Source organism: Pseudopipra pipra, chromosome 19 (assembly GCF_036250125.1).
Source record: "Pseudopipra pipra isolate bDixPip1 chromosome 19, bDixPip1.hap1, whole genome shotgun sequence".
In the NCBI taxonomy this organism is placed as follows: domain Eukaryota; kingdom Metazoa; phylum Chordata; class Aves; order Passeriformes; family Pipridae; genus Pseudopipra; species Pseudopipra pipra.
In genome coordinates, this window is record NC_087567.1 from 2,243,297 (window position 1) to 2,523,902 (window position 280,606).

The window sequence follows — 280,606 nt, forward strand, 5'->3', positions numbered from 1 at the left end:
CAATCGTAGGAACTGTGCCCTGGAGCTGGAGAGCAGCATTTCCTTGTCTTTGTGTGCCTGGGAATTGCACAGGGTAGGTGGAGAGAGGAGCTTGGTGGAGAAGAAGGCCAGTAGATCCAGCTGTGCCTCGTGGCTTGGGCAGCAGCTTCAAACAGGGCTGTGCTGACACCCAGCCCATGCTCAGTGCTTGGCACCAAAGGTCAGAGCTGGAGGAGTGACCAGCTCCACAAGTGCTTTGCTGTAGATTATCCTTGAAGCCTTTAAAAGTCCAATCCAGGTTGTCCCTGCTTGCTTTTCCTTAGAGATGCTTTGTCTTACAGCCTTCAGAGGAGGGGAGGGGGAAAAAAAAGTAAGTTTAATGTTCTTGTGGTTTTCAAGAGGACGCGGCGGGGGTTTGATTAGTTTATTGCTTGATGTCAGATTAGAAACGGAGCTTTGAGCAGGGCTGCTCCAGCTGGAAACGAGTAACGGGCGGCTGTGGAGACATGTTCCAAATTTGTGCATTCCTGCAGCTCTGCAGAGGGACTGACACTGGAAATGCTCCTGGAGTTGTTCCTCAGCAGCAGGCTGTGCCCCAGCCCTGAGTGGGATTTCACTCACGGAACAGCCCAGTGGATCTTCAGCGCCAGCAGCAGAACAACACGTGGTTTGTGGGGTGAGACCACGGGCTGGGGCTTCTAATTAGAACTGTCATTTACAGAGGGAATGAAGGTTTTGTTTGAATTCCCAGGACATGCAGGATGGACGTGTAACTCATCCCGATCGACGTTACATTGTGACTTTGTTCTGGTGGAGCCTTTGAAAGGCGGTTTCTGACCCACTGGGTCCTCAGGCACATTTTTCCTGCTGGGTGGAAACACGAGGATTTGCTCTCCGAGATGTCGAACAAAGGGGTTCTCAGACTTGCCCTTTAGGTAACATTTAATGTGTTGTGTGGGTGAGGAATTTTATTAAAAAGCAGCAGATTTGGCAGCGTTCTGCTGTGAGGAGGAAAGCTGTGCTGTCTCCCTGCCCCGCTAAAGAAAAGGGAAGGTTAAAATACGAGAGAGCTGCTGTTTTTTGGCTCTGAGCAGCAGGGTTGGAGAAGCCAACCTGCAGTGGCTTCTCCAAGCAAAGGTCTTCCTGGAATGTGCCTGGAGAGACACATTCCCTTTGCCTTCCCTTCCACTCCTCCCTTTCTCTCTTGGACGACGTGCTCAGGACTTCAGTCGCTTCCAGTTGTTATTTTATCAAAAATACAAGTGCTGGGGGAAGGCCTGGTACGTGCTACACACACTTGGATGTCACAGTGCCCTGAGTAAAACGTCCCCGGCTCCTCTGTGAGGACAGAGGTGACCTTGGGAGGCTGCTGGGCATTTTCACATGCTCTCATTTCTGGTGTGAGCTCAGTGCTGAGCTCAGGGCATGGATGGCTGGTCTCCCACGCTGCCTGGTGGGACCAGGCTGGGAGAACTGCTCTGGGTCTGGCCCTCAGTGGGAATAGGCTCATCCCCCTCTTTCCAGAGCCACCGTGTCACCTTTGGATGACTGGGCCACCTGCCTGGAGCCAGAGCAATGTGGGAAACCCATTTGCTCCTCAGCGGAGCCACAGGCGATGGCCCCAGAGCAGAGGGGGTGTCACTTGTGGCCCATTTGTCTGTGCAATAAAGATCTGAGATTTCTGACCTCCGAGATGTTTTTAGATCCATAAATTACCAGTGATGCCGAGGGCAGGGTCAGGGGTCTGACCCCTCGGCAGTTTGCAGGACCTTTTGCCTGTATTTTTCTCCCTGGCAGTGTTTTGCTGCCTCAGTTCCCCCCTCCTCCAGGTTTCCATCCTGTGGGTGCCACCAGCCCTGGCCTGGGCTCGGGTGCAGCAGCAGCACTGGCCCCACTGATGCCCCGTGGGTGATGGGTGGTGGAGCTGATGCACAGGATGAGCAGGAGGGGACAGTGCTGGTGAGCAGCCTGGGCATGGGACAGAAATAGGTCTGGAGTGGGGTTGGCAGCTCCCCTGAGCCCAGACTGTGGATCTGCCCTGTCCCCTCACCTGTCCCCCAACTCTGTACGGGGTCCCACAGGTTTTGGCAGGCCCTGGCTCTGTCCCACTGCAGGGCTCAGTCTCCTCTGGCAGGTGCTGGGAGGGGCCCCCCATCCCACCCCCCATGTCTCCCATGGTGACCCACTGTCCCCAGGGGCAGGGAGCACTGCCAGGGGGATATTTGGGGGACGTGGCTGGGACTGGCAGTCAAAAATAGCTGTGCCACCTCAACCCTCAAGGGGACAATGTCCCTCAAGGGGACAATGGCAGACCCAGGGAGGCAGAGGGGACACCGTCACTTCCCCCTCCCTTGCCAGCCTGAGGGGTGGGAGGAAGCAGAGATCCATGCAGATTTTTACAGTTTACAAGAGTTTATTCAACTGGTTTCTGACTTTAGTTCTACCGAGTGGGTGCTGAACAGTTACAAGCTCCTTCAGGTAAATTACAGCCAATCTAACAAACAAACAAACAAAGAGGGGGACAAAAATAAAAACGAAAGAAAAAAATAAAAAGGAACAACTGGGAAAACAATAAGAAAATCCACAACTTTTTCACGTGTCATTAAATATATTCATATATAATAACCATAATATATTAGTATGCATTGTAAAGAAACATCGCCCAAAGCAGTCTGCCATGGTCATAACTAAACAACATTTACAGTTCAAGATATTAACAGAAATAATAAAAAAAAAAAAATCGACAAAAACAATTGAACCCCAAAACAACACAGGTTTTGTGAGGGGACGAGGGGGGTGCAGGGAGAGGGCACGGACACGACGAGACGAACAGAAACGAGACGAAGCGACTTTTGTCGGGTGCTACCGTCAGTGATGATTGTTTTGGCATTTCAGCTGCTCTCCAAAGCCCTGCTGGAGGCACCACAGCCCCTTCCCTGGTCACCCCCACTGCTCTCCCGGCCCCCTGTCCTGTCCCCAGGGCCATGGGGGGTTCTTTGCTGGTCGTGGTGCAGTTGGTTCCCCTCAGAGCTGCACCCCCGGCCGTGCAGGGCATGTTTAGGGGGGCATCTTGTCCCTCTTTGGGTGACTGGACAGAGGTGTCCCCCTAGGAGATGTCCTGGAGCAGGGGGTGGCTGCAGGGAAGTGCTGCATCCCTGGGCACCCCGAAAATGGGTGTGGGGGAGGCTGTGTGCCGGTTCCACCAGCAGCTCCTGCGGGTCAGGGTTACTGGGAGCGCATGAGGGGCACTGGGGGACTGTGCATGGAGTGAAGGGGTTTCCCTGGTCTGGTTGGAAATGCAAAACTCCAACAGGGATGATGGGACAGTGTCCTGGTGGGACAGGGATGGGGACTTCACCCCCGTGGGATCTGAGCTGTTCCACGTCCTGTGCGAACTCCTTTCCTTCAGATTTCCCAGGTTGTGTCGGTGCCTGGAGGGGTCTGGCCATGGCATGGAGTGGGTGCTGGTTCTTCTGCAGCCTCTGAGACCAGTGGGAGCGGGGAAGGGGCTGGGTGGTGTCCCTGGGTCAAGGCTGTGCTGGGGAGGGTGGCTGTGCTTGACAAGGCTGGAAAATGGGAGTCCAGGTGTGCTCAGTGGGCAGTTCCCAAGTCCTCATGTCCCCTGGCCTTGCCTTCCTGCACTCCAAGTGAACTGGCTTTGGGTTGGATCCCGTTGGTTTTAGGCCATTTGAAGGTCTCCTGTGGTTCAAGACATCCCAAATAACCAAGGACATGCTGTCTCCAGCTGGTGGGGTGTCCCTGGCATCAGCTGACGTTGGCTGCAGGAGAGCATCCAACCCCCATTTTGGGGCTTTAAGTCTTCATTTAGACACTTGAGGTCAGATTTTGTTCCTCAAAACTTGGTGGCTTGGGTTCCCTGGGCTGCAAAACTGTCACCTCTCCTTGAGCTCTGAGATGAGAAAAACCAAGTCCACTCTGGGAAAGGTGAGAAAACACAGACTGGAGGGGGATTTGCTTGATGTCCAGGGTGGGATTTTTCTCCTAATACCCGGACTAATTTTGGAGGGCCTTGTGGTGGCAGGGGGAGGCTCAGCAGAGCTTGCTCCCTCCGGCTGGTGTCTCCAGCAGCCCAGTGCTGGCTGGAGCTTCCCTGGGAGCCTCCACTTTGCACCTATTTACATGGCTGCCTCGCTTTATGGTGGTTTATGTCATTATATAAATATTGTCAATTGCTATAAAACAAGGCAAAACCACTGGAAAATGTCATAAAATAGATGTTTCCAAGTTTCCTAAAAGGAAAAATATCAGGGAGGTTTTGCTTTTCATAGCGACTAATGTTTGCTTCTCCTCCAGGTACCCATCCTCCCCTTCCTGCCTTTCCTGTCTCCCTGGATGAGGTGAACTCGGATATCCCCATTCCTCACGGGCTGGTGTGGCAGGGGAGCAGCCTGGCACGGGGGTGCAGTGCCTGGGTGACAGCTCACCAGCCAGTCCTGCCCTCAGGATGCAGGTTGGAGGTGAGGCAGCCCCTACCTGGCTTAGTTGTGTTTGTGATTTGAAACTGGGAAATTTAAATTCGGAGTTTTCACCCCCAGCAGGAGGAGGAGAACAGTTTGGGGAGCTCCAGGTGGGTCACACCTTGTTCATCCAGTCCCTTCCCTCAGGCAGGTCTCCGCCCTGCACGGGCTCCACCTCAGCCAAGCCTTAGAGCTCTACCCTGGCCCCACGGGGACAGTCCCTGGCACTCACTGTCCCACTCCTTTGTCTCCAAGGAAGTGGCCACCTTATGCAGGGATGCCAGGGAGCTACAGCTCCAGAGGGAGTGAGGGCAGAGCTGGGGTGGATTTGGGAGAGCTGCCTGAGTTTGGGAGTGAAACCAGTGGCCAGCCAGGACCTGGGTGTCATCTGCACAGATTTTCTGTCATCTGAGGGTTCATGGTCTGCTGACAGCACCAGAGAGGACCGAGCCCATGAAGGAGATCTCAGGGGTGGCCACAGTGGAGACTCAGGGATCTTCTGGAGCACTTCTGGGACTGGATGCCAGTTTTTGGCCAAGTCTGGGTGTTTCCTTGGGGAACCTGGTTATTAATGCCTTGACTGGGAATCGGTGGCTGGGAGGGCACCCCGTGGGCTCACACTCCTTCAGTGTGGTGGGGACAGCACTTCTCAGGGCGTGGGGGCTGGAGCGAGGAGTCGCTCCCCGAGTTATGCACATGGGGAAGTCACCCACCAACAAGGTCCCCTCTTGGCTGTGCCTAAACTGGGTTCAGAGCATCATCACGGCTGGAGACCTCCCCAGGGACCACCCAGCAGTGGTGGTTACGGCTCTGGGGTACCCAAGTCTTTGATAACCCGTCAGTCGATCTCGGATCTGTCCTCGGCGAAAAGTCTCTGTTTAGTTTCCTCTACAACAACTGTCTTGGTCAACCTAAGCTGCGAATATGTATTTTGGGGATGGGGAGTTAATTTCCAGCGTTGCTGTTGATTAGTTTCTTACAGGTCTGATGTTCCCATGCCGTGCTTTGGAAGCAGCAGATGTTGGCAGCTGGAAGGCAGTTTGGTGTCTCTGAGTTCTTCGGCAATGGGGGGCAGGAAGAAGCGTGGGGGGGGCACTGGGTGCCGCACCCACACTCCTCTTGGTTTGTGTCCATGTGCACGGTTGTTTTTGTTGGGTTTAGGTTTTGTCTTCCCCCGGAACACGAGGTGCAATCCCGACAGCCCCACAGCCGCCATCCCCCTCCCGTCCCCCCGCCCCGGCGGCGCGTCCCCGTCGCCGGTCCCTGCCCGCCCCAGCTCTACACAAAGCAGCATGCACAGTCAGTCTCTCCCTCCCGCGCCCTCCGTGGCCTTCTCCTCCTTTTAGGCTTTCTTACACTTCCCCTTCTTCTCCCGCTGCTGGAACTTCCTGAGCCGCCGGGCCCACGTATCCCGCCACTGGATCACCAGGCTGGTTTTGTCCGCAATGATGCCGCTCTGGTCAGGAGAGTCCTCGTTGTTGCCCAGCAGCAAATACTTCTTCATGGGCTTGATTTTGGGGCACTTGCACGCTATGTCCTTGGAGTGGATCCACAGGGTCTGGTCCCCGCGCCGTATCCGGTTGCTCCCTTGTTTGTAGACGGAGATGATGTTGACCGTGAACTTCCACCAGTCGGCATTTTTTTCCGCTTTCAGGATGTGGATCTGAACAGCTGGAAAAAAAACAACACACGAGGCAAGAGAGGAAAAGATGTTACCGTCTGAGCTGGTGAGAAGAAAATGAATTTCAAGTCTTACCTGAAAGGGCTGTGTGAGGAAGAAGGGGTTTATCTCCGGAGCCCAGGCTGGGGGTGGCAGCGGACAAGGGTGGTGGGTGCCCCAAAACTGACCCTGTCCCCAGGCCACCCACCACGAGCAAGAGCAGCCAGTTCTGGCATCTGAGGGTCTCAGCAAAGGCTCTAAGGCCACCACAGACTTGGGAGATGCTCCCCAGCTCTGCTGCCACACACAGCCCTTGGTTCCCGGGGAGAATGGATGTGGTAACCCAAGGCCCACGGGGGCTGCAGGAGTGGCTGTAACAGCAAGAACCAGGGCATTCCTTGTGCTGGCAGCCCTGGGAACAACACAGGGCTACCCAGAGCAGTGGCAGGGAGCAGGTTGCTTGTCCTCATCTGTGTCCTAGGGAGGACCAGCATCTCCCAGGGCATGGTTGTGAAACAAGCACAGATAGAGCAGCTCCCGGGGATGTTGGTGCAGCAACATCTGCCCCAGCACCTGTGAACTCTTAAAGTGATCAGAAAATCTTAAAAAACCCAGGTGGATTCGTGTACACCGGACCTGTCTTTTCCCTTGAAGCCACAAGCACAGAGAGAATTCAAACCCTGGGACAGCTGGTGCCTCCAGCCTCGGGGGTGGCCCGAGCACAGGGCAGAGCCCCATGCACGAGGTGGTGTAGGGGGCAGGACAGGGAACTGCCTGTTCCCAAACAGTGCTAAAGCCCCAGGCTGCAGTCCTAGGACATGGGATGAATATTCTTTCCAATCCACATGTCCAGAGAGCAGCTCATGCTTCAGCCAGAGGAACCCTCCAGCCCCTCTGCTCTCCTTTCCTCACTGGATGGGCAACTTGGTGCTTCTGCACCAGGACCCTCAGGCAGCCCCAGGTTTTAAGAGAAGATGAGCCCCAGTCCGGAGCAAAACACTGGGACTGCTCCTTATCTCCAAGCACTTGGAATCTGGAGGTAGGAAAGACCTGTGTGGGGCTCCAGGGCACCTGCTCAGGGGCAGTGCAAGGAGGGAGCTCCTCATGAGACCCCGGCCTTGGACCAGGACACTGAGCAGGTTCAGACCTTTGGAGGGATTTGGAAACGAGGAGGATCCCTGGTCAGGTGTTTCCAGGAGATGTTCCTCAATCAAGGTTGTCCATGTCTTGCTGTGGAAAAAGCCATTGCTGGAAAAAGCACAGACAAAGGACTGAGGGTGGGCTCAGTGATCACAAGGAGAGGTCAGTGGCAGTGTCCAACTTTACTTCTGGCTCTGGCAGTCACTGGAGCATCTCTGCAGGTGCTGAATAGCAGCCTTGGGATTCAAGGGGACACTTAGTGTGCAGCAGCCTGGCAGAGAACCGGCAGATCACAAACTCCCGAAGGAGGACTGACATGGGAGCACAACTGTGATCCATAAGCAAGGTGATGATGTTTTCCAAGCCTGTGGCTGATGCTGTGTAACCTCCCCTGTTGCCCTGTGGGCTGAGAAAGCCTGGGGAGGGCTCAGCCCTCCAGCACTGCACCTCTTGCTCTTTCCTGAAACACGGTTCCTCCGTGCCATTATCCCTGCAGCCACCAGCACTGGGCAGGAGTGGTGGCCCAGGGTCCCCCCAGGGACAGAGAGGAGAGCTGGCTCAGCCACCACTGGGGGGGGAGGGCTCTCTACAAGGTTGTCCACAAAGGTGCTGCAGAGCTGGGATGGTGCTGGACACCTGGATGCTCAAATGGAGGGCTCTGCTCACGAGTGAGTTCAGAAGCCCCTGCAGCCACCATGGTTTTGTCCTGCAGCCCAGGTGGCCCCAATGGTGACTTCTGCCAGCCTTCCTCCTCCTCTTCCTCCTCCTCCTTGGACACCTCGCCCATGCTGGACCATATCCATGTCTCCTGGCCATCCCTACAGGTGCTGCTGTGCCCTCCTCAGGTGACATCCTTGGCTTTAACCCTGACTTGGGTTTAAATCAAAGGGAAGGAAAGAGACCCACATGGGAAAGGGAGCATTTGGCCCCCACAGCACGGTGAGGAAGAGGAGATACAAGCTCCTGCTGCACCAGTGAGCTTCCTCCTGACAGCAGCTCCTCACAGTGCAGGGGTGGCAAATCAGGATGGAAACTGCACTCAGCTGGGATTGCATCCTCCAGGGAGTCTGAACACATCCCTCCTCACCAAAAGTCAGCTTCCAGGAAAATATCCTCACCAGGCAGTGACTACCCAGCCCTCCTAGGGTTGCTGACTGTTGCTGACTGTCCCCACCAGCAGAGACAGAGGCCAAATCCCGGGTGGTGACGCCAGCCCTGGCTGGGAGAGCAGGCAGGGGCTCCGTGCAGGCTGGTGCAGCCCAACTATAAAGTGCTTTTTGACTAAATCTTTGAGCTTTTCCCTTTTTCCCACTCTTTCCCCGTGCCCTGGGAGCTATAACCCCCTACCCATCCACCTGCCTGTCTCAGCTGTCTGGCCAGGCCCAAGCAGGGCCAATCCTGCTTCTATAAATTAACAGCAGGAGAAGAAACCCCCCAAAAAACCAGGCAAAACTCTCTCATTTGCCTTTTAACAACCCAATTTCCCCCCACCGGGTTAGAGGTGGAGGAGAATCACCCCCTCTGTAAAAACACACCATGCCAACTGATCCCAGGCTCTGGGAGGAAGCAGAGCTCTGCAGCCCAGCACAGCTTTTTAACACGTTGCAAAATATATGGGGTATTTTTTTTCAGAGCATGTCATGGAGGCCAGATGCTTTCATTAAAAAAAAAAAAAAGAAAAAGAAAAAAAAAAAAGAAAAAAAAAAAAAGGAAAAAAAACAACCCTAAGCTCTGACCATGTATTTCCCTGTCTGGTGTGAAGGTAACAAAATGTGAAGATTAGCCAATTTTTATTTTTTGGAAACAAATCTTTCCAAAAGAGCTTAAACCTTTGACCTGCCTTGGGTCCACACTGACAAAATGGAGAAAATGAATGAAAAGGAACCGGAGAGAAGTGGTTACAGGAAACTCTGCTCTAAAACACACAGTCTGTATTTTTTTTGATGTCAAGGCCCCCGTCTCTTATTTTTTTCCCCTTTTATTAATGAAGTGGAAGGAGTGAAAGCTTTGAGGAAGGCTTGGCTGGCGTGGCTGCAGCTGCCTCCCCTGACAGCCCGTTTTCTGCCCATAACTTCACATCCAGGACATGCAGTTCCCCCTGAGCCTGGTTTTGGAGTTCAGGTTTAGCAGTGCCTTGCCGGGGTGTTTCAGTGGTGGGGTGGGACCAGCTTGTCCAGCGTCTCCCAGAGGACACAAGACATGCAGAGATACAGAAAGGTACCAGGAGGTACCTAAGCTGGCTCCCCTGAGTGAATCCCCAGGGACTTAGACTCTCATTTCTCGTGAAAGAGAAGGTTTCAGCCCCTTCATGATTTGGAGGCGGCTCAGCTGTGCCCCCCCCCCCCCCCCCCAAGCTGGTTTTAGTGCTTGGTGTTGTCCTTACCTGCCATTTCCCAGGGCAAAGCTTGGCTTTATCTGTGCCCTGGTGAACTGCTCTCACTTTGCTCTCCCACTGAACCCCTGTTACCAAGACTGTCCCTGTCACCACATCCCTGGAAAAACATCCCTGAAAGCATCCATGGGGCAGCCAGATGAAAGGATGCAACAGGGGATGATGGTTATTCACCACTGGGGAGATGGTGCTCCCCTGGCCACAATGCCCTGGGAGTGGGTGGTGACCTGGAGCAGGAGCACAAAAATCAAACAAACTGCAGCTTTCACAGTGCTGCTGCTCCAGCTGGGGCTGGTGACACTGGTTTCCAGTAAGGATGGGCCCCAGTGCAGGCTGGTGACACTGGTTTCCAGTGAGGATGGGCCCCAGTGCAGGCTGGTGACACTGGTTTCCAGTGAGGATGGGCCCCAGTGCAGGCTGGTGACACTGGTTTCCAGTGAGGATGGGCCCCAGTGCAGGCTGGTGACACTGGTTTCCAGTGAGGATGGGCCCCAGTGCAGGCTGGTGACACAGGTTTCCAGTGAGGATGGGCCCCAGTGCAGGCTGGTGACACTGGTTTCCAGTGAGGATGGGCCCCAGTGCAGGCTGGTGACACTGGTTTCCAGTGAGGATGGGCCCCAGTGCAGGCTCCAAGCCTGGCAGAGCCTTGGGGCTGCCTGTGGCTTGTCCCTGAGCTTTGCAAACAGTGGGGAGCTGAGCCCTGCAGGCAATCTGGGGCTGCTGCACCCCAGACACCCCCACAGCTCCAGGGATTTTTCTCCAGGGATTTTTCTGTTCTGCTCCCTGTCAGCCCCAAAGGAGCCCCAGTCAGCAATGGGCACGGGGAGCTGGGGGACCTGGTGAGCACACAGAGCCACCCCATGAACCACATCCCACCCTACACTGGTGCTCCTGGACCACAAATCCTGCCTGGATGGTGCCTTACAAGTCTCACCACGTTATGCTGCTTTGGAAGAAAAAGGTGGTCGAGTGGCCCCTGGGCTGTGGGAGGGGATGGAGTGTCCCTGCTCCCCTCCTGCATTCCCTGGAGCTCAGCTCAGGGGCTCAGGATGCTGCCTGGCTCCTGGAGGCTTGGCAGGGAGCCTCCAGCCACAAGAAAGACCCAAGGGCTGGATGCTGGAGATGAAAGCAGAAGGGTGGATGGCTCGATGTTAATAAAAACAAAACCCAACCCAAACCCTCCAAACAACATGCCTGAGGGCAGCTGCACAAGGCTTAAAGCAAAGCAGCTCCTCACAGCATTCAGAGACCATGAGTCAGGGGCCCAAAAATCCTGGGATTGCCATGAAAAGAGTGAGGCTGGGAAAAAATTAATTTAAATTTTTGGGTTTGCTTTTGGGGTTGGTGATAAATCTCCTGCTTTCGAGGTTTCCCCTGCCAAGGCTGACCTAGGGCTGGGCTGCAGGGCCAACCCTGTGCATCCTATTGTGGATACACAGAATATTGTGTATATCCTATGCACTGACCTGTCCATGGGAGCTTCCAGAGACTGGGAGCATCACTGTGCTGGCCCCTGGGGAAGATTCCCTGGGCCCAGGGGGTGGCAGTGGGAGCAGAGCAGTTTGCTGGGAGAACAAGAGGGTCTTTAATATGGACTGATGGAAGGAGGTGTTTAATATGGACTGATGGAAGTGGGTGCTTGGGGTTCAGGTGTCCCAGCCTGAGATGGGGCTTTCCAAAGGCTTGGCTCCCATCTCACTGCACAAGCAGAGTGGAGCTCATGTGGATTTTATTCCAACCCAGCAGCTAAAGGTGACCCCGACACCATCTGGGTTTGGGAATGTACAGGGCTGGCTCCTCGCTGGAGCAAAGAGTTAAAATGGGATTTTTCTCCCCTTATTTTTTAATTTTTAATTTATTTGGCGGTGGCTTTGCCTCGCTCCAGTTGCCAATTTCCTACTGGTTTAATATTGGAGATTTATGACCCCTAATCCCGGCCGGCCTGGGTGTGCCCTGGCCAGGCACGGCCCCTCCCCGTGTGCTGGGGGTCCCCTCACTGCCCAGGTCACTCCCTCAGCACGTGGTTACAGGAGGGATTGCTCGGTGCTTCCCCACTCCAGGAATGGGATTTCTCCACCTCCCCGGGCAGTGGAAGGGTCTGTGAGCACCCGGGGTGGTGCTTCCCCCCGTGCCTTGTGTTTTCCTGTGGATTCAGGGTTTTTTCTCCCCCCTCCCTCTTTGCAAGCTGCCTTTTGAAAACACGTTTTTCCTTTTTTTCCAGCAGCCCCTGCCAAGCTCCTCTCGACAAAGGGGGTGACTAAGTGAAGGCTCTGCAAAAGGAAGGATTTTTTTTCTTCACTTTTTTTTTTTTCCAAGAAAGGGCAAAGTGAGCAGATGATCTCACCTTTCAGATGAGGATCCTGTTCCTCACCCCCATCCTCTCCCCGATGCTGGGCTGGGGACACAGGACCCAGCACAACTCTCTGGGATTACCTGGGCAGGATCAGGCCCTGGTACAGCACAGGGGGCTCAGAATCAGGGGGGGAATGAGGTTTAAAAGCTTCAGGTTTCCTTTACCACAGCCACAATGGATGAGCCACAATCACACAGAGAGTGGGAAAAGCCCCAAAGGACAGGATGAAATGGCAGCACCCAAGTGAGTAAAGGATGCTCCCACATCACCTGGATCAGCATCACCTGCTCTAATCAAATAATCCCTTCTCCTTTTGGGCCACGGGGGAATCTCCACCCTCAGTGGGTTCAGCAGGGATCCCCTCTGCTTCCCCAGGCTAATTTAAGTGACCCCAACCCAATGAAACCCCTCCTCTACCCCTGGATTTCTGGGAGCTGGGTGACCCTGCGCTCCCCCACGCAGCCAAAACAAACCCAGAAAAAGCTTTTCTGCTTCTCTTCTTGCCTTCCCCCCTCCCCGAATCTCCCAGCCCGCCCTCCCCGCGTCCTGTTTCACTCCAAATATTTGCACCAAAACCCATCTCGCAGGGAAAAAGCCCAATTTAAAATAAAAAGAAAAAAAACCCGCAAACCCAACAAAAACAAACAGATAAGAAAAATAAATAAGGGAAAATATCCCCTTTGAATGGCTGAATGAAGCGGGGAGCTAAAAAGCCCCATTGAGGAGCGCGGGCGGATGATAGCTCCCGATTGAGCCCGCGGGAGAAGTAACTCTGTTCAAGCTAATTAGGGCCTTTTAGGACATTCAGCACAGCGACGGCAGCAGAACGGTGAGGAAAAGAGCCTCCTAATTGGCTTCCTGCTGGGGTGTCAGTCCCAAAGTCTTTATTATCCCTCCCTGCACCTTTTCATCCCTTTCTTCCCTCCCTCACCCCGGTGAAAGCCAGGACTGCCCCGGCACGGCACCGCTCACCCTGCTGCCTCGACAGGCTGCTTTGCCCTTGGAAAAGCAAATTTGCCGTGGCTGTGGGGCTGGTTGGGGGTGTTGGGGACCCCTCCAGATTCAGGAGGGCTCGGCTGGGAGCACCCCAGTTCCTGCACTCGCTCACCCAAACCAGCAAATGGTTTTGGCCCACTGGTGAAGCTGCAGAAGTGCTGCTGTGGATAAAAGAGAAAAGCTCTTTCCAGCTCCCCTAATCACTGCTCTGGGAGTATCTCTCCCATTTTCATGGCTCCAGGGGTATCTCCTGCCCAAAAAAGCTCTTGAGCTGCTCTCATCTCCCCAGGGCCTGTTGGAACCCAAGAGACCATTTTACAGCCTCAAACAAAACAAAGTGTGAGCTTTCAGCTGAACCCCCAACACCCCCTGGTGACACTGGACAAGCCAAGGAGCAAAACCACACCAGGGCTGCCCCTCCAGCAAAACCCAAGTGCTGCCACCACCAAAACCTCCCAATCCTCTCCCCAGGAGTGCAGGGAAAGGTGACACTGCCTGGCTGGAAACGTGCTCTGAGGGGGATGCACTTGCCTTTTTGTCCTCCCTTCCATTCCCCCAACCCCTGGGGCTGACTTGGATCATGAAAGGTCCGAGTTTCCTGCAGTCAAGCAGTTTTCTCTCCTCTTCAGAGGGCAAATGCTCCAGTGTGAGCTCAGCTCTCAAGACATCCTGTTCTCCAGGTGAGAAAATGGGGGATGCATGTCCACATGTGGGAAATGTGTTTGCAGCTTCTTAGCCAGCAGAGAATTCACCCACAAGGAAACCCCACAGCTTTAGTGGCCTGGGGCTCAGCCCTGCTCCCCTCCTTAATAACCCCATATATAACCTTAATAACCTTTTAGCAGCGACTTTCCCAAGTGCCATTAAACCCTTTTATCCAAGGGAAAAGGCATTCCTTGGACCTTTCCAACACGTGCTGAACCTCCAGCAGCTCCTACGAGCACGACCAGACCTCGGCACAGCCTTGCTGGATGGGGACCACAACTGCACCCCAGCCCTGGCACCTCACCCTTGCCAAGGGATATCTCTGCTCCACAACCATTTTGCCATGTGGATAAAGGAAGAATAAATGGGAACGGAAATAAAAGATTTGCCTCCAAGGCCTTTTTCCCTCCCCTGAGCTCACGGGGAAGTAACAGAGCACAAAGCCAGTGTGGAGCATCCCTCAGCCAGCCCTGCTGGGAAGTGCCTTGTCCAGGGATGGGCTGTTAAATGGGAATTCGTTCTGCTCTTGCAAACACTTCCCAGACATGCTGAGCTGCTGCTGTGTGTTTGAAGGAGGGAGGAGGTATCTCCACTCCTGGGTGTTTTCATGTAGATGAAATGCGATGCTTTTGCTTGATAGTTTGATGGAAATATATATACACACAGATACAAACCTACACATGCATATATTTATACCTAGATACAGATATTAGATATCTTTTATGTATTCCTCCACTGTGGAGGGAAGGACTGGCAGGCACTGGACAGATGCATGTGTGAAGGCTCAGCTTTGAGCTAGGCTTGCCAGTGCTCAGCCCACTCCCCATCCCTGGGTCAAACCCAAAAGCTCATGGTTGGTCCTTCTCCTGACACTTTGCTCCCCCCTCTACAGTCCATGGAGGGGGGAGATAATTTCCAACCCCTCCATAAGTTTAGCTGCATTTCTAACCATCCCCTGGCACACAGCATCTGTATTTAAGGAGATTTCTCCAGGCTGGTCCTATTCCTGACACTCAGCTCATCCCAGCAGCGTTGGCATGGCTGGCAAAGGAGGGACAGAGCAGAGCCATCCCTCCCCACCTGCCAGTGGGTGATGTCTGAGCCAAGGAGGAGAGAAGCTCCTCCTGGGGTCACCCTGGACACGTCCTGCATGGGCACTGCATGGACCCACTGGTGACCATATTGGGAATGGACCCACATTAAAAATAATCCCTGGAGCAGAGAGCTTGGGATGTGCCTGCTCCAAGCCACTGCTGCAGGGCAGAGCTGTGGAAGGATTCTCAGGACCTTGGGTACCAGTAAGGATTCCACAGTGTCCCTGGATTGTCCCAGGGCTGCACCACCTTCTGAACTGTCCCGGGATTTAAGGGGGATGGATCTGGGTGACAGGGAGCTGCTTTCTGCTCATCCCCAGGGCAAAGCACATTTTTTGAAAGCTGCTGCACCTTATAAAGAGAGGGGAAATGGTGTCATTGTAACCAAGAAGACATTGAAAACACCTGGAAAATATAAGTCTCCCTGCAGATGCTAAAACAATCCCCTAATCAGGGTCCATAGTGTCCTCATCCCAATTTCCCAAGAAACACACTGCATCACTTTCTCCACCAAGCATTGCTGCCCAGGGCTGCCTCTCCAAACCTGCCAAAAATCATTCCCAAAACTGCACACGACCCAGCACAGGTAGAGCTGGGCTGCCCATGGCTGTGTCTAGGACACAGCCAGCAGCCTTTCCCCGGGCTGGGAGGGCTTGGGGACACCCCAGAGGGGGATGCTCCTCCTCTGCATCCCTTTGCCACCTCTCATCCCTGGGAAGCAGTGCTGAGAGGGAGGACTCACCATAGTCTTTCTTACAGTACTTCTTCATGTTGATCTTCAGTTTCCCCTTGGAGGCTTTGCAGTATGAGTCACAATCTGCACGGAGAGAGGGGGAGGGCAAGAAAACATTAACAAAACAAATTAGCCTTAAAATGAATAAAGGGCTGGGGGAAGGGGGGACGGCTCAAAGCTGCAGCCTGCCATGAATAAGCAGCGTGCCTGTGATATCCATCTGCCAGGCCCCGATTGGGTCGTCTAAGGGGGCATTCAGAAAACCCTTCCTTTCTAAAGAAAGCTGCTCACAAAGGAAACCATCCTCCCGCCCGCCTCCCCCAGCCCGGCTTCCCTGGGCCGCCTCTGTCTTCCTGGGAGACCCCGGGGGCCTCCCTTATTGTGCCACCCAGAGCTTTTGAGAGCCACACAAATTCTCCCTGTTCTCCCTCTCCCAACTGGAGCCTGCCCGGAGCCCACAGAGGCCCCATTGTCACCCCTAACCCGGACCAGTGTCAGCCTTTGGCATTCATTGCCGAGAGATTCGGGCTGGGGTCACCCTCCGACAATGTGGGTCAGAGAGGAAATTAGCAGCCCATGAAGCATTAGCAAAGCCTTTTGGTGTCCACTCTACTGAAGTGTGCAAATAAAATGCCCCAGTAGGAACATTTCATTTCTAATGGGCCCCCACTGCTGGGACACGCTGGCCGTGCCCGGGCGGCGCAGGGGCCGGAGCGGCGGCAGGCGGGAGGGCTGGCACGGCCTCCTGGCACTGCCACCAGGGCTGGAGCCGGGCCACGGGCCCGGGTGGCTGCAGGGATGCCGAGCCCTGCCCCGGGAGCTGCTGCTCCCCAGGGACCTGCTCCGTGAGGGATGTGGGACGTGGGATGTGGCTGGACGGCATCACGCGGTTGGTGCGCTCCAGCCACTGCTGGGAACATTCCAGTGGTGCCACAGCTGGAGATGTGCCACCCCATGCCAGCTCCCAGAACCAGGGTGGGCTCATGGACGTGCTGCCCGTGCACATCTTGTGTCTCCTCAGCACCCACAGGTGCTGGAGAGAGGTTCCCAACACACAGAATCCCCTTATTCGGGAAAAAATGGGACAATGTCTGGTACAGTGACAGCCCTCAGACACCTCCACTGTCCCAGCTGCCCATCATCCCTGCACAGCCACCCATGGAGCCCAGGTGTGAAAACTGAAGTGCCCCAGCAGGGCCCCAGGGCTCTCTGAGCAGGGTGGGGATGCAGGGAAGGATGGGAATGCTGCTGGTATCCCACGGCCAGTGCATGCCAGGTGCCCATATCCTGCCCCAGCCCACGTGGGCAGTGCCAGACCAGAACACACTTGCCCAGGCAACACCCCCTACTCTCCAGTACCACGACATGAAACCCTGGGGGAGAAGCTGTGCAGCATCTTCCCTGTCCCCTGTCAGCAAGGCTGTGTCACACTCCAGGGTGGCACATGCCACAGCCTCAGCAGGGCTTGAGGCCTCATTCCTTGTGTGCTGCAAAAGCCCTTGCAAGAAGCAGTTCCTTCCCAGGGACACTGGCACCAAGCAGGCTGGGAGGGGAAACAGGCACAGAGCTTGGAAGTGGCTGCACAGCCACAGCAATGGCAGCATTTCCTGGCCATAACTCTGTTTGCAGCTCTGCTGTGCACACAGGGGCCGTGGTATGAAGCCAGCTCTGGGACAGGGCCATGCTGGAGGAGGTGATCTCCAGTGGTGGATGCTCAAAGCCAGCCCAGGCAAGGAGGGCAGATGTGGTGCATTGAGTGCTCTGCACCCTCTCAGCTCACCAGCCCCAGTACAGGAGGTGTCCCTGGAGTGGGAGGTGAGTTCAGAACCATGGGGAGCTTTGTCAGGTGGAGAGGAGATGCTCCAGGAGGTCTCATGGACCCCAGATCCAATTCTGCCAGATCCCTCTGGCACCAGAGCCAAACCCAGCCTGAGCCAAGCAGCAGCTGAAAAGTTTGAGTGGAGGAACTAACAAGTGAAGGAAACTCAAGGAGCTGGACACTCACACTTGCCAAGATCATCAGGTACCACCTCAGTACCAACACCTCTGATCCATGTGTGCCCCAGCCCCTCTCAACATGGCCATGAAGAGTCCCCCAGCTCAGCACCATCCTCCTGCCCCACCTCTGCCTGCTGTTCCCACTCCTCAGGAGAGCATCCACAGGAATACATGGCTTCATCTTTCAGCATTACCCAGTCAGGGCCAAAACCAAAAGCTATGGTTTGAAGCAAGGCCCCTTCCTCCTCCAAGAGTCCCAGCTGAGGTCTCTGCACAGCTACAACCCAGCCAAAGCCCCTCAAAACCCAGGAGCTGAGCTGATGACTGAGGGTTTCCAGCCTCTGATTCCATTTGCTTTTCTCATCTAACATGACTCTGAACATCGAGTAAAACTTGAAATGCACTGAGAAAGGAGTGGATGTTCCATAAAAGCTGCAGTTCAGATGGTGGAGATTCACTAGCAGAGTCCCAGCCATGCCTACGTGGCAGGTGGGGCGTGACTGCCCGGTGTCCCTGAGCTGGGGGAACAGAAATATTCCTGATCCAACACACTGGTAAGATGTTCCTGGCCATAAACATTGCAGGAAAAGTCTATAAGGGAACTAAATGTGCATGCAGTGACCTGACAGCCCAGAGAGGCTTCCCCTCAGCTGCTCAGTGGAGCAGGGGATGACAAGGGACAGACAGGCCATTGCAGCTCCTGCAGGTTTCTGGCACCATTCTGCTCAACTGTGGATGTTCTCAGGACACCAGCGTGGTTATGATAAACATGGTGATGGTTCTCCCCTGGCACAGAAATCCTGGAGCTCTGTGGATATTCACTGCTGCTGTTACCCCTCAGCCCCTGGGCAGCAGCTGCTCTGCTACAGGGGCAGGTGGAGAGGGAGCAGCTGAGCAGGGACAAGCCTGGGAGCTCTGGCTGCACATCCCTCCTATCCTGGCCAAGTCAGTCAGATGCTGGCAAGCAGCTGGCTCTGAGCACTAGTGGGTGGACAGCAGCTCCCACCTCCACGGCTCAGCCCCTGCATCGGCAGGGGGGTCTCCACCATCCAGGCTGATAGAGCCCACCTGGAGCAGATCCTCCTCCAGCCCAACTGCACTGCTTTGGGATCCACCCCAATAAACAGCAATCAGACAGAAACCATTGCTCTGCACTTCAGTCCAGACCTCTGACAAGAACAACCCTAAGTCACCTCAGCAGCCCACAGTAACATCACTGACCACATCTGAGCTTCTCAGTCCTTGCACCACTGTTATGATAATTCCACACTGCCTGAGATTCCAGACCTGCTGGAAACCCATCCTAGTGCTGTTTCCCAGACAGGGAGCCTGTGGGGTGATTGGGCACCAACCAGCTACCCCACACACGCTGTAGGACAGCACCCTATCTCCACAGCACCCCATCCCCACACCTCTGCTTGCTCCCAGGGCGAAAATCTGGAGCTCAAGACACCCACCTACAGCCGGGTCTGACCCTGTCCTGCCTTCTCTTTTCTCTTTCTCCAGCCCCACGGGCTGTGCCAGAGCCTCAGCTGGTTTGAATTGAACTCTCTGTGGCCAGAGCCAGCTGGTGTAAATCACAGTGAATCACCAGATGCCAGGGCTGGTTTCCGTGGGTGGGGGATTTGCCCCGGTTCATTTCCTTTGTCTCCGATGTGGAGAGCTCTCCTGCCTCCTGGGTGACTTGGAGGTTCTGTGGGGCCTCTTTGGGAGGGCAAATGAGATTTCCCAGAGCCAAGCATTGAGCCAGTTTGGCTGGGAAGCACTGCTGTGTGCATGGGGTAATGCTGAGAGATGACTCTTGCTTAGGGAAAGTGTGTGGAAGAGATGCTGCAGGATGTTATTTCAGTGCTGCCTAGCGCCTGGGACAGACCCTGCTCTCATCCACCAAGGGACACTTCAGCATTTGGGCTCTGGGGAAGGTTTGCTGAGCTGCTTCTCCCTGATGGAAAGTGATAGTGGAGCTGGGGAAGGGATGGGAGGAAGGATCAGCCGGCTGAAAGGGGAGGAGAGGGTGGATGTGGAGCCCAGGGTGCTCTAACAGCCGTTCCAGTGACTCGTGGGTGTGCACAGGAGGTACAAACCATGTGAGACTCTTACAAAATTTGTTCCCAGATGGTTCTGTTGCAAACCTCTGGAGTCCCAACATGTGTTGCTTGGTTATTCCAGAGGCTTGCTGTCCTGCAGGTCCCTCTTGCCCCTCTCCAGGAGGCTGCAGAGGATCAGCCTGAGGTAACCTGCCCGTGGAAGGTGATGCCAGAGTCTGGCCAGAAGGTCAGGCTGAAGATTAAGGGAGCTGCCTGAAGAGGTGCAGCCTCTTTGGGGTGGGGAACAACCTGGTACCTGAAGCATGGGGGATTGGTGTCCAGGTCCTGTTCAGCCAGGTCCTATAGGTGGGACGTGGGGGCACCAGGAGGGGTGGATGGGGTCAGGCCCAGCTCTCTGCCCACCGTGCTGTACAAACGCCCCCTGCACACGGGGGTGCAGAACAAGGGTTGGTGCTCACCCTGCTGCTGCCCTGCCCTGCTCCTCCTCCAGGCAGACCTGTCCTCTCAGCCTGCCTGGCCCTGGGCAGGACCTGAGACCTCTCTGAGCTGCTCCTAGCCTTAACCTGACCCAGCCACCCCCCTTCTGAAGGACCTAAACCCCCCTGGCTCCAGCACCGCGGTGCAGGAGAAACCAAGTGCTGATATCCAAGCACCCTCCTCCCCTGCTCCCGGCACTTTCCGCCCCGAGTTTGCTCAGCTGCACAAATATTTCAGAGCAAATCCCCGTTTCAGAGGCTCAAACCCAAAGCACAACCAGACCTTAGTGCCTTTTTTTTTTTTTCCTTCATCACTGCCTCCCGGCGCGGTGACATCCTGCTCCTCCCTGCCGGCTCCCCGGGCCGGGAGCGCCCTTCCCTGCGGGAAAGCACCAACTTTCTGCGTTTCCCGGATAAACAGAGTGGGAGGGGATCTGGGAAGAGGCGTTTGGCGCTACTTGTTCGCAGAGGGAGCAGGTGGCGGGCGGCTGGGGCGGCTGTTTCGTGTCCGTCGCAGCTTAGTAAAAAGTGTCAGCACAGCCTTCAGCAGCTTTGCAGCTCAGCCCATCCCCTTGATATAACTAATTCTCTGGCTGAGCAAAGAGTTTTCACAGCTAAACACCTTCTTTGTTTTGCCTTTTTTATTTTTTTTTAATTTGAATTTTTTTTTAATTTTATTTTTAAACATCTTCCTTTGGGGGCTGGTTTGAGCAGGGCTGGGGTTGCTCCCAGCAGACTGGGAGCTGTGGGATGCTGGGCCCCCGGGGCACCCCGTGCTTTGCTAACGCACCACGTTCCTCCCAGAGCCCGTTTATTTAAGAGCTGGGACTCTGTGATCCCTGTGGGTCCCTCCCAACCCGGAATATCGTGTGACTCTGAGTGCTGATGCTCGCAGGGTTGGGCAGGATGGAGGTGCTGGCAGCAGAGCTGGGGGTGCTGAGTGTTGTTGCTGAGAAGACGCTGCACGAGGCGCCTCTTGCTGCGCTTGCAGTTCCAAAATGAGCTTTAAGCCCCTGCAAAAGCCACATGTCGGTAACGGAAATTAAAGGCCCCTTGATTCTGACATGATAGAACGATTAAAGCCACATTTCTTGGCCCAGGTACCTAACTCGAAATGCAGATATAAGGCTTAGATCCCCAAGGGGATTCAGATTTCTAATCCCAATTTATGCAGCTAAATTCCTATTGATTTCCCCCAGGTAGGGCCCTAAATGCCTTTGTGGGCTGCGATCCAAAGTGGAGGTGTTGTGGCTTAGAAGGGGAGCCCCAGCCTTGATGGTCTGACCTCAGCGTTTCAGGGTGAAGGGCATTTTCCTGCCTTCTCTCCCAGGGGGCTGTGCTTCCTCCTGGGGCTCTGGAGGGGGGGCCTGGGTGCCCCCATCTCCTGTAGTCCCTGGTGGGATGTGCAACCATACTGAGCCACTAAATGAAGGTAAAGGGCCATTATCAAATCCTACATCCATGATTCTATAACTGGAGAGAGCAGGACTGAGGAAATGCAGTAGGGCCTCCCTGGGGTCCCAAATACCCCCAGAGTGGGGCAGTGCATATCAGTGGGGCTGTTTTGACTTGCTGTAATGCAAGGAGACCGTGGTGGTGAGCAGCTCTCATCTCTCTGCCCTTTTCTCTTCCTTCCCCAGCATTACTGGTCAGAAATCCCCACACAGGGCTGGTGCATGAGCTGCCCCTTGTGACAGGGGAAACACAGCAGCATCCAGGTCCCCACCAGCTCTGGGCAAATCTGTGTTTGGAAATGCCAGTGCAGAACACCTAAACCTCTCTGCAGGTACATCCAAAACTGTGTTTGGAAATGCCAGTGCAGAACACCTAAACCTCTCTGCAGGCATCTACAAACCCGTGCTCCAGCTGTGCTGCTGCTTCTGGTTTTCTAACAGTTGGGGGGGGGGGGTCTGCCCCCACCTAGGGGATGTGATTTATGTTTCTGTGCTGCAGAATCTGCTCAAGAAGGAGAGGAAGGTGTATTTTTGTGAGCTCTGGTATCACAGTGATGCTGAAGATGGACCCAAGTGATCCCTCCCTTCATCAGGAGTTAGGGAATCCCAGCTCTTGGCTGTGTCCATGCCCAGATCCTGCAGCTGAGCAGTGCTCTCAACCAAAGCCCTGGTGTGGTTCCACGAGCCTATCCAACAACCACAAAACTATTCCAGGTGCTTCAAAGAACTGCTGCAGCCTTAGTCCTGTGGGACATACAGGACACCGTGTACTGCAGCCTACAGCTCCACTGGTCTGCAGAGCTTCCTGCTGCCCCTTCCCCACAGAACTGAGTGCTCCTCCAGGCTATTCAGACTCTGGGAATAAATTTCCAGCCCTTCTTACAGGCAGCAATCCCACATCTTCAGCTTGTGGCTGGGGACATGGAGGAACAGCACAAGGAGCAGAAGGGGGGGGGGTGTGGGAGCCAGTTTTTGTTTGGGAAGGGCAGGGGCAACAACATCGTGTCTCTGCCCTGTGGTTGAGCAGGGGCTCAGCTGGGTGCTCAGTGTGCTCAAACTGGGCATGAAAACATTTCTGAAAGCTGTCTCAAGGCATCCCAAAGGCAGTTCAAATCCCAGGCAACACAGGATAAAATGCAATCCACAACTACCCAGCACTGGGACAGGAGAGGATGACCCTGTGCCAGGGTTTGGCCTGTAGCAGTTATGGCAGGGATGCCTTTGGCTCTTAGACCTCTGGAGATTTCCCCAGATGACCATGAAATCCTGTTTTGCTTCCCACAGCACTGAGGCTGCCCCTTGCTTCCATCCCAAAGAATTCTTTTAACATCTCCTCCCTCAGTCTCAGTGAACGACTGTTAGAGTCATTTTGGAGAGTGCCAGCTCTGCTTGCTCCAAGCTTCCAGCTCTTGGCCTTTGCTGCCCACACATCCTGAGGGAGGGGATGCTCTGGAGTGGCCCTCTCCTTGTCCAGGGAATACAGATGGGATCCTCCCTGTGGGACAAGCAGCAGGGACTGCAATGTGTCTGGCTCTCAGAGCACACACGGCCCGCGAGGGATCGATGCTGTGACCTCATTTGGGCTGGACTCCAGTGGGAGTCTTTGTCTCAGAGTTGGCTGCTTTAATATCAAGAAGCTTTAATAAAAAAGCAAACTTAGGGCAGAGAATCCCTCCCAGGTTATTCACTTTAGCAGTGGGATCACTCCTCCTGCACCCTTGTCCAGCCATTGGATGGAGCAGGAGGTCTGTTATGACTACACTGGCTCCTCTCCCCCCACCTGGGGATGACCCAGCTGCTGAGCATGATGCCCTTTGCAAATACACTGTGCAGATCAGTGCCCTTCATCCTGGGCCTGCTGCAGGACAGCCAGTGCCTCTGGCTGGTGGCCTTGGCCATCTCTCCAGCACAGTCAGGAGCTGGAATGGGGAGACACATCTTTTCCAAGTCTTTGACCTGGGATGAGCTGGGACTGGGCTGCTCAAGTCACACATGTTGTGTTGTCTACATAATGGTCCCCAGGTTTGAAGCAGTCCCTACCTGAGCCTGTGGACAGGGATTCCAAGGGTCTGGATCTACTCACAGAGGTCTGTGCAGATTCCTGGTGCACAGCAAGACTTTGGTACAGCCTTGCATTTAACCACACAGCTGTGAGACTTCGTTGTCTGTCCTTGGTCACCCCCTGAGCTGGCTCAGGGCAGCCTTGGAGCAGCAGTCCCCAGGAGCTGGCAGGGGTTTGTCCCATCAGCTGAGACCCAGCCTTGGAGAGGGTCTGTGACCAGCATGCAAAGGCAGAGGCACCTGCTTGGGCACCAGAGCATCTTCTGACCTCCAAAGCAGGCTGAGGAGCACCTTTGCACCAGCACAGGAGTATGTGGGGCACTGAGGCCAACCCTGCCCTGTACTGATCACACTGAGCTGCACCAGCCCCAGTGGGGCAGGAGGAGTGGCAGGAATTATTTCCACTATTTTTTTGTTTGTTTGTTTTGGTGCTCTGCAAGCCTAACCTTTCCCTGGGACCCTCCTGAAACCCCCAGAAACAGATACACAAAACCTTTCCTGCAGGACAGCTCCGGGACTCCCTGGGACCACCTGGCAGGAGCATCCTGAACCCTGCCTGCAGCAGATCCTCACAAGACAGCCTGTTCCAAAGATCCCCAGGCAGCATCCAGGCTGCCCCGTGCCCAAACTGGGGACTTGCTGCCTGGTGCTGAGGGAGAAGCTGCCTGAACTCCCAGCTGGGCAGCCCCGAAGGGGAGAGCCAGGACCACAGCATCCCAGTGGATAACTGCCATTAACCTCTCCCTTGGAACAAGAAGGTGCAAATGAGCCCACAGTAGCCTCCTTTCTTCTGGCTGAGCAAGATTGATTGAAAAACAAATTGGCGCAAATAAAGCATGTAATTAGATTAAAGCCTCTCGCCTGGAGCGGGCGGGAGCGGCAGCGAGGGCTTCGCAGGAGCCCGCAGCCCCTTCTCACCTCCCCAGCACCCAGCGCGGCTTGGGGGCCACTGGACCCTCCAGCATGACCCCCAGCACCCGCAGGATGCGGCCGGGGCTGCCCATGACCTCAGGGGAGCTGCCCTTGCCAGGCCCCCCATGCTCAGCCGCTCCAGTTCCAGCTGTGCTCCAGCATGGTTTGGGTGCCTTTGGTGCGTCCCTGGGAACCCTGGTCACGGTGTTCAGAGGGAGAATCACCCCCAGGCACTCCCTGAGCCCCACTGTGCCTCGGGGTGAGTTTGCTCCCTGCCTCCTGAGCTGCCTGCTGCCAGTTTGGGAACAGGAGAGAATGGCCTGAGTGATATCTGGTGGTTTGGGACAGGGGTGCCCATAGCAGCCATGGCCTCATCAGCATCCCAATTTTCCCAGATATAAAGGGAGTGAGTAGGAGGGCTATGGCTGCTGGTGACACAGTGGGGACAGTCCCACTGTGACCCACTGGAAAACAGTTCAATGGAAAACACTACACCAACACTGAGTTTTATGGTTCATCCACCCCCTCCTCTCCACCCTCCTCACTCTCTCCCAGGAGCACACGGGGCTGGCAGCACATTTTCTACCCCCTTCCCACAGGATCAAACCCAGCACTGAGCCCCAGGACACATGGGGGTGCCAGCCCTGACAGGGCTTCATCCACACCCGGTGCTTCCCCACTCCAAACATATCCCGAGCCACTGACGAGCTCCAGGGGTGCTGCTCCCTGAACTCCAGGGGTGCCCTGGGATGCAGAACTGCCAAGAACCACTGACAACACCATTAAATACGTTCATAGGAAGCCATCTGTCCTCGGGAGCATCAGCCACCCCCTAAATTCCTGCCCAAAAGCAGCTCCCAGCTGAGCAGAACCAGAACAGGGAAAATCACACTTCCCACTTTGAAACAGAGAGCTGGTGCTGGGGACAAGGGTTTTGTTTCTCCAAGGGGAATCAGAATCTGGAAATGTCCCCCAATGGGGAGAGAATCAGTTCGTTTCACTTCAAAATCATCATCATTGTTTTGCAAATGGGTCTGAGGGTGATGCTGAGCTGGGCAGTCCTTGATCTGAAGCTCGTGGCTTGGCTACAGTGCCCAGGGCTTGTGGGCACCCAGGTACCCCCAGGGTCAGAAGGACAGTCCCTCAGGCAGTGTCCAGAGCTGGGCATGTGGGGAGATGGGGATGGAAAGACGTGGGATGGAGAGATGAGGGATGGAGAGATGAGGGATGGAGGGATGTGGGGATGAAGGGTTGCAGGGATGGAAGGATATGGGGATGGAAGAATGGAGGGTTTGGGGGCAGAGGGATGGAGGAATGAAGGGAGATGGAGATGAAGGGATGTGGGGATGGAGGAATGGAAGGATGTGGGGATAAAGGGTTGCAGGGATTAAGGGATATGGGGATGAAAGAACAAGGGGATGGAGGACTGGAGGGATTTGGAGGTGGAGGGAATCAAGTGCAGGGAATGGAGGAATGGAGGAATGGAAGGATTTGGGAGTGGAGGGATGCAGGGATGGAGGAATGAATGGATGTGGGGATGCAGGAAGCCCTGCACTGGGGTGATAAGAGCACGGTGCAGTTGTGCCTGAGGCTTATCTGCATTTTAGCAGTTTTGTGGAGTTTGTTTTGTTTTTTTTTTCCCCCAGACTTTCTGAGATATTTTGAAGTGACCAGAAGTTTCCTCTCTGGAAGTCCCTCACCCCTATTGTGCTCACAGCCATTCACTGCAGATCACCATGAGAAACCTCTTTTCAGGAGGGAGCTGGACACTGCGGCCGATCAATCAGTCAATCAATCATGCAGTCAATCCATCACCTCGCTTACAGCCCGAGACAGGCAAGAGAATACCCATGCAGGGCTGAATTCATTCCTCATTTGGATGGGTACAAAGCTGGAGACCCCCAGACTGAGCCCAGATTTACACCAGGGTGACTGAAATGACAGTTTGTGCCCCCGATTGTGCCGAAGGCAGCTGGGCAGACCTTTATTCCCAGGCTGTGGGACGTGCCCTGCTCTCCACAGGCAGAGCTGACACTCGCTGTTAGAGCTTCCTCGGAGCAAAGTGCTGTGGCTTTTCTCTCCACAGGGTCCCTCTGGCCATGCCCCATCTCATCCTCACCCAGATGAGCAGGCAGGCTGTGCCCTGGCAGCTCCCCCCCGGCCCTTTGGGAGCCCTTTGGGAAGGAAGGGAGCAGTGCCTGGCCCGTGCTCAGATCCGGTGCTGCTGATCCCCTGCAGACCCTGTGAGTGCTGACACGAGTGGCAACACACGTTCACACCCTCCTGTTCACTGCACAGCAGTGCTGGGTGATGGCTGAGGCGGGTCACTGCTCCCAGCCCACAGGAAAGCCCAGCCTGGCTGTGCTCCTGTCCCCGCACTGTCATTTTCCGAGCGAGCCTCGCGCCCCTCGCAGATGTTGTGGAGGCAGCTGGCAGCTCACACCGTGTTGACTCCTTGTTTCCAGCTGCTGCAGCTCGTTAAAGGGAGCTGTGGTACATTTAATCCTTTCCTACTGTCACTCTTGCCTTGAAGCTGCTGCTGCAGTGATGATCACTGTGTTTACAGGGCTGTGAGCAGGGGGACAGTGATCCACTCATCTGCCTGGAGTGGAGCTGTGGAGCCAAAAAGGCCCCTTCCCTTGGGGATGCAGGGGTACAGACTAGCTAGGAGGCTGGGGAGGAGATTTCTCCCATCCGCCCGAGCCATGAAATTCAAGCACAGCTCCTGTACATGTGGTGGGAGCAAGGGATTTATTTACCTCATCTTCTACCTGTGCCTGTTGAGGTTTTGCTGGGGTGCTGCAGATGCTGGTGGCAGCAAACCCCAGGGACCCCTTTTTCCTCCATGCCTATCTGTGGAGACAGGCTGTGAGCCTCTGACCACCCTCTGAAATCTGCATTTTGCCTTTCTGCTGAGGGATGCAGGAGCCCAGTCCTGCTGCTCACCCTGTGATTGTCCTGGGAGGGATGGTGTGTACCTGGGAGCAGGGGACTCTCAGAGGGTGGCCTTGCATCACCTCAATTCATCTAGGCGTGGGCAGGCAAAGATTAAAGCTTCTGACACTCACACAGAAGAAAACCAACCCTGTTTTAGGGCTTGAATACTCTGGCTACCTGCAAATGCAGCTGAAACAGGAGTTCCAGGTCATCAGGGAGGCCAATTTTCCCCATTCCTGGTTCTTGGGGGAGGATTCTGGCTAAATTTGGATATCAAGGCATGTGCCCACCTCTGCAGTCTGGGAAAGCTGCAACTTGCAGCCAAGCTGTGCACACTGGGGGACCCCCAGGGATCACCAAGACTGGGGGTTTCCCCCTTTTCTGCACTTGCTTCCAGCCTCTTCCTCACCAGCCAGGAACAAAAGGGCCCAAATGACATTTGGAAACTCCAGATCTGGTTTTGAAGCTGCAGAGGCTGATTTCCAGGGGAAAACCATGTGAAGTTGCATCAATCCAATCACCTGGTTTTATTTAAGCCCACTAGCCAAAATCATCCACCTCAGATAATCATTCCCAAGCCAATCTGGATTTGATTCAGATAAGACAATGACTGAGTGGCAGGTTTGTAAACCTTTACCCCCCACTGTTATTTTTGTTTGCCCTTTCACTGGGGCCCTTCTGCCTCTCTGAATGGGACCAGAGAAGGACGGGGTGGTAGCACTTTCTTGCCTCAGAAAGGCTGCAAAAGTGAGGAGCACCCCCTCCTCATCCTCCAATCTCCTGGAATGGGAAAGCATGAATGCATTTCATCTAAACAATTTAGTTTTGGACTGTTTTCCCAAATTGATTGGGACCTCTGAGAGCTAAGCAGAGCCAGGCAGGACCCCCCACACCAAAGCTGATGTTGTCCCACCCCTTGTACCAAGGCCAGGTTTGGCCCATGGTCTTCTGCAATGTGCCCCTCGTTGGCTCCCAGTGGAGTGATGCTCTCTCAGCTCTTGGCCAGGGTGGTGCTTTCTGTCCTCTAAAGCTTTGAGCAAAGGAAATAAAGCAGCATCTCTCCCAGAACTGGCTGCATCCAAAATCTCTCACTATTTACCTTCTCCATCTCTGTAACCCTTTTGCTCCCACAGCACAGGAGCTCTGGCTTGCAGACACACTGATTTAAGGATGTGCTAAGAACCCCCACAAAGTTCAGCAGAATTCTACAGGATGGGGGGGCTGAGGGTTGCCAAGGCACAGCACTGTCAGATGCTCCCCCTCAAGGGGAAGGGATGAAATGTGGACAGTTCAAGCTCCTTGGACAAAACAGTGCTTAAAAAGTCCAACAAAATCACTGTGAGTAGAATTATGATGGGGTGCTGGGCCCGTCAGATTGCTCAGCTTGGCTCAGCTTTCATGAGGAGGCAGGACAAGTGGCTCCTGGTGAGCTGGGTTGGTCCCTGGTCACCCTTCTGGGCAGGGAGTGGGGAGATCCAGCCCTCCAGTGACACAGGGATCCAAGAAATGTTGTCAGGTCATTGCTCATGGCTTGCAGGCTGTCAGGATGCCCCCATGGATAACCTGTTCCCAGCCTCCAGCAAGGGTTCCTCTGCTGAAAGGAGGTGTCTCTGACCCTGCTGAGATGTTCTCAGTTAGTGGCTTGATGGCAACTCAGTTGGGCTTGGGCAGATCCCTAAATAACCCCTTTCCTCACAAAGAGGATGCAGAGCTGTGGGACTCACTCCTTCCCCAGTGGAGCTGTTTGCTGCCAGGGGCTGTGGGGGGTCAGGACCAGGGGGTGCAGCCCTGCCAGCAGCACCAGGGAGAGAAGGTGGCTTTGGAGAAAGGCTGGAAATCACCTACCCAAAGCCTTGGTCTAAGGTGAGGGGCACCTCCTGACCGACCTGTCTCTGATCCCTGCAGCCATCCCTGCTGGCATTCAGGGAGATGCAGGGCTGGCAGGGAGCACCTGGCTCTCCCCACTAGTTGCACAGGGACCTGCTCCTCATCAAAGTGTCCCTATTTTGTGCCTAAAATGGGTTGTGCATCCCCTTATCCTGCTCAAGGGTCCAACTGCTGCAGGCTCTGTGCTTGTCCTGACCCCGCTGAGGGGCCAGGGGGGCACCAGCCCCAGCCCTGCCCCAGCCCACCCCACACAGGGCCTGGTGCTGAGCTGGTGGCCGTGACTCACAGCCTGGGGCTCCTACAGGTCACACTGCCACAGCAAATCAGGGCAGGCACTGACAAGGGCTGTGGCCAATCAAGGTGGCCCGTGGGGATTTGGGATGGCCAAATACAGCTGCCCCAGCTGGCGTTTGCCCAGGGCAGTGGGGGAGTTCACGGAAGGAGTTGTTTCCCCAGCTGTGTTGGTACCTGCATGGAGCCCACAGGTGGCCAAGGTGGGGACATCCCCACACCAAGTCCCCTTACAGCCAGGACAAGATAGAGGGGCTAACAGGAGCTGTGGGGAGGGGCTCTGTGTGGCTGAAAGAAGATGGTGAGCTGCACTATAGCATACGAGTAAGCTCCTGAGGACCTGAGGAAGAAGATTTCTCCTGATGGAGTTGGGTAACAGAGGCTGGTATGGCCAGGAAACAGTGTTGTAAGGAAGAGAAGACCTGCTCCTGCTTGGCTTCAGCTTAAGTGTGATGGTCCCTGTTCCTGATAACCCAACACCTTGTTTTGTAGGGACTCCCCAAACAACACACCTCATGCTGGCACCCAGTGTCTAAGGCAAAGCACCCAAAGGGCTGCTCAGCAGAGCTGGGCTGGAGGGAGCTGCCTGGGGCAGCCCTTGGTGTGTCTTCAGGCTCCTTCCAGCCCTGCAGCTCGGAGGGAACACTTCCAGAAGCACACAGGAAACAACAGGCACAACCCAAGGCTGGAAGATCATTCTTGCCTGAACCAGCCTGATACTGAAACACAGAGTTGCTGCTTCTGCATTTACACGTAGCAGGACTTGTCCTTTAAATCAGTCCCATGGAACACCCTGGGATTTACCTTGCCATGACACTGGCGACCTAAGACCTTGTCCCTTTGCTCCCTGGGTTCCCCACCCTGGGAGAGCTCCTGAGCACACAGCAACACACACAGCCCGTGTGACAGCCCTTGCCACGGGACGGGCCTCGGCTCAGAGTTCAATTCAAGGTGGCGTCCATCACTTTTAGTACAAACTCCTAAATTTATGAACCCTCCTACACTGCTGAGGCAAAAGTAAACAGCCTTTACACCTCGTGTCCTTCACAGCTGTGGCGCTGCTCAAATACCCCAGGAACCTGCAGGCAGTGGGACAAGTCACCCTTTCCTGGGACTCTCTGGCTCCTGCCATCATCCCCTGCTCAGACCCGGACATGAGACACATTGTTATAACACACACAGGTCACATCAGCACCCGAGATTGCCTGGCACAAGTAATGCACAGATCTAGGAATACAACAGGAATGCTCCTATACAGCAGTTAGCAATGATTAGGTATTTTTTCCCTTTTGGAGGATTTTTGGTTCTCCAGTCCTTCTCCACCAGAAAATCTCCTTGGAACTGTTCTCATCCTTCTGAGAAGGTAACCACGAAACTTTATAATCAACCAGTGGTGGTTTCGAATCCTTACCCCTTTTCCATCAAGTGTTGGTTCCACATTGAGTGGAACCACACATTAGGTTCCACTCTGTGTGCTTATGGATTTAGAACCTCTGGAAAAACCTCTCTCCACCTTCTGTACACTCCCACATGCTCTGAGGAACACCCGTCTCTCAGGATGCTGCACAGCTGTTTCCAACACTCAGACGCTTGGGCGTAAAAGGAAACCACTTGTCCCGGTACAAACACCAGAATTTATGTATTTAATGGAACTTCACTCAAGGGAGGGGGTTGCTCAGAAGACTTTCAGCATCACAGTGCTTCAAAAGAAGAGGGAACGTACCTGCGGGCTCCTCCGTGCTGCTGGCGGCCGTGGTGGGGGGCGCGGCGGGGATCTCTGCGCGGGACAGCGAGGAGGCAGGAGCAGAGGGGAGATAAAAGAAGGAGGAGTTATTCCAAATCCCAGAGAGCCTGGCCCCTGCACACACTGCATGTTCCCTCCCCAGCCATGTCTACCAGCACGGAGGGTTTCCCGACGATGTCCTCCAGCAAGGAGCATTGCAAGAGCCCCAGAAAGCAGCACACCAGGACCATGGCTACTGGGGAGTCAGGCCTCCCTGGGGGGTGTGGGAAAGGGGGCTTTTAACAAAACATTTTGGCTTGTGGCTGCGGGCTGCAGTGTGTCCAGCCCCTGCAGGCAGTGGGAATGCTGCTGCCTCTCCCTGTCCCAGGGCTGTCCCTTCCAGCTGATGTCTCCACCCACCTCCGAGGCAGTGTGAGCACTCCTCTCCTGTGAGAGAGGGTGCAGGTAAAGCATTGCATCTCTCTGCAGGGATACAGGTCTTACCTCACACATTTAAGGGAAAAACAAACATATCTGGTGCCAATGCACTGGTCCCTGGTTTTGATTTGGGACCAGCTTTGCAGAGCAAAAACCACATAATATTCGGGATATTCATGCCCATGCCTGGCTGTGTTTGTTGAAATTCAAGGGATGGGCTGTGGATGGAGGGATGGCCCCAGCTTTGCAGGATGCTCTCCTTTCCCAGAGCACATACACAGCTCTCATCACAGACATCTTTCACACATTCAGGGCATGATGATGCAATTTCTGTGCATTCCTGGTAATCCTGGTGGGGGAACTCCCCACCAGCCCAGTTTGAAAGTGGAATTTAGGCATGAGCTGGGGGTCAGCATTTGCCTCCTTCCACTTGTGCTCTTGGGAACACACCTGGCCACGAAGGCAGGGTTTGCTGGGGTCAGTTTGCATTGTGGTGACAGCAGCTCATAGAGGTGCAGCCCAATTAGCATTAGATGATTTTTCAAGTCATTCACTCTCATGAAATTAAACAAAGGCATAGCCCATGTGAAAGACAGGGTACATAGTCAGGAAGCACACGGACAGCCAGCACAGCCATCCCAAAAGGCTGGGTGGGTACTCCTGCCTGCAGTGCAGACAGACCCTACTGGGGTCTTGTTCATTCCCCATGAGGTGTTTTTTGCATGATTGTAAGTCTCTGGAACAGGGAACATATAAGCAGTGGTAAATCAGAGAGTAACTGTGCCCTTGCAGGCAAGGTGGCAGCCCCTTGCCAGTGGCAGTGAGCCTGTGGCAGTGGGAGAGCAGCGTGGGCAGGGATGGAGCCCCCCCCTACACACAGATCAAATATGTGTGAACTCCATCCCCTCCCACGTGTGGGATATGCTGACTGACATTTTTCAAGGATGAAAATGTCCTGGTTTGGGTTTTTCTGGGATGAGGGAATTGTGAGTTGCTCATATCTTCACTTGAATTGTTTTAGAGTCCTATGTGCAGATCCAGCTCCCAACAACTGCACGTGGAAAGCATTTTTAGCAAAACATCCCTAGGCAAGGATGTTTTGCAGTGACACAGAAGTAAGTGGCTCCCATGGGTGCTGGGTGGTGGTCAGGTGGCAGGGCCAGGCAGGGCAGCCCTGCCAGGCTCACACCAGCCTTGAGCACGCAGGGTCAGGAGCCGTGTGAGCACAGCCCGGCTCCAAACCCCTGGATGGGTCATGTTGAAATCCTGTGTCTGTCTTTATTTAGTGCAACAAATCCCAAGGGAACTGATGCAAGGAATAGTTTACTCTCTGATTTGCCATGGCCCTGGGGAATGGCTAATGATAAACCTTTGTGCATACTTGCTGCAGCACAGCCTGGAGCCACGACTGGAGGGCTTGGAGAAATAAGCATCTAGTTTGAGCTCTTGCTGTCCCATTGCAACATGGGGAAAAATGAATCTCAAGTGGCCAAAACCCATCCCAGATTGCATGTTTTCTTCAGCAGGAGAAGGTGGACAAAGGGTATCTTCCCCATAATTCAGCAATGGCCATGCTTAGAAGGAGATGCTGGGGAGGACAGAGCAGGAGCAGACTGTGGGTTCCCAGGAAAGACTTGAGTTTTTTCAACCTTCACTTTTCTTGTTGGGCCTTTTTCCCCTCTTAGGAGCAAGGAATCACCCTTGAGGGGAGCGGTTCCTCCTTCCCAGCCCATTCCAGGCACACTAATTTTGATGCTTCCTTTCCTTAGGGTGGGGGGAGATGTCTCACAAGGTGCATGAGCCACTGAATGATCCAACAGCAGCAAACCCAACAGGCAGCAGAGAGGAGCACCAGGCTAAAGCCCACCTTGCCTGGGCAGTGAGAGCTCAGCAGGGGCTGAGTGGGGATCTGGGTGTTTGCAGAGCAAATGCTGCAGTGGAGACACTTTGGGAGCTGTACCTGTACCAGGGTGCTCCCTGCTGTTGTTTGAAGAGCAGAGGAGGAGAGCAGCCTTGGGAAGGCAAATTGAAAAGCAAGCCCAAGGAAGCAAACAATAAAACAGCCTCTGTTTCTGGGAGGATTGTGTGAGTGCAAGATCCCCTTTAGCAACCCAGGTGCTATCACTGTGTTACTGTGACGGCAACTTCACCAAACCAGCAGCTCCTCTGATCTAAGCTCTGTGTCAGTGCAGCACAAGCTGTTTTTGGAGAGAAAATCCTGTTTGTAGGGATCTGCTGTAGCATCCAGACCTGATGTGGTACCCAAAAATAAATGTGCTCTTGAGGCACCTTTGCTCCATGAAGCAAAACCAAATTACCATCAAACTGGTCTGTAACTGCACCCACACAGCCCAGCCAATGAGGCAGATGAGCTGTTTGGAAGCCAGTGCTGGATCCTGGGCTATGTTCCCTCCTGTGGGGATGGGAGGGGAACCCAGGCAGCTCCATGCCCCGAGCACTGCCCACTGGCATGGTCGTGACAGGGTTAAGCAGCCTCCCAACACGGGCAGTGGCTCCTGCGGGTTTTTAAGGGTTAATATTTCTAATCTACAGACACTGAAAGAGTGATCCACCTACTTATGCAGGGGGCGATGGGAGAGCGGCTCTGCTGGTAGCCTTTGGCGCAGCGGTTGCAGGTGATGCCGGTGACACCGTCCTTGCAGGGACACTGGCCCGTGGTTTGGTTACAGGTTTGGCCGGCGGCACCCACGGGATGGCAATCGCACTCTGTGGGGGGAACACACAACAAGAGGGTCAGGGGAGAGCAGAGCGGGCACAGGCGACGTTGTGGCATCGTCGGGGAGCAATCCCGGCGTGGCTCCACCTTTCCTGCCGCCGGCAAACATCCCACCCAGCCAGCGACCGCACTGACCCGGAACGGAGGTGGCATTTGGCAGAGGGGGTGTAGAGGCCCTTACTTGGGCACAGAAGGGATGGCACCGGAGAGAGGGTGGCCCTGCCACAGCCCACCCCGCTGCGGGGATGGAAACGCAGCCAGGATGTCTCAGGTGCTGCACAGCCCTGGGGAGGCAGCGTGGGGACACCCCCCCCGGGCACAGAATCACAGAGTACACCGAGCTGGAAGGGATCATCGACGCCAACTCTTAGCCCTGCACAGGCCCATCCCCAAGAGTCACACCGTGTGCCTGAGAGGAAACACAACTGCCTTATCCATGAGTGCTGTGATCAAGAGTTTGCAGCACTCAAAGAGGAGGGGAGCAGGCAAAGCAGCACCCGCTGCCCCCACCCCAGCAGCTTCAAACGCCCTCAGGCTCCCAGGAGCAGTGGCAGGACTGTAAGGAAGAGGGACAAAACCCAGGAGTGTTTCATTGCCCCTTCAGCACATGAGATCTCAGGCAGGGAGCGAGTGCTTTCAGAGATGTTGGGAATTCGCTTCACGTGCACTACAAGAAAAACCAAACCAGCCACCCTCCTCCTTTCAGTGCTTTTGCTCGAGCCCTTCCCTGCTGAGCAGCATCCCTGGCAGCTGGCACTGAGGGAGCAGGAAGGAAATGCCCTTGTGGGATGCAGGCAGGCTGGAGGACCTGCTGTTCCCGGCCAGATGGATGGAGGCTTGACGGCAGAGCTGGGCAGATGTGAAGGGTTTGGCAGGGGATGTAAATACTGCACTTGAAAACATTCACCATCTCATTTCCCACAGTGGGACTTACCGGCGCAGCTGTTTGGTTAAAAAAAAAAAAAGAAAGAAAAAGGCCAAAAAGAAAAAAAAAAGCCAAAAAAAAAAAAAAAAAAAAGGCATCAGGGCTTGTTATCATCGCTGCTCCAAAAGGATTACTGCCTCGCACATTTGTTAACAGCCCTGATTTCTAAGAGCTGCAAGCACCGTGCCAGACTGTGGTCTGCCCCTGCTGAGCAGTGGCAGGGAGAGGCAGGAAAGCAGGAAAGCTTTCCTTTTCTTCTGCAGCATCCTCAAGAAGGAGCCAGCCAAATCCCTCCCAGGGGAGCACTGATCCCGCTCTCCTTCTGACCCTCAGGGGAGCTGCCTGCTAGAAAGGGGGTTTGGGGGAAAATGTGTCCCACTGCCCAAAATCTGGAGGGAGCTGGTCTGTGGGTCAGGACCAGTACAAGTGTCTCCATGGGCTCCAGTGGCTTAAAACACCCCCAGATCCCCCAAACTGGGCATACCACTCCCATGAGGGTTTGTTCTGGACCCTGCAATGATTCTTGGTTTGTCTTGCAACCCCTCAGCTCTGAGACACCCTGAATCTGCCTCATCTGGGGACAACAAATCACATCCCACATTCATCTGTGTTGGGTGTCCAAGCTTTGATGTTTGGCTGGAGCTTCCCTCCAACCCATCCCAGCACAATCCTGCTCCAGCTTCCCTGTACCAGCAGCTCCCAGTTTGACCCCCCCTCCCAGCAGGGTTTGGATAGTGCCTCTGGCCTCCTTGCACCAGGATTTCCCCTTCTCCCTGTGTGGGACATCCCATCCCTGTGCAGCCCTTCCCAGAGCACCAACAAACTGCTGCCATCCCTGACTCCACCAGTCTTGAGTGGGAAGAGATGGAGCCTTGCCAAAACCTAATGATTTTTTCACATGCAAGAGGAAAAAAAACCCTTCAAGAAACCAACAACGCTTTTGCTTCTTTTCTCCTCTTTTCCTAACACTTCTGATTTGTTTTTTTTTTTTGTTTAAGGGTCCTGCTCTCTCCCCTGCTGTGGGCTGTCCCTGCTTGCTGCTTGCTGCCCACAGCAGAAAATTTGCTTTTCTAAACTTAATTGTGATTGAAAAACTTTCAACATGAAATGAGTGTGGCTGGTGATGAGCTCGGAGAGCAGAGGGATGTTTAGGTGGGAAAACCTGCCCATTGCAGCCCCAGGGGATGGCTTTGACAAGGCTGGGGGAGAGGAAATAAAAACACATTAAGTGAAAGAGTGAAGAAGAGCCAGGGCAGAAAAGAGTTAAAGAAGAGCAGAGAGGCAGGAGTTAATACAAAAACAAGCAAATGAGGGAAGGGTTACACAAGAAGAGGCAAAGGGCAGGAGGATGGGGAGGAACATGCCTCATGTTTCAGGCGTCCCCTCTGGGGCTGCGCTGGTTTCAGGCATCGCCTGCAAACCCCCATCCTGTGAGTAATCCTCCCCCATGTGAGTGGATTGCACCGATTTCAGTGGGACTGCTTGGACGAGAGAGGGAAAGGGAGGAAAAAAAGCCTTGGTGATGAGTAAGATTTACAGAATCAGGCTCTTGGAGGCCGGGCTGCAGAGCACAGAGCGCTCCTCTGGACACCACATAAATAAATAGCGATGCTGCTGCTTCCTTCCCTCATGAGGTAATGCCTCGGCACAGCTTGTCCGGAGCTGCTGGGTTATTTTTACAGCCGTATCTGTCTGAGGTTGTCTCCTCTCTCCCCAGTCTGGGCTCCTGTGAGGGCTCTGCACACAGTGTCACCCGTGTCCCCACGGGCACGTGTGATGTGCCCAAGGTTGCAGAGTAGGCAAGTCATGGAGGAGCTCGGACTCACCAGCTCGTGGTCCAGGATGTCACCAGGACAAAGCCCTGGCTGATCTCTGACAGCTCATGCTGACACACGGTGGGGTAAATCCCCTCTGGGTGGAGGGCTGTGCTTTGTGTCACCAGTCCCCAACTGTAGGTTGGGGCACAGGACCCTGCGTGTCCGGGACCGCTGCCCCGGGCAGAGCACTCCGGCTCCTCCAGAGCCTGACCCCGCTCTGACTTGTCTATCTTCCAGAAAACTCTCTGAATCAGCAGCAACTCAGCCCTCGTGGGCAGGGAGGCAGGAGGTGGTCTAGGCGGTGTCTGCAGATGTGTATTTGCCGTCCCTGTCCTAGAGAAACTGAACCAGCGCCAGCAATTAGGAGCAATTAAAGGTAATTTGCAGTTCCCTGGCCAGTGCAAACACTTGCAGCCAGCAATTACAGGCTCTTCCTCTTCCCCAGCCGTGGAGTGGCTGGGCTGCTGGTGCTTGATGCTGATTTTTCTAGAATGGTTCAAATTCCTTTGGGCTGTAACGCCAAATTGAGGAAAGACTGCAGTAGAGTCACAGTGGGGGTGTGATTGGTGCCAACGCCCCCTTTGGCATCCCCATGGCCTTCCTGATGGGCACCTTTGGACTCACAAAACGGCTTTTCAGGCCTCAGCTTCCCTGAGTGCAAGGATCTGTCCATCACCCACCACGATGCAGAGGGTCAGCAGTGCCCTGCGCTGAGCAGAGCCCTTGGGGCCCCAGGGCTGAGGAAAGCTCACTGATCAGGAAAGGAGGGTATCTGGGACAGGACTGGGGATTATAAGGGGGATAAGAAGTTATTTTTCTACTGTATCCTCATGGCTTGCTTGAAAGGATCACCCCTCAGAGGAGGGTGCAAGGGTGCAATGAGATGAGAGAGCAGCAAAGAGGAATTATGTCAGTGCAAGAAAACAGGAGGTCTGCAGTCTGTTAGTCCACAGAGCACTGGGGGAAGGAAATAACCATCAGGATTTAGTTCTTTCAGAAAATCTTAAAGAAAAATCTTTGATGTGGCAGAAATGATCAGGAATTTCTAGGGAAAAATGAAATTATTTGCAGCTCGAAAACATGGCTGTGGAGGAGGAAACAAGGAGCAGGAATCTATGGTGAGGTTTTAATGGGCACTGATGGTAGCAGTGGGGGTGCCTCTGATCATAAAAGCTGATTTTTCTTATAAAATAATCATGGAGTGGAAAGCAGGGAGCTAAAAGCATTTCTAGGTGACCCCCTGCAACTTGGCTAGTCCAGATGTGTTGGTCTTCTGCGAGACAGACCCAAACTGGCCGAGTGGATGAGGGGATAGCAGCCAAAATCCGGTGCACAGAAGGCTGCATAATTGGAAGGAGGGAACAGGATGGCTCATACACACTGAAGGGTCCCAATTAACTGCAACCACTCCAGGAAAAGATCTAGGAGTCAATGAAACATCTGGCTGATTGCAACGGAGCTCAGAAGAGCCACAAGATGGGAGGTTGTGTTATGAAAGGGGTAGAGAGTAACAGTGAATGTGTAATATCATGGCACTATAGAAATCAATAGCACGTCCTCAGCTGGGGAACTGCAGTGAAAGGCAGGGAGAGGCACCCATCTGAGGACGGAAAAGATTAGGGATGCCTTGCCAAGAGACGATGGAGGGGTGCCAAGCAACGCTGAGCGCCGAGAAGGTCAGACAGGTGCTCCTCTTCACTGGTCCTTAAAACACAGGGACAAAGGGACATTCAAGGCGTTTAAAAGGCAACCTTTTTCAATGATAAAAGGAAATGCTTCTTTGCACTGCACGTAATTAACTCGTAGAACTCATGCTACGAGACACCATGGCAAGGGCCCAACAGGATTAGATAGGGCTATGAATGAGAACATCTGTAGTTACATTAGCTGGGATTAATATATATACGGATATAAGCACTCCAAGCCAGCTACTAACTGCCTGCAGTTAGGAGGAGATTTCCCCTGGGGCCAAGCTCTTGCAGAACTGGCTGTCTTGGAGTTTTATATCTCTGTCTGGAGCTTCCAAGACAAGCCACTATTATATGTACAAACCTGCTGAGGCAGAGCATCACCCGCCCGAGCACAGGCAGGGACACATTTCTGTGCCTCAGCTGAGGTTTGGGACGAAAAAATACCTGCAAGCAAATCTTAGGGCCTTTCATGGAAAGATGCAAAACACCCTGGGAAAGTGGTTGAACTTGCCGGGGTGTCTCTGCCCCGCTGAAGGCTGACAAATAGCATGACAAAAGTGCAAATATTTTTCCTCCTCTGAATTTTGGTCGGAGGTATTCCCAGCTGCTAATCTTCCCCCACACACGTGTGTTGAAAGGTAAACAGAGGGATAAATCTCCAGGCTTAGCTCTCCTCAAGTGTGACCTTTATAGAGAAGGTACCTGAAAAGACCTGCATTTTTGGAGAATTAACATCTTCCTGCTTTCAGGGAAGCTGTGTCTTTGGGATGCTTTCAGAATGACGAAAAATCCTTTTGACTGAGAAAAAAGGCTTTGATTCTACAAGGTGTGCAGATTTCCTCTTGTCACACTGGATCTGCCATGATCACACACCTCGCAGGGCTTCCAGATCCAACTGCCCAAAGCGTGACCTCTGTACTGAGCAGTGACCCAACAGTGCATCAGACTGGAAAGAAACACTTTAATTTACAATGGTCACTGATGAAGTTCCCTGTACTGAGAAATCACATTAATTTTAAGTATGAATTCAAGTCTCATATAGCCCAGATGCCTTAGGTGCACATTTATGTTTGCCCACGCTTTAAAATGCTTTTCCAGAATCATGGCCAAAAATTGCTTCCCTTTGGTTCCTTTTCTTCTCTCCTCTGAAGACTTCAATGAGAGTGAAAAATGTGGCTACAGAAAATTTCTGTTGGAAAAAAAAATGCCCCAAACCCAGATTTCTTTCAACCCCCTTCTCTTTGATTCCAGCAGTATTTTAAACACCGAAATGTCAAAACAGCTCAAATTTGCCTGTTGCCTCAATAACACAACCTGGTGCAGTAACCATATCTCAGCCTTATACTTTAGTATTTAAAGGTGTGGTTCCAATATTATTACTTATGTGAGCTTTTTGTTGTTGTTGTTGTAGAGTTATTTTTTTCCTGCTCCACTGTCTTTAGTAACTTGGATACTGAGATCCTGGTTCCTCTGAACATATCTGCCCAGGGAATGCAAGGTGTGAGAACTCCTTGGATGGGTCCAGCTCTCCCGTGGTATCCATAATCCATCCCAGAGATGACCCTTTGAAGCTGTCACAAAGTCCTGACCTGGGCAGGCTATTTTAGGAGATTTGCTTTGGCTCCTGTCTTTGGGGAATCAATTCAAAACAAGCAGCTCTCCTTCCTCTGGAGACCTATCCCAGTTATTTGTCCATGGATGAGGAAAGTCTGGTCTGATCTCTGTACACCTGAGTGCTGCTGGCTCTGAGGACAGCACCCTGTGGGGATGGGGGAGACCACAGCCACTGCCAGAGCATCTCCACCACGGGCAGCACGTCCTGCAAATCCCACAGATTTATGTCATGGGGAAGAGAAACTGTGGTATTTATTGTGCACCCACCCAGCCTGGCCCCAGCCAGTTTGCTTAACCAGAAGCAGAGGTTGAAATGTCTCTGTGTTAACCCTGAATACTAATAATGACTTTAAATATTAACTATTAACTGCTTTGCAATGAGATCGTCGGCTTGTCTGCGATATTGTGAACTGGATTTAGCTCTCCAAAGGATCATGTTCATGCACAATGTCCCTCAGCACATTCTCTTGGAGATTTAAAGGTTTCTTGCCAGCAGAACATGAATTCCTCCTTTTATCGGGCGAAGCCAAATAATCTCTTGGTGTTCCACAGTGTCCCTCCTCCTGCGCCGCTTCTCAGGGCTCTCCCGTTTCTTCCTCCTGAACTGGCACCCGGGGAAGCCAAGGGCTCTGGCGCCCTGCAGTTTGGGCCAAATTTCACAGATTAGACCTTGTCTTTGTCTTCTCCATAACAAGGAACAGACGGGCCCACAAAGCCTCCACTGAGCAGGAGTCGCCGCTAATCCGGAGGGGGCTTTGAACCACGGCAATAAATCCACTTTTTGGGCAGGCACACTATGGGCAGGCATTAGAGATACAGACAATAAGACAATTATGGCAGCACTCTCCAAAATGCTCGAAAATTCCCTCGTTAAAAAAGTTGCTAGAAATTCCCCCGTCGTCTGGGAGCTCCGGCTTTTGGGTGATTCTCAGCCAGGGATGCTGAGACACCCGGGGATGAAGCATCGGGGCTTACTTCTCCCTGCTTTGCTGGCAGGGCTTGGGTTTTGTCATGGAGGATGTTATCCCTTTTGTTTTTCCATCAAAAGATGTCAAGTCTGGTCTAAGACCTGCAGGGAAAGCTCTGGCCAGGCAAAGAGCAGCTTAGTGGGGCACATGACTCTAAAGCAAAATACAGCTCATCCTGCTTTCATGGGAGACATTGCAGGGGAAAGAGTGTTAGAAAATACTAATTTTGAGGGGGAAAAAAAAGGCAAACCTTTTCTCCTCCTGATGTGTTTTTAGCATGGCTTCTGAGGAAATGAAGTTCCTACAAGTGTATTCTCCCACTAACAGTGTTTCAGTCAAATCTGGCAGCAGAGCAAAAGTTTCAGAGATAATGAGGTTGCCACAAGCCTCAGGAAAAAAAGGCAGTGGAGAAGATGAGAGAGAAACTCTAGGAAAAGCTCTGCAGAGGGGAATCCCTTTAGTGTGCATGGCCCTTATGGGACACTGAAGTATCCACAGTGAGGAGAGCCCCCAACACCTCAAGTGCAAGGGAAAATTGCAATGAGAGCTCTCGGGGCACAAATCCCACTCAGTAATTTGTAATGCTCCAAGAAGCCTATGTTTAAGTGGAAAATAAATCCTTTTCCACCAGAAAAAAAAGCCTTTTTGTTTTACAATGCTGAAAACCAGAGTGTGTGGATGAGCAGGACACAGCTTTGGTTTAATTCTCAGGATCTGAGAGCCTGGAGGACTTTCCAGTCTGGAGAACTGGTCTGAAGCAGGAAATTATCTCAACAGTTTGAAAACACTTGTGGAGAAGGCAAATTATTCCTTGTCTTTCCTCTGTCTTGGAGATATGCAGAAGTCTGGCTATGCAAGTGAATTTAGCAACTTTTGTTCATAGTCTGAGTCTTATGGAGAACTGGGGCTTAGTCTGATTTTATTTCTTAATTAGGGTGCAAATTCCCCTCTCTTGTGTCGCATGCCATCACTTCTGAAAAACCACAGTCCAAACCTGCCCTCCAGGATTGCTTCTGGATGTATCTCTGCTGGAAAACCAAACCCAAGCCACAGTTTTGAAGATGCTTGGCCCCCAGTTTAGCCAATAAAACTCCTTTTGGGCACCAGCATTGCCAGGATGTGATTTTTCAGGAATGCAGAGCTAGCTCTTGTCAGGGAATCAACTATCTACATTTTCCAATTCAGCTGGATCATCCAAGTGCCTAACATGGATTTGGGACTCAGCTGTCAGCTATATCTCCCCTCTGAAGGTGCTGGGGGGTGATTTCTAGGCTGCAGTGGAGACTCAAGGTCCTTCTGAGAGTCTCTGGAGGAGCCTCCTCCATCCTCCATCCTCCTCATCACACCTTTTGGTTCCCTGGAGTCAGCAGTGTCTTTCCCTGAACCCTGCAAGCCCCACACAGTGCTGGCAGGTTCTGCCATGGCTTTTACCCTTTCCTCTTTCCCTTTTTCAGCTCATCCCTTCCCTGGGCTGTTCCTCCCCTCCCGTACCAAAAGTGATGCAGGTGGAGGTGGATCTCTAACCCAGCTCACCTGGGGGTGTCCCTCTCCTGGGGGGTGGGGTTTGGGGTGCTGTTTGACAGAGCATTCCCAGGGCTGTGACACACAGAACGTGCTGGGGCCCTGAGTGCATCTCCCCTGGGAGCAGGAGCTCCTGGCTGGGCTGGGAATGCCAAGTGGAGACAGCAGGGCCCCACTCTGGGGTCTGTGCAGCAGGTCAGGCCCCTGACCCAGGAACTGGTGTCCTGGTTATGTCCACATGTTTTCCCAGCCCATCTGAAGATGTCAAAAGTCCCTTCCTCACCTCCCCTTCCCTAAATCAGGTTTGTTTCAAATTTACCTTTAAATGCAAGGGAGTTGTACTAACTCAACAAAGTCCAAAAGATTCCTGGGAGAGAGGGGAACTCTGCTGAAAAGGGCTCTGGAAGTACCAGTGTGGTTCTTTGGAGGAGAACCAGAGTCCAGATAAGCAGCAGTCCCCTCCTCCAAGGTGCACAGGGCCTGCCCAGAGCAGTCCCAGGAGTCCTGGCTGGCAGGGGAGTCATATCCCACAGCAAAAGTGCCTGGTGGGAGCAATATGTGGAATTCTTGACTTCCCTGGAGCCAGAAGACAGCGGCAGCTTAGGGAAATTTTTGGCATGGAGGTGATTTTGCTCTGACCTTATCAACAGGTAAACAGACAAACCCCTCTCTCTTCTTTTTCCTTTTTTTTCTTTTTATTTTTTTTTATTTTCTTTCTTTTGTTGTTTTTTTGGTTAATGACCTTCAAAGCCAACTTCCAGAGATTGTAGCAGAGCAGAGACTCCCAGCACATGCATTTTTTTATCTGGGATGTGGGTGGCAGAGCCTCCTCACTCGTGGCAATGCCCCTTGGTGCTCTGCCAGCCCCTGGGGCTGGGAGGGAGGTCTGAGGTCCTCTCTGCTCTCTCCAAGCATCCAGGTTTCAATCCTGGACTGCCTAAAATATCCCCCACTGAAAGCAAATATCTGTTTAAACTTTGTTGTGTTATGGGAGGTGGCCCTGATCAGAAGATAGAGAGAGGAAAAAATCAGTGATGAATTTCTGGGAAGACCAGAAAGCAGTTTACCTTCATCCCAGCTAATTTGCACTAAAATGGAGAACCATACATGATTAAAATTATGGATTTAAAAAGCTGGAATGGCCAGGTAGATGCCTTGTGTTGAGCTTCATTATTCATTTGAAAAAGAAAAAAAAAAATCACTCCTCTTCCACGTTTTCACACTACAAATGCAAAACAGTTTAGGAGTTTCTGTAATACTCATGTCCCTTCTTTGCTCTGGGACCCTCCCAGCCCAAGTTGGTGAATGGTGCAGTTCTGCCCTGGGTCCTGGGGGTGCCATAGAGGAGGTGGCACTTGGTGGCAGTGGCTCTGGAGCTCCTGAGCTGCCCCAGGACACCCCCCCATAGCGACCTGTGAGCACGGACAGCTCAAAGCTGCACTTCCATAGACCTTCCCCAACTGATTTGTGTGTGCCTGGGGGTTGCTGATGACAAGTTTTAGATGCAGAAACCATAAATCAGCTCTCGGCACTTGGAGTAATATCGATATAAAGACTTGTGGGGCCTTGGGGAGGGGGGTGACTAAGGCACAGCCACTGACAAATGCAGAATGGAAGAGCAGCTAGAGATCTGTTCCCGTGGCAGTGGAAGGGCTTGTCCTGTGGAGAAATGGAAGTCTGCACTTGGCAGATCGATGCCTTGGAATTTGGACTTTCTCCAGTGATGTGATTTCTCAGAGATGACCAAGCCCTGACACATGAACTCGACCCAAGCCCTACCAGCACTATGAGTTGGCTCATCTCTCATCTGAACAGTAGCTCCAGCTGGTCTTCAGAGAGGAAGAAAAGGAGAAAAGGAAGGGAAGGAAGTTTGGTAATTAAGGACAACTCACTGGTGTGAATTCCTAGAAAGTATTGCCTTGGACTTTGCCTTGAAACAACAACTGAGCTGGACTGGAGATGGGCATCAAAATGAGGTTGCTCTGGAGAGGGGAACATCTCTCTTGGGTTGCACTTCACCCTTGTCTAAGGTGGACGCCAAGGGCACATCTTGGCGTGGGTGGGCTCCCTGCAGTGATGGGAGGGTGCCTGGGGAGCAGGTACTCACTGCAGACAAGGAAAGGCGGGGACAGGAGCCCTGTCAGGAGTCACCACTGGTGGCCCTGCTGTCCCTGGAGCCCTGGTGTAGGGGATCCAGCCAGGCCATCCCTACGTGTGGGATGTGTTAGCTGTGAGCTGGCCTAACCTCCACCTGGGTGTGGACTGGGGACCATGATGGCAGGGACATCCCTGAGGGTGTAGGGGTGCTGACCACAACTGAAACCACGGACAGACTGATCTCACTGTCCTGCACATGGCCCGTGGGACACCAGTGGGACACCAGCACACTGATGGCAGGGAGCCCATTGTCAGACTCTGCTGTCTAAGGTGGGGTTTATCCCCACTGCCCTCTGCACCCCAAATTCCCAGCGGGGCTCTGGGCAGCAAGGAGAGGTTCCATCTCCCCTGGCTTCAGCCTCGTGGGAATGAGCTCTCAGCTCTAAGCTGGTCACGCAGCTCCCTCTATAGTCAGTGGAGAGAGGCGGGGACTCGTCCCACTGTCCCTGTCACCAGAGGCTCTGCTCCCCTCTCCAGGCAGCACCGGGAGCCAAAGGGGTTCGACTGTGTTAGTCCCCCCCACTCAGGGCCTGCAGCTGGGTGGGAAGAAAACCTGTATCTGCACCCATGAAATCAAGGATCAGAGGCTGAGCCCATGGGGATGGCACTCACCTTCCCTCTGCTTTGACCCAAACTGCCTCCAAAATGAAAATGTCAAGGCTTGACCCTTTGTGGTTACAAGGCAGGATGGGCAGGTAGGCTGGGAGTGCCTTTTGGGGTTTGAACAAGCCATTAAGTACTTCAGTGCAGATGGAAAACCTGCCAGGCTCTGCACAGGCGTGGAGCTGTGGCAGCACCAGGGAATCAGACAATCCCATTTTTTACCAAAACATGGAGTCCTAATGAATGTGACCTCTCCAGGTGCCAAATCCTGCCCCTCCACAAGGGGTTTACACTGGCAGCCGCAGCACAAGTGCATTCATAACGTGTATCATTTGTCATCTTTTCATCAAAAAGTGTGTAAAGCCTCTCCCTCAAGTGCAGAGCTGTTTTACAGCCGGGCTATAAAATCCTGCAGACTCTCTGCTCCAATAGAATTACATTAGTGCCAATAATCTGGCAAATATCAGGAGAGAATTTAATCAAAAGAAATAACACCAGGGCCCTGATTTATGGCGGCCCACGACAGAGCGGGGCGGACGAAGGTTTGCAGGACCCAGATGTGGAATTTCACTTGCAACATCATTTGGAGCAGAGGGAAAGCAGAAGGAACTGGAAGCACGGCTTTGGTGTGTTGGGAACTCTTCGTGCTTTCTCAAAAACTAGTGAGAAAGGAACAATTCACCCTTGTCTGTCTTAAAAGACGAACGTGCAAAATTTCTTATATCTGGAGCTTTGTTGCTTCTCTGGACAGCCCCCACACCTAAAGGGTCAATGCAACACCAGGGGGTTGATGTGTCCAGGGCAAAGGGCATCCTGCTCCCTTGCCCTCTGGGATGAGCCCATCCATCCCCCCGTGGAGGAGCAGCAGGACCACGGGACTCCTCCAGCCCCAGAGTCCCCAGATGGGGCCACGCAGAGATCAGCTCTGGGGTCTGACCTCAAAACACCGGGGGAACCCGAGCCCTGGCTTGAGTAACTGCTGTCCCTGGGTTTGCCTGACCACCCACCCACAGCAGCCACACTCCTCCAGCCCCAGCCCCAGCCCCAGCCCCAGCCCCAGCCCCAGCCCCAGCCCCAGCCCCAGCTCCAGCCTGGCAGGCTCTGGCGCTCACCCAGCGTTGCCACTTCATGCAGTATCCCCGCTCCATCTGTCAGCAATTCCTTTGCATGTGGTTTGCAGACTCCGTGCCGTGCCCTGCCTTGTGTGGCTCTGTGACAGGGCATCTCTGGGCACTGACAAATTCTTTGCTTTTATCATTTTTGCAAGAAAACCACTGGAAGCAAACGCAGAGGCGAATTACATGGCACAGCTGCATTGCCCTTAACCATCAGGGAAAAGTCATCCTTAAAGCCCAGCTTCTTATGCCTTCATCTGTGCTGCTGAGACAACTTCAGATCATTAAAAAAAAATCTATAATTTAACAGTTATTATAGGTTTGGCTATTAGAAAGCCAAACAGCCCTGTGATGGGTAAGAGGATGTTGCCCAGCTCTGCTTTCTGCTCACCTTTTGCTGCCTAAGCCTCACGCTGTGCCCTATGAACACGTGCAAAATTTGTGGATTTCTCTTTTTCTCCAAGTTGAAATTAAGTAGACCTTGTGCAAACATTTCTGCAACATTGTATTTTTGCATAAATAGCCAAGCAAGCATTGAAAAGAATGCCTCTCTAATTTTCTAACCTTAGATGTGTTATGAGTTGAGGTGCATAACCTCTTGTATGGGATGGAGTGGGAGATGAGGAATGTGAGTGAGAGGAAAGGCATTTTAGCTGGATGTGTGTGTTAGGCTGAATAAAGGAGCTGAATTAGTACAAAAATCTCCTTGGCAGCTCTTTCATGGGGTGTTTGCTGTGAGCTCACACACTTGCCAGGGTAGGTGAGTGTGTCACATGCTCTTGGCAGCTCCCAGGGCACCAGGGCTCTATTATATGCATTTATTTAAATTTGTTACATGTGGAACACAATCAGAGCAATGTGATGGCTGAAAGACTCAAGTCTTACAGAGAAAACAGTCTGGTGGGTGAGAGCAGACAGCAGGTAGTGGTGAGGGAGATGGCAGATGCTTCAGAATGGTTAATTCCTCAATTTGAAACACATTTGGTCAAGATGAGGCTCTGGGAGAGGATTGCCCATTGTCAGCTGGTTTGGTGAGATGATAAATGAATATTGTTATCAATGGTGAGATGGCTGAAGCTGTTAGATGATAGGGTTGTTTTTTAAACGTGCCTGTTTTCAACAATTCCTTCAGAAAAAGCCCAGAATTGGGAAAGAAAAATAGAGGGAATATGAACCTCCACCGTGTCATAAACAGACCTCAGGAAAACGAGTTTTCAAAGGAATGCCTGTGCTGTAGGAAACTTCATTTTGCTGCTTTTGTACAGAACAGTGGATTACACCAACAATAACCCAACAAGTACTGTGAAATCCTGCTCATAGGCTGCAAGCTGGGAGCTGCTCAGCACAGTTATCACATACCTTTGCATCTGTTACAAACCATGGGGGGCTGGAGAAGTATTTAAATTTGGCCACCTCCAATTTGAAGTGCAGGAGCAGTTTGAGAAGGCAGAGGTTGAGAGAAGGACAATTGCAAAGAGCATTTAATAGAGTGAATGACCCAGCGACTGGGAAATTCAGCCTAAAATCCTTGTGGAGGGCCTCATGGAGGCCAGTGCCTGAATTCCCAGTGCTCTCCTGGGGAAACAGAGGCAGCTCTGAGGTTTCCCACCTGCAGGTACCACCCAGCTGTGTTTTTGGGTAGGACCACTGTGCTGTCAGCCAGGGAGAGGTCAGCAGAGTGAAGGGCCAGGGAACAGCAAGGAGGGATGGGCAGGACAAGGGGAACAGGCTGCCTGGCCAGGGAGGAGAGCTGGGAAAATCAGGAATGAGGACGGTCCTGGGAAGTGCCAGGATCAGTCAAGAGAGTGTTAAGCATGGACATCACTGCCAACACAGGGCAGAGACTGCATTTTCCCAGGGTGGAAAAGCAGGAGATGGAATCCATCCTACTCTCCAGCCAAGCATCCCCTCCCTGCTCCATGCTCCCTGTGCTGATCCCAGAGGACTGGAATTCCTATGGATGCACAGTGAGCCCATGGCTGACAAAGAGCCCTCCTCTCCTCCAAATCACACCACATCCCCAGAAGTCCCCATGCTGGGGAGGCAGAAACCACAGCCCTGGGAAGGAGTTTACTGTCCTTGGGGAGGGCAAGAATTCTTCCCAGCAGGGCAGCCCAAAACCCTTTCTGGGGAGAAGGAAGGTAGACAGGAATCAGGCTCTGGACAGCAGCAGTGCTGATGATGGAGGGTGATGGATGCCCACATGCATCCCACAAGGAGTGCCCACACCTTCACCATTTCCATTTGACTGGCCCAACTGAACATTCCTTCACTGCTCTTTCACTGTTATTTCACCAGTGACCTGGCTGTGAAGGCAGAAATACTGACTTTATTCCGACACAGATCCTCTCAGGATGGGGAGACAAAGCATTTCCACTCATAGCATGCAGCTCCCTGCCAGAGCTGGGGTCCCTCTGGGTGTTGGGGCTGGCATGGAAGTGGCTCAGCCCCTCAACACCCCTCTCTTCTGGCTCCTTGCATCCTGAAATGGCAGCTCCTCTGCCGCCCAGGCCCATGGATGGGGTTCCCAGCAGCCCACACATCAGCTGGAGCTGGTTAGGAGCCTTAGTGCAGGGTGGGTCGAAAATATCTCGTTGGAATAGTTTTTACAAGGTGAAAAGGGAGGAATAGGACTATCTAAAGAAGTGGTTTCTTTTTCTGTTTTGGCAAAAAGTGTCTGTTTTTAGTGGGGAAAAAAAAATAAAGAAGCAGCATTTTCATTAAAAATTAAAATGCTGAAGACTCAAAACTTTCCAGCCAAAAATACCCAGCTAAGGCCAAAAAGCTTTTCATTTCTTATTGAAATGAGTCTTTAGAGAGAAAAGAGCTGAAGATTTCTGTGGGAAACACCAGCATTCTCCAGTCTGGCTTTTGAATGTTTGCTTGATTCCTTTCACTGCACCTCAGGTTCAGGATTTACGTCTCCCCCAGCTGAGAGCGGAAAAGGTTCATTTGCAGGATTTGCTCTTATTGCTGCTCCCGCCCCAGCTGAAGCCCAGCTCGCCTCCACATCCACACGAGGAAATCTGAAAAAACTCTGAGCTCAAAATAAACTTGTTTCCCTTTTTACTGTTCCCTCCTGGTCCCGAGGAGTGACATGTTCTGTGCGTGGGTTAAGCGCTGCCTGTGCCCCAGCAGTGCCGGGGCGAGGGTGGAGTGGGGGAGCTGGAGAAGGGTATTCGGGGGAGGCTGATTTACAGATGCTACATCTGACCCCGTACCTGGGATTTTATGCACTTTACATGTGTGATGACCAGGTTAGCAGATGAAGCACGTGATAACTGATAAACACTGAAATAAAGTCATTCTCAGCAGTGAGGAATTGTTGTATTTTGATGGCCCTGTCCTCACCAGGAGGAGACCAGGGAGAGGTGGTATCAGGGAACGTGGGGGCAAGAAAACCAATTTCAAACGGCAAGAAAAGTCATTTCAAATTGGTTTGGGAGAGGGAGGAGCAGGAGGAGTTTGGCTCCTGCGGGAGCAGGAGCTGCAGGAAGGGGCTGGAAGGGAAGGAGCTGCGGGGTCCCGGCCGTCCCACGCCCGACCCCGGTACCTTTGCAGGCCTTGCGGTGGGAGATGGGCTTGCTGAGGTCTCGGTAGAAGCCCTCCTTGCAGTAGTGGCAGTGCCTCCCCGCCGTGTTGTGCCGGCAGTTGAGGCAGACGCCGCCGCTCTTGCGCCCCGACAGCTTGTACAGCTCCATGTTGAAGCGGCAGCGCCGGGCGTGCAGGTTGCAGTTGCAGGCTGAGAGAGGCAAAGAGTGGAGATTGTCACCATTTGTGCCCAGCCATGGAGGTGCCAAACCCAGGGGAGCCTGTGTGAGCAGGGCTGGGCACCCAGTGTGCCCTGTCAGAGCGGGGTGTCACAGGGTGGAATGCTTTGGTGCAGCTGCTAACCCATACCCCCTCCTGACCAAGGCTGTGTGATAAGTCCAGCTTTCTGGAGGGGAAGCTGAGATCACTAAGACCTCATTTCACTATCCTGACTTGCAGCAAATGTGCCTTTGCCTCTCCCTGCTCTTAATGTGGATTAGAATCTGGGTGCAGGCAGGGCTGTGAGGACCGGGAGCCCATCCATGGTCAGGGAACAGAGCACGGCCCCCTCCACTCCTCCTCCAGCTCTGTCGCAAGCACTTTGTCCCATGCAAGCACCACTCTCTCCCTTCTCATCCACTCTCACTTTGTATTGTGCTACTGCTCAGCACAAGGGCCCCCAAACTGCCATGAAATCCCTCACTTCCCAGTACCTCAGGAACCCCCTCTGCCCACCCCTGCAGGAAGGGCATTTCCATCATCACCTGCCCGACCTTCCCGGTATTCCCACTCTCACCAGTTCTGACACACGTGTGTGTTTGAGCTCCAAATACCATTTCAAGACCTTCCTAGCTGGTTTCTTCCTTGTCTTTCCATGCCACAGGCTCTGTTACTCATCTGCAGCCTCAGGTATGCTGATAAACCTCATCTCTGCCTCAGCATCCCCCATCCCGCCTGGGGCAGGGCCGGCCTGACACCCCGTTAGCCAAATACCAAGAAGTCCCCCAGTGCTTTGATTGCATGTGCTGTGACTGAGATGTCCAATTCCTCCACCATATGCAGCCTAATGTCAACACAGGCACTATTTTAACAGGGGGCCTTCGCAAAGGACAACTTCAGGACTTCAAAAGCCCGACCCCTCGCCTGCCTCTCCCCAGAGCTGTCACGGGCACATCAAGAGGCAGTTGCTGGGGCTCTGTGCTTTGCTGAGAATTTTATAGCTTGTTTTCTTTTCCCCTTGCTTTTATTTGCTCTTCACCCCTGAACAATGCAGCTGTGCCATGCCAGGCCACAGCTGGGCCTCTCGGCTCGGCACGAAGGTGTCACGGCTCTGGGCTTGTCACCTTCCTTTAGAGCAGAGACATCTTAATCCCTCATTCCTTCCTGTTTACCTTATGGTGCTTGCCCAACACAAAGACATGCTATATTTGCTTAATTATCAAATTTCAACCCAGAAAATTACAGTGCAGTTCCGCATTATTCATCAGGAACAACTCCCAGCTGACACCAGACGTGAAAGGAAAGGGAAGGGAAGAGCGAAATCCTCCATCCACATCCAAGCAGTGGGATGGAGCCTGCTCTCTCCATGCCTTGCAGTCGGAATTCCTGCAGCTGGCGTGGTGAGGCCAAGCCTCAGGTCCCCACCAAACGCTGGCAGAGCAGGAGCAGCAGCCACCGACGTGGCAATGGTGACAGGAGCGTCCCGGGAGCGGTTTGCCGGCCGGGAGGGAGGGAGATTCCTGACACTGAGCAGGGCCACGGCTTTGAACCGCGGTTTGCCTCTCCTTCAGATCAGCCCAGCAGCCTGTGGGTGCATTTGTCAACTCCTGAAACAGGAGATGGCCATCAAGGAGACCGGAGACACCGCTCCTGCATCCCGAGGGAATGGCTGCTGTTTAGATCTGGCCGGTCCCACAGACACATGTGCTGATGCTGCGCTTTAACAGCCCGTTTGCAGCTAAAGGGAGCACAGGAGCACGCACCAGGCGCCTTCTGTGCCCTCTTTGGAGGCTCTTCCCCTCCCATCTAAACCTCAGGAAGAGCAGCATGCTGTGCCTTGCTGGAGCAGCTGCTCAGCTCTGGTTCCTCCTCGTCTCACACGTGCTGAGCAGCCCCAGCTACCACGATGGCTCCACCACACGCAGTAAAAATAGGGGGTTGGAGGTGATTCTTGCCCTGCAGAACACACGAGCTGAGCTTCTGGGAAGGAGGTGAAGTTTTTAGAGTCCCAATCCTTGTTTTTCAGAAGGTAAACCCCTTGTTTTACAGAGGTGAATGAAGATGTTGAGATTAAACCCTTTTTCTGGGCATGCAGAAGGCACAGAGCCAAGGGCTGGTTCCTTCACTCAAGGCAGAACCTCTCCCCAGCCATTTACCAGGGCTGTGACATGAAGGATGATCTCTTGCCTGTACCTAAATCCCAAGGCAACACCTTTATCAATGGCACAGCCTCAGGACTCAGCTCAAGCAGAGGGAAAAAGAGATTTAGATGCCTCAGTCTGAGGGTTGGTCATCCCTGCTGTAGCCTGTGACCACATGGGCACATCTCCATCATTCAAAGCCTTAAGGCTCATGAGCAGCTCTGCCTTTGGTGCTACAAACCACAGGACTTAGTCCCTGTTGATTAACAAGAGGAGACATTTCTCCAGGGGGTGGCATGGCCTCACAAAAGACTTAGTTCTTCCTTGAATCTGTCAGAAATGCATGTTTTCCCCAGAGAGTGAAAGCTCACCTCCTCCTAAAACTTGTATTTTAGGAGAGCTGGACTTGGCACTCAAGTATTTTGCAAGATTGCATTGGCAAATCCCTTTTTAAAATTCAAAGCTGAGCCCACACGAAGAGTGACTGAAAATCTTCGCATTTCTTTGGGTTGCTTGATAAGCAGAAATGTTTTTGCAAAGCCAGGAAAACAGGACTCTTGGGATTTTCTCAAGTTCTTTGCTAATATTTCTGCTGGTCCCACCAGAGCAGAGCTGCACAGGAATGTGGAGGAATAAGTGGAGTGTGCAGAGCAGCTCAGAGCTCTGCTCCTGGGATCAATTTTACATTGATCTTCCAGGGATGGGAATATCCAGTGTCTGAAGAAGGCAAGAAGCTGAACCTCACAAGATGCTGCAAGGAGCTCCCCAAAACAGCCATCCCTGTCCTCACCCAGCGTCAACAACCTAAATATTGTGGATGCCTTGGGGTATAAACCCTCCAAGGAGGAAGTGAATGAGCTGAGAGAAGGTGTGGGCTGGTCCAGCCCATCTCCATGAGCAGCATGACCTCCCTGTGAGCTTCCCACAAGCACAACAAGCAGCCAGGGAGCAACAGCCACCCCTCCACTGTGACTTCTCAGGTTTTTTTGGCTCCATCAGCTCAGCCTTTGTTCTATCTCCTCCTTCCACCTGCACTCTCAAGGCAGAGGACACCCCTGGACACTGATTGCCTCCTAGCACACAGCTGCAGTGCCATCATCCACCCCCTCCTGATCCACCTGTCTCTGCCGACAGAAGTGGCCAAACTGACACAGGGAGAGTGGCTTTAGTTGAAATTACTGCCTCCTGTGTTCACCCTGAGTGCCTGGGTCCTGAGTGGCCAGTGCTGTGCACCCCTGGCCACCAGCCAGGGCTGGATGGAAGCTCATCTGCAGCCTGATGTGTTTGCAGATGCCCAGTGGGAGAGGTTTGGTCTGATTGAAGGAAGATAGCCATCCTGTTTTCTGCTGACAATAGCATATAGGGAGTGAGGAATTAGGGCAATGCAGTAAATGACCCATCCAGGCATCAGAAAGTCCTTGCTGGGACACGTCAGGATGGGATCCATCACCCGGAGGTGCTGAGTGCTGTGGACCCAGCAGTAGGTCGTGATGCTCTTGGATCCCATCTCCCAACCTGTGCAGAGTCCCTGGGTGCTCCCCATGCTCCCCATGGTGGGCAGGGCCTGTGGCTCACCCCCTCCCTCTCCCTCACCCGAGGTTAATCCCCCGCTGTGCTAAAGAGTTTTGCCTCGCTCCTAACACGACTTGGCCTGGCTTTAATTTTCAGCCACTGCTTCTTGGTTGGAATTTCCCTGCCACACTAAGTGGCTCTTTAGCAACCCAACTTTTCTTTCTATGAATGCCTTTGCCAGCTGTAGTAAAAATCACCTCCCGGTATTGGCATCACCTTCACACCCCACGCTTTGCTTTTCATCTGGGGGGGAAGACACCCCTACATGGGCTGCAGACCCAGCTATGAGCAAAACATGGGCCAGGTGCTGAGACCTCTCTGATGAAAGGGTTTGGCTGCAGTTGCTCAGCTAAGCTCAGTGCTGCTGTCTCCTGCTCTCCTCTTTCTCCCCTCTTGCCAAGGACCTCACAAGCCTTTTGTTCGCTTGCTTTATTGCACACAGATGTACAGAGCTTCATCAGACTGTCTCTACCTGAGCTGCCAGGCTCCGATATGAATAACCAGGTTTCATTTAAACACAGATGTTCAGAAACTTGGAGAAGGCTGGAGTGGAAAAGGGGAAAGCTGTGGTTTGGACCCGGCTGAAGAAAGTACCGCAGAGTCTTCTCCGCATTGAAAACAGCGACTCGGTCAAATTAATCACTCGAAGAAGGTCAAGGTGGGCAGGATTTTCCACTTGGGAGAACGAAAGGAGATACATGAATGGAAGCACAGGCTGGAGCTGTGTGGTGGGAGCTGTGGTTGTGGTCTTTGTGCTGCTGCTGTGTCCCCCAGGCCCCATGTCCCAGTGCCCTGTGTCTCCCAGGACGCATTCCTCTCCGTGGTTTTCATTCAGCAATGACAATGCTGCCCTTTCAAAAGACCCCACCCTCCCAAAGCTTATATTTTGGCAATTTTCAAAATGCAAATTGCTTTTTAAACAAACGAAAGCCCCAAAACATTTTGTTTTAATTTTTGCAAACAATAATTCGGGGGAAGGGGGGAAGGGAAAGGGGGGGATAGAAGAACCCAGAGGCTGAAAGTAATCTCTAAATTTGACTTGAATTTATGAACAGTCTCAGTCTCTTTAAAATCGTCCTTTTCCCAAATAAGTTTCTTTTTTCTAGAAAATTGCTAGTTCATCCTGAGCCATTATTTCTCTTCTGCAGAGCAATCCTTGCGTGCACTGTCCTGGCTGCTGAGAGGGCACCCTGTCCTTACCCATCTGGGAGGGGGCTTTGCTCCCAGGGCTCCCCTGGAGATATCTTCAGGAATCTTATTTTTGAGGACCACACTGGTCAAGGAAAGAGCCACCTTTAAATCAAAGAGAGGAGACAATAGAGGTAAGGCAGCCAGAGACCTGTCTGCTTGCTGGACTGGGAGGTAAAGAGAAATCCCCTCTGGAGACAGCAGGAGGGCATCCCTGGTCCCCTACAGTGTCTCTTCAAGCTTGCTGGCAACTAGTTTGAGGTTTTGGAGCAGCTGGGCATGAACTTGGAGCTGCTGGATGAGCTCCCACACGACTACATGGCACTGGAGCCCACCGGTCCAGCACAGGCTGCTGTGCATTGGGTTGCCAGGGCTGTGCCTGCTGAGTGATCCCAGGTGGTGTGGCATGCAGGGATCTCTCCTGAGGGCTGTGGATGTGGGGGAGAGGGTTTCTGTCCGTGCCTGCTGCAGCAGAATGGCCAAACGTGGGTGAACACCAGCCGTGGTGGTGACAAAGTCCTGCAGAGTGGAACCACCACGTGTAGCCCCAGGAGCTTGGAGCCGTCAGTAGAGTGCCCAGACCCAGCTCTGCTTGCCCTCCTGTGTGGCCCAGTGCCATCCACCACAGGCCCAGCCAGACACTGAACAGAAACGTTTGCTCAGGAAAATTCATTTGCGTGAGCTGCTGAGTCTGAGGAGCAGGCTCGGAAGTTGGCTTGGTTTGCTCAAGCAAGGGGAAATCCATCAGGGGGTTGTGGCTGTGAGGGGGAGACACAAGGTCTGTTCCAGGCCCCAGGTTTTCCTGACAGTCAGAGCAAAAGGATGGAGGGAAGTGTGTGGACACACCACAAAATATGCAGCTATGGCTGGCATCGCCCACGGGCCCCGAGCCACAGACCTGGCCTGCAGCAAAACCAAGTGTGCACTGTGGTGGGGGAAGGAAAGCCCCATCCCTGCTGGGATGGGACCCCCCCACTGCTGGGCCTGAAGGCTTTCTGAGCAGCCCCTCACAGTCTGAGCTACTCCCCATAAGGCCTCTCCCCTCTCTTCACCCGTGAGAAACACCCCAAGAGCAAGGAATGGCCAAACTGCACAGGTGGGTGAAGCAAGAAAGAAGGGCCCTGGGGAGAAACACACTGAGAGCGTCTTCCCCTTGGCACAAAAACGGGCTGAGGAACAGAAGACTTTTCCATGCCTGAAAAACCTGAGGAATAGCCATTCTGTGGAAAAGTTCTAGACGAGATGTCATCAGAGTGACTCAGAACCTCCCTGGGGATGATGCACACCCCAAATGCCCTTCACTTCCCACTTTGCCCAGTTCCCAAACCTCTGCATCCCTGAGGGACCAGGAGGCCCTGGAGATGACCCCCTGTCAACATTGGTTCTGCAAAGTAGAACAACTCTCTGCAACACTGAAGCCCAAGTTGGTAACAGCAACATTTACACCCACCTGGGATTTCCAATGATAAGACACTCATTCTCTTTTATGTAAAAAAAAAAAAAAATAGCCAGACTCTGTTTGGGCTGAAATGTTTGAGATCAGGCATCTGACTCAGGCTGAATATTTCTAGAGAAGTCCCTGCTAAAATGATTCAGCTGGTAATGAGAAACAAGACTAGTGAAAAATACTGTGCTGTGCCAATGCTAACAAATTTGGGGATTTATTTCCTTAGAGAAAATCTATTGCCCTTATATTAGAAGCCAAGGCTTAAACAGAAAAACATTGCTTTATGGTAGGGATGTGTCTTTTGCTGTCTCTAAGAACTCCTCAAGCTTGGCCGAGTTTCTAAAGGCACTGAGAAATGGGGAACATGTTTGGTTAAAGCTGATGAAGTTTTGTAGATGAATTCCCTGAAAATCCAATTTTCACTGCCCAAACCAAGCCTGTAGAGAAGGGGCAGCTGCTGGTGGACTCTGGTGCTGAATGTGGTGGTGCCAACCCACCCTGATCCCTCCTGCCTTCAGTGCAAAGTCGATCATGCCCTGCCACGTTCATCATCAACTCCATCAGCAGGAAGGGTGAACTTTCAGCAGAGTGAGTGGGAGAAGCAGATGCTAAACAGCAGAGCTTGACAGCTTCAGCCCATGAATGTGTTTTGGGAATTGCCCTCAACCCAGCTGACAGCAGGGGTAAACCAGGCATGTCCATGGCAAACCAGATGTCCATCAACACTCATAGCCAGCTTAAATACTGTCCATCAAAACTGGGCAGCCGACAGCTTGGCAAGGCCAGCTCCCAGGATGTGGTCTCTGGCATGTGGTTATGAGAGCGGATACAGGGAGAAAGTCCAGAGCTGTTCACAGATCAAACCCCGAGGAGGGAAGAACAAGTCCCATCAGATCAGCTGCTGAGGGTTACTTTGTCATCACGCACAATTATCAAGTTTTCTGTAGTGCAGGGTCACCAAAGCTCTTCCCAACAGCAGAAGATCCCTTTGGAGAGCACCCAGCAGCTGCTGCAAACCAGGCACTGTGGCTGCCTGTCCATCCTCCAGCCCCACATGTCATGGGAGCTGGTCCCAACAGGGACAGACACCACTCACAACTTAACCTCCAACGTGAACCTCTCTGCCTGGGGTCTGATATATGTTTTTATTAATTTCATGAAGGGACATATTTTCATAACTGCTTCCACATTTATTAGTTCCAGACTGGACTGGAACACCAGAATCTCAGTAGGTATTTCCTGCCTGTACACGTGGCATTTCTGGCCCCACAGGAAGCATCAGAGGAGCAAGAACAAGACTTATCTTCTGGGAGATTTACAGCTCTTTGTTATTCAGATTTTGAGCCAGATTTTAACAATCTCTGGGCAGTGAAGATCCCCCCACTGCCAGCCAGCACACGTGGCAAACAGCTGCTCGCAGCCAGCAAGGTCCTACTGAATGGTGGGTTCCTGCCTGGAACCCTTGGAGACACGTCCAGTGACCTGCAATGACTCCTTCCAAGCCACCAGGCAGCTGACTGTCTATCAACAGGCAATTGGGGTGGATGAGAAACCTGTGGGCCTGTTGTGTTTCACTGAAATGTTGGGATTTGTGGCAGCCTCTCACCCAAGGCATTTTATCCCAAGACAAAAGCAAGTCTTACTCAATACAGGATGGAAATCACAAAGCAAGCCTTGCCCTGGTGCAGCACACACGGTTGTACTCAAAGTGCCTGGAAATGGGTTGCAAATTGCCCTCACTTTGTCCAGTGTGCTGGTAGGAACATCAGTGCTCTTTAACAGAGACTGGAGAAGACTCTTTTTCCACCTAGAGAACCTCTGGGAGCTGTCTGAAGATGAGGCCTTCAGCCTTGTAGTCTACATCATGAGTCTGCCTCAACAAGGACTGGAGGAACCACCTCTGAGGAGTGGGATGAGAGCTTCAGATGGACCTCACCTGAGGGCTGATCTGTGACTCAGGAGGACATGGGCAGAGTGTGTGCCAGGCTCGTCTCCTACACTGACTGACAGCACTTTGTACCCACATCCAGGTCCCACAGCCAGTGAAGTGATGGCACTTGCAGGCACATTCTGAGTGATCCAACAAGAGCTCCCCTCTGCAAATCAGATGTTGTGCAGGAAGTTTGCAGATAACCTTCTGACTGGAAAGAGTTTAATTAATTTTATTTTTTTTTTGAGAAGGGAAAAGTCAGGAAGTGAACTCTTTATTTCAGTGTGGGAGATGATACCAGGCTGTCATCAGCTTTCTTTCTTTAGTTGCACCATCCAAACCCAGCCTCCTGAGATTGTAAATCCTTTGAAATGAATTGTTTGCCTCCCGTAATTCATCCAGATGCCATCCAAAGGCAGGAGCTGATGGAGAGCTCACCCCACAACCCACAGGTTATCAGAGACAGCAGGCAGCCACCAGCCCCCCCTTTGCCCACCCCAGCTCAGCTCCGAGGTGCTCCTTAAGTGTCAGTGTTTATTTAGAGTCCGAGGGGAATCCACTTGGGAACAATTTACCCACTTAGACTCTGGCCTTGTGGTTTCCTCTTATCTGGTACAGATCTTAGCAGCAGCTTCCCTCGACTGCTCCCTGCTCCGTGGGTTGTGGTGCTTTGCAAGACCTTTCTCCCCTCTCTACCCCACTCCTCGGTGTTTCCCTCCTCCCTGTCCAGCCTGGTGACCCCACGGGCAGTTCTGAACCGCTGCAGGTTGAGTGGATGCTTTTCAAACTGCCAAAATCATCATCCCAGCCCCAAGTGCTTGGTCTCATCAATACATCTGTGTTTCTGTAAAACCCTGCAGCTCAAGAGGAGGGCACCTGGTGGGTCTGAGCACTGCAAACCTTCAGGTGATGCTCCAGCCCAGACCAAGGGGCAGGAGCCAGCACACCCAGTGCACAGGCCATCACTGCCCCACTCCAAGACATTTTCCTATAAGCATTCCTACATTTCTGGTCGAGGAGGAATCAGCCATTTGAGGGGTAAAGCCCCAGCACAAAGAGGTATTGAAAGAATTTGCTCATTGAGAGCAAAGTTTACCCAAAATGCAAAAGGCTGATGTGTAATCCGCCCAGCAAAGAGTCAATGCATTTTCAAATCTGTATTAAAACTCTCCAGCCCAGAAGGACTAGAGATACAAACAGCTTTAGCTCTGCTTCCATCAGTGCCCCAGGGAGCCAGGAAACTTGGCCATGGTTCCCCATCAGCCAGGGGTTAGAGCAATGCAAAGCTGTTTTAAACTGGCTCAGGCTGTGCTTCCTCCAGGGCAGACCCAGCTTAAAGTGCTGCTGCTCCTGTGCCCAGTCACTGCCGCTCCCGTGGTGCTAATTCAGCCTCCTGTGAGGTCGGGCTGTGCCGGGATCTACTTTATAAACAAACAAAGAGTGTTCAGGAACGTGCTGTGTTTTTTTAACCCTAGATCATTTCCCAATCTTCTCTGGAGCAGGGCCAGGGGAATTGTTAAACCAGCCCCAGCCAGACCCGCTTCCGAAGGGACTCTAGCTGGGAACCAAGGGCTGCTGCCAGAGCCTGGCATGGAGCTCAGCACATCCCATGGCATCTCTCCTCAAACTGAGCAGCACCCCCACCAAGGTGACACAGAGTCAGTGCCCTGTGTCATTGTACCAGAAACACCTCTCTGAAGTCCAGCTCTTGCAGGATTTCCCTCTGGAGCCCGAGTCAGCACCACTTTCTCCTGTAACACCCTTTTGGATGCTGCCTTCCCTTCTCTCTGCCAGGATCCCATCACCTCATCTCCCTGGGCAGTGCCAGTGGCTGCATCTGTGTATTTACACCCCTCTAGACCCCATCTCCCTGTGGCAGCCAGGACAGGGGACCCCTGCCCATAAGATACCATCCTTCTTGGAGCTGGGAAAGGATGTTATCCTGCAGGCAGATCCCACAAGCAGCTCATGGAACTGCTGTGTTACAGTATGGACAAAAGCCAGGCAAGGGGATTCTCCAAGGGGATGGTCCCCTCTGTTTTGTCCCACATTGTGGGACCGTTTGGGAGATGGTCCTGCCTGTGCCTGCAGATGCTGCTCCAGCCCTTGCCTTACTCTGGGAGACGGAGCACAGGGTGGCTTTGGGAGCACTCACCACGGCCTCCTCCCCTTCCTCATGAATTACAGACCTCAGCTTGGCCACTTGACACAGCAGGCAGTAACACAAGCCCGACAGATGACGGCTCTCGGGAAGGGATTTGGTTTCTCTCCGAGGCCGAGCTGGCTCAGGGGAGCCCTTGGCAGCTCAGCGCGTTCGCTTCCACCCGGCAGAGCTGGACCAAGCACCTGGAGAGGTTGGCCATGGGGCTGCCCCTGTGCCACACAGCCTGGGCTCAGCCACTTCTGCTCAGCAGCTCTTTCCTCAGTGAGGAGATGCTCCCCAGTACAACACTCCTTCCCAGAACAACACCCCTTCCCAGCACAGCACCCCTTCCCAGCACAGCACCCCTTCCCAGAACAACACCCCTTCCCAGAACAACACCCCTTCCCAGCACAGCACCCCTTCCCAGGCTGGAGGCCATGCCAGGAGAGCCAGAAACACTCATCTCTGCCTATGCCATCCCCAACTGCAAAGCCCTGGCTGTGTCCAGAAGGACACACATGTCCTAATATGACACCAAAGCCTTGAGCCACCCTGAGCTGCCATTTCCCATTTTTGGAAAATATTTTCCAACCCTATTATATTAATTAATGCATTTAAAAGTAGATGAGTGCTTTGCAGGATTGGTTTCTTGCATCAGCTATTGTGCAGGGAAGAACTAGTGTCTTCCAAAGCACCACTGGTCCAAAATAAGTCTTGATCTTCCCTGCATGGTGGGATGTCTCTGTTTTTCTGGCAATGAAGTTCCCTGATCACTTTGGGCAGGTTCAGTTCACCATCAACCAACCCTGAAAAGGGCCTGAGCTCCTACAATCTGCAAAGTGCTCTGCTGAGGCAGGTGTGTGCGTGGGAAACATCATTCCAGGAGCCTGGGGCTGGGCACCAGTACACCTCCCTGTAATGCAAATAAAGTACAGTAGATTGCTACTAATTAATCCCTGTTCAATCTATCCTACAGTGATTATGAAAACAGGGGCCATCCATCCTTACCTGCACGTCTGGATGAAGGTGGGAAGCTGATCAGTGGCACATGTGTTTTTTCTCTCTGCTCTGCCCTTCTTTCTGCTCTGCAAACACCCCAAAATTCAGTAGCTGTTGATGCCAAGGCAACGAGCAGAGTCAGCACTTCCTTCTTCCCATCCCACTCCTGCCCACCACTGCCTCATCCAAGGCGTGGGCACACACTTCCCTGGACACCCCAGATGGTAACAAACTGCTGTCCCAAACAAACAGTTGCACTATCCCATTCCCTGCACTCTGGCACAAAAACAATTCCACCACAAGCAGAGAAGGTCATGCCATGGCTTGGCCAGTCCAAGCCACCTAACACTACTGTGCCTCAGTTTCCCTTCCTGGAAGTGGGCAGGTGCCTCAGGGGGACCCTGGGAGGGTTTTGTTGTGGCAAAGGCTGAGAGCTGTGGGTCACAGGAGCCCAAATTGTTTGTGGATCTCTCTGTTAGATGACTTATAAAAGTTCAGCGCTACCTGGGAAACCTCAGCAGAGATGGATTTGAATTCCACTTCCAAGTCTTCCAAAACCTGAGGTAATCTGCAACCACACAGTCCTGAGAACAAATCCCAGCAGCTGATGGGATGAGCATCCACTGCCCATCCCACAGTCACTTGGACTCTGTGTGGGTTGGCTTCCCAAATGCTGTGCAGGTGTGAGGAGTCCTGTTTGCTCAGGGATATTCACACTCCGGGGCTGTGGACACAGCTCTCCACACAGCTCTCCTCTGTGCCCCGGGCAAACAGAGCTATCTTATCACCGGGACACTATCGGGGCATCTGAGAGGGAAGGAAAGCTCAGGCTGCTGTGCCTGACCTCCCAATCAGCATTATCATCAACAGGGACGTGACAGTATTTCACAGAGGGCTGGGACAAGCTGTCTGCCCTCCTCCCCCTCCACTGCTCAGGATGGTGACTCTGCTCAGTGCTCCCAGCCAGGCTGGGCAGTCCCGGGACTCCCCAGCAAGGCACTGGTGTATTTTGTTTTCCTGGAGATTGGGGTTTTATCAAAAGCTGACAGGCTTATCCTGCCTTATCAGGGCAGCAGTGCTACCGTTAATGGTTTTCTGTAACACTCTGGGCAAAAATGTTGATTGTGCCTGGGCTTGAGTAGGTGTGGAGGATGGGAGGCCACCACAGCTGAGCTCAGCATCCTCAGCCCACTGCAGGGGTCTCCATGGAAAGGAGTGCCACGATCCCGTGGGTGAATGGGACTGTCCTGCACTGTCCTGCCATGTTTGACATCAAAACCCCAGAACCCGTGAACATTCAAAGGTCCCTCTGCAAGAGGGCAGCTGCCAGCCCAGGTGTCCCACACACACATCCATCTGGAACACAGTATTTCACCTTCTCACTTTCTCTTGGGTTGCCATGGGATATGTTACTTGTCTGTTCTCCTGCTTCCCAGGTGACCAGTGACAGCCTGAGCTGGCTGAAAGCTCACCCCAGAGAAGGGTCTGGATGCTGTTACCTGAGGGTTCAGCAGCCACAGTGCCCCTTAAATGCCAGCATCTCAAGGAGCTTCATGGTCTGTGTGTGCTCATCCTCCCAAGCAGCTGTTATCCCCTTTTATAAATGGCAAGACCAAGGTTGCAGTGAGGGATCACAGAGATGTGAGGATCCTTATAGAAAGAACTGATGAGCTGGAAATGCAAGTCTCTCTGGGGTCAGTGGGATCTATCAGACAATGTAGGGCAGGAACTTCAAGTCAAGTCTGTACCTTAAGCCAGTGTTTGAGCATGGTCATGAGGGCATGGATGGAAAAATGCTTGGTGGTGCAGGACAAGGGAAATGGGTGGGTATGGACACTTCCAGCACCAGAGGAAGTGATGTTCACTTCATGAAGGATGCTCAGCTCCTGGCTCTGCACAGCTCAGCCCAGCCCTGAGACAGTGTGGGCCTGATCCCACTGACTCAGCATCAGCAAGGATGAGGAAAGCAGACATTTACTCAATCCTGAAGCAAAGCCACCATATCTGACCCCACAGCCTCCCTCAGGCAAGGACAATGCACCTGAAAATGCAGCAGCACTTCTCTGCCCAGCCCAGAGCCCATGGCTGCCTGCACACTTTGTAGGGTCACTTAGGGCAAACTTTGACGGCATCAAGTCAAAACACACAGCCCCAGGAAGGCTGTTTTTCTCTTTCTCTCAGAGGGATTTAATCCAGATCAAAGCTAGTCAAACACAGGGATTTCCCAGCTTTTCTGCTGGGATCAACCTCCAATGCATGCCACAGCCCTGGGACACTGCCTTGGTCAGCCTGGCCCTCGCTGCTGTTATTACCCCAGGCCAGGGGCCAGGAAAGACCAGGACTGTTTGAAGAGGATGATTAATCCCTGGATGTGACAGCTTTCATAGCAACGGGGCAGTCTTTGGAGAAGAGCTTGACATGAACACCCAGACACACAAAGCTGCACGTTCTTCAGGGCACAAAGGCTGTTTCTGGCTGTGGAAACTCTTTGCTTTTCATTTTGGCCAAGACGTGAGGAAATGGAAGTGCCTAGTAGAGGGTTCCCTGGGGGAGAGAGAAAGATACTGAGGTCCCCCCTTTCCTAAAGCCATATCACCCACATTTTCCAAGCCCCCTGCTCTCCACTGGGCTGTGACCATGCAGGCACTGCCAGCATCCTGTGGTCACATCTGTAACATCAGGGTCACTGCCAAAACCCACCCTGGGGCACAGCAATCACCAGGAGACAGCCCAGACCCGAGCAAAGGTGCTGACAACCTCTCTGAGGGCAGAGGAGGAGGAGGGGGTGTAATGGAGCCCTGGGTGTCCCAGCAGCTGCCTTCTCCCTTGCCCTGGGGGGCTCCAGGGACACCACACACTCCTGTGCCTGCCGGGCAGATTTTATCAGAACCCTTTAATTACCTTATCACGGGCAATTAGCTCCCACTGCCCCTGGCACAGTCTGCAGGTCTGGATCCTTTCAAAGGAGGGCTGGCAGATGTGCAGACATTCCTGGGATGGAGGGAGTGGCAGTGCTGGTGATGGTGAAGAGGATGCTCAGAGATGGGCTGGAGTCACTCAAGCCAAGGGACGGGCCACTTTGGCCCTAAAATTGCCTGTCCCTAGATCTGAGTCCAGTCCATGAGCACCCCTGCAGTCACAGCAAGGAGCATGACTGTGTGCTTACATGGACATGGGGCAGCCTGGGCATGGGCAGGAATGGAGCCATGTTCCCACAAATCCTGGAGCCAGCCCTGAACAGGTTCCCATACAAAAAACCCCTGGAGTTGTACCTATAGCTTAATTCTGACCTGCCAGGGATGCTGTTCAGCTCATGTCCAGACTGCTCTCCCTCCACTCCATCCCATGGGAAGGGTCTCTGGATGTACAACCCTACATTATGTCTGGAAACAGGGAAAGTTGGTGCAGGCCAGCTCCATGCCAGGGAGCACATGGTGGTAACAGTGTGGAGAGGCTGGCTTGGCTTCCATGGGACAGGCTGGCCACAGCCTGACAGTGCCATGTGGTGTGGCTGCTTCTCAGGTCACACTGAGGTGACATCTTCCTGCTGTGGGACAGGGCTGGAAAAGCTGCTTGCCCTGGGCTGGGACACTAAGGCTGTGCAGGCAGGGTGACAGGTCTAATCCCTCCATCTAAGGGGGTTTTCTCCCTTTTTTGACATGATCCCCACTTGCCTGCAGCCCAGCTGCTGCACTAGACTTAGGCTGAGCCTGTCTCTGTGGGAGACCTGCTCCAGGCCTCAGCTGAAGGTCATGAATTTTGCCTGAGTGTTGCAGAGAGGAGATTGCATTTCTCTAAAGGAAACTGCATTTCCTCTGGTTACAGCAACCGGCTGGGAGCGAGGAGTCCTGGATCTTAATCTGGCCTCTGCTTTTGAGTCTTGGATGCTGCTCTGAGCCAAACCTCTGATCCTGCTGTGGTTCATTTTCAGGCGCGTGTGCCCCAGAAACCTTTTTTTTTTTTAATTCATTTTTCATACAGAATTCTTTCGCTTGATGGATGCAGTGAGAAACTATTTCCCAAACAGGAAAGAGGACCTCCCTCCCCCTCCTCTCTCCTGTGGATGTTTTTAATAACAACATCAATTGTCTACAAACAACTTATTCCTTTCTGACCTCAAAACAACTCCTGGTTAGTGCATTCCAGCTTGGCCACAAAATGAGTCTGAGTGACTTCACAGGGCCCAGCAAGAGGGTTTCCATCACAATGCCCAGTCAGTGAAGGGCCTGATCCCTGCAGATGGGAAATGTCTTGGCTTTGCTGAGGGATGAGGATGCTGAGCAGCTTGGAAATACACCCTGAGCACAGGGGCTGGGGTGTTGCTGTGCCAGTGATTTCCCTGGTGTTTATAACTTCAGCTGCTCCCTTTCCCCCCAAGTCTACATCTATGAGGACACCCCTGCTTGCCCTGTGTCCTGAAGCCCCTGTGAGTGGTGTGGGCCAAGAAGCATCTCTGCTGTGGGCATTGGGCTCCTCGTGGCCCAAGCCAGCTGTACATGGCATGAGCAGGAGGTGAGACCTCCCACAGGTCTTGCTGCTGCTCTGTGCAGATCAGGGAGGGGTTACAGTGGGGTGACAAAAGAAAGGGGAGTCTGAAGCTCCCCAGTGCCACCCCCGGGGGGGATGTGTCCCCCCACCACGCTGCAAGCTATGCCACCCACAGCTCAAGGCTAAACAATGACAGAGCTTTAATGTGTTAGTGCAGACACAGACCAGCATTTAAAACCAGGTTTGGCTTGGGAAGTGGGAATTTTGGGGTCATCTTCCATTTCCACCCCTGACTTCAACAGAAATCACCATGAAATTGTGGCTGGGGATGGGTGAGATGATGCTCTCACAGCCACCTCCCATGGTGGCACATCTGGTCCTGCCCTTGGATAGGTCAAAAATCTGCTGTGCTCCTGGAGCAGCCAGATTTGCTCAGCCCCAGCAGCCTCATGAGTGCTCCTGGTTAACAGGCTCCTCTTTGGGTATCTCACACTCACAGTTGTTACAGCCCAATTTCCAAATTTGCAGTCCTGCACAGCTGGACCACAGGGATCACCACAGGACCCAGACCCACTGGCCCCAAGACTGCAGGATCCCAACCTGGCTGGGGGCATTTTCCAGCCAAAATTATTGATTTAAAGCAGCTTGGGACCAGCTGGAGCTGCTCACAAAGTCATGGTGATCAAGCTGCAAAGAAACACTGATTTTCCTGTTAGGTCACTGGAAATACCCATCTGGGCAATTTTGAAATGCAATATTTTGGTTTTCCGGTGTGAAAGGGCACTGCAAAGCCAAGGTCACCTCAAGGCAACCAGAGGAGGGGTGTCAAGCCACAGAGAACCAAACCAAAGGGAGGTTTGGTGTGGGGGATCAGATGAAACATTTCTATGGCCTGCAATCCTGGAGGGAAGGGGGAAGGGAAGTGTGCAGGACAGCAGATGCTTTGGCAAGGAAAAGAAAACAGGCTTGAGCTCAAGCCCACCTCCGGACAGAAAAGCTTTTGCAGTTCCCAGCTTGGCCAGAGCCGCAGGCACTCGCCCACTCCCGACTCCCCTCTGCAGGCATGAGGGGCCACAGAGCTGTGCCCCGGGATGGGAGACCCCTCCAGACTGGTGGCAATCACCCAACACCCACCCTTTCCACCCCAGAGCCCGAGCTGCCTAAAGCAAACCCCTGCCTCTGCCTCTGCTCACCCCAGCACAAACCTGGAGGTCTTGGAGAGACCCAGACATATATTAACTCCAAAAAGCCCGACTGCAGCGAGGGCTGATGTGCAAAACCTCTCCCACAGAAGCTTTTCTGGCTGGGTCTCCAGCCCAGTTGCTATGCAGACCACCACCATCTCCATGGGGCAGCCCATTTGTGTCCCCAGGGGTTGTGGGTGCCTCTGTCCCCTCTGGGCCAGGTACCACCCACTGGCCACAGCTTTGGAGCCTGTGCACACCAGTTCCCTTGCCTCGCCTTCCTTTGGGCAACCAGTTTCTCAAAGCCAAACCTGTGAAGTGCCTGTGGTTTGCCCAGTGCTGAACACTGGGCTTTTAAGTGCTTGTTTGCCATGGTTTGTATCTCTGGCACAAAGCAGCCCTGGAAATAACGTGGAGCCGGAGCCCGATCCCCACGGCAGGAAACAAAGCTCATTGTATGAGCGTTAACAGACAGCAGAGCACCGGCAGGAACACGAGGCATTCCCTGGGAACCCAGATGTTTGTAAACCAACGGGCTGGGCCTCGCTCACGCTGATGTCAGGGAATGCTCAGGGCCTTCAGGGATGTTCCTACATTAGGAAACAATGTCTTCAAAAACCACAAAAACAGGGACTCCGGGGTTGAGATGAGGAAAATGAACCCGTGACACCCACCGAAGTGTCACCTTGTGGTCACACCCAGAGGAGCAGGAGACAGCAGGAGCAAAGGCCAGCCTAGCAAGGGTAGTACGCAAGGAGAGGCTGAGAGGCCAAGGGGACGTGGCTCTTAGCCCTCCCTTAGTGGCTGACACTCTTTTAAGTTCTTATGGGCTTGAATTTGGCCCTCAGTGTTTTCTGGCTGCCATGCAAAGTGTTGGATTAAGGTCCTGGAACTCAGCAGTGGGATGGTTGCTGACTCCCCTTGGAAAACAAATATGTTTTCACCTGAAAGACCCGGGAACTTCCAATCATAAGCAGAGAAACAAACTCATCTTCACCAAGACAAACATTGCTTCTTTTGAAACCAGGCTTGGACCATCAGCCTAAAGCTCTCTCTGATGTCCCTTCCCCCAGGAGCTCAAGTCTTCACCTGTGGCCAAGCACGTTCCCTCCAAGGGAGAAAAGCTTTCTTCTCCCTTTGAAGCCAGCCCAGCAGATTCATTCCAGCTGCACCATCTTGGGGAGCACAAGTGAGAGGGATTTATTTATTGCTCTTGTTGACAAGCTGAACTAAACAGGCACTTGTAATCTGAAATCAGAGTATCTGCTGCAGCCTGGCACTGAGGCAGCTGTGGGTGAGAGCTGAACGGGTGCCACCAGCTGGGATATCTGGGCACGACTCTACCACGTGGCACATCCAGCCCTTCCTGGGATACTTCCCTGCTCCATCTGACCGGCACGCTGGGGCTGGCAGTGAGGCCCTTTGGGCTGTGTTTGCCAGTGAATGGAAGACATAATTCAAAAGGTGTTTCAAATGCGACTTCTGAGCCCTCCCCAGGATGGGAAGTTTGTGCCCAGGGACCAGCAGTGGGAGAGCTACAGCACAGCTACTCATTGCTGGCTGCTGCTTGGGCAGGCATCAAAACTGCTGGTCCCTGAGCTCCGGTTTTGCCTGGATTTAAGTTGGTGGCACACAGCAGACCTCTCCAGCCACACAGCTCATCCCAGGAGCTGTTCCTGACCAGATTGCTGTGGGGGCAGTTTGGAGCTGGAACTGTAGTCAGAGGGGCTGGAGTACCCTGAGTGTCCTGGGGATGGGACACTGGAGACCAGGCAGAAATCCTGCCCATGCCTTTGATGCCTTCCTGGGTGATAGAGGGTATTTTTTTCAGCAGCAGCACAGACACAGGCAGGTTCTTTCCCCTCTGTTTGGACAGCTGCATGGAGAGCGTCCCAGCTGAGAAACAAGACTTTGGTCTCATTTTTTTAAACTTCTGCTGGGTTATTTATCACTGGTTCCAGTCCTGGATCCATTCACTGCGTGGCTGTGGCCAGCAGTGCGTGGGCAGGAGAAATGCCCCAGGGGCCACGAAACCACAGCCTGAGCAGCTCTGGCTGAGGAGGGCAGCAGGAGCAGGGGCTTCCCCCTGTGCGGAGCAGGCGGCTGCTCTCCGTCATCACCCACTCAGCAGGAGAGTCCAGCCAGAGATATTGCCCCAAACAGGCCATTTTCTTTGGGGAGCCCTTTAAGGGATTGAGAACTAGGGAGCATCAGCCCCAGGGGTGGGTGGTGTTGCCTGCCCGTTGTCCTGGCTCGGAAGACGCTGCAGAGCTGCGAGGACTTTGCACGGGTATCACCCTCAGGGGGTGGGATGTGTGATGTAGTGAGGCTTCATCAGGAATAAACTCTTGAAAACAAACTTTGTAGTTGCTGACACTCAGCTCACACTTCCAATAAACTGAAAAACTATTCTTTCAGGCAAAACAGCCCCAAATAAACATTATTCAAACAGAAGCTCAGGGACTCTGCCTGGATGCAAAAAACATTTCTTTCAGAATGCCTAGAGGTGAGAAGGATGAGTCTGGGATGCTCAGCTGGTCTATGAGAGAGGGGCCTTCAAGTTTCCACCCTGTGATGGCCCTTTGGGATGCTCTCCATTGGCTCCAGCAACACAAGGAGTGGAGAACTGCCTGCATTCATCACCCCAAGGTCCTTAAGGTGTCCCCACTGAACCTCACAGGACACAGAGACACTGCATCTGGGGGCACATCTGCATGGAGAAAGACAGAGTCCATAAGACCTGGCCCTACACCTTGATGCTCTCCAGCATTATCCCTTCATCCATAGCAGTGCCCACACCAGGAAACAGGGAAGGAGCAATTTTTGTCCCAACCATACAGATCTTCAACTCAGCCCCACCAATCTTCAGCCCTACTCTTTACACAATTCTCTTTCCCTTAAAAAATTGCAAGAGACAGTTTCATTTGGAGGGGTCTTAGGCTCGGTTTCATGTCTGCATCCCACTCTGGGCCTCACCACACTGAGCTCCCCTTGGCTGTCTGCAGCCACGACTCCAAACCCTTTGCTAACAAATGCGAGCAGCGCCGGCCCCGTGCGCCCAACACGTCCCTCTGCTCCAGGCAATTGTTTGTCCCAGATCCTGCCTGGATCATTTTTAACCTTCTACAACTCTGGCTCTGGCAGAACTAAGGCTGCTCGGTGGGTAGCCTATTCCAACCAGCGCTCCCTTGTATTTGCCTCTCCAGGTGGTAACGGGCTGAAAAGCGCCTGTAATCCCCCTGAATGAACCACACAGCACAGAAACAAAGTCGAACTCCATTGTGCTGTGTTCATCCCCTTTTAACACGGGCTGGTTCAGCCACCCAAGATAAAGTAGGCAGGGATCTCACAGCTCCCTGTGCCAGGCCCCCAAAGGAAAATGTAGGAAGGGTCCACCAGATTCCCCCATGGCCCTGAGGGGTTTCTCCGCCAAACTGGTTGTGCTCTTGCCACCCCTTTTCAACCAGATCAAGGAAAAAAGTCTCCTGTCCCATCTTCTCCCACAACTGGTGCCTTTCACCGCATTTTTGTCGAAGTTCAATTCGATTTTTTCTCCAGCCTTAGCTGGGTTCCACATTGAAGTAGAAAAGCTCCCTTTAGGACAGCAATGCATGTCCATAGCTGTAAATGGGAGACATTTATACATGAGACACTTCTGCCTCAGGCTTCCTCTGAAAGACATCAGCCCATGGCCATGGACTCAACTGACCCGCCGAGACAGCAACTCCAGTCTCAAGGTCAGTGATGAGCTGTTTGAAACAGTTCACTCAGCAGGGAGTGCAATACATTCTCCATGCCAAGCATCACATGTCTTATGTCTTATTTCTTCAGTTCAGGTTTTCTACAAAGATTCCAGCCAGGAAACTCTTGATAATCCTTGGCTGATTGATTTAGTTTGTGGATCTGGTGTTCTGCACCCTCCCAAGACCCCTGACACGACTCAAGGTCTCTTGGCAGACCCGACTGCTGCCCTGAGGTTGAGAGGCTGCACTGACACTGCTCCCAGCATGGGCTGAGGATGCAGAGGGAAAAAGGCAGAGTTGAGCCCCAGCCCCAGAGCTGTACATTTGGCTGCCTTGTAGAATCTTGTATTGGCCTCATTAGCCACCAGTGTGCTTGTAGCAAATGTGGATAGAGCCTTCCTGAATCTTCATTCGTGAAGGCCAGCCATGAGGTGAGGTGAGAAAGGTGATGCTGAGCATGGGGGTGGCCACACACCGAATCCAGCTCCTGCTGCATTCACCTGCCCTGCTTGTGTAGAAACTCCTCAGCCTGGCAGCCAAAAGAGAGCTCTGTGCCCTCTCCTAGTGTGTCTCTGTTAGGGGTGATCTCTCCTTGCTGCCCACAGCCCCTCATGCCTCTTCATCCAGCCATGCTCACAAGGACTCATGGTGCTGAGCAGCCAAGCCAGGGACGCTCCACACCTCCATGTTCAGTTCCTACTCATTTCCAACAGCTTTACGTGGTGAAAGCCCCAATGGAGTAAAATTGGCTCCAGAGCATCCTCTGTGCCGGAGCCCAAATTCTGCTCAAACTCCTACCAGGGCAGTGCTGGGAATGCTCCCACTTGGTTTGTCTGCAGGGGATCCAGTGAGCTACCAAACTCAGAGTGACTGGGATCAGGAGGGAGTAGATCAGGGCAGCTGCTGGACTCAGGGTCACCTGGGACTGCCCTTGAGTGCAGGTCGGTTGGTCCGTGCGTTGGCAGCTCAGGAGCCGGGATGGGCTGTGCCTGCTGACACCAGATGAGCTCCCGGCTCCAGCAACACGGACTGCTCGGTCCTGCCCTTTGCATGTCTCCCTTCCCCTGCCCCCCCGTGGATGAGCCATAGCTTTGCCTCCCTGACCCAGAGCTACTCAGGCCAAAATGAACAAGACCTCACCGAGGAAGCAGCCATGAGCTGTGTCCTGTGCACTGCTCTGTTTAACTGAAAACAACTGCCCTCTGCCAGTTCAAATACAGCTCCCCTTTCCTTACTTATATAACATGGTAACCTTCTTTCAACAAATTCCCTTTATTCCTGGCCCAACAAAGCATTATAAACCCTTATGTTTCTTGGCTACAATGGCCAAGACCCTCAGAGAAAAGCAAAGTGGTTCAGAGTCAGCGCTGGGTGCTCCTCACTGGTACAGGTCCAGGCTTAGGTGGAACACTCCATGCATGAAGGACTGGATGTTTGCTAAGGGCAGGGGAAGCTGGCAGGATGTGGGAACTTTCTTCTGACTGTTGTCTGCCTTGTGCCACTGCGGAACCGGATCCAAGAGGAGAAATGTCAGCACAGCTCAGGCTGCTCAGCACCTCCTGAGCAAGGTCTGCCCTCCATCCAGCACACCTTAGGTGGCCCCAGGCATGTCCTTGACCCAAACTGGGAACATCCCTGGTTCTTCCTTTCTCCAGCTGGGCAGGGGTTTCCAATAGGATAAGGCAGAATAAGATTTCTACTTTGGGTTCTCACAACCCTTAAACTGGACCTGCATCCAGGCTCTTCACCAGAAGTCAGGTTTGTCTTGTCAGGAAAGTAGTGGAGAAGGCTTTGGGGTAAAGACAGAGTTTCCATTGCCAAAGCCAGGCAGTGATGGGGAGAGGGAATGATGTGAGATCCAAGGAGATCCACCTTGGTCCCGTTTGCTGGGGATCAGTGCCTGCTGAGCCAATGGCTGGTTCGTTAAGTCAGCTGTTGTTTGAAAAGGCGTCTCATTAGCCTGGCGTTTTCCAAGAACATCAGAGCTTTGGCAGGGGCCAAGCAGCAGTCTGAGGTTAACAAAACAACCTGGTGTAGACAGGCGCTCTGGTGCCTCGGAGAAGTCCTCTGTCAGCAGCTCAGTTCATGCCACGGGGATCTGTGTGCACGCCAGGGACGTCCACTCCTCATCTTCCCGAGCCCTTCCGGAGGCCAGGAACAGCCCGTGTCCGCAGGAGGACAGTCCATGAGATGCACATGGAGAACAAAACCTCCTAGTCCTGCTGGAGAGACAGCAGCTCCCTGGCTCCCGCAGGCATTTCTCCACTACAAGTGAGCACTGGAGCCAAGAGCAACCTGTGCGACGTCCAACGCGCCGTCTCCTTCGGCCGCGCTCGGCCCGCAAGAGCAGCCGGAGTCTCAGGGGACAAGCCCGGCTGGAAATGTCATTAGCATGTGTCACCTCTGCCTGCTTGGAAGGATTAATCAGAACGAGGAGCTCACTTTTAACGAGCCTTTTCATGGTGTGTTACCGGGGGAGAAAAAAACACACCAGCACCACCTTCCCCCCTCGAGCGAAACAGATTTTCCAATAAAATTTATAGAGCATGAAAAGGGCTTCTGGCTCTGGGGTTCAGAGGTGGCTGGCCCTGTGCGTGTGGAGGCACCACCCTCTTCCTCCTCCTCCTCCTCAGATCAAAACAAAACCAACAGGCAGAAAAATTCCTGGAGCAGATAAGTGAAGTCACGTCCTTCACTGGAACGAGTGAGGTGATGGTGTTGGGAAGTGACCCTCTGATGGACAAACTGAGCCCTCTGAGGTTTCTGGGGTCATCAGGGCAGGTACTCATCCATGACCACAGGGCTCAGCTCCTCCAGGAGCCCCCCAGGACATCCCTGGATGCCAGGAGCAAACTCCCGGGCTTTGTTGCACTGAAGTGGAACTCAAACCCCAACCCAAGCCGTGCCACGCTGTGTGTGTGCAGAAGATGCTCATCATGGAGAGCTTGCACAGGGTGTGCTAAGTGGATAGACAAACTGTGGACAAGGTGGAAGCCCACGTGCCTTACAGTCTGTGGGTCAGTAGCCATGTTACATTTGAGTTAGCCACCCCAAGTTCTCTTTCAGAACCACAGCAGCCACTTCCAAGGGTGTTGCACCTCACCCTTGGGCAGGTGTCTAAGGGGTACAATGAGCCATTCTCAGTGCTCTGGGTGAGATGCTCAGATTCAACATCCCCCTTTCAGCCCTGGGCAAGGGGCAGGAGCATCCCCAGGTTGTCCTTCACCGGGGCTGGAAGTGTGAGGAGACAGGGATCACCGTGTGACTGGCATTTCCCAGCTGGCTCTGTCCAGCCTCAGGACCTTGGGAGCCAGCATCCCCTTGTGGGTAAGGGATGGGGGACAGGGGGATGGAGACTGGGGAAGGGGGAGTGGGATTTCCATGCCCAGCCAAGAGAACAAATTATTCTTGCAGAGTCCACCCTTCCCTCCAGTCGAGAGTAATCCTTGCAACCATGACAGCCACTTCTCTTTGCCCCAGAGAACTGTATAAATCAGAGCAGAACAAAAGTCCTTTGCTGGGAGCTGGGCATGTGCACTGCCTTTCAAAGGGGAGGCACATTTCTCTATAGATCTGCGTTCTCCAGGGACTGCAACTCTGACAGCAGAGAGATTAAGCAAAACAACCCACTCAACCTTCCCTTCTCCAGCGTCTCTCCATGGGTGGAACAAACCCATCACAGTCAAACCACAGGGCAGGGCCATAATTCACACTTGTTCCTTTGCCTCTTAGTTGTTAAATGGCCTATTTTTCCTACTTAATGTTTTCAAAGTTTTGAGTAATAATTACATAGAATACGGCCTCCTTTGGCGTTAGAGCTGGAAAACTTAGAAATAATGAGGAAAAGCAAACCAAATGTACCAATTATTAGAGTCCTCGGGGAACCTGCAGAGCTCTAGTGAGCTGTATCCAAACCTTCAGCAGAGCCATTCAAACTGCATTCCTCGCTGGAGTGGTAAACACGCACACACGAACCCTCGCCCACACACCCCGAGTGAGCAGCTTTAAATCAACCCCACGACACCAGACAAACTTCTTAAGCTAAAGCAACCACAGCTTCTTTTGTTGCTGGCAATACACCTCAGGTTGCAGGTCCCCAAGGGGACAGTGCTGCTGATGGTGTGCCCATCTCTCACAGCACCACCAGTCAGGTGGTGGCAGGGAGCGAGCACTGAATCCCTCCCCTGCTCTCACAGACCATGATGTGTTTTCTTGGAACTCTCCTAAGCAATCAGGGCAGCAAAATCATTTCTTTTCCGCTTCTGTTTGCACCAGTGGAGACCTGGCTCAGCCCCACACCGGCTGAAGGGAGGACTGAAAAATCAGTCATGGGGAGTTTAAGCCCTTGTGCTCCTCAGGGGTTTTGGGGAATGGGCTATTTTTCTGTGAGCTCCTAATTATACAGCTATTTGCATGGACAAATTTTGGCTTCTGGGTTGTGCCCTGTGTGCCTGCTTCAAGGTTTGGATATTGGTGGGGTGTGGGACTGTCAGCTCTGTCAGCTCTGTGTCTCTCCACCTGCACCAAGGCCAGCAGGAGAAGCTCTTGGTGCACTCTGTGCCTGTTACCCCCATCCTCAGCCTCCCTCACATCTCCTGCAGAAGACTGTTCTGGAGCTGTAGACCAGTCTCCACCTTACTGACACTGGAGAGCTCTTATGTGGCAGCTCTCTGCAGAGGGGACATGGCATTGTGGGCAAGGGACACTCAAAAGGTCCCCTGAGCCACCTTGGGGCCACTTTAGAGCCACTCAGTAACTCCAGGCACAGCAGAACCAGGCACAGACTCTTCCTCCATCTCAGATGAGCCAAACTGAAAACCTGGCCTGGAAAAGTCTTTGAAGGAAAAGGAAGTATTAAAGAGTAAAGAACGAACAACAACCACATATGTTTATCATTAGTCATACAAAGAAGTGCCATCCCCAAAATCTGTGCCAAGAAACCTACTGCTATGATGTTCCTCTGCATAGGAAATAACAAGGAATTGTGCAACTGCAGTTGTTGTCAGAGCATATAACCCGAGCTGGGAAGTGGAGCTGTGGCTTTTGCCAACGTGCCTGGGTGTCAAACCCAAAACTGATTACCCAGTGTGTGTGCTCGAGACAGCAACCACACACTGACCCACTGGTTGGAGGCTCTTGGAGGAAGCGTTTTCATTTTTCCAATGAAAAACATCTCCATGTAGTAGAAACATTTTTTGGGTTTATTTCAGATTTAAACGGTTTCATTTGGGGTTTTGAAAGCCAAGCCAAGCCAAAAGTTTGGGTTTAAAACAAAAAAAAAAAGGGAAATATTTCTCTCCTGTTTTGAATTGCCTTCCATCAGATAATAAAAAAAACTTCATGGAAAGGGAAGAGTTTCCTTCAAACATTCACATCCAATCTGAGACAGTAAACTCAAAGGAGCTGGATGTTTTTAAACACCTCCCCCATTAGCAGCAATGTGACTTCTTTCCCAACAGCATTGAGACTCAACCTCTCCTGTTTTTCCTGCCGTCATTCCACTAACACATGGGATAGTTTTAGGGTGCCTGATTTGAAGCTGAATTGTCTCCAGAAGGTTCCCAGGGGGGCTGAGCACCCCCTTTTCCTGCCCATCCTGCCCATGGTGTAGGTTGGGAGCCTGGCACTGCTTTGCTTCCCTTCTCATGGCTGCATCCAATTACCTCTTCCACAATTTTCTCCACAGGCCCAGGAGCCTGACTGAGGGTCTGGATCCCCCCAGAATTTGGGTACACACACAAAGAGTGAAAAACCCCCCTGCTCCACAGTGGCTCCAGCCTGCAAAATGGGGATAAATACTATTTGCTCTCTGCAAGCTGTGCATGAAAAATGATAAAATGAGGATAAATCTCTGCTTTCTCTTCTTTTCCCATCTTTTTAATGCTAGGAAGGTAAAACTCCTGAGCCCTGGGGATTGCCTTTATTTTCTCTTTTATGATATTTACTAAAGACTTAAAGATGGGAAGAGGCAGAAGCCTATGGTGTGTATGGGCTGAGATGAAAAGGTCCCGGATCCCCAGCGGGATAGGAAGGCTTCCAACAGGAGGCACAAGCTGCTTGGCTTTGTTTCTCAATTCAAACATGGTACCAGGCACAAAAGGAGGTGAATAATATCGCTCTCCCAGGCGGTGAGCCCATGCCTCACTGCTGGCCATAATCATCATAATTCTAAACAAAAAAAGGATGCCAGCAAGAAAAATGATTTGGGATTAAGGGTTCCCGTGTCCCACCTGCTGGCTCGGGGTATTCTTCTGCTGAATAGACCTTCAGCTCTCCCAGACCTCGGGCACCCTGGGGCAGGGTCCATCCCTTTCCGGGCCACCACTGACATACTGTGGGATCAAAATGCCTAAGGAAAGATTCCTGGGGAGCTGATCATGTGAATAAAAGGGCAACCTGTCAATGACTCCATGACAGCACAAACACTGGGGTTGAGGGGAAGGCACAGCTCAGGTTTTCCTGCGAGGCAGAGGTTGGGGGGAATGGGCAGCACAATGCATGTTAATGCCTGAGCTGACCAGGGCTGGGCAGCTCAATGCCACTCCAGGAACTCCCTGTAATCTGCCATTATATCCCTCCTTTGACACATGGCTTTCCTCTGCTTAATGGTCCTCTGTGGGCTTGGCTCCCAAGGAACAAGGCTGAGCTGGCCAACCCCTTCCCCAGTCCCAAGGTGTGAGGACAATGCTCAATTTTCTCCTAACAGCACAAATACAATGAGAGAGTCAAGCTACCCTTACATGTCAATAGAGCATCTAAACCCAACCTTTTTCCCTCACAGTCACCCCTTGAACCACAGAAACCTCTATTGTCCACTGCATCCAAGGGTGAGGAGCTCCATAGCTTGCCCACAGTGCTGGAGGAATGGAGGAATGATATCCTTACATTTGACTTGGATCAAGATCCTATTTGCTTCATTCATCCCCTCCTGCACAGTCCCACATGTTCTCACAGAGCATCCTGCCCCATCGGCACCCACCCATCCCTGCATCCCACTCCCAGTGCTGGCAGGGGACATGGCTCAGAGGCTCAGAAATGAGCTTCCCAGCCACACACTTTTCCTGCCCCATTCCCTGCACAGGTCAGGCTTTGCTGAGTGGGTTCAGGGGCTGTGAAACCCTCCAGCCACAGCCAAGTTCAAATCCTGTTGCAGGGGCAGGACAAGCAGCTACTCCCAGGCCTCCACTGCAGCCACTGGAGGAGCATCACCACTTGTGTTGGCCATGCTGGAGGAGCACCATCACCTGCCTTGTTTGGCTGGAGGAACATCACCCCCTGTGCTGGTCTGGGCTGGAGGAACATCACCCCCTGTGCTGGTCTGGGCTGGAGGAACATCACCTCCTGTGCTGGTCTGGGCTGGAGGAACATCACCCCCTGTGCTGGTCTGGGCTGGAGGAGCATCACCACCTCTGCTGGTTTGGGCTGGAGGAGCATCACCACCCACCTCAGTCAGGCTGGAGAGCATCACTGGCCTTCCTGGACAGGCAGGAGGAGCATCACCACCCACCCTGGCTGTGCTGGAGATGCATCACTGCCCTCCTTGGCCAGCCCCAGAGCACCTTGGCAGGCTCTGAATGAAGGTCCTTGCTGGCCTTGCCAAGCCAGAAGGTCAGTGGTGCTCACAAGGCACCACAGCAATACAGAGAGTAGAAGCTAAAACTGAAGGGAACTGAGCTCTGAGCACAAATCCCCAAGAAGACAAACCCACTCTACTGAGTCTTTGAGCTGGCTTAGAAACCTCCATGGGCTGCCTGGAGAGCTGTGCCCTTTGCAGTTTGTGCAGCAGGTGCTGCTCAGACACGACAGTCCCTTTATCCTTGGCGTGGTGGGGGCAGCTTAGGTAACCCAGTGCTGGCATTTCCCCTTGGAGCTCTGCCCTGCTCCCACTGGGATCAGTGGGATGCTTCAATTAACTCCAGAGAAGCGACTGCCACCAGCTCTTCCATCAGCTTTATCCAGCATGGAACAAGCCCTTAGAATCACATAAATAAATAACAGCATTTCCATCTGGTTTTGGATCAAAGCTGGTGGGATTTTTAACTCACTAAGAACCGTGGTTCTTAGTGGTGGGATTTTTAACTCACTAAGCCTTGCCCTTCATTTGCCCAGCTTGTTACGTGGGTACAAACTCTTAATGGCAAACAATTGACCTGATCCCCCCACAGCTTTACACAGTGAGATGCCACTTCCCCATGGGGAAGATATGGGTGACCCTGGCAATGACACCACACAGAGAGGGGCCCAGATTTGTCCTTTCAGAGATCAGCCACCATTTACAGGGAAATTACATCCCTGCTCAGGGCACAGGTTATGGGGCACCTACAGAATAATTCACAGAATCACAGAATATGCTGAGTTGGAAGGGACCCCATCGAGTCCAACACCTGGTCCTGCACAGGACCATCCCAAGAGTCACACCATGTGCCCAAGTGTATTGTACAAACACTTCCTGACCTCTGTCAGGCTTGGTGCTGTGATCAGTTCACTCTGAGGCAGCTTTGATGCCCAGCTTGGCCCCTGTAAAAGACTCAGAGCACATGACTCCAAGCAGGTCTTGGGTCCAAGGCTGGCCAGGTGAACAGCTGGCATAGGGATGAGTCAGGAAGGCCAAGATATAGGGGTAAAACTCCATCTATAGGATTATGTATGTATCTGTAGGAGCCGTAGAGTCCCGCTGGGGCAAGGCCACACAGGAGATATGGAGCAGTAAAGACAAGGGCTGAGGAAACACCCTGTGCTGGGGTGCTGGGGACAGGGGAGCCTCAAAAGGAAGGGAGGCAGGGAGGGAGGCAGGGAGGGAGGCAGGGAAGGAGGAGAGTTGCTCCGATCTCTGCCTGTGATGGGACATGGACAGAGCTGACAGATGCACTGACAGTCACCACACTGAGAGGTACTTTCACCTGGGCTGGGGTTTGCTTCCCTTGGAAGGATTGGCCATGGGGCTCACCTGTGCAGGCAGGGGTGGGAAACACCACAGCCATGTCACCCTGTGACAGACTGACATGCAAAGATGCCAATGAAACTGCCTCCTCCTGCCCTCACCACCATCCAGCAGAAAGGTTCACCATTTCTCACAAATTATGTCAACCACACCAACCTCACCAAATAAAAACCAAGACTGAACACAGCCAGCAGAGTGGAGATACCCAGGTAACAGATACACAGGTACCCAAGCAGGGGCTGGAGGAAGCAGAAGTCACTGGGATCTGTCAAACACCATTGGCAGCTCCCTGACCACACTGCACTGGGGCACATGAGTGTCCATGCTTTGGCTGTTGACAGTTTGGGTGCTTTCAGCTTTCTGTGGAAACCTCACATATCCTGTGCTTTGTACAGGTACTCAGCATGCAGAATTTTTCTAATTTCAGAGATATTTGTTTCTTTAATAGCTGTTTCAGGGTGGATGCATGAGCTCTAGCTCTGTCTGTAGCACCAAGATGCTGCTCTTCTGGCAGAAACTTCTGAACCAGATTCTGAAATGCAGAATCAGAGTGTGTGACACACTGGCCTAACCCTGCTAAGCCTCATCCTTTCTGTCTGCTGAGGCCTTTTGCATAGATTCACAGACTGCAAACACCAAAGTGGGCTCTAGGGCTAAATCAAAAGGCAGAATCTCCACAACACCTACAGCAATCCCACAAGACCTAACGGAGCCACAGCAAAAGTATCAGGCAAAGAAACATCACCTGCCCCAGTTTAAGGACTTCAGATGAAGGAGGATCAGCCTCAACACTATAGGATCTTTATTCATATTTGGAAAGACTTTCCTGGTCATGTCTTCTTAGGGGAAAGAGCAGGATCTGCCACACTTCTTTGAAGAGGTACATCAAAAGGCATTGCCAAAGAAGACAATTTGGGGGCATTACAGCCACAATACCCCATTGCATCATTCATCAATTACACAGCAAATCCCAGCTGAAACCCAGATTTCAGTATGAGACTGTGATGAAGTGACAATCTCACCCACATCTGTGAGAAAGGTCTGTGCCACATTTATCTCAGGGAGAACTGGGAGCCTCCAGTAATTTTGCTTAATCTTTTATATGAGGTTCTGAGTTTACAAGAGATTCAGTCTGGGTGTCTGGCCAGAAAGGGAAGTCCTGGCATCATCTGGGTCCTTATGTCCTGCGGTGTTGTGACAATCTCTAGAGCATCTCCTTGGACTGGCAATTCCGATGCCCAACAGGGTGTTGAATTTGGAGTTGTCTAAGAGGTTTCAGTTCTCTGTCTAGCATTACTCCCTCCTGCAGGGTTGGGAATTGTTGTGAATTTTATTTTGTTTTGAAAGAGGGGAGTTTTTGACTCCTGTTTCCCTCAGCCTCCAGCTGCTTTGCCAATGGCTCACAGCGCACGACTTCTACGGGCCTGTGGGACCAGACCCAGGATCTGCTGGGGGCTGGTTGTGCTTGGTCATTGCAACCCCCAACTGGCCCAAATCCAGCCTTGAAAGGAAAGAGTCAGAGCAGAGCAGGGAGAGGGGCAGGATGGCCTCTTGCAGTGCACTCCCTGTTCCTGCTCTCCAGTGTTTCTCCTCTAATAAGGGCGCTTGCACTTGAGGTTCTGCACTTCATCTTGTTCATAAAACTGATGCTAGGCAGAAGGCTTGGCTCAGCTTGAGCGTGACCCACAGCTATAAATCTGCTCTGCTCCCCCTGCTTACGCCCCCACGGAGCTGCTGTCACTGCCCATTTTGAGTTGAAAAACCAAACATGACATCTCCCAGGTGCAGATGTGTCCCCCCTCCCTTCCAGACTTCCTTGGTTTCTCTTTCTGAAGAGGGAGAGATTTAGCAGGCTCTCCTCCTGGATGGAAACGTTGAGGCAATGGCTGGGACAGGGGGACTGTTCTGAGACCCGTGGGAGACAGCAGCCACCCCATCAGCCACGCAGGCTGGAGCAGGGCTGGAGGTCTTGCCTTGCCCCAGGAGAAATCCAGAGGAAACAAGTTTTCCATATCCCAGCACTGAGGCAGTTGAGAGGATGGGGAAAGTTTCCTGGAGTTTGCTGCAGGAAGAGCTTCTCGTGGCAAAGAAAGAGGTTGTGAGAGGAGGATGATGGGGAGAAGATCAGACAAGGAGGCAAGCAGGTCTCGTGGAAGAAACTAAACTGAGCTCCAGTGCTTCTGCCCTTCCTGCAAGCACCCATTACACCCAGTAACCCAGTGTGTGCTACACAGCCCTGTGGGCTCCCTCCTGAGAGAGAGGACATGCTGGGGACACAGCACAGAGTCTGAGGGCCCTAAGAGCCTTCTGACCTTTACAAAGGCATAGATAAAATGCAGAACTGGTCTAGACTCCAAATGGTCCCAACCACTTCTAGTCCCTTATCCCATACTGGTTAATCTGTATAAATAACCTGAAAATGTCCTAGATGTGTGATCCATAGAGGTAAAAACCATTAAAGTACTATTGCTACTAAGGTGCTACTAACATAAATTACAAGGATTCCATCTTTGGTTCAGAAACCCCTAAATTTCAGAGAAACACCAGCCACAGCCAGCTCTTGCCACATGGCTGCCCCATACTCAAGCACCTCTCAGGGACTCTGGTGCTACTCAGGTTGGAAACAGGATCCTGCACCAAAAGGTCCTTTCTTCTGACCAGTATGGCCAGTCTAAGGGCCAGTTACAGAGGCTGAGGCTGGGATTCATCCCCACTTACCATTGGCATTTTAACTGATGCCCATTTTTGGCACCTGGCTACTCTCACCTTCATTAGCAGGCATGAAGGGAGGAAGGACTTCCAAGGAGGGAAGAGTGTAGAGGGAAATACCTCCCCACTTCCCAACCAGCATCTCCATGATCCTGCAATAACATCACCATAAGCACAGACCATCTATGGCAGTGTTACCTGGAGCCCTGACCACACACCTCTATGGGCTTTCTAGAAGAGCCTAAGCTGGGAGCTCCTAAATGCAACCCAGGGCCAGCAAGGTTTGGGGTGAAGGCAGCAGGACTAAGCAGCCACGTCACACTTGCTGTGACTGGCCATGTGACCCCCTGCTCAACTCACGGGGACAGAAATATTCCCAAACCCTGCTCCTGTGGCAGCCCCGTGTGACTTTTATAGCTCATTGTCTGCTCAAGCACCAGATTTCCTTCTATCTCTGTGCTATGTGGAGGTGGGTCTTATTTCTGCAGCTGGTGCAAGAAGCCTCCTCTTCAGATGACACAGTGATAAGAGGTGACTGGGGCTCTTTACGACATTGCTTAATGAGCTGATGACATTTTTACGAATGAAGAAAGTCCCAAGATGATTAGACTTGTTGATCCTTCAGAGATGCCAAGACCCTCCCCTGACTAACAAACCCCATTCACATTCTTCTCAGCAGATGAAATCTTTGCCTCATGTTTTCTCTCCCTGCCCTCCACCAAAACTGTCCTCTCCTTCTGGCCAGCCTGAAATCAGATGTGGGAAGAACCTGCCTTTCCTTTTGGTGGGAAACTTTGTCTTCTTCCATACAGGATGTGAGGCTCCCAAATCAGAGGTGTCCATGGCACCAAGGATGGGAGCTGGGATGGGAGAGCAAGCCTGGATATCGGCTGATCTGTCATTGAGGTCAGGAGAGGGATGTGGGATGAGGTGTGCACAAAGGCACTACTGTGTACGGCCTCACAAGAGCCATTCCTGCCTCCTTAACAGATAAGATGGCTTTGAAAGAGTGAGTTAAGTGTGCCAGGGTATACGAAGATATTGTGAGGGGCTTTTCTAAAATCTCCCACAAGAGGCTGTTAAGAAAACCTGGTAACCAGAGGATAAGAGGCAAATTCCCATCTTACACCCAGCCTGGGGTAGCAGAGACAAAGAGCTCGAACCCTGCAAGGCTTGGCGTGCAGGGGGGCGAACGGCGCCCGGGGCGCAGTCATAATTAAAAATAATAACACTGAGCACGTTCAAAGCACTCGGTAAACACGATTAACTAATTAGTCAACTCTTTACTAATTAACCAGTCACAGGACTGGTGTTGCTCAATATGTTTAATGATCCGGAGAGCAGTTGAATAGCTGGGGGCAGCGTCTGCGGAGGACGCGGGAACTGCGCAGGGGAGTGACGGGGAGGCTGGGATGGGCTCACACAGGGCTTGGGCAGGAGGGGACAGGCATGGACACGGGATGGACCTCTGATCCTGCTGAAGACAGGGCTGTCCTCTTCTCCTCTTCCCTGGCAAACCCCTGCCCACCTCTCAGGGTAGGGGACTCCCTGTGCACCTCCCACAGCTGCCTGTAGTTCACGTTTGTCGCCGTTTAGGCACAGCAGGATGCAGATGGAAATTTTCAGATATACCTGAAACCAGTCCAGTCTGAGATCAGGAGGAGCTAAATGTGAATCCCCCAAATGCCATGCACTGCAAGCTTCAGGTTAACGCTCCCCAGCACAGCAATGATGAGTCTCCTCTCTCTTTCCTTCCAGTAAACCAAGAATTGGAGTAACAGTAGTGCAGGATTGGGGAAAAGAAGAGAGAATTAGGACTAGGGAGTCTCTCTCATTGCCACTGTATTGCTCACTGATCAGCTCCCCCACCCGTGCCTCAGTTTCCCCAGGACAGGTACTGTATGTCACACCAGACCCTTTCACATCAATTTGTTCTTTAATCAGGGCTGCACACACTTCCCCACAAATTGAGTGAAAAACATCTTCCCAAAAGGCAGATACTCTGCTGCTCACTGTCCTGAGTCATGCATGAGTCCCTGCCTCCTTCTGAGGCTGTTCTCAAACTGCTTCTGCACCAGCCTGTCTCTGCTGCTGTGACAGGTGTCACACCAAAGGAAAGCTGCTCTTGGCTGGTGGCTCCAGCACATCTCAGAGCCCTGCAGGGCACCTTCATGCCCCTGCCATGATTCTGCCAGCGAAAGCCACCTTTGGGGACTGGTTTTAAGTATTTCCTAGATGTAATTTAGGCATTTACTGTCCAGCAGGCCAGGATTCCAAGTATCTCTGTAATCAAGCATTGGATTTTCACAGCATCACAGATCCATCTAGAACAGATCTGGATGGCTGTGGCCATGGCTCTTATCAAAGCTTCTCATCATACAGATCCTTATTCCCCAGCACCAGGAGTTTATTCCCTGCAGGAGGGGTCTGCAAGAACAGAGGGTGCACCAGGCAGTCCCAGCACCACTTTTCCTGGAATAGCTGGGAAGTGCTGTGCTTTCCTTGGGACCTGCAAACCTGCAGCACCTGCACACCCCACGCAGTGCTGATGGGCTCACATGGCCAGGCAGCACCTCAGCCCCTGCCACGGCCTCTCACAGGACACCTGCAAGAGCAACCAAGCTGTGGAGAAGGTCTGACCTTGGGGCTCTTCACTTGGAGCTCTGGTGGCTGGATGGGCTTTTTCCATCAGACATCCCCAGAGAGCTGAGGAAGGGCACCCAGTGCTTCGCAGGGAAGACAGAGGACTAGGGCAGGACCTGCCAGCTCTTCACATTGTGGTAATTACTGGGTGCTCTGCTCATGGTGATGGAGCATCCCACCTTGCTGGAGTCATCACAGAGTGCCTGAAAAGATCATCTTCTCCATTTTCTCCCAGTTGGCTCCTGCACCTTGAGAATGAAGACCCACTGGGCAAGCGGCTCCTGGCTGAGTTACCGGCTTGTGGTGGTAGTGAAAGTTTCCAACTGCAAACACTTGATTCTGCAGTTACCAGGAGAGAAAGAAAGAAAATTCTCCCATGCAGAACAGCGTTTCAAGGTCAATAGAGAAAACCCTGTGGCCTGAATACCCAATCTGGGGAGACTGGGGAGCCTGGCAGGGAGGCTCGGGGTCTGGGTGTCTGCGTTGTCACACTTGTAGCCAGGTTACCATGGCTCATCCAGAGTGCATCCACACCCGGGGGGCTGCTGCCTGCCTGCAGTCAATGGGCTCTGCTCTTCCAGCATTGAGAAGGACAGTTGATTTGCAGGAGAAAAGCTCGTCCTTAGTGGTCCTGTCATGTCATCACCCCAGGGGTTCACAAAGGAGGGTGGGTGCAGCCCAGAAAGGGGATGCCTGTGCTGCCCTGCAGCCCCTGGCATGGCTCAGGGACTGGCTGCCCACGGGCACTGTGCCCACACCCCTCCCCAAGGAAGGAGTGCTGCACCGAGGGGCCACTGGGCACCCACCTCACCCTGCTCAGCCAGGCCCAGACACAGCTCAGTCCCCTGGGCATCCCACAGAGGGGACCTGCAGCACAGTGGGAAGTGGTGAGCACACAGAAATGGCCATGTTGCCTTAAATTCATGGATTCTTTAAGTCTCACCCCATGCACAGGAGTATTTGGGTGCCCAGGGTGCCGGGACATCGGTGCCTTCAGAGTCATCGATCAAGGGCCATCTAAGCAGCCAAGAATGACATGAGAACCCTGGTTTTTTTGTTCTTCTTTTCCTAAATGCTTGAGCTGAGACCCAGAGCAGGGTACCCAGTGGGGATGAAAAGGCCATGGATGCTGTTCAGTGTCCAAAAGACACCCTGGCTGCCCCAGCTGCCCATCCCATGGATGGGGATCCTCGCTCAGCTCTCTTTTGGGGCTGCCCCCCATCAAGCCCTGCTACTGTGGGAGGAGAGTTGGGTGCTTTGGCCATGTCTGCCCACCCCCCTCCCCTTCTCCCAGGGGATAAGAACTGAAATAAAAGGTCCATTTCTTTAGAAAGCCAGGCCTGACTATGGGAAGGGTCCCTGTATCCATGCAGCTCTCCCGGCCTCCCACTCCCCTGTTTAGTAATCTCACTTCTGGGCCTGAATTCATTCAGATGCTGTGAAGGATTAGCTGACCTTTCTTTCAGAGCTTGGTAAGCTGGGGATGTTAAAGCTTCCCAAAAATTAAACTCTCAGGAGGCTGTCTCAGAGGCTGGGAGCCTGGAGAGTTGCTCAGAGGCTGTGGCTGCTTCCCCAGCATCTGCCCTGGCACAGGGACAGACCCTGGACAGTCTCTTCATGCCCCCCAAAAGTGCTCAAATCCATGCACAGCCTTAGCACCCGACTGCACGGTGGTGGTGCGGGGTAAAACCAGCTGGTTTTCTCTCCTCTGAGACAATTTGGTCATTTTTCCTGTTTGTGGAAACAAACATGTGGGTTTCAGCTCCTGCTTTCCCAGTTTCTCTTTGCTGCCATGAGAGGAAGGAATAAGAGAAAACGTGAGCCCGTGAACTTGGGAGCTGAGGTTTGGGGAAGTGGGGAAAGCTGTCACAGCTTTCTGTCACAGCTAAGGGGGCACCAGCCTGTGAGGGCAAGCTGCTCTCACCATTACAAACCAGTGTTCACTCTGGAACCTAATGACAATTTGTGGCTTGAGTAGCATTTTGCTGCCTGGGATCTCAAACTGGGTCTGAGTACGGGATGCTTATTCTAAGCTCCCAAGTGCAGATGGGATGAAGTGACCTGCAAAATGCTTCCTGCAGAGTGGGGAATGTCCACACAACAGAGCTGCACTCCCCTGACCAACTGGGTCTGATTTTCAGAGCTGCTCTTTGCCAGATGCATGGGAGATGCAGAAAAATTTCCCTCTTTTCCCATATTTTTCTACGAATTTTCCCCTGATAGTGAAATCTCAGAGCAAGGAGACTATACCTGGATATGAGCAGAAAGGACACTGTTAACAAAGACCCAGGCACCAGCAAGGGAGGTGATATCACTGCTTCTCCCATTTAAGGACTTAAGGAAAGTAGCTGGAGCTGGGGGGAAGCTGGAGGTTGCATGGCCTGTGCCCCACTGCTCTGAAAAATGCTGGGGGCTGCCTTTGGGGGAGCCCCCTCTGCAAAGGACAGGCTGCAAGGATGACCCCACACCCCAGCAGGCAGGGCAACCAAAGCCCTGGAGGCAGCACTTTGCCTCTTTGGTTTCAGCCTCTCCTGTTTGGGGTTGTGTTGTTGCATCTGGCAGAACAGGAGCAAATTCATCAGCACGAGCAAAGCCCACATGCGGCCAAGCCCGACCGCCTGTCCAAACCCAGGGAAAACTGCACAGAGGGGGAGCAGGGCTTCATCCAAAGCCCGAGGAAACCAGTGGTGAGACTAGAAATGAATTCTTCTCTTCCCACTTGCTTTCTCTCTCCATCCTGTTGGAACCGAAGCCCTTTCCACACAGAAAGAATCCGCGGCAGCAGCGTCTGAGCGGTGCAGAAGCCTGACTCAAGCAAACCCACTGCTCTCCTTCCCATCCAGTTACTCAGTTTTTGTACAGAAGCTGCGAGGGGGGCGAGGGGATGCCTTTGTTATGCACTTAAATTGCTTGTTTAAATGGGCAGCCAGCTTCTAACGGGGCTAATTTTATAGGCACCATAACATGAGGAGAGGAGTTTCTTTTACGACCCCGCACTCCCCCTGTCTCAGGCACGAGGGGCTCGCAGGGAACCGCCGGTTCTCTGGCAGAAAAAGGCACCAGTAATCCTGAAAAATAAAACTGTCTTATGAGATATAAATTAGATTATTGCTCTGGGGAGATGAGCTGCTCTGCTCACCCACGGGGCCACCGCCGTCGGAGAGCATCTGTTGCAATTACAGGTTCCTCCAGCCTGCTCGGCAGAAATGACCTCCCAAATATTTCAGCAGCAGCTGGAGCTCGCACAAACACTCCATGTTCTTTTTACAGCTGAACAGCAAGTGCTTGATCTGTGCTAAATTGCTGGTTGGTGGTCTCATCTTCTCCAAGGACTGTGGAGGGGGTGTCCAGAGTCCTCTTGAGAAGGTAACGGGGTCCAGATTGTCACCTTGCAGCGGGTGCTGGAGGCTGAGCTTGTCTCTCTTCATGGGCTTGTACAGTACAAAGTGCACCCTTGGCACTAGATCAGCAATATTAATTGCCCATGAGAGGAAGCATATAATCAGCCTTCAATGCTGTATAATTACACAGAAATTACCAGAAGAAATTAATTCCAAAAGGTGAACATATGGGCCGCAACACTGAAGCCAAAGCTGGGTTTTGCCTCTGGTTACTGCCACTCATAACTGAGGGCAGAATCTAGGCCAAAAGTGTGTTTTCTAGTTCGTGATTTATTGTACCAAAATGGAACTGGTAATGAAAACCGCGTTCCACTTAATACACAGCCGACTTCCAACAAAAATGCCAGCAGGAACTCTTTCTTCTCCTTCTTGCCTTACAGCTGCCCGTCAGCAGAGGATCTACAAGCTCAGCCCTCCTGCCATGGCCACAGGGAGAGGCAGCACCACGCCACCAAACCCAAAAGCTGACTGGCACGAGGCTCAGTGCCAGACACTCGGCCATGCCCCAGCCAGCCCCGGATTCTCCTCCGCCTCTCCCTCATCTCCCTCATCCTGTCACATCTTCCCCACCTGAGCAGGGCCGAGCCTCAGTTGTAGGTTATTTCAGCAAGCAGACAAAAAGCCATCTCTGACAATATATTTCAGCACACTGGTTTCCAAAATACCCCCACGGGTTGACTCTATCGTGCTGAACCTGCCCCACTCTGCTGCAGCATTGACCCATCCCACCCAAACCGTGTGGGTGCTGAGCACCCTCTGCAGCACCCAAAGCTGATGGAGCCGTATGGGGCTCCATCCTGGCCCAACCTGCTGCTTCTTAGCTTTAAAAACCATCATTTTTTCCTGCATGCATGAAAGAGCAGGACACCTCCGCTCTCCTCAACGACGGCAGCAGGTGGAGAAAGCTCCAAGGAAGCCCAAGAGCAGCAAAAGGGGCTCTCTGGTCCCTCCAACCCCCTCCTTGCAAACACGGGGCGACCTGTGGGAAACGGTCGGGAGATGGCCGAGTGCCACGGCTGAGCCCCTTCGCTGCGGACGGGAATTCATTTGCATGCCAAAGTGGTAGTCGGGCGCTTTACAACAACGCGGTGCGAGCATTTAAATGTATTTGAATCTTCAGTATCGCCCCGGCCACCGCCCAGCAGCGCCTTCCCCTCGGAGAAAATCCCTCCAGGAGGGTGGAGGGGAGGGGGGGAGAGAGAGTTCCAAGTAAAAGATGCCCAAAGGAAACCTCGGGTCCCGAGGGCAGCAAAACGACGGAGAGCTGAAACGCACCGAATTCAGGCACAAGGCGTATCTGCGGCGGGGTTTTCCCAGCCAAAAACATGCGTGCCAGCGACAACAGGAAACTCGCGGGCTGTGTGACAAGTGTTGTGGCCTCTCCTTAGCTCTCTTACTGCTCAATGGGTCCCGGGTGACTCTGCAATCAAGGTCCCATTCAAGCCAGGAAGAGCCGAATCCCGGGGATATGTGTCAGGCCAGCACTTTCCACTTTTCTTTCAGCCCGTGGACACCTATAAATTTTCCAGGGACAGTGGTACAGTACATGCCTCCGCTGCAGCCACTTCCAGACTCCTTAAAAGCAGCCCAGGACCCTGAGAAATCCATTATATTAAGCAATTAACAGTGATGCGTGTGAGTTCACGGACCTTCTCTCTGCCAAAGAACAGAGCACTAAGTACATCACCCCCAGACAAGGCAAGTGAGTCAAATTGTTGGCAATAAATATATTTATTCCAAATGTCGACCCACTTTACATTCCTTTATTTAACACAGCTGATCTAAGGGGGAGCTGGAATAAAGGGAAAATAAAGTCTGTGAGGCTTCATGCCTCCCTGGTTCTCTTGGCAGAGCTGGCTGGGTTCTGGTTGCTATTATTAGTGTTACGATTGTTGTTGTTATTATTATTGTTATGATTATATGCATTTCATTCTCTTTTGGGTAATGCATAATTTATGACTCTGTCTCGATCCCCCTTTCAATGGATTCCCTATCCAGGGAGACTTGCTGAATAATTTGGATCATTCGTTTTCAAGTGCATGGGCTGCCGACAAATTGTTCGCTTTTCATTCCTGGGGACATTCATTGGTCACCCAAACCAGGGGATTTCTTTGGTCGCCCCAGCACGTGATGTGTGTCTGGGGTTTTGTTGGGATTTTTTTTTTTTTTAATTTTGATTGGGTGAAACTTTGTGGAGACTAACAAATAGCTCATTTGGGGGGGGCTGGATTTCTGGAGAAGTCAGTTTGCCAAATTTTTGTGAACATTTGGGGGGTTTCTCAGAGGCTTGTGAAAAGTAAATGCTGCAAAGCACATTAAATGTTATTTAAATGTTTTAAAGGCAACGTTATTCTTGCTGTTTGCTATTCGAAATTATCATGCAGCTGATTATTAAGTTTTGCTTACTCAGCTCTACCTGGAGAAATATTGAGGTATTAGACTTGCTTTGCCTAAAATCCTGAGGGAAAGGGATTTTTCAAGAAGCTTGCATTTGGGGATCTTTTTGCCTTAAAATCAAATAAGTGCCTATATCAACTTGGCTGGGTCCACCAGTGGGACCCTGAAATGCTCTGATCCTGCAGGAACCATCCATCCCACGGGAGCAGCATCCCCCCAGCCCCGGGCAGGCTCTGAGCTCACCAGGGATACACTCCCAGGCACGCACATGGCTCACTGAGGATGAGCACTGCTCCTCACTGTGCTGACCATGGGGTGGAGACAGCTGACACATCACCTCTGGTACCCGTTTGTCTGGGAGGGCCCCACTTGGGCAAATCTCGGCAGATTTGCTGCCAGCCCCATGAAAATCATTAGGACATGCCAGCTCAGCTGATAGCAAAGCTGTGTTGGTCCACAGACCGCTTTGACCGTCTCTCTCCTAGGCTAGATGTTGCACTGTGCCCAAAAATGCCACTGGATAAACCCAGGTACACCTGGGAATTAACAGGGCTGTGCATCCCCGCTCCGGCTCAGACCTTTCCGGCACAGCACAGCGGGATTGCCACCCACAGTCCCAGAGCTTCCAACTCTCTGCATCACAAAAGCAGCAGAGGACAAACCCCGGTCCTCAGGGCCCGGCGCAGGAGCAGCTCATCCCCTCCCTGCCCCGCGCTGCCTGCTCAGCCCCGATTTAGGAGCACTCAGCCCCGATTTAGGAGCAGCCCAGCCCCGATTTAGGAGCAACTCATCCCCTCCCTGCCCCGCACTGCCTGCTCAGCCCCGATTTACGAGCAGCATGTGAAGGACAGACACTGGGCCACTGGGCTGAACAATGCGGGAATATTAGCCGAGTTACAAAAACAAACAAACCAAACCCTGCCGGGAGCCCGTTTCATTTATCTTCTTTTGTCCAGTTTTGCTTCAGCGTGAAAGTCGCCCTTTCAAGTCCAGCAGTTGTGTTCCAGCCCCGGCGGGTAGCTGATCCAAAGCGTTACACTCAGAGCTTCCCAATGGCATGTTTGCACAGTTCAATTCATTTCTAAATATTCAGCGGAGTTTCCCTCCCTCCAACCCTCCCAGGACTTTTTGCCCGAGAGCCGAGGGTGTAAAGTACAGGGCCGGGGATACTGGTGCACAGAGCCTTTGTGTGCAAACACAAGCTGCTGTTTGTATTTGCCTTCACACTGTCAGAGCTCAATTGTGCGCGGTGCAATGCCGGTTACCAGTCTGCTTTCAATATCCGCTCGGCCATCCCGGCTGCCAGAGGGACGCTCCCCCTCCCCGGCAGCTTTGAAGAAAAGGGATTTAATTTCATGAGACTTTCAGTAATCACGTTACAATCTCCCAACATTAACCAGAACTGACTCCCTGTTGCAAAAGGGCGGGCGGACGACCCAGTAAACAGCCCGGCCCGGGACAGGCTGCAGTGACAGAGGAAGGCAAAAAGCCGGGCTGGTTCTGTGCCGTTTATCAGATGAGGCTGGAAAACAACAGCCTCTTGCCAGCACCAGGAGGGAGCAGCTGGCTTTGCCCAATCTGAGGATGCTCCACAGGCTGCTCTGCTCATCCCATGCTCCACGATGGCTGATTTTAAAACCAGACCTTTTTCTTCTGTCCGTACCTTTACCCATCATTTGCCTTCCTTCTTCCCTATTCCATTTACAGTGTCCTCATACCTCTGTCACATTCCCCAGGACTTGCTTTGCTGCTGAAACAGTCTCCTTCTGATTATGCATTGCTACCCACTGCAGTGGCCAGTGGTCCAGGAAGAGCCAGGGCCACTCTGCACAGGGAGTGGGGTCTGGGGAAGGTCTCGAATGAAGAAGAGGCTGAGAACAGGGAGATTTAGGTCTCCCTGCACTGTCCCTCCCTCCCCTCTCCTCACCTCCCTGTACACATAGCTCAGCTCTTCCCAGAGCACCTCTTGACCAAGCAGGGATGATGCTCTAGATCCTGAAGGAAAGTACTTTTGGGGCTGTGAGAGCAAAGCAAGGTGCTGCACAGGCTGCCAGGCACTGGGCAGTCCCCAGTGTGTATAAAACAATCCCTTTTTGCAATCAGATGTGCTGTACTTTCTCTCTTCATCCACTGTGGTCTGACTGCCTGAGACTGGAGCCTAAATACCCACATAGTCGACATTAAGGGACATTAATTCTCCCCAAAAAGCTGCCATGAAAATAGTTGCACTTGGTCAAAATAAAGCACAGCTCACAGTGACCCACACGGCGCCACAAAGCGCAGCCTGGCAGGGATCGGGGTGATGGATGGCTCTGAAATACCACAGGGAAGATGACGTGGACTCCTCATCCATCTTTCCATCCAGAGCTCTGAACTTGGAGCACACAGGCCTGTGCAAAGATGGTGATCAGGGATGGAACAGCTGGGCTTCGCCTCGCACAGGCTGGGAGCTCGCAGACCCAGCACGGATATGGCACACGGCCCGGAGAGCGAGCGCGAGGCAGGGACTGCTGAGCCAGCAGCATTCCTGCTGCACTCCTCCTCTAATTCCCACCTGGGACAGGGGGGAGAGAAATCTCAGCCCCCTCCCTAGTGCCTTGAGAAATTGGGGAGTGCTCTTCCCGCTCCATTGTGCACCGTTGGTGAAATTGTGTCTACTTCTCCTCTGGCAGAAACTGTTTCACATCTCAGATGGTCAAAAAGAATAAATCTGCTGTAAAACAAACTTGCAGAGCCCGACTGCTCACAGTCTGCATCAGTGCCCTGGCTGCTCCTGCCCCTCATGTCATTTTTGCCCTTTCCTAGGTGAAATTGGGAGTGCTGAGTGTGGGCTCTGGGCTCCCCACTCTCCTCTCCTCAAACAGTAGAGATGCAGCAGCTTTGACCCTCAAGCGGGGAGCTCCAAGGTTGCTCACCCCACCTGCACCAGCAGTCCCACCTGCCTGCCCACACAATCTCTTTCTTGCTGCTCATTTTTGGCAGAATATGGCAAAGGTCTCCTGGGCTCATCCTTTAGCGTTACCAGCTCCTCCATCCCCAGGGACACAACATAGGAACAGGGCTGAGGGCTGTGGCTCCCCATACAGCACCCTAGGGCACCCTGTTCCTGCACCAGGCTCAGCACAAGAGGAGGTCCCTTTCCATGTGAAACCACAACCTGGGTGACAACGGCTGTTGGGCAAAGCCAGAGGTCCCTTCCAGCACATACCCCGTGAAATAATTTAGAAAACCCCTGTGATTCCAGGAGAGAGTGAAATAGAAGTTTGTTCCTTCCCCAGCCTCCAACCCTCTATCCAGGCAGGGGATGCAGATATGATTTTCAACCCTCGCATCACTCACAAGACACTTTGAAAAGCTTTGAAAGGAAAACTCCTGTCTGCATCCTCTGTGCTCTCACAGCTGCGTGTGGGACATGAATCTTTCCCTGCCTATAGCTTTCTTTGCCGGTTCCAGTGATGGAGCAGACATTTTGCACAGGGGGTGCATGTTGTGGGCAGCAGTTCTGTGCCCAGTTTGTGCTGCCAATGCATCAGTGCCCTCAGTGCCAGCTGAGACCTTGTGGTGCCCAGTACCATCCACACTGAGCCCTGGAATGAAACAGTCTCTCTGACCATATCACTCCATCGGTTTTTAAACTCCAGCCTCCACTAAAACCAGTGCTGTTCAAAATAAATCCATAAATCAAGCTCCCAGCTGAGCTGTGCACCTCCTCCATTCCCGCTGCTGACATGGGTGCCCGTGGCTTCCCGGGGTCAGAATCTGTTTCTTTAGTATCTACCAAAAAAAGGCAGGATTTCTTCCTCCCCACCAATTAATTCCCTGCCCTCTTCTGAGCCTAGGGCAGACTCCCAGGCAGTGTGTGGCTGAGCCCCTCCATACCACTGCCTCCACGGCCACACTGACTCAGGCAGGAAAAGCCTCCCTCTCTCCTTATCAGTCCCCAGGGCATCCTAATCCCCTTATAAATGAAAGCTATTAAACAGATATCTTTTTAAAAGCCTGCCCGTCACTTCAGCCAGAGCAGCCCCATCCCGGCTATCAGGACTTGTGGAGTGTGGTTAATGCGGGTGAGCCACTGCCCCGACAGAGCTGGGGTTGCACCGGGTGACCATGTGGCCTGTTCCTGCAGGAGCTGTGCTTTGATCCCCGGGCTGCAGAGCCAGGCTGAGCCCCACGCCGTGCCAGGCCTGGGCTCTGCCACGCTGCCGTGCGGGAAGCAGCGGGGATCTGGCAGGGATGCTCGGGAGGGGAGCTCGGCTTGCTGCAAAGAAAACGCTCCCCGCTGATCGCAGCGGCAGAGGCCAAACGGCGGCCGCTGCTCCAGAGACACCCTGGGGACGGAGCAGATGTGACTGCTGGGCTCTGACTGCTGGGCTCTGCCACTGCTGGACCCTCTCCCCGGGTCTGAGCTGTCTGTGCGGGCTGATCCCGGCAGCAAATCCTCTCCCTCCTCTCCTGCTGCCTGAAAACCGGGGGGATCTGTTTGGTGCAATCGTGAACATGCTGCAAATAAATGGTCTGGGTGAGGTTGAGTCTGGGGGTTGTGAAGCCCCCCCATGTGTTGGGGGCTCAGCCCTGCCATGGGTTGGTGAGTCCTGTGCCCCAGGCAGCTGTGCCAGTGCTATCCAGGAAAGGCTGGATGTTGTAATTGGTGGGTTCTGGGGCTTGTTTGGGTTTATTTCTGCTGTTTGACAGCAACAAGGGGTGAAATGAGGTACAACCTCTACCATGCTAGGCTGGTTCCAAGTCCCCCTGACCCAAGATCTCCTTTACCCTGGATATCCCACAAGACAAAACTGGTTGGGGATAAAACAGCACCCTAAAACCCTCCAGAAAGCCCTCAGTAAAACTCTGCTTGCACAGCCCAACCTCAGGACACAGTAACCCATAATAAGCACAAGAGTCTCCAAAGCCACTGTACCGAAAAGCAGGGCATCACAAAAAAGAAGACAGGAGCCAAAAAGGCAGCAGCCCTCCATGGTCAGAAAGTCCATCCCCCATCCCTGAGGATGAAGGAGAGATATATTAAGAATACAAAGACACACTCGTGTGCCTCAGCTGCTCCCATTTCACAGACCAGGTAGGAAAACCAGAACCACGGGAGTGCTTTTCCAGGCAGGATCCCTGCAGGCAGCAGAGATTAAAGAGCCCTCATGGGCTTCTTGCTCCATCCTCAGAGAGGCAGCACATCCCCCCAGGCAGCCGTGGGGAGTTTGCCCAAGCCAGGACAGTGTAGGCTGAATAAGGATGACATGCTTTGGCCCAGAAAGAGGAGGGCAGAGATTAGCCGTGGACAAGCTCAAGGGAAGGCAAGTGTCCAACCCAGAGTGCCAAGCCTGGTTTTGTTTTAGCCTTAACTGCGCTTTTTTGTTTGTTTGTTTGTTGGTGTAAAAACCTTTCTGTTGGAAATCAGTTTAACTTTAAGCTTCCTGAGAATAAAAGCCTGTGAGAAAGCTCTGCCCATGCAAGGCTCCCTTGGGAGGCTACAATGGGAGTCTCAGCAGCTTATGGGCCCATATTTCTATGGCTACAGCACCCATCTGCTCAGCAATACAGTGTTACCCACTGCTCCAATTCCCCATGCAGCACAACCCGCTGGGAGCTGCACCAGGCTGGGCTGAAAAGGCCCTGTGGCTCCAAGGATGGCACATGATGCCACAAGAGGTGCAGCCCTCATAGGGTCTGGCTCAGTTGCTGGCTGGTGCCATGTCATTGGTGAAGTTGTCCCAGTGCAGAGTTTCCCTAGGTATGAGAACATTTCATGCCTTTCTTAACCCAGGTCCAAAGGATTTTACACAGCCCCCTTTTACTCCCTATAAATGGGGAAACTGAGGCACAGGGCAAGCCTGGATATCAGAAATGCTGAGTATCCCTTATACCATCAGAAGGTAACAGGCATTATTACCACACAGCAGCTCCAAAGTCCCCCTGTGAGCCTTGTCTGGCTGGATCGAGGTACAGACATCACAGACATCGTCATGCTGTGCTGTCAGCATCTGTCTCGGATGGGCAAAGGATATTACACCATGGGGATCCTGAATAGGCACCCTGGGGTTCCTATATGGGCACTCTGGGCATCCTGCAGGGACACCATGGAAAATGTGCTCAGAACCTCTTTGCTCAGATTGGGACCGTCGCCGCTTTTCAAGGCAAGGTTTGCATCTTTCCACATCCCTCTGGAAGAGACGTGGCCATAAGCAGGGCGACACTCAGACCCCTCAAAATCTTCTCACAGAAGGATTTACAAAGCCACTTAAATCCTCTGTCTGACTCCCATCCCACCACGGTGCCCAGGACTGAAGGGGAAGCGGGTGCAGTGCCTCTGTGTGACCAGGTCCCTGTCAGCTCTGCCAGTCCTACCCACACTACACTTCCCACTGCTGCAGCCAGAGCCTCTTTCCCTCTGTTCCCCTCCAGGACAGACCATTTCCAAAGCCCTGAATCACCCCAGGAGAGGAGAAGACGGAAAGGACATCCCCCACCAGCCCAGTCCTTCCTGGTCAGATGGGTTTTGTGCACTGTGAACTGTTGTCACCCATCGGAGGCGCAGGACTTGCCCTGACTCCCCGCTCTGCCATGTGCTCCCAGGGTGCCTGGACCCTGCAGACAGGCACTGGGGCTGCTTGCCCACCCAAACAGTGCCTGCAGACACTCTCAGGTGTGCCTGCAGCCATCAATCACCACCAGCTTGACTCCTCATCCCATTTGGAGGCCAAAGGAATGGAAAAGAATCATCCAATGGGATTACCCACTCTGCCAACCCTGGGGAAAATGGTTGAAAAGACAGGATGAGAACCGTGAAGACTTTTCAGGTAGAGGTGATTAATGCAGGGGAAAGAAAAGGGATCAACTAAACATAATAAGGGACACCAGGAACTCCCTGGAATGAAATCCTGCAGTCCTCACATCCTTCTGTGGGAGCAGAGCGAGAGGAGCTCGGTGCTGTGGGAGGATGTGATTTCCCTGGCTGTGATGAGGGTGGAGGGAGCCTGTTAGCTATTTTAGTAAGCACTGCCCTGCAAATACATCCCTGGACCACCACGGAGGTGATAAAGCCCCAGGTTTGTCTGGAAGGAAGTTTTTCACTGGGAGTGTTTGGCAGGCTGTTCTCACATAGTTCCTGGTCAACTCCTTGTCTGAGACGAAGTTTCCTTTTAGCTGAATGAGAAACTTGCTCGGAAATTGCTCTGACATGAGACACATCCCAGCCTGGGAACCCTACGGCAGCGCACAGCACGGAGCAGAGCCTGTCTAACACCAGGCTCCCTGCGCTGCCTGTGCCAAATCCCCTATCTGAAAACACAATATGTTTCCCTTCTCTCACTGCACTCGCACTTGGTTTTGTTAAACACTCTCTAGGCATCACAGAGGGCCAAAAATCCGAGAGGCAGACACTGCTGACGTCAGGCACACGTGCAGGTGGCGGGTGCATCTCCCGGCCCCACAGGGGAATGGGCTGGGAAGAACCAGAGCCAGCACTGGGAACAGTCTGGAGGCCGTTCTCCAAGTGCCTGTCAGCGGGCTGCAGCCCTGGGTTTGTCCAGCAGCGCTTTATACGGCCAAATGCAAAGGTATTTCATGGTAACTCAAGGGAAGGTGCTTGTCCGGGTTCATTTCCAGCACTCGGAATGACACCGCTGTTCCTGAGAAATTGTGGAACGGTGTCATTTTAGTGATGTCATTAAATCTGGTCCAAGCCCCTGCCTGCATTTTCATGTGTCCACACCAGCTCACCAGCAGTTGAGCTCCGACAACTTTTTAGTTCAAGCCTTTTCCAGCTGCAATCTCGTCTCCCAGGGGAGCTGGAAGCTTCATCAGGACAAACCGGGTTGGAGACATGAGGCTTGGGCTGGACCAACGCTGAGCAAACAGAGCCAGCCCAACGGCACTGGAGAGGGGGAGGATGGAGAACAGACCTCCAAGCTTGTCTCCAAGCTGTGTCCTCCCTGGAGCACGCTCGCTCCCAGGCACTCCGCCAAAACTGGACTGCAAAGCCAAGCTCTACGTGGATGAATTATTTGCCAGGTAAAGTTGATGGGAACCTGAATCTGTGAAAAGTTCTGCTGGCTGTGTTCCTTCTGCAGGAGCAGATCCTGGAGAACATCTCCTTGGGACAAGACCTGTCCTGTCCATGGGCAGTGCTGGGATCTCGCAGGCAGCAAGAAGCGATAAAGAAAAATTAGATCTGGCTGGCAAAAAACGTTCCCGTGGGAAATTTTGACTTTCTGTCAGAAACTGCAGTGCATTTCTTTTTCAGCACCAAATAAGCATGAATAGGAACAAAGATTCAGTTTTGGCAGGGGGAATGGACTTACCAAAGAAAACACCCAAATTTTTAAGCAAAGCAGACACATTCTGTAATTTTTCTCCCTGGATGAAAATAAAAACAAAAATAAAAACCCCAACGATTTTCCAGAAAGGAAAAAAATAAATTCGATGAAAAAATTGTAACTAGTTCTCACACCACTACCTGAGGCAAAATCAGCTAATTTGGTTAATTGACCTACCCCTTCAGCACAGCTGTTCAGCAGGGTTTGGCCGCCTCTGCCTTCTCTCTCAAGCGGTGGGAGATGCCTCCAGCGTGCAACCGGCAGCATCACCACCAACTCCCCGCTCATCCCCTGCCCCTGCCCGGCGCAGGCGGGTCCACAGCCCCCGCTGACCGCAGGGCCTGACTTTCTCTCGGGATTTAGGAGAGAAACCAGGGTGGGCTGATGGTCATGAACAAGTGGGTGGGAGCTGAATAGGGTTATTGTGATCTTTATCTGGGGGGATTATTCCAGGCAGTGTGGGCTTGGCAGGGCAACACGGTTGTTTGGCCGTGGCTGGTTTTGCAGAGCGATAGGTACGGCCCCAGGGAACGGCGCACCGGGATCGGGCTGTGGAAAATTAATTTACGGTACCTTCATCCTTGCAAAACACTCACTTCCCAGCAAAGTCGGTGGAAAAGGAAAAAACAGAGCGATTTTCGTTTGCAGAAGTCTGACGCGGCTGGGACTGCTCATGGTCTGAAATGCAAAGCCTGGCATAAAAGTGACACATTTTACTGGAAACTGGGAACTTGTTTCCCTTTTATTGGAAATAAATTGGAAGGGAGAAGGATGGTAAGAGCACGGGGCCAGCACAATAACTGAAGCATTTTTCAGGAGCATTTGAGGACCCTGTAGAGTAGACTGAGGGTCCGATAGCACCCCGAGATCGCACCAAAATTTATGGTATCGCTGATTGCGGTAACTGCAGGCAGGGAACTCGTCCCAGCCCGTGAGCGGGGGTTGAGGCTGGGGGAGCTGGAAGCCTCCTGTCCTCGGTCCAGAGAATAATATAAGAAATAACCGAGACGCGGATCCCCGTCCCCGAGCGCTGCCGGGCAGAGGGATCCACGGGACGGAAGAAAAGCAAACGCGGAGATAACCCCGGCATCGCTCGGGACGCGACATCTCCCCACCGCTTCCCCCCCTCTCGACGGGAGCCGCAGCCCGGGGGAGCCGGGGCTTCGGAACGGGGCCGAGCATCGCTGCCGGGACCCCCGCGCCTCCCCCGGCGCCTCCCCCGCGTGTGCCCCGGTGCCACCGGGCCGCAGGAACGGGACCCCCTCCCCGCCGGACACCCCGGGCTCGGCCGTGCCTCGGTGTTGAAGGCGTCGGCGAAGAAACTGCGCTCTCTGCGAGGGACACATCTGATTGTGATTTGGGGGGGAAGGAAAAAAAAAAAGGAAAAAAAAAAAGAAAAGAAGGGAAAGAAAACAAAACCAAAAAAATAAGGCGCCCAACCCCGGCCACTCGGCGAGGGTTTTTTCCTATCGTCGGAGCTGCAAATATTTTGGAAGACGGGGCCGTGTTTTCCGTGTAAACAAGGCGGCGGCGGGGGCCGGAGCCGCGCTCCGCGGGGCCGGGAGGTCCCGGCGCGGAGAGCCGAGCCCAGTCCGGGGCATCCCAGACCCCGGGGCTGAGTCCCCACCGGCACACGGCTGAGCCAGGGGTGGCACCGGCCCCCCAAACCGCGACGAGGAGGGGACCGGCAGCGCACGGGGTTCCCGCTGGGAAGCGGGGAAATGGAAAATCGCGGGGAATCGTTAGCGGGATATGTGAAGACTCACGGGGAAGAGCAACCCAAAGCTTTCACCCTTATTCCCCCCTGGCAGAAGCGAAGGACATCCCGTCTCCGCTCAGGGACAGCCAGGAACGGCGCGAGTTTCTCGCCCGGGATGGAACGATCCGGCTGCTGCCGGGTTCTCATTTGGCCTCGGGGCTCATTCAAGTCCCCGCCGCCCCGCCACCGCCTCCCGGGGCCGCCCGCACCCCTCGGGGAGGCAGCGGCGGGAGCCGTAGGCACTGCCGGGTTTCCCTCCCCTGCTCCCAACCACTTTCCTCCTCCGCGGAGGCCGGAGCTCGTCCTCGTCCTGTCCGGGCACGGAGCCTCTCGGGCTCTGCGGCGGGTCTCTGAGCCGGTGTCCCGGGGAAGAGAACGGGGCTGCGGCGAGCTCCGGGATCCCCGGACCGAACCCAGGCCGTGCCCTGCGGGACCCCCGGCAGGGACCTGCCTGTGACGGGAGACCCTCCTCAACCAGCCAGGGCCCCTCCGCGCTTCTCCGAACACGAACGGCCTTTTGTCGGATTCCCGAGTGTCTCGTCTCCCCCCTTCTGAGCTCCTTGGTGTCTCCTGCCTCGCGTTTCCGAGGTTTCCTGCTGTTCCCTGCTCTGTACTCCGGAGTCCCCCCGTACTCCCCCCGTACTCCCTGTCCTGCGCCGCCAAGTGCCTCGGTGTGCCCCCGTCTTGTTGTCCCGGCTGCCTCGGGTGTCCCCCCTCCCACACCTCCGGGGCTCTCGGTATCCCCTCCCCCAAATTCCTGTGCCTCGCCGTGCCCTGCCCTGCGGTCCCCGGTTCCCCATGCCCCCTGCTTTGCACCCGGACATCCCTCGGTGTTGTCACCATCGCGCTCCCGGGTGCCTCAGTGTTCCCTGCTGGAGCTGCCGGACGCCTCGGTGTCCCATCCCCTGCGCTTCCGAGCGCCTTCACAGCCCCGTTCCGAGCTTCTGGGCCCCTCGGCGTCCCGTCCTTTGCCCTACGCTCCCCGGTACCTCAGTGTCCTCACCCTGTCCTGTTCTCCATCTCCCTGCGTGTTCCTGTCCTGCTCGCCGTGTCCCTGGATGTCCCCGTGCCTTTCGCTCCCGTACCCCGCGGGTCCTTCGCTCTGCCCTCCCTCTCCCTGCCCCTCCGGGGACCTCCGCGCCCTCTCGCCGTCCTTCTCCCCGCCTCTGCCGCGGCACTGGACTCACCCACACACTCGTTGGCCTCCCGGGCCGTCGCTCGCTGCCAGGGCCGGTCGTAGTGGAAGGGCTTGCAGCGGTCGCACTCGGGGCCGGCCGTGTTGTGCTTGCAGTCGCACACCAAGCTGTCGTCGCGGTCACGGACACAGCGCGACGCGTGGCCGTTGCACTTGCATCGCCCGCCGACCTGCAAGTCGGAGACGGCGTAGAAGTAGGAGTCGCGGGCCAGCTCGGAGTCATCCTCGCTCTCGTCGCCGAAGGTGTGGAGGCGGCTGAAGGTGACCCTGATGTCGGTGGCCGTCACCCAGTCCTGCAGCACGGGCGAGTTGTCGAAGTCGTGGGCGGTGGGGCGGCCGTCCAGGGTGCTGAAGGCGATGAGGCCGCCGGAGAGGGGCCGCACGTCGGTGTGCGAGTCGGTGCACACCGCCTCCTGCTCGTTCTGCTTCGTGATGGCGGCGCGGTTCGGCTTGTTGTACATCTTGCGGCACTGCGTGGAGTAGAACTGGAAGGGCACCCAGGTCTTGCCGTAGTCCATGGACTTGTGGATGGCCATGGACTCGGGGCGCGGCGAGCAGAACTGCAGGCTGACGTAGGTCACCTCGAATTTCTTGCCGAGGGAGAGGGTGAGGGTGACGTTGTGGGGGTACTGGACGTAGCTGTCGGACTGCCAGCAGGTCAGGTTGTGCGGGTTGTTGAGGTCGGTGAGGAAGGAGGGCGGGTGGGCGCGCTTGGGGTCGGAGGCGTTGCAGAGGTGGCAGGTGCGGACCTGCTCCTCGCCCTTCTCCGTCACCACGCAGTACCGCGACGGCGGCTTCCCGCAGGTGCTGGACACCTTCACCTCCTTCCCGAAGGCCGAGTTGACGAAGTCGGGGATGCAGCGGCGGGGCAGCCCGTGCTCGTCGTAGCAGGGGTCGGGCTGGGCTGTCTGCACGGCGAACATGCTCACGCCGTGGTAGCCCCCGCGCAGGGGCTGCGCCAGCCACGCCGCCGCCAGCAGCAGGGCCAGCGGCGCCTCCGCGCCCCTCCGCGGCATCCTGCGCGACCTCCGCGCGGCGTGGGGACAGCGGGGAGGGGGCACGGGGGACACGGGGGAGCCGCCGCTCGGGCGCGCAGCTCCGCGGGGCGCCTCGGCCGAGGGACGCGGTGCGGCGGCTCAGGGAGCGCGGAGCATCGCCCGCCCCGCGGCCAGCCCCGCGGAGAAAGGGGAGACCGCGGCGGCGGCGGCACCACAAAAGTGGGGCTGGCGGCGGGGCTGGGTCCCGCCTGCCTCCCGCCCCGGCCCTCGCACGGAGAATGACTGGCGGTCCCAGCCCCCGCCGCGTTTGAGGTCATGCTAAAGGAGTGACATCGCGCTCAAGGAACAGAACAACGACATCCACTGGCGGCTCAGCCAGAGACGCGCACAGGCCTCGGGGAGGGCGGGGGGGGATGGGAGTGGGACGGAGCCCGCCTCGACACCACGGCGATGGGCGCCAGCGCCGCCGCGGGGCTCCCGAGCCGCCCCGAGCACCGCGGAAGGACCGTCCTGCTCCCCCCCGGCCCTCCGTGCCCCCGACGGGGCTGGGGGAGCCCAGGGCCGCCTGCGCCCCAGCAGCTGGGGATGCTCCGTGGGCGTGGAGCGGGGAGAGGGGGGGAGCGGCCGGGAGGAGCCCCCCGCCCACCTGTGGGGACGCCGAGAGGGACAGGATGGGGACGTCTCCCAGCTGGTCGCTGCTGGCCTCCCCTCTCTAGCAGGCCAGACAGGGACTGGTCCCCTCAGCTGGACCGGGAGGGGGGGCCGGGGCAGAGCCCGAAGCACGTCCGGGCACCGGCCCGCTCCGAGGGGGCTCCCAGAGGATCTCGGCCCGCAGCCTTCGCCCCTAGGACAGAAACTCCGATGCCAGGGAAGTTGAACAGGGAGAAATCTCGAGTCTTTGGGCACTACACGGGAACTAACGGGCCTGGCGACCTTCGGCAGGTTGTTTTAGGGGGCCGATCTCGTCTCCCTAGCACAGCCCTGGGACAATCCAGGCACAGGGACCGCCCCCCGCCTCGGTTTGCAGCTTGTCGGGGCTCCCGTTAAAGCGAGGAAGGGGTTAAAGGGCGGCACTTGTCCCTCACTGGGCCGTGGCCCAGCCCCGGTCTCCCCTTCCCGCCCGTTCTGCGGACCCTCCGTGCCGGGGGGCTGCCCCCGGCGGCCGCCTCCGTCCTGATCAGCTCTGTCCCAGCGCTTCCCCCCGGTGATCCCGGCCGGGGGCAGAGCCCCGGGGGACAGTACCGAGATCTAGGAGAGACGGTCCCGCGAGGGAGCGGAGAGTTTCCCTCCCGCGGCTCCCGGCCGCCCTGCTCGCCCCCCTTCCCTCTCTCTTTGATTAAAAGGGCACTTTTATTTTTCCAACGGAGGTGCCCTCTCTCGGAGCGCTGCCCACGCCGTGTCACTCAAGCGGCCTGGCCCTGGCACGGCGGCGCGGTCCCCTCCCCGGCGAGCCCCGGCGGGGCGGCCCGAGGGGACGGGGGCTGCCCGGGCAGCCGTGAGCCCCAGGCCGGCCTCCGCCCCCTCCCCTCCTCCCGCCCCTCTCCCCGCTTTGAATTCCTTGCCACCGAGCTGAATAAAAGTGGTTGTTGTAAATTGAATTAGTGCCTGATTAATCTGCTCCCGGGCCTGCTAGCCCAGCGGGGCGTCTTTGGCAATGCAACCGCCTTCCCTGCAGGGCAGCGGGGCTCCGCAGCCTCCCTGCCCCCACTGCTCCCCCCGGATCTCCCCCACCCGCCCCCCAGCCCCGCCACTCCCGGGATTTGTTAACTCTTCCCCGGGAAACAGCCCCTTCGTCCCGCTCCCGGGGCTCTTGGTGCTCCTTCGCCGGAGGAAGAGGGGTGTTTGTGTGTGTTGGGGATGCGTCGGGCCAGGACTAAGGGGGGGGGTCCCAGTCCCGCTGGTCTCACCCGAGCTGTCCTTGGACTCAGTCGCAGCCCGGCACACCCGGGACAATCCTGAGATACCCCAGCCCCGAAGAAAGATTTCCCCCCGCTCTTGAATTGAGGACCTATTTGCGTAATTGAGATAGGGTGGTACCTCAAGGAAGAAAGGGGACAATTTAGACCAAACTGTCCCGGGTCGTGGGGACCGGGCCGGGAGAGAGCTGCGGGAGGCCCCGGGACATCCCGCCCTGAGCGGGCTCTCCCCAGCGCCGGGTGGGCTCGGCCGCGGCTGTGCGGACAACTCGGGATGGAAATCTCCAGCCGGGAGCCCCAAATTCGGGCCCTCAGACTCTTCCACGTGCCTACCATGAGCATCCGCGCTCGTCATTTCTGAGCTCCCGCTCTGTCCGCCCGGCGTTTTTCCTTCGGCCACGCACGTCCGGGACCAGCCCTTCCTTGCGGGACTCCCCGTCCGCCCGTTCCGGGCCGTGCCGGGGAGGGGAAGCGATGGGGCCACCGGCTCCTGTGCCCGGGGGGGGACACACTCGGGGCTGTCTGGGGGCGCAGCAGGTGCCGTTGCGAGGACCCGCGTTTCTCCAGGAAAGGATGCGGGTTTGGCTCCGGTTTCTCCCGACGCTCCTCGACCCTCTTTCCGGCCCGGCCGCGGCATCGGGAATGCTGCCGGGCACCGGGCGCAGGATAGGGCTGAAATTTTAACGTTTCCTTAAAATCCGGGAAGGTTTTTAAAGGTTACCCCCCACCTTCCCAATCCCTCAAAGCCCGCACTGTTCTTTAACGCCTCACGGCAAAAAATGGGGTGAATCTAAGCAATCCCGACCCCCGCTAAACTCCCCCGCAAACCCGAGGTGCTGCCTAATCCCATTAGCAGGGTGTTAATTTAACAACCACCCGGCGCTGCCGAGCGCGGGGCCCCGCACTGCCCGGCGGCGTTCCCGGGGCTGCGGCTCTCGCTTCCCTCCTGCCCTTCTCACTGAGTTTATTCGGTGTTTCACAACCCCCGGGGTTTGTAATGGCTCTTGCGGTCATTAACGTGATTTACTGAGGCTTTCTCCTCTAATTACCTCGCCCTCGAGCTATTAAATGCGTGTAAGCAGTTCCGCGGGGACCAACTCTCCGAGCCTCGGGCCCGAGTCTGTCCGCCCGCTCCGGGCAGGGGCCTGGGGCAGTCCCGGGAGGACGGAGCAGGGCGGGTGCTCGGGGTACCAGGCCACAGGTCGCCCCCCTACTTTGGGGTTTGATTTTCCTGACATTAAGCACCAGCTAACCCCGGCCCTCTCCTGGCTCGGAAGGGGATAGATCCTTGCCGAATCCAGCCCCGGTGCGACCCCGATGCACGCTCGCTCTCTCTCCGGGACCGGCGTATCTCCTGTACCCGCACCGGGACCGGAGCATCTCCGGTACCCGCACCAGGGACGGAGCACGGCTGGTACCAGCACCGGAGCATCTCCAGTACTTTCACCGGGACCTGAGCATCTCCAGTACCGCCGGTACCTGCCCCGGGAACGCGGTCGATCCCCGTGAGGGCCCAGGGGCTGAGCGGCGGCGGGGCACGGCCGGTCCAGGACAGAGCGGAGCCTCCCCGTTCCCCCGCGCTGGGCCCGGGAGAAGCCCCGGTGACGGAGAGCCGAGAAGGGCTTTATTTCAGCCCCACCGGGGCCAGCGGGAAAGGCCGCCCCGGCGCTCGGAGCCTGTTTTAAAAGTCAAATGGCTTCGGGTGCCGGAGCTCGTCCTCCTCGCCGGGAACAATGCGCTGCTCCTCGCCCACCTCCCCCTGCACGGCCCGGGTTTGGAGAAGGGAGGGGGAAAATCCGGGCGGCTCTTCCCCTCCTCGGCTCTCGGGGGGCCGTTCCCCGGCGGGATCGGGAGCGGCTGGAAAAGCAGAGAAGACCCGGGTTGAAATAATCAGGAGCGATTTATTCCCCTGGAGTGACAGTTCTTTTGAGCAGTTGCCGAATGGCAGTTTCTGTCTTTCTGAAAGCTTTTCTTCCAGATTCTGTTCAGATTAGGCTGGGGAGATGAATGAGGCCATTATCCAGCCCAGTAGCTATTCTGAAATGCCAAATTAATTACCAAGGGCTAAATCAAGGCGATGGGGGCTGAAGGCGGAGCGGGGGCGGGGGGGGGGGGAAAGGCGGCGGCGGTTTGAGGTGTGAAAATATCTCCGCGATCTTTTAAACACTGACACGGCGGGCGGCCCGGGGTGCTCCCCTCAAACCCCCCAAACCTCGCTCCGCAGGTGATGGGGGCAGCGGCGTCTGGAGGGGCCCCGGCCGGGCGGAGCGGGCGAGGAGACCCTGCGGGGTCCCGCTCTGGCTGCCCCTTCCCCGGCTCCGGAACGGCCCCGCCGGCCGCCGCATCTCTCACCGGGCTGAACCGGGGCCGGGGCAGGAGTCGAGGCCGCTCGCCCCCTCTCGATGCTCACGGGTCCGTCGGGGTTCTCCGCCACCTGCCCGCCGACCCCGCGGCGGAGCGAGGAGCAGCCGCGCTCTCCCCAGTCCTGCTGCAGCGCTTTGTCATCGACTGAACCGCCGCGGAGGGAGCCTGGGGGATTCCCTGAGCTCCGAAGGGCCGGATGGGGGATGCAAAAAGTGATCAAACTGTCGCTTCTTTCACCAGTGTTTGCGATGAGTGCGAGAAGGGAGTGTGGATGTGCAGCAGTGCTGACCCGGAACTCGGTTCGCGTTGTTTGGCTTGGAGGGTTACAGAAACACCGCGGGGAAAGGGGAGAAAGACCGATCCCAAGAAAATTAGGCAAGAAGGCACCTCTGGCTCTTCCCGCACTGATGTCGCTCTGCCAGCACAGATCACAACATTCGCACATGACATTTAATCCCCCATCCTAAAGCTCTTTGGCTCTCGGCAGGCAGTTATTGTTATTATCGTTGCTCTAATATTTACGCTTTGCTCCCAAACAAGTGTAATTTCCCTGGTCGCTTTGTAGATCCCTGGCCCTTAATCCAGTTTTCTCTTCAGTTCCCGGGAGACCACACCTCTGGCTCCTCTCTTTCACGAAAAAAATTGCGCGAATTTTACGCAAGAAAATTAACGTTTAGGGAATGGTGGGTCAAACCTGACTATCAGTTTTGGGTTAGGGCTGAATCTTCTACAGCAAACGCACACGGCCAGTGACATCCCGGCTCAGCCCGGGCAGAACCGCTGGCAGCAGCGAGAGCAGAGTTAGGCAAGACTTTTCCCTGCACTAGACAGTCCTTGCAAACGAGGAACAAGCAACGAGGAGATTTCCCAGGGGCTGAGAAGTGGGCTGTAGAAGGAACCGAGTCTTTAATGTAAATTGGCCGTGGCTGGCAGAGACCACTGAACACTGGGCTATTCAGCATCGCTGTGAACCTCTAATGATCAACTCGGTTTTCAATTATACACCCACAATTGCCACCAAGTGAGATAAGCCTCTGGAATACTATATTTTCTCTTGCAAAATGTTTTCTGTAGGGCAGGCGGGCTGGAAAACTCAGTGAGTAATATTTGATTTATTTTCAGCAGAGCAGCGGGACACCCAGGAGCCAGGAGAGCTCCCGGCCGGACCAAACAGGTGCCCGAACGGCGCTCGCACTCCTGGGGACTCGCAGGTGGATCCAGCCACTGCAGGGAGACGAAGCATTGTGGGAACCAGATATTCCCAGGAAAACAGAGGCACTCCTTGATGTTAAACCCCGTGATTTATTTGTGTGCTCCTCTGCAGAAACAATGGCTTCATTTGGATGGGTGCAGATGTAGCACAACAAGAAAGAATGCAGCTTGGCCTGGAAAATGCTGCCATGCACTGGACATGCTGCCGAGGTCTCATCCAGGGGAAAAAGGGGATGTTGCCTGGCATATCCCAGGAACATGCACAGACCCTCCAGACTTCAGTTGCTCATATATCCCAAAGAAGGCTACCCTACATTTTCAAGCTATTTCCAAGTTAAATTACTCTTCTGAGCAATCTATTACAGGGAGTGGGACAAGAAGAACACAGTGACCTTGCAACAATGTTTTGAGCTCCACGGGAAAAAATACCAGAAGTGAACTGGGAGCTCGGTCCACCCGGAACGCCCTGGCACAGCTGAAGAAACCTCACTGCAATGAATTGATGGAGGCCTGGCAGGACCCCCTGCACTGATGAAGGGAATAACCCTGTGCGTTTCTGGGCACTGACAGTGTAACCCCCAGTTCACACATCTGGGGGGCTCTGCTGCCAGGCTGAGGTGTGGGAGATGTGGGGTGAAGAAAACAGCTTTTGGTCTGGAGGTGGAAGATTCCTGTGCAAACTTTGCTGGTGATCTCTGTGGGGAGGAGGGGATGGGGACATCCAATTTATTCAGTAAAATGTTTAATCCAGAGAGACTTCCACTGAGTTTATTGGAACCACGGCGCAGTGGAGAAGAAGGGACTCTGCAGATAGTATTTTTAGATGATTAAAGCACCCACTTGGATCTCAGGGGACCTGGGAGCAGGTCCACCCACTGCAGAGGATTTTCTGCTAGTTTTAGGACTACTTTCTTTATATCAAGTATTTGTGGGTCCGACTGGCAGAGGGACATCGGAGCAATTCACAAATCTCTGCTGAGCCTGGTTTATGGAAACACATCCCCCTGAGGCCCCGAGGCTCTGCACCCACCTGAGAGCCCACTCAGCTCACCTGCCATGCCCTGTGTTATGGCTGTTCGGGACTCAGAGCGAGCATCCCTGCCCTGAAGTGCCCGGCTCTGACCCCACACCGCAGTTTGCACGGGAGTTTAGTGTCTCTCCTCCAGCTTGGCATTCACTCCCCATGGACGGATTTGGGGCTCGCTGCCTTTCCTGTCTATGTTGGTTGGAGACAACCCCGGCTCGGAGGACTCAAATGCCTTCACAGCAGCTGCTGGCCCGGGCTGTCCCTTTGGCAGAGGGATGTCACCACCCCGGCACTGGCAGCCCCATGGTGACCATTGCCTGGCAGGGATCCCCGCTGTCATTTACGGGTAATCGGCAGCAAACGGAGCAGAAGGGAAGACACTTGGGGTGGGCTCCTTGGGTGAAATCTGACCTCCGCAGCCATCAATCGTCCTCGACATCTCTTCCTTTTTTATTATTTCTACTTCTTCGTGCAAGTGCTGTGGCTCTGCAGGGAGCAAAGAAAAGTTTCTTCACTTCCTGCAGAGAAGCAGTAAAGCCAAGCTGAGAGCCGAGCAGGACTTCCCTGCCTGCCTGGCGCTGCCTGACAGCAGCTCAAGGGAGTCCTGGGCACTGTTAGCTGCTCCTCTGGGAGGAAATCAGCCTTGATTCAGAGTCATCTGCCCCTGGGCCCTGTTTGGGAAGGATAACAACAAAGTTTTTTCCTTTTGATTTGAGACCAATGTTACTCAAAGGAAATTCATTCCTTTACTCTCTGCTTTGACTCCCTTTAGCAAATTCTGAGCAGCAATTCAAACATAAGAGTTCTGGTGCCAAGAGAATCCAGATGGAGAAGGTCAGATGTTGTCCAGAGCAAAGAGAGAGCAGCCAGGATAAGGGCAGGGATATTGCAGCGAGCAGTGCAGGTTCCTTTAAAACAACTAACGTTCCTTTAAATAACTAATTTGAGCAGAGACAATTCTTCACCTACGTTACAGAATTGTTTGCTGGACACAGTGAACACTACTGATATCAGTCCAGTGTAGGAGTTTCTTCGGCTCTGGCATAAGAAAAGGGCCCATGTAGAGATTTTCTACCTCGGCAGAGACTATTTAGGAGAACCCAAGATCACAGTTTTATACGGGACCCATGTAAGGCTGTGGAGCTGAAATGCTGATCTTCTTGCTGTGAATTTTCCTCCCCACTGGTTCAGAATAGAGCCTTGAAAAGGAATTTGATCTTCTTAAGCCGGTGTAAGGTAAAGATAGAACCTGGGCTGAGCTTCAAGGGCAGAGGCTGGAGCCAGGGCAGGCAGGGCTGGGTGTATTTCAGCTGCCTAAGGAGCAGGATTATTAAAACGTGGGTCCCCAGAGCTTCTGAATTCCCACCACCTAGTAACTCCCTTAGCCAGATAATTAACTATTCTCCAACATTGCTTTGCAGGGACCAGTGGGCTCTTGGGGCTCAGCTCCAATTGAAAATGTGGCAGTGCTGGGACAGGCTCTATTGCACCATTGCAGATGAAGGGGGTGTTTTGTTGCTTTCTTTGTTTAAAAGTAATAATAAAAAAAATATATTCCAGAAAGCATCCTGTTCCCTGAGGGAAGAAGTGGGGGATCTGTAGGGAGGGTCATGCGAGCAGCCATCCAGGTTTTGGGTTTATATCTTCCTTAAGGAAAATGTCCTCTTGATATAAGACAAGGAGTGCTGGGGGGTTTCCTGGCACCCTCAAATCAACTCTGCACAGGGAGGCTGCCCAGCCCTGGCCTGGCCCTTTATGAAGGTATGTCATCCATCAGGACAGCAGGAAACATGTTTTTCAGGAGCCTTACCCAGAGCTTTGCAGCATTCGATCTCTTTGGCAGCCATCCTAACCTAATTATAATTAAGTAAGTATTAAGCTGGAATGAAGTGGCCTTCGAGTGGCTATAACCTTCTAATAGGAGAACTTGGGGTAAGGCAGCAGGAGCAGGGCTCAGGTTGGGCACTGAGGCATCGTGAGAGCCCAGACACGGCGCGCTGGGGACGGGGCCAACAGCTCCATCGAGGAACCTTCCCCACAGGACACAGAGCCCTCGCCCCGCTCCACTCCGGGGCTGGGGTTATGCAGAGAGAGGGTTCCCCGCCCCGGTGCCGGTGCTGAGCGCCAGAGCCTTATCCAGGGGCTGTCCCCAGGCTCGCAGCCATTACCAGGGTCATTAATCAGCGCTGTGCCCGTACGAGGGTGGGCGAGGGGGGTCGGGCACGTCTGAGCGAGCACAGCCAACAAACACCGCGTCCGCCCCGGCACGGCACTGCCCGCACATCATCCCCGCGTGTTGGGGGGTCCGGACCCCCTCACCCAGCGCGGCGGGTGCCAGTGCCCGGCGGCGGCACCGCCCTGTCCCAGCCGGCTCCCTCGCAGGGGTGAAGCAGCTGGGGAGCGCTCGTTTGCAGAGCTGAATTCCTCGCTGTCGACTGCTGCTCAGCGGCACCGTCGCCTGCCTGCTGCAAGCTGAGCCCCGCCGAACGCGCCCCGGAGCGCCCGAGCCCCGGGACTGCCGGCGGGACAGCGGAGGAGGAGCAGGAGGAAGGGGGAATGAGGCAATGGCGAGAGAAGGCAAGTGGACAACTCTGCGCCGTCCTCAGATATTCAGTAGAGAAATGACGCTCGCACCCTCTATAAAGATCTCTGCTGCCCGTGGCAGAAAAGGCTTCTATGAACTTCTGCAGTTCTCATCCCTGCTCCCGATGCCTTGGAAACAAGGGGTAGGGAGAAGGTAAAACTTCTTCTCTTGTCCTGGTACGCTATTGCCTCATCCCTACCCTCTATGGCTTCAGTAATGCCCTGTTGTTTTTCAGTGTTAATCATGTGCTCATCATCATCATCATCATCATCATCATCATCATCATCATCATCATCATCATCATGGCTAGGCTTCGCGAACGAAGCCACGTTTGTTGCAAACACGTTGAATCATGTGCTATAGAAAAGCAAAACCATTCTTCCAGCACGCTGCCTGGTTTTGATTCTGCTGGAAAACAGCCTTATCTCCAGGATCCTGCCTGTCCCTGTCACCCCAACTGATGCACACACATGCTGCAGGGAAGTCAGTAATTCCACATATTGCTCCCACCCAGGCACTTTTACTGTGAGACGAGAAGACAAATTCCAGCTGCAACCACCTCACATCCATCGGATGCTGCACCAAGACCTTGCTGCCCATATCACTGCTCACTCCTTCCAGCCCTGCCACAGGTCTCCTGGACATTTGGTGGCATCAGTAAGTGTGAGGTGACAGATGCAGTAAAAATGTTACTGCTGTGAGAGTTAATGTGTGGTGTTCCTGAGCCACCCCAAAATACAGAGAGAAATGTACACAACTCTGCACCCCCTGAGACCTGGGGATCATGGAGATATCTATAACACATCCATCCCTGCTGGCCTCTGATAAACCAGAGGGTTTGGATTCATAATTGTCTCATTTAAATACTAATTTATAAACCTGAGCCTAGGCACACACTGATGGCAGCTAGGAGGAATTTCTGAGCATGGAGTGGCTTTGCTATAAATGTGAATTAGAGCATCAGGATGAAACTGGCCACTGGGAATGATGCCAAATTGATTAAGTTCAAGAATTTAAGGACAGCAGGGTGCCTGTGGGTGCCTCCTGCCCAGCGGAGCCCTGCACTTGCTGTGGTGCTCCCTCAGAACTACCTGCTGCCCACCTGTGAACCCCCCCTTGTCCTGTCCACTCTGCTGCCCCCGAAGGAGGATTGTTGAGGGGCTGCTCCACAGGTTTGCTGCCTCACCTGGCAGAGCCAACATCTTGGTGTCTTTGGAAAAAGATACCAAAAGCTGTGTGTGTTCCTTGGTGAACGTGGTGCTGTTTGGCAGCCCAAGGGAAACGTTAAATGTGTTTCCACCAGGGCTTGGTAAAATGCCGTGGTCAGGCTGATCACTCCTGGCCACCTGGAAAAGCCTTGCTGTGCTCACTACCATGGCCACCTGGAAAAGCCTTGCTGTGCTCACTACCATGGCCACCTGGAAAAGCCTTGCTGTGCTCACTACCAGCTTGCAGACGGCTCCCCAGTTTGGTGACTGGCTTGCTGAATCCAAACTGTTTGTGGCAACTCTCAGACATTGTCCTCTGCCAGTTCCCTGGTCAGCACATCTATCCTTTCCCAGCCTGGCACCTGGAAATCACTGTACACAGAGGATGTGGCTGCCTGCCCCAAACCCTTCCCCTGCCCTTTACTCCCTCCCCAGGAGTTATTCCAGCCTGGGGTCTGCAGGTGAGCAGTCTGGTTGGGGATCTCCAAAAGGTTTGTGAGGGGCTGTTATTGCCAGGGCTTGCTTTCCCAAAGCTCCCAGCATCCTTTCAGCTGCACCCCTCCGAAAAAGCCCTTAAAGCACACACCCAACATGAAATACATGACTGAAGTCAGTGTGATTCCAGCAGTGGCTCATCTGCTACAGTGGGAGATGAATTCCTCTCACAGGGAGGGCTCAGTGTCCATGGGAGGTTTCCCCTGGGAATTTTACATGCTGAGAGCATGTGCTGGGGGTTGTTCAGGAGATGGGCACCAATAGTTCCCTGCCTCCTGCAGCCCTTGCATATTCCCAGCCACTGTCAGGTCAGGTCAAGTCCTCCCCAGACCTTTGCTGAAACATCTCTGGCTGATGCTGGCATCAAGATTTCATCCTTTGCATGAAGTGGGAGGGCCCCAAACCTTTCCCACTGAAGACAGCAATGACCTCAAACGACATTGCTCCTCCCTCGATGTCTCCTTGCATGTATTACCTGACTACTCAGCCAATTCATCCCTGAAGGGAGCCAGAGCCATTCCTGGGCAGCAGAGACCTCCTCTGGTTGCCCAGCCCAGCTCTGTCCTGCTTCCAGCCTCTTTTGGTTGGGCTGGATGGGACTGTGTGTCCAAAGGTGGGATCTCTGTCCCATTTTTGCCATCTCCCCGAGCGTGAGATAAACCCTGCCCACAAATACAATTTTCTCCTCGTGGTTGATCTGGGCACATAATTCAGATACCTGAAAGGACATTGAATTTGTCACCTGGACAAGGTGACTGACCAAGCTGGTTAGGGCAAATATCACTCTCCTGGCTCAGCTTATCCCAAGATATGCCCGCAGTGGATTTGCACGGGGTGATTATTTTTATTTAAGACAAGCAGGGGAAAAAAGAAGAAGGAAATTCACGGGAAAAACCCGATCCATTGCAGCTCAGCCTGAGGCCCTGCTGCCACCTACTGGGGTCCCAACGCCGAGCATTCCGCACCAGCCCGGGGTGGGGATGGGTCCTGCCTGGGTGTGGGGACCCCTACAGGGTGCTGGAAGGGGAGGGAAGCCCCTATCCTCGTTATCCTGGATCTGTCCCTCTCCTGCTGCAGGCTCATTTGGTAGCAAAACCGCTGGAGAGCCTTAAAACCCCCAGGCATTCCAGCTGAGGAGCTTGGCTGTCCTCTGGGATAGCACTTGCAGAAGTATTTTGGCACGTGTGTTTCGGGGAGGCAGAGCCCAGCTCCCGAGGGATGCAGGAACCTCTGCTTTCTACTTGTTGATCTGGTTCTCAGATTTGCACCGGGTGCTTTGCGTGCCCGTCACAATGTGCATCCGAAATGTGCCTCTCCCTTTGGGCAGCAGGGATGACAGGGATGTGGGCACGGCTGGGTGGGGGGTGCCCTGTGCCCCTCGCGGCTCCCCTGGGCTGTGAGCTGGGGAAGAAGCACAGGCTGCAGATGCTCGGGATTCACAGCGCGCTTTGAATGTTGCCACCTCCACATCCAGCTGGATGGGCTGCCCAGGAGCGTGGCCAGCTGTCCCCAGGCCCACATGGCCAACGTGCAACCAGCTCCAGTGGTTTTCCAGGAGGTTTATTCAGTCCCATCATGACCTGGAGCAAGGCTGACTGGTTATGGACACCCCTTTCATCGGCAGTGCCCAGAGCAGGATCTCACACCCTGGCATTGATTGTTGTGGGTTCACCAGGAGCTCTGATGCCCTGGGAAGTGGAAGGTGCTCGTGGCTCTGGAGGCTCAGAGGTGGCTGGGACAGAGGCTGCTGGGCTGAGGGTCACCATGGTCACAGATATCACGGTACCCACCAAATTTCACCACCCTCACATCGTCCCTCCTCCCGGGTTGACCCCAGGAATTCTGCCAGAGGCAGAGCTCTCCCTGGGGAGGTGCTTTCCAGGGGTGCACGGCCCAGCTGGGCACGCAGGGGCGGCTGTACCCCCCGAGTGATGCTCAGACCCCTCCGTCACTGCAGTTCTCCGGCAGAACACAGGGTGGAAACCTCAGCCCGTACGAAAGCCGCTCCCAGACCAGCTCTTCCCAGGACTCTGCCCCTTCCTGGGGCTGCCTCCGCTCCTTATAGCCCCGGGGGCGATCCGGACCAGGAATCGCCCTGCTGTCAGGGGAGGAAGTTCTGAAAAGTGAGGAACGGGGTGTTCCACCTTCGGGAGACAGATTTTTGTTCGGGTAAGGCTGGGACGAGGCCACCTCTCTGCATCCGAGGGAACTTTCTGCAGTAGCATCTTGCCTCAAGGAGTCAGGTAAAAAGCTTGGATGCAGCTCCTGCAGGAGATGAAAAGGCAGGGTGGGACTGGGCCCAGGCAGGTGTTTTGGCACAAAGGTGGCCATGGGGCACAATGAAGTGCTCTCCTCCATAAGCCACTGCTAGTAAGAGAAGTGATTGAAGAAGGGATCGATTAGAACTGGGGAGGTTAGGACTGGCACGTGGAAAGACTTTCCAGCAGTAAGAACAGAGCCATGCTGGCATTGCTGAGGATGCTGGAGATTCCTGGTCCTCAGTGGACTCGGGAACAGGGCAGACAATTGTCTGTCAGGGAAAAGTGTCTGTAGCAGCCCTGCCTCGGTGCAGGGGATAGTCCCTTGCATCCAGCTGGGTCCCCTTGGTTTCCATCCCAGCCCTGATTTCTGCACCTCTTTCTTGTCCTTCCCTGTTTCTCCTGTAGGAAAAGGGCCCCCCATCCTCTTTCACAGCTCTGCCTTGTGCACTTGCAAGCTACACCCTGGTCCTGAGAAGAGCACCAGCCACTGGCATAGCAATGGGCAGCTTGGAAACCCAAAGCACAGTGTGCTGTGTCCGTGAGGGCAGGAGGGGTGTCTGGCTCCTTCTCTTACAATTCCCACTGTTATTGTTAATGTTACAGTGGGGAGTATGTTTGATTTTACTGCATCAAAGTTTTACTCAGACTTTTACTCATCTTGCTTCTCCCTTCACCAGTGTGGATGGTTTCCAGCAAGAATCCACGTGGCTTGGAGCATGCACAGGTCAGAGAGCAAAACAGAAACGGTTCCGAGGCTGCAGGATGGATCAGCCAGAGCAGGACCTGCCACATGGCAGATGGGAAACTGAGGCATGGAAGGCTGAGTGACCTGCTCATGTCCCCGGGGTGGCAGTGGCAGTGTGAGGAGCTGAGCCATGACCTCCTAAACCAGGATCAGACTTTCTCTGTGGAAGAAGGGACCTGAGAAAGGAGGTGGAAGACACCCAGAAGTCAGTGTGGTTTTGCTCCAGGCACCCAAGCCCTTGCACAGGAGAATAGAAAAGTGCAGATCAGACAAGTGTTCACCTGCCAAAAGTGTGACAGTTCTGGAGCCCTTCGACCCCAGAGCTGGACAGAAAACCTTTGGCATTTTGATGGATTGGGTCATTTAAGGTTATGTTTTCATCTCCTACGTGGGGGGTAGGAGGGGAACATCTGGGGTCAGATCTGCCACCACCAAAGTCTATGGCCCAGTTTCATTTCTCAGGGGTCAGTCTCAGGTGGTGTGGAGCAATCTTTCAGGATCCTTTGACTTTGCACCGAGAAATGAAAAACACAAGTCATGGGGAAAACCAGTGAGAATAAGCAGGTTCCCTTTTCAGTGGATCCTGCTTCCCCTTCCCTCTGAAGCTGGGCAGGCAGTGGGGAGAGGCTGCAGAGCTGCTTCACTGGGGCTGTGATGCTCTGTTATTATGTGAACTCAGTGAGAAGGAAGCAATGAGCTCACCTGGAGCTGTGGCAGCCAAGCCTGTGCAGCCACAGGCACAGCAGCACACAACAGCCCCGGTGTCTGTGTAAGGTGAGTCAGTCCCCCAAATCTGGTGGAAATCCATACACTGGACACCAGTGAAAGCATCCTAGGGAGATGGCCTGTGCTTAGAACCAATGATTTCATGGCATTTGGGGGGCTGAGTTACTGGATTTCCAGTGTGTGACTTGTTTCAGGGAGTGTGTCTATGTGTGGAGTAGAGAGGAAAGGGAAGAAGACCCTGATGAACTTATGTGAACTTAAGTGCAATATGAACTTAAGTGTTCAAGGCCAGGTTGGACAGGGCTCTGAGCAACCTGGTCTAGTGGAAGATGTTCCTGCCCATGGCAGGGGTTGGAACAAGATGATCTTTAAGGTCCTTTCCAACCCAAACCATTCTGTGATTCTATGATTTTACAAACTTCTGAGAATCTCTGTGAGTTCAGGGTAACTATCATCTTCAGCAGCCATCCAAGATGTGCCTTTGTGATGATTTGGAGGAAAAGGAGTCCAAGCAGAAGCCAGGCAAAGGTGATTTGGGTTTGTGAGTTCCTGTTCCTGGAAATGAAAAAGGATTTGAAGCAGAGCAACTGCCCTCGCAGGACACGTTCACAGCCCATGGGCCCTCCTGCACCCTGGCCCTTTGCATACATGGGAAACCTGATTTGCTTAGAAATGTTCTCTGCAGAAATCACTTTCTATCACCAAAAGGGCTTAATTACTTTGCTCTTCTCCCAGCCCAATGTTTTTATTATTTGCTTTGGTGTCACTTGTGGAAAAATGACTTTTATATTTAACTACTTTGTCTTTATCCCTGTGTTGTCTTTCGAGCATCTCTGGAGCAAAGGTGGTGTCCCCCGAGCATCTGGAAGCAGTGATGTGGCCAGATCTCTGCCCTTTAATTTGCACTGATGTGGGCTTTTATGTGGAGTTAGCTGGAACTCACAGTTTGATATTTGGGTCTTTTTACTTTGCCACATCAGCTGTGGAGGGACAAAGCAGATCAGGTGAGGACAAAGGCAGAGCGGTGCTGACAGCCCACGCTGCTGTGGAGCTTGTCCGTCAGAACCGGCTGTTTCCACGTTTTCCCTGGCGGAGGCAGCTGACCTCAGGTCAGCGTTTCACATCACGTGCCTCGGCGTGTTTACTCCGATACCGAGAACCCAAAGATCCAAACAAGCGTGTTGTCAGCGCAGCCTCAGCTTCCTCCTCCCGGCGGGGGCTGCTGGGCAGCCCGAGGGAGGAGCTGAGCTGCGGCGCCGTGCGATGAGATGAGATGGGTGAGGTGAGACGAGCCGGCAGCTGCCGTGTGCTCCGCGGCACCGCGCAGGCTGCAGCTCCCTCCCTGAGCTTTGGCATCGCCGTCGGTGCCACCGCAGCCACCCTGAATGCAGCCCTGCCCCGTGGGTGGTTGGGCAACTGGGGATGCCACTGCTCTTCTCCGTGCAACCCCTGAAAGCCACCACCTGGGACCACCTCCCGCTGCCCTGCTGTCATCCTGGAGCGTGGCACCAGCATCCCGAGGATCCCCTGAACTCAAACGAGAACAACTGAGTAATGAGGAGTGCAGTGCCCTGCTCCGAGGAGATCCCATGAGCACGCTGGTGTCGACATCCCTTGGAGGTGCCTCTGCTCCAGAGCCCTTTCCCCGAGTGGCTGCTCCAGCCTGGTGGCTGCCACGCTGCTGTTTGTCACTCTTGCCCCTGCAAGCTGGAGCCTCCTTGGTGGTGGCTGGGGCACCTCCCTGTGCTCCTCCGCTTCCTTCCGCCGGCACGAGCCCCCCCCAGCCCCCGTGTGCGGTAACTTCCTGAGCTGCACCGTGCCCCCAGGAGCAAAACAAGCAGCTCCCAGGGCGTCAGGTGGGGAGGGCACGGGATGGGAGGGGACGCGCTGCAGCCCCGACACCCAGAGAAGTTTGACCTCCGCAGCTTTAGCTCTTCAGACGTGTCCCAATTCCTCCAGTTCAGGGATACGGCCTAAAAAGCTGGGTCTGAAATGAGCAGGTGGGAACAGGGCAGAAGGGATGGGAAAGATCAGACTGGCACCCTAAATCCTGAACGCAGCCCTTAAAGTTCGCATGAGGAGCCCAAGCCCAGAGGAGCTGTGGCACAAAGCCCGCTCCACCGGAGTATTCGGCTGTTTGCCGGGGCAGTGCCTTGGGGCAGGTGTCACTGTAACTTAGACACCAGACTTTCCCCGTCCTGCTATTTTTGCTGCCAGAGAATTTCTTGTGAATTGCTGGTCCCGCTCAGCTGGGGAAGGCCAAGCCCATGTCCCGGCCGCAGAGGTGTCACCTGGCGCAGGGCGGAGCGCGCTTTGCACGGCGGGTGGTTGTGTCAACGGGTCACCAATTAAAGGGGATTTTGGCTCTGACTGGGTTTGCTTTTTTAAAATTCACTGGAATCTCACTGTGAAACCCCATATCTATTTTGGCCCCTGAGCAGCTTTCGAGTCTCGGAGCGTCGGTGGCAGCGGTCACTCTCTTCTGAAAAACCAGAACCCGCAGAGGAACCCGCAGGCAGGTTCTTGCCCTTCCTGCGGCACCATCCGGGCCGGATCCGGCCACAAGCCCCGTGCACAGATGGGCCAGCAGGGAGACATGGGGGCCAGTGCTGCCAGCGATGGAGGTGGCACAGGCCCTTTCTCAGGAGCAGGCTTGAAGGCAGCAGGAAAAGGCCATTCCCAGGTGCCACCAGAGCAGACATGACTCCAGTCTGGTGTCACTCAGCCTGAGCTTTGCACTGTCACGGACATGCTGAGGGTTTTCCCAGCAAAGATGGGGTAAAAGGCTGCATAGGGAAGGAAGGAAAACAAACTCACATAATGCATAGGATGGAGGCATGAAGAGAAGGAGAGAGGGATGGAGGAATGGAGAGGTGGATGGCAGGAGGAAAGACAGATGGATGCATGGAGGGAAGGGTGGAGGGTTGGAAAGGTGCATGGATGAAGGGAAAGAAGGAGAGATTGATGGAGGGATGGGTAGATGGATGAATAGAAGGAAGGTGGGAGGGATGGATGGATGGATGGGTGGCAGAATGGCAGGAGGGATAGGTGGAGGGGTGGACAACGGAAGAGTGAAGAGTGGAAGGCAAAGTGGTGGGGGGACAGACGGGTGTCACGATGGATGAGGGGATGACTAGCTGGATGAGCAGCAGGATAGTGGTAGGGAAGGAGGAAGCGGAGATGGATGGGTGAAGGGACGGAGGGAGGGAGGGCTGGAGGGCTGGGTGGGCGGAGGAAGGGGTGGGCGGAGGGCAGGTGGAGGGGGCGCGGCCGGGGCGGGGCGGGCGGTGCACATGTGCGGGGCGGACCCGCCGCCAGCCCCGCCCGCCCGTCCCGGTGCTGCCGGTGCCGCCCGGCGCGGAGCGGAGCCCGGCGGGGCAGCCCAGCCGAGCCGAGGATGGGCAGGGAGCCCCGGCCGCAGTCACCCCCCAGGTGGGAGAGCCGCGGTGTCTGTGTGACGGGGCGGGGGGGCCGCGCACGCCCCGAGCGCGGCGTGACCGGGTGTCCGTGGGAGCGGGGGCTCTGCAGAGCTGCTGCACGTGGTGGGCGAGCGGATGCGTTCCTTGTGTTCCCGGGGTGTCCATGTAACCGGGGGCACCCCGTGGGCTTGGGGGGTTAGTGTACTTGGGAGAGCAGAGGCCCCCGGACTGTATAATTCGGGGTGTCCAAGTGACAGGAGGGCGACTGAAGGCAGTGTAATGGAGAGGTCCCGTGCGAGTGGAGGCTTCACTTAAACCCACCAGTGGGGTGTCATCGGCCTTGCACCCTTGGAAGGGGCACCCTGACTCACCTCGGGGTCCCCGTGCGGGTGGTCCGTGGCCGGCCGTGCCCCGGCCGGGAGGAGCCGGTGTCACCCGCGGGTGGGGACGGGCCCCGCTGCTGTGACTCATTTCTGGACTCTGTGTTTGTTTTCCTCTGCGCCGCCCCACGGAGCTGCTGCTCGGGGCCCAGGTGTAGGGCCCTGCCCGCCCCAGGGGACCACCCTGCCGGGGCTGGGTCCCCGGGAAATCCCGGGGGCTCTCCGCTCCCTGCCTGGAGTTTCTGCCGGGCCGCTGGCAGGGTGGGGTGGCAGTGAGTCACCCCGGGGCACTGCGGCAGGAGCTCTTCCCCAGGCTGGAGGGACCCGAGGGTCACGAGTCTCCTGTTGCTCCCATCACCCTTAGCTGGGTCTCCACAGCCCAAGGGGGCTGAGATGTAACCCCAGGGAGGGCTCTGTTTTGGCAACAGGATGTGGTTTGGGATGTGACAAGCTCAGCAGAGTGTCATCCCTCCAGCATCGGAGCCTGGATGTGCGCCAGCCCTGAGATGTCCCCGTGCTGCTTCATGCATCAGCCTGTGCTGATAGGTGTGCCTGCAAAGGAGCATCTTCCATCAGGTGCCTCTGTGGCCTTACGGTGTCACCAGTGGCTCCTGTTTAGTGCCCAGCCCCAGCCTGGCCTCCTGCCACACTCGTTTCTGCACCGGCCTCCCCGAGAGGATGTTTAGCTGCTTTGGTCGGTGTAAACCCTGAGGGAGGAAAAGGCTTGGCTGATTCAAATCACTATCGAAAGCGGGAGAAAAGAGATTTCAGACCTTTGTTTTCATGTTTATTACGACCTGGCTGCTGTCACCCCAGCACTCCTTAACTTTGCAAAGGGCTGGTTTCGGGGCTGCTGCTGCTGTCAGTGCAGTGAAACCCTGCTCAGGCAGCTGCAGGCTGGTGCTGCTCATGCTGCTCCTGCTGGAGGGGCTGGTGCTGCTTGCCCTGATGCTGAAGGGGCTGATGCTGAACAGCTGCAATTTATTTAGTTTTTCCATTTAGATTTGTTTTCTAAATCTTGGTTTGATGCAAACTCCAGGGATATGCAGGATGTCAGTGCTTTAATTTTCCCGTGTGTCAGAAAGGTCTTGTTGGTTTTGTGTTTGTTTTTTTTTTCTTTTTCTTGTTCAAAGCAAAACTTGGAGGGAGTTGCAAATTGTTTCCGAAACATGATTGCAAAGTGGTTCGGAGCTCTGAGTGTTGCTCAGATTAGAGGTTAAATGTGGAAAGGTGAGAAGATAACGAGCGAGAGCCTGGCAGTGATGGTTGCAGTGGTTGCATCCCTCAGTTACAGTGACTACGGAAGGTTGGAGGGCTCAGGTGATGCTGGGTGTGTCCATTGGGCTGGGGATGCTCTGCAGGGAGGCAGCTGAGTAGAGCCAGGCCTGCTGCACTGGGAATCTGGGATGTGGCCAGCTCCATCTTCGTGATGTGCTGCCGAAATAAAGCATGGGGAGCTCATTGCTGTGCCTTCCTTGGCATCCTGTGGCCGTCACTGTCCTGCTCCCTGCAGTTCTGCAGCCTGGTCAGGGGTGGGAAAGGGGATGAGAAGTGTTGGAGATGCTTGTATGGAGGGAAAACCTGGAATAGTGGTGTGCACTGATTTAGGGAGGAGGTTAGGGCTCCTCACCGCCAGCCCCACATCTCTGGTGCTGTAGGATGGTACAGCTGGCTCATCCCTCCTCCCCTGTGGGGATCAGGGCATCCCAACTGGGAGAGAAACAGAGCAAACCTGACACTGTGTGCTTTTTGCCAAATGTGAAAATGAAGATGTAAATTTTGTGCTGAGAAAGAAGAACTGAGTGCCATGGAAGGCACTGGCAGGGGCACTGTCCGCTGCTCCATCAGGTCGAGCTGCTCCAGGGGGATGAGCTCCCCGTGCTGCAGCAGCCCTCGGGGCTGAGGGATGCCAAAAGTGGTGCTCTGGCTGTGCTGGGGACCAGGGACAGCCACTCAGTGGCATGGGGACCTTGCCATGCTGCAGCTCACCCTGGAGTAGTTTCAACTTCTCTTTTTTGGGTGCCTGCTGAGCACGACGGGGCTGCCCATTTTTGCGTGGTTATTTTGCAAGTGGAAAATGGTGCATGAGTGTGCCGGGGAAAGCCACTCAGGTGAGTGCCCTGAGGTTGGCTTTGAGCAATGGGAGGCTCCTGCTGTGTCTGAACTCTGCTCCCATCAGTGCTTTGAACTTCCAGGGGGCAGTAGGTGAGAGGATGGGGAGGGGAAATGAGGTTCCTAAGGAAGCTGTGCCCCCACTCCCTGCGGGCATTGCACTGTTGCCCAGCAGGTCTGTCCTTGCTGCAGTTCTGTGCTTTGCTGTTTTGGGCTGGAAATGTCACTCTTGACTGCAGAGGAGGAAAACATGACCTGTGGGTGCATTCCAGGCTCCATAGCTGCAGTTCATGCTCTTTCCCTCCTCCCTGCGAGACTTCCCTAAGAGGCTCAGTATTCCAGGACTCCCCATCCTTGCCCTATCCCTCATGTCCAGAGGCAGCATGAAGACATTTTTGTAACCAATCCTTTGCGAGGGTCCCACCCATCCAAAGCCATCACTGGGGTCTCCAGGTGACCTCTGCCACCCACCTAAGGTTGCGTTCACCTTGTGTTGGGTCAGGGTTGTTTGGTGACGTGGGTGTGACACACCCGAGGATCCCCTGAACATTCCCCTGTGCCGCAGCCTGGAGGGTGGACAGGACCTGTCACCAGTGCTGGCACCCTGCCCCCATCACCAGGGTGGGAACCTGGGGGGTGGCTGCATCTCCCGAGCGCCTTTCCCAGCACGGACACCGAAAACCCACGTCCCTGTTTTTCTGATCTCGTCTCTGGCCGCCAATTAGCACGACGTGAGAACTTGTCTCCCTGATGACGTGCCCGTGTGACTCCTCGGATGCTTTAATTGCCGGGTTTTCAGCAGCCCGGCTGCTGAAATGGTGATTGTTGTGATTGTTGTGCCGTGCAGTAACTAAAAGATGCAGCTCTTTGGCGAAGCCTAATTAGGAAATAGGGACACTGTTGGGAATGGCTCTGTGATGCGATTTTCCTAATGAAAGCTACTGAATAGGCAGCCTTGTAATGAAGAACAGACTCGCAAGGGCACTGCCAATTGCTCTTCTCTAGTGTTAATTTTGTATTTCCTCCCCATTGTTTCTAATACCCTCTTGGAAAAGCTTGAAGATAAAATGCTTTATTTTCTTACGCCTCGTATCCTGTTTGGCAAGCAGCGATTATAGCATGTACATCTGGAATACATGAGTGGCCAGGCATGAGCTCCTTCAGACTTGTTAATCTCTGATTTCAAGGTCTGCCACTGGAAAAAAAAAAACCCACCACGAAAATAAAGCAACTTCAGCTTGCAGATGATCGACTCCCTCATGGTGTGGCACAGCAGGAGATGCTTGGCTGAGGTGGCAGATGTGAGGCTGGAGAGAGCTGGCTCTGAGTGATGCCCCGAGGAGCACAGTTCGTGTGGAAGCAGCGTGATGGGGTTTCGTGGTTTCATCTCAGCTGTCCTCTCCTCACAGGTGCTGTGTTTAACCTGCTGCATCTGAGAGTTCACCCAGGTTTGAGGCTCCTGCTGGTAAGGCAGAGCCTGGAGGTTGGATCCTGCCCGGGGCAGCTGTGGCTGAGCACTCCCACCTGTGCCACACCGTTCCCGGAACAGGGCTGGAGAGCCCTCCGGTGTGCCCGGGGAGGAGCAGGCTCTGGTGCTCCCTCCCCAGCTGTGCCGAGCTGGCCAGGCAGTGAAAAGGCCTGCAGATGTTTTTAGCCAACAGATGTGAGCATGAGCCTCTTGCTGAGCTAAAAGGGGAATAGGAAAACACTACCTGGCTGGGTGGTGTGGTGCTGTGACAGTTATCAATGACTGTGGGTGCCGCAGGGACACCACCTGTGTTTGTAAAGAGAGACAGAGATGGGACTTGGCTTTCCCTCAATTTGTTTAATTGCCCAAAATTCCCACAGTGCTTGGGGTGAGAGCAGCTCGGGTGCTCCTAAAATGCTGCTGGTCCTTATTTTGGGGTGGGTTTAAGCAGAAGTGAGCGGAGCCTGGCATGAGCAGCTCATGTGATGAGGGTGGCTGGAAATGGAAGGACACGCTGGAGCGTCGTCCCCCCGGTCACGCCGCTCACTGCCCGACGCTGCTTTGTCTGGGCAGGAAGAGCTCAGCCTCAACCTGATCTTGTGACTGTCCTTAGCAGCTGATGGGGTAGGGAATTTGTCATCTTTTTTATCCTGCGTTGGGGGTTTTCGTGCAGTCACATCAGGGCATTTTCACTCCTGTGTCCGTGCCTGTTCTGTGGACAAGGGTATGGTTGGTGTGTGCACACTTTAGGAAAGATGCTGTTGTTTTGAGCCTGCAGAAGTGTTTTTCATCCCTTCCACAAAGGCCCATTCTTTGTTGTCTCAAATTAGGATGAAACGCTTCCCCTTTCAGCTGCTTCCCCCCTTGCTCGATGTCTATTTAAACCCTCAGCCCAGAGGCTTCTCGGCAAACAAGCTCTCATCCTTTCAGGTGGCATTTCCCTTTTCTCATTGTTTCTGGCAATCTGTACATGTGAAACTTCACAAATGTTTCTTCATTCTCGGTGTCTTTGTGTTGATAAACCTCATAAATGGGCACACACACCACCCACAGCCTCCCCCTGCCTGGTGCAGTCACAGCATCCCTCAGGTGCAGAGGCGACCGAGCAAACTCCAGCCTGGCAGACCCATCCCTGCTGCTCCTCATCCAGCTGTGTGAATCCTGCTTATCTGAGGGAGTTTCTGCTTGAGGTTTGCCTCCCTGGATCAATTAGCTGGGTTGCAATCAAGGCCAACAAGTCCCCAAAGGGCTGCTCATTAAATGGAAATTTGTTCCCAGATGGATCTGGTCTGAATGCCGGTGGGTGCTAATCCTTTAGGGAACTGGGATGGTGTGAAGGAATGGCTCTGTGGGTCTAAATCTGCTTTTGCTGGCACAGAGCACACCAGAGCCTGGGGATCTCTGTGGCCCTGAGCTGCCAGATGGTGGTGCAGGGTTGAGAAGTGATGGCAGGATAGCGAGTATTAAACAGCATCCCACCTGCTCCTTGTGGCCTCCAACCAGAACATCACCACAAGGGTGATTTTTTTTTTTTTAGGATGAAGGGAACAGCCTTTGACTGGGGAAACTGTATGCTTACAGTCACCATCATGCCAGTTCCCAGGAGCTTGGCTCCTCGGGAAGAGCTGGGATGAAGGACTGGCCTTGTCCCTGTCCCGTGATGCTCCTGCCCATCGTGGGAGGGACCAGGGGCTGGAAGGGGTTCAGGCTCCATGAGCTGCTGCACTCCTTGCTCCTGTGACACGTGCCTGGGGGGGCTTTGGGGACTTGCTCTGCGTGTGAGAACCACCAGGTTGGAGGCACTTCACAGGTGGGCTGCTCTTGGTGCTGCTCGTGGCTGTCATGTCACTGAGCCAGGGGGAGGGGATGGACAGTCATGGATAGGGCCTTCATGTGGAGAAGGGGATGCCTCTTGGCTTGTTTTCTCTATGGATTTTTGGGCTGATAGGGATGTAGCTCTGATGGCTGTATTAGGCCAGCCCAAAGCATGGTCCAGCTCAGGGTTCTGCCCTCAGGCTTGGACTTTGCTCACTGCAGTGGGACTGGCCCAGGCTCTCCAGTCCCTGCAATCTTCCCTCTGTGCACCTGCCCTTCTTCACATCTGCAGGTTTGGCACATCTGGGATGCAGCAGTGGCCTCCAGCACTGAGTCTGCTTCTTCCCAGAGGTGAACACTGGGTTTGGAAAGGTTTCAAGTCCTGGGCTCACTGTTCTCCTCTCAAATGTAAATGTGAATGCTGCCCTGCTGTCTGTGCTGTTGGTTGTCTGAAGGTGCTCAGGGGATGAACAGGTGGGGTTGGTCACTATTGGGGGGGTGCCCACCTCTCCTTGGGCTGTCTCCTTGTTTGGACACTTCCTTTCTTCTCGCTGACTGTGATGGTGGTGCTGTGGTTGTATTGAGTCCTCTGGTCAAAGTGACCCCTGTGGGAGCTTGGGAAGTGTGTGTGAATCTCAGCCTCACTTGCCCTTGGCCCGAGGGTGATGGGGAACAGCCAAAAATGTCCTTGCCATCATCTGTCTTTTGTGGTGCTGCAGCCAGCGGTGCTGGAAGTAAATTGAAGGTTTTGGGCAACCAAGCCAGGGACTGAAAAGGCTCCTGGGTTCCCAGCAGGGCCTCCACAATGGCAGGAAGCAACTTCTAAAGCTTCCTTTGGATACACAGGGCCTTGGGGGAAAGATTTACTTGCTTGTTTATGCTGTAAGTTAATCTATTTAGTAGGTTTGGCATTAAAGCTCACAAAAAGCCCTCAGAAATGGTCACGCTGCTTGTTTGTTGGGCTTTGTCTCTCACTTACTTTGTTTCACAGCTGGAGTAGTTAAGCAGAGACAGAGCCAATTGAAATCTGACTGTGTAAACTTGTTTTTCCAAATAGGCTGAAGGAATTAACACCAGCTCTCACTGTCTCTCATCACAGGGGAGCTGTGGGGGGAAGGCAGTGTGGGGCAGGGGTTGGGTCCCCTCTGGGAGGGATCCTTGTGCTCTGTGCCACCTTGCTGGCATGTTGGATGGGGATGGTCCCTGGCTCTACTCTGGCTAGTTTTTGCAAAAGGAAAAACCAACAAACCCAAACCAACCCCCAAACAACCCAGCACCCCTCCCTGTGAGCCTCTGTAGCAGAGTAAGGAGCAACATGACATGGTTTTTTAGGGGGGGTGAGAAGTCTTGGGAAGAGTTTGGAGTGGCACAGAAAAGTGCTGGATCAATGGAACAAAGAGTGGGTGATGAGAGTTTTTCATGATATCTCAGTATCACTGTTTCCCCTTGTGTTTGATGCTATCCTGAATACAATAGTGCCATCCATATGTAACCTTGCACTGTAAAAATGGAATTTTCCCCATGGACCATGTCCAAAGAAGCCCCACGTACACAGAAGGTGATGTAGGAAGCACAGGGGACAGCTGGGGTTGAGGTCTGTGCCTACAGCAGTAGGTGCTGGGCTCCCTCCCAGGCTGAACAACATTTCCTTGCAGCATCTTCATCTTGGGAGGGAGCCCAGCACCTGCTACATGTGGACATAGACCTCACCTCCAGGTGCCCACATGCTTTTGGGAGGGTGTCTCCTGCTGAGCATGGAGATACCTTGAGTCTTATCACCTTTACCTCATGTGAGTGGCCATAAGACCCTTCAAACAGGGATGTCTCCTCGTGGTCTGTCCACCAGGCTGAACAGCCACCCTGGGAAGTGTTGGGAGGGACTGTTTGATGCTGTCATGTCCTTCACTTCCTTCTGGGCAGGGGCAGCTTGGGCTGCTGCCTGTATTTTGGGAAACACCCTTTTTTCCCCCTCCCTAAATTCTGCACTTGCTGAATTTTTTTATTTTTTCCCCCGGTCCTCTCCTGTGACACCCAGCAACTTCTCTGCTGAACTTCCACCTTCCCTGAAGAGCAGCCCTGGAGTTTCCATCCTGCTGACAGCACCCAGCACCCTGCTGGGCTGTGACCAACACCGTGGGCATCTCCAGCCTAAATCTTCTTGGGCTTGAGAGAGAGCTTGTAACTGACTGTGATGTTGGGTGAAACTTCAACCTTTATTAATCTTGTGATAAAGACTGATAGAAGCTAAAATTGACACTTGCATCATGTGGCCAGGGGTTTTCATAATTGGTGCCAGGAACAAGTACATTTCCTCTCTGAAAAGTGAGTATATAAAACTGATCTTCTCTTACTCAGATCAGATGTGTGTCATTGCTGTTGGGGTTTTTTTTTGAGGAGAAAAGGGCTTTTCTTACCCTGGCTGAGTTTTGCCAATCTGACGCAGCCCATTGAGTGGTCGTGGGTGAGGTTGGGGTTGTTGATGTCCTGGGTGACCTCTCCACACCCATCACAGGCTGGCTGAGAGCCCTGTGTGGATGCCAGGCAGGTGTGGAGGTGTCCCTGGCTGCCTGGCACTGGTGGCAGAGCTGCTTTTGCTGATGAGAGCAAGAGGAGAGGAGATGGGCTTTGACTCTGCTCCTGGCCAGAAAGCAAAGCCTGGGCTGCTGAAACCTGCCAGCTTTGGTCTGGTGGGTCAGAGGGTGAGCAAAGTGCTGATGGAGGGGAGATAAAGAGCCCAGGGTAGGGCTGGCATCCCCCCCTCCTCCCCTTTTGTTTTTTTTTCTTTTCAGAAAGTTACTGTTAACATCAAGATGTACTTTACAATGATGAAACCCGAGAAATTACCACAGACTCTGTAGCTGCTCATTTGCCTCAAGGCAGGAGGACTGAAAAGGCAATGGAGTGCAGACTGGAAGGGCCCTCAGGACTGGAAACACTGCTGAGGGTCCCTCCCTGGCCTTGGGACAGGGAATATGTTCCCTCTGTCATTCTTTCTGAGTCTCTTCCTGCTTGTTCTGCCTTCAAGTACTTGGGCACAGATAAGTCTCCTCCTCTTTACAGCAGCCTTTCTGTGACTAAGTTCATCCCATTTCCCACCTCCTGCAGACCAGAGCATATTTTCTCCCCATGCTTCAATTTGAACCTTGTCCTTCACCATCTCCAGGAATGGGACTTCTGCAGTTTCCTTCAGAAACCACTGCAAAAAATAATTGACTTTATTCTAAAGCATCAGGGAGAAACATCCCTCCCTGTGCCTTTCACTTCCCAAAGGCTGATAATTGAACCATACAAGAGTGTTGTGTCACAGGAGCTAAAAATAATGGAATATGGAGATGAAGAGTGCCAGTGGTGAGAGCGTCTCTGATGGAAAGGACCTGCAGTGAGTCACTGGGGTTGCAGACAGAGAAATGTCATTTTGGAGGAGAGAAGGTACCACAGCAACTGTTCTTAGTGGGACTAATTTAGAGATTTGTATTTCTCAGCATCAAAATACATCGTGGCTTTAAAGGGGTAGCGAGTGGAATTCCCCCATTGTCTGTTTGTCAAGAACACACCAGATCCTGTCCTGAAAAATGGTAATTGTAAAAAAGAAGGTTTTAAAAATAAGTCAAGAGGAAGTCTCAGTTTGCAGAATGGCTGGTGGGGAGGTTCACAGGCAGTTCTGTGCTGGACACTGGTGCTGATGTGGTTTCAGTTTCCCCTAAACACTGTGCTGGGGTCTGGTGCTGGTTGTGGTCTCCACGTAGTCACCCTGTTCTCACTGCCACCTCCTAACAAGGGAGTCACTCACTTACAGAGAGTCCCAGAATAGTCTTCAAGTGTCTTCAGCTTGTGTGAGTCTCTCATAACATCACAGGCTGCTTCTGTTCCTCAAGGAAATGCATCGTTAGAATTTGATTAGAGATTAGGAAGAAATTGTTCCCTGTGAGGGTGGGGAGGCCCTGGCACAGGTTGCCCAGAGAAGCTGTGGCTGCCCCATCCCTGGAAGTGTCCAAGGGCAGGTTGGACAGGGCTTGGAGCAACCTGGGCTGGTGGAAGGTGTCCCTGCCCATGGCAGGGGGTGAAATGAGTTGGGCTTTATGGTCCCTTCCAACCTAAATCTTTCTGTGATTCTTGACATCTCCTGTTGTCTTCTGCTGTCCAGCATTAAGGAGGGTGGGTGCTGTGCCCCCACTGCAGGTTTGGTACCCAAATGCTGAACCCAGAATCCACAACTGCTGAGCTGCTGCAGTTGTCATGCTCTTCCAACAGTTCCCATGAGACCCCGGGACTGGAAAAGGGGGTCTCCTTTGTTTGCATCCCACACCTTCACTTGCTGCCAGCACTGCTGATGGGGAAGGTGGAAGTGATGCAGCAAAACCAATACATCCATGTTGTAATCCAACACTTGTTCACCTTGGCTGGATTGCACATTACTGAGACTCCTTTTCTCTTACTTTATCCGACTGCAGCTAATGCTGCACAGGGGCAGACTGAAAGGATCAGAGGGGTTTTGTGTGAGCCCTGAGAGTCTCCTGAGCTGCACGTGGTCTCCTTGAAGTTGATCCCATGGTATCTCCTGCAAATGACTAACTGCTGTGAGTTCTTGCTAAAACTAGAACCAGTGCATTGCTCTGGACTTGTCCTGGTGTGACCAGAAGCTGAGCCTGGTGCAAACTCAACCCTTTGTGCTGTGTCTCCATCCAGCCCTTGCACTGTGTTTTGCAGTTGCTTTACCTCAGTGTCTCTGGTCAGGCTGAGAAGGAGACTGTTTTTCCTGCTTCATTCAAGTGAAAATAAGCTCCTAGAAATGAACTCCCTGGAGCTGGAGCCTGGTCAGTAATATTGTGATGAGAAGTTCATTACCAGGATGATCACATGGTGATGGTTTCACTCTGAAATCACTAAAATTTTGTTGTGGTTGGGTTTTGTATGTTTTAGGGCCAGCCCCACCTGCCTGTCAAACTTTTTCTTACTAAAAAAATGACTGAAAAATACTGACTCAAGAGAGGAGAGCCAGTGACAGCCCCAAACATCAGCCTTCAGGCAGGATCCTCCACGGGCAGTTGGATGCTGGAGCTTCCTCATTCCTCTGCCATCACTTCAAATCCTGCTCGTGTCAGTCAGCCTTGGCAGGGGGGGTGAGAGACTGGATCTTCCCTCCAGGAGGGATGGGGAGGTGCTTGGTTATAGACACAGGGCAGTTGATTTTAATAACCTCAGGGCACGGTCCATGACTGGGAATTGATGGGAATTTTGCCCCTGGCTGAAGAGCCAATGCAGGTTTGGTGTGGAAATGAGACCTGTGCTGCCCTGTCCCACACACTCTGGGCTCTTGGTGTCCACGACTATTTGTTGCCAGACCTCACATGCTCCAAAGAACTCTCTTATTTGTGTTTTCTGGATTATCAGTGCTCTACTGCAGTTGATCTGTGAAATAGCCCCACAAAAGTGACCTGAGGCAGTTTTGAAGTGCACATTCCATCTTCAAAGGTGGGAATAACTTGGAGCAGAGACTTCAGAGTGGCGCTTGTAGAGCTTTCTGGGACTGGTGGTTTTTGGAGAGCTGCTCACTCCAGCCTCTGGCACTCTTCCTCAGAGCTCACACCTGACTGTCCAGAAGTGGAACTCTAGTGAGGAATCCAGGGAATTTTCAGCAGAAAAAAAATCCCTTGTAAAAAAGTTGGCTTCTGCTTTTGTTTGCTATGAATTAAATTTGGGAGGGTGGGAAAGAAGTAAAGCTAAACTGAGTGAGTCTAATTGCAATTTCCATGTTCCCATTATTGCATTATCTGAGCTTCTTACAGGCTTTGAAACATTTGGTTGTGCAACTGCTGGCTAAGGAAGGAAGTGTGATTATTCCTGTTTTGCATGTGGGAAGCAGCTTAGGAGAATAAGGATGGGAGTTGCCTGGCTTAAGGATGCCTGCCTAAAAATTTAGGCCTCTAATTTAATTTAGTTTATGGGCCAGCCCTGAAGTGGGGTTCAAGCTGGATGGGTGAGCTGCCCTCCATAGCAGGTGCTCTCTCTGTCTGTAGAGGTTGATTTGTTTAGTCACCTCATTTTTGCATAGGTAAAGTTGGAGGCAATGAATCCTGCCCTGGGATAGACCCAGTGTGACCACGGAGCTTCACAGCAGAGCAAAGAGTTGAGGTGGATTTTCTGAAGTCACTGAATAATTTTTTTTTTTTTTAATTTGTGCCTTGGTCTCTATCAATTTGAGGGGCTCAGGATGATATTCCTGAAGTTCAGAGCCTTAATTACATCATTGTAAGAAATAAGCCACTAAGAGTTTTGGCTGGTCTGCTTTGCCTTGGTGTGTCGTTGGCTTTGCAGCAGGTTCAGGGTGTGAGGGACTTTCTTCATTTCACTGTGCACTTTTTTTTTTTTTGTACTGGTCAGAGCCCTTGTGGGGACACCAGCAGGGCTGCTGGGGATCCAGGGTGTTCAGAGAAGGTGTAAAACTCTGCCAGAAAGTCTGACTGAACAGTCACTGTGCATGTCAGTAGGAGAGCTGCCTCCAGCTCTGGGGGCCCAGCTCAGCAAGGACATGGAGCTGCTGGAGCAAGTCCAGAGGAGGCACCAAGATGATCAGAGGGATGGAGCAGCTCTGCTGGGAAGAAAGGCTGGGAGAGTTGAGATTGTTCAGCCTGGAGAAGAGAACCTTTGGGGTAACCTGACTGTGGCCTTCCAGGACCTGCAGGAGCTACAAGAAAGATGGAGAGAGACTGGACAAGGGGGCATGGCTTCAAACTGAAAGAGAGTAGAATTCGATTAGAGATTAGGAAGAAATTGTTCCCTGGGAGGGTGGGGAGGCCCTGGCACAGGTTGCCCAGAGAAGCTGTGGCTGCCCCATCCCTGCAAGTGTCCAAGGCCAGGTTGGACGGGGCTTGGAGCAACCTGGGCTGGTGGAAGGTGTCCCTGCCCATGGCAGGGGGTGGAATGAGTTGGGCTTTAAGGTCTCTTCCAACCTAAACCATTCTGTGTTTCTGTGAATAAGCTCCTCCTGGACCACAGCACAATGCACCTGACCATCCACAGCCAGCTCTGGACAGCTCAGCTGCAACTGAATCAACAAGATCAAGCATTTTGTAGGCAAGTCATGGCAGTTTTCTTCTTTAGATGATGGTGAGTGTCAGCTTGCTGTTGGTCTTGCATCCCCAGTGGTTCTCTCTCCCTCTCTGAGGAGCTGCACTTTGGGGATTGTTTGGAGGGGAGCTGCTTAATCCACTCACGTGGCAGGGCTGTCCTGCCCAGCAGTGTTAGACCTGCTGATACCTTCTCTTGGGCCTCTGCTCTGAGGCTGCAGCTGTTTCTTGCTACTGATGCTGTCTGTGTGTGCAGTGGGAAGTGTGGGAAGTCCTGTCCCAGCCTGACTTGCTCTGACACTTCCTTACCAATAACTTGTGCCCAGTGGAGGAAGCTCTGAGAGAAGAGAGGCTGGTTAGGGTGGGGCCAGGTTAAGAACTACTTGATGAATGACCTGAATGGCTCAGGAAAGTGAATCTGCCCATCTGCCTGACCAATGAACTTAAGACTTTCTCTAGTCATAACAAGCCATGAAAACAGGCAGCTCCATCCCTCAGATTGAAGGTACCCTGCCTGAAAGGCTGAAGCTGCAGGTGTCTGTTGAGGAGTATGAATGGCCACTGACACCAAAATGCTGAAAAATTTTCTTAGTGGTTCATCCCAGAAGAGCAAATGTTGACCTTCCCTTATTTCCTTTTTTCCCCAAGCCATCAGACTGCTGGACAAAGGCCCTTCAAACCCATGAGTTTCCCTCTGAGGACTGACTCAACATACCCATAGAGCCCCCTCTGAGTTTTGCTGTGAGGATTTGGTCCATCTGAGACAGTGAATTTTCCCCCTTTGCTCTGGGAAGTGGGAGCCCTTAAAGATGGCACATCTTGTGATGGCTCTGTGTGTTGTTTTCGCAGTAACTCCCGGGGAGGTGTAAATTATGGATGTTGTGTTCTGACCTTGTGACTGTTCCTATGCGTCTCCCTGCTAATTAATGCACTGTAATTCCGGTGCTAAGAGATACTACCTCTAAAAATACCTAGAGGTGCCTCTCTGGTGAGAAGGCTACGGAATGCTTTAAGACCTGATCCATTCTTTAGCTGTGCTGTAGCAAGCTTCTGGTAATGGGGCTTATCAAGCCCCCTTGGGGAAGGCATGCAGGAGATTTTGCCCTCTAAATGGGGGTGAGATTTCTATTGGTGTTAGCAGAAACCCAGGCTACTGTGGCTGTAAGGAAAGCCTTCTGTGTTTGGAGTGATGCTTGAGTCTGCCAACCAGACTGGAAAACAGACCCAAGCTGCCTGGGGCCAGTGTAAATCCTGGCCCTCATGCCCACACTGAGCAAATGAGGGGAAACTCTGGTGAGGAATCATAAAATCATTAGGATTGGAAAAGATCTCCAAGATCTTGAAGTCCAACCTTTGAATGAATACCACCATGCCAACTAAACCATGGTGGAAATGAGCAGAAAGAATATTTCCTTCAGAATTTGTCAGTGGTTGAGTTTGGCTCCTTTAGCATCAATGTGGGGAGAGTCCAGCTCCCTGGACATGCAGGGAGGAGTGGATATCTTGGCTCCCCTGGGTCTGCTCCTCCCCATCACAGGATGGTGCTGCATGGCCGTGGGAAGGGGCCAAGGGAACTGACCCCTTCAAACAAGGAGAGAAGGCCCCAGGATTGCTTGAGCCCGACTTAGCCACGTCTGCCATCATTTAGGGGAGCACAGAAAGTCATTGCTTGGACCTGGGCAGCTGCTTTCACGTGTGTTTCCTTCCCCAGCCCCTCCATGGCTGCCCAGGTGCCCTGCTGTGGTGTCTCACAGCCTGGTGAGTGCCAGGGGACACCGCAGTTATTTCTGACTGGGTCGTTTGTATGTGGTCTTTATTTTTGTATTTTCTTGAACACGACTGTTGGGTTTCCTGGAACTTGCTTGCCCCAAACCCGAGCCCTTTGCATGTTACGTTGCGCAGCGTGGCGGGTGCCGCCGGTGGCTCTCGGACGCGGCAGGAGGGTGAAATCATCGTCCAGAATAGGAAATGGTGGCACAACTTCCTCTGCCCCGGCTCCAAAGCACTTCTCCTTTTGGCACCAGCGGGCGGGAAGGTGAAGTAAGAAGATCTCTGTTGAAAATGCAGAAGTGCAGGTTGCTCTTGGAAACCATCTCCATGGGCAAAGCCCTCGCCCTGGCCGGTGAGGAGGGGGATGTTTCTGTGTGGATGGATTGAGCCGTGTGGGTTGTGGCTTCCTCCTCAGACGGGAAGTCTGCTCGGTGTGTAACGAGAGGCAGAGGGTGGGTGGGCTGCAGGCTCTGCAGTCCTCGCTCTGGACAGTTGCCTTCTCCTGTTCTGCCCTTGGGAACCAGCAGTCCATGTCCTCCCTTCCCCGTGCATTATCTCAGATGTCAGCCCTGCTCATGGAACACTAATCCCACAGATCCCACTTTCTGGGATGATCTGTCTTGTGCTGGAGACAGGGAGAGCCCTCATCCAAGCCCGAGCTGTGCTTGTGTGGATGTTGTTGGCTGTTCCCAGGGGGTGCTGCTGGGGAGGGATCAAGGCTGCCGGGGTTTTGGCTGGAATTTTCTTTGACCTCATTTGATTACTGAGTCCTGGGTGCTCAACAGTAGGGGAAAAAACACCACAGGGAAAGTAGCTTGTGCAAAAACACCTACAGCCAATACATTTCCAGAGACACAAATGACTTTCCAAGGTCACACGACAGATCCTGCAGTAGACCCTGAGCCTGAGAACGACTCGGCCGTGGCACAAGGCAGCTGAGGGGTGTGAGGGGGCGTGGGGGGAGGTGGGAGTGGACCCATGGGGAAAAGCAAAAGCAGTTAAGGGCATGCCATGGATGAAGATGACTGAGGGTCATCTCTGTCATGGGTCCCACAGACCACCACAGCAGATCTTTCCTCTTCCAGACTCTGCTGGGCACAGGATTTCTGCTGCAGCTGCTGGGGCTTTGGGGTGTCTGGTGGAAGGAAGAAGGAGCATCCCCACCAAGGAGAGCAGCCTGTGCACCTTGCAGCCCAACCTTGCTTCTGCTGGAGCAGGGTGTTCTCCGGCTGTTCAGAGAGAGGGTGAGGTTGGGAGGGGCTGGAAGGAAAGCTGTTGTTGGGAGTGTTGTGTGGAGAGGAGGTGCCATCATGAGGGAAGTGTCTGAGCATTGGCACTGAGAACAGGCAGAGCAGAGTGGCTGTGAATGGCACAACAGCTGGTGCAGGACCTCTTCCCAGACCTACCAGGGGTTTGCCCTGGCACCTTGGGTGAGTTACCTTTTCTCCTCTTGGCTTTTCTCAACCCTTTCTCCTGCCAAGGGCATGTTGGAGCAGCGAGTCCACATGTTTGGGGCCACAGCACAGGCTGCCACCCCCAATTCTGCCAGTGAAGGGGGATCAATAACTGACAGTGCTGGGCTGCCAGATGTCCTAGTGCAGAGGTGTTGTTCCTGTGAATTTTGCTTCTCCTACTTGAGCTCCCTTGCAAGAGGACTAGAGATAAGATTATGGAATACAGATAGCAGATTATGGAATATTTACATGGCAGAAATACCATGTACCCCAGAGGTACGAAGTTTGTAGCCCTGATTAGAAGGGTCTGTCCAGTCCTGTGTGTCACTGACATCTTCCAACATCACAAGGCTGTGATCTAGATCTGCTGGAGGACTGAGCTTCTACAAGTAGGGCTGTTCTACTCTATTCCAAGCTGAAATGGCCAGGCCCAGCGTCTGGGCTAAGACATATTTGATTTGGGTGGATTATAGAGTATTTTCAGGTTTGCCTTTCTTGCTGATATGAGAAGTTGTGGTTCAGCCTCTGTCGCTGGGTTGGGTTGTGAGTCTGAAGCCAAGACAAACGGCTGCAGGTTTGTGTCTGAGGTCACCTGCAGCCTGGGGAGCACCTGCCTGGTGACACCTCACCTTGGACTGGGGATTTTGTCTTTGAAAGTCAAAGCAATCCCAGAAGAGCCACCTCCATCCCCCGTGAGGGTGAAGCCCGTGGGAGTGCTGCTGAAGGGGTGGCTGCAGGGCCACATGTCCCAGCTCCTGGTGTCACCACAGCACTGTTCCTGCTGGGCTCTGGAGCTGCTGTGGTGCACGTTTGATCACAAACAGGCACAGCAGCTCTGCCATGATGCACACACAGTTCTCTGCACTGTTTGGACTCTGTTTCTTGGTATCCAGGTTGCTGCTGAAACTGCTGAACTTCTAAGAGGACTCTCTGTTTGGGATGGGAAGGTCTGTAGCACTAAGGGACGAATGCTGGATCCCTTTGACAGTAGATTTAAGCCCAGATCTCTTGTGTCCTTGCAGGCAGCCCAGTCTGCAAAGCCATGACCCTTGCCAGGGATGCTGCAGTGCTTTAGGAGTGAAGAACATCAAGTCTCTCTGGTGACCAGTGACAGGACCCCAGGGAATGGCTGGAGCTGTGTCAGTGGATGTTTAGGCTGGGTATTAGGAAAAGGTTCTTCCCCCAGCGGGTGATGGAGCACTGCCCAGGCTCCCCAGGGCAGTGGGCACAGCACCAAGGCTGCCAGAGCTCCAAGGGTGTTTGGAAAATGCTCTCAGGCACATGTTGGGATGTTGGGGTGCCTGTGTATGGCCAGGAGTTGGACTGGATGATCCTTGTGGGTCCTGTCCAATTCAAGATATTCTGTGTAGATAAAGCAGAGGCTTTGTTTGCCACCAAAATCTTCAGTGGGGTAAAGTTTCATGTGTACAGGACTGAACCTTCTTCCCAAAACTGAAGGCAGGAGGTAAATGCACGCAGACTCTGTGCCTGCCTCCTCCAGCCTCTGAGCAGGGTGGCACCCGGGGGCTGGTCCTGTGTGAGTTCCTCTGAGGTGAACTCCCTCCCTTCCAGGTGATGGGTTGTTGTGGGAGTGAGAAGCTCTTCCAGCCTGGGCCGTACCTGAAAGCCCGATGCTTCAAAAGGTTTTTATTTTTCCCCCTTCCCCAGCTCTGACTTTAACGGCCGCGCTTGGGGACGAGCACTTTGAAGCCTTAATTGCAATTATGAATCTTCCTCTGTTCCCAGGTTTCCCCTAATTGGCTTCCTGTGAGAATTTACAAAGCTGGCAAAAACAAAACTGCTGGGTTTTTTTCTGTGGGGGAGTTGGTGGCGTGAGATTCCTGAGCCCAGCTAAAACTCTGCTCAGCCGGGTCCTCTGGTGTGCTGCCGTGCGGGGCCGTGCCCGCCCCGTGCCCAGATGCTCACAAGGGTGGCATTATCTAAAATGTAAGCTGATTTACATGCTTGCATTTGGAAAGTGCTAATCTATTTCGATTTTTTTTTTTCCCCTCTTCCCCCCCTCCACCTCCCCTCTCTTTTTCCTTTCAGCCCTCTCTAATCTTCTGTGCTCTCTGCCAGGTTCCCAGCTCCTTTGGCTGGAATAGGCCCCAGCTAAATCCTTTATCTGTCTATTTGGCAACCCTGGGCGAAGTAGTTAGCAAACCAATGCCACTTTTCCTGGCTCATTAATTAGATTTACTGAGCTGAGTGGTTGCTGCTGCTGCTGCTGCTGCAAGAGTCTGCACAAGGCAGTTCTGTATTTTGTTTCTTAGAAATTTGGGGCTTAAAAAAACGGAGTTCCAAAGCAGTTCTGGTACTAGTGGTTGAATCCATGGTTCCCCTGCGTGCACTGCTGTTGAGAACACGTGTTTTTCTCATGTGTAGCTTTATTTCTGCAATTTGCTGCTGCATGAGCAGTTCTGGTTGTGTGTCACAATTTTACTGCTCAAGAAGTTTGAAGATGTGTACCTGGGTACTGTGCTGGGTGCTCGTGGCAGGATGTGATGGTTAAGGCAAGTGGTTCTTGTGGGTTAGAAATAACCTCTGTGAAACATTAGTATGTTTTTATGTATTATAAAAATGCTGTTTGACATGTCCTGCTCTGCCAGCTTTGCCTGCCAGGGTTATAAATGGGATTGGGAAGGCTACAGTAGGAAATAAAAATGACAGGATGAAAGAAAATTATGCTTTCACCTTTACCTGCCACTGCTTTCCAGCTGGTGGCTGAGGGAGTGTGGTGCAGCAGGAGCCTCTGCTGCTACTTTTGGAGGGGGAAACTGAGGCACGGAGAGGTCTCTCCCCATGCCATGGCACCAGAACTTGGGTTTTATTGCAGACTTTCGGTTCCCTCTGTAACCACTTGACAACACTGTTGTCTTCTCAGCTTGAGCAGTCTGTGAGGAAGGTGAATGTTGGGGTCTTGTCATCCATTACAACCTGGGAACCCAGTGCCAGGGTGCTGGGGCACCCTGTGGAGGCTGAGGGATGCTCATGGTGCTGATGTGCTGCTGTTGCCGTGATCCCGTTTACAATTCGGGGTCACTCAGCCTGTGTTGGGGACAAGGGGAGGAAGGTCCTGGGCAGTATTTAAGCTCCTCATGTGTAGGGCACTTCATTTGTTGGTATAAACCTCCAAAACTGAAATTGCTGCCTTGCCCGTGACTGGATGGGGTGATGTGAGAGACTGATGGATGTGTCTTGCTGGCTTGTCCTCCCTGATCCACAGGGAGGGGCACTGCTGTGGTCTCCCATTCCTCGAGATTGCTGAGGCTTTTTGTGTAAAAAGGGACATCCAGGAGGAGACTCTGAGTCCCTTTGCCTGTTCTCAGTGGAGCATTTGACCCAGGTAGATTTGTGTGCTGTGAGATGGCATCTCAGGAGGGTGATCCTGCTCCTCCCCTGGGCACAGGCTGCAGCAATCGAGGCTCTGACCGTGCCCAGAGCCCAGAGCAGGGTCTGCCCCATCACCTGGTGTTACTGGATGTGAGAGGGTCTGGTCCTCCTTTCCTGGTCGTTGCTGGGTGGGAGCAGTCGGGGGAAGCACTGCCGAGCCCGGGCTCGTGCAGAGGGAAGTGCCTTTAGCACAGGTTTCCTAAAGTGACCATCCCTGTTAAATTTCAGTGTGTCGTGTCCAGTAGGAGACAACTGAAAGCTCTGAAGGGAAGAGGGCGTTCAGCAATTTTTAAAAGCCAGGGTTGGTACCAGCTTCAACCGACAGACCCAAAAAAGGCTGCCTCGAGGAAGGGCTGGCTTTGTGGCTGCATCCCTGGGCTCCTGAAACTGCTTTGCTGCTGTGGCTGCAGGCACAGCCAAGCAGGGATGCTCCATGCCCTGCCTGATCTGTTACCCTGCCTGATCTGTTACCCTGCCTGCTAAATCACTTCAAACCGGGCTGGGTGGTGCCTTGGCTGATCCAAAGTGCAAAGCCCGCCGGTGATTTGGGGCTGGCACCGCTTGTGCTTGTGAAAACCATCACAGTGTGTAGAGAGGAAGAACTGCCGCAGTTCCTGGAAGGAGTTTTGTAGGCAAAGAGCTGGGGGAGGAGAGCAGAAATAGCTGCAAAGTGTCACAAAGCTGTGACCAAACGCAATTCGCACTTAACCCACTTGAGAGTTGCCCTCCCAGCGAAGCAGCAAGGGTTTATCTACCGAGGACCCGCCGCTGGGAGAGGTGAATTGCCTGCTAATTGGCTCTGCTAAAGGTGCAGGGGCCAGGCTGGCTAATTAGACTGATCTTTACGCCTCTCCTGTTACTTTGGAGAGTGGAGGATATTCCCGGAGGGAGGTGGACTTCCCAGGGAGGTGACCCCATCAGCTCGCTGGGTCTTTTGATCCCTGCCGGGGCCGAGCCCGGGTTGTGCAGCTGTGAGACACAAGCCTGAACTCTTGTCAAAATAACCTCGCAGTTATTTCGAGTTAACATTTTGAAGTTAAAAGCAAGGGAACAACTTGACGTCTCCCTGGAGGTAAGTGAGAAGGGGAATAGGTTGCTGCTGGCCTGGGAGTGCTGGGGTGGGATGTCCAGATCAGGGTCGAACATTGCCCTGTGCTGGCAGAGTAACCTCACTTGGCTGAACCTGGGCTGTGTCTTCTCTAAAGAAAATTAAATTAAAAAAAATACCACTTAGGCACTTCTCAGAAACAGTCCCCAAAGCAGCCAGCTGAATTCAGGTGTGACCTGAGTTGTGAGTGTTGCAGATGACATGGAAAGGGTGGAAAAGCCGAGAAAAGCACAGAAAAAAATGTGGTGACTGGATTTTATAGCAGCTCTGAGGATGAAATGCTCTGGGTTTAAGGTGCTGTCGGGATCACAGACTCACAGCATAGATCAGGTTAGAAGGGACCACCGTGGGTCATCTGGTCCCACCTCCCTGCTCCAGCAGGGCCATCCTAGAGCACATGGGACAGGATTGTGTCCAGATGGGTCTGGAATATCTCCAGTGAGCGAGACTCCACATCCTCTGTGGTCTCTGTTCCAGTGCTTGGTCACTGCACAGGGAAGTTGTTCTTCCTCATGTTCAGGTGGAACTTCCTGGGCATCAGTTTGTGCCTGTTGCCTCTTGTGCCATTGCTGGGCACCTCTGAGCAGAGCCTGGTGCATCCTCTGCCCCCTCCCTGCAGATGCTGATGGATGTAGGACACTGGTGTGGCCCTTGTCCTGCCACAGGCTTCCTGGGTGACCTGGCCAGAGCCACTCTGCCTTTCCCAGCAGCCTCAGTTCCTTGTCACTGCATGTAAAAACAGCAGTGCTGTTTTCTTCCTTGGAGGAGTGATTTGAGGATAAAGGCATTAAATAATGCCCAAGTCTGGTGCTGAGGGAATAGGAGGTGAATAATTCCCAAAGGTTGTGGCTCCTGGGGGGAGCTGGTGCTAATCTGGGCTTTGGGAATCAAATATTTCAGCCTTATGGCTGTGACACGTTGTTTCTCCAACACAGCCTGGAAATTGTTTAAACTCTCAAAGCTCTGCAGGCACTGGGGCTGTGTTCTCTTTCTGCAGCTCTGTAATAAAGCAGGATGTGTCCAATGCCCCACTGGAGGGGCTCTATCCATACCTGTGCCCCTCACAGGGCACTGATGCACCACCCTGATCAGGGGCTGCTCCAGGAGGTGACTGTGGTGAGCGGGACTGTGGGGACTTCCAGGCACAGGGTTGGGAACAGAGGAAAAAGTGATGGGAACAGAGAAGTTTAAGATTGGCATCCATACTGTGGTGATGCAGGATGGCAGTGGGGGACCTGCAGGCTTGAAACCAATGCCAGGGCCTTCTGAGCCAGGCAGGGACTGTGTGGAGAGGAGTATGATTGAGGCATTGTGGGGGTCTGGGGCTCAGTTGGGGTGTGATCTAAATACAGCTTGTCATAGCCCGGCCCCTCCTCGGAAGGATGGGTGTTTGGGAGCTGCAGTTGGGGTGTAACACACCCCCATCTGTTCTTGGGGTTTGTGTCTTGGGGCTGTGAGAGCCCAGGATGTCAGGAGCTGCACCAGGAATGCCCAGAATGCTCCAAGCCCTCCTCCAGACCCCTGTGGAGTGGGATGTGGCTGACTCTGCCCGGGGGTGTCAGTGCTTTGATGGGAATGCAGGAGGAGCCTGTTGCATCAGTGTCCCCATGTCCCTCAATGCTGCTGTCTCTGGGGACTAAAGGGCTTTTTTGACCTGCTGGGACCCAAACCCAAGGAGCATCAAATCCCCAAGTTGCCCACGGGCTACCTCTTCTACCACTGGTTGTCCCTTTTTCACGGTGAGAGGAGAAGAACCCTGGTGATGAGCCCAAGGGGGACATGGCCAAGAGATCTTCTCTAGCATCCTCCTCCTGATGAAGCCCATTCCCATCTGCCTCATGCTCGAGTCTTGGAGGAAACCCTGGCAGGTGGGAGCACAGCAGGATTTGGGTGCTCAGCTCCAGCACCACCCCTGTGGTTGGCACCTTTTGCGGTGAGGATGCACTTGGATGACATTTTGCTGGTCGGCTCCCTGCCCCCAAATAGACACTGGGGACAGGTCCCATCAACACTTGAACTGGTCTTCCAGTAGGGAGAGCTGGTGACAGCCCTGCTTTATCCCTGGAAATCTATCCCTCCTGGCAGCCCCAGATTTGGGAGAATCAGGCATGGACAGGGTTTGTCTTCATACCAGGGGCTTCCAAGTGCCATTAATATCTGCTCCAGTTCAGCTTAAAAACAAGATTGGAGGAGTTAATCTGATCATGGTTTGCTTTGGGGCTGGGGCCTCTGGTTTTTTTTTTTTTTTATTAGATAAGAAAATTCAATGTGGTGAAGCACTGGACTGGTTCTTACTTCAAAGAGATCCCCAGGCCATTCAGAGCAGGTATTGCCACTGCAGCACAATTATAGAACAAAGAAAAAAAGCAGAGACAAAACTAAAAACAGGAACCAGCAGATAAACAATACTCGGGTGCTGCTGGAGCTGAGCTGGGCTCTTTCCTGCCCTCAACCATCTGGAGAGTCAGCACTGAGGCTTGAGGGAGCTCAGCTCTCCTGGGCAGCTCTTTCCAGCTGGGAAATGATTGAAAAGCTTTTCCATTCGTAAAAAAATTTGTCAGGGGATGAGCTGAGCACCTGGGTGTCCTCTGACAGGATGCCCTGAGTTTACCACTCTGACCCAGGCAAGAATTTTTGCCTGTCTATGCCATGGGGTTAATGCCTTGCTTCTGATCCCAGGAAGACACAAATGTTTCCATAGGGAGTGAAGAATTGAGAGGCAGTGACTGGTGAGCTCTTGAGAAGCAGGAACACAGTCAGTGCTCAGTGGTTTGGCTGCCTCAGGGATGCTGGAGGAGGGCAAACCAGGAGAGGAGCATCCTTGGCAAATTCCTGCCTGGGTACCACTTTTCCCAGCTGGTGTCATGGAAAACTGGTGCGATGCTGATTCCAGGGAGAGCCAGCTTGGGGGGACTTGGTCTAGAGTCTGGTGTGTGGAGGAGAATGTCTCATTTAATCAGAAATGAGAAGTTTCATTTTTTTTTCTGGTTTGATTTTTACTTTTTGAATCATGGTCAGATGAGTGCAAACACTGTTTCGAAATGATGAGTTGCAAAGTTTCATTCTGAGTCCTCGAGGACCCCCTCTCTCTGCATCTCACCTTGTGCACCCTCCAGAGCAGATGCAGTTTATTTTAAATCCTGTCCACTGAGGAAGCCACTCACCTCAAGACAGTTTCTCTGATTATTTTGTTCTTTTTGCTGGGTTTTTTGCAGCCCTGTTTCTGCTCTTACTGTGATTTAGTTTGCTGCTGTGGTTGCACGTCCTTGGGAAAACTTGACCCTAAAGTCAGGGTCAAGCATCTCCATTATCATCAGGGCCGGTCCTAGGACCACCTCATGTGCTGACCTGCAGCTGAGATATGGCAAAGCTTCATCCTTGGCAGCTGGTACTCGATGCAGGGAGCACGTCTGGACTCGCTTCACACCAGTGAGAGGTGTGAGTCCTGCTCCTGATGCTGTCAAACATCTCTGCGACTTTATCAGCTCAAGGATAGCAGATCCCAGAGCAAAGGACAGCTAAGGTGGGCAACACTAGGGCTCTGCCTCTTATTTTTTTTTCTTTCTGCGTGGCTTTATCTCCAAAAGAAAAAGCAGTTACACTTTGGAGTTATTGCTGTTTGTTTGCACCTCTTGGTTTTATATTTTCTTTCGAGTTCACAGTGTCTTCATCTCCCAGGCACCAGCCTTAAGCTCTGGCTGCTAACGCAGGTAATCTTGGTGATGGAATTTGGGAAATCCCGTTAAATAATTGCCCTTTGCAGCAACACAAATGGCTTGGATGGAGGTGTTTGTGTGGAGCTGACTTGTCTTAGGCATTTCTCAGCTTTCTCCTCTGATCGGCTGAGCTGGGGGCACTCGGTGCCAGCTGAGCAGAGCAAAGCTGTACCGGGAGGGGCTGGGGTGACAAACCACTTGTGATTGCCGTGAGCAGCACGGGTACTACGGGATCTACACAGCAGTTGCACGACTTCCCTGAGGTTCGCAGTGTTTCTCCCCAGCCGCCCCGGAAGCCTCTCCCCTCTTGTGGCTCTGCACAGAGATGCAGCTCAGGGCGGCCGTGCAGACCCCCACCCCCGGTCACCCGCTTCCCCAGCCCCTGCAGCCCTGCTTCCGATGCACAGGGTGTTGTATTTTGGGGTTTTTTTTTGGTGGTGTCACTCGGGGCTACGTGATGCTGAGCACTGCTGGCTCCGACATCGCCCGTGCGAGCGCGGAGCTTCGTGGTTGTTCTGACCCTTTCTCGCCTTCCCCCAGGTCTTGCTGCCTCGTGACCCGCTGTGTTTGCCCTTCCCTGAGAGCCCAGCACCGGTGTGAACCGTGGTGCCAGGCTGGGAAAGGCACGCTGAGCAATAAAAAGTCAATCCTGCCTGGCATTAGGGAAATTCCGTCTGGATTTGTAATTTCTATCCCCCCCTTGCCTCCCCTTCCCGGCAGCGTGGCCCTGGGTACACAGTGCTCTGTATCTCCAGGTTTTAGCTGTTGTATGACACCTTAGATGTGGGTTTGTTGTTGAAGGAAAGCATTAGACACAAAACCGATGACCAGAGGCTGCTTATTTCAGGAAGATGGCAGAGCCATCTGCCTCTCCTGGCTGTTATCTTTTCCTTGCTTGGATGATGGTCCATCCTTCAGTTGCAGTGTGTTTTTAAGGTCTTTCCTAAGCTGGAGCCCTTTCTCCTCTGACTGCAGGCATTTCTTTCTGCTTCATCCTGGTACACTGTGTCCATGGTCAGCAGCGTGACAGACGGAGCAGCAGCAGAACTGACTGCACAGATGTTCAGTTGTTAGGTCAGACTTAACTTTCAAACTGTCTTACAGTGATGCTCTCTGTGCCCTGGCTGTGGACTAAGGATGGCCACCACTGTGCCTTCCCATTTTCTTACAGGAATGTGTACTGGGAATTAATTTGGACTTCTTTCTGCAAAGAAGCATCTCATGACCTAAGTCCGTGGCTGGGTTAATCCACTCCAGCTCTGCACAGAGTTGGGTGACTGCCTTGGAGCTAATTCACATTGCATTTAGTGGAGAGAGACAGAAATGTCCTGGCAGGACACGGAGGACCATCTTGGTGCAAACTGAGCAGCCCCAGGTAAGCATCTCACAGAGGGGTGTCTGAATTTAGCTGTTGGCAGTTTGCTGAGATGAATCACATCTCACCTTTCAATTTCTTGGGCTGGGCTGAGCCCCCCTTCCTGCACTGCTGCCAAGAACACCCCCAGCCCCACGGTGCCCACTGTGTGTGCCTGACCAGCCCTTAGGGGGGAACAGGCAGCCAAACCTGGGTGTAAAACCTGGGTGCTGTTTTACCCATTTTGTGTTACCTTCTGTGCGTGCCGTTTGATACTAAAAGGACTCTGAAACTGCTTTTGCACGTTAGGTGCTTTCCCTGCTCTGTGCTGGGAGTCTCTCATTCAGCCCAGTTCTCAGACACAGTGAGAACAAGGAGTGATCTCTGTGTCTTAGTGAGCTTTCCAGTTCTCACGTTTTCTGGTGTAAATGAGGCATTGCAGTTCAGGAAAGCAACGATGTTGCCCAGCTGCTCAAGGAGGGCTTGGTCCTGTAGTGTTCTTTATTTCCAGGGAGCTGCCAGGCTTCTTGTATCTCTCTTCTTCCCAAAACAGCATTTACTGCTAATAAATCAGATCTTGATTTCCTACTGTGAGCATGTAGGGATGTCCTGTGCCATTCCTGCCCCTCAGCACTGTTGTCCTGTTTTCTTCTTGTACCATGAATTTTATTCTCCACTTGAAGACAAAATCCCTGTCTAAACCTCTCTTTCTCACTTCACTTCCAAACGTTGCAGTTTGCTCAGAATCCTGCATTAATGTGTCAATCCCACAGCAATTTTAAGGTTGGTGGTTCATATAATGGCTTGTTGCTCATTTATTACATCGAGACTTTCTACATGTGCTGTTCCAGGCATCCCAGAGTGGGGGACTGATTGCTGTGAAAATCTTCCTTCCGGAGTCATTCAAGAAATAGGTTGTATCTGTTGCTTGTGGGATCTCCAGCTCCTGTCCTTCCCAGCAGAGATACAACCCTGCAGCTGGATGGCTGGAATGTGGAGTTTGCCAGTTTTCAGGGCAGCTCATTCCTGGCTGCAGTTTTTCATATCAGTGTGGTTGGTGAACCCTCCAGACACACCGTGTGTCCAGGAGGCCAAATGCTTTCCTGTGTTGCCTGTTCAAACCAATGCCCAATTGACCTTTTGGTGGTTTTGGTCTTCTGAAAAGCCACCTTGGTCTCAACGTCTCTATCACCAATGCCTTTTTGTGTGGATGAATTCTCCTTGGCTCGTGCTGCTTCCTGGATCCTCACCACCCAACCCCCAAGTCTGCACTGCTCCTTGGAGCTGTTTCTGCTCTGGTTCTTTCAGTGGTACCCTGATGGCAGCAAATACTCCCAGCACTGGCCCCAGTTGCATTTGTTTACCCCTTTCCAAGCCCGTGTTGGGTGAACCTGTCCTGTTGCCCCTTCCCAACAGCCTGTGTCATTTCTTTCCCCCTAAATCCTGCTCTGGATGTGGCTTGCTCAGGGACCAGTCACTGAGGTCTTCGTGTCCCCTCTGGGAGTAGAGCAGGAATGGGCTGTCCAGGTTCCTGTACATCTCTCAAGGTGGCTGAGCCAGGTTTGTGCAGACAGCACTCTTTTTCTTTCAGAGTTGACTTGTGTCCTGGAAGATCCTTCATTTCTGGTGTCCTCTTCCTTTCCTTCATCTGCACTCCTAGGAAAGGAGGAGGATAACAGAGGTGGATAGTGTATTTTTTTCCTGGTTTTGTTGGTTGTATTTTTCTCTGTGTAATACAGCAGGGAGCATCATGGGGACCCTGCTGTGGTTCACATTTGTAATCTGTCCTGTTCCAAGTCATTTGGCTCCTCGCTCTTTGGACAAGGGGGTGATCTCACAGAGTGCCCAGGCACTGCTAGGACTGACTTCTCAAGAAATCAGACCTCATGACAACTTTTTCAGTCCTCTCGAGCCTCTACCAGCACCCAGGGGCAATGGTGGTGATGCTCTCACACAGCTTGGGTGGGTGAGTAGGTGTGTGGGAGATATGAGTGGTGACACATAAGTGGATTTCTCTCACGTTCCCCCTCTGTGGCCTTATCAGTGTTGGTTTTGGTCAGTTTGTCCATGGCCAGAATTCAGTAAGGGCTTGGTCTGGGCTTTGGAAAAGATTCTCCACGTTCCTTCTCTGTTGCCTGTTCCCCTGTTGACTGGGGGAAGGAGACTCCCCACAGGTGAGGTTTTGCAGTCCAAGGAGTGCAGGTCACTCATGGTCCCTGCCATGGCTCAGTGTGCTCTTATCCTCAGGGTGAGAGCAGCTCCTGTCCTTGCTCAGCAGGACAGGAACCCGAGGCCCTGTAAGGCAGCCGGGGTGTTTGGATGGTGCACGCTCCTTTGCGAGCACCCTCAAAGGATGTTTGTCAAACCAGTTGCCTCCTGGATCTTTTGACACGCTGCCTTTGTGTGGTTTGAAGGAACATCTTATCACCTTCATCTCCCTGCTCTTCACAGAGCACTTACTTGGTGGTAAACACACGCAGGCTGAAGCTTGAATCTTGAAAATCGCAGGTTCCTCCCCTCCTTGCCCCGATTTCTACAAAGGCTTCCTCCAGCTGCTCCCTCCCTCGGCTCAGAGTTTCTATCTTTGGCTCCCCTATGGGGTGTAGAGGAGGCAGTAAAATCTTGCAAGTAAAGGATAGCTGAAAACCAAGATTTCTTCTGCAATCTAAGAAAAACAGCCACTTTCGCTGGAGGAGCAGGTACCACACGTGCCCTTTCTCCACTGTGTGGCAGAGCTGCGTATCCAGCTCCTCCACGGCAGTGAGGATGCACCTCCTAAAGCTCCCTTCCTGCCTGTTGCCCACTGCCCCTTTGGAGGATGAAATGGAGGAGGCAGAAAGCTGAGGTGTAGCTCAAAGGAGATTACCTTGCTGTGGAGCTTGTATGAGGATCTCGCCCTGAAAAAAGCTCTGCTTAGAATCCCTTTGCTTTGATTCCAAATTAAGTGGTTTTCCTTCTGTTGTAGCATCAGCCCAAGCTCCTCTTTTCTTTAGTCTCTTGTCCTTGTCTCCCCAGTGCCCTAAGCCCTTTGGCAGCATCAAGCCAAGTGCTGAGTCATGTCCTGGCACCGACCCGGGAGTTGGTGTCTCTGTGAGACAGTTCGTGTCCCTCCACCAGTTGTCAGTGCCAGCAAACCTGGGCACTGTGTTCACAAGCTGATCCTGATGGTGAAGGGCTTGTTTGTCCTCTCCTGTTTCCTGCATGGGATGCTCAGCCTCAGAACAACTGGGGCAAGAAAGGGTGTTATCCTGCCGTGAAGGTACCCGAGGCCTTTCTCTGGTGCTGGTGGAGCAGTGCCTTGCTTCCTTACTGCAAGGTTCCCTCTGGGAAGGTACAGAACTTTCAACCAGGTCCTTTCCTGCTCACAGGCATCTCAAGGAGATGCTGCTGGGATTTGCCATCGTGGAAGGGGAAATGACAGCTTGGCTGTCTGGGTTTGCTGTCTTGGAGGGTGGATTAAAGCAGGGCAGTTTTCTGGCTGGGGTGGTGCCCCCCTGGGTGTCGTGAGCAGGGGGCAGGGGTGGGCAGGGGTTTGCCCTGCTGGTTGGATTGGAGGTGGCTGGTGTCCCAGAAAGGATTGGTCTAATCACCTTCACTACTTTATTTGGGAACACCAACTTTGGACTCGATCTTGGAGCTCTTTCCTTCTATTCCCATCTGATGGTGGTTGTCCTGGGCTCCACTGCCTCCACGTCCTTTGGATGGTGAAGATAGGACTCGTGTGGACCTTAATGCAAGGAAAGTGTTTCTCCTTGCTGAAGAGGCTGTCACGGGCCGTGTCCCAACTGTGTGGGGGCCGCTGATGTCATCTCCCCGACTTGGCTGCACAGAGGGACCTTCTGGGCAAGAAGAAGTTGATGTGTTCTCTGCTCTGATACTGAGCTGGAGAAAAGCCATGGAAGGGAAAGGTCCCAGGACAGTGAAGGCAAGTGGGGGAACCAGTGTGTCCCAGCAAAGTGGAAAGTCCCTGTGATGGAGCTGTGATGCCCTGAGGGATTCCCATGACCTCAGCAGGAAAATATATTCTATATTGTTGGTAATTTTTCATAGTTTTTAAAAACTTCAGCATTTCTTCAAACCTTGTGCCTCAAAGTGGGACAAGTGAAAATCTAAAAGCAATGATCAGCAAGTTCCTGCTTCCCACCAAGGGGTGAATGTTTACCTGTTTGGTGCTAGTCAACAGGAATACTGTGATTTACCTCTTCACCTTTGTAACTGGGACAGAGATGAAGGAAGCCTCTTAACTAAACAATCTGGGATGGAATTCCCCAAAAATCTTGCATCCATGCAAGGACAATTTCACAAATACTCTTAAGATACTTTCCAAACTAAGCTTTCGTGTGCTGTGCCTTTTATCACTCACTTTAATCAGTGGGTTTTTTATCTGCTTAGAAATTTTTCAGGTGCTTTTTGGACACTCAGGCCTTCAGAGGAGGGGGTGGGTTCATCTTTGCCCCATGCCCACAACGTGGTGAATTGTTGGCCACGTGGTGAAAACAGGGCAAAACCTTGAGAGACAAATTGGTTTCTCTCAGGACGTGGGGCTGTTAAAACCAGGGGGCTTAAATGTTGTCCCTTCTGTGGCTGAGGAGGCTGTAACATCACTGGCATGATGTGATATGAAGGAGAGCAAGCCTTGCTCTCTGCCCTGAGCTGTTTGTGGTGTGGCTGCTTCCCTGTGCCCGGATCAGTGCAGTTGTGGTTCCTGGGTTCCCAATTCCCCTCCCAGTCACTGTCAGCTCCTCCATCAGGGTGGGCTGTAGATGCACCTTGCTGCTGGTGGGTGGCTGTCCTGTGCAGGAGAGACAGAGAGGGGACTCCTGGGATGTGCAGTGGTGTCTTGGTTGGTCAGCTGTGTTTGGACCAGAGCAGTGTGAGGCAATGGGGACTCTGTCTGGGTGAGATCTGACCTGGTTCTTGTGAGGAGTCCAGTCTTTTCTGACCATGCTGATCCTGTAAGTGGCAGAAGGATGGCATGGGGCATAAGGGATGTGCATGGAGAGCTGCAGATTTGCCTTCTGCTCCCAGCTGTGCCACAGGTCACTGTGGGACAGCAGAAAGATTGCTTAACTCATCCAAACATTGGCTTCTCTGCTTCTTCAATGGTGACTGTATGGTTTGCACAGTGTTTGGAGGCTGCTTTTAAGGTGCAGTTGCTGGAGAACAGAAACCAACCTCATACTGGAGAACATTCAAGGCTTGAAATCCCAAGCTTGATTTTGCAGGGCTGGCGTCTGATGCTTGAATGAGGTGTGGTGGGATAAAGCCCTTTTGCTTACCTTGCTCAGCTCTTGCCAACACTGTGCAGAGCAGGAGGGGCACTCGACCTGGGCACACTTTTCCATACACAGTATCACAGAATCACAGAATCGTTGAGCATGGAAAAGACCTCCAAGATTATTGAATCCAACCTTTGACCAATCACTACCTGGTCCACTAGATCAGAGCATTGAGTGCCACATCCCATTGTTTCTTGAATACTCCAGGGATGGGGACTCCACCACCTCCCTGAGCAGCCCCTTCCAATGCCTGAGCACCCTTTCCTTGAGGAAATTCTTCCTGATGTCCAGCCTGATATGCTCGTGGTTAATGCCTTGTCCAAGGGTGATGCTCAGTCGTTGCCTGAGGATGTTTCCCACAGCTGCTTTGGTGTCTCCTCTTTTCCTGTCTCCTGGGAGCAGTGTCTCCAGGTGTTTCACACAGGGGCTGGGCAGATGTGTGGGCACCAGGTTGTGTTGCCAACAGAGCTGCTGTCAGGGGAGTTGTGACAATCTGATGTCAGAAGGTCTCTCCCTGGTGTTTTGTCTCAGTTGATCCATCCCTTCTCCCTTCCCTGGGTAGTGGTTGTGCTCTTCTGATGGAAGTCCAGGTGGGAGAAGAGGATGAAGGGATAGATTTTTTTTTTTTCCCTGCAGAGTTACTCAACACCCTCGTAAAAAGCAAAGCATTGATCCAAAACCTTGACCTCAACACTCGTTTTTCTGAGTGTTCTTGAGATGCTTAACAGGGCTTCTTGGAAAGCCAGATTATGTCCTCAAGAACTGTCCCTTGCCTTGTCATCTCATTCAGTGTGGGTGGGAAGGAAGGGAGAGTCGAGGGAATACACAGCAGAAAAGGTTGCAAGGTTCCTGCTCAGTTATGGTGGACAAATGGAGTCCTCTCCCACGAAAAATGCTTCCATAAGCACTGCCCTGGGAGAGGAGGTTTAGAGTTGTGTGTGGTCTGTAGCACACCAGGAAAAAAAAAACCCAAAGACTCTGTTTTGTGTTTTGAAAGTTGTGGTAATATCTTGGTTATATTTTGTCCTTGAATTCCCTGCCTGTTGTGTGCTGGCACACGAGAGGCAGTGGGAAGGGATGGCTGGGCTGGTGTGGGGTGAGGAGCGTGTTCCCCTCCGGGGCCCAAGCTGTGCCCTAAAACAAGCAGGGAGGTGTGTTTTTTGTGAGCTGGGTGTTGTAAGGGGTGCCTGTGAGTCACACAGTGCTCGTAGTCACCGTTTTCCTCTTGCCACAGGCTGTGACTGAGGTGCTGGGGTGTGATTCCCCGCTCATTCAGCCGCGGCACCGCGTTCCTCGGCGTTCCTCACGAGTGCACTGTGGATGGACAAAGCTTATGGTGAAGACCACCATAAGAACAGGCTGTGGCAGTGGGACACAAGAGGCAGGAGCCCACGAGCCTCTTTGGGGTGAAAAAGAGAACTTGTATTTGGCAGGTCAGTGGTTGTTCTTGTGTGTTTGCTTTCACCTGTTTGGAGCTGTTGGTACAGCACAGGAAGGACCAAGGGGCAAGGCTGGAGCCAACCTCCCCCAGTGCCTGGGCTCTTGGGGAGCCCCAGCAGCCAGGCACAGCTTTCCTGAGCCTTTTTGGGGGATTTGCTGGGAATTAAGTGTGGGTGGAGGTGGCCATGCTGAGTGCACCAAGCAGGGAGGACCATGGAGGCTTTGCTGAGATCACAGTGACTTTGGGTCCTTCCAGGGCAGAGATGGGGGGCTGTGATGTGTGCAGCCACCACTGAATACTGAGCACCAAACACTGGCCAAATAAGCAGAGAACTGAGAATTTGGGGTAGCTGTGGGAACTGTATAGGTGTGTGGCATTGGTACAGGAGTGTTCTGTCCAGGGTGAAAGCAGGTGGGCTTTGTAGTGTTGGAAGATTTTGTTTCTTCTTCCTGGATTATGTTTGTGCATTTTTGTTGCTTCTAACCAAAAAGCAAAGAGTCTGTGGGATGAACCCATGTCTGTGCTTTGGGAGAGGAGGGACCCCAGGGTCCCTCTGGACTCCAGGGCTGGCACTGCAGGGGAGGAGGGAATCTCAGCCTGATCACCAGCCTGCTCACAGCCAGGCAGATCTGAGCAGTAAATCCTCTGGGCAAATGGCTTGTATGTTCAAGACCTCTCAAGACAGATGCATATGAAGTGGGTGGGATAAAATCTGCCTCCCCCAGCCCAGGGTTTCAGGTTGCAGCCTGGGCTGTGGGGCAGAGGCGGGATGTGACAGGGCTGCAGCCCCGCAGTCTGCAATCGCTGTTTCACAATGTCCTCGGATGCTGGGGCTGAGGTCCCCTCTGGGTTTTCCTGCATTGCCACAAAAGCACGTGGACCTTTTCTTCACGTTGGCCGTGTGGCAGCAGGGTGACAGTGCTGGTGGCTTTCCTGGCCACTTGGAATGGGTTTGTGACCGTTGTCAGTGGACACTAGAGCCGTCAAGGACAATCCATACCTAATGCAAGGAGTAGAAGTGTGGACTCTGCTGCCACCTTTCCCAGGTTGGAGCAGATGATCTTTTGAGATCACTCCCAGCCCGGGCTGTTCCGGGATTCCCATCTGTGCTGTAATCTCTTGCAGCCTTATCTTCGAAGGAGGTTAACCCACGATTACCTCCTCACCACAGACACGTAAGCGAGACTCGTTCTGCCCTGCAGAAGGAAGTTGTGAGAAGGCAGAGATGTCTGCAGTAGGTTTGGGGTGCCTTGGCCCCACTGCCTCTCCTGATTGAGTCATGGACACACATGTGCCTCCTTTTCTTTGCCAAGGCTGGGAGGGACTGGGGAGCAGAGGGAATATGAAGCCAGCAGTGGGGTGTGTTGTTGGCTTTGGGGTTGGCAGGGGTGACACCAGGCAGTAACAGGGTGGTGATTCACCAGGAGCACCTTGTCTGCACTGCAGCAGAAGCATGGCAGCGCTCCCTTCCTCACACTTCAGTAAGGACATTGTACACAATACTAACCTTCCTGCTTCTTCCCCTTTAGGAGATGAATTAAAATGCAGCACACCACGTGCACAGAGGACAGGATCTACCACGCACTGGAAAGATGTCTACATGGGCTTAGCAGAGATGCTGTCTCCAGCAGATGGGCTGGTAGGTGTCCTGTTAACCATGAGCTTGTTCTTCTGTGTGATCTGCTGACCTACCTGGGCACCTGGGTAAGAGAGAGCTGCTGGGGGTTTGGAGGCCTTTTTCCCTTCCAGTGTTCCAAGTTATATGCGGGATCCAACCTAGTCAGTCTTCCTGGGCCTTTTGCTGTGGTAGGATGATGTTCCAAGCCACTGAACAAGTCATGTTAGGTCTTACCTGTGTAAAGGCTCAGCAGAGAAGTCGTGCGTGTTGCCAGCTGTCCATGTGTGAGCGGAGGGAGGAGGAGTCTCTGCCCACCATGGGGAAGGATTCCAGTGAAGGGAGGAGGAGACTTTGCCCACCACGGGGAAGGATTCCAGTGAAGGGAGGAGGAGTCTTTGCCCACCACGGGGAAGGATTCCTTTGTGTGATCAGCCAGCCTTGCTTGGATGCTCATAGACCCCAACCCATGGGTGTGGTCTCTGCTCCGTTGTCAGAAGCAAGCACAGAGATATTGTTACTGACTTGATTTAAACCTGGGTCAGATACTGTGGTGGCCGTAAAGAGGTGAGCCATGTTCAGAGGGCTGTGAAGGGATTTGGGACGACGGTGGTGAGGGCAGAGCAGCAACGAGCAGAGGTAGTTTTTGAATGTCATTTCGACCTTTCTTCCTCATGCTCGTGTTTGTGAGATGCAATTAAATCACTCCTAAATCCTCTTACGGTTGAAAGAATTGAAGTGAATTTGAGGGGCTGTCAAATTCAGGTTCCTTTTTGTCTTTGCAGTTCTTTCAACCCTTTCTGCTTTTCTTTTTAGCTATAAGTCAACAAAGAGATGCAAAGTGTCCCACCTGCTGCCAAATACCAGAGTAATCCCTTTTGCTGTGCCCATTTCCTCACACCCGCTGTAGCAGTGCCAGGTGATGCTGTAGCTGTAGCATCACTTGGGGTCTTGGTTCATGCAGTTATGACCAAGACTCCTGTGTCCTTTTCATCTCCCCATGCTCTGGGAACCAGGCCCTGAAGTGTGACCTACATTCCTGGTTCCTGGCACCGTGACAGCGCGTGTCCAAAGGAGTCCCATCTCGCCCAGCGAGTCATTGTGCTCTGCAGAACTCACCTCTTCCTGTAATTACGATTAATCAATTCCTGTGTCACTCACAAGCTCCTAATCCCAGCCCCTCAGAGCTGGTGTTTGAGTCAGGGAAGCCTTTAAACAACGACTTTGTAATTTTTCCGGCTCATTAGCGAAGACCAGACTGTACAGGGCAGGGACTGGGGGTGGTGGGCTCTGCTGGAGGCAGCTGTGCTGCCCAGGGATTCCTCATTCCTAATGATTTCCCCCCATCTCTCTGCCTGCTGGTTCTCAGTCCTCTTCATGTGGGTTTTGCGGGGTTTGGCAGAATGACCTGGCATTCCTGGGAGAGTCTCAGGCGTGTTACACATCAGAAAGTCCCCTTTCATCCAAGGCATCTGTGCTCTTGCCAGCACTCTGCAGCGTGACCAGCGCTGCCCGTTTCCGCACCGTTAATGGCTCTGCTGTGCCCTGGCCCAGGTTCTGCTGCTGGGGACCCCCCAGGGCAACCCCTCCAGTGCCTTCCCATGGGGGCTGTCCCTTGTTTTGACGTGCTGCTCTTTCACATCCTACCCCCTTGCAGTCGGAGTAGGAAGTATTTGCAGTACAATTTAGGGAAAACAGAGCACGGTGCACCCACACCCCACAGCAGGGCATCCTATTGCTTCTCAAAAACAGAGCAGAAATGTTTTCACATCCTTCTGCCTTCCCCATGTTACAGGCAACAGTTTCATTATCCCTGTTCTGTGTCAGATCCAGACTGTTATTTGTGGCAGGGTTGTTCCTCATGTAGTCAGTGAATACTTCTGTCTTGTTCCTAGCTGGGCCGTAACCTTCTCCTCTTTCATTTTTAACTTCTTGCGTCACTTCTATTTCCCAATTTATTGCTTTCCCCTCCTTTTTACCATTTCCGTACACCAAAATAGCACACACCACATTGCAGCTCTTTGGGCTGAGGCCTTGCTAGGGTTTTGTTCATTTTTAAATTATTTAATGGTTTATCTGAAAATTCTACAGGAGGTTGCCCCAGAGTGGGTGAGTAATCGTTTCCGAGGCGTTGTTTCCCCCCGTCTAAGTGACTGAGTAGCTGAGGTGTGTGAAGGCAGCAAAGAGAAGAAGTTGTGTGTCTTTGGCCATCCCAGATTTATACTCTGGATGAGCCCATGGCCAGCCCTGGGGTCTAAATAGAAGATCTTTCTGTAGAGTTTATTGGAGGGACCAAATTAAAATGAGTTTTCTGTGACTCATAAAAATCCCTGTTAGAAAAGTGCTTGGAAGGACAACCCCCTTTTCCTCATGGAGACCCCTTTCAGGGTTTGCCTGGTTCCTGTTGCTGGAGAAAGACCAGTGTCAAAGTAGAGTGTGATAAAGGAAGAAACATATTTTACTTCTTGCTGGTGAGCAGAGAAACAGGGAGCTTTTGGTGAAGGAAAGCCCTGGTCTCGGGCCTGGCTGCTGGCACTGCTGGGAATGCCATGCTGGAAATCAGAGGTGGGAGAGAGGCCAGAGGATTGTGGTGGATGGGACGTGCTGAAAAGTCTGGAGGGCAGCCCAGTGCCTGGAAGGAGCACTGGGATCTGCTGGGAAGAAGATGTTGGGTGTCTACCACAGGGCTCCACATGGGTCAGAGAGGATGATGGATGCTGGTGAGGGAGAGTGGAAGAAGGTCACTAGTGAGCTGGACAGTGTCTCACATGGTGCCCAGAAATTCAGTGTGCTCAGCTCTAAAAAAGAGAAACTTAAGATCCTGTTCCATTGCATCTAAATACCCTCAGGGGAAAGGACCAGTCTGGTGTGGGGCTCCTCCAGCTTCATTACTGAGTGGTGAAATGCAGTGTCTGAAATACTTCCAGCTCAGGGGGCAGAATTATGGTTACTGGTTACTAAACCTGGCAACCTTTAACCTTTGAGCTGATTTCTCCAGGCTTGTCATGGGTTTTCTTGCCAAAATCACTGCCCAGGGTGGAAGTGCTTGGAGTGGCTCCAGGCCTGGGAGGTGCCCCTGTACCCTGCTGCTGGATAGCCATATTCCATATCTAAGCAGCTGCTTGGATAGGGAAGCTGTGAGTTGGATTGATGTGCAGTGCAGGATGTATCCCAAGGGGATGCTGTGGCTGTGAGGCTTGGACTGTCCCCTGTCCTTCGGGCACCTCCTGCCCCTCCTTACAAACTGCTGTGAGTTGGCCCTTCCTCTGGGCAGTCCCTTGGAGGAGCCACCTTCTTCTGGGGAGGACGTAGGGGAAATGGTGGGAGAGGGTCTGGGGGAGGGAGGGAAGGGGGCTGTTTGCTTTTCACCCCTCCAGCTGTGTCACTTTGGACAGCACCAGCACCTGATGCCCAGCCCAGGCGCCGTGGGCAGCTTGGGCACGACGTGGCATTTCTGCTTTACTTCTCTCCTTTTCTGACTTGACGGTTGCCCACTACAAAGAGCAGCGGAGGGGAAATGCCACCCCCTCCACGAGGCCAGGAAGGAGCTACTCTGGGAGGAGGAGGAGGAGGAGGAAGAGGGCATCTCGGTGCACTTCTCAGAAAAGAAATGGCAAAGCCTCATCCTTCCGAGGCCGCCCACGGGGCCGCTGCTGCCCGGGCTGTTGGCACCGATAGCGATCAAAGCGTGAGCGGGGGCTGTGCCCGGGCTCCCTCCCGGCGCTGGGGGCTCGGTGCAGCCCCTGCCCAGCACCCCATCCCTGCTTGGAAGCTTTGCTGTGGTCTTTGCTCTCCCAAAGGGAGGTTTTCCTTTGGGTCTGTGTCACGCTGGGCTCAGTGGAATCGCGCTCTGTTGGATGCTGGGATAAGCACGGCTTAGTCCTGCTCTTGCTGCAGCTCCACGTGCTGCAGCCCCAGGTTCTCCCAGCTGGGGACATGATGTGTTCTGGGCTGCCTGTGTTGCTGGCAGAGAAATCTGACTCATTTTCCATGTTTTAAGAAAAAATAAATAGTGCTGGGTCACTGGTTTAGTGAAGCAAAACCGGATGGATGAGCATGAGGGCAGGGTGGATGTCAGCAGTTTTTGAGCTGTGAGGCTTCCCGTTGCCCTGCTGGGAGGTCTCCTGTGCCTCTTGAGACAAATTCATTGGATTTAGGGGCTAAAAGGTGGAGTTCAGGTTTGTGCTGCCTGTACAAAGGGCATCTGTAATGCTGATCTGAACACCTCTGGAGCCGGTCTCAAAGGACTGCTCTCCTTTGAGGCGTTGAGGGATTTGTGAACATGATTTTACTTCCCACTTCCCTCAGCCAAGAGGCTCCTTTCTGAGCTCTGCAAACCCTGCCTTGCCATGGGCTTGGGTGGGTGAGGTGAAGTATTTCCCTCCAACACAGAACTTCCCGGACCTGGCACAGCTCCACAGACTGGAGGTGATGGGGAGCTCAGCCCCTGCTTGCAGTGATGGCAGGGAGCATCCCTGCACTCGCCTTGGGGACTCTCCAGGGCATCCCTGACCTTGCACCCTCCACACAGACTCGGAGCCTCCCTTGCATCTCCTAGTGAAAAATGTTTTTTGATAATTAAAGAGCAAGTGCAAAATTCAGGGGAAAGCCTGGTTCCAGCTTCCCACATGCCCTCGGTGCACATCTACCCTTGTCCACCCTGGGACAGGGAGGGTGCCCAGCATGGTCTGGTGCTGCTGGCACAGTGGGACAGATGCAGCTTGTCTTTGTGCTGGTGCTGCTCTGGCCTGGTGTAAAACATCAGTGCTGAGTTGTCCCTGTGGTTGTTGTGCCTGGTCCTTTGTGGTGACACAGTTCAGTGTTGCAGCAGAGCAGCAATGTAACGTCTGCTGGGGCGTGTTGAGGTGAGGGGTGGCTGCAAATAAACCTATCTGGAAACCTTCTCACCTGGCTGCAGCCTCTCCCTGGCCTGGGGATAAGCCAAGTGCTGCTCTGCAGTTCATGAAGTCTCCAGGTGCCACCACAGCCCCAGCTGTGTCCCACAGGGACACAGGACATCTGCAGAGGGACAGAGAGAACTTCTTACTGATGTTAAGGTTACCTTGGGCTTTTGTGCCTAACCTGGGCACATTAAGAGCATCACCTTCCCTGCCCAATAACCTTTTTGGTCTGGGTACAGGGGATGTGGTTGCAGGGACTAACTGTTCCCAGTGGTGGGAAAGTAGGTGGTTGTGACCTGCACTGTGAGAGGAGAGAAGGGAATTCCCACCCAGGTCTGGATCCCTGTCCTGACTGATGCCTGGCGGTGCTGGACACTTTGCTTTGCTGTGTGGTCTTTGTTTATTGTGTGCAGGATTTCCGAGCTGCATTTTGTGCTTGAGACTATTTTTGCAAGGGTACAGCTGTTTTGGTGTGTCTCTGGTTAATGCAGCTGTGCCAGATTTAGGAGCTCAGATCCTGGCAGCCTGCTGCTTCCCAGCACTGAGTAGCTTAATCCCAGAGCCTTGCTATGTCCATGAGTTAAACAGAAATTTGATTATAGCGATTTCATTCAAATATACCCGATTGTATCCTGGAGCTTCAGCTCATAGCTCCTGTAGAAGACCCAAAAATGGGTGAGAAGACCTCAGGTCTGAATCACGGAATATGCTGAGTTGGAAGGGACCCATAAGGATTCAGTCCAACTCCTGGCCCTGCACAGAACACCCCAACAATCCCCCCATGTCCAAACACTCCTTGAGCTCTGGCAGCCTTTGCACCATGACCACTGCCCTGGGGAGCCTGTTCAGTGCCCAACCACCCTGTGGGGGAAGGACCTTTTCCTAATACCCAGCCTAGCACTGCCCAGACACAGCTCCAGCTGCTCCCTCTTATGTTTGTTCCTTTATGCTATGTTTGTAAGATGCCTCCATTGAGCTTTGCCCTTGCCCCTGCTCCCTGCCCATCCTCCCAGCCTCTCCACAGTGGGCTTGCCCCAGTTTCCCCCAGGGAAAGTAGCCCAGTGCCTCTCCCTCTGCCCCATTCAGCACAAATGACTCCGTGAGCCGCTGCCACCGCAGTTTCCTCCTCCCTCGCTACAAGTGAGAGGAAGGAAAGAGCCCACGTTGTGCTGGGCTGTTGGTGTTTGTGGTTATGGTTGTGCAGGATGCTGTGTTCTCCTCTCTGGGAGATGCTCCCCATGGCCAGGCTTTGTCCTTGGCAGTGTAGCAGGGCCGGAGTCTCACAGGTGAAACAATCATGGAATGGTTTGGGTTGGCAGGGACCTTAAAGATCATCTCATTCCATGCCCTGCCATGGGCAGGGACACCTTCTCTATCCCAGGTTGCTCCAAGCCCTGTCCAACCTGGTTTTGGGAACTCCAGGGCTGGGGCAGCCACAGCTTCTCTGGGCAACCTGTGCCAGGGCCTCCCCACCCTCACAGGGAAGAATTCCCTCCCAATGTCCCATCTAACCCTGCCCTCTGGCAGTGGGAAGCCATTGCCCTTGTTCTGTTGCTTCAGGCCCTTGTCCCAAGTCCCTCTCCAGCTCTCTTGGAGCCCCTTTAGGCACTGGAAGGGGCTCTAAGATAAGTAATCCTCCCAGCTGGAGCAGGATGGGTTTTTTCAAGGCACCACGTGAGCCCAGAGACTTCTTGCCGAGGTCAGCAAAGCTCCCAGCAGCTCTGACCACTTCTGCTGGGCCAGTTGCTTACTTGACTATCTCCCAGGTGCAGGAGCTTTCCCTGGAGGATGCCACGCTCTGGGAAAATATTGATTTATTTGGGCAACCTGCTGGAGTCATCCCAGCTGATCTGTGGCTTTGTGGCATCCGCTGGTTTATGGAAGTGGCTCAAAGGAAAACTGGAGCGTTGCTGAATTCCTGGGTCACTGGGGCTGTTCCCTCACTGACAAGATATCACAGTATCTTGGTGGGTGTCAGCAAACCCAGTAAGATACTGTGAGTACTGGAGGCAAATTAGAAAGTGCATCTGAGCTGCTTGGAAACTTTCCAGAGGGATCTTTCCTCCACTGGAAAATGTTGATTCATTGAAAGTAAAAAGTTGTGTGGCAGCCCAGGGGATTTCCCCGGGGGAAGTCTCCTGCCCTGTTAATTCAACTATAAGCCTGGCATAAAACCACAGAAATAGTGCATGTCCTGGTGAGCAAACACTTGTCCACAAGTCTGGTTTTGCAACCTCAGCACTAGTTTTACTTGTCTTGACATTGGTCTTCTCCCAGTGGGCCATGTCACCCTCTCCCCTGGTTTAAATTCCTCTTGCTTAGCACCCAGAAGGTGTGTAAAGGTATTTTTATGACATGTCTGTGTTTGATGAATCTGTAGCCTCTGCAGTTGGGAATAATGTTTGAGGGCCAGACAATGTGATCTGTAGGTTTGTGCTGGACTGCTGTCCCGTGCCAGCTCGTGGTGTTCTCTTCCCTGCTCCAGCTTGGGTTGATGTTTATATCCTGGGCCACTTAATAGACCCTGTGAGTGAAATCCATTTGATTTATATTATTTTTCCTCTCTGATCTTTAGCACCTCTTCTCTGCAGTGAGAGATGCTCTCTTTATCTTGCTTTCTCTTTCGAGCTGAGACTGGGAGAGCCCCAATTCCAGCACCCCCTGAACTGTGCCGTGGGCTGCAGGTGAGCTGTGTAGTGTCCACCCTGCATCCCCTTCTGCTGGAAAAAATCCATAACAATGCAGGATGGGGGAGATGCCAATGTGGGCCTTTCTCAGGTATTTGTTAGGCTGTTTGCTTGAAGTTTTCCTGTAACGTTTCTCCCTAGGGCTGTGTGGGGTACCCAGGTCCCTGGGAAGGAGGAGGAAGAAGGGGAGCAGGGGGTGCTGCTCCCTCCTTGCTCTGCAGATCCTGGACTGCCGGCGGCCAGCAAGCACCTCCTCCTCCCCTGGGACGTGGGGCTGGGATGAATGGAGGCAGCCTGACAGCCTTCACACAGATCATTTCCTCTAAGGCCCTCTGGGAGGTGGCCCTGACCGCTGAGAAGAACGTCGGGAAACACCTTGGGCCATTGTCACCAGTCGGATCCCAGCAGATGTCTGGGGGAAGGAGGTTGGGGGGTTTCAATCCACTGGGGTGAAGGACCCACCACCATCCCTTTGCATGGCAATTCTCTTCTTTCACTCTGCCTAATCTTCTGGCGGGGTTTTAAGAGATTTAATGAAAATTTGAAGGTGCCAAGAGATGGACTAAATGCTGGGCAGGCTCGACAGCAAAGCAGATTTGTATCTGCTGACTGCGGTGGTGCTGCTCTGTTGGTGCATCTCCAGGGCCCGGGGAAGCTGGACGGGTGTGATGCAGCTGGAGGGGATTGAATGTCTGCTGACAGGAAGCTGAATTTGTCAAGATTTGAGTGAGTCTATAGTTGGGATTGTGCATCTGGGGTGTTTGAGCCGGGGGGCGGCAGGGCAAGGGGTTGCACTGGTGGGTTGTCTGTGCCTGGGCAGAGGGAACGTGGGTTCCACCCGTGCCAGGCACATCCCTCTGGCCTCTGCACATGCACGTGGCAGCTCTGGCCTGTCAGCTACCCAGCTGGCACCTGTGGAGAGGCATCCAGCCAGGCTGGGTGTGTTGGGCTGTGAGAACACAAAGGTGCTCAGGTACGAGCGGTGCTGCTGAGACAAGCACTGTTGTTCGAGGTCAGATCTGTCAAGAACCAGGGCGTGAGGTTTTTTCTTCTGCTGTAATCTGATGCCTGTGGTCGACACCTTCCTCCCTGACCCCTTCCCATTGTTCCTCTCTCTCATGACCTCCTTGAATGGGGGCTGTGACAGTGGCTCTGTGTCCCCCACAGCAGGGCTGTGCCTGAACTGCTGGAGCCTGCAGGAGCTGGTGAGCCGAGACGCTGGCAACTACCTCATCCTCGTGGAGAAGATCCTTGGCAAGACCAAAGAGGTGAGCTGGGGGGGCTGTCGAGGAGGGCTGCGGGCTTTGAGACATGGTCAGCTCTGTGGCTTGCCCAAAATTGAGTTTTGCTGAGCTTGCTGGGTGATTTTGGGTTGTGGTGAAGTGTTGCTGGAGCCCCAGGGCTTGGGGTCAGGTGGTGTTATGTCAGCAGGTACAGAACTCTGGTGAGAGTAATGCTGTGTCTCCCACATGAGAACTACAAGGGAAAAGCCCAGCTATGATATCTGTTCTTTGGGTAGCACTGCAGATCCACAGGGGTGGGTTTTGACTCCCCAAAGTGCTGCTGGGGCACCATGGGGCTGCACGGATGGAGCCAGCCTTCCCCAGGCCTTCCCCAGCCATCAGCTGGGAGCTGCTGGTCCAGAGCAGAGCAAATTGAAAGGTTCCTGTTGCTTTGGATGGAAACTTCTCTGTATCCCTGCCGGGCTTCCTGTGGAGCTGTGACACTGAGGACCATGGATGGGGTTTGCAGCCCAGCAGGTGACAGTGGGGTGAGGCACAGCAGGGAGGTGAAGTGGCAGTGGGGCCAATCTGTTGACCTGCTGTGGTCCCACCATGTGCCAGAGAACCTCAAGGCATCGCTGGCTGAGCAGGGTCATCCCAGGCTGTGGCAGGGAAGGCCTTGGAGGAATCCCTTGATGTGGCAGGAAACAGTGATGTGTTTCCTAAATCCCCAGCACTGGGATTCATGTGATGGGGTAAATGCTGCCTTTCATTTTTTGGGGAAGAAAGGCTGCAGAGCTGATAGCAGTTTAGTTTAGCACAGTTTGGTTACATTCCTTTATGTATTTTTGTAATGGTTGGAGTTGATCTCGTTGCAGAGAGTGGTTTATTACATTAGGGTTTATTGTAGGGGTCTATTGCACTTTGTGCTGTGCTCATGGATGAGGGGAGACTGTCTGCAAGTGTGTCCTTGAGCTATCACTGTGTCCCTCAGTGAAACAGTTCTGCTGGGTATTCCCTGGCAAAGCCTGGGATGCAAATACATGGATTTCACTGTGCTGCTGAGCTTTGCAAGCTGTTTGCAGGGGCTGTGCTGCCTCCCTGCCTCTCCTGGCTGCCTGCTTTGAGGCACTTCCATGGAATTTCATGGAACTGTGCAAGGATCAGGAACATCAAAGGGCTGGGAGCTTGGCCAGATCTGAGCAGAGGCAGAGCAGGAGGTTGTGCTTATCTCTCTGTCCCATTGGTGTGGGGCTTTAGGGGTTGTTTTCCCGTTGGGATGAGGGAATTTGCCGGGCACGGTGGTGTGGTGGTGCAGGTTGGGTGCTCGGCTGCACTGCTGGGGAGTTCCCTGGTACCTCCAAGGATCCTTTTGGGTGGTGCTCATGGCAAACAGCCCAGCTCATCCTCCCGCCCTCGGGCTGTTTCCTACAGGTGCAGGAGAAGTGCGACTACGACCTGGTGACGCCCCTGGCTCTGCTCTTCTACTCCACCGTCCTCTGTGTAAGTGCTGAGGCTGCTCATGGAGCTGGATCCCAGCCCCAGGGAGGCCATGGAGCCACATGGAGCAGTCACTGAAGTCAGGGTGGCTTTGTCTGAAACACCACGGCCTGCTTTGATCAGTTCATCTCACAAAAAGATTCTGTACAAGTTGATAGAGATCAGGATCAAACAACCATTGCACAAGCTGCCTGAAAAAAACCCGAGCTTCAGGATGTTTAAGCTATTTTTTAAAGGGTGGGCTAATCAGAAAGGGAGATGGACAATATCTCTGTGCAGAGAAGGGAAATTTTTTCATTACCCTTTATACTTGTGCAAAATACATTGGCAGTGTGAATGAAAAGAAGGAGCAGAGCCTTCACAGGAAGTACTTTTTTTATTATTATTATTACTAGCACAATGCATCATTATCCCAAGGAAATCATTGCTGCCAGATCCTGCAAAAGCACAGGCTGTAATGCAATTCATCTGTACGTGTCTGTGGTGGTTAAAAAGGAATTTATATATAGGCTTTGGCACGTGAGCCACAGCCGGGAGGTTGGGAAGGTGCAGAGCGGAAGGAGCTTTCTTGGAGCTGTGCCCAGTGGGGATCCTTTGACCCTTCCTTGGGAGAAGATGGGGTGTCACAGGGTGAACCTCTGCTTTGCTTCTCCTCCTCCCACTTCCAGCCTAACCCCTCGAGTTTTTACACAGCACTTGCAGTTTGTGTCCTCGCTCCCTCTCTGACCGTGTCTCCCTGTGCCCCGCAGGCTCCTCACTTCCCGCCGGGCTCCGACCTGCTCCTGAAAGCTGCCAGTGTGTACCACAGCTTCCTGACCTGGCCTGTGCCCTACTGTGACATCTTCCGTGAGCTGCTCACCTTCATCAGCAATGAGCTGAGGGCCCCTGGTGAGCGCTCCTGCCCTGCACGTGCTGCTGCCACTGCTTCCCCAAAAACCCCCCCTGCCTGCACTGCCCCTGTTTGCTCCCCTGGTGTTGCTGTCTCATTCCCTGCTTGCTTCATGAGTCCTGTGAGTCTGGTATCCCCAGTTACCTTGGGCATCCCAAACCTCAGTTTTCCCAGGAGGTGAGGACTCTGCCCTGCATCCTCAGGATGTGGTCCAACACAGGGTGAGACCAGACTCCCCTGGAGGAGCAGGGCAGGGTGGTGTTTTTGGTGGCTGCCAAGGTGGTGGGAGCATCCTGGGGACTCCCAGCTCAGGGAATTAGCAAAATGGGTAACTATTTCCTGGCTGCCTTTCAGTCTGGTGGGTCTTTTCCATGGCAGAGCACGTGCTGGCTGCTCCCTCCCAGCCCTGGCCTTTGTTTGAGGTGCTCAGTGGTGCAACTGGGGTGATAACAGTGAGTCCATTCACTGGCATCAAGGTGGCTGGAGCCTCCGAGCCTGCCCTTGCGTGGAGATTTCCATAGGGCTGAGGGACTCCCTGGCTCGTTCTTTACAGCCCAGACACTACCTTGTGATCCAGCTCTGGCCACATCCAGCAGCAGCAGCAGTGCTCCCCTTAATTAAGGACTCCTCCTAGATGTCCTGTTGTTCCCAATGGAGCAGCTCTTCCAATTATTTCTAAAAAGGCCCTTTTTCCTAATCTCCCAGTCTTTTGGTGGCTTTTGAAGAGCTGTTATCACACAGAGCAGATTCCAGCCCATGTTTAATCCTGTGCAGGGCCATGGCAGCAAGACCGACTCTGAGGAGGGTTTGAGAGGCCTTGGAGGGGGGTGTGGGCTGTGGCTGAGGCTGGGGGTGCTCCCCACCTCCTCGGACTGGGAAGCTGCTTCAGAGAGCCCTGGTGAGGATGTGAAATGCAGGGTCTCTGTCAAGGCAGCAGCATCCTGTGAGATGGGAGCTTGTAGATGTAGGTGGGATGAAATGTGCTTTCAAATGAATGAAAGGATGAAAAAAAAAAAACCCCAGACTCTGTGCATTGTGAGCACTGGAATGGCTGCTTTACCCCCAGCATAAATGGACATGGCCACCAGACAGGGTCTGGTTGAGTCAGGGCTGTTTTACACACTGCTGGAAAGCTCAGGGCTGGGGAGGGGGGGCTGCTACACCCTGCTCTTGTGCCATCACCACCATCACCAGTGCCCAGTGCTGAGTGAGCTGGGGACTTTGGTCCAAAAACTTTCCCCTCCTGTGAGCATAGTGGATTCCCCACCCCTGCCCAAGATGCCATGTGGGAGGCATTGGCTGCAGTGGCTGAGGAGCCCAGTGCTGCCCCTCACCCCGGCCTGTCCCCTCAGCTGGACCCAGAGCCAGCAAGAGCATGTCCTGTCCTGGTAAGCTGGCCAGGTCCTTATGGGCTCTTCCAGGCTTGTTGCATGGCCTCTGTGACCTGCTGTGAGGCTGAAGCAAAAGCTTTTTATTGAGATGAGGGTAAATATTAACTGAGAACAACCTGTTGTCAATATTTGCCAAGAATGCAATAGCTTTGATCTGCTCACTGGGGCTGGTGCCTCTGCAAGAAGGGTGAATGCTGCTGTCATCAGGGGGCCTGTGTGATCAACCTGAGCCCCCCCTGGGTGCTGCTCCCAGACTGCTGAGCTGGGTTGGGATGTGGCTGCCTGCACTGATAAGGGGGCAGGATCTTGTTGATGCCATAAGATCTTTCCCAAGATGTGCCCCAGTCCTGCTGTTTGGGGAGACACTGGCTTTGCTGTTCCCACCCAGTGCAGATCCATCTGATGTCACCTGGTTTGGGTTCCCAATGGCATCCTGGGGACAATCCCAGGGAGGCATCCAGGGCTGTGGCTGCCCACACCAGCCTCTCTCCTGCTGGGGCCAGTCTGGGCTCCACCTGTGGGAGGGAAGGTGGCAGTGACCTCCTGTCCATAAGTGACATCAAGGGCCTGGGGGGCTAAAGCAAGTGGGAAAAGCTGCCAAATCCATGGAATTCCCATCCCACATTAGCAGTAGAGCAGAAGGGACCAGAGGTGGAGCAGTTCTCCTGTCTCAGCCGTTTTTTTCCCATCACTCTGGGCTTTTACCCTTTACCTCCCAAGCTTCCTTGTTCCTGGGCTGGTCCCTTTACACTATGGCTGTGTCTTGTCTCTGTGAGGACTTTTGGTGGGGCCATTCCCATTCCAAGCAGCAACTCAGCCATGTCTGCACTACATTGGGAGGCAAAGTCGATGTGCTGTTGAGGCAGAACAGTCTGCAGTGGTTCCATTCCTCATGTCCTGTGCTCTCTCCCCAGGGATCACTTTCCAGAGGCTGGTGAGGACAGAGCAGGGGCTGCCTGTGAAGAACTACCAGAGCTCCACTGTGTGAGTGTGGCCATGGGCACTGCTGGTCCCCTCTGTGGCACCCCCACGCTCTGACACTGAGCAGCATCTCAAAGGGGTCGTGGTGGGTGCTGGGGAGAAGGGCTGGATAGTTGGGCTGAGCTGTGGGAAGGGATGAGGAAAGTGGCTGTAGCATTTCCACAGCTGTGGGACTAGGTCTGTGGACTCCCCAAGCCAGTTATCCTGCAGGACTGCTTAACTCTAGGGCTGCAGATCTGGATGACAACAGCTGGGGAAGGCAAAGTCTCCTCCACAGGGAGCTGCTGATCTCAGCACACATTGGAGAACAGCTGGGAAATGCTGTGATCTGCGAGTTTGGGAGCCACCACCCCAACAGGGGGCAGAAGCAAGTCCATCCCAGTCCCAGTGCAGCGCTGAATGAAAGCCTTGCAGCTCTGAGCACAAGTCAGACTTTGCTCCTTGTTTGAGGGCTGAACCTTTTTCCCTACCAGGGCACCTCATTTGTAAATAGGGAAATGAGCCTGGGTGGTGTCTGCTGTCCTGGCTCAGCTCCAGCCCCAGGGACAGTCCTTCAGGCACAGCCACTCTGTGCAGGAGGAGTGTCCTTCTCTTTTGGCTTGTCCACTCACGCTGTGCAGCCCTGGATCTGCACCCTTATCTCACCCAACAGCACTAGTGTATTGGCTGTATTTTCATGAAGAGCCCTGAAAACCTGGCACAGGTCATAGAATCCTAAAATATCCCGTGTTGGAAGGGACCCACAAGGATCATCAAGTCCAGATCCTGAACTCTGGGCTTACTGGAAGCTCGTGCCCGTTGCCTGAGCTTTCTAGATCCAAGCACACCCCAGCACATCCTTAATTCAGAGCCAGTTTTGCTCAGTGGACACCGAGTGCTGTTGCCCATGAACAGAAGCACGTGCTGTCTGGGCTGCAGGTTTGGGAATTCAAAGCCTGTGGATATTCATGTTGTGGTCTGGAGCAAAAATGCAGCTGAAGAATGTGGCTCTTCTCCTTAAAGCTTCTTCTCTGACCTGCATCTTGGAGGAGAAAGACAGTTTAGGGGCCCACTTCATCCCATGTTTGGTTAGAGCAACTGGCTGCTGGGCTGGAGCCCTGCCTGGGGTTCACCACCAGTGTCCAAGCCTGGCCTAACTGGTGTCCCCTTGTCCCCAGGACGGTGCTGCTGCTCAACCGCTCCGAGGTGCAGAGTGAGTTCCTCTCCATCGCCGAGAAGCTGAGTGCCAGTGAGCACCCCCAGCACGCCACGCTCGTCCTGCTCCTCGAGCACCTCTACCAGGCCAACTTTGGCACCTGCTGCGACCTGGACAGCCTGCACCACCTCCTGAAGGTAGGCTGGGACAGCCCCGGCTTTGGGGATGCCGCTGAGAGCAGTTTCGTGCAGTTGGCTGCTGGATTTCCTGACCAAAATAGTACATAATTGGCAAAAGAAAAGAAGTTTTGATAACACTTCTTGTAGGAAAGATACATGTCTTTCACTTCTCGGGTCAGACCTGAGGTCTGCACTTGGGTTTTGTGAAGTGTGCGTGGGGGGGGTCACTTGCCTTTTACCCTGTTCCTCCTTTCTCCATCCCTAAGTGTAGAGAGGAAGGGCCTCCAGATTTGAAGTGCAGCAAAAGTGTTTGTTTGACCGGAGAAACGCTTGGAGGAGAGGCAAAAAATTTTGAAGAAAACCCCTTGGGTGCTTTCAAACATGCTTTTATTTTCTCCACTAAAGTTTTGGCCGACTTGAAAGGGGGTAGAGGGCGGTGGAGGGAGAGAGTTCCCCAGTTTGTGATCCTACCCAAGGACCTGTGTGTTGCCTGTGTGGAGGGAACCCCTCAGTCTCTCACCTTGGCTCTGCTCCCCCAGTCCAAGACGCTGGAAGAGCTGTTGGAGATCTACTCCAGTGCTGCCGACGCGCAGGAGATCGCGGCCGCCAGCAGCGACCCCGGGCTGGCCCGGGAGCGGCTCCAGGCTGTGCTCACGGACATCGCTGGGGCCGCCTCCTTTCCTGCCATCACGGGTGAGAAACCCCCCAGGCCCCCCTTTTCTCCAGGGTGTTCTGCAGGCTCAGCCCCTGCAGCAGCAGCAGCGAACATTTTGCACAAAGTTTCGACCGAGCGAAAAAACTACAACAAAAAAAGCACCGACCCAGGTCCTGCTTCGTAACCACCCAATGAGCCAGAAAAGGTTTCATTAAAACAGCAACAAAACAAATTGTCCAGCCTGTATGGGTGAGATGAAAACATTAAATCAAAAGCTGCTGGTAGCTGTGATGTCTGATGGCTCTTAGGGGTGTGAAATGTCCCCTCATCCCCTTTGCATGTGACTGGCACCATTGGTGTTCAGCATGACCTGGGCTGCCCAAAATGTGTGCGTGGGGTGGGTGGCATCTCCCACCAGGAGAGGCTGGCAGGGGTGGTGTTGGGGATCCTTGGAAACTAAGTTCTCTCCCTCCTCTCTTCCCAGGTGAGGCTCAGCCCCACAAGCTCCACACCATCCCCATCCCTGCTGCCCGCTGCTACACATACAGCTGGGACCAGGATAACTTTGGTAAGTGGAGGGGGTCCCCCAGTCATCCCAGTGAGACCACAGCCCTCTGTTCCCCATTCCAGGGGGGACTGAGCAGCGTTTCAGCTTGGCTGGGGCTGCCACATCCAGCTGGGTGTGTGAAAGAGCTGATAACACATTGTTGGTGCTGGAGGGAGAAATGACCCAGTGGGTGTCAGTGTCCCCTGGATGGGACAGGATGTGGGTGACAGCTCAGGTGTGATGCCTGCTGTGATCCCAAGCAGAGGGCACAGGACACTGGTGGCCCCAAATCACGTTTTTCCAGAGACAAATCATGCAGGGCTTAATCTCCTGGGCAGGGTTGTACCTTGCGTTAAGCCGGGATAAATTCATTGCACCCAAGTCCATGGGAATATTGGTAGGACAAGACATTGTTTGGTAGGAAGCTCCTCTGCAAGGAGGAAACCTTGCTTATGCCCTGGAAATAATTGTTGCTGGGAAAGCCTGACTGGGATACTGAGACTTTGTGGAATTGAGACTGGTCAGACCTGACAGCTCTTCGCCCCCTCAGCAGGGATGGCCAAGGAGTGGGTGCCTTTGCTGTGCTCTCAGCCCGGCCACAGCAGTTTTGGAGGGGAAGCAGCGGGTTCCCCTTCTGCCAAGCTGGTCTCTCCAGCTTCCCCATTCCTGGAAGACCTTGTGTGTTCCTGTGAATGTTCAGTGGTCATTGCCTGCTGGCCCCAGCAAGCTGGAGCAGAGCTCTGGCTCAGGCTTTGCAGTGAGTCCAGCCTTGCCAGGAAGCCACAGTGGGTTCATTTTGGGGTTTGATCAGCTGAATACCTGGCTTTCCTCCTGCCCTCTGGTTAAACCTGGAGTGCATTGTGAAAGCTGTATAGGAAGGAAGCAGAAGCCCAAGGGGTGTTTGCCTTTTGAGAACCCAAACAGAGTGTGACCTTAGGGAGAGAAATACGTTTTGTTTTGCGTTGCAGCTGAGCACTTTAGGGAAATCTGAAAACATTCAGGAGGAGGTTTCCAGCTCCTTGTTTGAAGCCATGCAGGATCAAAGAGAGTACTGGCCATGACATAGTGGTGGTGTTGTCTGGGGCCATCACATCTGGGGCCATCACATCTGGGGCCATCACAAATGCAGTGGTTCTGCTGGAGCCCAGGTGGATCTGCCTCTGGTTGCCTTTCAGATATCCTCAATGATGTCCTCAGCAAGGAGTGCAGCGTTGTTGAGCCCATGGCCTCGGAGAACGAGGAGGAGGATGAAGAGGAGGAGGATGTGGAAACCGACGGCTGCTCCCCTGAGCGGGACTCGCTGCTCTCCCCCCTCTGTGCCATTTCCAGTGACTCCGTGTACTCTGTGCTGTCAGAGGAGGGATCTAAGCCCTCGCGAATGTCCCTCTTCACCTCCTCCAAGGACTCCATCTCGGAGCTGACAGTGGTCTCCAGGAAGTCCCTGAAGTCGTTCGTCTCCAGCCTGAAGGACTGCATGGACAGCGGGTACGCAGAGGACAGCGACGAGAGCTCCCTGGACATGGTGGGGAGGACGGAGCTGAAGGCGGAGAAGGCCCACCACAAATACAGGCAAACACTGACCACCAAGATCTACAGACTGTTCAAGAGCAAAAGCCAGCTGGTGCTGAGGAGGGAGCTGAAGGACTGCCCAGACACGGGCTCGCTGTCGCTGCCGCTGCGCCGTGCCGAGAGCCTGTGCGCGTCGCAGGCCCGGCTGCGCGTCCCGGCGCGCTCCCGGCGCGCGCACTCGCTGCCGCAGCACGTGCTGAGCCAGCGCCTGCTGGCCCCGCTGGCCCCCCGGCACCTCAGCCTGCCCCGGCGGCCCTTCCTCAGCTACGACGAGGACACCAAGGTGTCCACTCTGCGTGTCGTGGTGTTCGGCTCCGACCGCATCTCGGGGAAGGTGGCCCGAGCCTACAGCAACCTCAGGTGAGCTGGGAGGTGCGGGGGCTGACCGCGGGGACCTGGCCCTGCTGGGACATTCCCCGCTGCTCTGCTCACCCAACCCTCTCTACCTTCTCCCAGGCTCAAGGAGAGCACCTGCCCCTCACTGACAAGGTACTTCAAGCTGCAGTTTTTCTACGTCCCGGTGAAGAGGAGCTGCTTGGCTCCCTCGACGCCCCTGATGCATCATCCCTCCCCAGCCCTGGGGGACCCACAGCTCCGGGCACAGGTAGGTGTCCTGCTCACCACGGGGCTTGTGGTACCAGGGCTGGCCGGGCAGGCTGGGGGGAGCCTGGGGGACCCTCGGAGTGACCTCAGTGTGTGTGGTTTCAGGATCCCACCTCGGCTGGGATGGAGAGCAGCACTAACGACATCTCCCACTACATCGGTGTGTTGGACCCATGGTACGAGCGCAACGTCCTTGGGCTGATGAACCTGCCCATGGACGTCCTGTGTCAGGTACGTGTGTGCCAGCTGGTAGGGCTCATCCTTCTTCGCAGAGGAACTGGGGACCTGATCAGAGAAACTTCTGCTTAGCACTGGGCCACCGTGATCCTCTACAAGAGCCTGTGTGACATGGACACAGGATGGAGATGGGGCATTCCTGGTGGTCAGAAGGAGGGTTTCTGTCCCCAGTGGGGTGGGATGGACAGTTCTGGATGTAAGTACCACATACCCCATCATGTTGCTGACTTATTCTCCCCCCACAGTCTGCCAAGCCGGAGGCTGAGCCCCAGGAGGACTCCCAGGAGCAGCTGCCCATCCTGGCAGACATGATCCTCTACTACTGCCGCTTCGCCACACGCCCCGTCCTGCTGCAGCTCTACCAGACAGAGGTAGGCAAAGGGGCTCAGCCCCATCTTCTGAGGGGAAAGGGAGGGTCTTCTGCCTGTGCCACCAGGTTGAGACCTGCCTGTGAAGCGATGTGGGTGTGTCACAGCCACCACGTGCTGGTGAGGCAGAGCTCGGTCTGAGTGTCCAGACAACCCTGAAGTCACACAAGCAGTTTTCCATCATAATTCCTTTCCTCATGACACAAATCAATGCCTGTCAGTGCTGGCAGGTTATTCACATTACTGGAAGTCTCTCCAGTGCTCTGTGTCCCAAACCAAGGCCCTCTGTGAACCTGTTTCCCACACCCAGCTGTGTGCCTGTGGCAGATGTGGTGGGGAAGTTGAATGTGGGGCTAAAACAACTGTTTTGGTGCTGTGACTCGGGACCAGATGCAGTGGGGCTGTGGTGAGCCCAGCTGCTGCTTTTCATGGAATTTGTGCTCCCAAAGCAATGCCCAGACTCATCATGGAGTTTCTTTCCAGTGGGGTGTGGAGTTTTCTTTTAGTAAAAGTTAGGGTTTGGGTTGTTTGACTTGCTGGTGGTCTGTTAGAGCAGCCTGAAGTACAGCTAAAGACAAGTGTCACCCAGAGCAGCTCTTGAAAGGTGTGTTTTGAGAACATGAAAGGATTTTCCCAAACTGACCTGTTTTCTGTGGAAAGCAGTTAGAGGGGTGAACACTGCCTGGCACAGGCTGGGTGGTCTCACCACCACATCTCCACTGTTCTCCCCTGGCAGCTCACCTTCATCGGGGGAGAAAAGATGACCGAAGTCTTCATCCATTCCCTCGAGCTGGGCCACTCAGCAGCCACACGGGCCATCAAGGCATCAGGTCTGTACCTGCTGCTGCACCCACCCACCCACTCTGGGGGTCTGCAAACCATGGGGCTGGGAGGTGAAGGGAAAGAGGGGCTGGAGGGAGCATGGCCTGTGGGACATGTCTGACCCAGCCTGAGCAAAGGTTCAGACAGCTCTTCACTAATTTGGAAGAGAAATATCCTAATTCTTGCACTCCTCTTCAGGAGCAAAGACATGGCAAAGCCTTGTTGTTTTTGCTGTTGTTAACTCTAAAATGGATTTACAACAAAACAGCTTCAAGCCCATTTCCTTCCCTTCATCAGCACCTGGTCAAATGCAGCTTTACATCTTTTCTTTTCGCTGCTGTTTGTGCTTTCTCCCGGAATGGCATTTATAAAACCCATATTTCCATTTCCTTGGTTTACTGGGCAAAGCAAGGTTTATGTGTGGGCGCACTTGGAGCCTTCCTGAATGTACATTTATGTTAGGAATTCGTAAAATTAAATAGTATTAGAGAGGAGGAGCAATGGCAGGAGCATCTCCAGCTCGTCCCGGCAGCCGGGCCATCGTGCTCTGGTGCAGCGCACACAGACCTCTCGTGGCCAGCCCACAGTACTGCGCATAGACACGCGGCTTCACGTCTTTAACCAGCTGCTTTTCTGTGATCTCGCCTTGTCTTTCTAAACAGAGCTCATAAAACATCCCCCACGCGAAGTGTCACCACCCCACTCCCCCAAAATACAGGCTTGGGCAAGACCTCTTCCCACTAACTCGTGAAACCACCAATCCCGACTCGGATGGTTTTCCCTTGGGTTGTGTGACGAAACACCACATCTGCAAAAAATTATCCAGAGTGGGGGGGGGAAAAAAGACTTAGGAAGTGTTGGGCACAGTATTTCAAGGCTAATTTAATGTGGGCAGAAATATGCCTGGAAAAACAGGAGCTGGGTTAGCAATGTGGCCTTTTATTGCTTTGTGTTTTCCCTGGAGCACTGACCCCTCTGAGCCAGCTTAGCCAGCGCCTCTTGCAGTTCTGCAGAGCGGCTTGTGGTGCTTTGTGTTGGAATTTCTGCACGGGATTAATTGCTTTCTGGCAGCTTTGAAGCCACCTTTTCTTTTTTTTTGCCTTTTTGCTCCACAGCCGTGTTCAGCAAACCATTTCCCCCCCTTTGTGTAGGTACTGATTGTGCTGCTCTATCAGTAGCCAGTGAAGGATGGGGATAAAAAGCCACTGTGTGACATTTGCTCCTTGTTTTGTGCAGGTCCAGGCAGCAAAAGGCTGGGCATAGATGGAGACAGGGAAGCAATCCCACTAACACTACAGATTGCCTACAGCAAGGTGAGTGTGTGGGACTCACACAGACAAACGGGGCAGAATCCACCTCTGTGCTGGGCAGGCAGGTCTCATCTGGGGGCTGAGAGAGGCAAGGCTGACAGTCTGCTGGAGGAGCTCGAATCCAAGCCAAATTCAGGCTAATTGTCTATTTAGTGGCTAATTGGAGGTGGCTTTCCACTCCTGTTCAGCCCAGTAAAATGGCATGTGTAGCCATCTTCCATAGGCTGTTTGTGCTCTCAGTGCCATTTGACACAGGTAGACTTTGCCTCCAGGGAGCAATCTTGTGCTGGGCACAGCAGTATTCCTGTTTTGTTGGTTCCTCTGCAGTCATTTAGTGGTTTTGCCTAGGCAATTTTTTTGTGAATCCAAGATTAAATGAATTTTTATGCCTATTCAAACTTTGTGCAGCTCCAAGTGAATCCAGATGTGAGCCAGCACACACTGGATGGGGTGGGAGGTAGGGTGGCATCAGCCTGAGTGTGGCATTTGTGGTGGGGTCACAGCTCCAGGTCTGGGGCAGAGCAGCTGGAAAGCTGCTGGTGGGAAAGGCCCTGGGGGTGCTGGTGACAGGGGCTGGACATGAGCCCAGGTGAGCCCAGGGGGTAAGAGGCCAATGGCCCCTGGGCTGTGCCAGCCATGGTGTGTCACAGCCCCAGGGCAGGGACTGTCCCTGTGCTGGCACTGCTGGGGCACCTCCAGTGCTGGGGCAGCTCTGGGCCCCTCAGACAAGAGAGACATTGAGGGGCTGGAGCGTGTGCAGGGAAGGGAACGGAGCTGGGAAGGGGCTGGAGCAGCAGGAGCAGCTGAGGGAGCTGGGGGGGCTCAGCCTGGAGCAAAGGAGGCTCAGGGGGGACCTTCTGGCTCTGCAACTCCCTGACAGGAGGGGGGAGCTGGGGGGGTCAGGCTCTGCTCCCAGGGAACAAGGGACAGGACAAAAGGAAATGCACCACAGGAGGTTCAGGTTGGATCTTAGGATATATTTCTCCACCAAAAGGGTTGTCAAGCCCTGGCACAGGCTGCTTAAGGCAGTGTTTGACTCACTATCCCTGGGGGTACTTAAGAGACATGTAGATATGGTGCTTAAGGACATGGTTTAGTGGTGGGCTTGGCAGTGTCAGATTTAGGGTTGGACTCGGTGATCTTAAAGGCCTTTTCCAAGCTAAATGATTCTGTGATTCTCTCTTCTGGGTTCTGCTTGGTCCCTGCAGACAGCTGTCAGTGGAAGAAGTCACTGGAATGATGTTGAGAAGGTCTGCACGTCTGTCAACCTTAGCAAAGCCTGCAAGAAGTATGAAGAACTTGGTGAGTAGAGGTGGCTGTGCCTAGGGAACAGTGGGAGGGACTGGTGGAGTGACAGGACAGTATGGATCTTCTGACTGGGGCAAATGGGGGCTGTGTGAACACAGGAGATACATGGGAGGTGCCTGGTGTTCCCTAGTCCTTGGCATCACATCAGGGACAAAGGGAATTTCACGTCCCACTGTCCTAAAGCTTCCAGCTGGAAAATGGAATATCCATTAGGGATGGGGCTGGGATGATCCAAACAGCAGGATGATCACTGGAGGGAAGTGCTTTCCAGAGCAACACTTGTTTAGTAGGGAGGTACAACTGTTGTTAGATGAAGCAGGAGCAGAGCAGGGTGCTTGTCCTGCATCCACAGCAGCCATGTCTCACAGCCAGCTTTCAGCAGCTCTTGCTAAGCTGGTGCTTCAGCCTGGTCCCCTTCCTGCAGCTCAGAGAGAGCTGCTTGCCATGTGGGTTGGCTCCATAAGGCTTTTTTTCTAATCAAGTTTCCAATTAATAAAGCTTTGAGCCCTTTAAAAGCACCAAGACTTTTAGTCCGCGTGTGTATTTAGAAGGAATAGAATCACAGGATGTGTCACACCGTGTGCCTGAGAGCATTGTCCAAATGCTGTTTGAACTCAGACAGGCTTGGTGCTGTGATTCCAGTGCTCAGCCACCCTTTGGGTGAAAAACCTTTTCCTGAGATCCAACCTACATCTCCCCTGACTCAGCTCCAGCCGTTTCCTCAAGTCCCCTCACTGGTCACGAGAGTGAAGTGATCTGCTTGTTCTTGCTGAAGAACTGCTGGTTTGGCATTCACACATCCAATTCTGAATAAACTGAGGGATTTTTAGTTCCTTTTTCCTTGTGTGCTTTATTCCTGGCATATGTGGGGTTTGTGAACAGAATAGTCAAGGCAAATGGCTGATCTGCCAAATAGGAGACATCCCCTACATGCTCCATGGAGCTCCACCTAAACCTCCCTCCCTTCTCTCTCTCCTCTTGCTGCCCCATCCATGAAGCCATGCAGACAACTCTGGGAGAAAAACCAGCAGGAATTAGTTTCTCACCTTCTCTATACTTCGAGTTGGTTGTTCCTGCTCTAGTTCAGGAGCTTCACCTGTGCTGCCAGTGCTGTGGCTTTGCATCAGGGGGTGTCCTCAGCTCCACTCTGAGGAGAAGCTTCATGGATCTCCCTCCTTCCAAGAGAAATCTGGTCCCCTGGATGATCTCCATTGGTTTTCACATTCAGCAGTTTGACCACAGGATGTCACTGTGATTCCAGGCACGAAGAAGCAGCTCCAAGTGGACATGCTGGGAGAGTTAAAATTTCCTCATGATGATGGGGCAATGTTTTTTCTCCTATTTGGGTCCTAAGACAGTTAAATGTCCTCTTCCCTCTGTGTCCCTGTTGCTTGCTTTCCATGTGGATTAGCCTGAGGGAAGGAAAGCTGGAACTGTACTGCATTTCCCCCAGCAATGGGGTCCTGCTGGAGCCACTGGGGTGCTTTGAGGGGTGGAGGGACCACTTGGGTTCTCACCAGTGGTCCAGAAACCCCAGTTGATTGCAGTTTTGTTTTGTTACAGCCTCAAAGACAGAGTGTCTCAACTTAACCATGACAGAGGTGGTCAAAAGGCAAAACTCCAAATCCAAAAAAAGTTTCAATCAGGTAACTCTAATCATGGTGCTTTTACACTTGGTAAGGTGAGGTTGGCCTGACCCAGCTGGAGAGAGCAGCTCCTTGGGGATCTGTTTGCTGGTGGCCCCCAGACCTGCCTTAGGGGTGCCCAGCTCCCCTTCCCTGCCCAGGGGAGTGCACTGAGCCCACCAGCTCCCTCACCCCAGCTCTCATTCTCTCAGCAGATCAGTGTGTCCCAGATAAAAGTAGACAAGGTCCAGATTATCGGTGTCCAGTCCTCCTTTGCTGTGTGCCTGGACCAGGATGAGCAGAAGATCCTGCAGAGTGTGACCAGGTAGGAACTGAAATGGGGCCAACTGCACTCCTGGGATGGTGCATCCTGTGTCCAGGGCTTGCCTGTGAAGTGGGGGGGTGAGGTCCTGAGCACCGTGGTGGGTCTGTGCCAGCTGCCCAAGCTGGGTGGTACAGCCCCAGGCTCTGCAGGGCAGCTGAGCTCAGCTGGGATGGGTGGTCCTGCTCATGTCTCAGCAGGAGTTTACCTTCATGAAGGCCCCAGTCAACTCTTCAACCCTGGAGACATCTTTTCCAGCAATAAACTGGAGGCTATGTGAGATAATGAGGTGTTTGAAGAGCACTGGGTATATGAGCAGAGCCTTCAACTTCTAAACCTCATTTGGGTCCTTCCCTGCCTTTGGCATCCCCAGAAGGAATCCATGATCTTCATGGGAGAGTCTGGGGTAGAGCAGGAATTGTTCACTGGACTGTTCATCTCTGTTGTCTCCTCAGGGCACCAGAGTGGCTCCCCAGGTGGTGAAATTTGAAATCTCAGTGTAGACAAGATATTTCCATGAGTACAAGAGATCAAACCAGTTGATGTACAGACATTGTAATTTCTCCCTCAGACTGAGCAGAACTCTGCAAGGTTATGCTACCTCTAACAGAAAAATATTGGGGATCTTATGTCTTAAATAACCCCAAAGAGAAGTGTTTCTCCTAAGGTTGTTTATCATGAAACTCAGGGGATAGTGGAGTTCAGTGCATGAAATGGTAGAGGAGCTCTTTCTGTCTACCCAAAACTTGGAGGGTGCAAAAGTTGTTGTTTTTCCAATGAGTTTCAGCAAATACTCTTTATGGATGGTTCTGCTCTTGGTCCCAGTCTGAGCCAGCTGAAAGACCTGAACTCCCAGCACTCAGACTCCAGTCCTCTTAAAGGCTGCACTGATACCTGTTTGGTTTTAGATATTCCTGCTGCACCTGAGGAATACCAGGATATACATAGAATATCCTAAATTATCAGAATATACTGTACTATAATATTAGAGTATACTTAGATCTTGGTTTCTCTTTGTTCCCCTGCAGGTGTGAGATCTCTGTGTGCTACAAACCCAGGGACAGTGATCCCTTTGCACTGAGAGGGTGCTCTCTGCCTGCCCAGGACCCCTCTGAGTTCCACTCTCTCCTGTGTTTACCCATTGCCACCTTCAGTGGAGCACTGCCTTGAAGACCCCTGTGTCCTTCCAGACCAGAGTCCCATCCCACACCAATCCAGGCTCAGGAAAAGGAAGCTGACTGTCCTTCTTTGGATGCCCAGCCGTGCTCGTCCAAGACGTCCTGTACTGAAGTGTTATTGTGGTGGCTGAGCTGCTCCTGGTCTGGGCTTGGCCCATCCTTGGGAAATGGGAACATTGGTGGTGTGCTCTGGTGTCTCTCAGGATTCCTCAGCAATGGGAAGAAAGTGCTTTCCTTGAGATCTTCACCTGGTTCAGCCAACTGGCAACACCTGGGTGAAGAGGGCAAGGCAAGGACGGGGGGATTTTCCTGCCAGCAAAAGGTGCTGTGGCTGTGTTTGACAGTGACTGCAAGGCCAGTGGGATCTGGGGTGGGGAAAGTGAGCTCATGGGGGGATATTTTGGCCAATGAATGTCCTTGGCTGAGTGGTGGTAGGTGTCCTGCAATGTGTGTGCAGTTACAGATCACTCAGCCAGTGCCATTTCACCTGTAACAGGTCGAGGATGCTCAGGGCAGTTCTTTGGGGATGGGGATGGGCTTTCTCAAGGTTTCCTTTAAATTCTGAAGGTTGGGTGTCTTGCAGACAAGCAGAGCAACCCAGCATGGGCTGTAAACTGCTGTGTGTTCCAGTGAACTGAGTGCCATAGGCCATTCCAGGGCATGGACAGCATGTCGTGTATCCGTGTATTTAATGGACATCCAGGACCTGCAGGAGAGGAGTTTCCAATTTCTGCAGAATTTCAGCATTCACCCATGAGTATTCCCTGTTCAGCCCCTGGTCTTGCTTCCTGCTCCCCAGCACTGTTTGCTGGAGACACCCCAGAGGCTGAATCCTCAATAGCTGCTTGAAATACATCAGGAACCATGCTGAACTCAGGGAGGGAGGGAGCACTAGGGAAACCATCAGGATTGCCTTAAGCTCACCTGAAGAGGCACCTTTGATAGAGAAAGACCCAGCACCAGAACCACTAATGACACTTGCAAGGGACAATAGGATTTGAGATCCCTCTCCCTGGCAAAAGGCATTCTTCCCTCTTCCTTCTCTCTGCAAGGCTGTAGGTACAGAAAGGTGCAATATTTGGGGGTATTTAGAGGTATTCTGACCCAATGAGCAAAAAAATAAGACTGGAAAGGCCTTTCAAGGTTTCAGAGCCCTCAAGCTGTTTCTTGGTAGTTTTTGGGGTTGTACTAGAGATAAAGAGGCAGCTCCCTGCTTAAGGATCTTGATGCCAAGGACATGTGCTCCCTGGAAATATCTGAAAGGGGCCCCCAATACTGCTGGGGGGCTGCAGGGTTCAGCCAGAGTGGGATGGGTCAGGTATGTGTGGATTCCCCCATATCTCCTGGATGTGTTTGGGGAATCCTTCCTGTGCCATCAACTCTGGTCCTGGCCCTGCTGGATGCTGGTCCTGCTTTCTGCTCCCACTGTGTGGCTGGGGACAGCTTGGTGACACTTTGGGTGGGGGGTCACACCCTTGGGGACACCCCAGGGGTGACATCATGGTCCTTGCTGGCTCTGGTGTCCTCAGCAGTTGTGTGTAACTTGTGCCAGTGGCCAGAGATGAGCAAATACGAGACATGAACACGCTCCTGAGGCCTCTGTGCTCCATCCTTCTACTTGAATCAACCATCCCAAGGATGGTGTTGCCTTGGGGACTCCAAGAAAAGACCCTTATGTGGGGTGAAGGATCCACTGAACATGAATGTTGAACAGCTCTGGCTCCACCAGGATGCAGAGCCAGCTTGGACTCCCTGCAAGGACCCACCTTCCCCAGCCATGCACCGGCTCCAGGAGCACCATCTCTTCCTGCATGGAGCAGTGTCCATCCCTTGCTCTCAGCACAGCCTTGGCAGGTCGTGCTGGGCTGTCTCCTCCCTCACAGGCTGCCTGCAGGGTGAGGCAGGACCACTGAGGTCACTGCTGTGCACTTCTCTGCATCACTATTTTAAATCCAGCAGGCTCAAGGGATCAGAAACAGATTTTAATGGCTCTTTCCATGCACTTGGAATAAGTTTTCTTCACTGACTTTTCATTTCCCGGGCAGGTTTGTGTGTGTTTTCTCCAATGGGGCTGAAATTTGACAGCTGGTTGTTGTTGTTCAATACTTTAAAATAGCACCTTATCCTGTCAAAACATTGCTATGTGTGATCTTGATATCTGTGGCTAAATATATCCCTGCCACTGGTATGGTAGAAACCACTCTGATTTCAGCTGGCCCTCCAGGAATACTGGAGAAGAGAATTTCCAACCCATAGAGGAAAAACAAGCACAAACTCTAAGGACTTGTAATCCTGGCCAAGGTTTTGACCTCTGATGCTTTCTGGGAACGAAGGAATTGCGGGGTTCTTTCAGGTCATCTCTGTACATATGTGCAGCCTCACCAAATCTGTGTAAAGTCTGTGCTGATCTGTAAAATACTGGTGGAAGAACTTTTAAAGTAATTGTAAAGTATTAAATGTTGATTTATTTCGAGTACAAGTTTGGGTCAAGTAATTCCTGAGCGGGGGGAAGCAGGGGAGGAATCTCCACGAGGAGGACACGCAGGTCCCTCACAGAGGAGCTGCTCTGGGAGCAGGAAGAAGCTTATAAAGGCCATTATAGTCATGAGCTCGGCCCCAGAGGGCACAACACGGAGACCTCCAGAGGTTAATTGAGCTGCTTCTGTTCTGTGAGCGAAAAAACAGGTTTGGTGTTGTAAATCCCAAATTGGCTTCGTGCTGGATTAAGGAGGAAAGAAACGAGCAGAGCCTGTGTGTGCAAGGTGAGATCTGTGCGTGCCCTTCCCTTCTCGGAGGCTCCCTGACCTTGGCTGTGTTGATTTGCTCCTGGGGCCAGGGACAAGGTCCAGCCTGGGGGGACAGCAGAGCTCTGGGATGAAGGGTCCCTGCTCAGGGTCAGCAGGTGGATATTACAGAATGACAGAGTATGCTGATACTGGGGGATTTCTGACTTGGAAATCCCTTCTGCTTCTTTGGGGATGCAGACTGGCAGCTGGAGCTGTTGCTACTGAAAGTGCTCTGAAATATGAAATGACACTTGGAAACATTAAACTCTCTCCACTGTCACCTGTGGATATTCAAGGAAAGAGGCTCAGTTGGTAGGTGTGAGGGCCAGTGTGTCATGATCAAATAAAAAACACAGGAAAAGTCATTTGAGCTCAGACAAAGCCAACAACCAGATGAGAATAACTTCTGTTAATCAGCACTTTGTCATGTATTAGCTGTCTTTTTTCACACTGATTAAACAATAACAAAAAGTGTATTTTGAAAAGGCAGATAAGGAAAATTTTCCAAGCTGGAATGATAATCTGCTTTTGTTTGTTCTCAACAACACAAACACCCCTAAACTACAAATTCCCCCCCTCTCTGTTCTTTTCTTTTATAGAGGAACAGGTATGATTAAATCTGAAGCAGTAAGAAAGTACTTTGTTCTAAAAATGTGCATGTCAAGAAGTTTGGGATCAGGGTTCAAGTCTGATCCTTGAAGTCCTGCCCAGCTGAGGTGAAGTGGCAGTTTCAGGTGCCCTGCTCTCTCAGGGCTGGTCATCCCACAGCCGCCTCAGCTGGACTTGGCAGAGCTGGAACGTTCTAGTGTGTGAGGTGAAGAACATCATGAGCCAGTGCTCATCCAGAGAAGGGGTTCTTAAGTGGCCACTCATGATCTGGTGGTTAATTAGAAATACAGAATTAGTTAGTATCAAAGGACAGGAATGAGTTGGCATGTCCGTGGGCTCGTGCAGCTCAGCACTGCTGACCCCTGCACGTGTTGAACTGGTTGGTTGTTGGAACTGTGGGGCAAACCTTGCTCTTGTACTTCTGTTTCCTGGCAGACACACGTGTAGTTCCACGGGTGTCATTCCTGATTGTCCCAGAGCAAGAGACCAGCAGATGGGGGGATGACACCAGGTGTGGAAGCCCACAAAGACCTGGGGTTTTGGGGACCTGAATTAGGCTGAATTAAGACCTGAATTATTTCCAGGAGATCTCTTACAGGAGGCATGTCAAAGGTGCTCATCTGCTCTCTCAGCTGTAGCAAGAAGTAGCAGAGAGCAGAGTCAGCTTCCCAGCAGTGCTCAGTCCCTGTATTCCATTACAGGACCGGGATTAACGTGCCTGGGATGTCTCCTGGGTCACAGCCCCATAGCATCATCCCTTCCTTTCTGTCTCTGTGCTGCCTGTCTGCTCCCATCCCTGCAGCTCAAATTTCCTTCAGCCAAGGCAGGGGGACCTGGGGCCAGGTCAGGTCCTGCTGGCAGCGAGCCCCGAGCTGGGCTCCCTGCCTGAGTCAGTGAGGGGCTAACCCAGCAATTCCTGTGCCAGGGACAGGATCTGCCTGACCCAGAGGGGTTTGTCAAGAGACAGACCAATAATCCAGCACTTCCAGAAGAAAAGGGAGAAGCAAAAGAAATCCAGAGAATGTCTTCTCCTGCCAGCTTCCCTGCCCTGGTTCCCTCTTGTGGCTGCAGGTTTCTGGGCTGGTAGATCCAGCTGCTTCCCGTGTGCACGTTTGAGCTGCTTTTACAGGCAGTTGTAAAGTAAAGATTGGAAACTTCTGTGAATTTTACTAATTTCTGAAGGGTTCTGTCCAGCACCTGTGACTGAAAAGGGCATCCCTGGTTGTTTCAGGACTGACCTTTGCTCAGGACTAACGGAGTGAAGCTGGACAAGTGGAACTTTCCTGGGCTCCGGGAGCTCTTCACCTCTCCTGGCAGTGCCTCTGCTCCACTGCCCTTATCTTACCGGTGCTAATCAATGATCAATTAAAAGTTAATAAGGCTCCCTGTGCCTGCTTGAGGAACAGAGTTTTCCTGGCAGGGAAAAGACACTGGAGAGCAGTAATGGTGTGCTAATGGTGCAAAGTTGCATAATTACCAGGCTGTTGATGCCTGTCTGGCTGTGAGTTGGTGCAGACAGATGACTGCATGAGGAATGGGGGGCTTTTCTGTCCCAGTCCCCAACTCACCTTCTTCCAGTATTCTCTGTGCCCTCAGAATCCCCTCTCCTCTCCACAGGCACCTTCACTGCAGCACTCACAGAAAGACATGCAAAGGTTAAGGGGTTGGAAAGCACATCCTAAAATTGAAATCCAAGTCAAAGCAAGCATGACAAATATTCTGTGGTGTTTACTCATCTCTAGGATAACCTGGACTTGGGTTTGGCCACATAAAACTCTCTGGGCAGCAATGGGCCAGTGTAATGCTGTGTGTTTAGCTGGTGTTTCCAGCCACAGGCAGGGCCTGGAGCAGCGTGGCTCAGTCAGATGAATGCTTTCTGTCCTCACAAGGGCAAGTCTTGCTTCTGGCTGTGGCTCCTCTTGCATCAGGGCTCCTGTGTGACCACTCTGTGGCCAAAGCAATGGCGTGGCTGTGACCAGGGAGAGTGCAAACATGATGTCCAGTGGTGGTGAGGTGTGGATGGGCTTGGCTGCCTTTGTGTGCTGGTGATTGCAGTGTCTTTCCAGGAGACACCTGTGAAACGCAGGTTGGGATGTTGCCCCTGTAACTGGAAATCTGGGGAGGGTCTGTCTGGTTACCCAGGACCTGGGTCCTCCAGGGAGGATCTGCTGGGAGATCCCTGCTTTGGGAGTCAGCGAGGGGCTTCCTCTTGCAGTCACTTTTGGAAATAGGTGGAGAAGAAGTGAGGTTGCAAGACTGGAGAAGGCTGATGACAGAGGATGTTGCAGGACACATTGGGGTAGGCAGGGTGAGCAGGCAGTGCAGCACGAGCTGCTCCATGGTCCCCCCTGGGCATGCACTAGGGGCTGGTTTCTGAGTCCAGCCCTCTCCTGGGCTTATCCAAATAAGCAAACCTGAGAACCAGAAACAACCTGCCCCTTTCCCTGCCTTCGAAGCTTAATCAGCATTTCAAAAGCCCTGCTCTGTTCATCCTGAACAACAACTGTAGCAACAGCTTCTCCACTCAGCTTATCAGCTCAGCGAGTGCTGCAGTGACTGTGATTAAAATGAGCTGTTTCCTGTTGCACTTTATCTCTGGCAGAACCAATAAGCTCAAGGAATTGGGCTCTTTCCAAAACCATCACATTGGTACCCACGGGGGAGAGCCGTAAATTCTGGGAGGAAGATCCTGGGAGTGTGAGCAGCAGGCACATAACCCTCGATGTCCATGTGTGCAGCACTTCAGACTTTGGGCAAAAAGCAATCTGTCCCCATTTCAAGAGGCTGATCTCTTCCTCAGCACTGGCGAGTCACTGACAACCCCTGTGAGCACAGACATGCCCAGCTCATCAGCACCAGGCAGTTCCAGCACCCACCATGGATCCCTTTCCTCCAGGTGCCTCAAAGTTTCCTGCTCACAAGTGGGTAACTTGTGACTGATCAATCTGTAGGTAAGAAACTGCACCTCCTGGTGCTGGTACCTGTACAGGATTTACTTATATTAAATTATATATTAAATTAATTAAATTATATTTTCCACCTTTGCAGGACAAACCGAGACTTGAACAGTCTGTGGTTTATTATTATTATTATCATCATTATCTTTTGCTGCTGCTCTCTCCTTATTATGATTTTTTTCAAGACAAATAAAAAGAGTTGGAGATTACTCAGTTTAGAGAAATGAAAAAGGCAACTTAAATACCATCAAACTGGCTTTCCCTCTCCCCAAATCCACCCATCATCTATATTTGCTGAAGCCAGAATAAAAATAGAACAGGCCTGAGTGCCAGGGTGGAAAATAGAGATGCAGTATCAAAATACTGCTTGGTTTGTGACCTGTTCCCTTATAAACTGTAAGGAAATCATCCACGGACAGAAGTGTTGGGAATTTGGACACATGCCAGGAGGAGGTTTCCCTGCAGGAGGGGAGTGGAGCTCAAATAGCACCAAGCAAATACCTTTGCTTCCCTCAGAAACTCAGATGACCCGGGAGGTATGTTATGGAAGCAGCCACGTAATGATGGAAAATTGAAGCAGGGAGAAGTAAAGCATCCACGAATAGAAAGCAGGGCAGGAGGAGAGTTGTCCAGAGCTCCCCTTTGACGGGGAGGGTGTGGAGCAATGGCCAAAATAGGAACGGAACGTCAGCGCTGCGATGGGGAGGAGAAACAGCCCCGCCTCTGCCGGCCCCACTTGATGCCAGGGCTGGCACTGCCACCGCTGCTCTGCCAGCCCTGTCAGTGCCAGTGCCGAGAGAGGGGCTGTGAGGGGCCAGGTGTGACCCCCGGGAGGGACCCAGACCTGGTGAGTCGCTGCTGGTCTCAGAGGGAGCTGCTGCTGCCGGCACGAGTTCAGGCAGCGGTGGGACCTCAGGAGCACAGAGAGCTGCGTGCTTCCCGGGGCAGGAAAGTCCCTTTCTGGGCAGCAAGTTCCTCTCCAGGCTGGAAACCTCATCTCCTGAATTGGTGCTTCAGGTGAGCTTTTTCTGTTTCACAGAATCTCAGAATGGTTTGGGTTGGAAGGGACCTTAAAGGTTGTCTCATCCCACCCCGCTGCTGTGGGCAGGGACACCTTCCACCAGCCCAGGTTGCTCCAAGCCCCATCCAGCCTGGCCTTGGACACTTCCAGGGATGGGGCAGCCACAGCTTCTCTGGGCAACCTGTGCCAGGGCCTCCCCACCCTCACTGTCAAAAATTCTTTCCTAATATCTCATCTACATCTACCCTCTTTCAGCTAAAGCCATTCTCCCTTGTCCTGTCCCTCCATACCCTTGTCCCAAATCCCTCTCCAGCTCTCCTGGAGCCCTTTCAGGCACTAGAAGGGGCTCTCAGGTCTCGCCAGAGCCTTCCCTTCTCCAGGCTGAACATCCCCAGCTCTCTCAGCCTGGATACAGAGCAGAGGGGCTCCAGCCCTTGGAGTATCAGGAGACCATTTCAGGGGACAGACTTTTTCCACTTGAGAGATTCAGACTGCTCCAAAACTCTTGTGTACCCCTGTCATGCACAGAAGTGAAGAAGAAAGGCTCCCACAATAACTTTAAGTCACAGAGGACAGTGTTTGCAGGGAGAAAGAGATGTTTTGCCGCACAAGAGATTCTTTCTCTACTTCATGTTGGTTCTTTTCTACTTTTTTTTAGTCTTCTGAATAAAGCCTTTGTTTGAGCAGAGTCATACCTGGCTCTTCCTCTCTCCATGGCCAGCAGTGTGATGTTATCTGGGGTGATCTGACAGTTCCCTGTCCTGTTCTCAGGATGCCCCTCAGCTGTGTTTCAGTGTTTAATGACATCAGCTGCAGAAAACACGGAGAACCAACCCCTTCCTCCCCCTTCCACGTGTTGCCACAAGAGAACGTGGCCCTGCACCAGGAGGGCTGCTGCTGTGACTAGAGATGGCATGTATGGAAAAGGCAAGGGGGGAAGGTCTCCAGAAGGACCCTTTAACTAAATGAATTTTTGGGTTGGGATCCCAAAGCTGGTGGCAATGAGGGAGGTGCTGGATGTGTGCTATGGGGACAGTCCAAGGAAGGTCTCTGGCCTCCTCCTTCCATAGCTGTGCACTTGGAGAGAGTCTAATTCTAGTGAAAATAAGGGGAATGGTGAAGGTTTGGGGCCTGCAGTGACCAGCTGAGAGGGGAGGAGTGAAAATATCCAGCAGCATGTGGGAGATCCTGGCCTTGAAAGATGCCTGTGAAGCCCCAGCAAAGTGAGAACACATCTGATAAGGGGGTGCCATGTACCAGAGCCACTCTTTCCCTCTCCTTTGCAACATGTGGGGCTCATCCCCCACTCCTGTGAGTGCACTGGCTTTCCTCTGGCATTTGCACGGGGAACAGGATATCATGACAACTTCTGCATGTGGCCAGAGCCCCTGCACCCTGGGTAACTCCTGCAGAGGAAGGACAGACAAACATGGCATGAAGATGGATGGTCAGGCGTGGGACAATTGAAGAATTGTGCAGCCTGGGCACATTGAACGTGCTAATTCTGACTCCAGCAGGGACAAAGCTTTGCAAACAGGACTCCATGTGTCCATCCCACAGCCACAGTGCCTGCAGTGGCCGGGCTCTGCAGTGCTTCTGTCCCGGGGCCAGGACACGTGTGTGTGTGTGTGTGTGTGTGTGTGTGTGTGTGTGTGTGTGTGTGTGTGTGTGTGTGTGTGTGTGTGTGTGTGTGTGTGTCCTTCATGAATGGGAGCGATTGTGAATGAAAACAAGACAGGGGAAACGAGGATGTTATCGTGTGCTGGTGTGTGCTGCTGTTGTTGTTTCCCCGGAGCCTTCCTGCCCGCGGGGCGGCTGCTGGGGCGGGTGGGGGAAGGGGGAATGGGGATGGGAATGGGGATGGGAATGGGGATGGGAATGGGGATGCTGCTCCGCGCGGCAACTTGGCACCGGCGCAAGGAACGGGAATTGAATGTGAGTAACGCTGACAGCCAGTTTAACTGCCTTTCTCTCCAGTCAGGAAGGAAGCAGGTTATTTTTAAATTTGGGGCCCAGGTATGTAATATACCTAATGCTTTTGCTCATGTAGAAGATGGGAAGTGATGCAGCATCAGCTGCAGTTCCCACACTCCATCCATAAGTACTTTCTCCCCCCAGCTCACTTACCCCAGCAAAGCTCAGCACTTCAAACCCTGCTCTGGGTAAGAGCTGACCTAGCAGGTCCCTGGCCACAAATGGGGACGGTCCTGGTGGTGGCAGTCGCTGGCCAGAGGGGTTGGCCCATGCATTGGTCTGTCCTGAGCACTTTGTGCAGCAGAGCATGGGACACACACATTTGTGTTCCAGCAGCTCTCTGGGATGACAGAGCTGGCAGGCTCATCCCAGCCCTGCACCCACATCCCATAGGGATCAACATTTATCTCCTGCTTTGGGCTGTCTGCTGTATCCATGCATTCCTCCCATATGCCAGCCTGGGCTCATGCCAACACATCCCAGTCTTAACTGAGCACCAGGACATCGGCAGACCTCAGCAGCCCTGAGCAGCCTCATCCAGGGCCCTATTCAGACTCATCCCGGGAGCTGCACTCCTGTCACCGAGTCACAAGTGGTGACAATGTGACGCCCTGCTGAGCACAGCCAGACCGCTCCAGCCAACACCTCTGTCACTGCAAAGCCAAACTTCTCCATGAACACATTCCAGAAGGGGCCGGGCATCCCCTGCCCAGGCTGCATCCCGGAGCTGGCAGCAGGCAGGGGCTGGCACTGAGCAAAGGCAGATGTGCCCGAGATGCTCCGGGCAGGAGGTGCTGGCAGAGGCACAGAACACTGTGCCTGGAACGGGGAGCTGGAAAACTGTCCTCTTGGATGGACTCCTCCTCGTCTCTCGTAGCAACGCTGTTTATTCCAAGGTCCTGGGTGTGCAGCTGGGAGGCGGCAGTGCCGGATTTGCCCCGGCATGGGGTGGTCGGCGGCACGGTGGGGGCTGTGCGGGATCCAGGGCTCACCAGGGCTGCCCCGGGACAGGCTCGTCCCAGAGCAGCCCGACCTGCACGGCTGGTTTGTGGGGATCAGAGGCAGGGCAGGACCGAGCCCTCTGTCGCCTGCTCCTGCACGTCCGGAGAGCGCCGGGCGAGCGCGACCTGCGCGGGGACAGATTTCTCCTTGGGGGACTTCTCTGTGAAAGAGGAAGTTGTCTTGAAATAACCCGTCGCTTCCCTTTCTGCCGTGCAGACTTTGAAGTGGCTGCAGAGCTCAGCAGCCGCCCCGACGCTCTGCCGGCCCCCACCGACCTCCCCACCGGGCAGAGCAGCCCCCGTGACGACCCCCCGGACCCTCCTGTGCCCCCCGCGCTGGACGGGACCTCTGGAGTGTGTGTGACTCGCTGGGGTCCCGGTGCCTGCCCTGAAGAAGCAGGTAAGAGTTCCGTGGGACGCGTTGCTCCTGGGTCTGTGCACGGGAATTGTGTCGCTCCTCCTCTGCTTTAACTTCTCCCTGTTCCCTTGAGCGGCACCTGCTGCTCCGCTGGTCCCCTGTGACTGGGGAATGCTTTATGCCTTTGAGGGTGGTGGTGTGTGCATGAGTGCTGCATCCCGGTGGACCAAAGAACCTGGAAAGCCACGGACAGGGGCAGTTTGATTCCTTTTCTCAGGAAGAATTAGGGGAGGGGGCACCGATGGTGCTGGAGATGAGGAATGTGCTGCTTCTCCACAGGAAAGGAATATCTGTGAGAGCTTCTCCTGCTGCACCCTGCCAGAGAGCAGGATCCTGGGGGGAAACAGGGTTTGCTCTGGAGTCTGTCCCAGGGAGGAGTGTGGGAACTTTGCTGCCTGAGCCCCAGAGAAGACAGGGTAGTTTTGATGTTGTTACTGCGCTGGCCATCGTTCCAGGCCCCCGGGCACTCGCTGCTCACTCATCCCCTGCACAGACAGCCCAGATGGGTGAGTTACATCACTGGCTTGGGGCTGGTTCAGCACTAGCTCATGCTTGTTCATTTTGCTCTGTGTGAAATAACTCCCAGCTGCAGGGAAGAGAGTCACCTGCCCAGTGCCACTCCCAGCCATCACCAGGGGCTCCTCTATCCCAGCTCCTCGTCCCGTAGCGCAGGCAGCTCTCGTACACCCAGCCGGAGGGAGCCCTGTGCTGGAGATTTTGGCGTGGTGCACACTCCAGAGCTGGCTGTTTGTGCAGTGCTGTGGCTGCCCAACTTCCCCTCCCCTTGGCCTGGTGCCTCAGCTGTCCCTCGGGGCCCCGGGCGCTGCAGCAGTGACGGGCAATAAAGAGCGATGGCAGCGGCGATAACGAGGAGAGCGCAGAGCCCCGGCCAGAAAGGAAGCAAAAAACTGCACAAAATGTAGATAAGCCAACTCTGTGCAACAGGCACGTTTTAGTCCTCCTCCTCTGAGTGCTTTCCTCTGCACTCTCTGTCTGCACCAGAGGCACTGAGCCATTGCACCCTGACTGCTCCCTGGGATATTCTTGACTCCCACGGGAGCTCTCCCAGTGTCTGTGCAACTTAGCAGCACTTTTTCTTTCTGTTTCATGACCAAGGCTGAACACAGAAACAAATTCCTCTGAGCTTCAAGGGCTGATTTATCACCTCTGAGTATTACACAAACTTTTAGGTGTGTACTTATTTGGTACTGGGGTTACAGAATGAGTATGTGGCTCCCAAGGCTTTCCCAATGTTTCTGAGTCCCTCTGTTGGCAGCCCAAATCCACAAGACATCAATTCAGCCTTTACAGCTAAAGGTACATCCTACATTTGCAATGGAAGGAAATACGGGTCAGTTTGGCAAAATCCATGAGCAGCCTGTGCTCAGTCACATGAAGCTGTTCAAGCTGCACAGCTTTCTCCCAAATGTTAATTTGACCTGAGGAAATAGTTTGAGTCCTCAAAGCCTCCAGCTGTTCTGACCAGACCTGGGCCTTTGCAGAGCTCTGTCCTGGGGGCTCTCCCTGCTGGCCCTGAGATGGGGCTCCAGTGCACAGGATTGCCCTGACAGCAGGTATTGGGGGGCTGCTGTAATATCAGCTCTGATGGTGTTTCTACCTTAAAATAATTTGCCATATATTTTGGGGTTTAGCCCTGCTTCCTAAAGAAATACAGCTATGGGGCATCACTATTTGTTGCCTGTCCATATTCCTGACTGGCTGGCCTCAAATCAGACTTCTTGGCCCTGAGTAAGATGGATCAGGGCAATTACCAGTGGTTTTACAGGAGTGTCCTGGACAAGTGTTCAGGTTGTTCTGTGACACGAACAATGCTTTCCTTTTTGTCTCAAAAATAAGATAATCTCTGCTCGTGGAGGAGCTGTGGGGAAGGAGACTGGCCACTGTTCCCCATTGCCAGGCACCAACCTGAACATCCCCACTGGAGCAGCTTCCATGTTCTCTCTTTTGGTTCAGATGGTTTCCCCTGGGGATCCTGTGAGCTGTCTCAGAGCTGTCCTGCTTGGACTCACTCCACAGGTGACAAGAATCTTGATGTACAACCTGTGTGTGGCCCCTTTGGCAGGGGTTGCCCTGTGCACCATCTCACCAGTGCCTTCAGAACTGCCCCCTCCCCATCACCTTGTGATACGTGGGGTGGGCACAGCTGCAGTTATGACAGGCCATAACCACCCTTTATCAGTGGCAGCTGCCTGTTGGGGTGTGGGCAGGAGCAGCACCACTCCCCAGCACCCAAACTCTTGTTTTCACTTGGAGATCCTCTGCTCCAAATGTTTGGGAGAGTGCTGACCCAAGAGAACTCTCACTGTAGTTGTGCCCAGCCTTCCTAATGCTGACACATCTCCTACTCAGCTCTCAGGAGCTGCTTTCCCAGTTTCTTTCTTGCTTTGGTGAGCTTTGCTGGTGTTAATGGCTGTTCTGAAGGCAGATGCTGTGTTGGCTGAGTCACGTCTTTCTGTTTTGAGGTGTGACATGCCTTGAAAACAGCCCCGTTCATCAGATGTGATTTGGGCAGGAGCTCTCCAAGGGAGCTGCTGTCATGAGTGATCTGTGCTGGGATGGGTTTTGCTTGTGAGTGAATCTGTGCTGTGGTTCTCCAGACCAGACTGGAGTTACAGGGGTGCTTGTGGTCCTACTGAAAGCTGAGGTTTCTGTTGTTGCTTGTACCGTGTAATCAAATCTCATTATTGACCTTGCCTTCCTGGTACAACACCATATACCCATCCCTTCCTTGCTAATCTTCTCTGTGCTCTGTGTTAGCCCTGTCAGCAGCTGTCACATCATTCTATCTCCACTGCCAGAGCAGTGCCAAGAGAGCACCACCAGCCTGCTTATCTGCTGACAGCAGGAGTAGGTGCCACACACAGCTTGCTTTGGTCACTCTGACTCTGGTCACCCTCCTTATGTGACCCCCCAAGTCCATGGGCAATCACCCTGTGCCCTCCCTGAGTCCCAGTGACCTCCACTCCACTGTCAGGCAGGTGTGGTCACCTTAGTGCAGCTTCCAGCAGAGGTTGGGTGAAGCTCCTCCACTGTGGAGAGAACAATCCCGTGTCCCTGCACAGAGCTGGGCATTGAGACACCGTCACATCATCTGGGGACAAAGGGCTTAAATCATAAAAAGTGCTGGATTCACCACTGAGGCTTCTGAATACAGGTGCCCCTATGGAGGTCTCTTATGGTCTGGTGGCCAGGTTGGACCTGTGGTCAGGTGAAGCAGGTTGGTACCTGTGTGTTACCAGTGGCCACGCTCTCAGAGTTTGCAAGGAACAACCCCCAGTGCTGCAGCACCAGCCCTGCCCTGCTCAGGGTCTCCTGCAGCCAGGAGGGAACAGCTGGTTCTGCAGCAAACAGTCCTGAGCACACCCCGAAACTGATGTTTCTGAACCCCAGATTTCTTTGTGAGGGGTAAACCAAGATGATCAGAGGGATGGGGCATCTGAGGGAACTGGGTTTGTTCAGCCTGGAGAAGAGAAGGCTTCAGGGTGACCTAATTGCAGCCTTTTAGTACCTGAAGGGAGCCAACAAGAAAGATGGAGAGACACTATTTCCAAGGATCCGGAATGACAGAACAAGGGGGAATGGCTTCCAATTGAATGAGAGTAGGTTTAGATTGGATATGAGGAAAAAATTCCTTACTGTGAGAGCTGTGAGGCCCTAGCACAGGTTGCATGGAGAAGCTGTGGCTGCCCCATCCCTGGAAGTGTCCAAGGCCAGCTTGGATGGGGCTTGGAGCAACCTGGTGGCTGGTGGAAGGTGTCCCTGCCCGTGGCAGGGGGTGGAAGGAGATGAGCTTTAAGGCCCCTTCCAACCCAAACCATTCCATGGTTCTATAAGGATTTTCTGTTACTCAGAACTCTTCTCTTCCAGCTGGTGACACAGAGTATGTCTAAGGCTGCAGGGACTGCCTCCATTCCCTGTGGAGGCAGGGAATGGCTCTGCCATCCTACAGCCTCTTCCACCCCAGGAAAGCAGCCAGCTCCCTGCCTGGCCTCTCCCAGGCTGGCCACCTTTGGGAGCCTGAGCTCTGCCTGCTTTTATTTCCCCCTCAGCTGGGCAGCTCTGGGCTGTTTGCGCGCACAAACCTGGCACTGGTTTTCAAATCACACGTATTTTTTCCCTCTGATTGTTTTTTCCAAAGCCGTCTCTGGGAATGGAAAGAGATGCTAAATCTAAAAAGCTGATGTTTCCGGAAAACTCGTTTCTTTCCTTAGAAAGAATGAAATGTGACGTTGGCAAGGAAGTCTCCAAAGGGCCGTTAGTGTCCAGGAAGCTGCTCGACTTCCACGCCAGCTTTAGCAAAGGGCTCTGGGGCTCATTCAGTCCTGATGGGCTGATGAACAGTCCTCTGCAGTACGAGCTGCAAAGGTGTTTCATTAGTGAAATGGCTCCAAGATGCATCCTTTATTTGTCCCTCCATGGGCACGAGTCTCCTGGCAGGGCCATGTCTTGCCAGAGCAACCAGCAGGAAAGCGGCGCCGCAGAGAGATGCTGGAAAGCAGAGTCTGAGCTCAAGATGCTTTTCCTTGGCAGTAAGAGCCCAAGGGAGAGCATCTGGTTTCATGTCAGAGCTGTATGAAACCACAGGCCCTGCCAGGTTTTGAGCTAAATCTGAAAATCAGACCAGAAGGGGGGCTCTGGGCTGGGCCACAGCACACGTGGTCCCTCCACCTCTTCTGCAGGTCCCCTCCACTCGTACAGTGTGTCTGAATGGGGACAGAGGGGAGACAGGTGATCTTTCTGTGGGGTTTGAGTTTCAGAACCAAAGCTTTGCTCAGTTCTCATTTGAACTGAGACCCCTTGCTCTCGGTGGCTGATGGAAGGGGAGGCGGAGCATCCTTGCCCTTGGTGTTTATCCTTGGCCAAGGCTCAGGTCCTCAGGGGAGCCTGGAGCTGCTGTTGCTGGACAATAAGGAGGGCTGGAGGCTGGAAAGCTGCATTTGTCTTGCTTTCCTACCTGAGCTGTGCAGCTGGGCTGGAGGTAGGGATCAGGGCCAGAAATAGCATTTGCTCCACTGGCAGATGGACATGGTTTAAGAGGAGGGTGCAAACAGGATGTCAGACCTACCTCTGATGGGCTCCCCTGCAGCATCAGCCTGTCCTGCTGCCAGGGATGATTCTGGCTCCACAGGAGCAGCTGCTCAGCGTTCTGGGAGCTGCCAGCTGCAGTTCCGAGCAGCCCAGAGGATGCACTGCCAGACCCTCAGGTTCACTTGGGAGAAGCAGCCCTTGAGCCCACACATCCCCCTTTGGCTCCCAGCTGAAACCTGTGCTCCAGCCAGCGCTGCCGGATCCAGAAGGAAGCACAGGCTGGGCGGCCACTGCCGAGCTGTGTAACGTTAGACAGAGCCTCTGATGTGCTGCTTTCTAACCAGTCTCACCCAAAGGCAATGCAGGGGGAGGGCAGGCACGAGGGGGTGGTGAATTCTGGGCTGCTCCACGGGACATCTGTCACCCCGTGACGAAACGCTGTGCTCGTGTGTGTGCCCTGCGGCTGAGCGCTCACCACGGCTCCCTTCAGGACGCTCCAGCACTGAACAGCTCGCTCCTCGCTGACAATGGTATTGGTACGATCCTTCCTCGCACCGGGAGCCAGCCAGGCTGTCTGCTTCGGGATGGGAAGAGTTGGGATCGGGGCATTACTGGTGGTGGGATGGGGGAGAGGGGAGAGCACGGCCAGGGAGCAGCTCTGCACGCTCCGTGCCTGTGCAAGGCACCGGTTCTTTTCGAGCGCTTGTAGTGGAGCTGATAAACAACCACAGGAAACCTTAGATGTGCCCGTGTAGTGAATTTGTAACTAAACACAGGGCTGCAGGAGGCGTGGAGAGCCTGGCTTCAGAGCGGGACTAAATATAACTCAAAGAAAGCAAACGTGTGTGCTCCATGGGCTGGGACTGCCCTGCTGTCACTGCTGCCCTTGGGCAAAGGTGGGAGAGGGGACATCCCCCAGGGCTGGCTGTGGTCAGCAGAGCTCCAGGTAGTGGCATCGAGGATCCAAGGCAGGGTGTGCCAGGCAGCAGAGGACACCTGGACACATTGGAGAACGGGGCAGGATAGTGCAGCCAAGCTTCCCAAAGGAGCCTGTTGTTTGCTGCTAGCCCTGCTTGCACTGCCAAGAGGTTTGGCTTTAGGTTTTCTTTCATGGCTTCAGATATTTCTGAATCACTAAGTCTGTGTCTCATGTGTTTCACTTAGTCTAGGGGGCTTGGTTTTTGGTGATTTCCACAGCTTTTTAAAGCCCATGAGACAGAGCAGCACGTCTTCTTGAGGGGCTGTGCATCCCCTCGTTGACTGCCTGCAGGGGACAGCTGAGTCACTTCCCTCCACTGAGTACCATGGGTTGAAGTGACTCACCTGGATGGACATGTCTCTGTTCCTCTGTATTGGACTCTCAGTCTCACCCCAGTGGCCACACAAAGGGCTGAGCTTCAACTCCTGCCACGGAGCTAAGGGGGAAACACCATTTTCTTGGGATGGGGATGTGCTTTCCTGCAGAGATGGATTGTTCCTGCAGCGGAGGCAACCCCATGGCTGTGCCTGGCTGTGCTTGTTGTAATGTCAGCAGAATGGAACAGGAGGGGGAGGTGGGCTGCTGGAGGGCTGGGACATGGCCCAGGTGGCCTCCTGGGTCTCAGCTCTGGTGCTGGTCAGGCTGGATTCGCCTGCAACCTGTGAAGGCTTTTGGGTGTTTGCTGGTAGTGTGTTGGCAGCTCTTCCAAAAATCCCCCATCCCTGTGGGTGGGGAGGCTGTGGCTGTGCCATGCCTGGCTCTGGCTGTCTCTGCCTGGGCTGCAGCTGCTCAGGGTGCTGGGAGGCACGTGGTCAGGTGAGCCCTCCCTGGGGCAGGACATGGGACCACATAGTCCTGAGCCTGATCCAGGGACCTTTGGGACTGCAGGGGATGGAGTCTGACTCCAGTAAGGGTGCCAGCCCATGATATATTTAGAGCAATCTAACAAGGGCTGAGTGAACATGGCTCCTCCTTCAGGGAGGTCAAGAAGCCCAGCTCGGCTCTTTGTGCAGTAGGGACTGATGATCCTACAGGGGCCAGTGATCTGCTGTCTGTACAACCTGGTGGTGCCACCCAGCCACAGACAGGACCCTCCAGACACATTCAAAAAGCAAAGAGGTTAATGTGTGATCTGCTGAGACCCACCTCACAACAGGGTCTTTGGTGTCTGTCCTGCCAATGACAGAGAAAGGAGAGGGCATTAGTGTGGTGTCCCCACCATCCTTGGCTGTGAGGACAGGGGAGGGGACAGCCCTGGAGGAAGGTGACTGTTTCTTTGTGCACACCTGGGCCAGAGCAAATGGAGACCCTCTGCTCAGGAGGAAGGAGGTTCAGTGGGATGAGCAGGGAAAGGATGGAGAGGTGAGGAGGGAGGCAGATGCTGGAAGATCCCAGCCCCAGTGACATGACCCTGAAAGGGGACTGCACTTCATCTTGTATCATCTCAGATCAAATAGAGCAGAAAACTGCTCTATTAAAATAAAAAAAAAAAACAAACCCTGATTCAAAAAACAGGGGCTCCCCACCTCTGGGTCCCCACGACTGCTGCCCTGCAGAGGAGGGGTCTGAGGAGGGATTGGTGCTCAGCCAGGTCCTGCTCATGCTGTCTCCAGCCCCCTGGTAGTTTGGAAAAGGAGGATGAGGCTGCAAAGCCCTTCAATCCATGGGTTTATCAGCCAGTTTCCAGGGTAATTTCAGTGCAAAGTTCTTTATTTTTAAGAATATAACCAGATGGTTCTCATAACTGCCTCAAACTCTTGGGGAAGGTGGCTTTTGAGTCAATAAGGTTTTTTTTCACTATAAATCTCATAGTTATTGAAACCTGAAGGGAGAAATGTGACTTTTCTCCCTTCCCTTTTAAATTTTTTTCCCTGCAAATGGAATAAAATCCAGCTGATGCCATGGGTATTTTAAGAATTGCACAGAGGAAGTGGAGATTTGCAGCTCTGCAAAGTAGTGGGATGAATGCAGAGAAGTCTCTGGTCTTGCTGAGCTGGCAGACAGCAAAATAACCAGTTATGGGATGAAATGTGTCTGCTGCAGGGAAGGGAAGAGATCCAAGTGGGGAGGAGGGGGACAGAAAGCAGAGAAACCCCCACGGGTGCGATCGGGGAACTGAGAGGCTGCTGCCTCTTGCCGGCTTTGTTTTACACCCTGCACCGCCCTCTTTCCCCTCAGCTCATGTACCACCGCCCCGCGGGCATGTGAGGGCTGGGACCGGGAGCTTTCCTGTGCCGGGGGACCAAGCTGGGCTCCCTGCTCAGCCCAGGCACAGGCACGAGGAGCAGGAGCGAGCCCCGAGTTCGGCAGCATCGTGTGCGGGCTCCGGCGTGGGTGCCGCAGGGATCTGCTGTGGGGATCTGCTGTGGGGATCTGCTGTAGGGATCTGCTGTAGGGATCTGCTGCAGGGATCTGCTGCGGGGATCTGTTGTGGGGATCTGCTGCAGGGATCTGCTGTGGGGATCTGCTGTAGGGATCTGTTGTGGGGATCTGCTGCGGGGATCTGCTGTGGGGATCTGCTGCAGGGATCTGCTGTAGGGATCAGTAGGAAGCGCTGCGTCCAGATCTCACCTGCTGCACTCAGCTGGGCCTGACCTGCCGCTGTCTCCTCCCTCCTCCTCCTCCTCCCAATGTGCCTGCCGGGAAGGTCCCGTGCCCTAAAAGGAGCGGTGTTCCTGGGAGCTGGAAGGTCACAAGGGAAGGTGAGTGCAGCGCGGATCCAAACTGCTTTGGGACAGGGTCCCTCCTTTGGTTCCAGGGCCAGGCTGGGGGGGTCCCACCCCAACCTTCTGGGGGGGTCCCACCCCAACCTTCTGGGCAGGTGAAAGGTGGGGGGGGTCCCGGGGGGGGTCCCACCCCAACCTTCTGGGCAGGTGAAAGGTCTGAGTTAGTCCACAAGGACCAGCGGAGATTCCATCCCCAGAAATGGGGACAGTTCTCCTTACTTTTGGCAGGGATCAGTCATTTTGGGAGAGGTGTGGAAGGCAGAGAGGGCTGTCTGTAGAGGGGGGCTTCGATGTCTGGTGCTCCCCTTCCTCTGGGTCGGCAGCAAGTCCTGTCTGCTGCATTGGGATCTCAGGACCAGGCACAGTTAATGCTGAAAGTCTGGTCCAGGGACTCAGTGAAGTCCCCTTGGATGAGTGTCCGTGCATGAGACCCCAGGGCAGCAATTCAAACCTGAGAGAGGGGGACCTGGCTTGCCTGGATCCGTGGATGCAGCAGGGGGGCTGCAGTGCAGCTCAGACACTTCTCTGTACCTGCCATCCATCCCCACAGAGCTCCTGGGCAAGCCCTGGGCATGGGGGGCTTGTCTGGCATGTGGGTGGTCAGGGCTCAGGGGCACAAAGCACAGAGGTGTCTGTAACCAGGTCTTTAGCCCTGTGGTCTTTAGCCAGGTGCCAGGTCTTTAGCCCTGTGCCACCAGAAGGGACTTGTCCCTGAAAGCAGAGGATGAAGGGACATCTCTCTCCATCTTCTCCAGGGAAGGAGTTGTCAAAGCATCACAGCACCACATCCCAGTGTGCCATGTCTGGTCTCCCAGGGGATTTATGGCAGCTGTGTCCTGGGAACAGTGGGGCAGGCAGGCACACAGGGTGAGAGTGGGGATTGATCCTGTCTCAGCAAGCCAAGAAACCTCCTGGTGCAGTGACAGGGATCCTGCCACACCCCAGGTTTCTGGGTGTCAGTGGGTGACATCTCCCAGGGATCTGACACCAGCACTGTGGTCTCTGTGTGGAACTGTGCCTGTAGTTCCACACATCCTCTGCTAAAATGGATTTTCACCCAAATCAGCAGCTCTAAGTGTGTCTTTGGAGCTCCAGAGGGTCATTGTGTCCCTGCAGTGGCATGTGGCTCCTAGGTCACGTTCAAGGAATGCTCCCTGCCAGGTGATGGGCTTCATCCCCCATGGTCAGCCTTCCCAGAGGGGCCTAGGTTGGGTCTTTGCTCCCTGACACTCCCTGCTCAGCACAAGAGCTGCCAAGATCAGGTCATTGGACATACACCAGCCTGGCTTCATTAATGTCACCCCAAACCTCCCCAGGCACCTTGACTGGGGAGCAGCCTCATGTCCACAGGAGGCAACTGTCTGTGCTCTGCATAAAGGCAGAATTTAGTCCTTGGCTAAACAACAGGCTTCAAACCCCTCCATGTGACTGGGGTTGAATTTGTGTTGGGGTGACTGCAGGGCCAGTGGCTGTCAGGAGAGTCCTGATGAAGCCCAGGAGGGCAGGGCAGGCAGCCCTGTCTGTTATGGCCAGGGAGGGCAAATGTGGCCCTGCTGTCCAAACTGCTCCAAACTGGGGCTGATGTGGTCCAACCCTTCCCATCCTCATCCCTCCTCCTCCTTTGGTAGCCCTGGTACCCTCACCCTTGGGAGCAAAGCAGGCAGAAAGCAACCCCAGTGAAAAGGGGTGATTTTCTGCTCATTTAGGTTCCTGTGCCAGACCAAGTGACAACCAGTGGCTGGAACCTGGCAGGAACCAGACTGAGTCCAGTCTTCCTCACCAGCCTCTTTCTATGTATGTCCTTTCATGCCTCTTCTCATAGGACACTTACCCATTCTCCCACAGACAGTGTGACTGGACTCTGAACATGCCCAGGACCAGTTTTTGTCATTTTATGTTGAATTTTCTTAGGAGACCCAAGCACTCAGAGTGAGCATGTGGACTGTGGATTCAGTCTCAGCTGCTCTTTGCTGAGAGTGAGGAAAATGAGCACTTTTTAAGCAGACAGGTGAAGAGAGAACCAAAGTTTCTCAGGCAGGAGGAGCTCACGTTGATCTGGTCCCATTGAGCTAAATTTAGAAACCGAGTGTTGTCACGGAGGTCTCATGCTTGGCCAGCAGCTCCCCTCCCACGCTCAGGCAGGTAGGATGCGGATGTGGAAAACCACGGACACATTTAGCACGGGCTGTTTCCTGCGGCAGGCAGGGGGCAGAGGAGCCCGGAGCGCGGCACCGGCTCCACCGCTCGGCTCAGAGGCTTCGGGTCTCCCACGGCTTCGGGGAGCCAGTGCTTTCCCCAGCAGGACATTTAATGTTGAGGGTGGCAGTGCCAACCAGCTCGTCCTCTGTGTGATGCCGCTGTGTGGCATTTGGTGCTCTTGTGCAGGCAAGGGATCGGGACAACCATTCCCTTTCCTTCTGTAGCCAGTGATTCAGGGGGTGATCTGAAGGTTTTGAAATGAGGAGGATTAATTGATGTTCTTCTCCTCCGGCCCAGATCCTGGCATACCAGGGGGCACGTCCCAGTTCTGCCTGCAGAAGCAGAGCCCCATTTGCCCCAGACACGTGGCTGGTGCTCAGTGTGGGCTGCCAGTGCTGTGGTCAGTGGTGACTGGGGTGTGAGGGCATCCTTCCCGTGCTCCCTGCTCTGCTCAGCACCTCCAGGAAACCAGCTGGTGCCTGAGCTGGGCAGTGTGGGTGCCAGGGGAAGGCAGGTGACTGTGTCACAGACAGGAACAGCCTGTGGGCAGCATCAGCATGGGGTGCAGAGGGAGAAATGGTTTCCTGACTTTGACAGATACCCTCTGCCCTGCTCTGCATCTCTGCTGCCCCCCAGCATGGTCACCTTGGGGGAAAGGGCACATCCATCACTGCAGCAGTACCCAGAGATGCAATTCTGAGGTATAAGGCATAAAGCTGAGCTGGAGGAGACTTAGATCTGCTCCCAGCCCTGGACCAAGCTGCCTGTCAGCTGTGCAGGTAGAGGCAGGGAGGTGGTTATAACAAGCCCCTGGCCTGCAGATGGACCCCTGTCCTTGCTGTCAGCTGTGGCCAGGAGTTGCCCCCATGGTGCTGCCTGGCAGGCAGTGGAAATCCTCTGGAGTGGCTCAGTGCCAGACCCTTTATCCAGCCCCGGGGTCAGGAACAGAGGCTACAAGGGGCTGGGATGAGTTCAGAAGACTTCATGTGCTGCAGGAAACCTTTAAAGGGCTTCTGGAAGCTGCTGTGAGCAGGATGCTCTCGGGGCCCGAGTGGTGTGTGGCCGTGGCACTCCTCCATGTGCCCATCCACCTCCTCCTGCAGCTGCAGAGCTGTTGGATTTGGTCATGGATATTTGCAGATTTAGGAACTACCTGGGCAGAGTTAGGTTTTAAACCTACAAATTAAATAGAGCAGATCCTAAATGGAACAAAGACAAGTGTGGGCTGATGGTCTGCCTGTGCTTGGAGGGATTCTGAGGGCTGATGGCACTGCACTGTTGTTGATGCCTGTGCTGCTTTGGGGCATGATGGAGGTGGGCTCCCTGTTACCAGCCATAAATGTGGGCATGTCAGGGAAATCACAGAATTCAGACCTATAGCTTGGTTGTGGTTTGGTTTTTTTTTGGTTTTTTTTTTTTTTGTTTGTTTTGTTTTTGTTTTTGTTTTTTTTTTTGGTTGTTGTTGTTTTTTGTGGGGTTTTTTTTGTTGGGTTTTTTTTGTTGTTGTTGTTAGTTTGGTTTGGTTTGTTTTTTTTTTGTTGTTTTGTTTTTTTCACTCATAAAGGCAAGAAGAGAAGATAAAACCTGCAGGCTGGAAGAGGCTCAATCTAGAGATGCTGGAAGCCGTGTTGCAGCTCACCCTGGCTGCAAATACAGACACCACAGTCCTGAGGGTGTTGCTGTGCCCTTGGATGGGGAGATGGGAGAGGGACATGCACTAGGGGAGATGCTGCTTTGCAGTGGGCACAAGGGGGGCAGGACCACGAGGTGCCAGGAGGACCCAGCTGGGGGTACATGGCTGTACATGGCTGCAGCTGAGCATCTCTGAGGGGATATTTTGCACAGAAGACACTGATGTCTCCTCTGCTCCCTTGTGGCTGCCCCATGCTGGCTCCACAGCCTGGCTGTAGCTGTGTCACAGGCAAATCTCCCTTCCTTCCTCCTCAGCTCTTAGGCTTATTTTTTTTTCCTTTCTTAGGAGAGAACAATACTGGAGGGCAAGGGAAGCTGTCTGGCTCCAGGCTGGCTTCCCTCTGCAGTGTAACTGTCCCCTGAGCTTTCTTCAGGGGTTCTTTCTCTGGGATGCTGGATCAGGATGGCAGTGGATCAGCATCAAGCATAAAAAACTCATGGAAATTTAGGCTTTTTTTTTTGTTGTTTCTTTTCTTTTTCTTTTTTTTTAGTTGGACTTTGCATTTCAGACTCAGTTTGACTTAAATTGAACATCTCTCCTTAAATCTTGGGGAGGGTGAGGTTCCTGATCCTGCCCTTCTCAGTGATGCTGATGCTCATCCCTGGGGATCTCCTTGCTGTGGGAGGCTTTGGGGGCCAGATATTCAGATGGGTTCAGCTTTGAGCTGAAGGTTTCTCCAGCAAAGCCTGTGCTCACTCCAGGCCTCCCTCCTGGACACCCTCCACGCCGGGGTCCCACACCCACAGTGGCCTGATGACTTTGTGCTCCCTCCCGAGTTTCAGGCTGAGCCTGGTCTCCAAAACCAGCCTGAGCCATGTGTGCCCTGATGTTTTGCAGGCAAGCCCCCGGGCCCAAGGCCATGCCCGAGTGGAGTGAGGAGCAGCTGTGCATCCCCCCCCGCGCAGACGCCCCACGGCCCCCGACCCCAGCCCCAGCTCGGCCATGGACAGCACAGGTGGGTGATGCTGAGCCCCCTGGGGTGGGGGGATCCCCGTGAATGAACCCTCAGCCACCTTCTTCTGCCTCAGTCACCCTCCAGTAAAACCCATGGATCCCCAAACTGGGCAGACCTCGCTCTTGGCAAGGAGTCGGCAGATGCTGCTGGATGGGTGGGAATGAGGCACGAAGCAGTGGAGGGGCAGCCAAAAGATTTCTGTAGTGGGGCACTTTGAAAGCCTCAGGACTGGCAACCCTTCTCATCTGAGTTTTAAAGCAGTTTTATGTTTTGTTATATTTTTTGGTGTCCATTTCCCCCCCCCCCCCATATTTTATTTTCACGCTGTTTGACAAGATGGTGCTGATCTCCTGGCACCCCGAGGTCAGGATGTTACTGCTGAAACATTTTATCTAATTTCTGAGCCGCTACTGTTTGTTGCCGGTAGGTTGAGCCTGTTTTTAGATCAAAGCTCCTCTTGTTTGTGTTGGAACAATCTCTTTGAGCTCTGCTCCCCCTGAAGAAACCTCAGCGTATCTCGGCTGAGGTTGCTTTGATTTAGGAGGAGAGGACAGTATTTATATCAATGCCCAGGAAAAGCTTCCCCTGGTAATTACAAACGTATACAAATGAAAAGAACAGGAAATTTCAAATAGTCCATTATTGCATAATCCCTGAGTGCAAAACCAATAAACAGAATAGTGAAACTGAGGAGCTTCACGAAATCACCGGAGACAAAACAAAAAGGAAGGAAAATACAAGTTTCCAAGACATTTCCCCAAATGACACTTCCAAAATGAGGAAAATCCTGTTTCAAAGGACATTTTTGCACTGTAGTTTCTCCGTGTGGGCACCATGACATGAACTGTGCTCCCCTTGTGCACACACAGAGCTTCATCAGCATGTGCGAATAACTGTGACCCTGACAAGTTTCCTGACACAGCCTTGACTGAAGCCCCAGCAATAAATGCTCCTCTGCAGAAGCCTGGATTGAATGAATCCTCCCTACAAGCATCCCTAAGGGATGCACTCCCCTGGGGTCACTAAACAGGAGAACTGTTTTGGCTGTTGGGGTGTACTCAGGAATAGGCCATCTCAAATATTTTAAATTTTGCATTTCCCAGTTGTATTTTATGCAGAGCTCATGTCTGCTGCCCCTATTCCCTGATCACCATCTCTTTGGACCTTTGGCACTGCAGGCTTGGGCTTGGAGAGGGAAAGAGTGGCTCATCACTGGCTGTGATGTTCCCCTGAGAGCTGGGCATGAGGCAGCACCAGAGATGCTGTGAGGGGCAAAGTGCTCCTGTTCCCTGGTGGACACTGCCAGTGGGAATGGTGGGGTGCCACATCCTCTCTCCTGCCTGATGACCCTCAGCCACCACTAAAAGACACAGTAGAAGGGCAAAAAACCATCTAGTTTTTGCTTCAACCCCCCCCTGAGATGGTGCATGGGACGAGGGGCCGGATACTCAGAGCTGCCCCATTGCCTGTGTGATGAGGTCTGGATGGTCCTCTGCCCACAGGAGCACTCAGTGGAGATCACAGAACCACAGAATATCCTGAGCTGGAAGGGATCCACAAGGATCATCAACGTCCAACCCCTGGCCCTGCACAGACACCCCAACAATCCCACCCTGTCCCTGAGAGCGATGTCCAAATGCTCCTTGACCTCTGTCAGCTTTGGGGCTGTGACCACTGCCCTGGGGAGCCTGGGAGATGCCCCTGCTAGTCTAAACCTTCAGCTGAGCTGTAAAATCCCCCCAGTATTTTCCTGGTTTCCTTCCCATAGCTCCCAACACACCTCCCCAGTCACTGTTCCTCATAAAGCCCAAAGCCTGTTCCACCAACTCAACCCTCTTCTTCAGGAGCCAAGGGAGGAGGTTTGGAGGCTGTGCTCCTTGAGTACAGCTCTGGATCCTGCAGTGAACTGAGTGCCCTTCTGCTCTTGCTCTGATGTCAGGGAAAAAGGAAATGTGGCAGAAGAGGGTGCGAAGGAATGAGAAAATACAGCAGCAAAACTGGGCAGGAAACGTGGCGGTAATGACACCCATCCCAAAAGGCAATCCCATGTGGATGAGACAACTCTGACCAGGCAGTATTTGTCTGGAGTTTCCCTTAAGAACTGGATAAATGGCTCCTTGCATCCTTGCCAAGCAGGCAAGACCCACTTGGCCACTGCTGGCAATGACTGGGATCCCAGCAGTGAAAATGGAGACAGGAACCTGCCTCAGGAAAGGGCCCTGGGACACAGTTGCCACAAACATCTGAGGTCCCTGGAAGTGTCTAAGCCCAGAGTGGACGAGGCTCTGAGCAACCTGATCTAGTGGAAGGTGTCCCTGCCCATGGCAGGGGGTGGAACGAGATGATCTTTAAGGTCCCTTCCAACCCAAGCCATCCTGGGATTCTGTGATCCTGTCCTGGACCAGGCCATGTTCTGGCTGCTCCAGCCTGAAATTTCCTACATCAGGAGAACATCACCTGATAATATCCAGCTTTATATAATGCTTTTTTTCATTACAAAGGAGCAAGAATCGTTTTGCTGATAGGGAAAGAGCAGCCCAGTGTAAGGAGGGACACAAAGGCAGGACCATGGTGGGGTACAGGGACCTTGCAGCCTTCCTGTCCTTCACCCACGTGCTTTCAGGGCTGATTTTTGTGTGTGGCCAGTCAGCTGCCACTCAGTGAGCTCATGCTCATGAGCCCTCAGCCCACTGTGAGTCATGCCCCAAGCTGGGGCTGAGGTTGTAGAACTTATTTCTGGCCAAGAGCAGGATGCAGTTTGGTTTTGACGAGCACAGCGTGCATGTGGTGGTTACCAGGCAGAAGCACTGACCCAGAGTCCCTCCCTGGGGAAGCAGAAGGTGCTCCAGGCCCAGGGATGGGTGGTTGCACGTCAGGGAGAGGCTGTGAGGGGTCACAGGTGAAGGCAGGGGGGGACATGCCATCCTGGTGGCTCTGCATGTGTTTCCCATGAGGGGTGAGCTGCTGGTGTGGGCAGCAGACCTTCTTGTAAGAGTGCTCCTTGCAAGGGGTGTGAGGTTGAGGCTGAATCCGTGCAGTGCCAAAATGCAGAGGTGTTTCTGCTCGTTCCTGGTGCCAAGTTGTGGTTTAATTTTGTTAGTTCTATATTTAATGCGTGATTTTTTTATCGAACAGGGGGAGAGGAAGGCTCTGCAGAGCTCATGTATGAGCATTCCTCTGCAAAGCCTCTCTACCACCACGTCCCTGCAGGAGCACTCTGCTCTCCAGTATGGCTCCAGGAACCACCAGTCCCTGGGCTGGCATTCCCACCCGGCTCCAGCAGCTCTGCTCTGTTTCCATAGAGGTTCATTCGGGATTAAAACCTGCTGGGACAGCCACCCTGAGGGCTGTGGGGAGGGTGCAGTCCCTGTGCTCACCCAAACCAGTGTCTCCTCCCCAGGGGCTGTCCCAGTCCCCCAGGGGTGCTGGCCTGGCTGCTCACGTTCCCTTTGTCCCCGCAGAGGTGGAGTCGGACATCCTGCGCCGGGTCCGGACCCTGCTGCGAGAGCTGGACGGGCACCACCCCGCCTGCCAGTGCGACCGAGGTGAGACACAGCCCTGGCACCGCCCCCGGGGGCAGTGCCCGCCTTGCTGGGGCTTGCTTGGCCCCAACACCCCCTGCTCCCCTCTGTCAGGCAGTGCCAGGGTGGGGGGACACGGTGGCTTCCCCCCCCAGCGCTGCTCTGCCCTCCCTAAGCTGCTCTTGGAGGTGCCAAATCTCTGCTCCTGGTGACCCTGAGGTCAGCTGAGCTGCTCAGAGCATGGTGCTAAATCACCAAGTTTGTGGGTTTGATCCCCTCACGGGCCATTCACTCAAAAGTTGGACTCAGTGACCCTTGTGGGTCCTTTCCAACTCGGAATATCCTCTGATACTGTTGTTCTGTGACTGCCATGCACCAGCCCCAGCCCTTTTCATCATCCTCTGCAAGGCTTTTACATCCTTCCCACCCCACACTCGCCCAGGGGGTCCAGCATTAAGCTGGGACATAAATGCAGAGCTCCCAGATCTGACAGTGACTCCTGGCACACCCCTGTCCAACTCACTCAGCACCCCTGAGCTGGAGTCTCTGCCTCTCTCCATGGGGACACTGTTTTGCCACGCACTGCTCCTCACTGAAGAGTCACTTGATTTCTCTGTGTGACGGATTTGGAGAATGAGACTCTACCTGAGCCAGCCACTGGACTGTCACAGCCTTTGGAAACCTAATTAATTTTGAAAAATTGATTTTTCTTCAAGCATGCGGAATATTTTACAGTTAATTAAGTCGAATTTTGTCTGGAACGAGCCTTGACATCCTCAGGACTGAGATGCTTTGCGGTCCTTGCTCTGAGTGCTGTTGGCAGGCAGAGTTCAGTGTGCTGGGGACCAGCAGGAACCCAAATTCCTTGGGGCAGGCTGTGAAAACAGGCAGTGATGCACAGAGCAACAGAGGCAACAGGAAACAAACTTCATGTCCATTGCCCTGCCTTGCTGTTCTCCAGCCCCCACAGTCCTGGGGACCTTTTTCCAAAGGTTTGCCAGTACTAGAGATACAACACTTCAATGCTGCATCCAGAATCAGGGCAGCAGCCTGGCTTGTCCCTTGCAGAGGGACAATGATTGAAACAGAGGGAAGACAAATCTGGTTTAGCTCTGACAGAGATATCAGTACAGCATCCCAGTGGGTGTTTTTTGCCCCAACAGCGCCCATGTCTCCTGGTTCCTCTGTGGAACACCCTGATCCCTCACTGCTCTGCTTGGCAACCTGACCTTTCCTGGCTTTCACTTCTCAGGGATGCTGCGATGGACCCTGCATAAAAAAATCGACCAGAATCCCAGTAACAGCTCTGTCCTGGTCAGGATCCTGGTGAAGGAGCTGGAAAGGGTAAGTGCCACCTCAGAGATGTCCCCTGAGTGCCAGGCTTGGCCCCTCTGTGGCACGTGCCCTGCTGGGTGGGCAGAGGGATGGGGACTCAACTCCATCTCAAACAGGAGTTTTCAGGGGCCTTGAGCCTGGCTGGGGACTGTGGCTTAGCACAGAGTGGAAAACCCTGTGGGACACCAGGGCAGAGCTGTAGCTTGTCCCCAGCTGATGTCTGCAGGGGCCAGGGTTTGTCCCAAAAGTGATGATGAACCGTGGGCAGAGCCAGGAACCTCCCCAGGCTCCTCAATGTCACAGCAGCCAAGCCTTCACAGTCTGCAAATAGTGACAAACACCTCCAACCACCCCAAATCTCCCTCATCCCACCCCACCAGCTGTGGTCAGAGGTAGAGTGGAAAATACTCCTCCACATCAGCCCTTGTGATGAAACACCTTGCCCAGCGTCCTGTCCCAGGAGCACAGGTGGAAACCTGTGATGGCTTTTTGGTTTCATTGATTTACTTTGTCATTTTCTGGTCTTGTATAAACCTTTAGCACCCTCAGCATACTGGCTTGACCTGGTTTGTGGTTTGCTGAGGTGTCATGTGTAGAAGAAGCACTTTTTCTCTCTTATGAGCCTGCCTCATTTTACCCAGTACCCTCATTCGGGTGCAGGGAGGATCAGCCCCTGTTCCCCCCCTCCTCCTCCTCCTCTTCCTCCTCCTCCTCCTCACCCCACTGATGAGCCCACACTCCTCATCCTGTGTGCACAAACCTCCCTGCACTGTTTTCTCTGCATTTTTACTAATTTCTCATCTGGTCTGGGAGGATGGAGCAACCCTGCCAAGGCTGCCACCTCCCTCCCTCAACACGTGCCACACACATGGGCCACGCCAGCTCAGTGCAGATCCCTGTGCACACATCCAGCAGTTATTCCCAAGCCCAGATTTCTGCCTTGTAGCAGCTCTGAGGCTACTTGCAGGCTGTCTGTCTCATGCTATGGCAGTTCAGCTTCCTTCAGTGCCTTGGGAAGGGATTTTATCCAGCAGCTTTTGCAAATCCAGATAGACAGGAACACCCACATCCCCCTTGGCTGTGGATACAGGGATTTCCCCCGGGGACTTGAGGGCTGCTTTCCTCTGCTAAAGCCATGTCAGTCCTCCTCATACCTGCCATCACTCTGCAGCTCTTATCTTTCCTTGCCCAGAAGGGGTGTCAGTGCTCCTGGTTTGTAATTCCCTTCATCTCCCTGAAGCTCTTCCTGGAAATCTGTGTCACTCGTTTGGGTTTTATTATTTTTTCACTCCTCTGGCGCTGCAGCAGCTCTGAGCCACCAGTACCAACCAGAGATGATAATTTAGCAATTTCATGCTTGAGTTTCTCCGGGGCAAATATCAACTGGGCTCAGCAATTCAGTGTTATTCATTTCATTGATCATTTCTAAAGCTTTGCTGCCATCAGTTCCATTTAACTCAGATCCATCAGCCCTGAAGAAAGGTGCTAGAAATATCTTTGGAGCAGAAATACCTTTCCCACGTTTATCCCTGGGCATTCCTGTTGCTGGAGCTGTTGTTAGAGCCAGACCAGGCTGCAGGGAGGGGCCGGAGCTGTGGCATCTGGAGCATCCACCTGGTTTCCCACAGGCCAGGATGGGGATGCAAGAACAGCTCTCCTCCCTGTTCACTCTGGTCCCACACCCACCAAATGTAAGACAGACTTTTCCCAGAGGTTTTGGTTTTCCATATGAGCTTCTGCAACAGAAAGGAGGAGGTCTGTTAGAAACCTTTGCTCTCCCTCTCCCACCGTGGCTGTGTGGTCCATGCGCCCTCCAGAGACATCCTGCCCACCCTAAAAGCCTGTGAGGGGATCCCAAACCCCACCTTGAGCCAGGGATCATATCCCCTAAGCCAGGATGAATACCTTGGGCATCTGAGCTGCTGAGAGACAGAACCCAGCACATCCTGGGGGCTCTGGGGACTCATTCCCAGTGCTGGTGCCCAGCCCGGGATCCTGCGGGCACCGACTGTTCCTTCTGCTTCCACAGGCAGAGCGGGGTGACTTCAGGCATTACATCATCCCCTTGCTGCACACCCTGATGTACACCCTGATCAAGGTAACCTACTGTGGGCCTTGCTGGGGCAAGAGCCAGGGAAATCAGAAGCCACAGGAGGGGCCACTTGAAGTCACTCAGGACCTGTGCTGGAATAGCCCTGCCCAGCAAAGCCCTGGGACTGCCATGGGTGGACTCAGTTGGGTATTTCCCAGGGTGCTGTTTGGTGGCTGAGACTCTGTCACCTGTGACACGCACAGGAGTGACAGGTCCTTCCAGCTGACCTACTTGGCTGGAGGTGTTTAGGTGCCTGGTGGTGCAGGAAGCCACAACCTGGTAAAAAAAGCACCCACATCCTTCAGTGGTTACTGCTGGAGGTTTCCAAACATTCTGCTTCATTTTGCATTTAAATCCACATAGAATTTGGTGTAGTTCTGGGGTCTGTGGGGAGAGCAGCATTAGGGATCCCTGCCCGTGGCATCTCCTTATCTCTCTCCAGGCTCCCTGCATCTCTGAGGAGCTCTGTGGCAGAGTCTACGACTTCTGCAAGAAGCTGCTGACCCTGCCCAAGCCTTTCTGCACCATTGGGCTGGACTATGCCACCAGGCTGAAGGTGGAGAGGACAGCACCAGGTATGATGGTGCCCTGCTCTGTCCCTGCATGGCACCAGGCAAGGCTGGGCCCTCGAGGCAACAGGACTGGGGTGTCATGGAGAAAATCAACTCTACCTCAGCCAAAACCAGCTCATGGGGGCTCTGGGGGATTTCCATGCCTGAGCTGGCCTTTGCCCAGTGCAGTGAGCCATGGCAGGGAGATGGCCAAATGCTTGGGGGTCCTGGGCATGCATTTGGGTGGGAGGGTTCCCCTCTCCAGACCTCAGGCTGCTGAGCCTCAGTTACTAGCAGAAAACTTTGGGGTCATCCTGCCATCAGTGCAGGCACACCAGAGTCCAGGCCAGCCCATCTAAGGCTAGCTATATATATAAAAATATAGATAGATAAATAGATATAAATATACATATATAGGTATAGATATAGATATAGATATAGATACACACCCTCTGCATTAGGAGGAGTGGCTGAAGTCACTTGGTGTGTTCAGCTGGAGAAGAGGAGACTGAGGGGAGACCTCAGTGCAGTTCCACCTTCCTGGGCAGGGGCAGAGGAGGGGCAGGGACTGAGCTCTGCTCTGGGGGGACCAGGGACAGCAGCCAGGGAAGGGCTGGAGCTGTGTCAGGGCAGGCTCAGGTTGGATCTCAGCCAAAGGTTCTTCCCCCAGAGGCTGGTTGGGCACTGCCCAGGCTCCCCAGGGCAGTGGGCACAGCCCCAAGGCTGCCAGAGCTCCAGGAGGGTTTGGCTGATCCTCTGGGGCACAGGGGGTGACTCTTGGGGATGGGCCTGTGCAGGGCCAGGGGTTGGACTGGATGATCCTTGTGGGTCCCTTCCAACTCAGCATTTTCTATGATTCTATATGGGAAACAGGTTGTTTCTGCTCCCAGTCTGGGCATCTCAATGTGTTTTGTGGAGGTCTCCTTTTTGCAAAGTGAATTTTCTGTCTGAGACTGAGTTGCAGCTGCCCAGCATGGGCTGTCCCTCCAGTGCCTGTGCATCAGGTTGTAGACACTAGTGTTAGTAGTGACTGCAGAGAACTGTCCCTTCCAAAACGCAAGCTAAGGGACAACTTTGTTTCCCTTTTTCTCCACATTGCTTTTTAAAGTTCTTCTTTTTACAGTTTTCTTTAATAGGAGTCTTTAAAAGTAATCCTTTAGAACAGTGCAGGGTGGAGACACCCTGTGAGGGGGAGGTAGAACACGAGAAACATGGTGGGAAATTAAAAAATGCCATTTTAGGTATTCTCAGCTCACCCCCATCACCCTTCCCCAGCACTGCTTTGTCTGGAGCTCCAAGGTCCACCTTTATCTCACCTGATTTCTGGTAAAGGAATGATTCAGCGGGGAGAGATGGGGATCTCCAGTGGGGCTTCCCTCAAAGCACCACAAGGTTCCCAAGATGATTGTACCTGAGCAGTGCCAGATGGGTGTATCTCCCTCTCCCCAGAGCTGGGTGAGGGTAAAATACATCTCTCCTGATTCAGAAGCCCGTTGTGCTCTTCATATCCCCTCAGACACTCTCCCCCCGTGTGGCCCTGGGGAGGGAGGCCAGGAGCAGGGCTCTTCCTCCTGCTTCCTCCCGAGCTCATAATCCACTAAACAAAGGAAGGGAAACACAGGAAATCATCCCTGAATAGAAGGGGTTTTCTTTTTATGTAGCATGACCTATCTTTGCCTTTGAGTATTTTTAACTCTGGACCTGATTCTTGGCTCCTTTACATCATCTCCCCAGCAATGGGACTTGGCAGAGCCACCACCAGCCTCAATAACTGGGAGTAGCACTGAGCTGCTCCAAGGAGTTGTGTTATTTCTCGTGCTCTGACTCCCACGTGTTTTTCTCCCTGCACTTGCCAGGTACCTTGTACCAAAGAATGGTCATTTCTGAACAAAGCCTCAAAAGCGACCCGTACCCTTACCAGGAAAAGTGAGTAGTGCCTCCTTGAATGTGTTGATACTTTTATTTTGCAGTCTCTTAGTGAAATCTGTCCTTTTCCAGTGCTCTAAATTAATCTTGGATGGAACAGACAATCTGGACCTCAACCCCGTGGCAGTACGTGGTCTTGGGGGACACAATTTGGTGGCATCCAGCACCTTGTTAAAATGAGCTTTGCTTTGGGAGGAGCATATTCCTCTTGTGTGTTCCAATTTACTTCTGTGGTCCTGGGAGGCAGAGAGCTTTCCTTGGTGGGGAGACAGGGTGGAGAAGGGGAATATCAACAGCAACACTTTTTCTCTACATGGAATAAGGGAAATGTGAGCTGCTCAGTCTATAACTCCTTTGGGAGGGGCAGAGGAGGGGCAGGGACTGAGCTCTGCTCTGGGGGGACCAGGGACAGCAGCCAGGGAATGGCTGGAGCTGTGTCAGGGCAGGCTCAGGTTGGATCTCAGGCAAAGGTTCTTCCCCCAGAGGCTGGTTGGGCACTGCCCAGGCTCCCCAGGGCAGTGGGCACAGCCCCAAGGCTGCCAGAGCTCCAGGAGGGTTTGGCTGATCCTCTGGGGCACAGGGGGTGACTCCTGGGGATGGGCCTGTGCAGGGCCAGGAGTTGGACTTGATGATCCCCGTATGTCCCTTCCAACTCAGCATATCCTGGGATTCTGTGATGTCAGTAACAGGGAATACTCTTCTCTTTTCTCCACCCTCCTGCCCCACCCAGGATTTTCATCTTTGCTGACCCCGAGCTGCTCTCTGAAGCCATCTGCAACGCTCTGCTCACCGACACAGAGGCAGCTCAGGTGTCCCAGAGCCCCCGGGCGTGCATGTGCTGCGTGATCACCCACGCCATGCAGGCGGCCCTGGGCGAGGGCTGCGACCTCGGCGCCCTGAGGGGCAGACTCCAGGTAACAGCAGCACCCCTGCAGCACCCCCCATGGCTTTCCAATCGTCCTGCTCTTGTTGGGACACCTTGAAGAAGAAAAAGGTGTTTTGTCAAGTGGAGAGATCACCCCCACCCAGCCCCTCACTGCTGGTCTCCATCCCTGGCAGCCCCAGAGTTACTGGCAGAGCTGGTGTAAAACTAAAACAGTCTTCAAATATAAAACAGGTTTTATAAATAGCCAGAGGTTTTGAATCTTGAGTTTGAGTTGTCAGTTTTGCCCAGCAGAGCAGGGCTCTGCCACTGAAACACAGCTCCCCTGTGAGCCCCTGGGCATTGCAGAAACATCTCAGTGGAACAGTTTCAGTGAGTTTTCTCCTTGAAGGAGCTGTGGGGCCACAGGAACACAGATGCCTGGTTCAGAAAGGCACCTTTGGAGGGGCTCTCAGCAATTTCCACTCCAAGGACGCCTTTGTGTGCCTGCTGTCCCCATTTCCTCAGAGTCATTTGAAGTGCCAGCACTGCTGCTGACTCCCCAGGGGACACAGTGTCCATCAGCTGCAAACCTGCCAGAAAAAAGCTTTAAGCAGACAGCACAGCCAGCCTTCCCTGGGGACAGGAGGACCTTTGTGTCCTCTGCTATGAAACAGTTTTTGCAGGACTCATTTGCCCTCTTTCTGCCCCCTCCCATCGCTCTGCCCCCTCTTTTCACACCTCTGGGTGTTAACAGCTGCTTCCCACGGCAGGATATGCCCACGAGCGAGGTGGAGCACTGGTTCCAGCAGGTGGTGGTGGCAGTGGAGTGTGCAGGAAGTGAGGGGAGCACAGCCCGTGGCCAGCACACAGCCAGGCTGGAGGAGATCTACCGGGCCCTCCTCAGCTCCTCACAAGCAGGTGAGCTCCAGCCAGCCATTCCCAGTGGGACAGAGGAGCAGCAGGCAGGCCCTTGCCTCTCTGCTGTGTCTCTGCCACGTCCTCTCACAGGTGCCCACTCCCACCTTCCCTCTGCCTCTGCTTTAGCAGCAGGACTGGGATCAGGTCCCTGCAGTGACCCGATGGCCAGGATGGAAAACTGGCAGTGGAAGGCAGATTTGTCACCTGAGGAAAGGGACTGTGGCAATCTCTGCTCCTGCTTCAGCTGTCTCTGTTGTTTGCAAAGGGTGTCAGAGATGGCAGCTGGGGGAGATTGGACAGGCTCTGAGGAGCATCTTGCTGGTGCAAGGAACATCCTGCCATGTCCTGGACAGGGGGGGACACTGTTCACCCTTTCCTGAAATGTGATGTACAAAGTTTTCCAGAGAAGCTGTGGCTGCCCCATCCCTGGAAGTGTTCAAGGCCAGGTTGGATGGGGCTTGGAGCAACCTGGGCTAGTGGAAGGTGTCCCTGCCCATGACAGGGGGTGGGACTGGATGGTCTTTAAGGTCCCTTCCAACCCAAACCACCTATGACATGGTGGACTGTGGCACTGCCATCTCCTCCCATCCCTGGCAGTGCTCTTTTCCAGCCTGGTGCCACTGTGGCTCCACAGATTATAAAAAAGGTCTCCAGTCATTACAGCTCCTCACACAAATCTGGGATAGGCCAGAGGGAAATGGAGGTCATGGTTCCTCTCCTGGTTACTCCTTGAATCCCAATCCCTTCCCCCAAAAATAGCTGGAGACTGTCACAGTGCAAGATATGAGGAAGAGCAGCCAGTGGTGCAGGGACAGGAGTGGGACCATCTCCACCTCTTGGAGGCAGTGAGCTACTAAAGTTTGTCACTGCTTTTCCCAGAGCCATAGTGGGTTAAAAAGAGATGGTGATGGTGGGACCAGAGGTCTCCCTTGTGAAGAATGTTTGATTTATTCTGCAACCCCTCTGCTCTCTGCAAAGCAAGGTCCTTCACTTGCCCGGGTTTCAGCCTCCCCATTTTCATTCCTCCCTTCCACTCAGGGTGTAGGCATCTTCTTACAGCTGATTTGTGAGAGCAGAGGCCCTGCGATTACAGCCTCACATTGGCCAGAAGCAACCAGGGTGGGAGAGGCCCAGGGACTCAGCAGAGGGTCTCTCAGCCAGCGCCTGGTGCTCAGCACTGGGGGGATTCATAAACCTGTGTGGGGAAAATGCTCCTGTGTGTTACAAGCAACCTTGTTTCCCCCAGGCAATGCTCCCCTGGGAGGGCTGCAGGACACACCTCTGCCCAACCCCACCATCAGCTTTCACCTCTGGACAGAAGACAACCAGCTCTGTGAGTGCCCCAGGGGGGCTGTGGGGAACTGGGGTGGTGCCTGAGGGTGGGGATCCTGTGCAAAACTTGTCATTTAGCCCTGACTCCTGAGCAGTGAGTCTTGTAACCATCACCCAAGGGCCAAGCTCGTGGAGTTTTGTGCTGAATGCAGCAGCCTTCCTTCTTGTGGGCTGCTGGTCGCAGATCAGGGGATTAGGGGTGCAATGGGCTGAAGGAGTGAGGAGAGGAACAGGCTGCAGCAGGATGTGTCCAGAGTACCTGATTTTGTTGTGGCTGCCCCATCCCTGGAAATGTTCAGGGCCAGGTTGGATGGAGCTCTGAGCAACCTGGTCTAGTGGAAGGTGTCCCTGCCTATGGCAGGGCATTGGAATGAGATGATCTTCAAGGTCCCTTCCAACCCAAACGATTCTGTGAGCCTGTAATTCTATGATTTGAGTGATACTGAGCTCTCTTCACAGTGCAATGTGAAATGGGACTGAAAGACAGACTCCCCTTGGGCCCACTGGTGGAGATATTTGCTTTACAGATTGCCTGAGAAGAGGGAAGCCGAGGCAGGCAAGGGCTCAGCCTGGAGTCGGTTGGATTTCCCTCCTCAAGCCCTCTCTGCCCACAGGGAAGGAATTGGTGCTGTTCATCCGCCCGCTGTCACAGAGCTGCGAGCCCGACTGCCTCGGCCAGGACCTGGACACCTTCGAGATCCAGGACATCGTCTCAGACTGTGAATGCTGTGAGCAGACCCGCTTCTCTGTCCTCTCCACCGACAGCGGGATTGAACGAGACCTGCCCGTGGCCGTGGAGGAGCCCTTGGCCCCGTGCGGAGCCGAAACGGAGCAATCCCGGCTGCACAGGAGGGGCGGCATTAAAAAAAAGCCGTCACCGCTGGAGAGCGTGGCCTTCCTGCAGGCTGGCTGCTGCAGTCCCGGGGTGAAGCCCCCAGTGAAGCTGCAGAAGAGATCAGGAGTCCCCCAGGATGCTGCAGCCCCTGTCCAGAAGCTGCACACTGCCCGCATCGTGCTGCTGGGGGACGACCGGATCCTGGGGCGCCTGGCCCAGGCCTACCACTCTCTGAGGTGACTGGTGGCCGCAGCCTCCTGGGCTCTGGGGGCTTGGGGAAGGGCAGGACAGAGTGAGGGCTGTGCTCCTCAGCCTTTGGAAGCAGCCAGGATGGCTGGGGATGGGGTTGGGCTCCAGCGTTACCTGGAACAGGATGGGACTCCAGTGTCTGGCACTCCCCAGACTTCACCGGCTGCATGGCAGCGTTTGGCTCTGTTGGCCCAAACGATGCACTCAGCGAGTTCTTCTCTCTGTCCATGGAGTGGGTTAATAAAGAATAATTGAGGCAAGATGTTTTCCTATGGGAAAGGGAAAAATTCTAAAGAAAAGCTGTTTTCCAGCTGGCTCTTCCCAGCTGGTTCACCTGGGCCAGGAGAGCAGCATGGGGTGGGTCTAGACTGTGGTGCAGGCAGCAGCCTGGGGGTCAGAGCTGGGTGCAGAGGGACCACCAGCCCAAGAAAAAAATTCTGTCTCTGGTTCCCCATCATCTCCCCGTGCTCAGTTTGGGAACCCAGGGCCAACTGCCATCCTGTCACACAGAGCAAAGGGAGGCACACGAGGAGGGCACATGCTCCTGCTGCTGAGCAGCTGCAATCTCCTGGCACTGCCCAGCCTTGGCCACGAACCATGTTCTTCCCTCTTCCCCTTGGGACACCACTGTTTCTTTTTCCATTTCAAGGAAACGGGAAACACGGCGGGTTTTCCTGACTCCCAGGCTGAACCTGCAGTTCTACTACATCCCGGTGGTGGCAGGGCAGCCAAACCCCTCGGCTGTTGTGGTGAGTCTGAGCACGGCAGCTCCGGGTGCTGCTGCCAGCAAGTGATGACGGTGTTTTTGGAGGGAGAGCAGGGGGGATACAGGAATTCCCATCCGTTCATGCCCTGTTCCTAGAACAAGGAGAGTGGGAGCCAAGTCAGGGTGGTTGGGCAGGCTGTTTTTGGGAACCCATCAGCTCCACGGAGCTTCAGGTTGCTCCAGCCTCCCTGATGGGTGGCAACTCATTCAGTCCTGCTTCTATGACCCTATAGGAGGACTGACGAGGTTTAGCAAAGGACTTGTGCTTTTCCCACCTCCTAAATGCTTAGGGGAAGCAGTTGCTGCTCACTGAGGGCTTTGCCTCCTTGGTCAACAGCCCCAGTTCTAGATCTGTAAGTCACTACCTTGCAGTTTATCTTGGACATGTCTCTTCCCTTCTCACAGCCTCAAGACAGTGACAAATAAACACTTGCACTTCTCATAATATGTTAAGCTGGCCCAGAGCTGGCTGTGAACCCTGACAAACATGCTCTTATAAAAATGATTATTTCTTCTTTTCATTGTTCACTTAGTTTTTGCCCTAGAGCACCCCCTAAGTGAGTTTGCCATCTTCTCTGGACCAAGCAGGGAAGGGCACAGCTCCCTCTGGCTTCTCTGTGGCTCCTGGTATATCCTCTGAGCTGTGTTTCTCCCACAGGACCACCCTTCCAGTGGCCACGAGGAGCTCTGTGAGGTGGCCGGGTACCTGGGCAGAGCCGACCCGTGGTACGAGAGCAACATCAACACCCTGTGCCACGTGATTCCCAAGCTGGCCACCATGGTACGAGGAGACCCTTCCCACCTCCCCAGCCTGGCCCATTTCCCAAAGACACCTGAGGATGAGTTTGTGCCCCTGCAGGGCTCCTCTGTGCCCCAGACAGAGCTTTTCTCCTGCAAACCCTCCCCTGGGCTCGGCAGCTGGAAGGTGGCTGTGGCTGACACTGCCCCAGCCCACAAGGCCCGTTTGCTGTGGTGGGGTTTTTTGGCCAAGGGACAGGAAATGGCAGATTTCAAGAAAGAAAAGGTAGATGAGGTGTTTGCTGAAATACCCCTGGCTCTCATTTCCTGGCAGTTTGAGCCATCATTGACAGCCTACAAAAAAAAGGCTGTTGGGTGGGCACAGCCTTGGCTTCTCCCATTTGGTTTGACCAGTGAGGGCAGAGCCAGAGCTCATCACTCACTGTTTGTCTGGGAAGGTGGGAGGGTTTGTGGCAGGGTTTCTGAGAAGTGACTGTGGACTGAGCCATGATGTGATTTGCCCCCCTGCCCAGCCTCCCTCGCCGAGCAAACAGCTCGTGACCGATCTGTTCATCACAGACGTCATCGCTTACTACGTCCGCATGGGCCTGCAGCCCGTCTGCTTCCAGGTCTATGCTGTGAAGGTGGGTGTCACATCTCCTGAGCCTTCACGTGGCCCTGCATGGGCTTGTGGAGCTGTGCAGAGTCAGCAGGGCCTGGGGACTTCCAGCAGATCTGAGCCTGGATCCCTGTGCCCCCCAGCCTGTCCCTTCCTTGCCAGGCTCCCAGATTCAGTGACTGTGTAGCACAGCTCAGCTGGAGTCAGTGATCCTGGAAAGGCTATTTCAGGATCACACAGGTCAGAAAAGTGAGCCTTGAAGGGACACAGATTACCTGCTCTGCTGGATTTGGGGTTGCTCAGGAGCCCTGGTACCTCCTGCTGCTTGTTCTGTAAGCAAACAGGACTTTTCTGAGCAGTTTTGCCAAAACCTTTCTGTACCTCACAGGGGCTTTGCAGGGTTTCCTGAAACACCATTTTATTTATTTCCTCTCAGCTTTTCTCTGAAAAGGTGTCAGAGTGAGACCTGGCACCTGATATGCCAGATCTGAGAGCCAAGATAAACTGTCTTCGGGCACATAACATCAGTCCCCTGCTCTGCTCCTCTGGCAGTTCCCCCCTTCAAAGCTTAGGCTGGCACTGATGCACAGATCTCCTTTTAATCTACTTGTAGCCACTGTGGCAACAGCACAGGAGCAGCCTTTGGATGAGCAAATTGGCACATGCAAAGAGCTGGAAGAGCTTTGGTAATTCCTGGTGTAGCATCACCAGGACTTGAACTAATAACATGTATCCTGTAAAGACTTGGAGCACCTGGTCCTCAGCTTGTGTGGCTGGGGATTTTGATTTTTTGGTGAATTTTTACTCCACTCATTTCTCCTCCCAAGACAAAAGCCAACAGCAACTGAGAGAGTGGGTGATTCAAGCAGGGGAAGAGGAACTGATTCCAGATGTGGTTTTCAGATAGACACACCTAAACTAATCTCTTGCCATACAGGGTGTGATATTGCTTCATCTGGAAACACTTGACCCTGTTTTGCCTTTTTGGTTAAGAGCACACTGTTCCCCTTTGGCTGCTGAAAGCTTCCTAGCAGTGCGACTCAAGTCCCACAGGAGCTGGATGTAGGGCTAGGAGAGGTTCTCCAGGACCTTCTCCTCACATTTCGCTCAGTACAAGACCACGAAAAGAAAATAATTCATAGGGCTGGAGTGACCTGATGATTTAAGTGTATCAGATAGATACACTGTACCTTGAAGCTCAGCCAACATCTCAGTCAGACCTGGGAAGCTGCTCCCTGTGAGCGGGAGGGTGGATGGCTGGGAGCTGACTCATCATGAGTGCACAGTGACATCCAGTGGCAGGGGACACTGCCCGTGGCTCTGCTGACCAGGACCAAGGTCTGCCATGCTCCTGGGCTTCAGGAAGCAGAGCCAAAGCAGTTCTCCCCATCCCATAGGTGCCCTGGCTGCCATGGTGAGGCCACAGGTGACCGAGGAGACGTTCTTAAGAGATTTTCCTCTCTTTCAGATTTTCTTCAACGACCCGGCACAGGAGCCGGCTGAGGACGTGTTCCTCACCGAGCTGTGCACCCAGGGGCAGGACAGCATCTCCCACAGAGGTGTGTGTGTCCCACCAAGCCGAGCCCTGCAGCAGGGGCTGCCACCCTGGGCAGGGGTCCTGCCATTCCCAGACCCCACTCACCCCGTCCCTCTGCCCACAGCAGCCAAAGCCATGTTATGGGACAAGCAGGAGGCTTCCCTAAACACCTCCATCTCCCTCTCAGGCACATGAAACCAGGCTAAATGAGAGACCTTGTGGTCACTTGGCTCCTGGTCTCAACCAGCTTTTGTAGACTGCGCCTTGGTTGGCTCCAGGACCCTGTGGAGTTGGATCAGCACCCTAGTTTTGTTGAGGAAATAAGCTGGGCTTTACAGCCATCCCCTTTGCCAGGTGTTCTCCCTGTTAGAAATCCAGCTTCCTCGAGGTGCCAGTTATGGAACAAGAGTGCTTGAAGGCTGGGCCATTACAGAAGGCACATCCAGCCCCTCCATCAGTGCACTGTGGTGTCCAATCCAATGGATGTTTACCACTGAGGCTGGGCACAGACCCTCGAGTGAGTCCATCTCACTGGAGGTGCTGAGTACACAGAGCCTCAGCCCCCATAGGCAAGGAGAGAAAGCCTGATGTGCCAGACCACTCTGTGATGGAGGGGGTGGCTCATCCCATGGGAGGACTCCCCTCTGCTCACCACAGACGGGTGGCACGAGTGAAACCTCAATCCCACTTGGTTCCCTTCTTGCAGAGTTAAGCATGACCAAGAAGAAAACAACCCTGGATGGCCCTGGCATAGATCTCACAGTAACATACAGAAAGGTAAGCAGAGCTCTCAGCAGCCCAAAATGTCTCTGCTCACAGGGATACCCAGCATGGCACAGATCTCCTAAAAGGAGGACTCTGGCCCTCCTTCTTTCCTCTGGAATTGCTCTTCAGGAGAGGACAGAGAGGTTGTGGTGAGCTTTAAAAGCCTGGTAGCTAACCCTGTGTTTGTGAAAACCTGCCCCAGACCTCTCCATGTCCAACCTCCCTGCCAGGAGGAACTAACAGAGCTTTGCCTGCAGGTCGTGGTGAGTGACCGGGAGAAGGAGCTGGACATGTCCCTGCGCTCCACAGGTCTGCTGATGAAAGCCATCCCTTCTCAGGAGGCTGAAGGTGGGTTCTTCCTGCTTGGAACCACGTGAGGAGGGTTTGCTGAGTTTTCAAGTGCTCAACAGAGTAAATCTGAGCACAGTCCTTAGTGCCAGTTGTGCTTGGGCTGTGGGGTTGAATCGGTGACGGGCATATATTGGTGTCACCACAGTCTGGTGGTGTGTTTTCTCATGAATGATGTGTCTGAGGCTCAGACATGATCTAAGCTTGGCAGCATCTTCCTTTTGCTCCAGCCTTCCTCTTTCACCTTGCCCTGTGAGCTTCCCACCCTGAGCATGATCCTACATGAATCCCTAGCCCATGGAGCTTGCCAGAGCCTTCCTTTTCTGCTGTCCTATGTATCCCACAGGCAGTGCACCCAAGTGTGGGGTATGGCACCAGCCCTACTGCAAGCTGAGCTGAGATCCTGCCATGGCCTGAGATTAACATGCTGCTTCTGTTGCAGACCTGATGTGTCTGAACGTGACCATCACTGAAATCATCAGGACCAGCAACTTGTCAGGACGGTCGTTCTCAGTGAGTACCTGTGGGGTCCTCACGGCCCTGGAGGGCTTGGTCACTGCCTGGAAATCCCTTGCAACAGCAGTGAAAGGGGAAACACTCTGTGGGGAGGAGAAGGCTTTGGGACCATCGTGCTTAGAGGGTGTTTTGTAGTTATGTTCCATGGAAAAGTCCATGCCAAAGCCCCTGCTGGTCAATGCAACGTGGAATCCTGTCACAGGAGACCCTGAATGACTGAGCTGTGTCCACAGGACAAAGCAGAGAAATAAAGCTTAGCCCCAGTCCTCGTGGCTCCACTTGGGTGCAGGAGAGGGTCTGTAGTTTGGCTACCAACTCCATTTACTCCACACCTTCAGCTGCAGACCCTGCATGTTATTCCCCACAGAAATCCCAAAAAATAATTTAACAAAGCACAGACATGAAGCAGGAAGTTCAGTTAATCTATTTATCAGCTCAGAAAGGTGGAGATGTAAGAGAAGGGACTGAAATCTTGGGCTTCTGTCCTTTTTGTTTTGCATGAGAGTTCAGGTAGACTCCAGAGACCACACTGCCTCACGGGAACTGTCCCTGCAGTTTGGGTGGCATTAAGTGTTGGTGTCCCTTGGTCATTCAGGCCCTGGAGTCTCCAGTCTCTCAGTTGGTGTTTTTAAGTAGCCAGCACAGTTTTGCTTATTTTCACCTGGCCTTTGGGAACAGCAAGGTGCTGCAACCCACACTGCCCACAAAGATACCCCACAGCCGTGGAGAACAGGCCATGCCCCACACCAGACATCCCAAACCTTGTAGCCTGTGCAAGCATTGCCAGTTTGGAAAGCCAGCCCTTACAAAACTTGACCAGGTTGTGATTACAGGAAAAGGCTTTGCCTTGTGTCACAAGGTTAAAAAATAAAAAAGAGGCGAATGTCCTCATCTGTCCCTTTCACACCCAGCAGTCACACACACCACCCACCACCAGGCAGCCAAGGGAGGGGAGGGACACACTCACTGGGCTCCTCCTCCTCTCTCCACCCAGGCTGTGGCAAACAGGTTGAAAACACGAAATATCACAATCAGGAGCACAGAGCAGAGACCCTTCACGGTGCATCTGGACAAGGACAGCAGAAGAACCTACAGGAACGTGATCAGGTGAGAGTGCCACGTGTGCCAGGCTCTGCCCATCTCCCTGGAAGGGCTGTTTCCCAGGGAGTCCCAGTCCTCATCCTCATGCAGGACAAAAGACCTTCTCCAGGGAATGCAGGACAGAGGGGTGCTTTGTGGTTTTGGGTGGTGGTGTGAGAAACAAAATGTTTTTTCATTGTACATAAGGTGCTGTCATTAAGACAGTAGAAGAATAGGTACTTCCAGGGGCAAACAGATCCTGGATCTCCTGAATTATCTCCTGAGGCTGATGCTCTCTCCACTGACTGTACCTCTCACCAGGGAGTCTCAAGGGGTAGAGAATCCAGCCCTGTGAAAGTAGCAGGGATTAATGTGCCTGTAGAAGTGACATATGATGTGTTGGAAACAAGCAGGTAGTTGAAGGTCTGTGGGCCTCATGTAACACTCATAAACTGCATTCCTGAGAATCAGGCTGGGCCAGGCAATGGACACTGGTGGTGTGGTCAAACTGACACACATCAGCTCATCTTTCCAGCCAAACACAGTTGCAAAAAAGCATAAAAGCAGCTGCACATTTCAGTGTGACCATCCTCCCTCAGCAGTCAGTGCAGAGACCTGGTGTTTGGTCTGAGACGAGGCTCTGGCCCTCAAGGGCAGATCTGTACATGCAGCAAATGTGTTCTTGTGCTCTTGCAGCCTGGAAGTGTCTCCTTGCCTAGAGCCCAGCTACTGCTTGCAGAAGACAAGGACCATGAAATTCAGCCTTCATGAAACAGAAGATGTGGGGCTTGTGAAATACATGCCCAAGTCTCTGCTCCTGCCTATCAACACATTTGCAGGCGTCACACAGTGAAGAAAACAGGAGAGAGCTGGTGTGGGAGATGTGACATTGGGTCATCACAGAGGACATGGAAAAAGAAAACACACTAAAAGGCACCAATGGTGATTTTACAATGGTAATGGTGTGAAAAGCTGCGAGAGCAGGGGTGACAGAGAGATAGGGCTCGGGGTGACAGCCATGCCCTGCTGGGTGACAGTGTGACCACAAATAACAGCCCCCTGCCAAGGGGCAGTCTTGCTGCAGAACTGAGTTTTAACCTTTTGCACAAGTCAGGGGAAACCTCTGAGCTTCTTCATTTCAGGAAGATTGGGTGGAAAACCTGGCTGTGGTGGTGGTGCTCGCTGTGCTGTGCATCCCAGGGCAGTTGCTGGCAGTAATATTTATGGTGGTGATGTCTCACAGCCCAGCTTGGGATCAGGGCCTGACTGCTGGGTTCTGCACAGCAAACTCTTCATTCTGGCACAGGGTGATGTATTTGGGCAAACCAGCAATTACTCCCCTGCCTGATTTAGGAAAGCCTGGCCACAGTGTGTGTTCAATGAGGCTTCTCTGGAAGTCAGTGGAAAACTTGCTATTGTTTCAAAGGGCCACATGGGATAACAATGAATGGTGTGAAACAGGGACATGGAAATCTGGTGCAATATTTGACAGTGAGGAACAGGTCAAGAACTGCTTGTGCTGCCCAGGAAGTGCTGTGGGATATGCTTGGCTCTGCTCGAAGCAGAGACCTTCACTGAGCAGATATGGAGGCTGCACAGCAGCTCTTGGACATCTGAGCTGCACCTTGGAGTCCACTTGGGATTTCTCTGTGGTTTCACTGTACACCCTTTCTGCATCTTGTCTGGAACCTCACAAGTGCTGAGTGCATTCCTCCAGTTGTACATCCTGGGAACAACCTCCTACAGTCCCAGCAGGACTGGACCTCTCCCATGAGGTCAACCAGCAATGTCTCAGTGTCCCAGCCTGCCTTGCAGTCCTGGTTTGGTCTGTGCCTGCTGCGTTGTGCAGAGGAGTGCTCCTGGGATTGATGGATGGGCAGGATGCCTGAAAGACTTCTTTGTTCCTTTTTCCTGCTGCTCCCATGGTGTAGAAACCCTCCCCTGGTTTGCAGCTGGGCCAGGCTGAGCAGTGACAGCACAGCTCCTGCTTCCACCAGGACTTGTGGAGTGAGTCAGAGTGACCAGGAGTCAGAGTGACCCAGTGTTCAGGATGATCCTGGAGGAGGACCTTGTCTTCATTCCAGTTTCTGGCTGAGTGAAATAATGGATGAAATACCATGTGTTGTTATTGACTTTCTGAATGTGATCTGTGGTTTCTGGAGTCCAGGGAGTCCCCCATAAATTCACACTGGAGGAGTTTCAGGGCATTCCTTCTATGACACTATCATTTCTTTGTTCTCTTGGCTCCCAAAAACTCGTTACCTGGGCTACCTTCACTCAGGGGTGCTTGCTTGGATCACCAGCCCAAAGAAAGTGTTTTTTAGCTTTGTAGGTGTACATAACAGCTCTCCCCAGTCATCTCTGGCTGACACTGCTGGGGAATCCCTGGAGCCAGCTCTGTGCTCCAGGGTAATGCCAACCAGCTGCAGTGACACTGGCAAATCCTTATTTAGCCCCAGGAAATGGGACAAATCCCCCCCTCTGGCCTGTCTGTGCCAGGTCTGCCCAGCCCTGGGGAGCTGCACCTCTGGAAAGTCACTTCTGCTTAACCACCCACACCTGGAACAAGGAGCCCACCTCCAGATATCCCAGTCTGGGGGACTGGAGAGGAGTTTCCCTTCAGCAGAACTGCTCTCAGCTTGTGGGTTGTCTTGGCTGGTTAGGTCTCATGGAAATCTTACCTCTATTTCTTACCACATGCATCAGGGTTTAGGGGTTCAACCTCCCTGGTCCCTCTCTGTGCCAGCAAGCACAGGGCAGCTGTGTTCCCTCTCCTGTCGCCTGGCACAGCAGGCATTGCCCCTTCCTGTTCCCAAGCTAAAGGTTGATTTGCTCTCACTTTGAGTGTGTCATGCCACCCAAAACAATTGCTGAAACACACTCCTGGGGGCTCAGCAGCTCCAGAGCTCTCAGCAGGTGACAGGTTATTTAGCAGTGTAAAAAGCCACCAGGTCCCAAGAAATATTTAATCCTGAACCTGCACAGTTGGAAGATCATACTGGGCAGCAGCAGCATGACCATTTCCAAAGGAAGATACCTTGGAATGCTGGCAGATGTAGCCCCTTGCTTCTGGCAGAGCCAAGCACAGTCCTCAAGCCTTAATGTCCCCCACAGGAGTGACAAGGCTGCAAGGTCTCAGCCACAGCATCTGGTCCTTCAATACTGTTTTTCACCTCATAAATCAAAAATTGTTGAGGCTCACCTGTGCCAGACTTAGGCAGGAAACATTCTGGTCCTGAAGGAAGCTGAAAGTAGACAGGAGGCTCACAGACAAGTTAGGAACAGCCTGCTTGCACCAACTGTTCTCCTGTGTGAGCTGGGATAATATGGGGTTTAAGGAGTGACCAGTGGCTCTGCACACATCTTTGGGGCTTCACTGGGGGGGTGGTACACCCCAGCACACAAGGGAAATGCTTAAAAAGCCACGAGACTGTGAGCTGGGTTGGAGTGTGGTCTGTGGCATCCAGAGTTTACTCTGTACAGTTGTAAATGATGTAGATGGAGTATAAATTATTTGTATATATATGAATGATCTGTATCAGAAGGTGCAATCCTTTTAATGCCAGTTAAAAGAAATTAGGTGAAAAAAACCAGCAGAAGCTATTCATTTGTTTGTGGTTTTATGTTTCCCTGTGCCTGGGGTGGGTGGGGAATGAGCTGGCAGGACCAGAAAGTCACCAGTGTCCTTTGGCCCTCTTGACCAGTGTCTCTTCCCCACCTTGGGGCTCCAGGTTGTGTTACACAGAGAGAGACTTCATGGCCAAAGAGGTCATTTGTGAAGGGATGGGAAAAAATGGCTGAATTGCAGAAATTTGGAAGCAGTGCTCTGTGGCTTTATAACCCCCATGTTGGCTGCCCCTTGACCCCCCTCTGTGCTGAAACACTCTGTCTCCACAGCCTGCTCCCCTCACAGTCTGTCACTTCAAAGCAACCCATTCCCTTAGTTGGGCTTGTCACCTGAGGGTGGGAAAGGGGTGAACCACTGGAAATGGGTGAATGAATGAATGATCCTGACTTTCTGCAAGGATCCCCTAAATCCCACTAACCCTACTGACCACAGGAACTGCTCATCAGTTGAGCAGAAACAGCTCACAAACTTGTGCTAATGAATTAGCCCAGTTGTGAGAATAATTTCATAGGCTGTTTCATTTACTCCTGGAAACTGCAGGCAGCAAATGCAGATCCCAGAGCAGCCATAGCACAGGGACAGTGTTCAGGTGTACCCTCTACCCAAAAATTGCTGGCTTTGGAGCAACTTCATCTTCTGCACCAGGTCAAAAGCCTGGAGGAACATGGCAGGTGGATCTCAAGGGATGAGGGTGGACACGGTTGCCTGGAGACTGGGAGAGGACAGAAATCTGAGTGCAGGGTGCATTCATAAACAGCAGAGCCTGGAGCAGGGCTTGCAGACAAACCCTGCTGGCACAGCTGTGTGAGGGGTTTTACCTGGCAGGATTCCTCACCTCATTGGAGCCTTCCAGCCCTTCAAAGTCCCTGCTAAATACCTTTATTTACATTGTTATCATAGAATGGTTTGGGTTGGAAAGGACCTTAAATATCATCTTGTTCCAACTCCCCCTACCAGGGGCAGGGACACCTTCCACCAGCCCAGGTTGCTCCAAGCCCCATCCAACCTGGCCTTGGACACTTCCAGGGACGGGGCAGCCACAGCTTCTCTGGGCAACCTGTGCCAGGGCCTCCCCACCCTCACAGGGAAGAATCTCTTCCCAATATCCCATCTAACCCTGCTCTCTGTGAGTTTGAAGCCATTCCCCTTTGTCCTGTCATTCCAGGCTCTTATAAATAATCTCTCTCCATCTTTCCTGTTGGCTCCTTCAGGTCCTGGAAGGCCACAATTAGGTCACCCAAAACCCTTCTCTTCTCCAGGCTGAATAATCCCAATTTTCTCAGACTTTCCTCATAGCAGAGCTGCTCCAGCCCTCTGATCATCTCGGTGGTCTTTCCATCTGCTGCTGATGCCAAACTGGCTTGGCCAGAGTCCATGTGTGTCCCTGTGTGGTGTTTTGCTGTGTCACCCCACAGTCCCAGCTGTGTCATGCCAAGCCTGGCTCCCAGGATAAGTCAGTGCCAACTCCTCCTCCTGCACAAACCCAGCCCAGCCCAGGCAGCAAACAGCACCTTGGCACTTGCAGGGAGTTCAGGTGATCCCCAGCCAGCTGCTTGGGAGCTCTGCATTCTGGACAACCTCCTTCTCCCATGACCTCTCCTGAAACAGTGCCTTGGACAACCTGAAAACACCCAAAGCCGTAAATATTAAACACTTTGTGAAAAATTTAATATGAATCACCAGTTTTCCAGGGGGCTCTACTGGAATTAGAGAGGCAGAATGAAGTCAGTGGTAAGAAATCCTAGTATAGATCAGTTTTACATACAATGAAAATTCATCTCCCACCAGCTCCACGTGAAAAGCTACGGACTGGTGGAGGGGGAGGACAACGTTAAACATTAATCCATCATTAATGGGGGATCAATGAGTCTGTAATACAACCTCCCCAGCAGCACCACTGCAAGATGCCAGGAATAAATCAGCTCTAACAGCAGTGTTCCCAGGCCCATCCATATTTCATATCCCGTCAGGGTGAGTTCAGTAGCTCCCTGCTCAGGCAGCTCTTCCCTCCCCTTGCCTGAACTCACTGAGCCCTCCATGGCCACCCAAAACTCAGGTGATCCTGGGCCTTTGAAGCTCCCTTGGGAACACTCCAGAGAAGCTGAAAGCCAGGAGTGATGCAAAAAGGGTTTTGTGCTTGCTGCGGGATTAGGATGTAAATTTGCTTTCTATTTTGGTCTGCATTCAGGTTCTCATTTTCAGGCTGTAATGTCTTTGTCATTCTCCTCTGTATCTTATGGTTACTCCAACATGTCTTTGAAGGACCATAAATTTAAGATCCCAGATGTTCAATCCTCAACTCCCTCAAGCTTTGTTTATTGAAGCTAACCAGAGCTAGTCCAGAAAACTCAAAGCTTTGGTGGTTTAAAGATCACAGAATCAACCAGGTTGGAAAAGACCTCTGAGATCATCCAGTCCAGCCCATGACCCAACCCCACCTTGTCACCCAGACCATGGCACTGATGCCACATCCAGGCTCTTCTCAAACACCTCCAGGGACGGGGACTGCACCCCCTCCCTGGGCAGCCCATTCCAAGGGCTGATCCCTCTCTCTGGGAAGAACTTCTTCCCAATGTCCAACCTAAACCTGCCCTGGTGCAGCTCCAGGCTGTGCCCTCTTGTCCTACTGCTGGTTCCTGGGAGCAGAGCCCGACCCCCCCCGGCTCCCCCTGTCGCTGAAAGTGTCGGAACGGCCAAAGCGACACGAAAAAAGGTTCCAGCAAAGTTTATTCCAAGAAAAAAGCAGGGACAGCCGGGGCTGCTGCGCAGCCCCTTAAGTACAGTTTTTGAACACACGTAATGCACACGGATAGGACAGTTCAAACTTTCACACCAGAATTCTTACAGCTAATAGGTGCATTTTCTAAACTCTACTTTCTCACAACAACTTTGCTCTTTCTCAAAACAGCCCAGTTCTTTCCCACAACAGTCCTGAGCACCTGCTCTTATTTTTCTCTCATGTTGATGTTCTTCCCAACTACTCTCATTCAAAACAGGTCCTTGTTCTCATGAGACAGTGTTCTCTGTTCCCACAGGACAGCTTCTTCAGGATGCATCAGTATGTTGTCAGGATCAGGGCCTCCATTTTCAGTCCTCTCTTTCAGTCCATCTCAGGGGCATACTTTGATCTGGTCAACATCTATTGCTTCGTCAGTATGTGCCAAGGTGCTGACAGACCCACTGTCACCCGTGACAATTCCCCCTTTTTTGTATTTGTGCAACAAAGATGGCCTTAACAGTCTGCTGCAGGGCCCTTTGCAACAGGCTGATCAAACAGGGCATCATTAATAGCACAACTACAATAATTACCAAAATCAGCAATCCTGTTTTTATGATGGATAACAGCCAACCAGACAAACCCCATTTACCAAACAACTTATTTAACCAATCCCATCCATCATCAATTTGTAATTTGCGGACACCTTCTTTCAAAAGCTGAATGTTTCTGTGTATGGATTCACTATAGTCCAACAAATTCATGCAACACATTCCTTCAAAATCTTGACACTCCTGTAAAGTATTTTTAAGTCTACACACATATATATCTACACAGTTTCTCTCTCTCACACCATCTCTCTTCAGTCATTCATTGGTGGCCACCTCAGTCACACTTCACTCACGCATAGCTGGAATTTCTATTATACTTTTACATTTTAATTACACACTTTACATTTTAAGTAGTTATTGGCTGTGTACTTCTCAGTGTGTCATCTTTGGCAGTCACGTCCAACAACTGTACCTGGCTTGAAAAGGAGTACATACAAGGAATATAAGGCCTAACAAGTTTAAATGAGATCTACTCCAATTTAGCATCTGTTTATGCACCTGCATGGTCTCTTTCCCCCCCTTTTTGTATTTTAAAACGTTCATTTGATGTGTAAAATGTTTTCTTGACAACAATTTGTCCTATAAGTGAGTTAGGAATCTCTGCATAATTTTCTTAGCTCTGGAAAACCAGCAAATTACATCACTTGTCCTTACAGTTTTTTAAAACTTCCTAAATTGTGGAGAATTAAACCAATGTCTGAGTTACATGAGTAATGTGTGATTGGCAGCAACACATGATTTCTGGCTATAGTCGGTACCTAGAAAAATGAATAAATAAATCACTATTACAGTCTGCTAATACAGCTTGAAATTCAGGCTCTTCTGTGAGAAGTCAGTCCAAGTTGTCTCTGATGTCTGGGACGTAATTGACTCTCAGCTCTTGTTCATCTGCTTCTTTTAGTTGTTCTTCACCTTTAATAAAAAACTCACAAATTTGTTATTAATAGTTCAGTCAGTTTTAAGTGGGTATCATGGGTAATTTTGCAGTTTTTCTTTGAAGCTGAAGGCCTAGTGATGATTCTTTGCAGTATAATTCTGTAGGAGATAGGTTATATGGCTTGGTTTTATGAATTTTTTTCCTGGAGCATTCTTCAATCCTGCTTCTCAAAGAACATTGGTTAGAACAATCACATGTAGTTTTTGCTCATCTTTTTAGGTCTCTAACTTCTGTATTTACTTTTATTTTGCTTTTATCATTTTGAGCAGCATTTTATCATGTTGTACTGCAGAAAATTTCTCTCCTATTGTAAAGGAAAACACTGAATTTCAGGAAGGTCACTGTAACTTCAATAAAAGCAAATAGCAACTTTCATTATGAAGAAACAATTGGCTGTTTAAAATCCCAGCATATGGAAATCTTTCAGAGGATGGGATTACTGATTTTTATAAGGTCTTAGTTGCATAATTGGATTAAATGTAGTTTTGTATCTCTTACTTTTCCTTTATCAAGCCACGCATGGCTTGGGATTTTAACAGGATTCACAAATTCATAGGGCAGATTCCTGCCTCTCTGAATGTAAAAAATGAAACTGGAGAACAGTCATGTCCTTTTTAAAACTTAAGTAGTCTCACCCAGCCTCTGAAACGATATGATCAGCTAGGATTTATAAGCAGTCAATTCTGAATTTTTGATGATATTTACATATTTTTCTGGGATATGCGGGAAAACTTTAAACATCTTATTTAAACAAAATAGGTGTAACAGTTTAACTTACATCGATGTATTTAAGAAGTTAACACTCTTAAAGTAGCTCTCAACTTTAGCAATTTACATAAAGCCACAGTAAAACTCACTCAGGCTGCTTTAAACTAAGGTTTTGCTCATAAGAGTATACCAGGGGATCTAAAATGCACACTTTGCAAAGCAGCAAAAGTTCTGGTTTAAGCTTGTCACCTGATAACAGGGACACACCTCTGCTGCTTAGCAGAGAGACTAGGACAGATGCAGTTTAAACTTGAAACACTGTCTGTTGTTAGGCAGTTTCCTGTATTATATCTTTAGAATTTATCTCTCCTTCCACAAAGGTGGAAACTTCCAGCTAGAAACAGTTTACTTATTTTTCCCTTTTTGCTCTGGCAAAAACTGCCCCTGTCAAATAAGATATTTTGACCTAGGTATTCCACCAAATAAGTCTACCTTAAAGCTTCTTCAACAATCTCAAAAAACCTATCTGTAAAATACAGAAGCAACAAAAGAATGCTTACAGAGCTGTTTGAGCAGGGGGGGGAGAGGGAAGGTAGCGCAGCTGTGCTTAGAGCTCTGTCGGAGAACCGCTCCCCCCACATGCATTGGAATTTTCTTATCACAGACAGTTGTCAGCAGTTAATTTAAAAACTGTTTTTCTCCCTTACATTTATGTATGCATTCTAAAACAATTTTGGTTATTTTAATGAACTTTAGAAAACAGTTAGTGAGACTATGTTATGAAATTGTAAGACAATTTCTTTCTCCAATCAGAAGGTTACAAAGTTGCAATTTTTACAAACCAGGATATTTTCATCCTCCTCCCAGCTCTGAGTGAGTGAATAAAGTTTTTGCTTAGTTACCGAGCAACAGACCATCTCTATCATGTGAAATACACTCTGTTTCTTTCCCTGGCAAGGCTGAATCTTTTCAAGGGAAGGCTTTTTACTTTTCTTTTTTCCTTTTTCTCCGGGCAAAGAACTTTGTTTCTTCACATACACACACACAGTAACAATAATATTGTGAGCTCACAAAAACACATTCAACAAACACTACAGTTAACACAAGAATTAACAGAAATATCAGAAGGCAGTTTTTTGCCCCCCCTTTTCTTTCCAACCCCCAGTAGGGATCGTCGTCTTCAGGCTTCCATGACACCAAACTTGATTTGTTGCATATTTTTCTGTGTTTTATCTTACACACATTGTGAGACTGAAACAGCCAATTAGTACATGAACAAAAAAATAAGTAACTCAGGCTGCGAAGAAGCAAGAAAAGGAGGTAGATGCTGACTCTTAAGTTCAAAGGCTTATACAGGGACGGGCTTTGCTGTCTTGTTTTCTGCCCAGTCCCCATTGATCTAATTTATCTCTGTCCCTCTCCATTCGCTTATATATCTTGATTTGGATTTCTTTTCTTAGTTGTTTTCTCGGTGGAGTTATCTGGTGGAAAAACTGCTTTTTCTGCAGCAGTGGCAATGGAGAGGGGGGGTCCTTACTTCTTTTCTGTCTCCGGGAGCGAATTATTAAATTTCTCTGCATTTTTTTTTGCTTGGAGGTGTAGTTCAAGGACAATTTGTTACATCGGCAACCTACTTATCTTTCTGGGCAACTGTGTTTCAGAGTTTTAGTTCTTATATGAATTATTGCATAGATCGTTGCCTCCCATACTCTTCTAAATCTTTCAAAGTCTCACGGAGCAAGTGTTAGGCAAACACATGAAATGCAACTTAACGTAGTAGCTTCAAAGCCTTATTTTCAGTACTATAACAGCACACGTCGTAAATTAAATTCAGCAACCTTGACATTCTTTCGGTTAAGGAGGGATTTCCACGTAGATAGAACTACGCTTTCCTCCTTCGTTGTGTGCTGTCCCATTGTTAAAATATAGTCCCCGGTGGCACCCCCGTTAGCTTACCTAATGAGGGTCAAAAAGTTCAGGTCCGGACCGTTTCGCGGGAACCCCCCCGCTCTCAAGCTTCACCGGGCTCCGTTCCCCCTGTGCTTCGCCCCACAGGTCCAATCTCTCTCTAGGAGAGAAAATCCTCTGCTCTTTCCCCCTCTAGGAGGGAAGTCACGGCAGCTCCACAATTGGAGATAAATCCGTCTTCAACGTTGCAATCACGTCGGGGTCACCAGATGTCGCTGAAAGTGTCGGAACGGCCAAAGCGACACGAAAAAAGGTTCCAGCAAAGTTTATTCCAAGAAAAAAGCAGGGACAGCCGGGGCTGCTGCGCAGCCCCTTAAGTACAGTTTTTGAACACACGTAATGCACACGGATAGGACAGTTCAAACTTTCACACCAGAATTCTTACAGCTAATAGGTGCATTTTCTAAACTCTACTTTCTCACAACAACTTTGCTCTTTCTCAAAACAGCCCAGTTCTTTCCCACAACAGTCCTGAGCACCTGCTCTTATTTTTCTCTCATGTTGATGTTCTTCCCAACTACTCTCATTCAAAACAGGTCCTTGTTCTCATGAGACAGTGTTCTCTGTTCCCACAGGACAGCTTCTTCAGGATGCATCAGTATGTTGTCAGGATCAGGGCCTCCATTTTCAGTCCTCTCTTTCAGTCCATCTCAGGGGCATACTTTGATCTGGTCAACATCTATTGCTTCGTCAGTATGTGCCAAGGTGCTGACAGACCCACTGTCACCCGTGACATCCCCCCTCCTGTCAGGGAGTTGCAGAGAGTGAGAAGGTCTCCCCTGAGCCTCCTCCTCTCCAGGCTGAGCCCCCCCAGCTCCCTCAGCTGCTCCTCACAGCTCTTGTGCTCCAGACCCTTCCCCAGCCTCGTTGCCCTTCTCTGAACCTGCTCCAGCCCCTCCATGGCCTCAAATCGACGAGAGTCTGTAAGAAAAAGAACGCAGCTGACCGCTACCGTTGCTTGAAATTTTAGGAAAGTTCCATCATTCCCAACAAGACCAGTGAAACGCGGCGGCCCTTTCCAAACTCCTGGCCCGCTCTGGGATCCCGCACCCCGCGGGAAGGGCCCGCTCGCCGCCGTTCCCCCCCGGGCCGGCAGACGGCGCAGGGACGGGCAGGGGGGACCCGCCGGGGGTGCGGGCACGGGGGGACCCGCCGGGCCGGGCCGGGCCTGCGGCGGGGCCATGGGCGAGCAGTGGCCCTTGGGCCGAGCCCTGGCCGTGGCCGCGCTGTCCCGGCTGCTGCGGGGTACGGGCCGGGCCTGCGCCGCCCCGTTCCCGCCGCTGTTCCTGCGGCTGCCGGGGCCGCCGGCCCCGCTCGTGGGCGCCGTGCCCGGGCCGCGGGGCCTGGCGGCGGCTCTCGGGGCCGTTCCCCCGGGCTGCCCGAGGGAGCGGCGGCCGGTGCTGGTGGGCTCGGCGGGGGCCAGCCTGGGGCTCACCCTCATCCCGCCCGCCGGCGGGGCCGCGGGCTGTACCCGCAGCCGGCACGGGGTGCTCGCCGCGGTGCCCTCCGCGGAGCCCGCTGCCCTCCACGGTGCCCATCGTGGTGCCAACCGCGGCGCCCAACCCCGGGACAAGCACCTACGGAGCGCTGAGCACCAGCGCCGTGGCAAATGCGAGAGCTGTGTCAAAGGAAACGGTGAGAACAACTGCTGGAGGTGTGTTGGCAGCGAGCAGGATGCCAGCACCGAGCGGTTATTTGGCACGAGGGATGCGCTTGAGGAAAACAGCGGAGGGGTTGGTGAAGGTGGTACAAAGGCAAGTGGCTACTTGGATGGACCATCTGGCTGGAGAACTGCTGTGGAAGACATTAATAGGGAGACACAAGAAGCAGAAAAGCTGGCTTCCTACAGACCTCCCTTCCCTGGACTCAAGGAGGAAACGAACAGTGTGGGTTCTGCTGCAGCTGATCTTGCTGAGGAAAGCCTTTCTGCTGCTGCAAGTAATGAGCCTTCGATTAAAACAACTCTTCCCACTGTTGCATTTGAGTACGTCTGAAAACCTCTCAGACACTCAAGATGTCAACTTTGAGGCAGCACAAAGCATCTTGCAGGACAGAGAGCATCAGATTTTTCTCATGGTCCTGGGTGCTGTCGTGCTTTGGGAGCTGTTGGGCACTTCTCTGGAAAGGACAGTGGATGAAGGTGTCTATGAATACCTGGACTTTGTGGATGCCACTGACAGGTACGGCAGGCTGTGGATGTGGAGTTCCCTGGGCATGGCTGCCGGTGCCTGCGGCATTGCCGTCCTGGTGGATCGGCTGAATTGCTTCCTCTGCAGTTCCATCTCCCACCTCGCCATCCGCTGTGGCTCTTCGTGTTCTTCATCCTCCGGTCTAAGCTGCCACGGCAGAAAAAAATTAACTATTCTCGTCTCCTGGCTGCTGATTCCAGTGATACAAGTGACACTGATGAGGAGAGCGAGAAGGACTGGCTGGTAAAAGCTATGAAGGATGAAAGTTTTAACAGGAATTGGATACAGTAGCATGGGATCAACTAAGCTGTACTTGAATCTGTGGGGTGGTAACGTGGTATGATGGTGATGCCCAGAAATTACTGATAATTTTGGAGTGCTGAATATATACAGTCTATATCTGACAGGAGAGATTTTTATTTTGAAAAAAAATTATAAACCTTATTTTCTTAATATATAGTGTTTTGTAGTAATTTTTCCTTTTTAACATAGTGATTTTGCTTCCAAATCCCTAATAAAGTATTTCAGGTATACATTTGCTGGAATGAACGTAGCTAAGTTTCTAGTGAAAGGCAAACTTAAATTGAATTGTTGCTCCCAGAGCTGTCAGTGAAAGCTGTGACCTGTTCTGTGACACAGTCAAATGGAAAATATTGTCATGCTGCCAGTACATGAAACTCTCTGAAGGTGCTCTGTCTGTGAACTCTTTGTACTTTATAAGGGATGTGAATAAAAAATGATTCATCTGCTCTGCTTTGATTTGTAAAATAAGGGTTTGCTGCAGACTATTTGCCTTCTCCTGTTTCATGGTTGAAGTATGTGGTTAAGTGTAAATCTGCTTGGAATCTGTTGGAAAAACCCTCCATGTGCAGAGGTTCTTTGTGTGGATTTATGGAAGGTGTGGCACCCAGCATTCCAGGTGACCAGGAAGCAGCCAGCCCTTGTGACTTGTGTCACTTCTGTGGGCTGGGAATGAACTGAAGGCAATATCCATTCAGCTTTGGCACTGGTGGAAGCTGGTGATCCTTCCTGGGAGCAGCACCTTTATCCCTGCCAAGTCCAGAGGGATCCTCAAGCTGCAGGTGTGGGTCAGCACAGGCAGGGAGTCACTTGGGACAGCCACAAACCCACAGGAGAACACACAGAGATGAATTTGTTTCTGTTCCCTTGCTAAGTGGGGGATCCCTGAAGCAACACCTGGGCACAAGTGCAGGGCAGAGAACAGGCACTCAGTCCATGCCAGAGGATCACAGGCTTGCCAAGGGTTATTCCCAGCTGCAAAGTCACTTGTTTACAATCCTCCTCCCAGTCTTCCTCTTTTAACCCATTCTTCCCAACACTGCCCTACCTGCCTTGCCTTTCCTTCAAAGGCACACAGATTGCAGCACCTCTTAAGGAGGTAAGGTTTCCTTACAAATGAAAAATCAGCAGTCTGATCTCATTAAAAGATCTGTGTCAGATTTCAAATGAGCCTTAGAGTCCCTTCAAAAGCTGCTGTCAGTTTATGAAGTGCTTCCTTGGACAGGGAGTTGCATCATTCCTTTGCAGAGGGATAGATTTTAATAACATCTGCCTAAGTGGTTTACAAGCCCTGAGACAAGGCAGCTGCAAAAGGCAGAATATTTATTTAAATGCGTATTTAATATGTCATATGCAAATGGCCTTGCAATCTGTCACCCTGCTGTGTTCTGGGCTCGGCAGGAAGGAGTTGGAGACAGGGAAAAGACACGCCTTGGAGATAATCTCTTTCTCTGTATGCATCGATTCCACATTATCTGTACATCAGATGCTTTCAGGGTAATTATCTCTCTCTTTTCCTGGCACAAATCCTCAGTGCCATGCAGAATGCTCTGCTGGAATGGCTCTATAGATAGAATTGTCCTCGTGCCAAGAACAGCTGGAACTTTTTATTAAGATATTATCTTCTCCCAGGAATTCAAACACAAGTTGAGAGCAATTTTAGTGTCAAGAATTTATCCTGGCCTTATTATCATATAATACCTCAGGAACAAAAGTTGTTAATAGAGCATCTGACTGCAGTCAGATACATCCCTGCAAGCAGCACATCCCAGAGCCATCAGTGCTTCTGTGAGAGGAACAGAAATAGCTGGAATGGTTTAAAATGCAGTTGCTTCTTTAACTGGAAGTGCCTGCCCTCGTTTGAAGCCAATTACCTGGGCGATCTGTGCTCTTTTTGTCTGCTTCAGCACAACATCCGCTGCTGTAATTGCAGCTTTGCAAAGAGAAGCCTTGGAATGGCAGATGCTGGTGCAATCCACCTGTGGAGAGGGGTGGTGGCTGCCTGGCAGTAAAATCTCCCCTGGGATTTTACCCCGTTTTTGGGTAGGTGTGCTCAACCACTGCTGCTGTGAACAGGCAGGATTTAAGGTATGGCCCAAGGCTGAACTTCAGTGTAATAATACTGGATAATAAGATTATTTTTTTAAATTATCGATCCAGTAAACACATTTGATGCTGATTCAGGGGAGAATCATATTTATGCAGTTTGAAATGCATCCTGAATTACAAACCACTGTGGAATGAATGTGGCAGAGGCTCATTCACTGAAGAAATTGCTTTAACCACCAGTTTGATTAAATCATTTTCCACTGAGGTTTATATAAACCAGTTCTGTGTGTGAGCTCTGCAACACTGAGGACTCAATTTCTTCCTCTCTGATGGTCACAGACCCTCCAAGCCAAAAGGGTAAGGAAGGAGATGGACTTAAATTATTCTGTGTGAGCTCTGAGTGTGGCTTTATTGTTCTTGCAGAAGTAAGAATGTGCCAAGGCATTAAATGCTGTTGGGAGTAAAATTTTAATGGAGGAGAATCGAACTGCTTTTAGGGAAAATAGGTTCTCTTGATGTGTTTCCAACCACATCAGGGATTATTTTTGCATTACTTTGCAACTATTTGCAAAAAAAATTAATGTAAAAACTTCTGTTTCAAGCTTTTATTCTTAAGCAGCAGTTGTAAAGATAAAAGGGATTATAAGATCATGTAAGACTTTACTCTTTGCCTACTTTGAGCAAATTTTAAAGGCTTATATGTAGAAATACTAATTTTTCCCCCCTTGGTGTCTGTCCAGGGTCTAAGTGGAGCTGTGTCCTTCTCTGAACACAATTAGATGTAACTGAGCTCAGGAAGCAAAGAGGAGTTAGTGTTGAGGAACGAGTTCCATGCAATAATGGTCTTTGTAGCTCTTAGATTTTAAATTTGACGTAGCTCGGTGTGTGTGTCCTTTGTGAGAGGTTTCAGAGGAGCTGAGTAAATCAGTTTTATTAGATGAGACACCATCTCCCAAAAAATAACCAAGACCTCTTGAAACAACTTGCACCTACTGTGCAGGTGGTTTCAGGATACAACGGACCCAGGAGCTGAGAAACTCCTTGAATCTTTATCCTGCTTTGTAACAACTCGTTCCCAAATTATAAGGGAACTAAAATTACAGACTCTGTCTTTATTGTAATTTATATGGAATATTACAAATGTTTCCTTCAGCTCCTCTCTGTGTGCATCTCACATCTGTGATTGACTGCAATAGTGTGGTACTCCCAGAATGGGAAATTAGGGAAAACTCTTTAAATGTTAATTTTTCTAGTGGATCTGATCAGCATGGTAAGATCCTTTCCAGGGCTCTCCAAAGATTTCTGGGATTCAGCCAGCAACCACAGCGTGGTTCTTTGTGGACTGTAGTGAAACCTGCCCAGGTGTGTTCACAGAGAGGTTTTTGTGTCTTTGTAATGAATTGTTTCTCAAAATTGTAGGTATGGTCCCTGTAAGGTAAATCTATTTAGCTGTAGTTTCAAAAGAAGAAGAGTGATGTTTTTGAGAGTTGGGGACCCAGCACAGGAGGGACATGGAGCTGCTGAAACGAGTCCAGAGGAGGCACCAAGAGGATCAGAGGGATGGAGCAGCTCTGCTGGGAGGAAAGGGGAGAGAATTGAGATTGTTCAGCCTGGAGAAGAGAAGCTTTGGGGTGACTTAATTGTGGCCTTCCAGTGCCTGAAGGAGCTACAAGAAAGATGGAGAGAGACAATTTATGGGGGCCTGGAGTGACAGGACAAGGGGGAATGGCTTCAAACTCACAGAGAGCAGGGTTAGATGGGATTAGGAAGGAATTCTTCCCTGTGAGGGTGGGGAGGCCCTGGCACAGGTTGCCCAGAGAAGCTGTGGCTGCCCCTGGATCCCTGGAAGTGTCCAAGGCCAGGTTGGACGGGGCTTGGAGCAACCTGGGCTGGTGGAAGGTGTCCCTGCCCATGGCAGGGGGTGGAACGAGATGGGCTTGAAGGTCCCTCTGACCCAAACCATTCTCTGATTTTATGATTCTATTTATCAGGAGGGAGCCAATGTAAGAGAGTGTCTGCTAATTTTCACTGTACATTTCTCAGGGAACAGATGAATTTTGCTCTGTGTGGTTTCTGTCTGGTTTTGCTGCCATATAAATGACTTTTCTGTCCAAGGGCATTTTTTACCTTCAGTTGAGACCATAAAATTGTGACCCCGAATGTAGAGGTGGGTATGAGGCACCTTTATAATTAACCTTTGCTTCAGCTTTGGTATATTGAGAAGTCTTGCCTGAAGAAATCAAGGAACAGTTATTGTGACCCTCCCCAGTACAGCAGACAGGGAAGTTGTTGGTAACATGACTTTAGTTCTGAAAATTTGAGAACATTTCTGCCTCCAGTCAGGTTGGAAGGTCAGACCTATGGGGGTAGTTACAACACTGAAAGCAGAAGGTTTGTGTCAACACAGGGTTTTGTTGTTAGTAAAAGGGTTTTTTAGCCAGGGAATATAATCATGTGCTGAAATAACTTTAATTCAAAGCATGAATTAAGAAACACAAACCTGATTTTTTGCCAAATGCCAAGGAAAATTAAGTTAGTAAATACTCTGGACTAGTTATTCTGACTTGTACATCCCTCCATAAGAAGAGACATTCAGGTCCTTGGGACCACAGTGCTTTCTCAGGGAATCTGTCACCAAGATGCACCTGAGTTGGCAGTGAAGGACCCATGAGTGTCACCTTGGAACTGTTTTTGAAGACTCAGAATTTGTTCTGAGTGGTATCTGGTGCTTGCTGTTGAGAACTTCAAATGCCTGTGTCCATCCTAATGCTCTCCAAGGTGCATTTTAATTCTCTGTGTGTTTGTCAGCCCATTTCAAGTGCCTGGGGGATTATGTTCCTGTTGCTTGGTACAGGCTGGTGCTCTGTAACCCTATAACATATGTGTGCTTTCTGTCATGGAGGTGCTTCATTTCTGTGGAAGGGACTGTACACAGGGAATATTTGCACCAATGTGAGTCACCTCAAGGCCCATTAAAACTTCTGAGCCTCAGAACTGAAGGACACAGAGCGTGCCTGGGTGAAGGAGGAACCCCAGTTGGTGAGGAGCAGACGGCTCCTGGACCGTGTGGTCGCACCTGATTTGCACTTACCTCTGCCAAATGGATTTGCACATCATGGTTCCATTCCATGCAGCAGAAGAACTGGCATGTGTTAATTGGATCATAACTCTGTGTGTGACTCTGGACTGTTTGATTTACGCCCCTGCTTTTATTGAGAATATGAGTGACCGTATCGAATGTGTCCAATTCAAGTTGAGCCCACGGCAGATCTGGCTGCTCATGGTGAAAGTCATCCTGCAGAATATGCAACTGAAGAACTGATTAAAATATTTACAGGTTCATTTTCTGTGCTCTGGGGAGCAACCAAAACGAGGTGAGTCACTTCAGACCCGAGTTCGAAGTTCTAGTGATGGAGGATGCTCATCACTTAATCAGCTGAGGAACAGCACTTCATGACTATCCTTACACTTCACATTAAAACAACCAAACCAATCAATCCCAGGGGGGCTGTGTCCCTCAACTGGCCCTTCCTGTCCAGCTGGGAGCCCGGGAGTTGAAATCACAGTGCAGCTGCCTTGCAAACTCAGGGCATTCCAGAACAATTCATTTGAATACAGAAACTCTGCTTTTCCAAGGATCACCGTTTCAGCTCTGGGGTCTGTCACAGCCCACCTTGGTGGCCTTGTGGCTTCGTGCTGTTCCTGTCCATGAGGTGATCCTGTGTTTTCAAAGGATTTCTGGAGCAAGGTACTCCTGTGGTTGCCCACAGTTCACTGGCTGCTGCTGTATTTGTAACTCAGAGCAGCAGCTCCCATATCCTGTGTATTTTCCCCTGTTTTTACACACAGACTAAATTCTTGTTCTGTTTGTATGCCACAGTTATTCTCAAAGAATGAGGCACCATGTCCCTTGCACACATTCTGGTTTAAACCACCGAACTGGATCAAAAGTCAGGAGCTCCTGTCTGGCTTTTGGAGATGGGAATTCCAAGATTTTGCTCAGATTTATGCCCATTCCATAGGGACATTTCATACAGGTGAGCTCAGCAGCCCATTTCAGTGGGGAGGGAGCAGCTGGAGGTGAGGATGCTGCTGGTGTTCTGTGCAGGGGCTGCTCCCCCAGACCCCTCCCTTGTGTTGCTGTGCCTGTTTTGCTCACCCATGGTTTATTTTATTGCATTAACTATGGACTTGCAGCAGTTTGGCTGCCAGCTGAGCAGGGGACAGAGTGAGAGGACAGAACCCCACAGCTGCTCCCCTGGCCCTCACCTCTCCACTGCTGCTGCCACTGCTGCTCTCCAGCCCCGTGACTTTGTGTGGCACTTCCCAAACTGACCCTGTGCCCCCTCCCCAGGGTGGGGTGTCCCTGAGCCCAGCCTCCCCCTTGCCTTGGACCTGTGCTCTTGACCAAGCCATGCAAGACCTCTGCTCCTGCACCATGGGGACATCAGTGTCACCCACAGGCACATCCTAGCAGAGAAACGTGTCCTAGCAGAGGGCTGTGTGTTTTGGGGAAAGTGGTGGTGAGGTTTGTGTCCATGGGTGTGAATCCTCAGCACAGGAAGGGCTTCTGCTGATCACAAAACCCTGCGAGCAGAAGGGTTTACAATCCACTCCCCATCCCCACCTTTTCTGCACCAGTTTGCAGGGATGAGCCTTCAGGCCAGTGGGACTGGGCACTGCTGTGTCCCACAGGAGATCCCGGCTGGAGAGAGGAGAAGATCACCAAGACCCTCGCTGAGGTGGGTGTTGTCAGCGTGCTCCCAGCCAGCCTTAGGATTCCAGACCAACACGTACCTTGGAACGTTCTTCAAACACTTGCCGTTGGGCTTTTCCATAGGGAAAATTACTTCAGTGTCTCGCCATAGCTTTGGGGGGCTGTTCCGTGCCGTGCCTCATCCTCAGCACCCCCGAGTCCCACACTGCTCTGCAGAGCCTGATCACCTTCAGTGCCCGGGGCGAGGGGAGTGCCCCCGGCCGCCCCCCGGGCCCCCACCCGCGGGGCCGCTGGTACTGCCCGTGCTGCTCATGCTGCGGTTTTTGGGTGGGTCTGGGTTTGGGGTGGGGACGAGCCCCGGGGGATCTCCCGGGTGAGGCTGCAGGGAGCGGGCGGGGGCGCGGGGGCTGCCGGCAGAGAGCGGAGCCCCCGCCCCGGCGGAGCGGTGGGATCGGGGGGAGCCGAGCGACTGGAGCCCCCTCCCCGGCAGAGGGGAGCGGTGGGATCAGCGGGAGCGGCTGGAGCGGAGCGGTGGGATCAGCGGGAGCGGAGCGGTGGGATCAGCGGGAGCGGAGCGGTGGGATCAGCGGGAGCGGAGCGGGGGGAGCGGCCGGAGCGGAGCGGGGGGAGCGGCCGGAGCCCCCGCCCCGAAGGAGGCACAGCGGGCTGGGCTGCGGATGGAGGGGAGCCGGACCCCTCCCCGGTACGGATCCATGGAGTCCACCCGGTGGCCGCCTGCGGGGCCAGGTGAGCGCGGCGGGACCGGGACGGGCAGGGCACGGCCAGAGCCGAACTTCCCCCCCACAAATCCCCCGGCGGCTCCGGGACCCTCCCGACACCCGAGCCCTGGGAGCTGGCGGGGAACCGGCGGCTTCACCCACCAAAAGGAGCCCCGCAGGTGCTCCCCAGACCGCTCCCGGCACCTCGGGAGTGGGGCGGGAGGAGAAGGATGGACGGAAGAGAGGGAGGGAGGGATGGATGAATGGATGGATGGATGAATGGATGAATGGGAGAGATGGACGGAAGCGGGAATGGAGGGAGGGAAGGGGTGGCTAGGGGAGAGAAAGGACGGAGAGAAGGGGCTGGGTGGAGGGGTGGCTGGAGGGCACGCACCGGGCGGAGGAGGAGGGTCGCATCCCGCCATCCCGCTGCTGCTGCCCGGGCGGACACGGAGCCGCTGTGCTGGGAACGCTGTGACAGGGAGACTGAGGTGCCCGCCCTGTCCTTCACCGCTTTCCCCCCTCTCTGACCTGTTCCTCCAGTACGACACGGGGTGAGAAGAGGGGGGGATGCCAACCAAGGGGATTGCCCTGTGCAGAGTACCCGACCTTGCGGTGGGAGGAAGGGTCGAAGTGCTGGGCTGTGAGGAGGAGATGCGCCTGCAATCCCTCTGCTATGACGTCTCTGCGACCTCTCCCCTTCCCTATTCCTTTCTGCTACTCCTTAGCCCCTTGTACCCAAAGGGCCGGGGACAGGCAGCTGGAAAGGCAGGGGAGGAGGGATGGAGCAAATTCCTGCTCGGTACTGCATGGCAGGGGTGTGTGTGTGGTACCTGTGAAGCTGCTCAGCTCCTCGGTGGTCTGTTTGAAGTTTTAGTCCTCCTTTGTGCTTTTCAGCACAGTATCCTCCCCAGACCTTCACAGTCTATTAGAAACATAGATCCTTGGGGAATAGGAGCACTTCCATCACTTGGATCCTCTGCTCCCAGCAGCTGGGTGCCATCAGGGTGGTCCTGGGACTGGTGGTGCTGGACTCAGGGTGCTGGGTATGGCCTGGGCACCCCCCTCCTCGGGTGCCTGTGAGCAGGGCTGTGGTGGCTGCGGTATTTGCTGGTTCAGTGCAGGTCTGTGAACTCCCAGCTCCCAGGGACCCTTGTGATGGGTGAGAACATGGCAACAGTCAGTGTCTGCTGTTTGAATGCTGCCCTACTGTTTGCTCCCAGCCAGGAAACATCAGGCCAAGCCTGTGAAGTCCTGAGCACAAACAGCCTCTTGCCCTGCTTGTGCTTGGGAGGTGACCCTGGAGAGGTACCTACAGCAGTGGGGTGTTGCACAGGGGCTACACCTTGGTGATACCCCCATAAGTCCTCACAAGGTACCTCACCTGTGAACTCTGGTCCTTTAGATGTCTAACATGGCCCCACTGGTGCTGGCTGTGCCAGGGGCTGCACAAACACAGCCAGTCAACCCCCCCCCCAGCTGCAATGGGCCAGGGCAGCACATTTCTCCCTGGTTTACTAGAGGGAATGCTGGCAGGGAAGCAGTGCAATGGTTTGCAGGCTGCCAGCAGCTGTGACCTCTCCTATCTGAGCATGGTCTTGTCCTCAGGACTGGTGTGCTGGGCCGTACATTGGCAGACCTGGAGGCTCGTGTCCCTCCTGGCAGGCAGGGTGGTGGTGGGCAGAGCACCCCCTCTGACAAGGCTGCCCAGAGCTGGGCCCTGTGTCATCATCACTCCCATTGTCAGGTTTGTGCAGTAAGGGCTGATTTTGAGAGGCTGAATGCCCCCTGCCCGTGCTGCTTTCAGGAGCAGAGGAAATCACAGGGCTGAGTTACAGAGTTCTGGGGATGGAGCCCCCGTGAAGAGCTCTGACCCCTCTACAGGGGACTGTCAATCCATCATCCAACTTTAATCATGAAGCAGATTGCTTGAAACTCAACCCTGCGCTGGTTGTTGCTGTGACTCATCTCAGGCTCGCTGCTGCCTGTCTAAATGTTTTCACCAAAGCCATATGGAGTGGAAGTCTCTGGCTATTACACTGCTCATTAATGGAGCCACCCCCCCGGCCGTGTGTGATGATTAGAGCATCTCTGAGTTTCAATCAAAGCTTTTTCCCCCTCCTTGGTTTGCCAGGTTGAAATAGTGCCAGCTGGGGAGTCTTTCAGCTCGGGCAGCGTGGGGTTGATTTCTGTGTGTGGCTGTGCTACCGTGTGTGCAGCTGTGGGACCAAAAGGACCCCTGGGCCACACATGGGGCCATCCCCAAAGGGAGACTTGAACTGTGAGCTTGATTACAGCTTTAATAAACATCCTACCTTGGGCGGGAGAAGAAACCTGGTGTAAGAAACCCATTCCCAGGTTTGGCAAAACCATCTCCAGTGAGATCTTTTCACCAGCTGTCTGGAATTTAATCCCACAGGAGCTCCCAGGGTCTGTACCTTTGCAACTGCTGGATGTGTTGCTGCCTTTGCACAGGTCTGTGGGGACACAGGGCCCTTTGTCAGAACAGCTGTGACCTTCCAGCCTGCAGTGCTGAGGTTCAGGAACTCACCATCACCCCTTGTCTGCCTGGAGAAAACATTTCCTGAGCCAGCAGGGAAGATTCATGCATATTCCAATCATGTCCATCAAAAATCAATTGTCATCAATCTCATTACATGGAATCAGAGGAAATTGGATTGGAGGAGACCTCTGGAGATACCTGTTGCTCAGAGCAGACTTGGTAGATCACATTGCTCATAGCCTTGTCCAGGAGTTATCTTGGACCAAAGATGGAAATGCCACAACCTCTCTGATCCCTTTTCCAGTGTCTGAACAGCCCTCAGCCTTCCTCTCTCAGCCTCTCCCCCTCTGTTCTGTGCTCCATCCTCTGTCCTCTCTCAGATATTCAGATCTTGGCATGATGACCTGTGGTCCTGGGCAAATGGAAGGAATCTACACCAACAGATTTATCTTCCCATCCTGTCAGCTGCCTGTCAGCCACCTGTATGGATTTACTGGTTTCTCATGGATGGTTTTGGTGGGTGGTTATGATGCAGAGGTGTAGAGGTGTAGCTCTTGTCCAGGTGCTCCCTCCCTGCGTTAGTGGGCTTCATTCACGAACATTCTCCTGGCACTGCCCTCCCTCTGCTTCTGCCCTGGATTAAGCAGCTCCAGGCACATGACAGTAGTCCCAGGACTTCTCATCCAAGACTTACTGCTTTGGTGAGCAGTTCCCTGGAATGCCTGAGGGATGCAGAGTGCCATGACCCAACCACAGCACCTGAAGGCATAGCTGAGGGCTGAGAGCTTCCAGCTTCCAGCTTCCAGCTCGAGTCCTGCAGCCCCTGCTCTGCTGTGCTGTGCCACCCTGCCCACTGCCCCCATTGCACAGGACACTCCGGGCCTGCAACAGGAGGCTGCTGGGAAGTGTCCAACAGAAAGGGGACTTTTGGGGAGTGTGTGAGAGCAGGGTGGTCCCAGCCACACCATGTTCCCTGGCTCTGATGGGAAAACCACCCAGAGCAGAGTGAGGAGCTTTTTTGCTCTTGTGGGCAGTGCCTATGGACTGGAATTACATCCCAGGCTCCTGCTGTGGACAGGGGAAAGCAACCCAGCACTGCCACCTCCTGCCATCCCAGCCTTGCCACCTCCTGCCATCCCAGCATTGCCACCTCCTCCTTGTCCAGCACCTCCTTCCAACCCAGCACTGCCACCTCCTGCCATCCCAGCCTTGCCACCTCCTGCCATCCCAGCCTTGCCACCTCCTGCCATCCCAGCACTGCCACCTTCTGCTATTCCAGCACTGCCACCTCCTCCTTGTCCAGCACCTCCTTCCAACCCAGCACTGCCATCTCCTTTGTACCCAGCACTGCCACCTCCCCCATCCCAGCCTGGTCACCTCCTCCCTTCACATCCACAGGCAAGGATTCACCTCTCCAGGTCTGGGATGGTTCTGCTAAAGAGATTCTGGGATGAGAAGGGAGAAGAAGAGATGCTGACAGCTGTTTCAAACCCTCACTCACCCCCTGGGGAACAGCTGGCTGATAATCTCAGCCCAATGATTCTGCCAGCAGTGATCAAAGATGTTCTGGGTTATTCACCCACCCAGGCAGGCCAGAAGTGACAGCCCCCTCTCTCCCAGAACCAGTCTCATGCTCCTGGGGCTGGTTGGCTTTGTCCTTGGCTAGTGGAGGCTGCAGTGAGCTCATACCTGTGTTTACTGGCACATCTGTACAACCAGCAGCCTTGTCATCTCAGCCTGGTCACAGAAGTGACACAGAGAAATGCAGCTTTTCCGTGACAGGTCTAGAGCTGGGCTGGAGCACAAGCCCAGGGAGTGGCTGCCTACAGGCACGTGGCAGCTGTGCCATCTGCACCTTCACGTGGGTCACCTGCCAGCATGTCACCTGCCAGCATGTCACCTGCCAGCATGTCACCTGCCAGCATGTCACCTGCCAGCATGTCACCGGACTGTCACCTGTCCCTGGTGCAGTGCCGGGGGTAGGTGCAGCCAAACATCCCAGGCGAGAGGAGCTCTGGGGTGGCAGAGCATCAGGATGCTTGGGATGAGGGACTTCTGCATCCTGGTCCCCTGGCAACCGCACTCTGGTCCCCTAGCAACCACATCCTGATCCTGTAGCAACCACAGGCCGGTCCCTTAGCAACCCACATCAGGCCCATGGAAACAAGGCAAAGGGAGGGGGTTTGTGCTCATTTGTAGCAGAGCCTTTGAGCAAGAGCTGATGGAGAGCAGTGCATCCAATCCCACACTCTGTCCAGCCCAGGGATTCATCCTTCTGTCCTGAGCAAGTGCTGGCTCCTGAGAGCGTCCTGATGGTTTAGAACAGGGAGTGATGGAGGATTCCCACACTGGCATAAGCTGAACATGACCTTTGTGTCTAGGGGAAGAGGGACATAATCTCCAAGAAATCCTCATGAGCTTTTAAGCCAGAAACAGGAGAAAATTGTTCTACAAACCAGTCACACTGACCCAAACCAGTCATATTTTCCCAGTAAGCCTTCCCCGCTGGCAGCCTTGGAAATATGCCTTGCTTTGGGAGTGATTTCCCAAGTAGTTTTACATGATGGGTAGAGGACCAGTGACTGAAGTGTTTGGTTTTGTGCCTTAATGCTGGTCCCTGGCTACCCTATAACCCTTAGCACTGGTCTGGGTCCTGTTTGGAATGCCCAGACCACACCAAACATCACCTACCTGGAAAATCCTGTTCCCAGAGCTGGTGCTTCATGGCTGTGCTTTCCCCTTTCCCTGCATGGGGAAAGTCCCAGGGCTGCAGGAAGACCCTGTGAAGATTCAAAGAAAGATTCACGTGTTATTTTGGATGTTTTCTCACAGCCTGGCTTCGCTGTAGCACATCCCAGGAGAGCCAGATTAACCTGTGTGTGATGAATGTGCTGCTGCCTGTCACTGATAACAAGCTCAGTGTTGTGTCTCTGAGAGCCAGACCAGGCTGGGAGGTGGCAGCTGGCCTGGGAGACATTCCCATGAAATGGTCTGGGAGTCACTGTGGGATCCACAGGCACTGTGTGAATCCACACAGCATCCACGTGTAAGCCTGAGGGACAACCTTGTGCAAACAGTGGAACATCTGGGTGTAAGTCATTGGCAGGGAGAGGCAGAGCTGGTGGTCAGGGCCATGGATGGGAGTTGCTGGGCTTTCATCCTGTCCATCCTTCTAAAACACAAGTTATAGCCCCTTCTTGTCTGCATTTTGCTGTGAATTCTTGCCTCTTGCCCTCAGGAAGGGACATGCCCTTTCCCTGCCTCAGTTTCCCCAGGTGGGTTACAGAGGTGATGGCTCAGCACTCCAGAGGTCGAGGAAGCTGAACTGGCCTGCTGGGTGCCATGAGGGCTCTTCCCCTGGTGAACTGGGGAGCATGGGGGGACTTCAACCAGCCTGTGATGGAAGGGGAGCAGCTGAAGGACTTTCATGTCCATGATTCCTTAGCTCTGTGCTGCGTGAGTCCAGAATTTGTTCCAGGCACGCGCTGGAGAAGGGTGCACACACAGGCTCATGGCTCTGTGCTGAGGTGGCTGAAGCTCACATGGTTCTGGAAAAAGAGGCATTCCTGTCCTTCCCTCCAGCAGTTTTTAGCTCCCTTGGCCTCCTGCTGTCCAGAGAGAGGGAGACTCTGGAAATGTGGGGCTCTCTCAGCAGCACAGAGCCGGGCACAGCACTGGTGTGAGCGGGGTGTGCAAGGCCAGCACGAAAAAGGGGAGGTGATGCTGGTTTCGGAGGCTCCAAGCCCCTGTGGTCCCTGTTGGCCTCAGCACCCACCTGGCATCTCCTGCTGACTGACACGGCTCCTGTTCCACTGGCAGAGGATGAGATCGTTTCCATGGCCGACTCCACCACCACCATCGACGACATCGAAGGAGAGCTCTTCAAAATCGAGAGGATCAGGGAGATCCTGGTGAGGAGGGAGTCAGAGCTGCGGTACATGTGAGTACCTGCCCTGCCCTGGCACTGTGCCCCATTCCCAGGGGAATCCCAGCATCTTCTCCTGCCCAGTCAAGCAGATCATCCCCAGGGCAGAGCTCGGGCTGCTTTCCACCCTGTTTTCCACCGGGAAGCACAGCCTCTCCCACTGCTCTGGCCTCGCCCTCAGGAGGGGCTTTAATGGGTTATAAAGCTGCCATGATGCTGTGAAGGTCTGAGCCAGCCTAGTTCTGTGCAAACAGAGTTTATCACATGGATTTAGCTACACAAATGTTTCCATACTCAACCACCAGCACCCCAAGTTCCCAGTGGGTCCATACTCTTCCTCAGTGTGAGGCTCTTGGGCTGGGATTGGGAAGGGACTTGAGGCTGGTGGTTTGTTGCTGCTCTCTGGAGATGTGACTTTGCCCCAGCATGAAGATCTGCAGCTGCAGAACAGCCACATGAAGACAGTTTATCCTTCCACACTGAAGGATTGCACATCCTCCCAACTTCCCCTTTCCTCCTCCATCCCCTGGCCCCTGGGATCACTGGGACACACCAGGATTGGACCAGCATCAGTGCCTGGTGCCACCCTGGATCCTGCATCTCCACCCTGCATCCTGCATCTCCACTCTCAGCACAGCCTTTGCAGCCCAGTGAGGAGGGAAGGATTTTCTCCGTGGTTCACTTCAATAATCAAAGCAGTTTGTGGGTAAAAAAATCTCTAGGCCTTTCAGATTTAAGGCAATCAAATAGCCACTGTGTTGCAGCAGCACTAAACCAGCTGCAACATGAAGGTACAGGAGGGTTAAAGAACATTTTTCCTGGGTATACCAGGGGATTTTATGGTTTGAAAGGAAAAGGACTCATCAAAACTATCAAGTTTGTGTTGATTAAGCTTTTTAATACCACTGAATTGCTGTAGTCAGCCCAGTCTTCAGATCCCATGCTGCCAGGCCAATAGAAACCTGGAATTTTTGTACTGGTAATGGCAAAGATCATATTTCCTGGGCTATAGCACTTGATGTGCTGGGGTTTTCTTGATGTGTCTGGTTCCTCAGTGGTACCCGCACTGCAGGGATCACCAAAGCCTGGAAATGCCTGTGTAAATCCAGTGTGTGGGGAAGCTGTGAGCTGGACTGTGGCTGATTTGGAACAGTGGCCTCTTTGAGGCACAGTTCCCCCTGAACATGTTGAAAAGGATTTTTGGAATTCATAAAAAATGTAGTTCTTCAATGCCTCCCATGGCAACTGGTGCCTGATTCTCTCCGGTGCTGTCAAAGCTCACAGATCTTGTTCTTTCTTGTCCCTTTGTTTGTTTGTCCCTGTTCTTTGCCTTGCACTTGGAAAACAAAGGGAGATCACCTGCAGAAACCACATGCTGGGGTGGGCATGGCTGCAAAAGTGATCCCTTGGGAGTTTGGAAGTGCTGGGATTGTGTGTCTGGGTGTTTTGGGAGTGCTGTGGGAACTCGAGCATCAGCCCTGTGAGGTGCAGGAGTGAGGAGTGTGGATCTGTGGGGCAGGGAAGGCTGAGGGCTGGAGAAGGGAGATCCCAGACCTCTGTGTTCTGCAGGACAGGGTTTAAAAGGATGGGGAACTGGGGCTGCAAGGGCTTCTTTTCTCCCCCAGTGGGGAAAAAGTGTGATGTTCAGGGTGGTTGGACTGTGGGCCTTGGGGAGGTGGACATTTCCCAGGGTGTGCTGCCCAACAGGTCAGTCGATAGCAATCAGTGTTTTCTCCTTGTTGGAAATGTCAAACTAAAATGTTCCAGCACTTCTGAGGTATCTGTGCTCTGGAAAACAAAGAACCTCCCAAAATTTCTCCTTTTATAGGGCAAAAGGAAAGGTCTGAAATGCCTGTGGGAGATTCAGCTCTGCACCCACCCTCCTCAGTGCCCTGACCTGCTCCCTGGGACCAGGCAGGGGTACCCTGGCTCTGGCTGGTGCTGCAATAGGTGTGAAAACTACTGGTAGAAGCAATCCCTGCTCTAGCAGCAGCTTTCTGGGTGCTTCTCCCTGCAATCCCTCCCAAGTTTTACTGAAATGAGAGTTTTTATTATTGCCCATTTATTATTCTCACTGTCGGTTTTCCCAGAATGAATTTCCAATTTAAACGTAATAATATTTCAGCTCTCATTTGACTGTTTAATTTCATTTTAATTTTTCATTTCAATAAGCCTATCACCAGCAATCAGCCTGTTGTCCCTGTGTCCCATGCAGAGCTGGTGCTCTTTGTGCAAGTTCAGGGCTCAGCCACCACAGGACCCGAGGAGAGGACAAACAGCCCTCCCTGCTCTCCATGTGCAGCTCCCGAGCACTGGCACTGCTGGACCTGTTCAGTGTGGAATGCAGACCAGGGAAAACTCTGTCAGCTGGAGCAAAAGTGTGACAGAGCCAAGAGGGAGCCCTCTCCTTCACCTGAGCTGATCCCCTCCCACAGCAACATCTCACAGGGTTCCTCTTTTTGGGATTGTTTATTTTCCCTTCCACTTCTGGTGTCCTCAGCTCAGCTGACAAAGCTGCATCTTCAGGCAGCTCTGGTAAATATGACTCATCCCAGAAGGGTGGACAGTGTGACTCAGTGGAAGGACCAGCAGGATTGTTGGAGATGCAGACAAGGCTTTTAGGAACTCCCACTTCCAAAGGAACCGGTGGCACAGCCGGGCAGGGGGGCACCAGCTCATCAGTCATGGATTATCTGCAGACACAGATCCTGCTCTGGGAACAGCACAGGGAGGACATGGAGCTGCTGGAGAGAGTCCAGAGGAGGCATCAAGAGGATCAGAGGGATGGGGCAGCTCTGCTGGGAGGAAAGGCTGGGAGAGCTGGGATTGTGCAGTCTGGAGGAGAGAAGCTTTGGGGTGACCAATTGTGGCCTTCCAGGACCTGAAGGAGCAACAGGAAAGATGGAGAGAGACTATTTCCAAGGGCCTGGAGTGACAGGACAAGGGGGAACAGCTTCAAACTGCCAGAGGTCAGGGTTAGATGGGATGTTAGGAAGGAATTTTTCCCTGTGAGGGCTGTGAGGCCCTGGCACAGTTTCCCAGAGACGCTTGGCTTTACCAAGGGCACAGGCATGAGAGTTTTGAAAATAAATCAGTTTGTTCCTCTGCCAGCCCCAGTAAGCCACAAGCAGCACTTGAGCTGGTTCTCATGGAAGGGGCTGAGTGTCTGTGGTGCTCCTGAGACATCCAAACTGCCTCAGCTCAGACAGGGCCACGTGTCCCCGCTTGGCTCCAGCAGCTGATGTTTGAGTTGGGCCCACCCTGATCAGCACCTTGCTGCTGTCGTGGGGTTTGAGCCAGAGATGTTTCCATTGCCTTTGGCTTCAGCAGGCTCCTCTTCTCCTGTTGAAATGACCTTGTTTCTCAGCAGACACCTGCAAAGTTTGCACATTTCCCCCCTCTGTTATATTTCTAACTTCTTTTAATTCTGCAGGAAGGCAGGATGAAAAGGTCAGATCCTCTTATATGGCATCCATTTTTTTACTGGATTCTACCTTTTGGGGATTATTTTTTTGGAAGAAGGAGAGACACAGCTGCTATTGCCTGGTGGGTGTGCCAGGTTTTAATAAGGCTTCACTGTCGTTAGGGCAGTGAAACTTTTGCTTTGCCAACAACCAGCAACCCAACCCGTGTGGCTCTGGGGTGAAGTGGGCTCCCATTTCCCATGGGAAGGCTGGTAAATCCATGCTCCCCACCACGGGCACTGAATGCATTGCCTTCCAGCATTGGTTGGGTGTTGCTCTGGGGGTTTTGAACCTTTCCTTTCCCAGTCTGCTCCCCTGAGTGGTTTCATTTGTGTCCCTGCAGGATGGATGACATTCAGCTTTGTAAAGAAATCAGCCGGCTGAAAAAGGAGCTTCAAAAACTCATAGCCCTGCCAGGTAAGGTTTTGTGGAGCTTCAGAGAACTGCACCCTGCTGAAGTCAGCAGAAAGGTTCCATGAAATACAAGAAGCTCTTTGGGAGCTCCCACCCCAGGATGCTCCCAGAGTCACTGCTGCATCCACAGATGGGGCTCCCTGAGTGTCTCCTGAGATTCTCCGTGGGAGTACTTCCAGGGAGTCCTTGTCCAGGCTTGGGATAAAGGGCAGAGAAAACTGAAAAGCAGAGAAATAAGTCATTTGAGGTCTGGTAGAGGAGAAGGGGAGCTGAGGGAGTGAATCCCAACACAGTGCACCAGGGAGGATCCCAAATGAGTCAAGAGGACAAGCAGGGGACATTGTCTGACCACACCATGGAGGGACCCCTTTGGAGTTAAAAGGAGAGATGCCTTCAAAGGCCTTAAGTGTGTGAAAAGGAATGAATTCTTGCTGTGGCCATGTCAGAACATGTGTCAGTGGTGGGGCAGAGGGCAGCAGCTGCCAGGGAAGGGTTCCTGCTTGCAGCCAGGGTGGGATGGGTGCTAGGGGGATGCCATGCCAAAGGGACTTGGTGATGTCCCTGATTTAGGTGGATTCACCACTCAGGATGTTGAAAAGAGGCAAACAGGCCAGGGAAATATGTGTGAAAACTTCAGCTGGGAGGAAGTGCTGCTTTGTCACCTCCCTTACCATGACCAGTGACCCTCCATGTCCTGTCACAGCTACAGCCACCCTTGTCCCTTCACAGCCCAGGAGAGGCCAAACCTCATTTCTCTAAAGGATCTCTCTCAGTATTCAAATCAGAGCACTCACCAAACAGCTCCAGGTTGGAATGAGACTGAGCAGGAAAGGCTTCCCCACAGGCCGTGTCCATCCCTGCTCATAAGCCTCTGCCTCCTCCTGGGACACACTCACTCAGCCCTCAGCAAGGACTGCTTTCAGAGGCAGATGGGAGACATATCCCTGCTTTTTTGTACCCACCCAAGCATGAGGATTTGGACCTATTTCCCCAAGCACCACCTCAGCTCATCAGTTCTGTACCCGAGGTCACCTCAAAGCCAAGAGTGGCAGCAAATCCTGACCCTGTCTGGAGCCCCAGTGGGGCTGTGCTGTGTGTGCTTGTGAATCTTCAGCACGTAGTTGGAGCCCAAATGCTGCTTAATATGCGGGTCCTGATTAGTTTAATACAACCTGCCTGTACCCAGAGGGAGTTCAGACAGGAAGGGGAGCAGCCTGCCATAAAAATGGGACCTGCTTGCAAAACAGACCCAAATCTCATGTAGGCTTTTAATTCAAACACCTAAACTAAGACTTTACCTAAACCATGGCTCAAGACCAGAGAGAAATTGGCCTTTTCTGATGCTGGAGAAATGTGTCTGACTTTCCTTCATCTGCTTCGGTCTTTCATTTCATGTCCTTTTGGCACTCCCAGATTCAGCTGAAAGCAGAAATTCTGCTCGCATCAGGGATGCTCTTTTTGTCTTCTTTCTTACTTGACTCAGATCAGACCGTGCTGGAAAAATCCTGCACATCCCTGCTCTGGAGAGAGCGTCACAGCAGCCCTCGGTTCCGATAGAGATTTGCACACGTCAGAGCTTACTCAGAGCCCAGCCAGACCTGGGGCTTGAGATCTCACCAGGCCAACAGGGCTCACTCCACACTGTGAATTTCTCTGTATTTTTATTTAGCTGAAGGAAAACTGGATCCATTCTGGGCTGGGCTGTTGAATTCAGACCTGGGGCTTGAAATCCCGCCAGGCCAAGGTGCCTTCAGTAATTCAGAGAGGGTGGTGGTCATGGTGGGCTCTGACATCACAAGTCTGCAAGAAAGGTGCAGTGTTTGTGCAGTGGGAGGTTAACTCTGACATGCCCCACCTCGGGATTGCAGGTTGTTGATTAACTCCAGATGCTGTGCACAGCCTGATGTTTCCCATTTGTGTGGCATCCACTTGGAAGTGTTCCTGTTCCCACCAGGCAGGTGGGAGCTGCACAGAGACAGTGCCCAGGGCCAGGTGACTGTGCATTAACTCTTCCTGGTGGAAGACCAGCAGGGGTGGCCCAGCCCCCAGCCCAGAGAAGCTTTCTCTGCCATGAGGCTCATTCCGTGCACAAAAGCACAGTGACAGGAAAACCCTTTGTTTGCTGGGGATGTTTCTGAGTGGTTCCTCCTTCCCTGAGCCCTGCAGCAGCACCTCCACTGATCCACAGCAGACTTCAAACCACTAATCAATGCTCTGTTTAGGTCACTGCTGAGACCCAGCCAACAGGGCTCGCTCCATACTGTGAATTTCTCTGTATTTTTATTTAGCTGAAGGAAGGCTGGAGATTGATCCCTTCTGGGCTGGGCTGCTGAATTCAGGCTTGGTATTAAATAGCTACAGCATAAAGAGTCAGAGTTCCCAGCTGGGGATCTCTCCATTGATATTTCCCACTCCTTATCCCTATGGCTCCAATCCTCACATATCCCACTGACCACTGTGTACCAATAGGGAGCTAAACCTGTTCGTTCAATCCATCTCTCCTATAGCAAGTGAAAATGTAAGGCCAGGTCCATGTCAGGCGTGGTTCTGTTCACTGGGGATGCTTACAGCAATTGCAGCTTCTGATGAGTCAGAAACATCGTGCTGGGCTTTTAAAATGCAGCTACAAACTAAATAAGGGGTTGGACTAGATGATCTCCAGAGGTCCCCTCCAACCCTAACTGTTCTGTGATTCTGTAAATTCATGTAGGACAAGACTTAATAGTGATGTGAGAGTTTTCCAGGCCTTCACTAACTCTGCCCAAAGATCTGTGGCACGAGTAGGTCCTGCCCAAGGTGGGTCTTCTGGGGGGTTCAGGTGACAACCAAAGCCGATGGATTCAAAATAGCCTGGCAGAAACTTGGGGCCATCATTGTTGCTGGGGTAGGAATGGCACTGACAGTGTTTTGGAAGGTCAGATGTAGAGGATGAGATCACCAGGAGCATGTTCAGCAAGGGAGTAAGGCCACAAAACCGGTGGATTGTTTTTCATGTCTCTGTGTGTGACATAAATGGAGGTGTGAGGTGTTCCTGGGGCATCTGCCCAGTGCTGGTAATTCCCTGCACACCTGAATCCCCAGCAGGTTTCTCAGCCACATGAAGGACCTGACTCTGAGATCTCTGGACCTGTACCCAGCTCAGGGCCAAGCTGGGGCTGGTTGGATGTGCTGGCTTGGGAAATGGGCGTTAAACACATCCCGAGGGGCCCTGTCTCTGCTCTGCAGAGCTCAGAGATGCATCTTGCAGTGCTTAGCCCCGTGAAAGTTTTGGGGAGAAGCTAAAACTTTGAAGTTTGATGACAGCAGACGTGTCTCCTTCTAGCCAGGGTGGCTTGGGATGAGGTTGTTGCTTATTTAGCAGCCTGTGCCTGGATCCAGCTGCTTCCTTTGCCTCGGCTTTTACCCCCACTCTCATATCTGCTCCTGGGTTGACAAGTGTGGGATGGGCCCTGTTGGTGTGTTAAATGTGTTCTCTGTGCTGCAGAGAATGAGAAGTCCAACGAGGAGAAGCAGAGGGAAGAGGAGCTGGTCCAGCAGATACACAAGCTGGTGGAAACACGGGATTTCTTGGTGGATGACGTGGAATTTGAGAGGCTCAGGTAGCTCAGTGCAACTTATTCCTTGCACCGGGGACAGTGCAGTCTGTCCTCTGATCTGCATCCTGCTTTCCCAGATGCTCCTGTTCCTTTCCTGAATGGTAACCAAGTTCTTTGTCACAGGGAAAGGGAAGAAGACAAGGAAATGGCAGAGTTCCTGCAAAGTAAGCTCTCCAAAAGCTACCTCCAGAAAGCAAGTAGGTGGTTGATGAGTTTCATTCCTTGAATTGAACCTCCCTGGCAGTTTCTCCCCTCTCCTAAGCACCCTGTCTCCAAGATTTCATTGCTCAGCCTGGGGCTGGCTTACCTGGAGACCAAATTGGTACAGATGTTGTGCTTCCATTTCCCTCCTGGCATTTCCCAGCCACCGTGTCCTATGAGAATGGAGATGGGTAGGTGTCCTTTCATAGCTGATGGGCTTCATCTGACCCTTTCCAACCAGCTCTTTACATCCCATCTCACCACTAAGGTCACATCCTGGATGGACACCACAGCCTCTGATGGCAGGTCACCCTTTTCCCTGTGCCTCCATCACCTTCCCAGTGCAGTGGGAGGCATTTCCAGCCCAGGACCCCTGTGGACATGCAGGAAGCACACATGGCAATGTGTGCACACATGGCAATGTGCCTCCTGAGTGCAGGAGCTCGTGCCCAGCTGGATCTGAGGAGGGTCAGCAACTGAGCCCCGAGAGGAGCTCTAAGAATCAGCCATGGGCCTGTGCCCTGGTCACCAGGCAGAGCCCAGTTCCTCTTTCCACAGCTCCTGTCAAAGAGAAGAAGATGACTTCCAGGGGACAGCAAACCTCGGCACCGTACATGACCAAGACAGGCCTCACCCTGCTCAAGGAGTGCTGTGGCTTCACCTGCTCCATCATGTAGCCAGTCCCAGCTCCTGGGCACAGGACATGACCATGGTGAGTGTGCACATCCTGGAAGCTGGGCTGGGCAAGAGGGGCTTCCCTGTGCTGGGCCTTCCTGGCTCAGCTGCACAGAGATGTGCCAGTGTTTTGGAAACAGGGATCACCCAGGGCCAGGCTGTGCCCCTGACACAGGACTGTCCTCTGGCTGGCAAGGGCAACCAGGCAGCCCCTGTGCATTTGCCAGAGGTTCAGGACATAACTCATTCTAAAAGTGGTCACTTTGTAGAAGTCTCAGGGAGTGGCAGACTCATAGAGAGGTGCTCCTTACCAGTGTAGCCTGGCATGGACTTCCCAGCTCATCCCAGGAGGAGGCTGAAGTGGCCAGGTTGGATCCCCAGCTCTGCCCAGCTTGAGCTTTCTCCCTGCTCTGATGCCTGTGTGTGACTCTGCTCCACAGCACGTGCTGCCAAAATTGGTGTTTGTGGGGTGCAGACAAGTCAAGCAAGGCCTGAACAGCTTGGTGGGGAGCTCAGGTGACTGGTGAGCTGAGCTCACTCCAGCCAGAGTGTGCTGAGGACACAGGGGACCAAGCCACTGCTGAGATGAAGTTATGTCTGTAAGGATGTGCTTTACTCCAGCAGAAGTGAAATCCTGTGCTCCAGCACCACAAATCTGAGTGCAGACCTTACAGCTCAGCACGGGGCAGCTGGCAAGGAGGTGAAACCATCCACCCACTGAGCTCCCACCTTCCTCCACACCTGGGCTGCACCCAGAGGGTGTGAACAGGGCCAGAGCTGAGCACTGAGACTGACCCCCCGTGGGACTGTGTGAGAGGAAGATGATGGTAATGGAGGTCCAGTGGGTTGTAGCCTCTGTGGGAGGATACATCTCATCCTGAATATCACTGGAGACTTCCACTGTGGCCACTGACTTGAGAGCCAAGAGTTCCTCTCGCTGGCATTAGGTGCTCTGTAAGGCAGGGTTGGCTCTCTGGCCATTGCAGAAGGGAGGCACCAAGGGAATCCCATGGTTGCAACTCATGGTTTCCCATCTCTTGCCTTTCCTCCCCAGGTCTCCAGCCAGAGTCCACAACCTGCTCTCCTCCAAGAGATTCCACCTCCCGTCATTGTCCATGCTTCCCACGGCAGCACCACCACCGGAGGGGCTTCCCAAGCAGGCTGGTGCAAGTTTAGTGACCACATCAGTGGTACCACGTCCTCCATGGCATCAACAAACACCACATCCCACCCGAGCTCAGCTTGGAAGGCGTGTGCAGCGGCGGCAGCAGCAGAGGCCACGACCAAGGGACAGTGCAGTCCTTCCCCTGGACACAGGGTTAAAAAAAGCACATGTCTGGAGAACACTGTGCTCCACCATCCAAGACATGCTGTGCCCACAGATGATTGTCTCATCCTTAGCCTTGTACAACCTTTGAGTGTCTGTGGGACGATTCCTGAGGACTCTTGGTGGGGAATGTCTCTGGTTTGGGTTTCATTGTGTTTGCCTTGGTTTTGTTGCAAGGTTCTCTGTGGCTTTGGGTAGAACCAAGCAAAGGTGCAGGGCAGTTCCTGGAGCCTGCTGAGTGCAGGGATGCTCCCTGTGGAGTTACCACCAGAGCACAGACCGGGCGTGTGCAACCACGGGCAGATGAGTTGCTTTCCCCACCTCACCTCACTGGATTCAGTGCTCAGCTCCAAGAAAAAGGAGGAGCTGAGAACAACAGAAGCAAAATTCAGAACAGGGCAACATGCAAAAGGAAAGGAAAACCCAGCAGGAGACTGGAGGCATGGCAGGGGAAGGTGGAGACAGCAGGTGAGATGCTCTCAGTGCCAGGAGGGTGTTGAGTCCTGCCCTCCAGTGCCCCAGCCAGCGCCTCTGGGCTTAGCACCATGAGCTGGACACAGTCCTGTGCAAAAGACTCAGGGCACCCTGATGCCACCCAGTGCTCAGCCCCTGTTGTCCCTTCTGAGCATCCACCTGTGCTGAGGTGGCACAGCCAGAGCTGCTGGTGCCCATGGCAGTAGGACAGGAGCTTTCCTTCTCCCTGGTGTGCAGGCCTCTCACCCCTCCCACCCTGCCCTTCTGCCCTGGAGCTGCTGTGGCTTCACTGGGTGGCCTGGGGTAGCCTCCCCTTTGGGTGGCTGCCCAGGAGCTCTTACTGCCTTGTCCTCCAGCCAAAATGCTGATTCCCCCAGCTCAGCTCTGCTCACTTTGCTGCAGGGTCATGAGATGGTGTTCCTGCCTGGGTCACTGGTCACCATGCCAGGGAGTTGGTCACAACCCTGTGGCTTTTCCCATAGCACCTGACAGCACATTCACCCTTACAAAGCACAATGCAGATGGGATCCTTCCCTGTGCAGTGCCATAAGCGGGTCCAAGTTCCTCATTGAGTCACAGACTGGTTTGGGTTGGAAGGGACCTTAAAGGTCATCTCTTTCCACCCCCTGCCATGAGCAGGGCCATCTTCCACTAGCCCAGGTTGCTCCAAGCCCCGTCCACCCTGGCCTTGGACACTTCTAGGGATGGGGCAGCTTCTCTGGGAAACCTGTGCCAGGGCCTCCCCACCCTCACAGCCAAGAATTTCTTCCTAATATCTAATCCAACCCTATTCTCTGTCAGTTTGAACCCATTGCCCCTTGTCCTGTCACTCCATGCTTTTATAAATAGTGTCTCTCCATCTTTCTTTTAGCTCTTTCAGGTCCTGGAAGGCCACAATTAGGTCATCCTGAAACCTTCTCTTTTCCAGGCTGAACAACCCAGTTCTCTCAGTCTTCCCTCATACATCAGCACTGCCAGAGAACCCAGTATGTGAAATCTGTTTTCTAACCTTTGCAAGGGGGTTTCCACTCCCTTATCCTTCCTGAGCAACCTCCTCCATCCCAAGACATGGATCCTACCAGCAGCCAGAGAAGTCCACAAACTAAACCAGTCCCTCTGCCCACTCACAGACCAGGGTGCAAGGCCCAAATGGGCCAACATGACACCTGCAAACGTGAATCCAGCAAACTTGACCCTGCTTTGGTTCATGTCACCTCTGAGTTTACCTCAGTTCTCTCTGTTTGAAGCTTGCCTACTTTGTACTGCTTATTGGCAATGCCCTACAGCCCCCTACAACCATCACCTGCCACCTTCTGGTGCTCCCCCTGCTTGGGGGAGGCTTCAGTGTGGACTGGTGGGAGCACCTGTAGATCACAGGGGCAAATTAAGTCACAGAGAGCTCCCCTCTGCTCTGCCCACCCTGTGCAGTGGAGTGAGGTGCAGTTCACCCCTGGGGCTGTTATCAGAGCTGTCCATCATCTGTAGCATCCAATCCAGGAGCTGATGGGACAGGTTGGGCCACTCCCTCCCTGCCCTTCCAGAAACTGTCCAGTGGGTGCTTTGCTTGGTCACTCTGCAGTCACGATATGTGAGTTTGCTTTGATCCACACAGACCAAAGGCTCAAGACCCAGAAGGCTCCTCTCACTGCCCTTGCCTTCCCAGGGTCTTACTGGGCTGGATGAGTAACTCAGCCAGTGTGTTTGGCTGGGCTGAGAGGGAGCCAGACGCAAGGAAGAGCCCTTGATTCAGAACTTGCCCCCCTACTTCATCCTTACCTGCACCCCACAAGGCCCCCAGCCCCAGACTTTGGCTGTGGAGCAGTGCTGGGCAGGCAGGGAAGATGGGAAAGGTCCTGGCCTGTTCTGCTCTTTGTTTATGGGCTGTGTTTCAGTGGCTGCTCATGGAGAAGGGGACAGGCTGCTGGCCTGGGCGTGCTGGCCTCTGTTATAAGTGATGGCAAAGGTGCCCAGCACACGGGAGAGATGCTGTTTCATGTGCATTGATTTCAACCCAAACCAATAAATGTTGTTGGAAGCTTGGTTCATAGGTATTTCCCCACCTGGGACCTTTTTTAGAGAGATGGCTCGGGCTGTGTCACAGCAGGGTGGAACAGAAACCAGATCCTAAAAAGTCAGGCTGGACTTTGGACTTCCCTGACATTGCAGGAGGACAGAGCAGCTCCTGTACCCAACTCTGCCATTTCTGGCTCTTAACATTTCACTTTTGGGCCAGGCTGAAAAATCTTTGGAAAGGCAAGAAACTGCCTCCCTGGGTTAATACCCCTTCCTGCTCAGGGCCCTGAACTCTTTAGACATCTTTGTTCAGTGGTAACAAAAGAGGAGCCTTCTGTCCTCACCAAGCCTCAATGGCACCATTTACAGGGGGGTTGTGGAACACCAAATGTCTTCTCTGTGTGGCACTTGGCAGGAGGTCTGGGTGCACCACATCCTCCCTTGGACCCCAACTCTCCCCCTCCTGTATCCCACTCCCCAGTTCTCCCAGGAGGAGGAGCTGGACTTGCAGGGCCTGCAGGCTGTAGGGTCTTGTGGTTTTTGGTGTTTCCTGGGCTTGGGAAGGGTGATTAAAGAACAGATGAGAAGCACCTCATGGTGGACATGCAGGAGAGCACAAGGAGGTGGGAGATGGGCTGAGTAGGAGCAGAAAGGCAGGACAGAGTCTGGGCTGTGCTGGGCCTCATCAGTGGTGTAGGACCAGAGAAGCTTCCAGTCACTCATGGGTGTGACCTGCTTCTGTGCCAGGAACTGAGAAAGGGGACCAGGAAGCTCTTGGCATCTTCTCTTGGATCAGGTGGCTGGAAACTGGATGTGCACAAACAATGCTCTAATTTGGGTTTAATGACACCCAGGGGTGCTCGGCCTGCCAGGTGCTAATCCTGGGGTTAACAAACCAGCAGTGTCTCCTGAGGTCACCACTGCAGACACTGGTCAGTGCTGGCACTGGGTTGTCCTCGTGGCACAGTGCCTGGGGGGGAGGTTGCAGGTCTCCAGGTGAGAGCATCCCAAGGGATCTGCAGCTGACAGTGCCTTTCTGTGCAGTCATGTTCTGTGCCAGAGCGTGTCCCTGTCACTCACTCTGCATCTGGTGGCTCTGGGAAGTGCCACCACCGGTGCCAGGGCAGAGCTGCCCTGCAGAGCAGAGTGCTGGCACTGCTAGCCCCTTCCCACACTGGTGGAATAGCCAGAGGAAATGTTGGCAGAGTCCAGACTAAACCAATAACAACATCTCAGTGTGTTGGGGATTTTCCATCAAAAAGAGGCAAAACACTGCAGATTTAGCCAATGCTTTAGTCATCTCCTCTCTGTGCCAAGAGAAAGAAATCTTAGGAAAAACCCACCCAAGCCCCAAAACCACCACGCAAACAAACCCAACCCCTGCAATTCCCTGAGCAGATGGCAGGCTGTAAACACAAACAACTTATTTATCATCCTCAGAACTGAAACCCTGGTACCTGATCAGGTAATTTTAGTCTTTGCCCCCATATCCCATGGCACCATGAGTCACACTGTTTTGGCCTTGCCCAGGACAGGAATAGAGCTGGAAGGAACTGTCCTGTAGTGATGCCCAGCAGACTGTGCTTGGGCAGTGGGTCCTGCCACCTCCTCTGCTGGGACTGAGCACCCTGAGCCAGCAGGATGGCTCCAGCAGGCAGGAGAAGGATGGCAGGTGGCCCAGGAAAGCCTGGCAACCCTGAGAGCCCCCTGTGTGGAGCAGGACCAGCCGAGCAGGCTCGGCATCTTCTGGCATCTCACAAGCGGCGAGAGCAGAGCTTGTCTTTCTGCTGGTCTAGGGATGCCTTGGCTGCTTTGCCTTAGCTGAGATGAGAGGGTTTTCCTGTCCAGCTCCCCAGAGAAAGGGCCCTTGACAAATTGGTGCCAACAGCAGCCCTGCCACCCATCACCTGAGCTCAATGGTGCCAGCGTTCCCGCTTGTGTGTCTCCACCCTGGTGTTGCTTTAGGATCCTCCAGTTAGCAAGGGAATTAAATAAATTTAGCCTTTGCATTTCAGTGGTTTTATGGTTGTTCAGGCCGACCAGCTGTGTCGACTCACACAGCCTTGGAGGTCTTTTTCAACCTCATTGATTCTGTTGTCCTGTGCTGAGGGTTCATCAGAGGAGCTGAGCTCAGGCATCTGGGTAAGAGACAGAATCACAGAATGAGCCGGGTTGGAAAAGACCTCTGAGATCATCCAGTCCAACCCATGACCCAACCCCACCTTGTCACCCAGACCATGGCACTGATGCCACATCCAGGCTCTGCTCAAACCCCTCCAGGGACGGGGACTGCACCCCCTCCCTGGGCAGCCCATTCCAAGGGCTGATCCCTCTCTCTGGGAAGAACTTCTTCCCCATGGCCAACCTAAACCTGCCCTGGTGCAGCTCCAGGCTGTGCCCTCTTGTCCTACTGCTGGTTCCTGGGAGCAGAGCCCGACCCCCCCCAGCTCCCCCCTCCTGTCAGGGAGTTGCAGAGAGTGAGAAGGTCTCCCCTGAGCCTCCTCCTCTCCAGGCTGAGCCCCCCCAGCTCCCTCAGCCTCTCCTCACAGCACTTGTGCTCCAGACCCTTCCCCAGCCTTGTTGCCCTTCTCTGGACCTGCTCCAGCCCCTCAATATCCCTCCTAAATTGAGGGGCCTAGAATTTGACGCAGCACTTGAGGTGCAGCCTTAACATCTGCAAACTGCCCAGCACTCGGTATCCAAAGGACTTCGGGTAACCTGGCCCATCACTCTGTCTTCTTAAGCCCCTGGAGCCAGCAGTGCCCTCAGACCATCACTCAGGAGTGGCAGGCACTGCAGCCCCCACCCTCCTCAGGGGCCAGAGCTGCTCCTTTTGCTTTAACTCCCATCAGCTGCCACCAGCGAGAGGCAACAAAGCGGGTGAGGGGGTGGCTGTGGGTGGAAGGAGAGGGGACAGATGAGTCACCTCTCAGGAGGGGTGTAAATGATCCTGGTGCCTCTGGATATGTCACAGCTGAGATGCAAGGGCACAAATGCACATCATCCTCCCTGCTCTTGGATGAGTCACAAGTTGACTTTTCCAAGAGCTACTGCTCTTGGTTATCATCACCAGTGCAAGACATTTGCCAATCTCTGGGACACCCCTGAGGGCCACAACAAAGTTCATTCTCTCCTGCTTGGTTTTGTTTCTCTCTTCTGCTGCTGTGTGCTTGGTGTCACAGAAGAGCAGGGAAGGGGAGCATCTGAGGATGCTGATGCCTGAGGGATGAAGGGGCTCAGATCCAGCCCTGGCACACAGAGCTGCTGTCTGGGAGGAGGTGACATGCTGGGTGTGGTGGTGGAAACTCTCTGAAGCTCTCCCCAGTTCTCCCTACCATGTTGTAACATCCCTCTCAAAGAATTGAGGTTAGGCTGAGTGGGATGTTCAAATGGGAGCACTGATCCCTGTTTGAGACTCTGCTGTCCCAGCCTGCTCTCACCACCTTGCTGGGACACTGTCTCCTGCACCCAGAATCCCATCTGCCAGAGAAGGCATCCCAGTGGCATCTGTGGGATGGAGCTCTGAGGTGTCCAATCTCCAATCCTCCCAGGAAATGAAGAGACACCTTAAAACATTTTTTTTTATTTTTTTTTTTTATTTTTTATTATTATTATTATTCTGCAGTATCTCTTGGGTTCTCTTCTCCTCTCCTTTCCCTTTCCACCCTGCTGGCAGGGCAGGTCCCTGCATAGGTTCTCACTTGTACTTCTTCATGTCCTCTCTAGAGATGTCCCTGAGGTCTTCAATAAACTGCTGGATCTAGGGTGGGAAAGAGAGAAGGCAGAGCTCAGTGCAGGGATGGGAACAGGGGGCAGAGGGGAGCTTGTTGTCCCTTTTGGAGGCAAATATCCCCAACTACACAAACGAGGCACTTGCCTTGCTGGATCTGCACCACCAGAATGGGCTTTTGTGGGCAAGTGGGTGAATGAAACCAAACCTTGATCTGCATCCCCTGTCCCAGCCTGCCTGGCTCACACTTCTGCCCCACAAGGACCCTCCTCAGAAGAGACAGACTTGCCTGGAGTCCCCAGCCCCTTCCCCGTGCCCGAGAGCACCCATGTGAAAAGGAAGGTGTCTGTTGGGCCTGTGGGCTCTCCCCTCCCTTTGGGCAGCTGAGAGTCATTCCTGCTCCTCTTTCTGGGAAGGAAGAAGGGCTCTGGCCTGGCTTTACCATGTCCAGCTGTCTGTGGCTGTCATGTGCTGCCACATTCCACTTTGCGTCCAGCCGTGTGCTGGCAGCGTGGAAGAGGCTGTGGATGGTCCTCTTGATGGCCTTCAGCATCGTGGCCTTCTGGGCAGCCCTGTTCTGGACGTCGATCCACTGAGCCTCCTGGGAGAAGAGGAGATGTGGAGCAGGGGGACATGGCCCAGCTGAAGGTGCTGCTTCAGCACAGGAGATCCTGGCTCAGAGACCCCAACTTCCACACTCATCTGCTTGCTTAGGAAGCCTTGCCCAGGGCTGTGCTGGAAGTGGTTCAGCTCAGTGTGGTGGAAGCAGGTCCAGGAACAGCCCCATCCGCCCTCCCCACAGCAGGGAAGTTGATCCCCTGCAGCAGCATGTGCCACTGACCCCCCTCCCAGACCAGGGAGGGCTTTCATTCTTCCTTCTGCAACCCCATGGAGGGAAGAAATTAGGCATCTCCTCCAATCACAAAGGCTGCTACTGGGCCTTGCCATGAGCCCATGGCTGAAGGATAAGCCATCAGCTAGTCTTGACTCAGCCAGGCCTTGGAGATCTTGCCCTGCCCATCCCACAGTTCCTTACCCAGACAGGGACGTCGCTTTGAGCCTGGTCTAAATATTGTTTTAGCTGTGCCAGCTCATTCTTGCACTGAAGCATCTCAGCTCCTTTCTCTGCCCTGTACTGGTCCAGGAGCACCCTGGCTTGCTTAGTCATTGCCTTGTGCCACTGCTGTGACTGCAGCAGCTCCCTGCGTGACCTCATCAGTGACTTGTAGAAGGAAATGATGTCCTCGATGTCCCGAAACTGCAGCACAGGATCCCTGGGGTTAGTGCCTTCCCTCACCACCTGCAGATCTCGTGTCCTTTGGCACCCTGCCCTGAGCAGGGCCAACACCTCCCCCAGATGAAAGATCTTCCCTTCTCCACAAGACTACTGTCCCTGTTGGCTCCTGAGCAGCACCACATTCCCTGTGTGATGACATCCCACTGTGCCAGGCCTGGAGCTCTCACTGCCATAGGCAAGGGGAGATATTACACCTCTTCCCCAGGTAAGCAGTGCTCTGATAAACACAACCACAACTGCAGCTGCCTGGGTCTCATTCCCAGGCAGCTCTTTACCTCTCCCAAACCACCAATATGACCTGAAATGGTGACAACAAAGGGCCCCCCCCTCCCCTCAGCCCTGAGCTTTCGCCCCTTCTCATGGTTTTTCTGTGGTTTTCTCAAGCCTTCACCTCCTGTTCTGATTCTCCTCCCCTGACTCTGCTCCTTGTGGCTCACCTTGGTTGTAGGGAATTCCTTCCTATCCCACTTGAGGTCTCTGGGTTTGACCAAGTGTTTTAATTTCCCTAGACTTGCCTTATCTCTTCTATTTTAACACCCAGATAAGGCCCTCCCCAGGCCCAGGATCTGCCTCTCTCAGGTCCAACCTCACCTGTGAGATCTCCACCACATCCTCCAGGTATCTCTTGAACATGGAGTATTTTGGCAGTTTTTGGCAGAGTTTCTGATGCTGTTTTATGAGGGCTTCCAGTTCCCTCTTAGCTCTCAGAAGCTCCTTCTCTTTTTTTATACTCTCCTCTCTATCTTTGCTGGCTTTCTTCAGGGCTTGGTTTCGCAGCATTTCGTTTTCCTGGTGATGTTTCCCCATCAGCACACACAGACAGAGGGAAGGGAAGGCAAGGGAAGATGGAGCTGGGTTACTCAACAGCACTGGAAGGAGACACCTTCAGAGAGGAGAGACCAGCACTGGAGCACCCCTGGGAACAATCTTCCTCCCCGTTTTACAGGGCCATGGCAGGGGCTTGGAGGCAGCACCTGGGATGGCACTCTGATTTTCAGACCTCCTTGTACCTGTCCCTGGAAGACTGATGGAGCTCAACAGCGGGGACAAGGCTGAGACCCTCCTTGGGGGACATCTGGGGCCCTCAGGAGATCACATGGGTACAGGACAAGCTCTCCCCACCCAAGCCCTAACAGGGCTTTGCAGCTCTGTGGTACAAACCCCTGTGTCCTGCCAGTGCTGTTCTCCCACCTCCAGGCTCACGGGAGGCTTGGCCAGGTGTGCTGGTCCAAAACTCTCTTTCCCAAGGGAGGGGAGGAGTTGGTGGTGTGGCTCAGGGTTGTGTCAGCTGAGCAGGGCAGTACCTGTACAGTCCTCCCAGATCTCTCCACGTGGGCCTTCAGCTGAGTCCTCCTGGCGTGCAGGTCCCTCCACTGCTCGGCAATGGCCTCCAGCCTCTCCTTGAAGGCCTGGCAGCACCAGAGCGAGGGTGACACGGATGCCCACACCCAGAACCAGCCACCTGCCTGCTGCTGCCACCCACCAAAGAGCCCCAAAGCCCTCCCAGCCACACTCCAGCACCCTCCCATCTTTCTCACCACTTTCTTCTCCGCCACAGCATTTTCCAGACATCGGAATTCTTTCTTCTTCTTCAGGAGGCACATAAACGAGGTGGCAGGGTCCTCGTCTGGCTCTCCCAGTGCCCTGTGAGAGAGCATTTCCCCAAGGTTACACACTGGATCCAGGTCCTTGCAGGGTGCTGGACTGCTCTGGGTGTTGGTCTGTGTTCTGGGCGTGGTGATGGGGCAGAGCAGCCTGACACCATCTCAGACCCCATCTGTCAGAGTAGCATCCCCACCCCTCCCCAGGGGGGATCCCCAACAGAGCAACGGGGTTACAGGAGGAACAGGGCCGGGGAAGGGAGGTACAAGAGGGGATGGAAGTGATGGAGATAAGGGATGGCAGTTTGCCACAGTGGGGATGGAGGGATGGAGGAGACAGGAGAAGAGGGTGGAGGAGCCCCCTCACCTGAGCTTGGGCAGGAGGTTGGCCCTGTACTGTTCCAGGTAATAGGTGGCATCCTCGTTGGCTTCGGGGTCCATCGCTCCAGCCACCAGCAGCCACCAGAGCCCAGGTCCTGCTGGCCCTGCTCCTCTCCCTGCCTTCACCTGTGGCTACTCCAACACCTGCAACAAGCTCTGTGGCTACTCTAATCCACCAGGACAGGCCCTGCAGCTCCTCTGACCCCAGGGAGAAGCCCTGTGGCTACTCTAATCCACCAGGAAAAGCCCTGTGGCTACTCTAACCCCCATAACAAGCCCTGTCACTACTCTAATCCCACAAAGAGACCCTGAGGCTACTCCAACCATTTTGACAGCTCCTGTGGCTACTCCAAGCACTGACACCTCCTGTGGCTATCCAAGCACTGTGACAGATCCTGTGACCATTGTGACACCTCCTGTGGCTATCCAAGATCCTGTGACTATCCAATCACTGTGACATCTGCTTTGGCTATCCAACCATTGTGATGCCTCCTGTGGCCACTCCAACTCCTCTAAATGTTTACTTGGCATCAGTGGGACTAAGTCACTGCGTCCAGAACCAGGATTTTTTTCATTCCTTTCACTTCATCTTCTCTGTTTCTTCCTCTCCCGTGCCCTGTGACCTCTGCTGCCTTGGGTGGGTATTTCAGGGCCCCTGACAGCCACACCCCACTGTCCCAGTGCTCAAGGCTTGCTCCTTCTCTCCCAAACCCCAGATGGAAACACTGTTGAGCACAGCCCAGAACCTGTGTCGGAGTTCCTGGAGGAATTGTGGTGAAGTGGGGACATCTCCTGGCCGGGAGATGGATCAGCACTGCTGGGAAATAACCCAGCACTGAGTGAGTCTGTAAATTCCAGGCACACTTCCCGCTGTGTTCACAGCCACACGTGGGAGCTCTTCACCTCTCCTCACTGAACACTGCAATGTGGTCATGTAACTTCCACCCTGAGGGAACAGATCTGTCAGAATCAAAAAGAAAAAGGTGATTTTTTTGCTGAAAGCCACTAAAAAGCACTTTTTGTAAACCACATCATCTCCCTTAAGCACCCTGGTGATGCTGAGCACCAGAGCACACCCAGCAGGCCTGGCAGTGCCACAGCCACATTTTATTTCACACCAGACTGATTTTCCTATTTAAACCCTCAAAATATACTCCACAATAAATATTAATCTCAGATTAATGCTGCTATCAAATATTACTGTCTTCTTTCTACACCATCCCTTATTTTCCAAGCAAGATTGGACATAGCACAATATGAAATATATTATAACCCAGCTCATACAGTTCTCAGTGAAACAGTCTCACCTCTACAGACCACCTGCACCCCTCAGGAATGAGAGCTATGAGAAGGAAGAATTCTTTCTAGAAAGAAGCTGCACCTTGTATTATTACACCCAGACAAAAGGCAGAAGTTGCTTTTTCCACTTCTGCTTTTCAAATGGTGTGAATCCACAGGGAATTCTGCCCCATTCCAGTCTCTGTTACAACAACCTGCACAGATCTCTCTCCAAGGAGGAAAGAGGGGAGAAGATACTGAAATTGCTACTGAAAACCAGTTAAAGGAAATTTAACTGACCCTGCTCAAGGGGAGTCACGTCAACAGCACAACCTTTCCCCTGGAAAACTCCAGTTGCATCTTAATTAAGGCTGACAGGCCGGAAGGTAAAGGAATGCTGTCCCAAAGGAATGGGGTGTCCTGCCCCGTGTGCCGGCCCCAGTTGTCACTTGGGATCAATACTGGAGCATTAACAAACTGTACTGCACAACCAGGAACAGCTCTACAGCAGCTTTCAAAGGAGGGAAAACTCACTGAATGGTGACCGAACACAAACGCAGATTAATTCTGTGAAACCCTCCCAGCTCCAGGCCATGGGCACAGCAAATATGTGATCAGTGGTGCAAGAAGGTTAATGAAAGGAAGGACTGCTGGAAAAGTGTGTGCTGTCACATCAGAGATGGATTAGATACGGAAAACCAGCCCCAAACCTGGGACAAGTGTCACTGCAAGAACTTCATCAAACAACAGGTGCTGATTTTTCTAATGCAGGGGAAAAGCTGAGGCTCAGCCTCAGACACAGCCCAGAGTGGGCTCTGCCTCCCAGGGAAACCCAAAGCTGGGCCACAACTCTGCAAGGATTTTAAAGGACCCCTGAGCTGGCAATGGCAGCTGAACCCCACGGAATGTGTGGGCTCTGAGCCCCAGACCAGCTCCTTCCAGCTCCTTCCAAGCCCTTTCCAAACTCCTTCCCTACCAACCCACACACAGGCCAGGCTCAGGCAAGAGAGGAAGGTTGGACTTACTGGCACAAGATCCAGACCCTGACTATGTCCCTGCCTGTACCTCTGAAAACAAGACCCAAGAGGGAGACTTTGGAAGGGGTGTGAATTCACCACTCAGGAGGAAATGGTAGATTCCTTTTGCTGTCTGCAGCCTGGCTACCAGCTTAGGAACAAGGCTTGCTTATTGTTACCTCTTCTCTCCTCCAGGAATTAATTCATTGGGCAGTGAGAACACATTGAAGGAAAAAGGAGTCTGAAAAAACTTTTACAACACAAATGACGAGGCAGAAGAGAAAGAGCCTCGTGAGCCTTTGGCCCATCTCCAGCCCGTGCAGAGCTCCAGGGTGAGCCCAGGACACCCAGCCAGGACACTCCTGCTCCTCAGCAAGACACACACACATGCTCAGGCACAAACTGGAGCCACCAACAGCTCTCAAGTTCAGCCCAGGGGAGCAAACACTTGGAGTGGAATTCCACGGGCAAAAACTGCAATCCAAAAGGCCACTGACAACCCATCCTCCTCACCCCACTGCACACAGAGCTCACAGGACGCCATGTCTGCAGTGAAAATGTCTTTTTATAGAATTATATCAAGTCTGTGCCTAATGTGGTTTGTTTGTTATGGACACAGCACCCGTGTGACTCCATCAAACCCAAAGCTGCCCAGGAGGAGAACGCTGCATTTAATCAACCCAGAAGAGCAGAACAACATAAAGGTGACACGGCCAAGAAAGTCCTCAAACACAGACACCACTGGCCACAACTGCAGTGTGACAACACAACATTCCACTTCCTTCAGAGGAAAAAAGGAAAATAGAAAAAAAGAAACCAGTGGAAGGCTTAAGATCAGCTCGACAGAGCAGAGCTCACAGATGGTAAGTGCTGCCTTGAAAACTTTCCTTATAGTTTATATTTCCATTTTAAGTTTTATGCTCTATTTCTGGCAACAGGGTTTTTAGCCATGCCAATGGCAAAATACTATAAAAATAAAAACTTGTTTATATTCTCCCTAACAGGCAAACAATGTACAAAGACATCTCCCTGCATTAAAGCGTTCGGGAGGCACAGAATACAAGACTGCTCAGCCCTGGATTTCTCAACAGGCATTTCTGTTGTGAAAACAACTCTCTCCTTGTTGGAAACTTGTTTATAGTAGAATCAAACACTGCCAAATATTCATCTTTACCTGTTAATGGATGAAAGGGAAACTGGAAAACACAGGGCACGGAACAAGTGATTTTATGAAGAACTAAGTCAACCATGCAATGTTTCCATAAAACACAACCCCGGAGAGTTCTGGCCCCAGAAAGGCTTCAAACAACAGCAACACGAGGTTTCGTTGGGGTTTGTGGACACGTCAGGGATGGCACTGATGGAAATAGAGGACTTTGTCCTCTATAAATACACACAGGTTAAGCAGCAATCTTTTTATTAGTCTTCTACTGCTTGGGCATATCTGTACAATTTGTGATAATTCACCATCCTGCAGGCAGGGACCAACCTCCAAACACTCCTCTCACTGCTACAGCCAGAGAAAACACTCCTCTCAAATCCCACTTATTTGGGCCTTCTGAAACCTCAATTCATGCTGAATTTGAGTCACTCATTCAGCAGCACTGATTATTGGACAAAGCCCACACAGTTTTCCTCAACATTTCTTCACGGGAAACATTTCAAAAATGGCATTTTATTTTAAAAGCTGACAGGGTTTTAAGTGGAAGAGGAGATTCAGTGATTGGGCATCATATTAAACCCCTGCTTTAAAGAGGAGCAGAGCCTGCAAGATAAATCAGTGGGGCTTTAATTATGTCAATTATTATAAAGGACCAACTCAAGGACTTGCAGCCTTTTTTTATCTTAACACATCCAAGGGACCTGTTGATGGCATGAAGCTGCTCCTGCACTGCCTGGAGGAAAGGATGAGGCTTTTAGTCCTGGAGAAAGGAGCTTCCTGAGAATCCCAATTTCATTTTCTTTTTTAAACAGGAAGTGTGAAAACGTAGAGAACATTTTCCTGGGTAAGCTCTCACTTCTGCTTCTCATTTATATTTAATTCTGGTCTTATGTTTTGTCCAAAATGTGGCTAAAACAAGGCTGCAAAGTTCCTTTTCCTCTGCTGTAGAGCCCCTGCAGAAGGCAGCGATCCAGCCTTGTGGGGAGAAACATCTGTTCCCTATTCCCAGAGAGGGGCACAGAGCAGCTGATGTGCATCCCAGCACCTCTGAGCCTCGGGATCTCTGGGAAAGTTCTGATCCTGGCAGGGACAGCCCCGAGCAGTCAGCAGGGTGAGCCCAAGGCTCCCAGGGCTCCTCCTCTCCTCCTTTCAAACCAGCCTGATCGCCCACAGAAACATCAGTCCTGTTAAACCCAAGGTGACTTTGGGGAGGCTGAAAGGCCTCTGTTAATGTCGAGTTTGCATCCTCGTTGTCTTTACAGGGCCCCTGAAGAACAGAGCGCTGGCGGCGGGTTCCTGCCATCGGACACAGCGTGTCCCTGCAGGTCCCAGCGCTGACACCGACACAGCCGGACCGGGGCAGGGCCGGAGCGTCACCCCCGTCCTGGCACCGGCTCTGCCCCTTCCAGCAGCTCCCGCTTCCCTCCGCGCCCCCTGCCAGGGAATTCAGGGCTCCCCGGGCACATCCCGCCCCTGCAGATTTAAAGCTGAACCCGCACCGAGAACGCTCCAAACCCAAACCCGGCTCAGCCCCCATCCCGGGGTACCTTGGCTGAGCTCTCCCCGCTCCGCTGGCACCGGTTCCGCTCCTGGATCTTCTCGGCGATGTCCTGGGCGAGCTGGCGAGTGGCATCGAGCAGGGAGAGCCTGGAGGGAGCGGGGGAGCGGCTGAGCCCGGGGGCACCGGGAGGGGCACCGGGACCCGCCGGGACCGCCCGGGATCGGCCTGGGAAAGGGCCGGGAGGGGAAGGTAAAACACCCCCAACACACCCCGGGATGGGCTCTGGGAAAGGGCCGGGAGGGGAAGGTAAAACACCCCCAACACACCCCCGGGATGGGCTTTGGGAAAGGGCCGGGAGGGGAAGGTAAAACACCCCCAACACACCCGGGATGGGCTCTGGGAAAGGGCCGGGAGGGGAAGGTAAAACACCCCCAACACACCCCGGGATGGGCTCTGGGAAAGGGCCGGCACGGGAAGGTCCAACCCCCCGCACACACTCGGGCCCGGCCCCGCAGCCCCGGGGAGGCCCCGCAGGGTCGGTCCCCCCGGCCCCGCTCCAGCCCCGGCCCAGCTCACCAGGGCTCCGGAGCCATCGCGGGCCCCGAACGGGCCCGGCCCTTCCGCCCGAGCGGCCACAGCGCGCAGGCGCCGGGAGGGGAGGGAGGGGAGAGGGACACGGGGAGGGGGGATACGGGGAACGGGATAGGGGGGACGGGGGGCAGGGGTACGGGGATATGGGGTACGGGGATAGGGGGTACGGGGATAGGGGGTACGGGGATAGGGGGTACGGGGATAGGGGGTACGGGGATAGGGGGTACGGGGAGACGAGGATATAGGGGTACAGGGGAACAGGGATATAAGGGTACAGGGATAAAGGGATACAGGTGTATAGGCATGCGGAGGTACAGGGAAACGGATAAAGGGGTACGAAGGTACAGGGATATAGGGGTACAGCGGTATGGGGGGACAGGGATAAAGGGGTACAGGGATATAGGAGTACAGGGGAACAGGGGTATGGCGATAAAGGGATACGGGGGTACAGGAGTGAGAAGCTGTGGGGAATGGGAATGTGGTGCCTGATCCAGGGGAATGGGGTGCCCGGTGTGGAGCCCGAGGGTGCAGCGGTGCTGGTTGTGCAGTACAAGGTGCAGAGGGGCTCGGTGGGGAGGCACAGATGTGTGGGGTGTGGGTGCAGAGGTGCAGAAGATCAGGGTTTAGAGGGGCAGAAGTTCAGGGTTTAGAGGGGCAGAAATTCAGGGTGCAGGTACAGAGGTGCACATGTGTGTGGTAAAAGGTGCAGATGTGCAGGTACAGAGGTGCAGATGTGCCCAGTACAGGTACAGATGTGCCCAGTACAGATGCAGATGTGCCCAGTACAGGTGCAGATCTGTGTGGTACAGGGTGCAGATGTTCCCAGCCATGTCTATCCCTCCCTGCCCAGCCCCTCCCGCTGTCTCTCCCCAGCGGGGTCACTCCTGGCACCTGATCCCCGACATCTACCATCCAGCACTGCGTGGGAAGTATCCCAGTGCTGCATCTTCCCAAGGGCTGCCTGCCCTGGTTGGCACCTCTGCAGCACACTCACCCTCCTTCCTGCTCCTTCCATCCCTCCTCCTCCTGCTGCCTCCCTCCTTTCTCTCTCCTTCCTTCCTCTTTCCTCTCTTCCTCACTTTTTCCTTTCTCTCTTTCCCCTTCCTCCTCACATCTCACCCTCCCTTCCTCCCCAGTGCCAAGCAGTGGGTCACCCTATCCCGTTCTGACCTTGGGTGGCAGCTCCTGATGCTCGAGGGTCACTTTAACCCCCCCCAGTGTCACCTGCAGTGCCCAAGGCCGGGGCTGTCCCTCAGGCAGAGCAGCCCCATGGGCTCCAGAGGCCTCTCATGCCTGGCTCAGGCCTTTCCTTCCCTTGAGGCAGCTGCCAGTTCCCTTCTCCAGATCCTCAGCTCCATCCCCTTTCCCTGCCCATCTCCTGATGACAGTCACTGCCCTGCCCTGCCCGTGCTGATGTCCCTGTCCCCCTCATCCCCATCCCCTGGTCCCCACTGACACTGCTGGGGTTGGCACAGGCCCTGTTGTGGCTGCCAAGGGCCCTGCAGTCTCCTGGCAGCGGGCACAGCCCATCACTCCCACAGCAGCCTCTGTCCAAGCCCAACGAGCCCTTCCCACCCCGATCCTCCAGGATTTGGCCTCTCCTCTTTGTTTCTGGGTGTGATTGGTGACGCAAATCAATGCAGGCACAAACCTGGGCCCAGGTGCCAGAGGAGCAGTCACGAGGCGCTGACAGAGAGGCTTTATTGTCCTCATGACACAGGGCTGCTGCTGCAATGACAACGACATTGATAACGACAATGACGATATAGATAACGATAATGACGATATTGACAACAAAAATGATATTGATAACGATAATGATAACAATAATGATAACAAGTGCATCCTCATCAGCACGTTCCCGGGGGGCTGTGACCCCGCTGTGCTCCCACATTCCTGGGGGCTGTGACCCTGCTGTGCTCCCACATTCCTGGGGGCTGTGACCCCGCTGTGCTCCCACATTCCTGAGGGCTGTGACCCCGCTGTGCTCCCACATTCCTGAGGGCTGTGACCCCACTGTGCTCCCACATTCCTGAGGGCTGTGACCCCGCTGTGCTCCCAGCGAGTGCCCGACCCCACAGCAAAGCCCCTGGGGTGAGTGTTGAACACGGAGCCAGAGGAGCCCCCGTGCCCTGGGGACCAGCCCCACCGAGCAAAGCTGCCCCGGGGTGGGTTTGGGGGGTGCTGAGCACCCCCAGGCACCACCTCAGTTCCCTGGGCAGGGCTGGGGACGTGCTGGGGTGGGGAGCAGGGACACGCGTCCCACTCCTGCCATTGCAGGGCTGAGATCGCTGCGTTCGGGAGGACCCACGTGCCAGCAGTGCCCCGGGCTCTGCGCTCCCCGCTGGCCCTGGCAGCCCCCCGGGGTGGGCTTCATCTCCCTGTCACAGCTCTTCCCACATCCGGCTGCTCCCGCAGCTCTGGGCATCAAACATTCATGGCCTTCGGCTGCGCTGCTCCGCTGCAGCCACACGGCCTCTACATATTTAATTTTTTCACCATTAAAAACGCATGAAGTGATGTTTCGTTTCGCCCTGTCCCTAATTCACTTCCATCTCCCACCTCCGGAGCGGCTGCCGGGAGCAGGAGGGCGGCGGCGCTGCCGGAGGTTTCAGAGCTGGGTCGGGCTGGCAGGGAGAGGCATCCACTGTCCTGGAAAAGGCACATGAGGAGAAGGCGGCCAACAAGGTCCGGGGAAAGGCAGCAGGACCCACGAGCCTGGGCAAAGGGGTTTGATTTGGAGAGAGAATACATAAAAAGGGTTTGAGTTGGAGAGACAGTGAACGATCCCTCGGCACCGGGAAGCAGAGGGGGATGTGGTGTGGGGACCCCCGGGACCCCCAGGAGCAGGGCTGGGGGCCACCATCTGCCCCTTTGGGTGCAGCCAGAGCTGCCCACTGGGTGCCCAGGCACGCTCTGGGTGCAGACTGGGAGCCTCCCACTGGGAGACCCCCTTGGCTCCCTCCCACCCAGCACAGCCCCCGGGGGGCCCTTTGCTGACACAGCCCCTCGCCCCCACCCCCTCGGGCTCCAGGCTCATCAGGAGCAAAGGGAGGAGAGGGATGACGGGACAGCCGTGCTGCTCCCAACACATTTTGGCACACAGTGGAGAAGATGCTTCATCCAGAAAGGAGAGGGGCTGCAGAGGGGCTGCACTTGCCCGGGAGATGCCCCGAGACCACCGGTGCCAGTGGATGCTCAGGAATGTGCTGCAGGTGGAGACGGACGTGCAGGCAGGGAGGCAGAGCAGGAACAACCTGCAGTTGCTCTTACCACAAAAGAAAATATCAAGTTTTTAAAGGGAAATAAAAATCTTTAAAAATGTTAAGGTGCCT

At 53.2% G+C, this 280,606-nt stretch overlaps 5 protein-coding genes across 17 annotated transcripts; 3 read left to right on the top strand and 2 right to left on the bottom strand.

Moving 5' to 3' along the window:
• Positions 1-2,372: 2,372 nt before the first annotated feature.
• On the bottom strand, positions 2,373-104,151 carry NTN1 (netrin 1). The gene is made up of 6 exons (XM_064675652.1): positions 102,856-104,151; positions 50,457-50,645; positions 34,333-34,482; positions 31,318-31,371; positions 15,540-15,614; positions 2,373-6,128 (listed from the first exon to the last, which is right to left on the bottom strand). Exons 1-6 carry the CDS (start codon positions 103,877-103,879, stop codon positions 5,800-5,802), a joined length of 1,821 nt encoding a protein of 606 aa, XP_064531722.1. The 5' UTR covers positions 103,880-104,151; the 3' UTR covers positions 2,373-5,799.
• A 17,586-nt stretch (positions 104,152-121,737) lies between these two features.
• PIK3R5 (phosphoinositide-3-kinase regulatory subunit 5) lies at positions 121,738-183,699 on the top strand. Of its 4 annotated transcripts, none has more exons than XM_064675640.1 (19): positions 121,738-121,831; positions 155,705-155,814; positions 164,546-164,646; positions 166,036-166,104; positions 166,851-166,989; positions 169,296-169,365; positions 170,520-170,694; positions 171,216-171,369; positions 171,816-171,899; positions 173,054-173,807; positions 173,904-174,051; positions 174,156-174,281; positions 174,533-174,658; positions 175,392-175,485; positions 176,714-176,790; positions 177,996-178,089; positions 179,659-179,741; positions 179,933-180,045; positions 181,071-183,699. In XM_064675640.1, the coding sequence occupies exons 2-19, from the start codon at positions 155,718-155,720 to the stop codon at positions 181,210-181,212; spliced, it is 2,646 nt and encodes an 881-aa protein (XP_064531710.1). In that variant the 5' UTR covers positions 121,738-121,831; positions 155,705-155,717; the 3' UTR covers positions 181,213-183,699. The 4 variants fall into 4 exon arrangements, with proteins under 4 accessions (XP_064531710.1, XP_064531713.1, XP_064531714.1 ...); XM_064675643.1 differs by having other exon boundaries at positions 179,936-180,045; XM_064675644.1 differs by having other exon boundaries at positions 164,549-164,646.
• A 4,595-nt stretch (positions 183,700-188,294) lies between these two features.
• On the top strand, positions 188,295-229,183 carry PIK3R6 (phosphoinositide-3-kinase regulatory subunit 6). 6 transcript variants are annotated; one of them, XM_064675645.1, is made up of 21 exons: positions 188,295-188,589; positions 191,786-191,968; positions 205,470-205,587; positions 209,049-209,132; positions 210,361-210,452; positions 212,473-212,541; positions 212,978-213,110; positions 214,943-215,012; positions 215,743-215,926; positions 216,648-216,795; positions 218,042-218,128; positions 218,742-219,198; positions 219,861-219,960; positions 220,636-220,758; positions 221,249-221,359; positions 222,803-222,893; positions 223,578-223,648; positions 223,894-223,984; positions 224,427-224,497; positions 225,495-225,607; positions 226,277-229,183. In XM_064675645.1, the coding sequence occupies exons 3-21, from the start codon at positions 205,575-205,577 to the stop codon at positions 226,431-226,433; spliced, it is 2,265 nt and encodes a 754-aa protein (XP_064531715.1). In that variant the 5' UTR covers positions 188,295-188,589; positions 191,786-191,968; positions 205,470-205,574; the 3' UTR covers positions 226,434-229,183. The 6 variants fall into 6 exon arrangements, with proteins under 6 accessions (XP_064531715.1, XP_064531721.1, XP_064531716.1 ...); XM_064675651.1 differs by lacking the exon at positions 212,473-212,541; XM_064675646.1 differs by lacking the exon at positions 188,295-188,589 and having other exon boundaries at positions 191,500-191,968.
• Positions 229,184-245,304: 16,121 nt separating this feature from the next.
• On the top strand, positions 245,305-264,752 carry LOC135424440 (bMERB domain-containing protein 1-like). Of its 4 annotated transcripts, none has more exons than XM_064675658.1 (7): positions 245,305-245,428; positions 252,445-252,565; positions 256,358-256,431; positions 259,913-260,027; positions 260,148-260,221; positions 260,784-260,937; positions 261,955-264,752. In XM_064675658.1, the coding sequence occupies exons 2-6, from the start codon at positions 252,462-252,464 to the stop codon at positions 260,900-260,902; spliced, it is 486 nt and encodes a 161-aa protein (XP_064531728.1). In that variant the 5' UTR covers positions 245,305-245,428; positions 252,445-252,461; the 3' UTR covers positions 260,903-260,937; positions 261,955-264,752. The 4 variants fall into 4 exon arrangements, with proteins under 4 accessions (XP_064531728.1, XP_064531727.1, XP_064531726.1 ...); XM_064675657.1 differs by lacking the exon at positions 245,305-245,428 and adding an exon at positions 245,628-245,730; XM_064675656.1 differs by lacking the exon at positions 245,305-245,428 and adding an exon at positions 245,959-246,150.
• A 3,533-nt stretch (positions 264,753-268,285) lies between these two features.
• On the bottom strand, positions 268,286-277,338 carry CCDC42 (coiled-coil domain containing 42). Of its 2 annotated transcripts, none has more exons than XM_064675653.1 (10): positions 277,257-277,338; positions 276,727-276,826; positions 272,176-272,683; positions 271,710-272,136; positions 271,280-271,385; positions 271,046-271,150; positions 270,333-270,530; positions 269,481-269,702; positions 268,887-269,045; positions 268,286-268,474 (listed from the first exon to the last, which is right to left on the bottom strand). In XM_064675653.1, the coding sequence occupies exons 4-10, from the start codon at positions 271,781-271,783 to the stop codon at positions 268,412-268,414; spliced, it is 927 nt and encodes a 308-aa protein (XP_064531723.1). In that variant the 5' UTR covers positions 271,784-272,136; positions 272,176-272,683; positions 276,727-276,826; positions 277,257-277,338; the 3' UTR covers positions 268,286-268,411. The 2 variants fall into 2 exon arrangements, with proteins under 2 accessions (XP_064531723.1, XP_064531724.1); XM_064675654.1 differs by having other exon boundaries at positions 271,710-271,867; positions 272,048-272,683.
• Positions 277,339-280,606: the final 3,268 nt, after the last annotated feature.

Bases quoted from the DNA above. Each gene is read 5' to 3' on its own strand.
- NTN1 (XM_064675652.1), bottom strand. From the start codon at position 103,879: ATGCCGCGGAGGGGCGCGGAGGCGCCGCTGGCCCTGCTGCTGGCGGCG. The intron at 31,372-34,332 runs GTAGGTGGATCA...TGTCCCGCGCAG, and splicing joins TCCCATCGCCCCCTGCATAA to AGATCCCCGCCGCGCCCCCC. The intron at 15,615-31,317 runs GTACGTTCCCTC...CTCTCCGTGCAG, and splicing joins CAGCACGGAGGAGCCCGCAG to ATTGTGACTCATACTGCAAA.
- PIK3R5 (XM_064675640.1), top strand. From the start codon at position 155,718: ATGCAGCACACCACGTGCACAGAGGACAGGATCTACCACGCACTGGAA. The intron at 175,486-176,713 runs GTCTGTACCTGC...TGTTTTGTGCAG, and splicing joins ACGGGCCATCAAGGCATCAG to GTCCAGGCAGCAAAAGGCTG. The intron at 178,090-179,658 runs GTGAGTAGAGGT...GTTTTGTTACAG, and splicing joins CAAGAAGTATGAAGAACTTG to CCTCAAAGACAGAGTGTCTC.
- PIK3R6 (XM_064675645.1), top strand. The intron at 218,129-218,741 runs GTGAGTGCCCCA...CTCTGCCCACAG, and splicing joins GACAGAAGACAACCAGCTCT to GGAAGGAATTGGTGCTGTTC. The intron at 225,608-226,276 runs GTGAGAGTGCCA...GTGCTCTTGCAG, and splicing joins ACCTACAGGAACGTGATCAG to CCTGGAAGTGTCTCCTTGCC.
- LOC135424440 (XM_064675655.1), top strand. From the start codon at position 246,777: ATGCGCCTGCAATCCCTCTGCTATGACGTCTCTGCGACCTCTCCCCTT. The intron at 246,925-252,444 runs GTACTGCATGGC...TTCCACTGGCAG, and splicing joins ATGGAGCAAATTCCTGCTCG to AGGATGAGATCGTTTCCATG. The intron at 260,028-260,147 runs GTAGCTCAGTGC...TCTTTGTCACAG, and splicing joins GTGGAATTTGAGAGGCTCAG to GGAAAGGGAAGAAGACAAGG.
- CCDC42 (XM_064675653.1), bottom strand. From the start codon at position 271,783: ATGGACCCCGAAGCCAACGAGGATGCCACCTATTACCTGGAACAGTAC. The intron at 271,151-271,279 runs GTGAGAAAGATG...TGGTGCTGCCAG, and splicing joins CTGTGGCGGAGAAGAAAGTG to GCCTTCAAGGAGAGGCTGGA. The intron at 270,531-271,045 runs GTACTGCCCTGC...AAACATCACCAG, and splicing joins GATCTGGGAGGACTGTACAG to GAAAACGAAATGCTGCGAAA.